The sequence below is a fragment of the Schistocerca gregaria genome, chromosome 1, assembly GCF_023897955.1.
Source record: "Schistocerca gregaria isolate iqSchGreg1 chromosome 1, iqSchGreg1.2, whole genome shotgun sequence".
Taxonomy (NCBI): Eukaryota; Metazoa; Arthropoda; class Insecta; order Orthoptera; family Acrididae; genus Schistocerca; species Schistocerca gregaria.
Genome location: NC_064920.1, coordinates 307237544 through 307513115, shown reverse-complemented (window position 1 = coordinate 307513115; position 275572 = coordinate 307237544). Strand labels below are relative to the sequence as shown.

The following is a 275572-nucleotide window of genomic DNA, read 5'->3' as shown; positions in this document are numbered from 1 at the left end:
GAAAGATAATATAATAGGTAACTACTGAAGCGCAGAAGGAATAGGTCAGAGTAATAGTGAAAAAATATGTATAAGATGAAATGCATGATAATTATAGGAATAATATGAGATGGAGAGAAATGGTGAAGTGCAGAAGGGATAGATGAGGATGATTGTTAATGAAGAAAGAGGTAAAATAAGATGAGCAGTAGTTTGGAGAGGGTTATATTATAAAGTAAAATGGAGAAAAGGGTAAACACATTAAAAGGAAGGTTACAGGATGTTATACATGGAAGCCATTAGGGACCTTACCATTTATTAATCAGAAGGATTCACCATTTCTCTCCATCTCATATTATTCCTATAATTATCACGCATTTTGGTTAGGAGGATCAATACAATACCCCGAGTCCTCCTGATCCCCATCAACCCTGTACCAGATGTCCAGACCTATCACTGACATGTCACTTGCAATCAAGTGGATGAGTAAAGACTGAGCCTACACTTTCTTCAGAGGAAACAGGATCCAGAGGAGAGGATAGTACTTGAGGTACCTCGTGAACCCAACACAGTTGGACCTACAGAACACAAAATAAAATAAGTCAGTCATATAGGTATCACAGATACACAACTCTCAGGAACTCTTCGAACACACCAATTCGCAGCAGCTGTCAATCATTTGACAGTAGTCAGGGCGTTTTCCAGCTGCTTACAAATGTCAACCAACTGAGCCCATGTTTGAGACCAGCATTCACAGTGGGGCTGCATTTTGGCTGGTGCATTGTATTACAAAGCAGTGAACAAAGGACTTTAAACTAACCCTGCTGAATATTTTTTAATCTGTTGAGCTAAAAAGTTGTTAATTCCCTATTAGAATTAAAGCAGACACACAAAACGAGATTTCTGTTATGGCAGCACAAAAACCTGTGGTAAAAATTACTAGTTTCCTAAAACGTTTTGATGTTAGTTATAGTTGTTGGCAAACAGTTCCCAATAAGTGCAGATAATATAAAGGGCTACTCCTCTTTAAGGGAATACTAGATCCAATACAAAATGTTAATTAGAAAATCTGCTACAGTAACTAAATCACAAACACCGATTTATTACAAGTTGCTCATAGATTATGCAAAGGGCAATGGTAGCTTCCGAAATTACTCGAAAATGCACGTTTATTTGCATGATATACTATAAAATTCAGGGGTGATCTATACTCTGACTGATCTGTGAACCACAAACATTGATTTCCTATGAATTAAATTTCGTAGCCAAAACACTTGTATCACTAATGTATGAAAATAAAGTTTTGTAAGCATTTGAGAATTCTGAAACTAACCTATTTCTCATGTAATTGTACAATGAAATTAGAGAAAGACTTGGAAGAGGATAGGCCTATTGTCCTTAAAAAATTTTAAAAGAGCACAATTTAGTTCAACTAATGTATTGGCAAACATGGGACACTAACGCCGTGGTCAATCTGCCCTCTTAATTATGGGTGGGTGTAATATTAACAATTTGAATCCCTTCAAAATTCTCTGTTTTGCATATGCAGAGTCATTAATACAATGTAAGTAAACATGAAAATACAAAACATTAACATTAAATAATTATTGATAAACTAGCATTCAGATTTTTTTACCGCATAAACTAATACATTTACATGCTATTCATAAGCTAATAACAAAATTAATGCTTTGACAGATTTTGAATTTCTTCTTGAAGAACTAAGGGAACAAAAAATGAAACGTTTTCACCTGAAAAAATACATCATGAAAAATCAGAGCTCTCCAAATCACGATTTTTCACAACAGTGCTTGCAGACCTGGGAACAGCACTGCATGCGTATTGGTCTCTTGCAGATGTAGCAAACATGTGAAGTCTTCCTTTTCTTGTTGGCTGGGCAGATTCTGCACATTTTGCTATTCCTAGGACCTAATTCTGCTTCCACTGCTTCTTCTGTTGGAGCATTGTAGCCTAAAATCCAGTGGGTCATTAGTCATAACTCCTGCAGAAGTCGTGGGTTCTGAGCTCGCTTTGGCATATGTTTCAGCACGAGACTACAGGCCAGCTCTTTCAGGAAGATACATCTGTCGACAAGAGCTTCATCTCATCCACTCTTCTTAAGAACATATGCATTTACTGTGCTGATGTCCAATAAATGGTAGAATAATTGGCCAATGTCGAGTTCTTTGACTGCTGGAGTATATGGAGCACTTTTTGTCCAGTTCACCGAGACCTCCTTTAGTGGCATTGTAGTATGATATTATTTTTGGTTTCTGAGAAGTCAAATCCTCAGCAGGGCTACGATGCATGGAAGAGACAAGAAGAACAGCTTTGTTTGTCTTTGGCACATTTGACAAAGTGGTGCCTTGTGTAAAATCGTACAGACACAAACCAACTGGCCTTTGCTTGTTTGGTTGGAAGGCTCATGGAATCTCTCTCTTACTCTTTTTTAGAGTTCCAACAAAAGTCAATCATCTTTTCCTTAATTCTTCCACAGCCTGTATTGAACTGAACCAATTGTCAGCAGTCATGTTGTGGTTACTGCCATAGATTGGTTTACACAATTGCAACAGAGACTGCATTGATATAATCAGTTTCTTATCATTGTCCGGCAAAGTATCAGCATCAGAGCCTTTTCCACTGTATTGTACCCATTATAAAAGTAACAGATCCTTGCATCACACAAGGACATTATTTTTAAATCATGTTTACCAGGCTTCTTTGGCATGTAGACCATAAATGAGCATTTACCATGGAAGGAAATTAGTTGCTCACCTACAGTAGCACATGTGCCTAAACTGAAATATTTTTGGGAATTTTCCACAATTTTTCTAAAGAGAAAAGATGCTGCTGCCATTTTGTCAACTTTCAGACTCCCTTTTATAGTTCAAAAGTCATCAAACTGTAAGGAGTTCAACAACTTTAGGAAACGGTTCCCAGATGTGACACATTTGAAAATTACCCGACCTGAACCATCAGTTGCAAATATATAATTTACATTTTTGTGGTTGGATTTGAAGGCAGAAGAATATATCATAAGTCCTAAAAAAGCCAAAAGTTCATCCAAATCCAGGTTCTGAAGTTCAGCATTGCTTTTGTCAGGGTACTTCTGCCTGACACAGTATATTTTAGCATTTCTCCATAGTAGGGTGTGATTGAGAACTTCATCTTCGAAATAGAGATGCCATAATAAAAATGGGTCTTTTGGATCTCCTGTAATCAACGTGGTGGATGGAAATTTCATGATGATGTTATGGCGATGAGTTCTAACAGCTAGGATCGGAAATGCTTTGACCCATTTGTACTGATTCTTAACATAGAAGTAATTGCTTTTTTGTTGCACATCACATGGATCACTTCTTTCATCAGAGGACTATTCTGTTGCACTTTGTTCTGACGAAGTGTCATGCTCACTCACAATGGGTTCAGTTTCTTCAGGATTATTGTTACAGTCAGTATCATCCAATTCCTCCAACCATCTGCTCACAGTTACCTCAAAGTTTCGGTCTGAAGTGTTCACACATTGTCTGCTACTTGCATCAGATCCTTTACCTGTAGAATTACTAAGTTATATTATATTTCAATGGCTGTGAAATGGAAAATATTGAGAATATGCAAGGAAAGTATTGCAGAAAAAATTAGACAAACAACATAGTGTGGTCAAAATGACTGCGAGCGATTTTTAAAAGGACACCACTCTCATTATAGAAGCTCTGAAATAACACCACATGTGTTGCTGGTCCATTCACAACTAAACTCAAAGCTAGCGGGCCCATGGCCGTAGTGATGGGTAGGGAACTGGCTAAATTGCAACTGTTGACGAAAGCACGTGGTCAAATAGACCACACCACGTTAGTTAAAGGTTAAGCCTACAATTGACAATAACAATTCTAGTTTATTGTGACACTCATGAATGTTCACAGTTTCACAATATATCACAGTACAAACGGTTATTGCCACAATCAATGAAAGATTATGCAGAAGAAGCGACACGAATAGTAAAATATGCAAATATAGAACTTTAAATTGACATACAATCTTGTACAAGTGGTCTCACACATGAGAAAATTCCTAAGTCAGCTTTTATATATAAATAAATGTGAGTATTGCATGGATTTTTCACTTAGCTGATTCTGTTCACGCATCTACATTGGTGTACCAAAGAAGAACACTGCAACGTAAATTTATCTCGATCAAAACCTCTAAAATGTGCAGCACCAACAAAGCACGTCTTCTGTCTGTTGCAGCTAACATGAAAAAAATGTAATTTGTGAGTGCATGTACTCCTACAGCCACTTTATAGTGTTATAAGTAAACAGTAATGTGAAGTAATTGATACTGTAGTGTATTACTCATTACCGTACATGTATAAATATTACAATCTGTGTTTTTCACTTAACATGAATATTTTTAACATGAGCTCTTGATTTCCCGGTCCCTTCATATTCTTGTTAACGAAGTTATTCTGTGTATGTAGAGCAGACTACAAGCATGTATATGTAAGTATGTATGTGATCGTCTCCCAGACTCTTGGATTAATTTCAGTCAAATCGTGCACACAAACAGCAAAGTTCACAAATATCACCCTGTACAGTTTATAACCTTCTAGCTTCAATAGGAGCACAGACATATGCAAAGTCGTTTCCTCAGTGCTTGCCATATTTGCTGCCTGCATGACACGCATGTTGGGTGAGAACAGTATCAGCTTGCCTCATCGGCCAACTTTGCAGGAAAGCCTACATGTTATAGGCAAGAAATTGTTTTCTAGCCCTCAATGTGTAGGCAGCTCTGCACGACTGGCATATTATGCTGGAATAGTATCACCATGCTTTATCGACCTATATTGCAGGGGCTGCTTGAATGAATGGGCACAGCTAGGGTAATGGTTGAGATGGATAAAGAAGTGAAGGACAGAGAAAGAGAAGCAGTAGTGGATGCATAGGAAGAGAGGAGTGAAGGAGAGGATGGACTAAGAGATGAGGAAGAAGGGGAGGGAGAGAAGGAGATGGGGAGTGAGAGGGGATGTGGAAATGGATGTAGGATGTGGGGGCAACAGGAGACAAGCAGTTACGGTCTTGTTGAGACATTGTAATATAAATATGTATAGTAATCCAAATAATTATTAATGCTAATATTCAGCCTGTGTTTGAAGTTATTAATAAAACTTGGACTAGGGAGACACAAAATGTTTCTCTGAAAAATATGAAAGTGCTTCATATATCAAAGAAATACACAATTTCTTGCTATTTGCTATACTTTATTTGTATCTTTTGTCTGCAGGAAATACTAGAAGAGAGATGTCTGGCTTAACTTAACCGTGGTACTTAAACTATAAGTTCAGATACACTGACAATAGCATATTACTTTTATTGGAAAAAATGTTGTGGCAATATGGTCTCTCTCATCTTTGTTGACTATGAAAGAAAAAGTATAGTTTCTGGATAATTTTACAAACAATGAATACGGTCATGCCATCATTGCTATCTGTTCTGTTTTACTTGTATACACAGATGTGAAAAATACATCTGAGATAGTGCATCACCAGCAAAGCTGTTATGTAATGGTAGGTAATATTTTATTATCTGATTGTTACTGATACAATTGTGCAAGTAATGGAATTTAAAGAAGGATAGTAAGAGAGGAAGAGACAGCTGTATAGCAATCTAAATCGCAAAATTATAGTGAATAAATGGGATCCTTGCAGGCATCACAGTGTATAATTCATAGGATGCATCATTCTGTGTAGTTCATACAGACCATGAACTCCCCTGAGGTTTGTCTGTTAAGTTTTTATGTCGATTTTATATACTCCTTTTTTCCTGGCCATGTGAAGGACTACAAGAAGCCCTACTAGCCATCTTATATAGACCTTCATATCTCTGAAAAAACTTGCTAACTTCTTTCTTTACATTATAACTCTGATGAAAAGTCTTAATTAGCACCATGTCATCTACTTGAAATCTGGTGTTGCTCTTGACAATTATATTCCTTTACTGTAATCTGAGCACTTTTCTCTATTTCCTTTTTCACTCACTCATGTACATTATCTTTATGTTGGATTGCACCTTCTCATTATTTAAATAATTATAACAATAGTTCTCCAAAAAATTTTCTATTTAATATCTACACTAGTGAAAGATTGTTATACAAAGGAGTGAGGCAACTCATTTTAAATAATTTAGAAATTGAATCATTTGAGTCCATGTTGTACATCTATTTGAACAATATGTTTGGCAATGTCTGCTGAACACCTTCACCACCCTTGTCGATCGGTTAGGCTGAAGAAGGTATATTGAAATGATAATATGCATTACTTGTTCCCATGATAAATATTCTTTAAAATTATTATTTATAAATTGAATATAATTATCCATAGATAGTAATCTCAGTTTTCCCACATCTGCAAAATACTCTTCTTAACAGTCAAATAAAGTGGCTGTATTCAGTATTTTAATAGCAGTGGCAGCTCGTGCAAAATTATGCCAATTTTGTGATGTATGCCTTTTGAATTATAACAGTATTAATCACAACTAAATTGAATACATTAATTTTATGTATATAAACTAAACTGTTCAAAATATTTAACTTGTGTAATTAATAGTTTAGAGCAACAAGCTATATGCAGCTTAAAATAAAATAAAATAAAATTACAACATTGATATTCACCTAAATTAGTCTCCAGTATTGTTTCTACTCAGTTTATTATACTCTTGGAAGATATGTTATATGCAACTGGTTGAAAAGAAATTCCTCTGTTGTTGTTAACGTCTCATTTACTGCCTTTAAAAGTTACGCTGTAAATGAGTCTTCTCCACTAGCTTCATAAGGTTTTAATAACTTATTCAATTTCATTGATGTTAGGGGTAAATCATCTTCTATGTTTTCATGACTGTTTGAGAATTCGAGCTTATGGATTGATTCTGGGCAATCAGAAACTGTTCAAAAAATTTTATAAGTATTTTGAAATTATCACTATTAAGTATGCCAAATTGGTGAGCCTCATCCCACATCCCTCTGTTGCTAGATTTACATTTGAAGAACACCTACCTAAATCTTTAAGTTTCACTTTCTCCTCCAAAGGTCAACCGGAAAAGGGTCTCTTTAGTGGATCACCTACAGAAACCCCTTTCGTACTAAATTTCCTCATATACTGGCTTGTTTTATACTATCTAGCCTATAACCATTTATTTGACTTACAAGTGTAGTAATCATATCAAAATTGAATATATTAATTTTGTGTGTATAAACTGAAGTAATTTTTAAATTTTATAATTAATAGTTTAACACTGCAAGGGATGAAAAAAAAATCTAGGAAACAGTGGAACTCAAAGCTGGGTCCACAAATTGCCAGTCTGTGCTTTACACCACTTGCCCACATGTCGGCACAATGACAATTGTATAAAAAGTCTACATACTATATATTTGAGCAACACACTACATGCAGTTTCGAAGAAATATACTGGCCTGGTACTGTGAGCAGTGTAGCACTCACAGAGCTGGAACACATGACAGCTACATCACTTCTCTGAACTGATCATACTGCAGCTAGACATCATTTTAGCACTTGATACAGGTTTCTAGTTATTGCAGAGAGAGCACTACAAAACATGTTTTCATCAGCATGCATTCAAAGAGAAATGGTGTAACTTTAGTGCAATTTCCAGCTTGCATTCAAAACAAAATCGCAAAATTTTTGTATATTTACAGTGTGCTGCAGCACATTAGCATGTGATAACCAGCTGTCACTATTTAATAGGGCATAATTTTTGACCATCATTAAATTTTTATGAAGAATTACCTCTACATTTTGGCAACTGTCTGAAGATATCTGCAGCTGTTACACCATGAAATGCTTGGGGCACTATTGGATAAATTTTGAAATTCAAAATGTTATTGTTTTTAACCACCTGACATAGGTCACATGAACATTAAATTTCCTTTTAATTTCTGTGAAAATGGAACTTAACTATATTCTTAACGAATGTACAGATTCCAAAGTGCCTGTATCCTTTGTGTGACTATCATGTTGTTGTTGTGGTCTTCAGTCCTGAGACTGGTTTGATGCAGCTCTCCATGCTACTCTATCCTGTGCAAGCTTCTTCATCTCCCAGTACCTACTACAGCCTACATCCTTCCGAATCTGCTTTGTGTATTCATCTCTTGGTCTTCTTCTATGATTTTTACCCTCCACACTGCCCTCCAATACTAAACTGGTGATCCCTCGATGTCTCAGAACATGTCCTACCAACCGATCCCTTCTTCTAGTCAAGTTGTGCCACAAGCTCCTCTTCTCCCCAATTCTATTCAATACCTCCTCATTAGTTATGTGAGCTACCCATCTAATTTTCAGCATTCTTCTGTAGCACCACATTTCGAAAGCTTCTATTGTTTTCTTGTCTAAACTATTTATGTCCACGTTTCACTTCCATACATGGCTACACTCCATACAAATACTTTCAGAAACGACTTCCTGACACTTAAATCTGTACTCTATGTATAACTATCATATGAGGTCATTATTTACAATAGTAGGGTCACATATTTTCGACTGCTTCAACAACTCATTCCATCCCCAAAATAAAGTATCTTTACACAACAGCCAATTTCAGTTAACAGCCATTTGCTACAGTACATTACTATAGGATTGAAATACTCACCAGACTATAAGCCATCTTTTATTTTCTATGCTAACAATCTCAATATGCTAATCAATAACTTATGCAATAAAATTTATTCTAAATTCTGATTCCAGGTAACGAAGTATTACTTTCATTAGGCACACATAATGATAAACAATGATCTGTTACAACAGAACAAATATGCTTTCATAAATTATCATATGTTTAGCTGAAGAAGGAACTTTTTTGTGCTGTAATTGTATTTCATGTGGCTTATCAGAATGTTTTGTCATATGTTTGTGTTACTTTTCAATGATTATTATGGTTTGAATAGCAAATTAATATTTATAATTCGTGCTTCTACTGTCATACTAAAATTAATGATTAAAGATCAGCTTTATAGAAGAACACAGAAGTTATTAAGTCTTAGGTTGGAAACAAAGATATGTGTGGAAGTATATGTTACGTGAAACCATTTCTACTATTTATCCCATGTATACTTTGAAACAGGAGGAATGAAGTAGTGGATTTAATAATGAATAAAAAAAAAATAGGAGTGCAAGTAAGCTACTACAAACATCATAGTGAATGCATTATTGTAGCCAAGATAGACACGAAGCCTATGCCTACCACAGTAGTACAAGTATATATGTTAACTAGCTCCACAGATGACAGACTGAAGAAATGAATGATGCGATAAAAGAAATTATTCAGAGAGTGAAAGGAGACAATAATTTAATAGTCATGGGGGACTGGAATTTGATAGTAGGAATGGGAAGAGAAGGAAAAGTAGTAGTTGAATATGGAATGGGGGTAAGGAATGAAAGAGGATGCCACCTGGTAGAATTTCGCAGAGAGCATAACTTAATCATAGCTAAAACTTGGTTTAAGAATCATGAAAGAAGGTTGTATATGTGGAAGACGCCTGGAGCCACTGGAAGGTTTCATATAGATTATATAATGGTGAGACAGAGATTTAGGAACCAGGTTTTAAATTGTAAGACATTTCCAGGGGCAGATGTGGACTCTGACCACAGTCTGTAGGTTACAAACTGTAGATTAAAACTGAAGAAACAGCAAAAAAGGTGGGAATTTAAGGAGATGGGGCCTGGATAAATTGAAAGAACCAGAGGTTGTAGAGAATTTAAGAGAGAGCATTAGGGAAATATTGACAAGAAGGGGGGAAAGAAATACAGTAGAAAAAGAATGGGTAGCTTTGAGAGAGGAAATAGTGAAGGGAGCATAGGATCAAGTAGGTAAAAAGATGAATGTGAAACAGAAGATATATTGAATTTAATTGATGAAAGGAGAAAATATGAAAATGCAGTAAATGAAGCAGGCAAAAAGGAATAGAAACATCTCATAAATGAGATCGACAGGAAGTGCAAAATGGCTAAGCAGGGATGGCTAGAGGACAAATGTAAGAATGTAGAGGCATATATCACTAGGGGTAAGATAGATGCTGCCTACAGGAAAATTAAAGAGACCTTTGGAGAGAACCAGTTGTATGAATATCAAAAACTCAGATGGAAACCCAGTTCTAAGCAAAGAAGAGAAAGCACAAAGGTGGAAGGAGTATATAGAGGGCCTGTACAAGGGTGATGTACTTCAGGACAATATGATGGAAATGGAAGAGGATGTAGATGAAGATGAAATGGAAGACATGATAGTGCGTGAAGAGTTTGACAGAGCACCGAAAGACCTAAGTCAAAACAAGGCCCTGGGAGTAGACAACATTCCATCAGAACTACTAATAGCCTTGGGAGAGCCAGCCCTGACAAAACTCTATCATCTGGTGAACAAGATGTATGAGACAGGTGAGATACCCTCAGACTACAGTCCCAAAGAAAGCACGTGTTGACAGGTGTGCAAATTACCTTACTATCAGTTTAATAAGTCATGACTGCAAAATACTAACACGAATTCTTTAGAGACGAATGGAAAAACTGGCAGAAGCTGACCTTGGGGAAGATCAGTTTGGATTCCATAGAAATGTTGGAACACATGAGGCAATACTGAACCTACGACTTACCTTACAAAATAGATTAAGGAAGGGCAAACCTACATTTCTAGCATTTGTAGACTTAGAGAAGGCTTTAGACAACATTGACTGGAATACTTTCTTTTAAATTATGAAGGTGGCAGGGGTAAAATACAGGGAGCGAAAGGCTATCTACAATTTGTACAGAGATCTGATGGCAGTTATAAGAGCCGAGGGGTATGAAAGGGAAGCAGTGGTTGGAAAGGGAGTGAGACATGGTTGTAGACTATCACTGATGTTCTTCAGTCTGCGTTTTGAGCAAGCTGTGAAGGAAACAAAAGAAAAATTTGGTGTAGGAATGAAAATTCACGAAGAAAAAATAAAAACTTTGAGGTTTGTCGATGATACTGTAATTCTGTCAGAGACAGCAAAGATACTGGAAGATCAATTGAACGGAGCGGACAGTGTCTTGAAAGGAAGATATAATATGAACATAAAAAAAACGAGGATAATGGAATGTAGTCGAATTAAATCAGCTGATACTGAGGGAATTAGATTAGGAAATGAGACACTAAAAGTAGTAGATGAGTTTTGCTGTTTGTGGAGCAAAATAACTGATTATGGTCGAAGTAGAGAGGATATAAACTCTAGACTGTTAATGGCAAGGAAAGTGTTTTTGAAGAAGAGAAGTTTGTTAACATTGAGTATAGATGTAAGTGTCAGGAAGTCTTTTCTGAAAGTATTTGTAAGGAGTATACCCAAGCATGTAAGTGAAGCTTGGACGATAAACAATTTAGACAAGAAGAGAACAGAAGCTTTCTAAATATGGTGCTACTGAAGAATGATCAAGATTAGATGGGTAGATCAAGCAACTAATGAGGAGACATTGAATAGAATTGGGGAGAAGAGAAATTTGTGGCACAACTTGACTAGAAGAAGGGATCGGTTGGAAGGACATGTTCTGAGGCATGAAGGGCTCACCAATCAAGTATTGGAGGGCAGCATGGAGGGTAAAAATCATAGAGGGAAACCAAGAGATGAATACTGAGCAGATTCATCCACATCTACATGATTACTGACAATAAAGTGCCTGGCAGAGGGTTCAATGAACCACCTTCAAGCTGTCTCTCTACCGTCCCATTCTCGGAAGGCGCATGGGAAAAACGAGCACTTAAGTTTTTCTGTGCGAACCCTTATTTCCTTGATTTTATTGTGATGATCATTTCTCCCTATTGTAACCACTCTTTAGAGAGTGGGTATTCAGAAATGAATATTAGATTGAATTCTGTAATACGAAATGACCTAAGAGCCAAAAATTGTATTGTATTTCGAAGTAATTGTTAGTTAAAATTTTACAAAGTGTAAATATTTGAAATAGAGTAAAGCAAAGTAGTACAAAGGGAATCCAAGGAAGACATTACAGAGATGCGTTTTGTTTTGAATATAATGTATAAATCAATGTGCAGCATTGTTAGCACTCTTAAGTCTTTGTTTTCAGCGGTGCATGTTCGCAGTCTTCCATGGTAGTCGGAAGTTAGGGATTAACAGCCTAATTAAATATCCTTCTGATAACAGGATTAGACATTGGAGTGGTGGATAATACATTATTTTGAAATATTGGGACTCAAAATAGTTGGACCAAATCATACTAATATCTTTGCAGATCGTTGTCAAGGCAATTCTGCTAATAAACGAGACGTGATATATAGTGCCCGTGAAAAGACTAAATTTATGCTTAACAGACATTGAAAGAACTCAAACTTAAAATTAATATCATGTCGTGAGATTTAATAAGCTTAGACATTGTACTCAACAGACATTGAAAGAACTCGAACTTAGAATTAATATCGTGTCGTGAGAATTAACAAGCTTAGACATTGTAAAGCCAGAGACATATTTATGATTTATCAGATATTAATGGTAAAGGACAGTTTCATGGGAAATCATAACGTTGGTGATAGGAACGCGAAGGAATGCGGTACAGACTGACTGTTATTATACCGAAACGATACACACTAGGATTATCTCCTTCATTGATTCCCCATTTCCATTAATTCAAGAAGTGAAGAGTGTCAATACAACAGAATATATACGAGAATTTCTCCGTGTTTTCTAAACCCCAAAAATTAGCTAGTGTATAGACAATTACATCCGTGAATATTCAAGGGTTATTGAGAAAAGCTGATCAACCTGTTACAAACAGATAATAGGATTTAATGAAAGCATATTGACTAAGAAGGTAATTAAATCAAATTATTTGGGAAACAAACATTATAAAAAATAAACTGGAACCCAACTGCTATGTTATTCCTGAGAAATAAATAAAATCACAGTCTTTGGGTCCATTATGGTTGAAAGTGTATGAAATATCTCTGGAAATAGAAAACTGCTAATTCACACAATTAGATTCACAACGTGATTTAGAGATAGTTTATGCCCGATCCACGCGGCAGAGAATGGTTCTTAACTAGCCAAGACAATATATACACAAACTTTTGAGATCAGTTTCATCGCTGGGGAGGGGGGGGTAAGCAGCGAAGCGATATCTATGGAGTTGCGACAAAGGTGGGCGTGCGGGCATATTATGTAGGTGGGTGCGAACACAATGTTTTCGCAATTGGAGGAGAAAACTAGTGATTGAAATTTCATGAGAAGATCCCATCGCAACGAAAAATGCCTTTGTTTTAATAATTCCACTCCAAACACGTATCATGTATGTGGCACTATCTCCTCTATTTTGCGATAATACAAAACGAGCTGCCCTTCTTTGTACTTTTTTTGATGTCATCTGTCATCCCTATCTGATGCGGATCCCACACCACACAGCAATACTCCAGAATAGGGAGGACAAGCTTGGTGTAAGCAGTTTCTTTAGTAGACCTGTTGCACCTTCTAAGTGTTCTGCCAATGAATTGCAGTCTTTGGCTTGCTCTAGCCACAACATTATGTGATCATTCCAATTTAGGTTATTTGTAATTGTAATACCTATGTATTTAGTTGAATTAACAGCCTTCCGCTTTGTGTGACTTATCACGTAATCGAAATTTAGTGGATTTCTTTTGGTACTCATGTGAATAACTACACGCTTTTCTTTATTCAGGGTCAATTGACAATTTTCGTACCACACAGATATCTTATCTATATCATTTTGCTATTCGTTTTGGTTATCCGATGACTTTATAAGACGGCAAATGACAGTATCATCTGCAAACAATCTAAGATGTCGTTAACATAGATCACGAATAATAGAGGGCTTACACTTCCTAGGCAAACACCGGATATTATTTCTGTTATACTCGATGACTTCCATCTATTACTACGAACTTTGACCTTTATGACAGGTAAACATGAATTCAGTCACACAACTGAAGCGATATTCCATAGACAGATATGAAAGTGCTTCATATATCAAAGAAATACACAATTTCTTGCTATTTGCTATACTTTATTTGTATCTTTTGTCTGCAGGAAATACTAGAAGAGAGATGTCTGGCTTAACTTAACCGTGGTACTTAAACTATAAGTTCAGATACACTGACAATAGCATATTACTTTTATTGGAAAAAATGTTGTGGCAATATGGTCTCTCTCATCTTTGTTGACTATGAAAGAAAAAGTATAGTTTCTGGATAATTTTACAAACAATGAATACGGTCATGCCATCATTGCTATCTGTTCTGTTTTACTTGTATACACAGATGTGAAAAATACATCTGAGATAGTGCATCACCAGCAAAGCTGTTATGTAATGGTAGGTAATATTTTATTATCTGATTGTTACTGATACAATTGTGCAAGTAATGGAATTTAAAGAAGGATAGTAAGAGAGGAAGAGACAGCTGTATAGCAATCTAAATCGCAAAATTATAGTGAATAAATGGGATCCTTGCAGGCATCACAGTGTATAATTCATAGGATGCATCATTCTGTGTAGTTCATACAGACCATGAACTCCCCTGAGGTTTGTCTGTTAAGTTTTTATGTCGATTTTATATACTCCTTTTTTCCTGGCCATGTGAAGGACTACAAGAAGCCCTACTAGCCATCTTATATAGACCTTCATATCTCTGAAAAAACTTGCTAACTTCTTTCTTTACATTATAACTCTGATGAAAAGTCTTAATTAGCACCATGTCATCTACTTGAAATCTGGTGTTGCTCTTGACAATTATATTCCTTTACTGTAATCTGAGCACTTTTCTCTATTTCCTTTTTCACTCACTCATGTACATTATCTTTATGTTGGATTGCACCTTCTCATTATTTAAATAATTATAACAATAGTTCTCCAAAAAATTTTCTATTTAATATCTACACTAGTGAAAGATTGTTATACAAAGGAGTGAGGCAACTCATTTTAAATAATTTAGAAATTGAATCATTTGAGTCCATGTTGTACATCTATTTGAACAATATGTTTGGCAATGTCTGCTGAACACCTTCACCACCCTTGTCGATCGGTTAGGCTGAAGAAGGTATATTGAAATGATAATATGCATTACTTGTTCCCATGATAAATATTCTTTAAAATTATTATTTATAAATTGAATATAATTATCCATAGATAGTAATCTCAGTTTTCCCACATCTGCAAAATACTCTTCTTAACAGTCAAATAAAGTGGCTGTATTCAGTATTTTAATAGCAGTGGCAGCTCGTGCAAAATTATGCCAATTTTGTGATGTATGCCTTTTGAATTATAACAGTATTAATCACAACTAAATTGAATACATTAATTTTATGTATATAAACTAAACTGTTCAAAATATTTAACTTGTGTAATTAATAGTTTAGAGCAACAAGCTATATGCAGCTTAAAATAAAATAAAATAAAATTACAACATTGATATTCACCTAAATTAGTCTCCAGTATTGTTTCTACTCAGTTTATTATACTCTTGGAAGATATGTTATATGCAACTGGTTGAAAAGAAATTCCTCTGTTGTTGTTAACGTCTCATTTACTGCCTTTAAAAGTTACGCTGTAAATGAGTCTTCTCCACTAGCTTCATAAGGTTTTAATAACTTATTCAATTTCATTGATGTTAGGGGTAAATCATCTTCTATGTTTTCATGACTGTTTGAGAATTCGAGCTTATGGATTGATTCTGGGCAATCAGAAACTGTTCAAAAAATTTTATAAGTATTTTGAAATTATCACTATTAAGTATGCCAAATTGGTGAGCCTCATCCCACATCCCTCTGTTGCTAGATTTACATTTGAAGAACACCTACCTAAATCTTTAAGTTTCACTTTCTCCTCCAAAGGTCAACCGGAAAAGGGTCTCTTTAGTGGATCACCTACAGAAACCCCTTTCGTACTAAATTTCCTCATATACTGGCTTGTTTTATACTATCTAGCCTATAACCATTTATTTGACTTACAAGTGTAGTAATCATATCAAAATTGAATATATTAATTTTGTGTGTATAAACTGAAGTAATTTTTAAATTTTATAATTAATAGTTTAACACTGCAAGGGATGAAAAAAAAATCTAGGAAACAGTGGAACTCAAAGCTGGGTCCACAAATTGCCAGTCTGTGCTTTACACCACTTGCCCACATGTCGGCACAATGACAATTGTATAAAAAGTCTACATACTATATATTTGAGCAACACACTACATGCAGTTTCGAAGAAATATACTGGCCTGGTACTGTGAGCAGTGTAGCACTCACAGAGCTGGAACACATGACAGCTACATCACTTCTCTGAACTGATCATACTGCAGCTAGACATCATTTTAGCACTTGATACAGGTTTCTAGTTATTGCAGAGAGAGCACTACAAAACATGTTTTCATCAGCATGCATTCAAAGAGAAATGGTGTAACTTTAGTGCAATTTCCAGCTTGCATTCAAAACAAAATCGCAAAATTTTTGTATATTTACAGTGTGCTGCAGCACATTAGCATGTGATAACCAGCTGTCACTATTTAATAGGGCATAATTTTTGACCATCATTAAATTTTTATGAAGAATTACCTCTACATTTTGGCAACTGTCTGAAGATATCTGCAGCTGTTACACCATGAAATGCTTGGGGCACTATTGGATAAATTTTGAAATTCAAAATGTTATTGTTTTTAACCACCTGACATAGGTCACATGAACATTAAATTTCCTTTTAATTTCTGTGAAAATGGAACTTAACTATATTCTTAACGAATGTACAGATTCCAAAGTGCCTGTATCCTTTGTGTGACTATCATGTTGTTGTTGTGGTCTTCAGTCCTGAGACTGGTTTGATGCAGCTCTCCATGCTACTCTATCCTGTGCAAGCTTCTTCATCTCCCAGTACCTACTACAGCCTACATCCTTCCGAATCTGCTTTGTGTATTCATCTCTTGGTCTTCTTCTATGATTTTTACCCTCCACACTGCCCTCCAATACTAAACTGGTGATCCCTCGATGTCTCAGAACATGTCCTACCAACCGATCCCTTCTTCTAGTCAAGTTGTGCCACAAGCTCCTCTTCTCCCCAATTCTATTCAATACCTCCTCATTAGTTATGTGAGCTACCCATCTAATTTTCAGCATTCTTCTGTAGCACCACATTTCGAAAGCTTCTATTGTTTTCTTGTCTAAACTATTTATGTCCACGTTTCACTTCCATACATGGCTACACTCCATACAAATACTTTCAGAAACGACTTCCTGACACTTAAATCTGTACTCTATGTATAACTATCATATGAGGTCATTATTTACAATAGTAGGGTCACATATTTTCGACTGCTTCAACAACTCATTCCATCCCCAAAATAAAGTATCTTTACACAACAGCCAATTTCAGTTAACAGCCATTTGCTACAGTACATTACTATAGGATTGAAATACTCACCAGACTATAAGCCATCTTTTATTTTCTATGCTAACAATCTCAATATGCTAATCAATAACTTATGCAATAAAATTTATTCTAAATTCTGATTCCAGGTAACGAAGTATTACTTTCATTAGGCACACATAATGATAAACAATGATCTGTTACAACAGAACAAATATGCTTTCATAAATTATCATATGTTTAGCTGAAGAAGGAACTTTTTTGTGCTGTAATTGTATTTCATGTGGCTTATCAGAATGTTTTGTCATATGTTTGTGTTACTTTTCAATGATTATTATGGTTTGAATAGCAAATTAATATTTATAATTCGTGCTTCTACTGTCATACTAAAATTAATGATTAAAGATCAGCTTTATAGAAGAACACAGAAGTTATTAAGTCTTAGGTTGGAAACAAAGATATGTGTGGAAGTATATGTTACGTGAAACCATTTCTACTATTTATCCCATGTATACTTTGAAACAGGAGGAATGAAGTAGTGGATTTAATAATGAATAAAAAAAAAATAGGAGTGCAAGTAAGCTACTACAAACATCATAGTGAATGCATTATTGTAGCCAAGATAGACACGAAGCCTATGCCTACCACAGTAGTACAAGTATATATGTTAACTAGCTCCACAGATGACAGACTGAAGAAATGAATGATGCGATAAAAGAAATTATTCAGAGAGTGAAAGGAGACAATAATTTAATAGTCATGGGGGACTGGAATTTGATAGTAGGAATGGGAAGAGAAGGAAAAGTAGTAGTTGAATATGGAATGGGGGTAAGGAATGAAAGAGGATGCCACCTGGTAGAATTTCGCAGAGAGCATAACTTAATCATAGCTAAAACTTGGTTTAAGAATCATGAAAGAAGGTTGTATATGTGGAAGACGCCTGGAGCCACTGGAAGGTTTCATATAGATTATATAATGGTGAGACAGAGATTTAGGAACCAGGTTTTAAATTGTAAGACATTTCCAGGGGCAGATGTGGACTCTGACCACAGTCTGTAGGTTACAAACTGTAGATTAAAACTGAAGAAACAGCAAAAAAGGTGGGAATTTAAGGAGATGGGGCCTGGATAAATTGAAAGAACCAGAGGTTGTAGAGAATTTAAGAGAGAGCATTAGGGAAATATTGACAAGAAGGGGGGAAAGAAATACAGTAGAAAAAGAATGGGTAGCTTTGAGAGAGGAAATAGTGAAGGGAGCATAGGATCAAGTAGGTAAAAAGATGAATGTGAAACAGAAGATATATTGAATTTAATTGATGAAAGGAGAAAATATGAAAATGCAGTAAATGAAGCAGGCAAAAAGGAATAGAAACATCTCATAAATGAGATCGACAGGAAGTGCAAAATGGCTAAGCAGGGATGGCTAGAGGACAAATGTAAGAATGTAGAGGCATATATCACTAGGGGTAAGATAGATGCTGCCTACAGGAAAATTAAAGAGACCTTTGGAGAGAACCAGTTGTATGAATATCAAAAACTCAGATGGAAACCCAGTTCTAAGCAAAGAAGAGAAAGCACAAAGGTGGAAGGAGTATATAGAGGGCCTGTACAAGGGTGATGTACTTCAGGACAATATGATGGAAATGGAAGAGGATGTAGATGAAGATGAAATGGAAGACATGATAGTGCGTGAAGAGTTTGACAGAGCACCGAAAGACCTAAGTCAAAACAAGGCCCTGGGAGTAGACAACATTCCATCAGAACTACTAATAGCCTTGGGAGAGCCAGCCCTGACAAAACTCTATCATCTGGTGAACAAGATGTATGAGACAGGTGAGATACCCTCAGACTACAGTCCCAAAGAAAGCACGTGTTGACAGGTGTGCAAATTACCTTACTATCAGTTTAATAAGTCATGACTGCAAAATACTAACACGAATTCTTTAGAGACGAATGGAAAAACTGGCAGAAGCTGACCTTGGGGAAGATCAGTTTGGATTCCATAGAAATGTTGGAACACATGAGGCAATACTGAACCTACGACTTACCTTACAAAATAGATTAAGGAAGGGCAAACCTACATTTCTAGCATTTGTAGACTTAGAGAAGGCTTTAGACAACATTGACTGGAATACTTTCTTTTAAATTATGAAGGTGGCAGGGGTAAAATACAGGGAGCGAAAGGCTATCTACAATTTGTACAGAGATCTGATGGCAGTTATAAGAGCCGAGGGGTATGAAAGGGAAGCAGTGGTTGGAAAGGGAGTGAGACATGGTTGTAGACTATCACTGATGTTCTTCAGTCTGCGTTTTGAGCAAGCTGTGAAGGAAACAAAAGAAAAATTTGGTGTAGGAATGAAAATTCACGAAGAAAAAATAAAAACTTTGAGGTTTGTCGATGATACTGTAATTCTGTCAGAGACAGCAAAGATACTGGAAGATCAATTGAACGGAGCGGACAGTGTCTTGAAAGGAAGATATAATATGAACATAAAAAAAACGAGGATAATGGAATGTAGTCGAATTAAATCAGCTGATACTGAGGGAATTAGATTAGGAAATGAGACACTAAAAGTAGTAGATGAGTTTTGCTGTTTGTGGAGCAAAATAACTGATTATGGTCGAAGTAGAGAGGATATAAACTCTAGACTGTTAATGGCAAGGAAAGTGTTTTTGAAGAAGAGAAGTTTGTTAACATTGAGTATAGATGTAAGTGTCAGGAAGTCTTTTCTGAAAGTATTTGTAAGGAGTATACCCAAGCATGTAAGTGAAGCTTGGACGATAAACAATTTAGACAAGAAGAGAACAGAAGCTTTCTAAATATGGTGCTACTGAAGAATGATCAAGATTAGATGGGTAGATCAAGCAACTAATGAGGAGACATTGAATAGAATTGGGGAGAAGAGAAATTTGTGGCACAACTTGACTAGAAGAAGGGATCGGTTGGAAGGACATGTTCTGAGGCATGAAGGGCTCACCAATCAAGTATTGGAGGGCAGCATGGAGGGTAAAAATCATAGAGGGAAACCAAGAGATGAATACTGAGCAGATTCATCCACATCTACATGATTACTGACAATAAAGTGCCTGGCAGAGGGTTCAATGAACCACCTTCAAGCTGTCTCTCTACCGTCCCATTCTCGGAAGGCGCATGGGAAAAACGAGCACTTAAGTTTTTCTGTGCGAACCCTTATTTCCTTGATTTTATTGTGATGATCATTTCTCCCTATTGTAACCACTCTTTAGAGAGTGGGTATTCAGAAATGAATATTAGATTGAATTCTGTAATACGAAATGACCTAAGAGCCAAAAATTGTATTGTATTTCGAAGTAATTGTTAGTTAAAATTTTACAAAGTGTAAATATTTGAAATAGAGTAAAGCAAAGTAGTACAAAGGGAATCCAAGGAAGACATTACAGAGATGCGTTTTGTTTTGAATATAATGTATAAATCAATGTGCAGCATTGTTAGCACTCTTAAGTCTTTGTTTTCAGCGGTGCATGTTCGCAGTCTTCCATGGTAGTCGGAAGTTAGGGATTAACAGCCTAATTAAATATCCTTCTGATAACAGGATTAGACATTGGAGTGGTGGATAATACATTATTTTGAAATATTGGGACTCAAAATAGTTGGACCAAATCATACTAATATCTTTGCAGATCGTTGTCAAGGCAATTCTGCTAATAAACGAGACGTGATATATAGTGCCCGTGAAAAGACTAAATTTATGCTTAACAGACATTGAAAGAACTCAAACTTAAAATTAATATCATGTCGTGAGAATTAATAAGCTTAGACATTGTACTCAACAGACATTGAAAGAACTCGAACTTAGAATTAATATCGTGTCGTGAGAATTAACAAGCTTAGACATTGTAAAGCCAGAGACATATTTATGATTTATCAGATATTAATGGTAAAGGACAGTTTCATGGGAAATCATAACGTTGGTGATAGGAACGCGAAGGAATGCGGTACAGACTGACTGTTATTATACCGAAACGATACACACTAGGATTATCTCCTTCATTGATTCCCCATTTCCATTAATTCAAGAAGTGAAGAGTGTCAATACAACAGAATATATACGAGAATTTCTCCGTGTTTTCTAAACCCCAAAAATTAGCTATTGTATAGACAATTACATCCGTGAATATTCAAGGGTTATTGAGAAAAGCTGATCAACCTGTTACAAACAGATAATAGGATTTAATGAAAGCATATTGACTAAGAAGGTAATTAAATCAAATTATTTGGGAAACAAACATTATAAAAAATAAACTGGAACCCAACTGCTATGTTATTCCTGAGAAATAAATAAAATCACAGTCTTTGGGTCCATTATGGTTGAAAGTGTATGAAATATCTCTGGAAATAGAAAACTGCTAATTCACACAATTAGATTCACAACGTGATTTAGAGATAGTTTATGCCCGATCCACGCGGCAGAGAATGGTTCTTAACTAGCCAAGACAATATATACACAAACTTTTGAGATCAGTTTCATCGCTGGGGAGGGGGGGGTAAGCAGCGAAGCGATATCTATGGAGTTGCGACAAAGGTGGGCGTGCGGGCATATTATGTAGGTGGGTGCGAACAAAATGTTTTCGCAATTGGAGGAGAAAACTAGTGATTGAAATTTCATGAGAAGATCCCATCGCAACGAAAAATGCCTTTGTTTTAATAATTCCACTCCAAACACGTATCATGTATGTGGCACTATCTCCTCTATTTTGCGATAATACAAAACGAGCTGCCCTTCTTTGTACTTTTTTGATGTCATCTGTCATCCCTATCTGATGCGGATCCCACACCACACAGCAATACTCCAGAATAGGGAGGACAAGCTTGGTGTAAGCAGTTTCTTTAGTAGACCTGTTGCACCTTCTAAGTGTTCTGCCAATGAATTGCAGTCTTTGGCTTGCTCTAGCCACAACATTATGTGATCATTCCAATTTAGGTTATTTGTAATTGTAATACCTATGTATTTAGTTGAATTAACAGCCTTCCGCTTTGTGTGACTTATCACGTAATCGAAATTTAGTGGATTTCTTTTGGTACTCATGTGAATAACTACACGCTTTTCTTTATTCAGGGTCAATTGACAATTTTCGTACCACACAGATATCTTATCTATATCATTTTGCTATTCGTTTTGGTTATCCGATGACTTTATAAGACGGCAAATGACAGTATCATCTGCAAACAATCTAAGATGTCGTTAACATAGATCACGAATAATAGAGGGCTTACACTTCCTAGGCAAACACCGGATATTATTTCTGTTATACTCGATGACTTCCATCTATTACTACGAACTTTGACCTTTATGACAGGTAAACATGAATTCAGTCACACAACTGAAGCGATATTCCATAGACACACAGCTTGGTTAGAAGACGCTTTTGAGGAATCATGTCAAAAGCCTTCCCGAAATCTGAAAATACGGAATCCATTTTACATCCCCTGTCGATAGCACTCATTCATTACTTCATGAGTATAAACAGCTATTTTCTTTTCACAAGAACGATATTTTCTCAATCCATGCTGATTGTGTGACAATAAATTGTTTCCTTTGAGGTACTTCATAAATATAGGTTTCAAAACCCTACTGCAAATCGTTGTTTGTGATATGGGCCTATAATGCAGCCGATTACTCCTACTTCCCTGTTTGGGTATTGCTGTAACTTGAGCAATTTTCCAGTCTTTAGGTACGGATCTTTCTGTGAGCGAGCAGTTGTATATAATTGCTAAATAAGGAGATACTGTATTAGCATACTCTGACAGGAAACAGATTGTTATACAGTCTGGACCAGAGACCTTGGCTTTATTAAGCTGCTTTGTTACAATACACAGATATCTATTTCTATGTTTCTCATCTTGGCAGTTGTTCTTGATTGGAATTCAGGAATATTATTTCATCTTCTTTGGTGAAGGAGTTTCGGAAAACCAATTTCAATAACTCTGCTTTAGTGACACTGTCATCAGTGACTTCACCATTGTTATCGCACAGTGAAGGTATTGATTACGTCTTGCCACTGGTGTGTATGACCAGAATATCTTTGGGTTTTCTGCCAGGAGGAGGTAAGTCTTAGCAGGTACTTGGATATAAAGAAGCTTGCACAGGAGAGAGTGGCATGGAGAGGTGCATCAAACCAGTCTCTGGACTGAAGACCACAACAATTACAACTTTGAAATGTTTATTAACCATCAGATGAGAAAAGTCTTGTGAAAAGTCAGACATACAGTTCAAAGAAAATCTTTTAAGAAAGAAGTAAGTTCTGTTCTTGTCATGATCAGTACTAGGTAATGCTGAATATATACAATGACTGCATTCACAATTTTTCTCAGTAGTGAAGTTATGAATGAATGAATATTGTTGTATTATTTACATGATGTTGCAATACAGTACATCCACAGCAAAGTCCAAGGTTAATTTATTCTTATCTTATACATCCAAATACAAAATGTATATTGTACTAATTCTAGGATGTTGACAAGAAATAATTGACTATCTTTTTTAATGTCAAGTGTGGCCTATTATAAAACCATATCCTGTGCAATGAAGTGGTATAGTCTTATATACTGGTAAGAGTAGTTATGTGAAAATCAGATAAGCCCTGCCTGGCACACAGTATGAACATCAGAATGGTGGCTCATGATGCCTAGGAGCAGGCTGGGCCAGACTCTAACCCAGCCCATCCGGAAGTGCAGTGTGGACATAGCCTAACTGCAGTAATCTCTGAAGCAGCTCAAAAAGCTGCACCCACCAAAAACTTGTATTATCTCTTCAAACTGTTATGGGAGAAATGATTTTGCTGATTGTGGGGGTATTGTTCTCTGCCAAAGATGGGATGGATGAGCAGCAGCAGGAGAAGGAGGTTCTAGTGAAGATACAAGAATTTCTTTATTAGTTCTTTACTAATGTATACAGCTTGGATTGGTCTGATGGTTATGGAAAGGCACAAGGATGAACACACCAAGTCTTTCACTAATCCATACAACTCAGGCAGTCACTAACGTGCATTTCTATTTTCACATAATATTCTGGCATAGCAGCGCCACGCAACATAGTGACACACACTGCTTTTGGGAGACAGAAGCTGAGCCGAATCTCCAGTATGCTGGCATTTTGCTGACAATGGTGGGCGTTCTGCAGTGCATGAGGCCGGTGAGGTCAGCTGGCATAATGCAAGGTTGCAGTGCCCCGGCGGCACAGCGAGGTGTTCTCTGGACCCAGTCTGGACCAATGCTGAAGAGCAGGGCAGGCGGCTGGTGTAGTGTGGGCTGCAAGGACTGGGCAGACAGGCAGAGAACAGTGGAACATGACCTGGTTGTGGCAGTGGTGGGTGTAACGGCTCCGGTCGACAGAGATTGGGCTTCATGGAAATGCCCAGGTGGCCAAATGACAACAGACCGGTCCTGGATGTTGAAATCCTGCCGACTGCTGTGGAAGAGCCATGTTTCAGTGTCACATCAGAGTGTCTGGAGTGGGACAACAGCCAAGGCATGATGTAACTGGCAGTAGGACAGTCAAACCATAGAGGTTACATGACATCCCCACCTGTCCACTTGCAGAAGTGTCAATTGCGGAAGTGGTACTTCCGCTGACTTTGCTGTGTTAGCGGGGATGTTGACCAGTGAGCTGTGGCCTGACTTTGTCCTAGCACTGCACAACTGATTCCAAGTCTCATTTATAATTTTACCTCTACAAAATCACTCATGTCTGAATGAGGGAGACATTAACACACAGCACTTGGAACTCCAGAGGAAAGCAATGCTTGGCACAAAGCACAAGTGCCTTCTTGTAATGAATGATAATCATTTTCTCCATGCTTTGGCACTTGGAAAGAGTCTGAGGGACAAGTAACAGATTACCAAGAAAACAATAGCAGAGAAAATGCATTATGTGAAAAAATGGCGCTTAGAACATTTGACATTTCTACTCTTCGTGTATTGTAAAACTGGAACTAAAATATGACACATTTTGTTTTCCTGAGTAACAAATCTGTTTTTATATTGTATTATTTATGCAACAGTCTGTCCCAATTGTATGGTAACTAATTTCAGTAACTGTAATCTTATTAATATTGTAATATCAACAATGAGAGGACTTGTATCGATGGTTAGAACTGTAATTTAGATCAGCACGTGTGTCTGCCAAACCAGTTCCATTTTCAGCTCAAGGCAATGTCAGTGGAGTGCAGTAACAGTTCACATTACATTCAATTGTTCGTAACAAAATATTACTTTTATTAAACTTCAATCCCATAAGTTGTGTGTTTGACAGTTCTAATTTAACTTCACATAAAATTAAAACACAGAAAGACAGAGATTGCAGCAAAGAAATTTGAACGTCCACTGGCAAAGTGAAATGAACATGAACGTTCAGTATTTGTGTTTCATTTAGTAACATCCAACTACTACTGCTTGAATCTGATTTGTTACATTTCATCTTGTTATTTTAAAAAACGCAACACACATAATAAACAACTATGGTTCATACAGTAGTGTTGCTAACTAATTAAGTTACAATACCTAAATTAATTTATTCTTAAATCTCTCTACCAATTTTCTGCTGTTCAGTTTTCTGCTTAATGGATTCATCTTCCTGTGCAGGTTTCTGAAACTTAACTTCTTTAAGCATACTTAATAGCTGTGCTTTCATAATTGTATTCAAGTTTTCTTGACCTAAGAAGGGAGGGGGTGGAATTCTGATGCAACACAGCAGTAAATAACTAAGTACAGTCACACACAAAATAAATACCTTTATAAAGGCACATTAAATTATAAATTATTTTTCTCATCAACCAATTGCTGTTGTTGTTGTTGTTGTTGTTGTGGTCTTCAGTCCAGAGACTGGATTGGTGCATAATATCTGAATCACTTGTCAGCACCAGTCCAAGTGCACCTGACCTTACTCAGTTGCACAAAATTCACAGAAATTTTGATTATGTTATTTGGTAGAGTCTGGATGTTGCCATAGAGCAATGGTTCCCCACTTTTCTGAGAGCATTACCCCTGAGTATAACCAGATATTAGGTAGTAGCATAAAACCTCCCTCCCCCCTGAATCATTATCAACATTAGCCCCTAATTAAAATTATTTTTAAAATGATGAAAGGTAAATGATATTTACATTTTGTAAATGCTTCATTAACCCATGAAATAATTGTACTGCTTATTTTTGACAACCCTTTTCTGTGCAGAATGATGAAGCAATTCTAAGTTCAACACAAGTGCCACATAAGAAATGAAAGGTAACTGTTCAACCTGAAGGTAGACACTTGTTACATACAGAACATGCTTCCTTTGCACCACTCCTCTTCCTGGTGGCACTTGGTTTATCCACTACCTGCATCCCCATTTAAAAACAATCACATTACAATGTGTTGGTTGATCTGAGGAAGTGGACCATACAGCACGGTCATCAGGCTCATCAAATTAGGAAAGGATGGGCAGGAAGTCCAACGTGCCCTTTCCAAGGAACCATCCCAGCATTTGCCTGAAACGATTTAGGGAAATCATGGAAAACCTACATGAGGATGGCCGGATGCAGATTTCAACCATTGTCCTCCCAAATGCGAGTCCAGTGTGCTAACCACTGTGCCACCTTGCTAGGTCATAAAAATATGTATACTATACTTATTGCTCATATATCATTTGACTGCTGGCTCATTACTTCTTGACTGACACAAATTGGCACAACTCAGCTTCCCAATGCTTCATGTCTAATCAACACTGCTTATAATAATAATAATAATAATATCGGGTGTACATGTGGCGAGGAAAAAAAATTCCCAGATTTTTCTCGAATATCCTGGTTAAAAATACACTTTCTCTCGGATGAAAATACACTTTTTCCATGTCGAGTATTAGTATAATTTTCCTTGGAACTGTAAAACTTATCAATCCTTTCAATGGTTGTGGTTTTATACACCGGCGTAGAATTTCCCAGCACATTAGAAAACGAAACTCAGCAGAAAAAACACGTTTTGGAAATATGCCTGATGTGCAGCAACGTGTACACTCCATATTTTAGTATTATGAAAGTATAAATCCGAATTCCACCAAACACCGCATGTTACTTTCCGAAGGATTGAAATCGAGTTTGCGGTGCGTTTTTGTAAGCCAGTCGTAGCTCATGTCAAGCGATCTCGCCAGTCGATATTCAGAGCATAGGGCACGAGATGTGGTCAGCCAATAGCAACATCACTGTTAAGTAGCGTGAACATACAAATAGGAAAAGGTAATGGTTTAAATTAATGTACATTGTGTTGTGTTGCAAGTAAAGAAAAGCTTTCACGTATAATGTTGGTCTCCAAGATTAATAAGCTGCAAGAGAAGCTAACCTTTCACCCATAATGTTGATCTTTTTTGCGCATGTTACCCTTTAAGAAACATCACACAAATGTGCCAGTGAAATTTTTAACAACGACGTAAATGTCTGATCTTCTGGGCTCGAAAATATTCTAAATGGTAGTCCTCAAAGATTTGATTTTTGAATGAGAGCCAAACGCTATTTGATTTAAGAAATTCATCGGACATTCGTGTACAGAGTTCATCTCGTGTAAAAGAAAATTTAAGTGACTTGAAAGTAACGCTTTTCAAAAACCGTTCGGAATGTTTTTCCGCGACCTGTTAGAAATAGATTCGTTTCAGCAGTTGCGCCAGGTGACAGGCGTCGCCGCGCTTGGGCAGCTACGATGACGCAGGAAGCCCGTACGTTCGTACATATAAAGCATTAAAAGATCTAACATAAAAGAAACAAGACATTATACGGTACTCCAAGAGCATGCGAATTTTGTGAACCATACAAAAATGCATAATTCGGCTTAAAGTGCACATTCGTATGTCCAGATTCATATGTAAATTGTCTAGGAGTACCATTACCTTATTATCTCATGTTTGGTTCTTTATTATGGCATAATGCCATACGTGCTAGAAGATGAAAATGTTAACTTGAAATGCAGCGAACAGTGTGGAATTAAACTCTTCGTTTCAAATAAATTGACTGCCTCAGAAGAGAAGATTAATAAAAGTCCAATTTCTTTAACAAACCGACAAAAATAACTTCATTGTTTCGCAAGGCGATTAACGCTTGTCTGTCAGAAATGTGGAAACAAAATTTGAAACTAATAACATATTTTAGCCTTCCGTAATTATGTGAATGTATTTTAAATCACTTGATAGTTCCCAGCCACAGAAATCCGTTTTGTTTTCATTTGACTTGAGAGCAGTAAACGAAGAGGAAACAGCAAAATCATTTAACGTAAACACGGGTCACGTGGAGACTACCACCTCCCAACTACAACTCAGTCTGCTCTCAGCCTCTCTGCATCAGGTCCGGATCAACGAGATATTTCCGAACCGGGGCAATACTAGGTAGCGGCGCTCCCCCTCCCTCGAGTGTTTGAGGTAGGGCGCCAAAAATTTAAAAAATCGATTTTTCAAAAATATTTTCATTTTGTAGAGCACATCTTTCTGAATAGTCTTATACATAAAACATATATGTTCGAGGGAACGCAAGACATGTTATTTGGTCTGTGTGCCGAAGTGCAGTGCAACGCCTCTTTACACAGCATTCTTCCATCGCACGTATCTGTATTTCGCGCTGTGGAATTCAAACGTGTAATATTTTGTAATAGGTGCCATCAAAATATATTAAAGCCAGTGGAAATTAAAATGTCGTGTGGTGCCTCTCCTGCACCCAGTCGTCCGGTTTGACATCCTGCCCTTCTTTAAAAGATTTCGCAATTACTAATGGATGGGATTATTTGTAACCGGCAGAAGAAGAACTCTTCAGAAAATTACAAGAACTCTTCAGAAAATTTGCAGTCTTTACTGCCTGTTAGCTGATAACTTGCTGTTTTGTGTGACATAAAATTAAATATAGGTTAGGCCTACCCAAAACGAGTAAAGACAAAGAGACAAGAAATACAGCACACATTTCTTCAATCCTTAAGTCCTAGCCTTATTTCCCCCTCTCTAATCTTGCCACAGCTTTATATGGCGTACTTTCTTTTCTGAAAAAGAATTTATTACCTCATCAAACTTCGTCAACGTTTTGCCACATGAAAAAACGACATGTCGTTGTCAAATACTAGGAAAACTGTTAATACAAATAGTACCCCAGACTGGTGTGGTTTCTCGATTTGATTACGTGTACTTTGTCACTGTCTGCTAGATGAGACTGTTTTGGTACAAATGGTCATTTTTATAACACGACAGAATATAATTCACGAAATACCAATATCAAATGCCTATTAGGCCAACTACAAGCAAAAAGTTTTATGTTAAGAAATAGTTTCACATTTCATTCATACTCTCTAGATTCTGAAGCACAAGATCGAAAAGTAGTAGTACGAAATTTTTATATAAATTTGGAATCGTCATGCCGGCCGGAGTGGCCGAGAGGTTCTAGGCGCAACAGTCTGGAACCGCGCGACCGCTATTCGTTCGGAAATCAACTTAGAATTTGATCAAAAATGTTCAAAATCTTATGAGTAATCGATAGACCAACGTGCGCTGGGTGCTAGACGCTTTGTGAAACAAGGTCTTTTTCCTCAATTATATGATTTTGGCGCCCTCTCCCCCTGAAACTGCCGTCCCAGCAGACATCCGGGTTTGTCCGCGCCCCCTAGTTCCGGGCCTGTTGCGCATACGTGGATCTGGCAGCTTAGGAGGAGCACCAGTAAAATTTTTCCGGATAGCATCTAGCTGCTTCCTGCTATTGCTTATACAGCTAACTGCTGTCACACTTATGTAGCCAGAAGCGGGAGAAGCTAGTACTCACACGCGACTCAACTGCACATGCGCATAAGCTCACTTAAACCGCTCAAACGAATCTAATGTAAACAAGTTATGACGTCACCCTCATCGGAGGCAATTTGTTGTTACGAAACATTGCTTAGTCTTCCTAGAGCCTTTGACACATTTTTCTGTTGACAGACGCTTGTATGAGCACTGTGTTTTGTTCTTGTACAGGGTGTTTCAAAAATGACCGGTATATTTGAAACGGCAATAAAAACTAATCGAGCACCGATAGAAATACACCGTTTGTTGCAATATGCTTGGGACAACAGTACATTTTAAGGCGGACAAACTTTCGAAATTACAGTAGTTACAATTTTCAACAACAGATGGCGCTGCAAGTGATGTGAAAGATACAGAAGACAACGCAGTCTGTGGGTGCGCCATTCTGTACGTCGTCTTTCTGCTGTAAGCGTGTGCTGTTCACAACGTGCAAGTGTGCTGTGGACAACATGGTTTATTCCTTAGAACAGAGGATTTTTCTGGTGTTGGAATTCCACCGCCTAGAACACAGTGTTGTTGCAACAAGACGAAGTTTCCAACGGAGGTTTAATGTAACCAAAGGACCAGAAAGCGATACAATAAAGGATCTGTTTGAAAAATTTCAACGGACTGAGAACGTGACGGATGAACGTGCTGGAAAGGTAGGGCGACTGCGTACGGCAACCACAGAGGGCAACGCGCAGCTAGTGCAGCAGGTGATCCAACAGCGGCCTCGGGTTTCCGTTTGCCGTGTTGCAGCTGCGGTCCAAATGACGCCAACGTCTACGTATCGTCTCATGCGCCAGAGTTTACACCTCTATGCATACAAAATTCAAACGCGGCATCCCCTCAGCGCCGCTACCATTGCTGCACGAGAGACATTCGCTAACGATATAGTGCACAGGATTGATGACGGCGATATGCATGTGGGCAGCATTTGGTTTACTGACGAAGCTTATTTTTACCTGGACGGCTTCGTCAATAAATAGAACTGGCGCATATGGGGAACCGAAAAGCCCCATGTTGCAGTCCCATCGTCCCTGCATCCGCAAAAAGTACTGGTCTGGGCTGCCATTTCTTCCAAAGGAATCATTGGCCCATTTTTCAGATCCGAGACGATTACTGCATCATGCTATCTGGACATTCTTCATGAATTTGTGGCGGTACAAACTGCCTTAGACTACACTGCCGGTACAAACTGCCTTAGACTACACTGCGAACACCTCGTGGTTTATGCAAGATGGTGCCCGGCCACATCGCACGGCCGACGTCTTTAATTTCCTGAATGAATATTTCGTTGATCGTGTGATTGATTTCGGCTATCCGAAACATACAGGAGGCGGCGTGGATTGGCCTCCCTATTTGCCAGACATGAACCCCTGTGACTTCTTTCTGTGGGGACACTTGAAAGACCAGATGTACCGCCAGAATCCAGAAACAATTGAACAACTGAAGCAGTACATCTCATCTGCATGTGAAGCCATTCCGCCAGAGACGTTGTCAAAGGTTTCGGGTAATCTCATTGAGAGACTACGCCATATTATTGCTACGCATGGTGGATATGTGGGAAATATCGTACTATAGAGTTTCCCAGACCGCAGCGCCATCTGTTGTTGACAATTGTAACTACTGTAATTTCGAAAGTTTGTCTGCCTGAAAATGTACTGTTGTCCCAAGCATATTGCAACAAACGGTGTATTTCTATCGCTGCTCGTTTAGTTTTTATTGTCGTTTCAAATATACCGGTCATTTTTGAAACACCCTGTATATGGTGCATTTCCTTTGCAACTTAAGTTTTATCTTCGTTTTTTCGTTTTTTTTTTTTTTGGGCCTCGTTAGTGTTTTATTGCTGCAGTATTATCCTGCAGCTGTGAGAAAATTTAACTGAAAACTGAAACAATGAAAAATTTCAGGAATTCTAAAAAATTCCCGGATCTCCCTGTTATCCCAGGTGGAATACACCCTGTAATTGTAGTAATAATAATAATAATAATCACTGCTGCTAATAATACTAATAATAATAATAATAACAATAATGTGGAGGGCCTACAGCAATGTAGTAGCCATTATGTAGTTATTGTTGTTTTGTGCTGTCAATTAATTTGTGTGTGTGTTGCGACGTGAATACTGAAACAATGTCTGGTGGGAGCTACTTACAACTCAGAGAAGGCATTTTCCTGGGATATTAAAGCATATATATATATATATATATATATATATATATATATGTCTCAATTGGACTGTCATAGGTGCACGGTACTAAGTGCCAAGTACACTTAGGCAACAAGAGTCATAACACACCTACTATTGTGTTGGACCACTTATAGCCCAGTGTAGTGCAACAACTGGACATATCGCAGATTCAAAAAGTTGTCGTAAGTCCCCTGCAGAAATACTGAGGCATACTGCCTTTATAGCCGTCCATAAATACAAAAGTGTTGCCGATGCAGGATTTTGCCCGTGAACTGAACTCTCAATTATGTTTCATAATGTTCGATGTGATTCATGTTGTGCAATCTAGGTTGCCAAATTATGTGCTTGAATTGTCCAGAATGTGTTCTTCAAACCAGTTGCAATCAGTTGTGGTCCAGTGACATGGCACTTTGTCATCCATAAAAAATTCCATCATTGTTTGGGAACATGAAGTCCACCAATGGCAGCAAATGCTAGCCAAGTAGCTGAACATATGCATTTCCAGTCAATGATCAGTTTAGTTGGACCAGAGAAGCCAGTCCACTTTATGTGAACACATCCCACCCATTATGGGGCCATCACCGGCTTGCACAGTGCCTTGTTGACAACTAGGATCCATAGCTTTGTGGGATCTGTGCTGCATTCTAACTGTCCATTAGCCCTCACCAACTGAAATCGGAACTCATCTGACCAGGCCATGATTTTCGAGTCATCTAGGGTCCAATGGATATGGTTACGAGCCGAGGAGAGAAGCTGCATTCGATGTCATGCTCCTAACAAAAGGCACTCACATCTGTTGCAGCCCATTAACGCAATACTTCGCTGTTCTAATGGACATGTTTGTCATGCTTTCCACATTCATACCCGAGGTTATTTCAGACACTGTTGCTTTCCTGCTAGCGCTGATAACTTTACACAAACACCACTGCTGTCAGCCAATGCATAGCCCATGGTGTGAGATAATGCCTGAAATTTGGTATTCTCGGCACACTCTTTGAGGCTGTGGATCTTGGAATATTGAATTTCCTAATGATTTCTAAGATAGGATGTCCCATGCATCTAGTTCTAACTACCATTCCATGTTCAAAATCTGTTAATTCTTGTTACGTGGCCATTATCTTATCAGAAACCTTTTGACACGAATCACTCAAGTACAAATGACAGCTCTGCCTGTGCACTGCCCTTTGATACCATGTGTATGCGATACTAGTGTCATCTGTATTTGAGCATGTCACTATCCCATCACTTGTCACCTTAGTGTATTTGTGTAGTGGATGGCCTCTATAAGGAAGATGATGTGTTACATACATTTCAGAAGCTGTAATCTCCAACATGCTGTGTTCTGTACATAATCAGTACCAGTGTATTACAAAAAAGTGATAACAGTAATGACCTTTTAAAATTAATTTAGTTTCATAACCAAAATCCAACCAAGCCCTTTCATTTTTATGCCTCAGAAAAATTAATTTTACGTCCTCAAGGGGTAATTACCCCCAAGTTGGGAAACACTGCCATACACACTTAGTTCAGAAAAAGCTGCCTGTGATTTCAAATAAAAATTCTGTTAAAGAATCTCTTGTGTAATATTGGATCTTTATCTCTTTCTTACTTTTAATCAGATTTTCATGGGGTGGTTTTTGTACTTACCTTTTGCAAATGTACTCCACATTGCCTGTACAAGTTAAAAGAAAATTCTTTTTCTCTCTCTGTTTCATATTACGAGAATAGAAGAGTTTGCATTACTTTAAATGTCTTACACATTTCTTTCAATAAGCTATTTTGTATATTACCCTTTAAACTGAACACTGATTGTTTACAAGTTAACTACAGTTTTAGATGTCAAGGATCCCATAATATCACATACCTTTAGTCACTCTCTGAAATAACATCAACTTAAAATAATGTAGAGGGGATTTCTTTTTCCATGCAATCAGTGACTATTTCTGTCTATATCTGGATCCCACTCCAGCTACTGCTAGGTCTGGGTGCTGACTAGTCCTCTCCATTTGGCTTGGTCCTCCCACCACTTTTCTTGCTCCACTTGCTGCCATGTCACACCTCTCCTTTCCACAGATATTCTCACTCCCATTTTCCACCATGTTCTTGGGTGCCCTCTAGGTCTTTTTCCATCCATCTTTAGTTCTTCCATAATTTTGGGGAGAGTCTGCCGACACATCCTTGTAACATGCCCGTATCCTCTTAATCTTTTTTTTTTTTCGATTTCTTCTCTAGCACTTTCTTGTTTAAGGTCCTTTCTAATATCTACATTCCTTACTCTGTCCATTCTTGTTTTTCCCTTAACTGCTCCGAGAAATTTCATTTCCCCTGCTTGCATTCTTCTCCAGTCCCTTTCTGTCACTGTCCATGTTTCTCCTCCACAGCTGACAACAGGGAAGTAATAACTCTTATACAGAAGGAGTTTTGCATCTGTAACCTCATATTAATTTTGTTGGTTATTCTTCCATCACTAGATATTTCACTCCCTAAATAAGTGAAACTGTTTACCAATTTGAGGGGTTCACCATTCAAAGTAATATTCCCACTGATTCCTTTGTTCTTCCAAATACCATTACTTCGCTCTTATCTTTATTTATTTTTAATCCATACCTTTTCATCATTTCCTTCCACACAAGTTGTAACTGTAAAGCTACCTCTTTATTGCTGCAAATTACCATATTATCTGCAAAAATCATCTTTCTGTCTTTTCTATGTCTTTAACTTCCCTATTCATTCCCTGCATCACAACATTAAAAAGTGGAGCAGACAGAATACTTCCTTTTTTAAGTCCTTGTCTTATTTCGAAGTATTCAGAAATTCCCGATGGTGTTCTAATTCTACAACTGTGTTCTCTGTACATCGTCTTTATTGCATTAATGTATCCATCCTCTATACCTATCTTCTTCATTCCTTCCCAGAGTCTTTCCCTGTTAACTGAGTCATATGCCTTTTCTATGTCTATAAAAACCATTATCACCTTTTTGTTATACCCTCAACCTTTTTTCTATCAGTTGATGGATAGAAAATATCAGGTCGACCATGCTTCTTCCTTTCCTAAACCAATGCTGTTCCTCACTCAGCTCTTTTCATTTATTCAATTCAGTAAAATTCTTTCAAAAATCTTGGCTGTATGGCTCATAAGGGCTATTCCTCTGTAGTTTTTACAAAGTCTTTTATTGCCTCTTTTGAAGATGGTAACAATGTCCCCCTCTTCTCCAATCGTCAGGTATTGTACTATTTCTCCAGTGACTATTTACCATGTACAAATAGCAATAGATAAATTCATATGGCTTTAATCAATGCCCCTACATTAATCTATAATCATGCTCTACATGCAAGACTGCATAATTGCAAACCATGCAGCTGAGACCCATGGCATTAATGAGAAAATAGATGTATTGGCAATGACTTTTCATTACTGTAAACCACTGCGTATTCAAATAATGTCAAAAACCATATCATTACCAGATTATAATGCAACAAATTGTAGGAAATGACCTTAGAACTCTGCTTGCACGAAGTATTCTCAACACTCTCAAGTGGGAAAAAATGGAACTTTTCAAACGATTAAGATTTCACTGGCTTGAGAGAAAGAGTAGATACGTCTCATCTGTATTTTTAAACTACAAATAACTGATATAGAAAAACCAGCATCCATTCAATTACTGTTTGTGAAAGTTGCGATACATGTTATTATGATAAAATTTATTCCACAGGTTTGGGAAATGAGAATACAAAATTGATCAGAATTATGGAACAGTAGATGCAGTTTGAGCATGAGAATTCAATGTGGAATTAAGCCACCACAGCCTGCAATCAGAGCCTCTAGACATTATGACATGAAATCAAATAGGCTGTGGGTATGCTGCTGGAGCACAAACTGCCACTCAATTTCCACGCCTATCCACAAAGTGCAGGTTAAATGAATAATTACCCAACTGGCCATATCCAAGACAAGTTTGTTGGCTGAAATGTCAGTTGAATGAGAGGGCCAAGGAATGAGTGGTACCCATCATCCTTTGAAGAAAGCTTGCACATTTCTTACCTCTTGTGGCTAGGCACTATCATGCTGAAATACAGGGTGATTCAAAATGAATACCACAACTTTAGGAATTTAAAACTCTGCAACGACAAAAGGCAGAGGTAAGCACTATCTGTCGGCGAATTAAGGGAGCTATAAAGTTTCATTTAGTTGTACATTTGTTCTCTTGAGGCGCTGTTGTCTAGGCGTCAGCGTCAGTTGATGCTAAGATGGCGACCGCTCAACAGAAAGCTTTTTGTGTTATTGAGTACGGCAGAAGTGAATTGACGAGAGTTGTTCAGCGTGCATTTCGAACGAAGTATGGTGTTAAACCTCCTGATAGGTGGTGTATTAAACGTTGGTATAAACAGTTTACAGAGAATGGGTGTTTGTGCAAAGGGAAGAGTTCTGGATGGCCGAGAACGAGTGATGAAAATGTAGCACGCATCCAGCAAGCATTTGTTCGCAGCCCAGGACAATCGACTCGCAGAGCTAACAGAGAGCTGCAAATTCCACAATCAACTATATGGAGAGTCCTACGAAAAAGGTTATTTATGAAACCTTATCGTCTGAAATTGGTTCAAGCACTGTCTGCAGCCCGTGACAGAGCACTTCATCACTGGCCTCCAAGAAGTCCTGATCTTACCCCCTGCAATTTTTTCTTATGGGGGTATGTTAAGGATATGGTGTTTCGGCCACCTCTCCCAGCCACCATTGATGATTTGAAATGAGAAGTAACAGCAGCTATCCAAACTGTTACACCTGATATGCTACAGAGAGTGTGGAATGAGTTGGAGTATATTGCTCGAGTGTCTGGAGGGGGCCATATTGAACATCTCTGAACTTGTTTTTGAGTGGAAAAAAAAAAAAAAGCCCATATCAATCTGAGGACCGAGTGTTTCTGGTCAGTGGAAGCTGACACAATGACATGTGCCACCAGTTCAGTTCTCATCAGGTGGCGCTGAACTACCAATGTAGACACATCCAAGGCTCAATCCAGTGCTCCAGCACTGGGCCAATGCTGTGGACAAGATGGCAGCCATCCTGCAATGTGGTCATACTGTGTGGTCCCACATGCACCACTGTCATACCAGCATGCCCTGTATGAGCTGCAATATCATTGTATAATGAACCCGTCTGCAGGATGACAGTTGTTATACCCTGTACAAACTAACTCATACAGTAGTTACAATGAAATGAACACCCTTAGCTGCTTGTAGGCGTTAACATACGTCAACGGGGACAGATGAAAATGTGTGCCCCGACCGGGACTCGAACCCGGGATCTCCTGCTTACATTTCATTCTAACGAGCTGCATGGTCATCGATGGGATCTGTTCTTTCAGACGTATCCGAAAGGACAGATACCATCTTAGTATATATCATACAGTAGTATTGCACTTTTTGATGTAGATAAGTTACACCAGAACCCCCTTGCATGTTTTCCCTTTGTTTGATGGCTGTGCACTTAATGAGCGTGGCTTAACACTGACCTGTCCAGTCTCACAAAATAGAGCTCTGTTGGGCCTATGTACATGTTATCTCTCAGAAATAGTAAGTGATTAACATGCTGTTCTACAAATCTTCCAATTTTAGATTGGTCCAGACAATTATTTCTGGGTGTTGCAATTTCCACAAACGGTACACAGATTTCTCTTTCATTTTCAGAAAAATACCTAAAAAATCCATAACTTAAGTCTTAGCCTAGTGTGCCTGGTGTGGAAAGAAGTGAAGTATGCATTTGTAAAACCACTGACTATTAAAAAAAATACTGCTACAACTCTTTTCAGCTGAATTAAACCTGTCATGGCAATAAAAGCACATGATCTAGACTGTAGTTTGCTTTAAAAAAAAAAAAAAAAAACAAGGACAGTCTCTGCTATTGATATAATGCTGCCTTTCAATAGAAAGCCAATGCACTTAATGTGTTAACCTCAACATTATTAATAATAAAAATGTTGTTCATACAACATTTCTACTTGTTTTCCTACTCATTAAATTCCCATAGCCACTGGAGTGTGTATTGAACTGCTTTTGTACTTCGGCATGTTTCCTTAAGGATCTAACTGCTCAATAAACGAAATATACTTCCTGTTCAGTGTTCAAAATTAATACATGTACCAAGCAACATGAAGAGGCAGTTACATTTTATCTTCAGTTAGCTAGGATGGTATTATAATGTTTATATGAGAGCAAAATGTTTTGCTTTCTTTCTGTATTCCTGTTTGCTACTCTCAGTTAGTGAAGACACACTGCAATGATTCAAACTTGGCATTATATATACAACAGAAGGACCAGAACTTATGATATCAGTGTAGAGTGTAATTGAATGTTATATAATATATTAGCATTTAGATAAGGTAGGAGAATAATGCTTATTGTGGTTTTACATGTGTTTCAGAGGCTCTTTAATGTTACACAGGTGACAGCATTCAAAAAAATGGAGCAAGTCACAAATACACCAGGCAGCAGCAATGCACTGTGGTTCCAGGCTGCTACTGAGTTATATTCAGAAGACCACATAATAATAAACACAGAGTGGCATCATAATTCTTTTATTCCATGAGATCATAAAAGTTTTTAAAATTATAAATTGTGAACAATTTTGAGCCAGTTTGTTTTAGTTTGCCATTCAGTTCAAATGTAGGTGTCAATAAATCAGTGTTCACTGGTACAGTGTATTAATTCTTCTAACTCAAGAAGCTAATGTCTGTTACTGGGCTGGTATCTATTCTCGCCAGTAAAAGGAATTCTGTAAGTGTGTGACCTGCTAAATGTTGAGTGCAGAGCTGGTGTATGATATAACAGTCACAATTCCATTGCTTTATTGCTACTGGGAGATAAACTGAAGCTAAGGCTATTATTTACTCAAGAGGCAAGAGTTATGGTAACTAGCAGTACATGCCCAGTAACCTTTAAAAACTGTAAACTGCTTCATCAATGGCAAATAAATGTTGAGTTAATGTTAAAAAGAAGAAAAGAAAAGGAAGGGCAACAAGGTGGCGGTGGTGGTGGTGGAGCAACACATACTTCTTATGCATTTTATTGTGGAAAAACACGGTCTGATCAGTTTATTGATTTCGAAAGGTATACAAACTTTCTCCTCATTTTATAATAAGAATGCCATAATGTGGTATGATATTTACCTAAAGAAAATCACACAAGAAGACATCAGTATGGTGTTTATAAAATTTTAATTGAACAGATTTTCTTTTTATATCAAAGCTTCAAATCAAAACATTTTACTGTACACAGCCATAACAACATTCCTTGAACAAATAAATATAATTAAGGAACATCAAATGCAATACTTATAGTTTAATTAAATGCATTGTCCATAGATTAATCTAGTTTTTGAACACTAAGAAAGTAAATAAAATCATTAAAAAACTGATAATACCAAAAAAAGCTCTATTGTAAATATATCTCTCAATGATTTCTTTACTGAATAAAATACTGTTCCAACAGTAACCTTCATTTTACAAAAGCCACACATGATATGGAAATTTCTAATTTGTAGGTTACAGTTTTTATAAAATGGTGAAGTAATGTAGCGACCACAACAGCACTAGGCAATAAATTATATATGAAACTCATAATGTAAAAAGACACTGCTAATGATTGTTCTTCAAACAGAGGAAACTACACAACCTGAATACCGAAATAAAAACAGAATAACAAAGTATACCTATGTTCCTGACTTTCAGAGGACATTAACTGCACCCAAATGTTCATCAAAACAAAGCTACAACTTCTTTGGTATGTAATTTCCAATCAGTGCATTTTTCACAACATATGTTCAGGAATCAGAGCTACCACAAGTTCACAAATTAATACAGGTAACGTGAGATATTTCATTACTCATGAAATGCCTGAAAATTATTTTTGGTATACAAACAACGTAAATGCACTGCCTGACTCCATGTACACTGAATATGAATTTGAGAGCTTCTGGCAGTGATGTGCTAATTTATATCACATCAATATACAAACATTTTAAAACTACACAAATATAGTTTGTTAGGGCCTGTTCTGGTTGTCCAATTAAGACATGAGGCACTATTATGTGACTAACATTTGCCACTGACATAACTAGTCAGTGGCTTTGTGAAAGTGACTGCTGTCCATACCAAACACTACAACCATTCAACTGTGAATATTTTATCCAGAAAGCAATTCTAATGAGTGCACAACCTTCCCAAATTGTGTGTGAAGTTTCATATCAGTTTTAATAAATAAACAAATCCTTACCATTTAAAGTTTTAAGAGAATCTGTAAAAAAAAATTTAAAAGTGACTCCCCCCTCCCCCGTGTGTGTGTGTGTGTGTGTGTGTGTGTGTGTGTGTGTGTGTGTGTGTGTGTGTGTGTGTGTGTGAGAGAGAGAGAGAGAGAGAGAGAGAGAGAGAGAGAGAGAGAGAGAGAGAGAGAGGCGGGGGGGGGGGGGGGGGCGCATGGGAAAGCGGGACATATATCATGAAACAAATTGTTGTTCTGTGTCTTCCAAAGTATTTCCATTTCAGACAAGCAAGGAATAAATTGTCTTGCTGTTTTGTCGAGTTTTGAAAATCTACAGCTGATTGTTACAAGGTGTCAAAGGCCTCATCCAATTGATCACCATCTACTAAATCCCATGACAGTTAGCAGTTATTCAATGATCACCATATTCTAACGAATGCTGAGTTTGGTCTACGTATATTTGAATACAAACACTGTACACATTCCTCAAAAAATAAACTTGATGGGTTGACACATGAGTGAGAGAGCTTTATAATCTTCTGCTCAAAAACCTGCATAGCATAAGCTATAAATGCGACTTAGAGTAATACAAAAGTTCTCTTAAAAAAATATTAATTTTAACACAGGCTCAACCCATCTCTCATAGTTTCATAGCCAAACTGTTACCTTTTCATTTTTAAGAGCTGCACATAGTACAGAACATATAAAAGTTTACAAAGTGCTTTGTGTCACTAATAAAAGACAGAAATGACCCCTGCCTTTGTAAAGATGCTACAGCAAGACAGAGAACTTCTTCAATCACGGTTCAGCTTCTTGTTTTCTCAACGTTGTGCACAATCCTGAAATTATAACACCTCTATCAAATTGAGATTACATATATTTAACATAATCCATAGCTCCTCCCATAATATATTAAAGTTATACAACTGCTTTTGAGTCAGATCATTACTTTAACATTGATTCAAGCACTAACGTAACTATGTATCACTTTTGACTAAATGAAGATTATGTAAAATGGTCAGTTACCGTTCAAATGAATGAGAGGTGGTTAGTTAAGTGTTACATTTTAGTTACTGTTTTTAATACCTAAAAGAAACTGATCTATGCCCACAGTTGGTTATACAGATTTTGCTGTGTCTATCTCCTCTTGGCTGTGAATTACAGTGAGTCAATATAAACAAGTTTCTCACTCTACTTTGAAATACACGATTCCAAAATCTCTAGGTAGACACATTATTCTGACTTGTTTGTATAAATATTTGTTAACAAAATAACAGGTACTTTGTTTTAAAATTCCTAAAATATCTTCTAATTAATTTCACTGTATTTGATGTTTGCCAAATAATTTGAAAGCTCCTTAACCCTTTTGTTACAGCAGTCTGCTCCGCTGTGTGGCGCCATTGAACGCTGCACTGACGTCACTGATCAGTGCAGAGTGCCGTGAACTGTGCACATTGCATGTCAGTAAGCTGATGTGCAGGTTATCTTATTTAAGTGTTACCTAACAATATACTTGAATTTTACAAGAATTATAAATAAAAATGCAATTTAGGATCATTCCAAAGATTATTAATAATGTAATTCAGTATAATAAATTTGAAAACATGGGTCAACACACAAACCCACATTACAGTTTTTACACTCGCACTTAGATTCTCGTTTTCTGCCATTTGCACTGCAAATAAAACACTTTCTGTTTCGGTTTCTTCCCACTCTAATTAACTGCAATTGAAATTTTTCCATGGATACCGGTTTTTCCTCTTGTGTTTATAAAGGCAATAGGCCTTCCACATACAAACCTCCAGTAAGTGAAAGAAATATTTGCGATACCATCTCCGAGATATGTGTGTTGATTCCACAGTGCTTATAACCATGTCTGCTTTATCAACTGCACCTGCTAAATTATTATAATCCAATATACATACAGGTTTCTGGATAACTTTTTCCCAACTGTGCTCGATTACTGTAACAAATTCATCCGAGCCCATGGTAGAAAGCATATAGGCTTCTTTTTTATGCATCCACTTTATGAATATTAAATTTTTTCATGATCACGAGGTTGTCTGTCCTCTTTTTAATCATTCATCAATTTCAGGCATTCCTTTCCTTTTCTTTCTTACAGTCCCACACACATTTGTGCAATTATTGTGTAGCATGCTAAATAAACCTAGGCTGGAATATCAATTATCTACGTAAACAATACGGGCCTTTCCTAAATAAGGCTTCATAAGTGCTTCAACTATTGCTCCTGACTTTCCAGTATCCTTATTTTTAGTGTCCACCAGGGTAAATGATCTGGCATAAACAAATATTGTACAAAGCCTGTCTCACAGTCACAGAGAATAAAAGATTTTATTCCAAATCTGTTTCTTTTTGACGGAATGTATAGTATGAAAGATAGCCCTTTGTATAAAAAGTAAACTTTCATCTATGCACAGCTTTTGGAATGATTGAGATGACTGACAAAATTTTTTTTGTTTTTGTAATAAATCAATGACGTTCTGTATTTTGTACAAATGACCTTTGGTAGAACTGACATCATGGTTAAAATGTAGCATTCATAGTAATTTGAAAGAGCAGACTCCAGCAATTACTTTTCCAAAAATATTGCTACACATTAGTTTGTCTTTACTCCAATACTCTATTAAAGATAACTGCTTGTTGCACGTCATTAAAAATGATTTGACAAAAAAACAGAGTAGTTCAGCTACTCCAGTTCCTTCTGAATTGTTGACATCATCATCATCATCATCTTTCTGAGATCAATAGTGATTTGTTTCATTTGCAAGTAACTCTACGAGATTGTCAGAGACGACAAGCTGAAAGTAATCTAATATTTTCACTGAGCAAGCTATGTTTACTGTAATCCCTGAACTTTCTGACGCAAACTAGTGTATTTTATGCACAAATATTTTTGACATCCATACACCATGGTCACTGTTAATGGGTTCAATATTCTCCGCTTCTCATTCTGAAGTACTACATACAGCTCTTCTTTTCTTGGTTTTTATAAGAAATGTAACAATATGTTGATTTTCATTATGTGAATCATCCCTGAATTAGTGAGTCCGTTAGCAAATAATTCTTTTTTAACTCCTTTTTAGCATTGTGAAAGGAAGGTACAATATTTTACAAAACAAACTAAACATAGCTATAAATACAATTTTCAAATTAATGTTATGAACCTTGCAAAAATTAAAAACTGTTTTCCAGTGGCCTGTAATTCTGACGCCGCCTATATATGTTGCTTGTACGCTCATAGCAGCGTGTGGATGTCGGCTAAATATGGCACTCATACATACAGAGCATTGTGTGGACACCGGAAAACTATGACGGAACTCGTACACATAGAGCAACACATGGATGCCGGCTAAATATGGTACTCGTAATGAGAGGGTTAATAACCACTAGCAATAAATTTATGGGATGCTGTGTCTCTTGTAATCCATAACTAGGGAATTTCAACCACTCATTAGCAATGTGCACTTTTGAAGTGAAAAAATCCAGAAATTATTTTGGATTAAAATATTTCTTTATGAAACAGCTCCATTTTTCAGTCTACCATTAATTAATAAGCAGCGTTTACACAACATAACAAATATGAAATAATATGCTGTATCAATTTTCCAGATATTTGAAACGTATACCTTATAAATTGTCCCAAGAAGTCTCCCTCCTTCTGAAGAGAAAAAAATCTCTTCTCACTAATTATTCAGAGTCCTTGAAGAAGTTAAACTTCCCAATGTGTGTAATGTCTTGAAAGTTACACACACACACACACACACACACACACACACACACACACACACACACACCAGTTTGCATGTGCATCTGAGGTTGCCAGTCATATCATGATCCTTTTACATCTTAAAGACATTTTTAGGTTAGGCTTTACCGTGACTGTTACTGACATTAAATGAAACAATCACTGGAGGTACTCTAGTTTACTTATTTAATGTTTACCATTAGATATCATTTAATTTTTCGTCAAAAGTAATCCTAAACCACCTGTAATAGTGTCACGTTTCTCCTCTAGGCAGTGCCACAAGTTCCTCCAAAAATCGTAACACAACATACACACAAATGTAATACTGACTAATGTAAATCCACCAGATGGAGGTTTAAACCTTTGAAACGCGTTGTGGAAATAAATAAAATGGTGACTGGTAACAGTGAACTTGTTGTTTCATTTAATCTTAAAGATATTTTGCTAGGTGGAATAATATCAACATGGCCATGGGAAATACATGTAATTTAAATGGTAAAATGTGTTCTGTTTCATACATTACCTAAATAGAAGATATTTCCCAAATTTTAGTGTTGCAGTCTTGTCCCACAGAAACAAGTGTCTCATTGTCCAGCCACACCAGCCGAGTAATTTGACTCTGTGGGTGAGCATCTGTAAATAAAAATGTAACACAGAAGTTGTTTTGTAGCTATAAGGTACAAGAACAGTCTTGTACAAATAAGATCTTACTTTTAATAATTGTGTGCTTTGCAGGGTTCTGTACACTCCACACAATTATAGTTGTATCCAAGCTTCCACTGGCAACTAAAAGAGAATTTGGTGACCAAGCAACAGTATTGACTCTGGCATTGTGGAATCCCCATTCTTTATTGTGAGCCAACTGGAAAATAAACACAACACGTTATCAACTTCAAAGAAATACTCGACATATCTTAAAATATTTATTGTTAAAAAATGTAAGCAAAATTTGTCACGTCCAAATCTCTACAAGCAGAAAAACTGAAAGGAATGTTGAAAGAGGAGTATCCTATAAACAAAGATTCAGATAGCCTTCTAGAAACTATGTCAGAGCAGTGGTGTATTTAGCGATAAGAAAACTTGGCACAACTTATAACACAAAATATATTGAGAAATAGACAATTTTTAGCGAAAAACATGAAACCGGTAGTTTTTACAGAATGTTGTAAAAGTTGGTGTTATTTCCATTATTGCATAAAAAGTCTCAAATTGGAAGGAAACAGTTTATAGGTAACTGATAGTTATTGAATGCTGAAACTGGATTTTGACTTTTTTCTCAACACTTTATTTTTCACATAAAGAACTGGGGCACTAGATGTGATGCCAAATTAAAATACCATACCTCAAGTGAACTCCATTTCCATATCAGTTTTTGTCGTCAATGTCGCATTTCTGAACATTTTTTCATAAATATTCATGCAGAAAATGACATGTTTTTGAGATAGCTTTAGTAAAATTCATCAATTAAAAAATATATTTTCATAGTTCACAAGCATAAATACGAGAAAAATCAATAACAGCACTTTACTCCTGCAGATATGTAAATCAACATGGCATCTGATTGCATTCCAACCTTACCTACACTAGTCTATGCAAAAGCTCACAGTGTTACCACAAACTTCATTCTCAAAACATTAAAGAAATACTGCATAAATACTGAAACAAATATTCTCAGAATTCTAATTTGCACCCAAAACTCTTGTTTCACCACTCAAAACAAGTTGCACAATGTCATTTTCCTATGCTATGATCGACTGATATAAGAAAACTGAGCAAGCACGATGCTGATTTGTGTGTTTTTGGAACTTCAACGCTGTATTTCCTGGTTTTTGTATTTATATAAATGTGTTACATAAATATTCAATTTAAACTGATGCAACACATTAAAGATCTTTCAAAACTATGGCATTTTCGGTACTATTGTTCTGCAAAAATATCGGGAAATCTGATATTGCTGGACAGAATCATTACATATATTTTAAGTTAAAAGTGTATGAAAATTGCTTAATTACTGAGGGAAAATGAATATCTGATGATTAAATCAGCAAGATATTGAGTAATATCAAGGGACAAATACATCATGCAAAGTTGAAGGAAATATTAAGACACACTGGGTTGCACCTTCAAATAAAGATAACAACTCTCATAACCACAGATCAATGTAAGTCTATATTCATAGCTCTAAGTTCTTGTTTCATGCAGGTGATGATGATAAACTGTACTGATGTTGACATGGCAAAATGTCTTGCGAAAAATGTGGAATCTCACAGGATATGAGGGCATTGTTAAAGACAAATTTTTTTTCTTCTAATGGACAAACGTTTTGTGAAGGGATTTGCGAAAAGTAAGAAATAAAATAGATTAGAGAAATAAAATACATTAGAGAAGTACAATAGATTAGAGAAACATTTGACACTTTTGGATGATGCTCTAAATCATGTACTGCAAATGAGGTGTCTTATATGCTCTCTAATCTATTTTATTTCTTACTTTTAGGAAAATCACTTCTCAAAACATTTGACTTTTTTTTTCACTTTTTTAATTTTGAAGTTTTGTTCAGAAAGCATGAAATATTATTATTAAGGGTATATAGATCAAGAGAAAGTATAGAAGTTTAAATTGAAACTGTAATCTGATACTTTTTTTTCCAAAAAGGGAAAAAAGAATTCGATAATTTCTACGCCAACACAACTACTAGTGCAAACTATCTAACCATGGAACAAACGAATTTTTTTAACACTTTGTTTACATAACTAGATTTTCCTCTAATCAACTATCAAGTTTTCTTAATTATCCTGGTTTTTTTTTTTTTTTTTTTTTTTTGGGTGGGGGGGGGGGGCCCTTCCTTTCTCCATTTGTCCATTTCCCATTCTTCATTTGACTATTAAAATTTGGACAAAAATACAGCAAGTGACTTTTACAGTCTCCCTGCTCAAAAATCTGACAAAAAATAAGGCAAGTACTTCAAAGATAAACTGCACAATATAAAGTACTGGGCCTATTGGTAGGGTTTTCCCAACTGGACAGAACTCTCAGACAGACAATGTACATATCACTGCCCTCATTCTTTATCCCTTCCCATCAAACAATCGTATGGTGACGATCCAGTCTGACGAATAAATATGAATGTGTCCCTCTCCAACCTGCACAGTGTCTTGAGCAAATGTCTGTAACCTTCCTAACATTGATACCTTATAGAGAAAACCACTGACATTGACCAACAATAAAAATTAGATGTTTTGATGTCATATGTTTACAACATGAAATGGTCAAGCAGACTGCCAGCTCTGGCAATATCAGTCAGAGATCACTCAAAAGGCTTCAAGTCATGTGACACCAAGAATTCCAGCAAAATTGTCATTTTCTTGCTGAAAGCATGATAGAAGATGATGATTCAGTCTTTTTTTAAATCTATGACAAAAGATGGAGAAGTCCCATGAGGAATTATCTACAATATTAGAGCAGTTACACATGGCTGGCTGATAAATGGCTAAAAATGTTTTATCCCATCTCTTGGGAAACTCACTGAAGTCTGCATCCTACAATGCTAAGAAGTGACATGAGATATACCTGTTTCTTAGCCAACTAAAATGAAGAGCAAGTTTCCATTAAGTTTGAGTATAAAACAAAAAATGGGTTACATGTATCCCATCACTTTTTAACGTGTTGATCATGACACTAACAGTTTTAAATGAAAATAAAAAACCCTCACCTTCAAATGGACGCAGTCTCCCTTACAAAAGTGTATTTTAGTGTTGGATGGCACCAGGACAGAATCAGTTTCTTATGCAAGGTTTGATTAAAGTTTCATAAACAGATGCGTGGCATTTCATCTTTTTTCAAAACACAACATACACACTCCACAAGGTACATGGTGAAAATGTTATACTTTGAACAGTAACTCTCACACCAGCTGAAACATGCCAAAAAGTGCACTCTTCGTCACTTAGTACCACCTAGGACTTTAACAACTACATTCACCCGAGCTTTGATTGCCTCTCATTTGGCCTGGAAAGAGGAATAACCTACCTATAACAACCCAAACTCTAGCAAATATAGCAATCTACTGATCATTCAACCATAATATCCTGTCTGTGTTTATTCCTGTCCTGCTTGAAACCCTCTGCCCATACGTCATATACCTGTAAAGAGCAGATATAAGACCTTTTTCAGTGTTTCCTACTCTATTAAAGTCCAGACCACATGTGAAAGTAATATCCTACAGCACCTTCACTGCTACTATTGCAAAGCACTCTACCTTGATGTGGCCACAAAGAAACTATTAACTCAGACAACTAGCAACCTCCAAACTGTGGCCAAAGGCCAACTAAACCATTCAGCTGCTTAGCTTTTTGCACAACACTCCTTTGTTGTTTTTAACAGCTGCTTTACAATGAGTCCCAATTGAAATCACGCCATTCACGTCCTCTCACTGCCCAAGCCCACTTTTTCTAAACTGAACATATCTTAACTCTGCCTCTACAAGGGCTAATCCCAAACTTAGTTACCATAATTGAATATAAAACTAAATAATTTTATGCTTATTTTTAGATACATCTCTAAACTACTGACACACACTGAAATCCCAGCAGCACCTCGGTACTATAGAACAAAGCCTAGAGTACACAAAACAAACTAGAGCGTCGCCTGGGTAACGTGGAGACAGTCACTATCATCCCCTCCCTTTTATCCTCCTCAACTCTTCCAACACCATTATAACCTGCTATCATCACAATAACAACATTGTCTCTCTAGTTTTTCCTATGCCACACAACTGAGTCTCTCTCTCTCTCTCTCTCTCTCTCTCTCTCTCTCTCTCTCTCTCTCTCTCTCTCTCTCTCTCTCTCCCCCCCCCCTCCTACTACTACTACTACGAATACTACAACTTCGCTCCTATACTCCCTCATTGCTTGCAATAAACTTTTCTAACTCGCTGCTGTTGCTCCTCATCTGTACCCCAATCCTCTCTCTCCTGCTTTCACCCCCCCCCCCCCCCAATCCTGCAAGCTAAGATGCTAAGACTGTCCCAATTAATGAGCAGCTCGGGCTGCTGGAAAACAGTTTTCACCATAGCAAAGATTTTACAAAGGTTCACACCATGAGCTTCATGAATATGCACAGTGAAAGCCACTGTTAACGCACAGCATGGACACTCCAGCATCATACTAGACACGTGAGCGTAATCTGTGATGATAATGGATGTTGGGCTGCACACACGTACTTTGCAAGCTAAACACTGTGCAGGTGGTGACTGACAATTATGGGACTATGCAGTTACAGCAACCACATTGTTAGGAGAGAAGACATATAGGTACAGATTAAAAGAAGCTGACATGCCCATATAAATTTATAAACATTCAGGATAGCTCCAATGGCCGAAAATAAAGTCTAGACCATACAAGTCAGGATTAGCGAACGTAAAAAGAGAAATAAGCTCGCCCACTGTGCACCTCCGTGTGATGTCTGTGTACAGTGGGGGGCAACTGTATTGAATGATTTTTTGTTTCTTATATATATAACTACGGCCGTAATTTTTCCCCGAGGGCATGCAGCTTTACTGTATGATTAAATGGTCCTCTTGGGCAAAATATTCCGGAGGTAAAATAGTCCCCCATTCGGATCTCGGGGCGGGGACTACTAAAGAGGATGTCGTTATCAGGAGAAAGAAAACTGGCGTTCTACGAATCGGAGCGTGGAATGTCAGATCCCTTAATCGGGCAGGTAGGTTAGAAAATTTGAAAAGGGAAATGGATAGGTTAAAGTTAGATATAGTGGGAATTAGTGAAGTGCAGTGGCAGGAGGAACAAGACTTCTCGTCAGGCGACTACAGGGTTATAAACACAAAATCAAATATGGGTAATGCAGGAGTAGGTTTAATAATGAATAGAAAAATAGGAATGCGGGTAAGCTACTACAAACAGCATAGTGAATGCATTATTGTGGCCAAGATAGATACAAAGCCCACACCTACTACAGTAGTACAAGTTTATATGCCAAACTGGCTCTAATAGTCACGGGTGACTGGAATTTGAAAGCAGGAAAAGGGCGAGAAGGAAACATAGTAGGTGAATATGGATTAGGGCTAAGAAATGAAAGAGGAAGCCACCTGGGAGAATTTTGCGCAGAGTGTAACTTAATCATAGCTAACACTTGGTTCAAGAATCATGAAAGAAGGTTGTATACATGGAAGAACCCTGGAGATACTGACAGGTTTCAGATAGATTATATAATGGTAAGACAGAGATTTAGGAAACAGATTTTAAATTGTAAGACATTTCCAGGGGCAGATGTGGCCTCTGAGCACAATCTATTGGTTATGACCTCTAGATTAAAACTGAAGAAACTGCAAAAAAGTGGGAAATTAAGGAGATGGGACCTGGATAAACTGAAAGAACCAGAGGTTGTACAGAGCTTCAGGGAGAGCATAAGGGAACAATTGACAGGAATAGGGGAAAGAAATACAGTAGAAGAAGAATGGTAGCTCTGAGGGATGTAGTAGTGAAGGCAGCAGAGGATAAAGTAGGTACAAAGACAAGGCTGCTAGAAATCCTTGGGTAACAGAAGAAATATTGAATTTAATTGATGAAAGGAGAAAATATAAAAATGCAGTAAATGAAGCAGGCAAAAAGGAATACAAACGTCTCAAAAATGAGATCGACAGGAAGTGCAAAATGGCTAAGCAGGGATGGCTAGAGGACAAATGTAAGTAGTACAGTATTAAACATAGTTTCAGCAGCTGCTCTTGATATTTATCTCACTAGTGGTAAGATAGATATTGCCTACAGGAAAATTAAAGAGACCTTTCGAGAAGAGAGAACCACTTGTATGAATATCAAAAGCTCAGATGGAAACCCAGTTCTAAGCAAAGAAGGGAAAGCAGAAAGGTGGAAGGAGTATATAGAGGATCTGTACAAGGGCGATGTACTTGAGGACAATATTATGGAAATGGAAGAAGATGTAGATGAAGATGAAATGGGAGATATGATACTGCGTGAAGAGTTTGACAGAGCACTGAAATACCTGAGTCGAAACAAGGCCCCCGGAGTAGACAACATTCCATTGGAACTACTGACAGCCTTGGGAGAGCCAGTCATGACAAAACTGACATCTGTTTGACAAATGGTTTTTCGGTTTTCCATCTGTCTTTCATTCAATTCATGTGGCACCCATTCTCCATCTGGTGAGCAAGATGTATGAGACAGTCGAAATACCCTCAGACTTCAAGAAGAATATAATAATTACAATCCCAAAGAAAGCAGGTGTTGACAGATGTGAAAATTACCGAACTATCAGTTTAATAAGTCACAGCTGCAAAATACTAACGCGAATTCTTTACAGATAAATAGAAAAACTGATAGAAGCCAGCCTCAGGGAAGATCAGTTTGGATTCCGTAGAAATGTTTGAACACATGAGGCAATATTGACCCTACGACTTATATTGGAAAATATATTTAGGAAACGCAAACCTCCATTTCTAGCATTTGTAGACTTAGAGAAAGCTTTTGACAATGTTGACTGGAATACTCTCTTTCAAATCCTGAAGGTGGCAGGGGTAAAATACAGGGAGCAAAAGGCTATTTACAATTTGTACAGATACCAGACCGCAGTTATAAGAGTCGAGGGGCATGAAAGGGAAGCAGTGGTTGGGAAGGGAGTGAGACAGGGTTGTAGCCTATCCCCAATGATATTCAATCTGTATATAGAGGAAGCAGTAAAGGAAACAAAAGGAAAATATGGAGTAAAAATTAAAATCCATGGACAAGAAATAAAAACTTTGAGGTTCATCGATGACATTGTAATTCTGTCAGAGACAGCAAAGGACTTGGAAGAGCAGTCGAACGGAATGGACAGTGTCTTGAAAGGAGGATATAAGATGAACATCAACAAGAGCAAAACGAGGTTAATGGAATGTAATCCAATTAAGTCAGGTGATGCTGAGGGAATCAGATTAGGAAATGAGACACTTAAAGTAGTAAAGGAGTTTTGCTATTTGGGGAGAAAAAGAACTGATGATGGTCGAAGTAGAGAGGATATAAAATGTAAACTGGCATTGTTAAGAAAAGCGTTTGTGAAGAAGAGAAATTTGTTAACATTGAGTACAGATTTGAGTGTCAGGAAGTCTTTTCTGAAAGTATATGTATGGAGTGTAGCGATGTATGGAAGTGAAACATGGACGATAAATAGTTTAGACAAGAAGAGAAAAGAAGCTTTCAAAATGTGGCGCTATAGAAGAATGCTGAAGATTAGATGGGTAGATCACACAACTAATGAGGAGGTATTGAATAGAACTGGGGAGAAGAGAAGTTTGTGGCACAACTTGACTAGAAGAAGGAATGGAGAACAGTTAACTGAACTTTGTATAAAACATGTGTTGGCTTTGGAGACAAGGAGCTTTAAGAGAAGACCACATAAATAAATGAATTGGAAACATCCCAACGTCAAGCTAGGAGAGTTTCAGATAGATTATATAGCCATGGATCGGAAGTTTCTTAAAGGAATCTCCAATGCTAAAATCCTAGACTTCAAAAGCTACGTAGAAAAAGAACTTATGATTCTACAGGTATCATTAATAATACAATAAATTGCGAGGGATCAAAGCACCTTTAAGTGATAATCTAGGAGCAACTTTCAATGGATTAAAAGCATGGCTGAAGAAGTTGCTCCATTAAAGAAACTGAAGAAATATACTTGCTGGATTTAGGAATGTGATATGGCAATTTTATGCAGGCATAGAGCTCTATTAAGTGACTAAAAAAGTTACAGGAAGGAATTAATCACTGCTAGACAATCAACAGCTAAAGAAATTACAAGCGCCAAAAGGAAATTTCATTAGGAATCACTAAAATCTATCTAGGAGACTTTCAGTCAATGTAAGATGAGAGATTATACCAGAGATTTTAACAGTACTAACCGAAATATACTTCACCCATTCTTATGGTGAAGAATATGAATGGACATGTAGCACATAACAATTATGACAGTACTATGATTTCAGCTGAGTACTTTAAACAGCTAATAAACAGTCTTGAACCAGAACATAATTTGGAATTTACCCTTAGCTAAGAAACAAAATGCAACTAGAAAAGTCAGACTCTCACTCCATCCAGACAAAAGTACAAGCAGTGATTAATTCACTTCAGATTTATAAGGCACCAGGTGTGAATCAACTATTGGCCAAGCTTTGGAAGTATGCAAATGTACAAACTATTCTAAATTTACATAAACATCTTATTGATATTGGAATACTGAGAAATTCCCAGAGGAATGGAATGGTACAATAAGGAGATAGAAAGGAGATGGATCAGGTCCAAATAATTAGAGAGTCTTATGCTTGCTGGATACTACTTAAAGAATTTTCTCTAAGGTTTTGGTATTGGTTAAAAACATTCTTGGTTGCAATTACACTTGCCGGACCACTTGCAACCAAGACTGTTTTTAATCAATACTGTTAAACACTGGTTTGCTGTACCAGGTGTACTGGTATGAAATGAGCATTAAGATACAAATGTGTCAATAGGGAACATTTCTTGTGAACGAGCCTTAATTTTTTTGTTTGGTCAAAGATATTTAGTATACATCAAGTCATGGAACAGACATCATATGTTTTCATCATGTTAACAAGGTCGAATTTTGTACCAGAAAGTGATGATTTGCAGGAAGCATTAATTTTTTTGTTTTGATTTGGAAAAAAGTGCTGCAGAGTCGCATCGAATGCTTGTCGAGGCATATGGTGATCATGCTCTATCAGGAGCAACACGCAAAATATGGTTTCAACAGTTCAGAAATAATGATTTTGATGTAAGAAATGAAGAGCATGGAAGATCGCCAAAAAAGTTCGAAGACACCGAATTGCAAGCAATATTGGATGAAGATGATACTTTGAATCAGAAGCAAATGGCAGCAATGCTAAATGTTGCACAACAAACAATTTCTGACCATTTGAAAGCTATGGGAAATATCCAAAAGTGTGGAGAATGGGTGCCACATGAATTGAATGAAAGACAGATGGAAAACCGAAAAACCATTTGTCAAACAGATACGATACCCACCTTCCATGCTGACATCCCATATTATACCCCATAATGCTCAAAAAATTAAGATGGTAGGAAAGTTTAACTCGTGAGATGATTACCTGGAACACCAATGAAAGTGCTTGAAGAGGTAAAAGAACATTAAAACTACAAGGAGCACAGATAACTACGTGGCCAATTTACAAAAAATAATCTTTTTCAATAAATGCTAAAATCTGGCATTATTCCTCCATCATTAAACTGGATGCAATATATGCAATTGAAACACTATTTAAACTAAACACTCAAGCAACAACTGGTAAATTGCAGAAAGTTGGTAGAAAAATACTCTGAATGATTAACACCAAGTTAATGGTCAGTGGAGACTCTTGCCCAATTCGGTTGATTATCAAGAAAGTGAATCCATTGTTTATACGATGCAAAAAATAAATAAATAAATAAAAAGAGTTTTATATTTTGTACACATTTCTCGCTCACCAAATGCTAGATTCCTGAAAAAACTATTTAACTACTTTTGGAACAGTAAGACAAAAAACAACTGGTTTGAAGTAGTAAAAATGGATCTGAACGAACTGAATATTACCAAACATGAATATGGAGAAGCTGCTACTGAACAACAAACACATACGACTGACATTCAAAACATCACAGTGAAAGATGTATGTCACATCTACAGAACAACCCACCACATCACTCCACATGAAGATGTTTTGGGAAAGGAAGAAATTGTTGACTGCTAATATCTTCACTTATACATTGTAGACTCTGTTATATGTTTGATTTTAGTGCTCTAATGTGAGCATACACTATGTAAACAATAAATAAATCAAGGGCTATGTCATCTTTTATCTCAGGCATGGAAGTATGTACAACAAATTGTTTTAAAAAAAAAGACAACCTTGAAAAGAGAGAATCTTCGTGGTCTGCTTCACCCTTGTGCTGAATGTTTCTAGAATACTGACAATGATGACTTACTCCATTTCTCTGTGTTTCCGTCACTGCCAGGACAAAATACAATGAACTTAATTATTATTTTTAAACCTGAAGTTTCCAACTTTCAAGATGGCGTAATGATGATTTACTATATTCACAAATAAAACAATGGAAAAGCCACAATGTAATAACGGTAATATTACAAAGAGGACTGACTGCTGTTGATCATATAGTGAAAACATTGTGTCACATGCAGGCATAACAAAAAGACTGTTATACATTTGAGCTTTCGGCTAAAAGACCATCTTCTAAGGTAGAAAAAATGCCCACATTCACACAAGCACAATTATCACCCCCCCCCCCCCCCCCCACTCTCTCTCTCTCTCTCTCTCTCTCTCTCTCTCTCTCTCACACACACACACACACACACACACACACGGCTGTATACAGCAACTGTGCCTGATGGGGGGGAAGCAATCTGTGGGTGGTGGGGGTAAAGAGGGGGAGGGAAAGCAGGGGTTGGGGAAGGTGTAGTGCTGCTGTGGGATATGGTTAGGACAGCCTATGACTGCCAGATGCATAGCTGGGAGGCCCTGCTCTGAGTGTGGGGAGCAGAAAAAGAAGAAAGTAGAGGAGGGGGGCAGGGGAGGCGGGGGGGGGGGGGGGGGGGGGGGGAAGACTGGGATGAGTTGGTGGACGACAAGGCTGTATAGTGCTGCAGTGGGAGCAAGAAATTGATACGTGAGGGAAGGACAGGGACTAGTAAGGATTGAGGCCAGGGGAGTTATGGGTTGATTGATTTGGGAGGAGGGGACCAAACAGCGAGGTCATCAGTCCCATCGGGTTAGGGAATGGTGGGGAAGGAAATCGACCATACCCTTTCAAAGGAACCAACCCGGCATTCACCTAACACAATTTAGGGAAATCACAGAAAACCTAAATCAGGATGACTAGATGTGGGTTTGAAGCGTTGCCCTTCCAAATGCGGGTCCAGTGCGCTAACCACTGCACCACTGCTCGATGGGAGTTACGGGAATGTAGGATATATTATGGTGAGAGTTCCCACCTCCTCAGTTTAGAAAAGCTGGAGTTGGCACAGGCTGTGAAGTACAACGTGTTGGGCAGCATTTTCAGCAACTTGTTGGCCCAGCTGTCTCTCGGCCAAAGTCTGACGGTGGTCACTCATGCAGAGAGACAGCTCGTTGTTGTCATGCCCAAGTAGAAAGCAGGACAGTGTCTTGTAAACCAAATGACTGCTTTCACAGATAGCCTTACCTTTGAGAGGACAGGTGATGCTTGCGAGTGGCCTCATGTAGGTGGTGGTGGTGGTGGGAGGGGAAGGTCTCACATTTAGGTCTATAGTAAGTATATGAGCTACTAGCATGGAGATAGGATAGACAATGATATGTTAGGTGAGTAATGGAACATCACAGTGGGAGGTGGTGGTGGTTAGTGTTTAACGTCCCGTCGACAACGAGGTCATTAGAGACGGAGCACAAGCTCGGGGTAGGGAAGGATTGCGAAGGAAACCGGCCGTGCCCTTTCAAAGGAACCATCCCGGCATTTGCCTGAAACGATTTAGGGAAATCACGGAAAACCTAAATAAGGATGGCCAAAGACGGGATTGAACCGTCGTCCTCCCGAATGCGAGTCCAGTGTGCTAACCACTGCGCCACCTCGCTCGGTCATCACAGTGGGAGAGTTAGGGAGGATAGTGGATAGGATATTCCTCACTTCAAGGGACGACAATACGTAGTCCAAACTCTGATGGAGAATGTAACTCAGTCGCTCCAGTCCTGGGAGGTACTGAATCACGAGGGCAGTGACCTTTTGTGCCGAGACAGTGGGAATATGGGAGGTGCGTAATCCCATTCACCTGCTGCCTCTCCCTCCTGCATTCATATCCCTCACAACTGCTGCCTCCCCCTGAGCCACCAATTAACCCTCCCCAGCCCCCCTTCCTTCCCTGCCTCTCTCTCTCCCTCTACCTACCCCACCGGGCACAACCCTCATCCCAGTTTACCAGCCAAACTGCGGCCTCAGCATTCTATGTTCAGCCAGCACAATGAGCTGTACAAGTGTAGTGTAGGTGCAGGTGTGTGTGTGTGTGTGTGTGTGTGTGTGTGTGTGTGTGTGTGTGTGTGTGTGTGTGTGTGTGGCGTGCGCGCAGGTATTCATCTAAAAGCTAGCAAAGTTTTCATTATTTTATTGTTTGCCTGTCGACAGCTCAGTGCTTCTACAATTTGGTTAGTTGTTTTCACTACTCCTCATTTATTCAAATTCAATTTCATAACGGTCAAAATTACATCTTTCATTCGAGTTTGTTTCCTGAACCATTTATTTGTTTCCTCGTCACTGTTTGTAACTACCAATGTGCAGCTCCCTAGTGCTCCCTAACAATCACGTCGTTGAATGATTTTTGTTTTAAAGCCCATTCTAACTGCTATAAGTCAAATTAAGATTAATACAGATTGTAAAACTTGTTTGAGACAATGTAATCTGTTCTGCAAAGTGGGATTAGTGTACCAAAAGCAAACCAAGTTATTTTTACTCTTGTTTTTATAATTTTGCTGCCCATTCAGTTCCTGTCTTCAATTTTCCTAAACACAAAAATTTGCCCACTGGTTCTGTCACACCATCATTAAAGAACCTCAATTATCTGACCTTCGGTTAAACAACTCATCAGACTATCCAATCATGTGTCCAATCATCCATCTGTGCTCCTCACTGAACAGTATGCCAGTGTTATTGACTGATTTTACTCTTGTCACAAAAGGTGTCCATCTGAGTCATACCCCTCACACACACTCAGTTGACAGACTATTGTGCTACTGTACTGTTCACTTTACTATATGCCTTAATCTCCTGCTTTATCTGTGTCGTTATGAAGCTTTTTACTGTACTACTTTTAATTTCAAAATTGCAATGTAGTTTTGTACAATTTTGTAGGTTGGGCTTAAGAAATGTAAGGCATCCCGAGTGGCTAAAAGTGGCTACAAATTAGAAAACAAATACGTTGTGTGCACGAGTGAACAGAAATGAAATGTTCAGCACAGACTTGACAAAGGTGAGTGAGTCATGTACTAAATTAGCCATTCAACCAGGTGTTGCACTGACAGAGAATTTCCTGTTTCTTTGTTATAAATCTAATTTTTCTTACTCAATTTTGATTTATTCAATCATTTTGAGCTCTGTAAATGATGTTTCATTCTCCTCTAATTATCCGACATTTTTAATCATCCAATCACCGTCTGATCCCAAAAGTGATTAATCAATACTGTATTTTCTTTTTGATGTGATAATGAAGTGTTATTTCAGTATTTCTATATCTGATTTGAGACCACTCTTAAGATTTTTGTTTAAGTTTACCAACACTTTTCCTGTAGGCACTGAGCTAATGATAGCTGATTATCAGCATTTTCTATGGGCGATAAGGAAATGCCTTTGTAGCATGTCCAATTGCCACGTGGAGTATCCACGTTCAATTCTGGTACTGCCAAGGATTTTTCCTTGGTGGTAGGACTGGAACAGGATGCATTCTGCTTCACGATAGCAACTGAGAAGCTGCTTCAATAAGAAGTAGTTGCTCCAAGGTTTGGGAAGTCCAACAACTAAGAGAGTAGTGCACTGACCTCGTGCACCCACACAATGCCACTGTCAGAGGAGAGCACAGCAGCCAGAAGATACTGAGGTCCATCAGCGCCAGTACAACAAGCTGTTCTGTGTGTTATTGAGTGCAATTTGGAGTTAATTTTATTACTATTACATTACTCAAACCACTGGATAATTGCGCAGAGATAACTACAGCTCATTAGTTCACCTCTCTCTGTACTGCAGTATGACTGAGTGATGGATAGCTTATATTATTTCTCCTACTATTCATAAAATTACAGGTAGGAAAGTGCTCAAAATGATGTTAACACGTGTGTGCTTCACAGCTCACACAAAATTTTAAGTGGAAAAACGTGCAGCAACAAAACAAGTGACAAGGAAGTATGAGGACCACATTTTTTTAATCTGTCAAAGGCAAAAATTAAAACAAGCGTGAATTTCAAAACTGTTAAGCACACACCAGATAAACCAGTTGGGGATTTTTGAACAATCACTGAGTTAGCTGAACATTCAATGTAATGGTGAAGCAGGTTCCCTCTCCTTTCTGCAAAAACACAATCCCTGCCTGTTGAGCCATAAGCGTTGAAGTTCTTCCTTTGAGCCAAAATGCTACTCAACCACTTCCATCATACGCCAAAGAAATGGAAGTTGACATATCCTCACTGTGATGAGGATAATCCATTGCCTTCCATGTAATCACTGGAGGAGTTCCATAGATGCAGCAGTATCGTTTGAGCAACTTCATGTACCAGGATGACAACAGATGGTTGTTTTGAAACACTATGCATACTGTATGCAATGTTTATAATGTTCTGCTAAAATGCTGCTTGTAACCTATGGCTTCCTCAAATGAAGAACTGGAGGGCAACATGATGACATGGTTGAACAACAGGAGAAAGATTTTTTGCGAAGCTGCACAATGGTGAAGAAAGCCTCAATCGCTATGGTGACTATATTGAAAAACAGTTACAAACGTGTATATTACCTACTCATAAATCTGATAATCATAGTTTTCTCAATTTCAATAGCACATTGTGCAGCTGCTTTCCAAATTAGGTGTAAAATAAATTGATATAATAACAAACTATATGGCTACATCAATAAACAGAGGATAGGCTTTCATGACTTTATGATCTAGGGGTTTCTTAATTCAATAAAATTGGCTTCAATCTGTAACAACTCTCAATGGAAGTGATACTGTCAAGTTTTAGTAGGATTGATTCCCCCTCAAAGTGTGGGACTTCCTCTCAACTGCCTGGTCAAGTTTGCTTTCCGGTTGGAAGTAGTAAGGGAATTCCAACTGCAATACAACCACACTGACTAATTAAGTGAGGTATTAAAAGCAGTTTCCCCTTTAACTATGGATTAAAAATTAGATGTACTGTATGCATAAATTCATTATAAAATTTCGTTCAAAACTATGTGTCACTTACATTAAATACTGAAAAGCATAGCAAAGTCTCATGAATCACAAATGTGACATAGTGGAATACACAAAAGGACAATACTTGATGCCTTGGTTGGAAATTCATAACTACACTAAAAAATGGGTTGAACAAGAAGTTTCACAGTTTGCTCATTCTCCGAGATTGATTTTAGCCTTGCTCAATGCTACTGCACAAGCCTCTGTAATTAGTTATACCCTTATAACAATATGAGTAAAAATGTTACTCATCTAAAAATGGGAGAACATCCTTTTTAGCTATTTAATAATGGGAATACAGCAAGCAGAACAAGCCTGAAAATACGTGCATAACATGCAGTCTGACGTTCATGGGATGTATCTCTACAATATTTATAGCATCCAGAATTCTACCAACATGGGGTAAGATTAACACTTACACACACACACACACACACACACACACACACACACACACACACACACACAAACACACACACAAAGTTTTTGACAGATATTTGATGTGCAGCAGTCTAAATTCAAATTCCACCAAAAACAGCATGTTAGTGTTGAAGCATTGAAACAGAGAGTACAAGATTGTGCTGTGATTTTGTAAGCCAATCATAGCCCATGTCACATGACCTCACCAACTGATGACACCAAAAAGCCAGAGCATAGGGCACGTAATGTAGTCAGTCAAAAGCAACATTACTGTTAAGTAGTGTGAACACACGAATAGGAAAAGTTAATGGTTTAAATTAATATACATGGTTTAACCATAAAAAATGCTTTGCTTTCTCATATAATATTGGTCTCTAAGATTAATAAGCTACAAGAAAAGCTAAGCTTTCACTTATAATATTGGTCTTCTCTTGAGTGTGTAATGCTTACAGATACATCACACAAATGTCCCACTAAATTTTTAATAATGACATAAATGTCTTGTTTCCTGGGTTCACAATTCTTCTAGGTGGCTGACCCTCAAAGTGTTAAGTTTTAAGTGAGAGTCAAATGCTCTGTGATTTAAGAAATTCACCACATATTCTCACATATAATGTAATTCACTTTGTGTAAAAGGAAATTTACTTTGAAAGTAACACTTTTCAAACTACATTTGCAATATTTTCCTGCTACCTGTTGGCAATAGGTTCATTCCAACAGTGCCTGAGAGCACCAGAAAACAAGTATCTTTTGCTGCACATGTACAGCTACAATGACATAGGAAGCCTGTGTGTTTGTACTTATAAAGCATTAAGAGATCTTACATCATGTCATATAAGAAACAGGACATCAGAGGATACTCCAACAGCATCATACTTTTGTAAACCATACTAAAATACAAAATTCAACTGAAAGAGCACATTCATATGTCCCCAACATGACATTACGCTTTTCAGTGTAGTTTTTGGGATGTACATTTTCTTGGAACACCACCATTGTATTATCTCATGTTTGGTTCTTTACTATGGCAGAATTCTATTTGTGCCAGAAGATGAAAACATGCACTTTAAATTCAGCAACAGTGTGGAATGAAGCACTTTATTTCAAATAAATTGACTGCCTCAGTGGAAAAGATTAATAAGAGCCAAATTTCTTTAGCAAAGCAACAAAAATAATTTCATTGTTCTGCAAGGCAATTGATTAATGATTGAATGCCAAATACGTGTAAATAAGAAAATGTAACTAATAACATATTTTAGCCTTCTGTAATTATGTGAATATATTTTACTTCATTCGCTAATTCTCGGCCACAGAAAGCCATTTTGTACTCATTTGACATGAGAGCTGTAAATGAAGCGGAAACAGCAAGGTCACCCAGTGGAAACATGGGTCATGTGGAGGCTAACCCTTCCCCTCTACAGCTCAGACTGTTCAGCGATTGTGCAAATCTGGCAGCTTGGGTGCTCCAGAAATTTTTTTCCTGGTAGCATATGGCTGCCTGTTGCTATTGCCAATATAGTTAACAGCCATACTTTAAATAGCTAGATGCACGAGATGGTACACTCACATGCGACCCAACTGAGCATGAAACTGCTGGCAAATGCTCACACGAACCTAAAGCAAACAGTTATGACATCATTGTCATCAGAAGCAGTTTGTTGTTATGAAGTATTGCATCTTCATCCTAAAGCCTTTGACACATTTTGCTGTGGCAGATGCTTGTGCATGCACTGCGTTTTGCTGTTGTAAATGGCACATTTTCTTTGCAACTTTATTTTTATTTTAGCTGCAGTAGTGGAATACAGCAATATTCTTTGTTAGTGTGTCAGTTCCTGCCAGTCAAACTTACAAAAATTTAACTAACTGAAAAATTCCCATAATTCTTAAAAAGTCCCAGGTTTTTCCCTGTTTTCTCCCAGATGAAAAATATTCTGGGTTTTTCCAATATTTCCTGGTTGGTCCAGGGCATTTACACCCAGTTATTGATTTCTGTGTAAATGACTGGTGCCCCAGTCAATACAGCCACAAATTTTACATATTTATGTCAGGTTGCATAAAAGCATACATCAAAAAGTGTATAAATCACAATCCATGCATCACATTAAAGCCATGTGTTGAAAAAGATTACAACAGCTAGGAACAAAAGAAGAATTTTGATACTTCAGGTAAAGATGATTTTGCTGTGAACTATAAAGATGTCATAACATGCAACTTGCATTTTTCGTCTCTGGTACGTTATATACTTACTGTCTTTAATTTATCCAGGAATGACATGAAAAATTAAAGTTTACTACTGAAATATCGAACATATGATACAAGGATTTATCATGAAATTATTTTCATTACAATTATTGCTCTTATCATTATCATTTAACTGGTACATTTTATTAGGTTGAATGGATACAATTTATTAAATCAGCACTTGTATAAACCATGTAAATTTCTTTCTTTTTGGGAATTCAGTTGATCATTAATACCACTATGAATTCAAGACAATATTAAGGCAAGGGACCAGTCACATACAATTTAAGAACAAATTTTAATATTAACTTTATAGTTGTAACTGTTGTTTCTTGTGAGCGTTTCAAAGCAACCATTTTAACACAGAAAAAGTAACAAGACCACGAAGAAAGGAATAAGATTAAAGCTTAACATTTGATCAATGATGGGGTAATTACAATCAGAGGACAAGATTACAGTGGACAAAGATGGGATAAGAATGAGCCATCATACCTCCCCCCCCCTTTCTTTTCTTTTACTTTCCAATATTGACCGGCTTTAGGTTTTCCATAATTCTCCTGAAATCCTTCAGGAGAATAGCAGGGCAATTCCTTTGAAAAAGAATACTGCCGATTTTCTCAGAGAACTGAGAGGAAGCCATGGAAGCCATGTTGGAAAAGGTCCAGCAGAATCTATGGTTTGGGTACACAACAGCGGAGAGCATGTGGAGTCTTTCCGTGAGTGCATTTGAGGAGAAAGAAAGTGCAGGTAGGTATGAGGATTTTCCAGGTGCATCCAGTTTAGATGCCTGATCTGGGTATTTTCCCTGGGGTCAACTGTCAACAATCAGGTAATTTGAATAGCTAGGAAATTGGAGAACGGTAGTAGTGTAACAGAGAAGAACTTGGGTGTGTCAAAATCACAGAAGTAGTATCCCAATTTTCCATCAGAAGGCAGTCAGTAAATGGTGCTTTTATGAAAGGGGCCAGTGAGTAGTCTTCCTCAAAAATAATGAAGTGGACCAGACAGCTACATAGCCAATGGTGCTGGCAAATTATATATCTAGCATCCACCACCTAGTAGAAACAGGACCAGCGCCATTTAGGGATGGCATGGTCACCCTCCAAGACGTATCATTTTCTCTTTACTTGTGTCCATAGTACTGAAATATTTTAGAAAGGACATTTTCTGCCTAGACTGTTATTAAATGTATTTAGTCACCATGATAATAGTTTTGGCCATTTATGCCACTTTTGAGTGACAGCTCACTATGGAGTGCACCAATGCATTGTTCTCTTAACAGAACACAGTCCTTGTGCTAACAATTTTTAAATATTTCATTAGTAAAATAAGACAGGAGTCTATGATTTATATAAAAGAACGTAGCACTTCACATAATCTGTATCATCTGTGCTCATAATTTCCACTGCACATGCACCATGTGTGACTTCTGACTCTCTGGGACAAAAAGCCCCACTATTCAAAAATACGGAAAAACAGTGGGCTAGGTCCTTTCAAGAAGGTATCAGAGCACATTAGTGAGGTTAATCTGTCAGTAGCTGTTGATGATATATAGTTATTTCCTGGTTTAGGGAGCTGGGATGAAGAGAACACATCTTCTAACTGAACATAGTGAAAGATCTCCAGTAAATAGCGGTAGTGAGTCGTGTTCAGATGTTTGACCATACGATTGTAAACTGAGTCATGGCCTAAAGCTGTATCGTAAGACAGCTCTGGAGCCTGAACCAGTTCACACTCATGAAAACTTCAGTTTATAATTTAGGGTTACAGGGAGTGAAGGGTAGTGATGTCTTCAACTTATCTTCAATAGCTAGCTGGGTAAGAAGAGGATACTGACCTATTTGCAAAGTGGCCTGTGAGATCTTCAGCAACAACTGAAATCAATAGAAATACCATCATCAAGGAAACCAGGAACAGCTGTTGATCTAGTGGTCTCGTAGACAATGGAGTTTGGACCATGCCTGGGTTAAGAAGCATTTGTTCCCAAGGAGGAGACTAGCAAGACTAGCACCTCCAGCACTCTTTCTTATTATGTTTAATCAGGTGGTTAGTACTTGAATGGAGCCAATTACAATTGATTAGGGGAATCAGTGAAGATGTTGCTTGATATGTTGCAGGGACCTTCATAGATTCTAATAGTTGTTGCAGATTAGAAAGTCCCTCCCATACAATGTGGTAGTTCCCACTGGGAGGGGGCTCTGCATTGAAATCCCCAAGTAAGAGAACGAGGGGAGTGGATTTGTCAGTTTAAGGTGATGATGTCATGATACACAATTGCCTGCTCGAGGGTAAATAAATGTTGCAAATGGTGATTGCTGGGGTCATTCATACTCGCATGTTATTGCTTCCAAAGCACTATGGAGGGGAATCCATTCATTGATGACATCTGTGCAAACAAACATACAGACTCCTCCAGATGCTCTCTTGGGGCCAGTATGGTTCTGACAGAAGTCACTATAATCCTAGGTTACCAGTAGATGCCAGAGGAAGATACTACTTCTTTGGCTGGGAACATGAAGCTGATGTCCTTAAGGGTGGTGCAGCAGGTATCACAAGAGGATAGGGCTAAGTGGAAGGGGGAGGGGGGGGGGGGGGGGGGAAGAGGGGGACGACCTAGGTACAACAAGATGGGAGGGAATACCTCCCCAATTTACTTGTATGGCAATCAGAGGTTGATTTTGAGGAAGTGCACGGAATAAATATTCAAGGTACTGCTTAACTTAGCCATAGAAATGGCAAAATTCAATACCACTGGGATGAAATATAAGCGATTATACTTTTCCTGTGTTTCAAAATATGAAAGTCAGTTTGAGACATTCCTTAGTGAGGGCAGCACACTTTGAAGATAGGGGAGGGTGACTGTCTCCACAATTGATACAGAATGGTGTATGCTCATATGGTGAGTTATCATGAAGTAGCTGACCTCACTCTCCACAAATTGCGTTCTTCATACATATATGTCCAAAGCTCTGCTACAGTATTGGAAATTAGGGCCAACATATAACAACATTAAACAATGATTTCAAGAGATTAATGCATGGGACTGAGTAAAATTTTTTTAAGACAGAACAATTTTGTAATTTATTGAGGCAAGAGATTTCTCCAAATACATTTTCAATATTACCTACAAAGAACATCAGCTTAATATATAAAAAGCTCTATCCATCAGTCTGGGTGCAAATCAAGACCTGAGGGAAGTGAATTTCTGCAGTTTCATGAATCTGGTTTCCTTCCAGTGTGTTCAAGGAGTGGATTCATACTGACCTGCACTGAAGCATTCAGGTCAGCCTAAAGGAACTGCTGCAGACTCACTGGCTGATAACTTTGGTTTTTTCACTGCACAAGATATCCATAATGATGGTACCTACTGTGAACTCCTATGAGTGCTTGGGAAAGCAACTGCTCAGGCATCAATACCATGTTCCCTGCATAGTAATGGGGCTACCACTGCATGGTGAACTGACAACCCCCATATGGACTGGCTATTAGGTGACCTCTGCTGCATAATCCACAATTTCGTAAAAAAATGGAAAAGGTGGAGTTCAAACATGGAGGTGGGGAACAAACGTCAGTTAATTGAAATAAATTGTGTAAAATAAATAAAGTGGGAAAAGTTTTAATCAGTGTCCTATAAACAAGCTAGTTGGTCAACACAAGGAACATGACTTACAGAGAAAAAGATAGTCAGAGAGTAATATTGCAGCACAGGAAAGAAAGAAATACTGCAATGGCTTGGGACCAAATGCATACACTCATAAAAGAGTTGGGAGCCCCATTGGAGGGTTTCTCAATTAATCTTTAAAAACAAAATAATTATTGCATTTACCTGATAATCTGGCAACTTGTACAGGATGACCTTTCTATTAGAATCACAAGCAACAAGATATTGGCCATCAGGTGAGTACGCACAATCTGTCAATGCCCCAAGATGAGACAACTCAAGCTTTGGACTCAGATTAGCACCAGTCATTGCATAAATATAAACCTGAAAAATTAATTCCAAATAAGATGTCATTGGATAAATAACAATACAAGACAGCATATATCATTCTAATAAATAATTCCACAGATACATATTTTGTCTGACTCGTGTAGTATCATAAAAATCCAAACATTTTGTATCTACACTACAAATCTTCCCAGAATCTTATTAACTACTATCTGTTTTCCTGGGGAAGAACAGGAACTTGTAAAGTACAGTTCCCCTTGCTATGTCATAATTGCCTTTAAAATAAGCATCCATTATCACAAATAATGGAAAGTTCACAAAAATAACAATATGAAAAGGATAGTTCCAGGATGGAATAACAACAACATGAAAAGGATATGTGCACCGAATAATTCAGTCAGCCTAAAGAAACTGCTGCAGCCCCACTGGCTAATAACTTTGGTCTTTTCACTGCATTGCACAACTCCTATATCCCACCAACACACCTACTAGTCTTTCCACCTTCTCCGCTTCTCTTTTCTGCCCTCTTTCCGATCTGCATGTTGCCCCCCCCCCCCCCCCCCCCCCCCTCCTCCTCTTCCTCCTCCAAACAAATGAGAAGCATAAGTAGGTTGAGGACAGGGACATGCAAAGATTGAGGCCCAGAGGTGGGGAGTAAAGGAAAGTAGTATATCAAATTACCTTCCATTACAAGAGCAGAATGCACTCAACAACTGTGATAGGACTTTCAAAATGGTAGAGAGCAGCAATCAGTCATCAGTTCCATTCTAGCTTTATTAGAGCAGATCCAGATTTCGGCTAGTAACCAGCCATTATCAACGCAGTATTTCAGAGTTGTTATACATACTTTAGTACAACTACACCTGTCACAGTTCATTAAAGAGTCTTTAATGTACTGTCACAGGAACCCAAACAACAGGGTGTAGACATACTAAGGAATGTTTAGTAATTCTGAAATACTGCACTGATAATGGCTAGTTACTGGATCTCCTTTGATAAAGTTAGAACAGAAACAATGACAGACTGACTACTACTACCTACCATTTTGAGAGGAAGATATGTTGTAGAAAGAGTTCCTATCTGTGCAGTTCAGAAAAGCTGATGTTGGTAGGAAGATTCCAAATGTCACTGGTTGTGAAGCAGTCACTGAAGTATTTAAGTGAAGCACTTCATGTTAAGAAGCATGTTCAGCTACTGGCGGTCAGTCTCTCGGTAACAATTCAGTAACGAACATTTACGCAGACAGGCAGCTTGTTAGATGCCATTCCCACATAGAAAGCATTTATCCTTCACAATGGATCCTTGATCCTTTCATCTGCACCAATAAAGGAAATTTTCCTCATCCATACTAGAACCCAGTCCCAAATACTGTTCATGCAATGTTGCCTAGTTAATGAGATCTCCCCCCTCCCCCCAAATTGCCTGACCAACAAATTACCCATCTCCGGCTGCACTGCCTCCTTCCACAATGACCTCTATCTATTCAAATCCTATCAATCTGAAGCCCTCACCAACCTAGTCCTGCAAAACTGTATAAATCAGGCCCAAACCACCTTGTAATACCACCTCATGATCTGTGAAATTCTCTTGCTCTGCAACCCCAAATATCACGCATCTCCCGGATTGAATCTGTTGCTCTCCAGGAACTACACACTATGCAAAATGCCACCTCAAAAACCTCTCCAAATTGCACATGTCCTACTTCTATCTTGGACCACCAATACATACTAACTCTACAAAAGCCTTCATCAAACCTCCCTCCCCATCTCCTCATAGCAGACAACACTGCTTCACAGACCTACTATGTTTGACACACTCTGAGAAACTCCTTCACATCACCATATGGAACACAGAAACGGAACAGGTCCAAAATACTATCAGAACCTTTCCCCCTAAAGCCATAGTCACACAGGAATATTAATCTTTTCCAAATGCATTACATTTTGACATGCTTCCAAATTTTTTAATGCTGGGATTGTTAGAGATTCTCTCGCCTTCCCCCAGGCATTACAGTGGAAAAACTTTATTTTCATCAATGTTACCAGTCAGATTTAACCCAAAATTAACGCTGAACTCTGCCTAACCCAATTTATTCCTCCAGCTAACCATGATCCATCCCCAGTGCCCTCATATTATCCCCTGGTAACTTCTCAGAATTTCCTAACCTTGAAATCTGCCTCACCATTATTCCCCAAATTTCTCAACATGGAAACCAAGCTTAGAACCAAAGAAAGGATCACATTATACCACCTAAAAACTGATCCCCACTTTATAATCCTATCTGCTCACAAAGTCTCCTCTGCTGTGGTTATGAATTTCAGGGATACCTGGCAGAGGGACTCCATCAGTTTTCAGATATGTCTGTCTATAAACACTCTGCCACACCCATCCCAATCCTTAAATCTAGTAGGATCTCCAGTCCCTCCTTAAATCCTTACGTCCAACCCAGAGCCTTTCATGCTGAGTTAGTCGCACCCTCACACTGCTCCTCACCAACACTGCCACTGCCACTCACCACTTCCCACATTCTGCCTTCCGAAACTGACACTACATAGATCCCGTTCCTTTACTATCCGGTGCCCTGCTCATCACTGTCAATGCCACCTCTCTTACACTAACTTCTCCAATGCTCATGGCCTTGCCACTACTGAAGACTAATTTTACCAATGTCTGACTGACTCCAGACCCACAACAGCCTTTCTGGTCATCATGACAAACTATCTCCTCGCCCAAAAGTACTCTCTCCTTTGAAGACATCACCTACAAACAAATCCACCATACAGCAATAGGCACCTGCAAGGCACCATAAGCCAACATATTCACAGACTGTACAGAGGAATCCTTGCTAATGACCCAAAATCCCAATTCCTCAACTGATTCATATTCAGTGACAACATATTCATGACCTGAACTGACCATATTCCCTCAGAACCTCAATGCCTTCTTCCCCATTCACTTCACTTGGTCCTCCTCTGTGTTGGTGTTCATCTAAAGGATTGCTATGTTAGTACCTCCATTCACATCACACATACCAACCACCAACAATACCTCCACTTTGGCAGCTATCACCAATTCCATACCACGAAGTCCCTTCACACAGGCAGCCACTGGATATCATCACATGTGTAGTGATGAATAGTCTCCCTCCAAATATGCCAAGGGTTTCACTCATGCCTTCAGAGAATGAAATTACCCTCACAATCTTGGCCAGAAAAACATCTCCTGTGCCTTTTCTCTCCTGTACCTTACCACTTCCCACATACTGACTGGACGCAAAGGAGCACTTCTCTTTTGACTCAATACCATCCACAACTGGAGAAACAGAAACACATTCTTAGTCAGGGTTTCCAACTATCTCTTGTTCTGACCTGAAATGAGGAATATTCTGCTCACTATCTCCCCCCCACCCCCACCTACTGACCCTACGCAATATACTTGTCCATCCTTACTCCACCCTTGCTCCTGAGCCCTTGCCTCATGGCTTGTATCTGCACACAGACCTAGACACAAGATCTCTGTCATACATCCTCCCACCGTCACATCACCTATTCCAGATCGATCACTGGCATCAACTGTTCCACCAAAAGCAGTGCTACATGTGAAGGCAGTCATGTAGCTGGTCCACAGCTTCAAGAAAATGCAAGACAGCAATGAAACCACCATTAGACACTTTTTTTATTTCACAAGCATCTTTTGTCGGTCAAAGAGGACAATGATAAAGCCTGTTATTTGGATAGTCTCATGTTGCACTACAACTGCCACTGGTCACCTCACAGCAACTCCTCATGGTTCATTAGGCACGAACATTTTTATCTGATACACAGCTGACGAAATTCCATATAATTCAGCATCAACCACGGAAATATCATCCAAAAATCACTCATTCATGGTTTACACAGCCATTTGAGATTCATGTGAAGAGATATCAGTCTGCCTTAGCCCAGAGCTAAATCCCCTTGTCACAGTAATATCGCTGTTAAGGCAAAGGACCATGCATCACTTGGAAGACTGAGCAGAAGTGAGGGACAACAATCTGTGCTCAATAAAACCTACAGTTGTGGGATACTTTCTTCTAGCTACTAAAGCAAAAGTAAGTCAAGTCACTGTCAAATAAAGTATTACGTCCAACTAGTTGGCCTGCCATTGGTTGGCTGATTCGTGGCAGGGGCCAAACAGTGAGGTCATCAGTCAAATCGAATTAGGAAAGGATGGGGAAGGAATTCAGACCTGCCCTATTAGAGGAACCATCCCAACATTTGCCTGAAGCGATTTAGGGAAATGACGAGAAATCTAAATCAGGATGGCCAGATGCAGGTTTGAACCATTGTATTCCCGAATAAAAGTCCAGTGTGCTAACCACTAGGCCAGCTCCCTCAGTAGCCTGCTATTGTACAATGCTTGTTGACGTTAAGGGAGAGGGTGAGGGGAATAATAATAATAATAATAATAATAAGTGCTTTCTTGGGACATGAGGATCCTTTGCCAATCCACGGTTATGACTGATCTTTCGTCCCAATGTCAAGGCTGGAAATCCAGCTTTCATTTTCTGTTATAATTCTTTTCCCAACAAAAGTTCACTCTCTTTTCTTTCTGTTGTTGTGTCATTACACAAGGAAGAAATTTTGTAGCAACTTTACGCATGTTCAATTATTCCACCAAAATATCATGGCAAGACCCAGCTGAGATGCTAACCTTCTGCAATTTCTTTGGCAATCAGTTGGAGATTTGCAAACACCAGATCATTGATTTTCTGAATGTGTGACCCTGATCAAGGATCATCTTGATTTAATTGCATGGAAACTATTTGTAATATTGCATATGACCCAGAGCATTGTCTCCATAAGCTTGTTTCAGAAGATGAAATGCTTCTGTAAAGACATTGTTACGTAGAAGAAGGTGTAATTAGATGAATGATGAACACTAACTTCACTTAACAAAGGTTTATTCAGCACTTGCACATACAAGAGTGCGGAGCAAACTGCCTCTGGCCAGAACACGTACAGTATATATGCAGTTACAGAACATTCCAGTACAATGATTCTTGACATTTGTGGATTCTTCTAGAATGTACTCAAACCAAACATAGAAATTAAAATTTTTCAGGTGAGTTTTGAACTCACGACCCTCCATGCAACAGTCTAGTAGCATAACCACTGCACCATGGTGACTGTGCTAATGAGCTGCTTCTGTGACATTGTTCCCTCCTTAAGAGAACAGGGCCTTGGTGTTACGTCATCCTAGTCCAGGAATGAGTCATCGGTCCTGCATACTCCGACTCCCAATGACTGATGTTTGCCTTGGTAGTGATCTTCTTAGAACTTCCTTTGCCGCTATGCTCTTCGTCACCTTTCTGCTTGTTGCCTGTTGCTGGAGGTTTGAATTTACCCTGAGTTGCAGGATCCTTATCTCTGTGGACCGTATCTCTGATCTTTCGTTATGTTGTGTCAGTGTCGAAATCTTCAATTTCATAAATAACATCAGACAACTGTTTTACAACCTTATAAGGTCCACACACCTGAGGAGCTTCTCAGAGAGCCCATTCTTCCGAACAGCAGTGAAGATCCTTACAAAGTCACCAGGCTGGTAGACAATAGGGTGGTGGTTGGTTGTTTGGTTTGTGGGGGTTAAAGGGTCCAGACTGCTATGGTCATCAGTCCCTTGTTCCAAATACTAAAAACACCCACAGAGAATAAAAACGATCAACAGACGATAAGACAGACTACACAGAACAAGAGAAATGTAGACGAAGACCAGACAAGACAAACTAAAATCACACAGAGTGTGACAGTGGTTGGCCGACCATACAAACAAAAGGGAAAAGCCAACCACCGAGAAACACATGAGAAAAAAAAAAAAAAAAAAAAAATCAGACAAATCTTAGGCCATAGGCCAGAATCAACACAAAAACACACACACTTACATTAAGTGATAAAATCCCCCTGCCCGAATAAAACGCAGAACTATGTCTGCTATGGAAGAGTCGTCAGATAAAAGCGCAGAGCGTAGCAGGCAGTGCAAAAGTCTGCCTGAGCACAGTTAAAAGGGCGCACTCCAACAGAATATGGACCACCGTCAAGGAGGCCCCACAACGACAAAGAGGGGGATCCCAACGACACAATAAATAACTGTGCATGAGTCGGGTGTGGCCAATGTGGAGCCGACAAAGAACGACTGAGTCCCTGCGGTTGGCCACACAGTAGTCGACTCCTTGATACGTCAGAGTTTGTTTGGCACAGGCAGGTTGCACCAATCAGTGTCCCATAAATCGAAAACTTTGCGGCGTAAGACAGTCCGCAAATCAGTCGCCGGGAAGCCAATCTCCAGAGATGGTGCACTGGTGGCCTCTTTCGCCAGGCGGTCAACAGTTTCATTTCCGAGTATCCCAACATGGCCCGGGGTCCAAACAAAGACCACAGATCTGCCGCAACGGGCAAGAGTATACAGGGACTCCTGGATAGCCATCACCAGACGAGAACGAGGGAAACACTGGTCGAGAGCTCGTAAACCACTCAGGGAATCGCTACAGATAACGAAGGACTCACCTGAGCAGGAGCGGATATACTCTAGGGCACGAAAGATGGCGACCAGCTCAGCAATGCGAACACTGCAGCCAGCCGGCAACGAACGTTGTTCAGAATGGTCCCCTAGAGTTAGTGCATAACCGACACGACCAGCAACCATTGAACCGTTGGTGTAGACAACGCCAAAGCCCTGATACGTGCCCAGGATGGAATAAAAGCGGCGTCGGAAGGCCTCCGGAGGGTCTGAGTCCTTCGGGCCCTGTGCCGAGTCGAGCCGAAGGCAAGGGCAAGGTACACACCATGGGGGTGTACGCAGAGGTGACCAGAAAGGAGGTGGTACAGGGAAACACCCAGGCCCTTAGAGAAGCTGTTTGACGCATACGGCGATCGGACAACCCAACCAGGGCCGATGTTCTGGCAGACGGAAGACTGACTGCGGGAACAGTACACGATAATTTGGATGCCTGGGCGAGCTAAAAACATGGGCAGAATAAGCAGCCAGTAATAGTTGGCGTCGTAACTGCAGTGGAGGGACACCTGCCTCCACAAGTATGCTGTCCACAGGGCTGGTCCGGAAGGTACCAGTGGCAAGGCGTATCCCACTGTGGAGGATTGGGTCCAGCAGCCGCAACGTAGATGGGGATGCTGAGCCATAAGCCAGACTCCCATAGTCCAGACGGGACTGGATTAATGCCTGGTAAAGCCGTAGGAGAGTAGATCGGTCGGCGCCCCACCTGGTGTGGCTCAGGCATCGAAGAGCATTTAGATGCCGCCAACACGCCTGTTTAAGCTGCCAAATATGAGGCAGTTAAGTCAACCGGGCATCAAAAACGACCCCCAAAAACCTACGTAACTCTACCACTGAAAGAAGCTCGCCGTCAAGATAAAGCCGCGGCTCTGGGTGAACAGTGCGTCGCCGGCAGAAATGCATAACGCAGGTCTTAGCTGCCGAAAACTGAAAACCATGTGCTACAGCCCAAGACTGCGCCTTGCGGATTGCGCCCTGTAGCTGACGTTCAGCAGCTGCAATGCCAATAGAGCTGTAGTAAAGGCAGAAGTCGTCAGCATACAGGGAAGCGGAGACAGAATTTCCCACAGCCGCAGCGAGCCCATTAATGGCTATTAAAAACAGACAGACACTTAGAACAGAACCCTATGGCACACCGTTCTCCTGGACTTGGGAAGAACTATATGAGGCTGCGATGTGCACGTGGAAGGTAAGATACGACAGAAAATTGTGGATATAGATTGGCAGAAGGCCCTCTGAAGAGGACGTGATGACGCCATGTCGTATCGTATACCTTCCACATGTCGAAAAAGACAGCGACCAGATGCTGACGGCGCGCAAAGGCAGTACGGATGGCCGACTCCAGGCTCACCAGATTGTCGGCAGTGGAGCGGCCTTTATGGAACCCACCCTGAGACGGAGCCAGAAGGCCCCGGAACTCCAATACCCAATTAAAGCGCCGGCTCACCATCCGTTCAAGCAACTTGCAAAGAACGTTGTTGAGGCTAATTGGACGGTAGCTGTGCACCTCCAAAGGGTTCTTCCCTGGTTTCAGAATGGGGACAACGAGACTTTCCCACCATTGCGACGGAATTTCACCCTCGACCCAAATGCGGTTGTAAAGGTCGAGGAGGTGTCGCTGGCAGTCCACTGAAAGGTGTTTCAGCATCTGAGAGTGGATGCTATCTGGGCCAGGAGCGGTATCAGGACAAGCGGCGAGGGCACTGCCGAATTCCCACTCACTGAATGGAACATTGTACAATTCAGGATGGTGGGTGCGAAAAGAAATGACTCCAGTGTTCTATCCGCTCTTTAATGGAGCGGAAGCCCAAGGGGTAGTTGGCAGAAGCCGAATTCAGAGGAAAGTGCTCTTCCAAGCGGTTTGCAATGATGTTGGAGTCAGTACAAACTGCTCCATTCAGTGAGAGCGCAGGGACGCTGACAGGGGTTCGATAGCCATAGAGGCGTCGAATCTTGGCCCAGACCTGCGATGGAGTGACATGGAGGCCAATGGTAGACACATACCGCTCCCAGCACTCCTGCTTGCGTTGTCGGATAAGGAGGCAGGCCCGCCAGCCGTTTGAAGGCGATAAGGTGTTCAATTGAGGCATGTAGCTTGTGAAGCTGGAGCGCCCGCCGGCGAGCTTTAATCGCGTCAGCGATCTCAGGCGACCACCAAGGCACAGTCCGCCGCCGAGGGGACCCAGAAGAACGGGGAATGGCAGATTCGGCGGCAGTTACGATGCCGGTGGTGACCGATTGAACCACTGCATCAATGTCATCGTTAGAGAGAGGCTCAATAGCGGCAGTGGAGGAGAACAAGTCCCGTCAGCCTTATTCAGAGCCCATCTGCTAGGGCGCCCAGAAGACTGACACTGTGGCAGTGACAGAAAGATCGGAAAGTGGTCACTACCACACAGGTCGTCATGCACTCTCCATTGGACAAACGGTAAGAGGCTAGGGCTACAGATGGAAAGGTCAATGGCGGAGTATGTGCCATGCGCCACACTGAAGTGTGTGAAGACACCATCATTTAATATCGAGAGATCGAGCTGCGCCAATAAATGCTCAATGATGGCGCCTCGACCTGTTGCCACCGACCCACCCCACAGATGGTTATCGGCGTTAAAGTCGCCCAGTAACAAGAAAGGTGGCGGCAATTGGGCTATCAGAGCAGCCAGGACATGCTGCGCGACATCACCATCCAGTGGAAGGTAAAGACAGCAGACGGTAACAGCCTGTGGCATCCACACCCCTACAGCGACAGCCTCTAAAGCTGTTTGTAGAGGTACAGACTCGCTGTGAAGAGAGTTCAGGACATATATGTAGACGCCACCAGACACCCTTTCATAAGCTGCCCGGTTCTTATAATAACCCCAGTAGCCACGGAGGGCGGGGGTTCGCATTGCTGGAAACCAAGTTTCCTGCAGAGCAATGCAGAGGAAAGGGTGAAGGCTGATAAGTTGGCGGAGCTCAGCTAGATGGTGGAAGAAACCGCTGCAGTTCCACTGGAGGATGGTGTTATCCATGGCTGAGAAAGTCGTGACGGGACTGGGAAGGCAGATTACGCCGCTGGGTCACCAGCTGCCTCCGACTGAGCACTTGTGATAGTGCTTTCCATGGCATCTGAGGGGGATCGTGAAGCCCTACGACCAGCTGATTGCGGGTACTTACGCCACTGTCGGTCATCAGCCTTCTCGCTGGCGGAAACCTGGGAAGGGAGGGACCCAAGGGACCCCTTGCGAGCGTCAGAAGCCGAAGAAGTTGTACACTTCTCCGGCTTAGAAGTGGGGACAGACGTCCCCGATGGGTGGGATGGTGTTGCTCCTGAGGTAGGTGGCGCAGGAGCAACCCGGTGGGTGGCGCAGGAGCAACCCGGTGGGTAGAGACCCCCACTGGCGAGGGGGCAGGAGGAGTTGTACTACTCGTCGATCCGGCCACAATTGGAGAAACAAGACGGGGCTAGCACAGATGTTGTAGCAGCAGCGTAGGAAGATGTCGTTCTCACAGGATGGAGTCAGTCGTATTTCCTTTTGGCCTCAGTATAGGTCAGTTGGTCTAGGGTCTTTTATTCCATGATTTTACGCTCTTTCTGGAAAATTCGGCAGTCTGCCGAGCAAGATGAATGGTGCTCCCCGCAGTTGACACAGATGGGAGGCGGGGCACATGGAGTATTGGGATGTGATGGGCGTCCGCAATCTGGACATGTGAGGCTGGAAGTGCAGCGAGAAGACATATGGCCGAACTTCCAGCATTTAAAGCACCGCACTGGGGGAGGGATATAGGGCTTCACGTCACATCGATAGACCATCACCTTGACCTTTTCCGGTAATGTATCCCATACGAAGGCCAAGATGAAGGCACTGGTAGCAACCCGATTGTCCCCTCGGACCCCGATGAACGCACCGGACGAGATGTACACCTCTGTGCTCTAAATTGGCGCGCAGCTCTTCATCAGACTGCAAAAGAAGATCTCTATGGTAAATAACTCCCTGGACCATATTTAAAAACTATGGGGTGTGATCGTAATGGCAACAACCCCCAACTTGTCACAAGCGAGTAACCGTCGTGACTGGGCAGAGGATGCCGTTTGTATCAGGACTGACCCAGAGCGCATTTTTGACAAGCCCTCCACCTCCCCAAACTTGTCATTTAAATGCTTGACGAAGAACTGAGGCTTTGTGGAGAGAATAGACTCCCCATCAGCCCTCGTACAAACTAAGAAGCGGGGCGAATAACTGCTACTGCCAACCTGAGACTTACGTTCCTCCCATGGTGTGGCCAGGGAGGGGAACGTTTTCGGATCGTACTTCTGAGCATTAAACTGAGCCCGAGAACGCTTAGAGACTGCTGGCAGCTGGCCACCAGCGAGAGACGATGTACCACGCTTCATTGCGGGTCATCCGCCCTGATGCCACCTACTCCGACTAAGGGCCCTCCCCACGGGCGCCACCCAGCCATGGCAAGAGCCACCTGGCAGGATGGCCGTTGCCGGGAGTCCCGATACCCCAGGAGGATAGGCATCTACTACTTGGCATACGTGGGGAGTTAACGGCGCAGGCATCATCAGTAGAGCGACCCTGTGTTGTCAGGGAGCTACAACCAACAGGGTACATAGTGGCCCCACCACGACAGACTGGCTACCGAGCTGGATGTTAGGTAACATGTGGTCCATGGTCGCTGTCGGTGCAGAAAGAGGCACTGCACAGTGCAAGGTGTAATCTGCACGCAGGAACAGAGTCCTGCCCAAGAGATGGAGAGCAGACAGCACTGCAATTCAACGGTGTATAAGCTGGCGAAAGGTCTGATCGCAAGATGGACACAATGCACCAAGTAAGGCACCCTTCCCCAATCAGCTCGCTCTTCGTAAAATTTTAAGAGATGGATGTCAAACCCAACAGGGGACCATCAAATAAGGCCGAAAATTTTGAGACTCCTTTTAGTCGCCTCTTACGACAGGCAGGAATACCGCGGGCCTATTCTAACCCCCGAACCCGCAGGGGGGAACAGGGCGGTGGCTGGTGTCATAAAGGTATACTGAATCTTAAAAATAAGTGAACTTTAGAAATGGGACTTTGTTGGTAGAAATTTTGACTTCTCAACAGGCCACTGGACTTCAAGCAGCAAAGTTTCTTGGAGAATATCCTACAGAAACTTCATGAACTAAGCCGTATGACACCCTGAAGTACAATCTACATTTGCAAAATAAGGGTCTAATCACTTGCAGATGAGATTGCAAACACCTAAAGAGAAATTCAAGGAGGAGTGGTCTCAGGAAGGCATAATTGACATCCATAATGTAATGAAAAATGCAAATGGTGGACAAGTAAAACGAGCAAAGTTTACTCTTATATTCCATGGAACATTCATGCCAGAGCACATAAATGGCTAGATACATTCAGCTTAATATCATGTCTTACATTCTTAAACAATATGGTGCTTTAAATTTCTGCAACATGACCACACAGTGCCGTTGTTAGGAAAATGTGGTAGAATAACCCATGATGGAAATATTTGTTTATATTATCATGTAGAAGAAGGTGTAATTAGATGAATGACGAACACTAACTTCACTTATCGAAGGTTTATTCAGCACTTGCACATACACGAGGGCAGAGTGAACTGCCTCCAGCCAGAACACATTCAGTATATACACAGCTGCGAAACCATCCAGTACAACGATTCTTGACATTTGTGGATACTTCTAGAATGTACTCTAACCGTATACAGAAATTAAAATGGTACAATCCAGGTGAGTTTTGAACTCAAGACCCTTCATTCAACAGTTTAGTATCATAACCACTACACCACGGTACTACTCAGCTTCTTCTGCGACATTGCTCCCTCCTTAGAAAACAGCATCTCAGTGTTACGTCCTCCTATTCTGGGAACAAGTCATCGGTCCTGCATACTTTGACTTCCGATGACTGATGCACGCCCTGGTGGTGATCTTCTCAGAACTCCTTTTGCCACTATGCTCTTAGTCATATTTCCGCTTGTTGCGCCTGCTGCTGGAGCTTTGAATTTACCCTGGGTGGTAGGTTCCTTATAGGGCTTCATTCAAAGGACGTGGACTGTATCTCTGATCTTTCGTCATCCTGTGTTGGTGTCGAAATCTTAAACTTCGTAAGTAACATCAGACAACTGTCTTACAACCTTATAAGATGCAAAGTAGCACCTGGGGAGCTTCTCAGAGAGACGAATCTTCCGAACAGGAGTGAAGATCCATACAAGATCACCAGGCTGGTAGACAACAGGGTGGTGGCTGGTGTCATACCTTTGGCGATCATTTTGTTGAGCCTGCAGCATATTGAGTTGAGCTAACTGCCTAGCTTCCTCAGCTCTGGTTAGCACCTGGCTGATGTAGTCGTCGTCCATGTCATTAGGATGTAGTGGAAACACAGTGTATTGTCGTAGTTGCCTCACGCCATGCACCAGGAAAAATTGCATAAATCCTGTGGTGTCTTGTTTGGCGGTGTTGTAAACAAATGTCACGAAAGACAGCACCTCACCCCAGTTGCTCTGCTCAACACTGATGAACACTGACAGCATGTCGGACAAGGTCATATTTAGGCATTTCAGTAAGCCCGTTAGTTTGCAGGTGGTAGACAGTCGTCATGTGATGAGTAATGTTGCACCAATGGCTTACCTCTGTCACAAGATTCAGTTGAAAAACGTTCTCTCGGTCCGTAATTAACAACCTTGGGGCACCGTGTTTTAATACAATGTCTTCCATGATTAATTTGGGTACTTCGAATACTTTGGCTGTTTTCACAGCTTTTATAATGGCATAGCGTGTCAGATAACCAGTGCAAACAATAATCCAGCTATTGCCACCAGCAGATGTTGGAAATTGTCAGAGGAGGTCAATCCCAACAAGCTGGAAAGGCGTTTCGGCTAGTGGAATTGGTATGAGTCACCCAGGTGGTTTCTGAAGAACTGCCTTTCTCCTCTGGAACTCTCGACAGTGTGACACAAAGTGATGGACACTCCTAAATAAACCTGGCCAGAGAAATCTCATGCGTATCCTATCACATGTCTTAACAAAGCCTAAATGTCCAGCATCAGGAGTGTCATGGAATTTCGATAGAACATCTAAGCGCATGTGTTTAGGAATCACTGGTAACCACCTCTTTCCAAACAGATCAAAGTTTGTTTTCTTCCACTTTTGTACACTATGGTCTGCAACAACTGTGACTGGCCTTCCATAGAGATACTGTCGAAATTTGCATATGGCGAAGATCACAGCACGACATTCTCTTTCTGTAGTCGAGTAGTTTCTCTCGGCTTTTGTAAGTGTCCTAGAAGCATGGGCTAGAACCATCTTCCAGAATGAGATTTTTGCTCTGCAGCAGAGTGTGTGCTGATATGAATCTTCCTGGCAGAGTAAAACTGTGTGCCGGACCGAGACTCGAACTCGGGACCTTTGCCTATCGCGGGCAAGTGCTCTACCAACTGAGCTACCCAAGCACGACTCACGCCCCATCTTCACAGCTTTACTTCTGCCAGTATCTTGTCTCCTACCTTCCAAACTTTACAGAAGCTCTACTGTGAACCAGACCGAGACTCGAACTCTGTTCCGGCAAAAAGTTTTAAACTGCCAGGAAGTTTCATACCAGCGCACACTCCGCTGCAGAGTGCAAATCTCATTCTGGAAACATCCCCCAGGCTGTGGCTAAGCCATGTCTCCGCAGTATCCTTTCTTTCAGGAGTGTTAGTTATACAGGGTTCGCAGGAGAGCTTCTGTAAAGTTCGGAAGGTAGGAGACGAGATACTGGCAGAAGTAAAGCTGTGAAGATGGGGCGTGAGTCGTGCTTGGGTAGCTCAGTTGATAGAGCACTTGCCCGCGAAAGGCAAAGGTCCCGAGTTCGAGTCTTGGTCCGGCACACAGTTTTAATCTGCCAAGAAGTTTGATAACCATCTTTTTTTCCATCCAAAATATGCACCAGAACAGCACTGATCCCATACCCACCGTCATCTGTGTGTAGTTCTGTAGGTGCTCTCTCATCATTCAGACAAAGTACAGGGTCAGTTATCAGAGCTTTTCGCAGCACATCGAAAGAATCTTGATGAGCACCACCCCAGATAAATTCAGGACTGGCTTTTAACGACTCTTGGAGTGGCCTGGCTTTCATACAAAAGTGTTTGATAAAACGACGGCAGTAAGAACATAATCCAAAGAAGCTTCTCGCATCTCTTAATACTTTTAAGAATAGGAAATTCCTTTACAGATCTCACTTTTTCTGGGTCTGGCTGCACACCTTTGTTTGACACAAGGTGTCCAAGTACTTTGATTTCTTTCGCTCCAAAGAGACACTTTCTTGGATTAAGTTTCAGTTCCCCTTGTTGGAGTCACTTAAGAATGGCCCTCAGTCTTTTTGTATGTTCATCATATGTCTCTGAGAACACAACAATGTCATCTAAATAACAAAGACAAATTGTCCACTTCAGGTGACGTAGAAGATTATCCATCATCGGTTCGAAAGTTGCTGGTGCATTACACAAACCAAATGGCATTACCTTAAACCCATACAGGCCCTCAGGGGTGAAGAATGCAGCCTTCTCACTATCAGCCTCATCTACTTCGATTTGCCGGCAGGCTGAATACATGTCCATGGTTGAGAAAAACTTAGCCACCTTCATACAATCTAGTGTATTGTCAATTCGTGGAAGGGGTTAAACGTCATTTTTAGTTATCTTATTAAGCTTCCTGTAATCAACACAAAAGCACCAACTGCCCTTCTTCTTCCTGACGAGGACCACTGGTGACGAGCATGGGCTCTGTGAAGGCTGAATGATGTCATTCTTCATCATTTTCTCTACCTCGCCACGAATAATTTTTATTTGACATTCCATTGCTGACACACGATATGCTTTCTGGCTTATTGTTTGAAGGCCTCCAGTGCTAATCCGGTGCTTCACCATCTATTTGTCTAATTGCTCTTCACCTGTGGATTGAAGCATTCAAGGAATTCTTGAAGAATGGCAAGTAGCTTCTTCTGTTGTTCCTTAGTGAGATCTGGGGATAGTCGAGCTAGAAGATGTTGTCTTGCAGTGGAAGCACCAATTTCACCCACCGATTCAGCATGGGAGGTTTCTATGATGCTCAGCTGTTCAGCAATTAATGGCTCAGCATTTACTACGCAAATGAGTCTTGGAAGGATCTGCGGTTCTTTGCCACAGTTAATTATCCACAATTCACCAAATCCGTTCTTAAACAAGACGACAGAGGCTGGGATGACTTAGTTATTCTTCAGTGGTATGATTCTCTTACATTCCACTACAAGATCCATGGGTTGATGCATGGCATGCCATGTGACAGTTACCTTTCTAGCACTGACTGCAGGAATGATCACTTCATCCAGCACACATGGACTCCACACACTCGGATGCACATCTTTATGTACACAGTATCTCATCTCATCTCATCTCATCTCGTCGAGCATAATCTTCGAGCGACCACAATCTATAATTACCTGAGAAGCTTTCAAAAAGTCCCATCCCAGAATGACATCATGACTACACTCTTGCAAGACGGCAAATTCTAAGCGCTGTTTATTGCCACTTACACCCACATGAATGGTACATCTACCTGTAGGTTTTACATATTTACCATTAGCCACCTTCAGCAGAGATGTTTTGCTGTCGATGAATAATTTCTGCAAATTGAGAGGTAATTCTCCAAAATGACTGAATATGATGCTCCAGAGTCCACAACAGCTTGGGCTGGTCGGCCACCCATGAGGATATCGACGTATTGTCTTATCATTTCTGTAGTGATCGATGGCGGAGGATTTTTAGCTTCAGCTGCTTCACCTCCAAGGAAGGTCGCACCCTTTAGTTTTCCAGGTTGCGGCGGCTAGGTGATTGGCTGGAGCTTCTAAACAATGATGGAGACCTTTATCAGTGTGTGGGGGAGTGTCCTCTCCAGGGGCTAGCTTGCAGCAATGGTGACCTATGTTGTCCTGCACAATCATCATCTTGTTAATCTTTGTTGTCCCTGAGTTGGCATCGGCTAAGATTGTTCTGCTGTCTTATGGCGCGCGTATCATCAAATATCCGCCGCCTTTCTTGGCAACAGTGCACCACATGGCCCAGTCATCCACAGTGGTAACATACTGGTTGGTTCTCCTGGGTCCTCCAGACGTCAGTCTTCCTTGGTGCCCAAACAGAATGCGGCACTGCAGGAACGTAACTTCACCTGAGTCTCAACTTTTTCACCATTTTAAAGGGAAATGAGGACGAGAGATTGGGTTGTGTCTGTTCCACTTCCTCCCCTATGACCTCTTGAAGCTTCTCTGTTTTTTGCTCGTTGTGCAATCCAAGTGCCTTCTGAACTTTGTCTCTCACTACCTGATGAACACTTGTGACATCAGTTCCTTCCTCCATCACAGACATCGATACAACATTTGGAAGCCATTCAAACTTCTTGTGTGTAATTCTTTTTTGATGCATTGTCTCGATATACTGGCACCATTTTATGAAGTTGTCTGCTGTTGAGACCTCCTTCAGGAGTAGGGCTTGATACATGTCCTGATACATACCCTTCATGAGATGTGAAACCTTATCTTCCTCCTCCATTCTAGGATCCACTATTTTACACAGCTCCAAGATGTCTTGAATGTAGGATGCTGTAGTTTCTCCTGGATGCTGTGCCCTGCACTTAAATTTATCTTTGGGCTTGCACTTCTGTCGTCGCGTGTCGCCAAAATACTTTTACAGTTCTGCCTGCAATACTTCCCAGCTTGTGAACTTTTCCTCATTGTTCTCATACCATTGCTTGGCAGTGCCCTCCAAGTAGAAAAATATGTTACCCAAACACATGGTGTCATCCCATTTGTTAAATTTGGCTGTACGCTCATATCTTCAGCCACTTGTTTGTATCTTAACCATCATTACCAGAGAACCCGGAAGGATGTCTTATGTGTTGGCGCACACTTACCGTCGTCATAACGCCCTCTTCTTCTTCTGTCTCCGATAGATTGCGATCTGTTGAATATGGCTCAAACTCCGGTTTCTCACCCCGTAAACAGCAGCTCTGTCGTGGCCTGATGGGAGCCACTGTGTCGTCAATGTGCTATCACATGTGCCAGTATCCAGCGTCTCCACCACAATAATGTCATGTAGAAGAAGGTGTAATTATATGAATGACGAACACTAACCTCACTTAACAAAGGTTTAGTCAGCACTTTGCACCTACAAGAGTGCGGAGTTAACTGCTTCTGGCCAGAACACACACAGTATATGTACAGTTACAGAACATTCCAGTACAATGATTCTTGACATTTGTGGATACTTCTAGAATGTACTCGAAACAAATATAGAAATTAAAATTTTACAGTTCAGGTGAGTTTGAACTCACGACCCTCCATGCAAAAGTCTAGTATCATAACCACTACACCTCAATGACAATGTTACTCAGCTTCTTCTGTGACAATATTAACATGTGATTACAAAGGAGGGAATGTGCAAGGCATTTCTGCAACCATACATTACAAAGTATCTCTTATATCTCTTATTTTGTGCTGGGTGGCCGACAGAATATAAGTTAGCAAGGGGGGGGGGGGGGGGGGGGGGTGAAAAATATCTTGGGTAGGAAGTCCTCATTTCTGGCAATAATGATAGACAATTAAATCCCTGGCAAAGGAAATGAGTCAGTTGTTCTACTCCATGATATTGGGTGTCAAGGGTGTGCTCTTTTGTAGCTAATTCTTTGTGGTGTCGGGTAGATTACGGGTGTGGGAGAATATGGATACTGCATCGGAAATATAATTTGTGGACTTAGTTTGAGGGATACTGCCTGCCTGTAAATGCCCTAAGACCTACAGCATGCTGGGGAAACAAGATGATCTCCTTTGTTCTGTTTCCCAAAGGTCTCATTAGAACCTTCATGGAAAGGCACTAGCCCCCAAACATAGTCAACAAACAGATTTCCAGTGACTTATCCTCACACATCCTTAAACCTCCCACCATCACTACCTCTAAAAATCAGCTACGAAGAACTGGTCCCCTCGTCACCCAATATCATCCTGGACCGGAACGACTGAACTAGATCCTTTACAACAGCTTTGATTATCTATCATCACGCCCAAAAGTGAGTCATGTTCTACCGAAGATACTACCCACATGTCCAACAGCAGTATTCTTTCACCTACCAAAGCTGTGGAACATCCAGATCCATCCCTATTCTGTTACCTACTCCCATCACCTGCCACTATCATCATATCCCTGTGGAAGACCCAGGTGCAAGACTACCCAACTCATCCACCCAGCACATCCTACTGCAGTCCTGTCATGGGCCTATCCCATCCAATAAAAGACAGGATGCAACTAAAAATAGCAGCCATATCATTTACCAGTGCTCTTGAATCATTGCACAGCTTTTTATGTTGGTATGGCAACTAAACAGCGATCCACAAGATTCAATGGCCACCATCAAAGTGTGGCCAAGAACCAGTTCCACAACATGCAGCTGAGCAGAACACGGGCACTTCATAATTAGGGCCAACCAGATCCTTCCCTACACCACCAACGTTTTGTGTAAACTATGTAAATGGGTGTTATCCTTCACTCCCGTAACCCTGGTGGCCTGTCTCCATTAACTTATTGTTCCCACACTCTCTACCCAACAGCTTCACCTTCATTTGTCCTGTTATCCCCTCCTAGTCCATGTTTCCAAATCACTTTCATTGTGGTTGGTTGGTTGGTTGGGGTTGAAGGGACCAAACAGCAAGGTCATCAGTCCTTTGTTTCATAGGTGGTCCATTCGGACGGATGTACATCTCAGAAGAGTCATAGTGATAAAAGGTAAAAGGCTAAACAATGTAAAAGTGCAGTCGTGCTGTCATTGGTGAAAACCTAAGGAGGGAAGTCAGCAACTGGGCAACCCCAAAGTCATGCTAGAGGCAGGAAATATTCCACCTCTGATGCCGTACAGGCAAGACCACCTGCTATTCAAAAGCTTTCAACCACTAGAATGTAAAAGTGCGTATTGTAAGAGGAGACTAACCAAATCTAAAAAACAATAAAAACAGAGTAAAAGGGAGAGGAAAGAGGATCTTGGACAGGGAGGGAGTCAGGAATCCCCAAACACAGTTTACAGTGGGAGAGACCCAATCTTTACCATCTTGCCCCCATATCAAGAGGGAGATTAAAAAACCTTAGAATTGATAATAAAATCCACTTTCACAAAAGAAACTGAGAACCATCCAGGGATTGTCTGCCAATATTAAAATGCGGGGAAGTCCGTACTTTGTACGCAGAGCCAGAAGAAGGGGGCATTACACCAAAATATGGGCTACTGACTGGAAGGCCCCACAATGACAAAGTGGGTGTGGCTCATTACACAAAAGAAAACCAGGGGTCAGTCTGGTATGGCCGATATGCGGAGAAAACACAAGGTGGTCGAGTCCTTTTGGGAGAGGCGGAAGGAAGAATGCCATGGGACAGGTGTCACCTTAACCATACTAAATTTATTAGACAGGAAGGTAGCCTCCCAAGAGGTGGCCCATGATTGTGCGAAGTGGGATTTGATATGAAGCCGTAAATCCGCCTCAGGAGGGGTTACAGGGAAAGCGGGGGGGAGGGGGCGCAGCGGCGCGTGACTGCTACCCCAGCCAAACGATCAGGAAGCTCATTGGGGTACGCACATGGGCAGGGACCCAAAGGAAGTCAACACAACAAGAGCATGGTGAAGATCAGTGAAACAGTCATGGATAGACGAGACCAAAGGATGGCGGGAAAAACACCAGACAATAGCCTGAAGGCCACTCATTGAGACCATACATAACAATACGCGGTTGAGTTGGGACTGTTTAATGAAGGTAAGGGCCTGGGAAATTGCCATCAATTTCGAACTAAACACCCCACATGCAGTTGACAAGAGATGATTTTCCATGCCAACAGAGAACGTGAAGGAATATCCAACAAGAGAAGCAGATTTATAGCCACTGGTGTAAAAAACAACAGCATCTCGAAATGCCCATAAAATTTGAAATTCGGCAGAAAAAACGATGGAACACCATCGGGGGAAGGAATCTTTTGGACCTCGGCGGAGATCCATCCGAATCCGGGGGGTTGAGGAGGGAATGTGGAAGATAGGACAATGAAGGAAACTGAAAATCATGGCAAAGAGACGCAAGGCGGAGCCCAACCAGTAAACTTTGCCAAAGGGTAGGAATCAGGTGGGCGACGTCCTTGGTCTGGGAACAGGATAGAATAGGAAGGATGAGTGGGAGAAAAATGGAGAGCGATTGCATAAGAAACCAGAAGCTGGGACTGCCGAACAGAAAAGGGGAGGGGGGGGGGGGGGGGGGGGGAGGGAGAGAGATCCCAGCTTCAACCAGGAGAGTATCAACAGGGCTAGTAGGGAAGGCACTAGTGGTGAAATGGATACCACAATGGTGGACCTAATCCAGGAGGCACAGTGTGGAAGGATCAGCTGAACCATAAGCTTGACAACCTTAGTCCACGTGAGATAGCACTAAAGCCCAATAAAAGCAGAGAGGAGTGGAACGATCCGCACCCAATGAGGTGTGGGCAAGGAAGCGAAGGAAATTAGAGTTTATGGAAACATCCTATCTGCAGAAGTCTGATATGAGGCAGTTATCGAAAAGAAGACCCACGAAATGAAACTGTGGAACCACAGGTAATCGTTGTGCATCGAGGTAGAGCTTCAGATTGGGGTGGACCGTAGTACGGCGCAGAAGTAGACCACCCGCAATTTTAAAGGAAGAATTGAAACCCGTGTGACAGAGTCCATGCACAGGCATGCCACATAGCACCGTGGAGCTGCCGCTCTGCAGAGGCCATCGAAGAGGAACTAACCCAAATGTAGAAATCACCCACATACAGAGCAGGGGTGACCAAAGGACCAACGGACAACACAAGTCCACCTATAGCAATGAGGAAAAGAAGTACACCCATATGGAACCCTGTGAGATGCCATTCTCCTGGGTATGTGGAGAACTAAAACTAGTACCAACCTGAACCCTGAACAACCGATGGAACAGGAACTGGCAGATAAAAATCGGGAGTGGGCCCTGAAGAACCCACTCGTGAAGCGTAAGATAGATATGATGGCACCAAGCCGTGTCCTAGGCCTTGCGAAGGTCAAAAAATACTCCAGCCAAATGGCGGCGCTGGGAAAAAGCTTGCCAAAATGCGAATTCAAAGCAAAGTAAATGATCAATCAGAGACCGTTCCTCTCGGAAGTCACTCTGGTAAGGGGACAATAGATCCCAAGATTCGAGGACCCAAATGAGCCCACGAGCTACCATCTGTTCAAGTAACTTGCAAACAATGTTTGTCAGACTAATTGACTGATAGCTTTTGACAAACGGGGTTCTTACCAGGCTTAGGAAAGGGAACCACGTTACTATCCCTCGATTGAGAAGGGAAGTCACACTGGAGCCAAATACGTTTAAGCATCTGGAGAAGATATTGTCGTTGTGGAGCACTGAGATGTTGAAGCACTTGGTTATGAATGGACTGCGGGCCAGGGGCCGTACCATGAGAAGAAGAAAGTGAGGAAAGAAGTTCCCTTTCAGTAAAAGGTTTGTTGTAAGATTCTGACTGACAAGGGGTAAAACATAAGGCGGAATCTCCAGCCCACTGTTTCTGGCGAAGGAAAGCAGCCGGATAGGAGGTTGATGCTGTTGCAAAATGGATCGCAAGATGTTCTGTGAGAGTCAAGGGATCCGTGCAAAGGCCATCCAGGAGGCCAAGGCCCAGGAGGGTAGACTACCAATGACAACCATGGCATATGGACAGTAGAAGTGAGGGAAGAAATAAAGTGTTTCCAACACAATCGTTTGCTATGTTTGATTAAGTAACGGGCTTTGGCATGAAGGAGTTTAATGTTTTAAGTGGGCATGACTGATATATCCATCCATGCTCTGCTATTGCACAGTGCGTTCGACGGATATATCCGTCCATTGAGTTCTGTGGCTAGTAGCTACTGGGAATGACGAGTTATTGGCCTGCCGTTGACACTGTGGTATTATTGAGCTTAGTCCACTAGATGGCAGCTCTTGTCACGCAACACAGCGTGTTCTAGGCTAGTTATAACATTGTCCACCCAAGTGCGCGTCGAGAAAATATGCCATGTGAAGCAACCACAAAAGCGCGCCTACTTCGGCTGCGTTTAACGCAGTGTTAGTGACTGAATTTTTCCAATTGTGAAAAGAAGTCATTTATCAGATTCGGAGATTGAGAAGCTGCTTTTAGAAAGTGATGATAATTTCAGTGACAGTTCTGAAAGTTTTGAAGATACAGATGTTGAGGCTAGTGAAAGTGACTTCGATTCAGAAACATCTGATGACGAGACACTACTGCAGCAGACAGTACCTAATGAACTTGTGCATGCTAGTTCAGTTCGTATTCAATATTTGTTCAGTGGATATTGGTACAGTTGTGCCTCTAAAACAAAATGAAGTGATGAGTTGTTGTATGTGTTTTGTGCACAATGATAGCTGAACAGACAAACTTACATGCAGAACACTTCATAGCTTCTCATCCAAATTTAGCAGCACACTCCAGGGTTCACAGTTGGCAGAATACTACACGCGTCAAGGTAAAAACACTTATTGGAATGCTTGTACTACAAGGAATTCTTCACAAACCAGACCACAAAATGTACTTTTCAAAGAGGGAATCAGTTGACACAACTTTCTTCAGGAAAGTTATGAGTGAAAAGCGGTTTCATCTTCTATTGAAATTCCTCCATTTTGCTGATAATACCTCATATGATCCACTAGGCACTATCAGCAGAAAACTATTCAAAATTCACCCCATTATGGAGCATCTGCTGTGTAAATTCAGATCAGTGCACATGCCAGAAAGGAACATCATCGTTGACGAATCATTGTTGCTCTGGAAAGGACGGCTTGATGGAAGCAATATATTCCATCAAAGTGTAGCAGATTTGGCATCAAATTGTACGAACTCTGTGAAAGCAGTTCCGCGTATGTATGGGACTTTATTGCTTACACTGGGAAGGCCACTAATTACAGTAGCCACTATCCAGATGAAAAAATAACCTCTTGAATTGTTTTGGAGCTTGCACACGATCAACTCGGGAAAGGCCACTGTATTTATCTTGACATCTGGTACACCAGTATAGATTTGGTGGACAAACTAACCAGCAATAACACCGATGTTATCGGCACAATGCGGCAAGACAGGAAGGGGTTCCCTGACTTCGTAAAAAAAGAAAAAGAACTGTAGAAAGGGGAGTGCATTACAGGGTACAAAGGCAAGCAGATGGTAATGAAATGGAAAGACAAAAGAGACGTTGTTATGGTCAGCACCTTCCATGACAATACATTTGTAAATGTAAACTCGAAGAATGGAATCGTTCAAAAGCCACAAGTTGTCGTTGACTACAACAAAAATATGGAGGGGGGGGGGGGGGGGGCGGCATGGATAGGTGCGATTCTCAGTTACGAAGCTACCAGATGGCCAGAAGCAGGCTGAACAAATACTATCAGAAGCTTTTACGTCACTTGTTGGACATTGCATGCTACAATGCATACATTCTGTACGAGAAGCATGGTGGCAAACAAAGTAGAATGAGCTTCCTGATTAGTCTTGGTGAACAGCTGACACTATCGTCACCACATCAAGGGACATCAGTAGGACGGCCATCTCGAACACCAAAAGCAACAGGCCTTACAGCCAGGCATTTTCCAGACCTTCTGCCACCCACAACGAAGAAAAGACCAACAAGGAGGTGTGTGGTGTGTATGAGAAAAAGCCTTCGCAAAGAGACTTCATACTGGTGCGCAGAACGTGAAATTTCCTTGTGTGCAGCACCTTGATTTAAAATGTTTCACACTGAATACAATATGTAATATTGTGAAAATACAGTTTTGTTAACCTCTGCAATATATTTTATTCATTTCCACCCAATATCAATTTAAATTCAACAATGAAAACGCGAAGGAAAATGTGAGAACAGTGCGCAGCACCACTACGAACGGGCGCGCTGGCGTATATTACCCACTGTGGAAGAAGCGCGCGCGTGCAAACTACCCACTTAACAGGTTAAAGGTAATACAATTGGCAGCGTGTGGGTGCCTCTTAAGGTGTTGCAAAGCTCGAGGGCAATCACAAATGGCAATGGCAAGGGCCATACTCCACCACGGTACTTGCCAGTGGCGAAATGGTCTGGGTGAGCGTGGGATCGCAAGGCTAGCAGAGCAAACAATAACATCAGACACGTCACATAGGATGTCATCAACATAACCAGACAAAGAGGGAGAAAAAATGACCTGTGCAATACATTGAGGCCAATCGGCACATTGGAAAGACCAATAAAGTAACCTGTCCATCAGGGAGCGGGAAGGGGGAGAGAGAATCAAGGGGAAGTGGTCATATCACAAAAGTTGTCGTATGGCGACCAGTGTAATGAAGGGAGGAGGGAGGGAGAAGAAAGAGAAAGATCAATGGCAGAAAAGGTACCATGAACAGCACTAAAATGGGTAGGGGAGCCATCATTAAGAAGGTACAAGCTGTGGTCTGCAAGAAACTGGTCTACGAGAAGACCCTGACTAGATGGAAATGCACTGCCCCACAAGGGATGACGAGCATTAAAATCCCCGAGGAGGAGGAAGGGAGGAGGAAGTTGCTGAAGGAGGACAGTTAAGGCAGCAGGCGTATGAGTCCTGTCAGGAGGCAGATAAATACTGCAAACTGTGACCCCAGAGTCCAGGTGGACCTTAACAGCAACCGCTTCCAATATAGTTTGGAGAGGAATCCATGTGCTATCAACATCTGTACAAACCAACGTACAAACGCCACCAGAGGCCCTCAGGGGGCTGACCCGATTTTGACAAAAAGCACAAAACCCACGGAGGGTCAGTGAGTGATCATCAGTAAAATGAGATTCCTGCAGAACCGCACAAGCTGCAGAGTAAAACGAAATAAGGGATTTCAACTCTGGAAGATGATAGTAATATCCATTACAATTCCATGGGATAACCATAGCACAATGATTCAAATGGGGGCATGAACAGGCTAAAGCCAGTCATGTCGCCGGGTCACCATCCGTCACCGACAAGGAGGGGGGCAACATCCATGAACAGCAGCTTAGAGTCAGGTTGTGAAGGTGCGGACGGGACCTCTGGCGACACCAGGGGCTCCTTGTCCAGGGACTTATGTATCTTCTTCTTTTCTGTTTGAGATCGAGGAGGGCTATGCCGCAAAAAGGAGCCAACTGCAGAGCAAGATCTGGAACAGAAAGAGAGTGGGCAACCTGGGGGCACACAGAAAGTGGTTCTCATGATCGTTGTGTGGCAACAGGCCTTTGGCCTGGAAGGTGCCAGGAAGGGGGGTTCCTGAGAGGGGTGCCTTTGGCTGCAGGTGGTTCAGGACTGGGGTAAGGAAGGGGTGAAGATGTAACTAAAGCATAGCTAACCGTCATTGAGACAGGATGACGACGCGCATACTTCTTACGAGTCTCAGCGTAGGTTACATAATCAAGGGACATATAGTCTTATATCTTCTTTTCCTTCTTATAAGCCGGGCAATCTGGTGAGTGTGGAGTATGATCGCCATGACAATTAACACACAGGAGAGGGAACACAGGAACTCCCCTCATGGAGTGGACGTCCAGACGTCCACAGTCACCACAGAGAGGGATCTGCGAACAGTGGGAAGACATGCCAAAAACTCACATACTTAAAACATCTCATAGTTCGTGGGATGTACGGCTTCACATCACATTGATAAACCATAATCTTGATCTTCTCAGGTAGGGTATTCCCTTCAAAGCCCAGGATAAAGGCACAGTATCAAGGCGTTTGTCGGTTGGGCCCTTCTGAACACGCCGAACAAAGTGAACGCCCTGGCATCCTAGATTATCTCTTAGTTCCTCATCAGTTTGAAGGATGGGGTCCCTGTGAAAAATTACACCTTGAACCATATTCAAAGAATGGTGGAAGGGAGGGGGGGGGGGGGATATGTATGCATTTCATTTCATTTCATTTCATTGCATAGCGTCCGTCCTGATATCACCCACTCTGATCAGGGGCTCTCCCCATGGTGCCAACAAGTCACTGCAAGGGCCGTCTGGCACGATGGCCATTGCCGGGAGTAGTTATGCTCCAGGACGACAAGCAACCTCTCCTAGGCTTATATGAGGTGGTCACAGCTCACGTATCAGAAGTGTGATCCCTGTGTTTTCAGGGGGCTGAACCAAAAGGGTACATAGTGACCCCACCACACGGGTTGGCTACCGTGCTGGCTATGTACCTTATCATCAGACAACGATGTGAGGGAAAAGATGGAAGGAACTAGGAGGGCACACTCCGGAGACACTAGGTAAGGAACTCTTCCCCAAATAGTTCACACTATGGAATAGGAATTTAGTAATGGAGGTCAAACCCCAGAGGGGCTCCAAAAGAATGCCAAAAGGATGAGGTAATTACTCAACAAAACCAAATCTCAAAGCCAACAGAACCAGGAGGGTAGCGGGGCCAACATAAACAAGGATACCAAAAGAGGGACAAGTGAGGGCTGAGGGGAAGGAGCAATGACAGAAAAGGAGGGGAAGGGAAAGGAAATGCAGTCCAAGACAAAAGGAGGACCTCAATAGCTCGGGGCTCCATGCTCGCCACGCACGTACTCACGAAAGGGCCATGAGCCCCCTGGGTGACTTTCATTGTGCACTGCACCAGCCCTGGTAACTGTGTATCACATACCTAGCCCAAGCAGCTGCCACACCTCTCTCTTGAATTCCTATCCAGCAAACAACCTGCCTCCCTCCAAGGTGGTAGCTATCTACCACCATCCCTTCTTCCCACCTAAATGTGTGTGTGTGTGTGTGTGTGTGTGTGTGTGTGTGTGTGTGTGTGTGTGTGTGTGTGTGTGGTGGGGGGGAGAGATTCTCATTTTATTTCAAAAGCTAGGAAGTTCCTCTCCCCTCCCCCTTCTGTGTATACCTGGCGACAAGTGCTTCTGGTCTTTGGTAAATAGTCTCCTTTACTCCTACTTCACATTCAGCCAAAACTTTCCTTAATATACATACATAATTAGACCAAAGTGTTGTGACAAAACAGGAAAAACAAGGATGTCTCTCTATTGCATTTTATTTTAGTGCAACAGTATATTACTTTACTTCAGGCACTAATGACCATGATGCCAAGCTTAACAACTTTCTCAGGCTTGTCTATAAATGACTGAATATCTCAACTATATTGTGATTTGTTATCCTTTACTCAATCCATATTTATATTCCATCAAGGACTTTCCATTCCCACATTTAAATGTATGAGGACGCAGAGTTTGGTAATACAACTGAATAAAACCACCTAGGGCTGCTATACGTATCGTGTACTTAGTATTTCACAAGCTTTCACAAGAATGTTGTCAAATGTAAACTACTGAGTGTTATGCGGTTGGCAAGAGTGGGCTTATATAAACATGCTCCCAGCCATGATGTTACAAGTAACTAATTTATTGCCTTACAAATTAATATATTTGCTTTACATCAGTTTTAACATTGTCAGGACTGAACTCTTAATAATGTTCTGCTTTTATACTACTTCTAAACATTTTGTAAGTAATAAAACTAAAACAGTAAAAATGTTTGTTACCTTTTGGTCCAGTGCTCCTCCAACAGCAACATCTGGATGTTCACTGTTTAATGAAACACATGATGGCTCGTAATCTACAGGCAGACTAAATACTTTCCTGCCTCCTTGGACAACACAAACCTGAATGGAAATCAGAGAATATTAGAATCCATGTATCCTCGCCTGAGAACAGAATATGATAATCCAATTCTTTAAATACATAATGGGATATGGTACAGTATAATGCAGAAAATGATTCAATTCTTATTGGGAGGTGAGACAAAAGATTACTAAGAGTTGAAGGAGAAGAAAGAAGGGTGAAGGAAAAGGACTGGAGAGGTCTACAAAAATCACCTAGAACTGCAGATCAGGGAGACTTACCGGACAGGCTGAGAAGGAAAGACAGATTGTCAGGGATTGCACCAAATGAGATTTGAAAACCCAAGAGCTTACAGATGGAAGACAGGGTAACAAGTAAAACTGAGATTACTGCTAAAACATCATGCACGAGTTAACAAGAGTGTAAAGCTAAGTGCATTGTACGGTGCAGTGGTGGGAGGGGGGGGGGGGGCGAAAAATAGACAGGTAAGAAAATGGAAGATGTAGAAAATTAAAATGGAGGAAAGAAAGGAGCAGTTACTGTGAAGAAAAGCTAAGCTGGAAGAAATTACATAAATTAATGGCCAGTGGATGGCAAGAACCAAGTACACATTGTTGTGCTAGGTTCCACCTGTGGAGGCCTGAGAAACTTGTGTCTGAGGGAAGAAGCCAGATGGCACGTGTGGTGAAACAGGCACTGAGGTCATGACTATCAAGTTGTAGAGCATGCTATGCAACATGATATTGTGTGTTGCTTGTATAGACCTCTGCCTATGCCCATTCATCCGAACTGTTAATTTGGTGTGGTCATACCAAAATAAAAGGCCAACAGTGCTTACACAACAGCTGGTATATGATGTATTATTTTACAGGTGGCTCTCCCTTTGACATTATATGTTTTGCCAGTTACAGGGTTCATGTAAAGTCCATGTAGTATGAAAGATCTATCACTTACGGGTTAACTGAACTTTTCTGAAATAATATATTGCAAATGTGTCTAAAGGAGTACTCTGTATTTATTTCCAAGAATTTGATACGGTCTTAAGCAATTTAACATTTAGCTATATTTCAAACTGCATTATTCAGAGAGTCCGCAGTTTGTGGTCTCATGGTTGAGTTCTCGCTTTCTGAGCACGGGGGTCCCGGGTTAAATTCCCGGCAGGGTCAGGGATTTTCACCTGCCCCGAGATTACTGGGAGTAATAGTGTCATCTTCATTATCATCATTCATCCTCATTATGGTCAGAGGAAGACAACGGCTTATCACCTCCATTAGGACCTGCATAGTACGGCGTTGCGGGTCTCCCACATTGTTCCCCTGCACTCTGTCAAGAAGCATGGGACTTCATTTCCACTATTCAGAGAAGTAGTAGTCTACAAGTCCACAAAGCCATGGTCAGGAACTACAATGAACTAAATCATCTTCCACAATTACAGCTCAGCTGCAAACTAAAACTTTAAAATTAAGCAATAACAATAATAATAATAATAATAATAATAACCACAAATCCAAATTATTATGGAAGAACTGTAAAGGTAGGAGGTGATAGAGGGAATGGAAAATTTTGGGTGAAAAGTGTAGGGACAGCATGTTACCAAAGGTTGAGGGTGGGATAATTATGGGAGCGTAGAACATATTGTCCAGGTTAACTCCCATCTGTGCATCCCCATTCCCTCAGCATACTGAGCAAGGGAGTCTTTGCCACCGCAGAGGAAGTCCCAGATGCAAAACCTGCGTATCCACCTTACCAGCACTTCCTATTTCAATCCTGGCACAGATTTATCCTACCCCAGGAGGGGCTGGCTCACCTGTGAACGTAGCCTTCTTATTTACCAGCGCTGCTGCAATCATTGCACAGCTTTTGATATTGGTGTGACTACCAACCAGCTGTCCACCAGGATGAGGACCCACCGCCACTGCCAAACTGTTGCCAAGAGCCAAGCAAACAACCATGTGGCACAGCATGCAGCTGAACACAAAATATTTTATTTCAATGGCTGCTTCACTGCCCATGCCATCTGGATCCTTTCCTCCACCAGCACCTATTCTGAATTTCTCAGATGGGAGTTAACCTTACAACACAGCCTGTGCTCCCATAATTATCCTGACCTCAACCTACGGTAACATACGGTCACCATGCCCTCCTCCCAACAATTTCCAGCCCCTTGTCCTACCATCTATTCCCCATTGGCATATATCAATCAGTTTATTTGCAGCCCTGAGACAACGCATCCATCCATCTCTTCCCATTCCTCTCCTTTTTTCCCCACCTCTCAGCTCCACAACCACCTGATACTGCCACCCATACACTACTATCCCTTTCTCATCCCCTCCAGATTTCTGCTTTCATCCCACATGATGCTGCATTACAGCCTCAAATGCTGGAGTTGATAGTCGTGTGTGTGTGTGTGTGGGGGGGGGGGGGGGGGGGGCATTCAAATGGTGCTTGTGTATGAGTGTGTCTTACTGACAAAGGCTGTAGTTAACAGCTATATGAGAGTGTCTTAATTGTGCCTGTCTGCAACTTGACGTGTATTTTTTAATGGAAAGTAGTAGCCTGCCTTTTTCTACATTGATGATATTCCTATATGGAGTTTCCATTGTTTAATTTTTCCCAAACAGCTTTCATCCATGCTACAACTCTGTCAATTTTTTCCTTTGTTATTATTCTCTACAGGATTACTCTTCTGTAACTATTCTCTCTCTTCTTTCCTGTATTCACAACCTTCCAAACTGAATCTGCTTCTGAACTTCACTGCATCAACAACCATCCACGTGCAATTCAGGCTTCGTGACCATGCAGTTTATTCGTGTGTTATCAAATGCCCCAGATTACTTCCTCTGATAGTTACAATTACATTACATTTATTTGTATTGATCCTAATTTATCCTTCATCCTGATGTTCTTCAGCCTTTTGTTTTCCACACCTGCATGTGCCCACAAACTTTTGATTCTTGACCTAACCCCCTCTCTCTTTGCTTATCACAACACACCAAACTCCCATATCTCACTCCTCCTTTCCACCCACATTTCTGTATGATTTAAACGTATTTGTGTTCATCTTTAAGTGGTTTCTTGTGGTTCCATGTATTTTTACTATCTGTGTCTTTTTGCTTAACTGCATGTTTCCTGCATATCTAAGTATTGTTATTTATCTTTATGCGTCTTTTTGCTTATTCATTTCCTCTCACAACCATCAACAGCTATATTGCCGATTTCTGGATCATTCCCATTCCTTTATACCATTCATGCCACGATGGTTCCGTGCTCCACCTTTCTGCACCAGTTCATAAAATCTCTCTTTTCCTGGCTAAAACCCAGTCTCTCATTCTGTTTCTCAAATGCTGCCTAAACCATAGAATCCACCCAAATGGCCTAACTGTAATGATTCCTTTCTCTGGATCCCACCCCTCCTTTCACTACGACCTGTCACCTAGACCTAACCTAACCTAACCTAACCTAACCAGATTCTGCCAATCCCTGGCTTTCACAAATCTGATACTGCAAAAACACGTCTCCATGGCACAAGCATCCCAGAACCACCTCTGCTTACCCCGCAAGATACTGCAATCGCTACTCCATACATCACGTCTCCAAAATTAAATCCCTTCTTCTCCAGCACCCGAAGGAGGATTCCAGATACCATTTTCATAAGTTATGCATCCTGCTGACACCTTACTGCCACTTAGGGGCACCACTATCCAACTCCTATTTTACCCACAGTGTTCCTCCACGCCCGCCCCTCAAAGCAGCGAAACCCTGCCTACCTTTTTCAACTTGCCACATCCCACAAAACTCCCAATCAACCCTTCACCAAATTGAAATCCAGAGACAAAAGATTTCTGTATGACTGTTGTTTACCTTTCCACTAAAACCCTTAGTTCCACAAAAGTTTCAGTCCTATCTAAAGGCCTCACCTTTAGCCCTACACCCGAACCGTCAAAGACCTACTCTCCTTCTCTTGATCCCTGCAATGAAAGCAATTCTTTGCTGCAAATCCCTCCAACCAAAACCACGCTAATTCTGACACTGAACCCTGCCTCTTCCAGTTCATACCACCATCCGACCATGGTCCTCCTCCTAACAACCCACTGGTCAACTTCTAGGAATTCCTTACCTTCAACTTAGCCTAACCATCCATTCCCAGGTTCTTTTCAGTAGAAGAAAGAACAGCCATACTCAACCTCAAAATTAATCCTGACCTACTCATCCTACCTCAGACAACAGATCCACCACTGTTGTTCGGAATCTCAGTGATTACCTGGTAGAAGGACCTGGAAGCCCAACACAAACTCCAAGCCCTGCTTAAACCCTTAGGACCATCCCAGAACATCTCTTCTGAATCTATTTTCCTCCTCACCCCTTTCACACCCTACACACCCACCTTCTACATGCTCACCAAAATCCACAAGCCCAACAATCCTGGACATCCTGTTATGGCTGGTTATTGTGTCCCCACTGAAAGAATTTTGGGGCTCACTTACCAACACCTATCACTAACTGCCCGTAATCTAGCCTTCCACGTCAAAGACACCTGTCACTTCCTTCATCCAATCTCCACCATCCCCCATCCCTTTACCTCCTGGATCCATATTCTTCAGACTCCAAACCCACTACCTCATTCCACACACACCTTACTAACTTTATGCTAACCCACAACTACTTTTCCTTTGAAGGGAAGGTATATAAACAAATCTGCAGCACAGCTATGGGTAACTACCTGCATGGCACCCTCCTATGTCAACCTTTTTATGGGCCATGTAGAGGAGACCTTCCTAGCCTCCCAAAACACCAAACCCCCCACTCTGGTCCAGGTTCATTGATGATATCACCATGGTCTGGACTCAGGGCCAAGACACCCTATCTTCGTTCCTTCACAACCTCAACAACTTCTCTCCCCTCCGCTTCACATGGCCCTCATCAACCCAGCATGCCACCTTCCTAGATGTTAACCATCTCCTCCCTGATGACTCCACACACCTCTGTCCATATTAAGCCTACCAACCACTAACAGTACATGCATTATGTCAGCTGTCATCTCTTTCACACAAAAATATCCCTTTCACATAGTCTGACTACCCAGGACCAGCGTATCTGCTGTGACAAAAAATCCGTTGCTCAGTGTGCTGAGGGTCTCACCAAGGCCTTCAAAGACAGACCCTATCTCCTAGACATAGACTGTAAACAGATTTCCCATGTCATTTCCCCTCACACCCCCAATTCTGCCACCAACCGCAAGAACTAGCCACACAAAGGAGCATTCCCTTTAGCACCCAGCACAGCCCTGGACAGGAACAACTGAACCACATCCTTTTCCAGGCCTTGACTCCCATCATCGTGCACTGAAATGAGGGGGACCCCACCCGAGATACTTCCTACCCCTCCTGAAGTGGTGTTCCGTTGCTCACCCAGCCTCCACAACCTCCTAGCTGCTCCCTACGCCATTCAGAATCTCAACTCCTTGCCACAAGGATTGTATCCCTGTGGAAGACCCAGTTGCAAAATCTGCCCAATCCACTCAACCAGCACTTCCTGTTCGTCCAAAAACAGGTGTATCCTACCCCACCAGGGACATGTCACCTCTGAAAGTAGCCATGTCATTTACCAGCTCTGGTGAAATTGTTCCACAGTTTATATATTGGTATGACAACCAACCAGTTGTCCACCAGGATGAACGGCCACCGCCACTGCCAAACTGTGCACACCATGCAGATGAATGTCGCACACTTGAGATCAATGGCAGCTTCACTACCTGTGCCATCAGCAACCTTCCCTCCACTACTTTCTTTTATGAACTGCACAGACTGAAGTTATTCCTACAACACATTCTCTGCTCCTGTGGTTATTTTGGCCTCAACCTTCAATAACATACTCTCCCCACGACCTCCACCAACAGTTTTCACCCCATCTCTTCTATAATCTGCTCACCATTTTCATCTCCCGCCCTATTTATTTACAGCACTCTGCCAACAAACCCACTTGCCTTTCCCCGCTCCTCTCCTTTTTCCCCTACCTCCCTGTCCCACAACCTCCTGATGCTTTACCTGTTGGCAGCCTAGTCCCTGCACACTCCACCAGACAGCGTTCATCTCCTCTCCTCTCCTCTCCTCTCTCTCTGTCCACCCGTACAATACTATCCCTATCCCTTCCCCTTGACATGCCTTCCAATGAATTAGCGCCACATTTGATGTAGCTTCTTCATGTAATGCTAAAATTCTTGTGTACTCTGTGGTAAATCTGCTAGAAACTACCGAGGAATGCTGCATGGACGGCAGAGTGTCCACAATACGAAAGATGGAATATTCTCCGCACATAAACTGACTACTAGGTAAATAGCCAAGACAGAGAATGCTATGACAAACATGAAGAAAGTAAAAGATGATATAGAAACATAATAAGCGTCCCAAATTTTGCAAGATGTACTGGTCAAAGAGATTAAATTGGTGGCCAATATCATTATCACAAAAATAAAGAACAATGTCTGAAAATGTACAGCCATTACACAACACATTAGCCTTGAATGTAGGAAAATTATGCTGTGATAACAATAAAACATTTTAAGGAGATTACCAGCAATCTTTCTTACACGATAAAGCCATATGCTTGTGTGTGTGTGTGTGTGTGTGTGTGTGTGTGTGTGTGTGTGTGTGTGTCTGTCTGTCTGTCTGTGTGTGCCTGTGTGTGTGCCGCCTGTGTGTGCCGCCTGTGTGTGCCGTCTGTGTGTGCCGCCTGTGTGTGCCGCCTGTGTGTGCTGTCTGTGTGTGCCTGTGCGATCGAGTGGGGAGGTTGGGGGTTGCAACTTTTTTTCCCATACTGTATGTGAAATGTCAGTCTGAAACATACAACAACCACATTAGTAGGTGACGGCTTACAATAATGAAAATATTCCCAGTACTAATATACAAAGCAATAGTTCTTATATGCACACCTCTTTCACTGTGCCTGCTACAATTGTCTCTCCTTTGATATCCATACCACGTGGCTGGGAACCAAGTTTCACATCAGTTGGAAGATATGTTTTAGTTGCAATATCAACCTGCTTGATACTGTCATCAATTCCACAGGTGTAAAGAAAATTATCCACTGCTTTCATGCCATTAATTTGATTTCCATGTCCCTTTCCTTCAATTCTGTCATTCTCTCCTGAAACAATTTTAAAATAATGTTAAAACAGAATTTATAACAAAAGACTACATCTTTTATTCATTAGCCAAATTTTTGTTTCTGTGAACATTTATGACTAATAAAAATTGTGGAGTCTGGAAGGTATACGGGAAAACAAGTTACAAGACAAAATTTCCAGTTGGTACTTCAGGTGTGCTAAACAGCACTACTGATAGCACACCAATTTCCATACTTTCGTGTGCAGAATTAAGGGAGAGGGTAAGGAGTCACTCCAATCCCGGGAGTGGAAAGACTTACCTTAGGGGGAAAAAGGATAGGTACACACACACACACACACACACACACACACAAGCAGACATTTGTCCTTACCCTCTCCATTAAAACCCACATCCTTTCATCTTTCCCTCTCCTTCCCTCTTTCCTGACGAAGCAACCGCCGGTTGCGAAAGCTCAAATTTTGTGTGTATGTTTGTGTTTGTTTGTGTGTCGATCGACCTGCCAGCGCTTTTGTTTGGTAAGTCACATCATCTTTGTTTTTAGATATATGTACATAACAGGCATCAAAAGACTTGTCACAGACTTGTTTATTATCTAATAAAGGTTTATTATCTAATAAAAATTGTTGATGTGACGAAATGATAACTGTCTGGGAAATAGGAACATTTTACTCAATTTCATATGTTATAATCTATGTTTCCAAAAGCCTGCAGCTGTCATTCGTTACTCAAATATTGAAATACTGCACTAGTTATGTATTTTTTCATGCTTAGAATGGCATGTTTCGACAATTTTTTCCTGTTGTCAAGTGTAAATATGTCGATATGTAGTTTGTGCTGCTCTGTGTCTCTCCTGTAGTCGTCTTTCTGAAGTTGTCAGGTACTGTGCCTCCTCGGTTATGTATAAAACTACACACACACAGGCAAATTATCCCTCACGTTGTTTGTGTAACATCGAAGAAAAAAATTATATAAATAAATACTGCACTTGACAACGAGAATAAATTCTCGGAACATGTTTTGCTCATCATGAAAAAAAAATTACATAAACAGTGCTGTGTTTATATTAAAAAGAAAGTATTTGAGCAACCGCAAAAATGAACGTGGTGTCAACTAACATTACAAGTGGCCAAATGCCGAAACACACCAAATATGATTTGATAAAGGTAACATGATGATCACAACAATCACAAAAATGCGTTTGTGCATAAGAGACAGTTTGGAAATGGTTGTTGTGATCGGTCATAATATATTTATTCAAATGAACCTAGTTACTTCCACCAGCCACAATGCCAAGTAGAGCTTGGCAGTGGCAGGAGATACGGCGTGAATTGTTCCAACTGTACATGTTTACCAGTTCAAATCCACTGAGTATAACCACTCTGGTGTACAGAAACTTATCCATTGGTGTAGAGAAACTTAACCATGTACTATTTATAAACACTACTGGGTGGCCAACATCATTTTTTTTCTCCATGAAAACTTTTTCGTAATGCATAAATTGCAGGAAAATTATAAATATGTTGGTCCAAAATCGTGAGCAAATTAACACTGTGCACATAGGAAATTTGACAGGAACAGTATAAAATGTCGAACATGGTGGGAAAAGAGTAATTCCGGGAACATAAAAGCGGGGTTATACTGTATTAAGAAAATGATATCGAGTATCTCAATGAGATGTTGCTCATATTTCACTTACTGAGCTCTGAAATCAGATAAACAGCAATGTATGAAAAAGTATGTAGGTTATTTTGCAGTAAACAGCTGTTGAATCGACATCAATAAGATTTTTTTGGCGTATAATGTAATGAATAATCTTGGTTAGGGTGAGGGAGAATTCTTGCATCTGTATGATGGATATAATTTTAAATGTGGATCTGTGCAGTCACAGATTTTTGAGCCCCACACAGTTTGTCATTTCACTTTGTATTGAGTTTAACGTTTTAAGTGGAGGAGGAGGAGGAGGAGGAGGAGGAGGAGATAAAGATTAGTGTTTAACATCCTGCCGACACCGAGTTTGTTAGAGACAGGGACCAAGCTCAGATCGGGGAAGGAAATTCGCCACGACTGGCATTTGCCTGAAGCAATTTAGGGAATCATGGAAAACCTAAATCAGGAAGGCTGGATGAGGGCTTGAACCATCATCCTCCCCAATGTGAATCCAATGTGCTCACCACTGCACCACCTTGCTCAGTTTTAAGTAAACACATGCAGTTTATTCCTTTTTGTTTAGAATGCTTTGGATGGGGAGGGGCATTAATGAGCAAACTATGGTAATGTGTAGGGCTAGAATACAGAAAGTTAGTATTTCTGAAAGACAAGAAATCTTTAACCATTATTTACTCTTAAAGCATCTGAAACGAAAGTATTAGAATGTATAATCTGATCCATGAACTGTGGCAGTTCACATAGCTCAAGACACAGATGGGGATTGCATTGTTGCTGGTTCCATGTGATGGTTGCAGTAAGCGCATACATGTTTTCTGTATACCGTAAATTATGTTTCTCACTTGTTTGTTAGACTTTGTACTTTCCACCAGCATCAGCTGCGACAAATCACAACAAATTGAAAAAAAAATTCACTGCATTACTCACTACGATCATGTTTAATATTTGCATTGAGTATGATGTTCACAGCAGAGTGCTGAGAACACTACTGAATGCTCATTGGCTATCAGAGAATACGTGATGTAGAGAGGGGGGAGAGGGGATTTTTCTACTCTCCTCCTACTTGCCCATTGTAATTACCCTCTTTTAATTATTGAGCTCTAGGAGCAACACTTTCCTGTTTTTCCCCCTTCAACATTTCTCTGCATAGGTATGTCACATCTACTGCACAACCCTTTAGCTTAAGTTAAGCAACTCATTGTCCTTTCTACATATCTATCAGCTACTTCATACCTCTTATATTTGGGGGAAAACAGCACAGCCTGATACAAATAATATTATCACCTTTTTGTTAATTGTTTTTTTTCATAATTGTAGTCTCAGTATCTCATATTGGTTTTCATTCTTTTCTGCTCTCTAACTGCACTAGTGAAATTACAATCCAATTGCAATGCATATTATGTACATTTAGTAAATTTCTCCCCACTAGTGACTGCATCACTCCTATGTACTATATATACATTGATGAGCCAGAACATTAAGACCACTGTCTGGCACAACAAAGAATGCCATCTGGCGGCATTGTGGGCACATGATGTGGTAACATAAGTACGTGAGTGGACAAGCACGGATGGGGCATCACCCTAGCGAATATATGGATTGCAAATGGAGAAATCCATTAATGTAGGTGACTTTGGCAAAGGGCAGATTGTTGTTACATAGAGTCTGTGAACAAGATTCTCGAAAAGCAAAACTGGTCTGATATTCATGAGCTACGGTTGTGAACATCTACAGAAAGGGGTCAGAAGACAGTGAAACTACCACTAGGCGTTAAATGGTTGGATATCCACGGCTTTTCACAGAACTTGGGGTTCATAGGCTTGGCTGCTCTGAAAGTGCAATAGATTGTGGTCTGTGGCATCTCTGCTGAAAGAACACAATGCTGGTGCAAGCAGAAGTGTTTTGGAGCACACTGTTCATCGTACGTTGTTGAACATGGACCTCCACGGCAGACCATCCTGTGTGTCCACTGCTGACCTAATGACATTGTCAATTATGACTGCTGTGGGCAAAGGACAATCAGGATTAAGGTAAATCACATTTTTGCTACACTAGGTTGATGGTCATCTCCATAAACACTGCCATCCAGGCAACAGTAGCCCAAAAATTGCAGTGCACCACAGACAAAGGTTAGTGGGAGCACTATTATGCTATGGGAGACATTCTCCTGCACTTGCATGAGACCTGTGGTAGTAATCAAAGACATGCTGAATCTGCTAACTACCTGTGTCCCCCTACATGCTTAATATCTTCCTTGACGGCAATGTCCTCTGTCTCTGAGCCAGAATCCTGCTACAGTGGTTGGAGTAGCATTATAGTGAACTCACATTCATGTGTTGGCAGCCAAAGTCAGCTGATATAAATCCTATGGAACCCATCTGGGTCACTACTGGGCATCATCACCATGTACACAAATCAGCAGCCCGATATTTACACAAATTGCACAACCTGTGCGTAGACATCCATATACCTCCCAACAAACTGTGGGATCCCTGATACACAGAATCAGTGATTTATTTCATTCCAAAGACACACGAACATGGTATTAAGCAGGTTATGGGGCAAATGAAGAATGGGATACAACCCGTTGGCTTTCACCAATGACATTATAGTTCACTCATAGATATTACTGTCTTCACTTTTGAGTCATAGATAATGTCACATACCTCCATAAACCTACTAACAAAGTGTCGGGCTCCTGATACGCAGAACTAGTGATGTATTTAGTTCTGAAGATAGGCAAACAAGTTATTAAGTAGGTGGTCACAATGTTTTGGCTCATCAGTGTAAGATTTCCACAATTTCTCTGTTTCAAGATGACTCAGTATATAAAATAATAGTTAAATATGGCAGAGGACTTCAACATGTAGAGACCTAACAACACACATTTACTTGAGACACATTTAAAGGTTTTTTTTTATTATTATTATGATCAATAACACATCAATCTCAAACTTTAATCTATGTATAATAAGTAGGAATTGTTTACCTGTTTTAGAATCCCAGCTAGTAATAAAGCCATCATGTGAACCAGTGTAAACAGTCTTCTTGTCTGGACTCAAAGCAAGAACTGTAATAGGCTTATTGTGTCCCTAAAATTATAGAAGCATGCGATAAGATGTAATCAGTATTTTCCTACAGCAAACTGTGTTTTAACATTTAAAAATGCTGACCAGCAACTAATGACAAATTCAAGAATTAAAACTCAAAATCTAGCAATAATAATAATAATAATTTAAAAAAAGAGAAAAGTTCAAAGTTTGATTCCCAGTTCTTACATTTTTTAAAAGATTTATTGTTTATTTCAAAATTGTCAATGCTCTGTTTACAATCTCGTATAGCATGTAGAAAGAATGAACACCTATATCTTTCCATACGAGCTCTGATTTCCCTTATTTTATCATGGTGATCGTTCCTCCCTATGTAGGCCTGTATCAACACAATAGTTTCGCATTTGGAGTAGAAGGTTGGTGACTGGAATTTCATGAGAAGATTCCGTCGCAACGAAAAATGCCTTTCTTTTAATGCTTTCCAGGCCAAATCCTGTATCATTTCTGTGACACTCTCTCACATATTTTGAACTTTTTCGATGTACTCCGTCAGTCCTATCTGGTAAGGATTCCACACCGCGCAGCAGTATTCTAAAAAGAGGACGGACAAGCATAGTGTAGGCAGTCTCCTTAGTAGGCCTGTTACATTTTTAAGTGTCCTGCTAATTAAATGCAGTCTCTGGTTAACCTTCCCCTCAATATTTTCTATGTGTTCCTTCGAATTTAAGCTGTTCGTAATTGTAATACCTAGGTATTTAGTTGAATTTACAGCTTTTAGATTAGACTGACTTATTAGGTAACCGAAGTTTAACGAATTCCTTTTAGCGCTCATGTGGATGACCTCACACTTTTCCATGTTAGGCTTTAGGTCTCATTAATCTGGATGGGTAATTCAATTCACAGGTTTGAGAAAGGCAATGACATATCACCTCCAACTAATACCCATGCCTAATAGTGCCTTGTAGTATTCACATCAATTTTTAGGTAATAATTTAGTAACAAAGGATTGATAAAGGATTGATAAAGGATGGAGTAAAATAAAATTACAAACATGTCAGGAATTCCATCCAGGAAGAAAATCCAAGAAGACCATGGTTTTATGATAAACCAAAACTTAAAAAGATGCAGAAAGAGTAGGGAAAAAAAAAAAACAATACTTGCAATGAAGGTTGAAATGAGGGACAAACACTGACAGCTGGAGAAAGTGGTCACAGCTTATCAAAATCAATGCAAAGAAATAGACAATTAAAAATGTGTTCTAAAGTATTTGTTGTACAGCAAACAAAAACTTTCTTAGTGCAGATCAAACATAAGGCAATAATGAACCAGGACACAGCTTTCGGCAGAAGCAATAGCAGTAAAAAAACATTATCTAAAAGAATTACTTTAATACAAAATTTTTAAGAGCTACCTTTATCACTCTTATGGGCTTTTCAGGGTTGTTGACGTCCAAATAAGTAATGAATCCACTAAGGGAAACGGTCAGAAGGTACTGTCCTTGCCACAAACAAGATACCTGAAACAAGAATCTTAGTTATATTACTACGTCACCGGGTAATTCAATGTATTTGTTTTTCCATAATCAACAAGAAATATTTATTACTTGCACAAATGCTTGATTTTATTACAATGCACCAGAAACCTACAATATTCACTATGAATTTGCTACACATATTTATTTGCTTTGCTAGTGTGCATTTGCTATATATAGGGTTATCTGATTATTTTTAATGGACAGATTTCTTACACTAATATTTAACAATTTCTTTCCTTGCATGAAACAGTTTAAGACAAAGAACAGGTAAATACAGCGCAACTCATAGAAATTTCTAGGTGGCTTTGAAAAAAGTTTTTTGTGTGTAAAATATTTCTAATTTATGTTAAACAATGGAAAAACCAGGAAAGGAATAATGACAACATTAGGAAAAGAATAGACTGCAGCTCACCGTATAGAGGAGGTGTTGAGTCACAAGTGGGCACAAGAAGTTGACAGTTGTACATGCAAATTCTTCACACACACACACACACACACACACACACACACACATTCAGCATGGATAAATCTGGGTGTAGGGCTATAGGTGAGGCCTTTGGACAGGACGAACTTCTGTGGAGCTGAAGGTTTTGGTGGAAAGGCAACACCAGTGTTACAGAACTGCTTTGGCTCTGGATTTAGTGGAGAGCTGGTAGGGAATTTGGGGGGTGGGGGGGGGGGGGGGCGGTGGCAAGTTGAAAAGCTCTGCTGACAGGGTTTACGTGCTATGAGGGATGGACGAGGAGGAACTTTGTGGGTAGGATAGGAGTTGTGTAGTGGTGCCCAGAGGCGGCATTAGGATGTCACCATTCATGGAGGTGGTGTTTGGAATCCTCCTCCAGGTGAGAGCAAGGGATTCAATTTAAGAGATGTAATGAATGGAGTAGGGATTTCAAAGTAGTAGTAGTAGTAGTAGTATCTTGCAGAGAGAGGGGAGGTGGTTCTAGGACACCTGTGCCAAGGACATGTGTTTCTATAGTACCAGTTTTGTGAGGGCCAAGGATTAGCTGAATCTGAAAAGGTGAAAGTCTTTGTGAAAGGAGGGGCGCAATCCAGAAAAAGTAATCTTTATGGTTAGGCCATTTGGGGGATTCCGTGGTTTAAGCAGCATTTGGGAAACAGGACGTGGGACTGGGTTTTAGCCAGGGAAATAGGGACTTTTCTGAACTGATGCAGAAAGATGGAGCAGAGTCCATTGTGGCAGGAATAGTATAAAGGAAACAGGAATGATGCAGAAATGGACAAAATAAGTGTTGATCATTTTGAGAGGAGACTGGTAACAGAAAAGGAGTTGGATAACAGAAAAGATGCATAAAAACACTCTCACAGGTACATAAAAATTTGCAAAAATAGGTGGTACATAAAAATATGCACAGATATGTACGAATATGCACAGATATGTAAAAATATGCAAGAGCGTGTGAAACCACATTAAAATACACAATTATAACTACCAGAGGAAAGAATATGGGGCATCAGGTGCTGCATCAATAATCTGCGCAGTCATGAAGCCTGTGTTATATGCAGACGATTGTTGATACAGTGAAACTTGGAAGCAGATTCAGTTTGGAAGGTGGTGAATAAACACAGGAAAGAAGGGACACAGAGGAGTAATGCCAGAGAGAAGAGTAACAAAGGAAAACATCACAGGATTGTAGGATGGAAGAAAGCCGTTTGGCAACAAACAATGGAAACGCCAGATACGAGTACCAACAATCCAGGAAAAGGTACACTGCTACACACCGTGAAGAAGGTACATTAAGTTGCAGACAGGTGCAGTTGAAATACATTTACATAAGGCTTTCGCTCCACAGCCTTCATCAGCACACACACACACACACACACACACACACACACACACACACACACACACACACACACACACACACACTATTCCTACACACAAGCAAGCACACCCCATGCACACATGACTGCTAATTCTGGCAGCTCAGGCCGGATTGCAGCTATCACATGGTATGCAAGCAGCAATCAGGAGGGAGTGGGGAAGGGAAAGGGATAGTAGTGTATAGGTGGGGGGGACTTAAACACTTTCTGGCAGTGTGTGTAGGGACCGCAATGTCAACAGGCGCAGTGTCAGATGGTTGTGGGGAAGAGAGATGGGGAAGAAAAGGAGTGAAAAATGAGAGGGTGGAAGATGAGAATAGGGGGAAGACGACAGGGCAGGGGTGGTGCAAGCTGAGGGATGGAGAGAGTGGGACAACATGTTACCATGGGGCCAGGCCGGGATAATTATGGAAGTAGAGAATGTATTATAGAGATAACTCCAATCTCCACATTTCAGAAAATCTGGTGGTGGAGAGGATGATTCAGATGGCCCAGGTAGTAAAGCAGCCACTGAAATCAAGCAAGTTATGTGCAGCTACCTGTTGTGCCATTAGGTGGTCCGCTTTTATCTTCACCACAGTTCGGTGGTGGCCATTCATTATTTCCATAATATTACATTATTTACGTGAAAATTGTGGATACATTTTATCCCTCTATTTAAGGAATAACTTAACAGCTTGAAGTTATTTTTCACTGAAATTATAACATACTTAGATACGTACATACTTACAAGCACTACTAAACATAGCAAAAAAGGAGATATTCTCAGAGGGGGAAAAACCTTAAGATTGACACATCCAGTTCAGCTCTTGCAACATTACCAATATATTTTTAAAAACTTTATCAAACAACCTATTTAGATGCTAATGTAAAAAACTTTGATAGTGAGCCATGTGTTTGAGGACAACACTCAGTCTACCTTATAAAATAATTTTTACAGCAACAGTAACTAACTGAATTAGTTCTGTGAGGACACAAGAAGAACCTTGACCTTAAATTATGAACAAAAATATATTCTGGTTAAATCCATATTGTAGATCATGAAAGCAGCACAACTATATATGGCACCAGTACATACAGACATCCTTTTAGTGTCCACAACTAACCTGAACGGCTTAACACTGAATTTATGTTTGAAAGGTTTATCACTTTGGTTTCAAGAGCTAGGTGTGAATGGAAAAGAAAATTGAGAATCTGTTAGATGGTAAGTTTCGTTTTGAACAAAGGTACATGTAGTGGAGAGGCAGTTCTGACATTGCACATGACAATAGAAACAACTTAAAGAAAAGTCAAAATCTGTTCACAATTGAGACCTGGAAAAGGTGTTCAACAATGTAAAATGATGTAAGATCAAAATTCTAAGAAAAATTGGACTAAGGTATACGTAAAAAATGTAAGTGGGAAGAGTAAGAATATAAGACCAGGAATGAAGTGTTCAGATCAAAAAGAGCACAAGAGAGCAAAGAAGACTATTCAATCCAAACATCAAAGAAGCAATGATGTCAATAAAAGAAAAGTTCAACAGTGGGATTAAAATTCAGGATGAAAGGGTGTCAGATTCCTCGGTGATATTGCTATCCCCAGTGAAATTGAAGAAGAATTACAGGAGCTTTAGAAGAGATGAATAGTGTTATGACATCAAATATGATTTGAGAGTAAACCGAAGAAAGACTTGAGTAATGAGGAGCAGCAGAAATGAGATTAGCAATACACTAACCAAAATTTATTAACACAAAATAGATGAAGTTACGAAGTTCTGCTACCTTGGAAGCAAAATATCACATGAATCAAGGAGTACATTAAAATCAGCTTAGCACAGCCAAAGAAGGCATTCTTGCCCAAGAAAGGGCTGTTAGTATTAAACATTGGCCTTGTCTGAGGAGGAAATTTCTGAATGTGTATGCTTGGAGTACATCACTGTATGGAAGTGAGTCATGGGCTGCGAGAAAACCAGAAAAGAAGAAAATATAAGCATTTGGGATATGGTGCTACAGAAGGATGTTGAAAATTAGGTGGACCCGTACGATATGGAATGAGGAGGTTCTCCAAAGAATCAGCGAAGAAAGGAAAATATGGAAAACACTGACAAGAAGAAGAAGAAGAAGAAGAAGAAGAAGAAGAGAGGATGGCGGGACATGTTAAAACATCAAGGAATAACTTCCACAGTAATACAGGGAGTTGCAGATGATAAAACTGTAGTGAAGACAGATATTGGAATACATCCACCAAATAACTGTAGATATAGGAGAGAAGTGCTACTCTGAGATGAAGATATTGGCACAAGAGTGTTATTTGTGATGGGCCACCGTGAACCAATCAAAAGAGTGAGGTCTCCAAAAAATAAACAAGGGCAAAGTAATACAAACAACCATTTTGTATCATATAAGGCGACCTTTGGCTTTTTTTAAAAAAAAAAAAAGAAAAAGAAAAAAAAATAGAAAGAAAGAAAGAAAGATTGAATCCTTCTGAGGACCGATGTTTATAAATCCTTAATTTATTATCAATAAGGCTTCAATAATAGAAAGAAAGACAGGAAGTCTTGCAATAAAGGCCACATTGGCTCAATACTATTGCATAAATCCGAGGAAAGTGCAATATTTCATGTTAATGTGGACAGACTTATATTGGACATTTACAGCTTTGTCAGTGGGGATATCACTGTCTTAGGAGATGTAATCAGTAATCTATAACCCACCTTACAGCAGGTGATTGAGAGTACTCTGTAATATGAACACTTTGTGCCATTTATTACTGCCTGTTTATAAATGTATATAGTTTTACATTATTTATATGAATATACTGTATGTGAGGTTAATGTCTGAAAAAATTGTTACTGATTCATGCATGGGAACTGATAGGTACAAATGCACAGGGTGTCCCAAAAAGAATAACCTGATTTTAAATAGAACTATTTATTAGGAAGAAGGGCTTAACACCAACAAATTGCATACTAAATTACTCAGAAAAGACAGAAGTTTATAAAAATCCATCATAAATGTCCTCCACTGGCTGTATGGAGGACATCTAGCACATAGCCGAATTCATCCCAAACTGAGCGTAAGATGTCTTCTGTCACTGAAGCTATAGCACCTGATATTCTGGTTTTTAGTTAATCAATGACATGAGGTAAGGGAGGAACGTAAACACATTGTTTAACATATCCCCACAGGATGAAATCACATGGTGTTAAGTCAGGGGACCTAGGAGGCCAAGAGTGTAAAGCCTGGTCTCGCGGTACTGTACACACTATCCTACGTTGAGGCATAATGGCATTAAGGAAACTGCACACGTTGTTGCGCCAGTGCAGTGGTGCTCCATCTTACTGACAGAGGAAGTTGTCAGAGTCAAGTTCTGGGAATAATCAATTTCATAGCATTGCAAGATATGATTGTCCTGTTACAGTTTCTTCCTAAAAAAAGTAGAGTCCATAAACCTTGCTTTGCGAAACAGCACAAAAACACTCACTTTTGGTGAATCACATTCATGTTCAATTGTTTCATGAGGATTTTCGAGCCCCCATAAACGCACATTATGATGGTGAACCTTACCGCTAATATGGAAATTTGACTCATCGCTGTATATCAACTGTGACTTAAGTGTCATCTTCCATGTCCACGCTTCAGGTCAGCACTCTTAGCACATCCAGCGGATTTTTTCTGAAACTCTAGACCATGCCGATTACATCTAGTGCTGTTTCAGTTACCTAGTGACATTTGTCTCAATATTATTACAAGTTAAAAATTGGGTCATTCTTTTTGGGACACGCTGTATTATTAACCTTAGTCACATAAATCGTGATCATCCCAAGAGTCATCTTAGTAGTGACAATGTAACAATGTTGAATCCAGTTTTTAAAAAAGACTGTTCGGTTTTGTTAATACTAAGAATGAAGTGCTAAAAATATCAATAAAATCGATAGTTCGTTATAGACAGAGTGTACTTCATAGATTGCATAATCTGAACCACAAATTTAATAATCTGCATCCTACTTCATTTTGTTTTAAGGCTGTTTTTAAATAAGTAATTGAGACAAAGTCAGAATATTGCATAATTCACTCTTTTAAGAGTGTTCCACACAAGTGTTGACATATGTTAATGTACTATTGGCTTGAACGATGTTGTTTCTGACTTAATAACCTTAAATAAGAAAGAAGAAAAAACAAATAGAAAATTTTGTATAAAACTTAGAAGTTGTCTCTCCCTGTGCAATTAATGTGATTTTATTGCTACTGACTTTTTTCAAAACAGTTTACCTGTTGATCTTCAACTTGGGTGCCCATTACAAACTCAGAGACAAGAGTTCTGGTTTCTACATCCCACAGTTTGCATGTCTTGTCTCCAGATGCTGTCAGTAGCTGTTTCCCATCAGGTTTCCAAGCAACCTTTAAAAACACGCACATTCACAAAAAATAAATAAAGAAGAAAACACTCATTATTTCAAACACAGACTACACAAAAATTTCAAGATATAGAAGGTGCAGAGAAGCTAACCAAAGTGTTTTTATTTATGGTAGAATGGAAATGATAATTCCTCACAAGTCTCTTATTTTATAATTCCTGCTAATAATAATAATAAAAAAACAGCCAATGTGAGTTAATTTTTGAAGCAAAGGAATGAAAATCATTTCTATTTCTCAATATTCTTTCAAACTGTGGAGCAGGTGAAGTTACACAGTTTTTGAAGTTGCCACTTTTATAGCAAATGAAAGTAATTTCTTGTCCAAATTACCATGCTTGTTGGAAAATCTTTTAACACAGTCAGAAGTTTCAGTGAGTTACACAGTTGTTTTTACAATTTCCAAATCTGTAATTATGTTGCAATTACTAAGTCTTCACCTCATTACCTTCTTCAAATGACTAAATGAACACACATTTTCTACTGTGCTGCAAAACTGGATTCTCTTCTACTGCCACACAATTCTTTGTGAATACACATTGTCATCACGGTTCCCGCATCCGCCTGATCTACATCCTAAGCTATTTCAACTGAAACCAAACTTATTTTAAATCTCTGTAGCCTCAGTCCCCAATCTGACAGAACTTCCTCACCTTTGGAAAGCAGTGAACCAAAACGAAATTATTAAATAACTCAATGATCATATGCCACACACTGAATATTTAATGCAAAACCTAAATTTTCTTGTCTCTTGCAAAGCAGCAATTGGTACGTAGTATATCTAGCAGATTAGAAGGAGATACAAAACATCTTGTGGGTATTCAGATGTTATTGATTGGTATGCCACAACTGCAGATTACCTATTGCAGAGACCATCTAGACCTGGTTTTTTAACTATATGGTAATATACACGGAATACCAAAGATAGTAGTAATGTATACAATTTGACTGTCTTGTTTTGACAAAGTGACAAATTTGTAGTATAGATTTTTTATGAATTTACTAAAATGCCCTAGGCAGATGGGCTCAATGTTATGAAATGGGGCATTTATGGCAATATGTTGACCCAGCACTGCGCCATGGCATTAACCAGGCATTGCTGTCTGCCTGCCTGTGAGCAACCACATATTACCAAAACACTTCAGCATGTGGTACATGTGACTTTTGCTTCCACGACATCAAAACAAACCCATCTAGGCATGAATAAATACCGGCTATCTGGCCAGGCTAGACGTGTCCAGCAGCGAGTGATAAAAGTTGTCATGCAGTCATCCTTACATGACTTCTTGTCAAGGAGGCACAGCCACCACTTGACGGGCCAGGGTTCAACCTGATGCCCTTATAACCACCAAGTCACTTGTGTGCTCACTACCAAGAGTCTGTACCATCCAGCCGCCGGTCTGGGGTTTGCTTCCTGTACGAACGCACTTTCACTTGCCACGGCTGTATGGGACTCATCATCCTGCACGCAGTGAGCATGGACTGCCTACTGCATCATTACCAATGCCACTCAGCTGCTGGATGTGATTGTGTATGACTTCAGGACATGTCATGCCTCAGGTGCAATGACAAGAGAATGGTCCAAGAAGACATGTTGAAACCTATCCTGAAATATTTTTACACAGGAAGAAGACACCGAAAGAAATGCACTGTCAAAAATTTTAGCTGCTAAGAAGCACTGCAAGTATTTTTTTTTTAAAAAAGCTGAAATTTACCAAATTCTTAGCATGCCAGGCGACAGTAGAAGTTGACACCCCTACTGGCGCTGTAGAAACTGCGAATGTGCAACTAGGCGCACGCGTGCAACGCACACACACCTGAGGACAGCGATACACAGGAAACACGACACAATCAGATCATGATTTGTAGAGGACATTTCAGGTTGCCGTTCACTGAAAGTCTCTCTCACACTGCAGTACAAACATACTATTCTCTCGAATTAGCCACTCCAGTAAAATCTATTACAAATTATCAGTTCCTTTTTCCAGAATTGGTCAGTGTTGACAATACAGCTAAAGCTGAATTAATATTTATTGTGCTTTCATAAGGAATGCCTGCTAACAGTACCTTTCTTTTCCAGTTTCACAGTAAAGTCGAATCCAATTAACGTTCTTAATTTAGCAATGAATAAATATGAAGAACATGATTTTCAGCCAAAATCACCTACTTCTCCTGAGTAAGTACAAATGCATCATTTGTTAGTTGATTTCCCTGACATTCATTTGAACGATACCAGCATTTTGTTTGAAACTGTGGATACATTAGAAGAAATTCGAAGTAACTGTGACAATTCCATGAATTGTGGTTCGGGCAAACATCAGTTGTGCCAGCAACAGCTCTGAAGAAGAATACCTTTGAAGCCCCCCCCCCCCCCCCCCCCCCCAAAAGCACATACTGCAACAGCTTTCTGTGACAAAGGAAAGGCAGTGAAATATTGGTTAAATCAAGGGGGGGAAAACACTAAGTTATGCAATGTGAAAGGCATTTTCATTTCTTAAAATCAGAGTGTGAACTATACAAATGGAAGAATCAATTACATGACTTAAGAAATATGCGCCAAATGGAAACCTGAAACCATATGAATAAAAACTGTTTGAAAGATTTACAACTGCTCGTAAGAGGCTATGCACCTTTACTGACGCAGACCTATGAGACTGGGCCCTTTAACTGCATCTGACATGAACATTGCTAATTTCCAAGCCACGTCAGCCTGGCTACGCAGGTTCAAGAAATCGTACAGAATAAGAAGTCGCAAAATTACCAAGTTTAAATCATGTAAACATGTAGAGCAGCTGCTAGTGATAGACAATGCTACAGAGAAATTCATTGCTGATGTAAAGACAAAATTTTCTGTTACCCCCACAACCAATGTTTATATCACTGTTCAGTCAAGTTTCGTGGAAGAACTGCGTGCATACTGCAATTTAACGTGTTGCTATTGTGGTCTTCAGTCCTGAGACTGGTATGTTGCAACTCTCCATGCTACTCTATCCTGCGCAAGCTGCTTCATCTCCCAGTACCTACTGAAACCTACATCCTTCAGAATCTGCTTAGTGTAGTCACCTCTTGGTCTCCCTCTATGATTTTTACCCTCCGCACTGCCCTCCAATACTAAATTGATGATCCCCTGATGCCTCAGAACATGTCCTACCAACCGATCCCTTCTTCTAGTCAAATTGTGCCACAAACTTCTCTTCTCCCCAATCCTATTCAATACCTCCTCATCAGTTATGTGATCTACCCATCTAATCTTCAGCATTACTCTGTAGCACCACATTTCAAAAGCTTCTATTCTCTTCTTGTCCAAACTATTTATTGTCCATGTTTCACTTCCAGACATGGCTACACTCCATACAAATACTTTCAGAAACTGATACTTAAATCTCCACTAGATGTTAACAAATTTCTCTTCTTCAGAAACACTTTCCTTGCCATTGCCAGTCTACATTTTATATCCTCTCTACTTCGATTATCATCAGTTATTTTGCTCCCCAAATAGCAAAACTCATTTACTACTTTAAGTATCTCATTTCCTAATCTAATTCCCTCAGCATCACCCAATTTAATTTGACTACCTTCCATTATCCTTGTTTTGCTTTTGTTGATGATCATCTTATATCCTCCTTTCAAGACACTATCCATTCCGTTCAACTGTTCTTCCAAGTCCTTTGCTGTCTCTGACAGAATTACAATGTCATCGGTGCACCTCTAAAGTTTTTATTTCTTCTCCACGGATTTTAATACCTACTCCAACTTTTTCTTTTGTTTCCTTCACTGCTTGCGCAATATAGAGATTGAATAACATCGGGGAGAGACTACAACCCTTTCTCACTCCCTTCCCAACCACTGTTTCCCTTTCATGTCCCTCAACTCATAACTGCCATCTGCTTTCTATACAAATTGTAAATAGTCTTTCGCTCCCTGTATTTTACCCCTGCCACCTTTAGAATTTGAAAGAGTGTATTCCAGTCAATATTGTCAAAAGCCTTCTCTAAGTCTATAAATACTAGAAACGTAGGTTTGCCCTTCCTTAATCTAGCTTCTCAGATAAGTCGTAGGGTCAGTATTGCCTCACATGTTCCAACATTTCTACGGAATCCAAACTGATCTTCCTCGAGGTCGGCTTCTACTAGTTTTTACATTCGTCTGTAAAGAATTCGCGTTAGTATTTTGCAGCTGTGACTTATTAAACTGATAGTTCGGTACTTTTCACATCTGTCAACACCTGCTTTCTTTGGGATTGGAATTATTATATTCTTCTTGAAGTCATATCGGGGTGAAAAAGAGAGAGAAGATTGCCCAATCAATGAATGCAGTGATGCATTCATATATGATAATGTCATCGTTAAGCACAACTGGTTTACTGTTTCCGCAGCTGGATACATGTCTTCAAGAACTGCAATGCAAATTAGGACCAAAAGTGAAAAATGGTCTGCTTAGTTGCAAAAATCTTGTAATTGACGTATCAAAATCTGGAAAAATGGGAAAGAATAATTTTCAACATTTCGTTCAGTATGTTTTCCTACCAGCCGTGAAAACTAATTCATTGCTTTTGTTGGATTCATGGTCTGGACATAACTACGCCTCTGTTTTTGAGGAGGAAGACCAAAAATCTGTAGATGTAAAGTGAATTCCACCTGGAACTACTGGTGTGATTCAACCTCTCAATAAAGAATATTTTCGACAGTGGAAAGCTTTTTTTCAGGAAATTATCAAACAACATAATTTCCAATACATCACTCTCATTTCACATTTATCAGCGGTCTTGTGGTTTCCGGCGACTAGAGGGAGCAGGGTGGTGCTGATGTGCCAGACACTCACTCCCACCTTACTACTGAGCTTACTTAAAGTTTTTCGCTGATCTTCCTTTCAGGATAGCCGGCTGCAATTGTCTGCCCAACTTCTTCTCCGAAGATAAGGTGCTGTTTTGGAGGAATTTTTTATACTCTTACAATAACTCCGTACACTCAGGATATATTTTCAGTTCCACAAACATGACACCATATAAATGATTTATTTTTTGTAAGCCCAACAATTAACAGTTCGACAGATACTCTTAAGCACTTTATAACAAATACAACAGAGAAAGCTCTAGCAAGTCCACCATCTAGACCTAACGGATGTAAGTGAGTAAGTAAGTAAGTAAGTAAGTAAGTGTATTTTCTTTACTTTAACAACATTCAACTGTTCTCAATAATGACTGTCATAGCACCGTCACGGAGTATGTCGCATTTGCTCCTTGTGTTGGGCGCGCGCGCGCGCGCACACACGCACGCACGCACACACACACACACACACACACACACACACACACACTCGTGCAACGCAATATGCAGATCAACAGCTGGGACCATTTCTGACTCCATCACAGTTCTGTCTAAATAAAATAGTGATTACTGCACAAGTGCCTGACTGCATCAATTTTTCCTTTGTCCGATGTGCCTGGTGCAAGAAAATTGTTTGTTTTTGCCATTAATAATAAATACTTCGCTTTTTAAAACTGTGTGCCGGACTGAGACTCCAACTCGGGACCTTTGCCTTTCACGGACAAGTACTCTACCATCTGAGCTACCAAGCACAACTCACACCCCATACTCACAGCTTTACTTCTGCCAGTACCTCATCTCCTACCTTCCAAACCTCACAGAAGCCCTCCTGCGAAACTTGCAGAACTAGCACTCCTGGAAGAAAGGATATTGCAGAGACATGGCTTTGCCACAGCCGAGTGTGCCCATGAAACGAAAAGGTTCCGAGTTCAAATCTTGGTCCTTCACACAGTTTTAATCTGCCAATAAGTTTCATATAAGCGCTTACTACACTGCAGAGTGAAAATTTCATTCTGGAAACAGAACTGCTTGATAGTCAAAAGTACAACATTCAAACATTAATATAAGGAATGGCCTACAGGAATTATAAAATGTAGTACTGCAAAATACATTTCATTTCAACAAATAAGCCCTCATTGATGGAAGTCATCTGTGACATCAAACATTGCCACGATTTTATTTTCTCTGTCAGCCACTTTTATCAGAATTACATGTGCAAGAACTAAACTGCCGATATGAAGTTACTCAAAAAAATGTTTGTATAGTTTAAGCAAAGCGAACAGGTTAACAAGCATGAGCAAAAGAAAATTCTGTCTGGTGTACCCAATAGGCCTCTTGCAGATCTTTCAATTGGATGCCACTCCATGTATTTTCACCCTAACTTTCCCCCAATTACCTAATCAGAAAATGGAGACCTGCAGTTTAATGTAGAATCCGAACCACAAGTCTTTCGTGGCCACTCCACCATCTATGATAAGTGAATGCTCAGTTAAAAATCATAGTGAGAATGTTGTGGTCTGAACGGGATCTCATCCCCTGCTTTCCAGATCACAAAACGCGTGCTTTGCCACTAGACCATTTTTGTTTTAGGGGGAAAAAAAAACACACATAAAAAGATTTGACCATTAGACCTTACACGCATAGTGGAAACACTAGCTGTGTCACCTACTGAGATAATGCTCGACGTCTGGCATTAGTGCTCTGTTTATAAATTTCCTCTCAATGGTAATGATAAGCCAGGGAAAAATGGCAGCCGACATACAAGGAAAATTTTGCACCAGTGCTAAGGAGAGAGAGAGAGAGATGCAATTCTGTGTAAAGTGCACAATCTCCAATCATGTCACGCTTCCATACAAATTGAGACACTTAAATTTTTCCTTCCCTGCAGCATTTTGCATATTCTGTCAAGAACAGTGTGCTCGACATGCAAAATAATCCTCACTGAATAGCAAAGTTTTGCATTGTGGCTCTAACAAGATAAATTTGTATGCTGAATATCAGCTCCAAAAACTAAAACTAATAACATGCAATGTTTACTACCTAGTGTTCTCTTCCATTCCCTCTAGTATAAACTATTCTACCAATATACAAGTGATAGTAGTGAATTTTCTGCAAATGCTCATTCGTCCATTTTCGCTTCCATTCATAACATATTAAACCAGGCTTTAGATGCTTAAAATTGGTGTGTGTGAACTCCAGATAATTCCGCTATGTGGCGCTGGGTGATTCGATGAATCACGCTCTAGGTGAGCAGGGCTGTACAAACTGCTGTTATAAGCTGTTCTTCGTGCAGCACAAATGTGTGTAAAAAAAAATCTGCAGTGCCTCTGAACAGCTAAAGTTTTGGCAGTGCATTTTTTTGTCGTCTTCTTCCTGTGTAAAAAATTTCAGCATAGGTTTCCACACGTATTATTGGACCATCCCTTGTGAGCTTGGCAATTGGCAGTGTTCTATTACAATGGTTTGCTGCCATGGGGTAAATGGGTTGAGACCCACCTTCCAGTTTTTGCAAGATGTGGGCTTGAGGTTGTAATAAATCAAAAAAGGGATTCTGCTACCTTTGACCCTGATCCACTACCCGGCAACCAAAGCATACCCACATGCTTTGCACGTGGTGTCAGAAGTGCTGATGGAGACTACAATGGTGGTTTGGTGTCTGCAGCAGCAAATGGCAATGCAAGTAAGTAGCAACATGTATATTTGATAACTGCTCGTGGGGTCCTTGGTATTTGTTCTTCCTGGATTGTCCTCTTCCAGCTGTCCTGTTTTTCATTATGTCCACTAAGGATTAAGTTGTGATACCTGAACAGGCACAAGGGACGAAATAATAACACTAGTTGTGTATACACGGTGTAACCTTCCAGCTTATGTGGTACCATGCACCAAATCAGACAGCAGGGTATGCTAGGTATGCTGAAAAGAAGGGCATTATGCCAGGCAGAGCAAGGAGAGGCTCGATTGAGACAAGGAAGCCCATGGTTACCAGTGAAGTCTAGGTAAATGTAGATATTAGGTGACTGAAGGCGTAACTGTAATAAATATTATCATGTAAATTAGCGGTTTAATAGTTCTCTAAGGGTCTACCAAGGAGATACGTCATCTGACAGCCATAGAGTGCCCGAGTCATATACAGAGCTTTTCTTTTTCTTTCCGTATCTGTGCCACACTCCTGCTTATTGTATTTTCTAGTTAGTTAGTCATAAACTGTGGTACAATGCTGACAAAGAAAGTAAAACACAAATCACTGTCACAATAGTAACTTATGGTATGGGTTTTTTGTGTTCGTATCAAACAACACTGGCTCAAAGCAATGTAGCAAGGTGCTGAAATGTCTCAGATGTGAGATAGGTCACTGGCCATGACATCACTGTTACATTGCTCCAGGTTCTTTGAAATTAAGTGGGCACGATACAAATAATGTACCCAAGATAACTGTCCAAATCAGTGTCAACATGATAGGAGAATGTATCAGTATCGGGGGGGGGGGGGGGGGGGGGGGGATCTCGAGGAGAAAGTATTATGGGGCACTAGCGAATCCCATAATACTTTTCAATTGCTAAATATGTATATGGATCACATGTGCACCCCAATCTGTGATATCTGTGTGAATTGTGTCAGGATGCTAATTTCTGCCTCTTATTGCAACTTCGCACACTTTGAAGGTACAGAAATCGAAATTATAAAAATATCACATAGAATAGGAATTTAAAAGGCTCATTTGGCTTAGCTTTTGTATTTTACTGTTTTAAGTTCTTAAAAAAAATTTACGCAATAGAATTACAAAGCTTCAGGATTTTTTCATTTTTATATATTGTGTGGTAAGAGAACAAACTGGTTTTCTGAATAACTAGTTTGCGAAAGGGTAACATACAACAGACCATGTGAATGATCAGAAACCAGTTCCAATGTATCTGAATGTCTGATACAGAGGTTTCGTTATCATTACCGCCAACGAGACAATGATCTGCTTAAACTGAATGGGTACATTGGCTGGGATAAGAAAGAGACCTCTCCAGCTGTTGGATCTATGAAGACAGCAGCTTCAATGACATAATGTAGCGCAGTTTTAATCTGCGAATGGGTAGCATTACAAAGTTTTGGACGATTCAGATTGCATATCAGTAGTCTTAATGTAAGCCGATGAGCCGTAAACACAACTTTATTAATAAACAGGTTTTCTGTTTAAAGCAACTGCCAGGAAGAAAACAGAACATTCTTGTGTATATAATTTTCATTTAAATTTACATACATGGAGAGCCAATATATTTGGGAGAAAGAATTTGTTCAACCGTTTTAATCTTATGCTATCGTAGTTAAAACCGACTGTGAGAAAGCAAACGAAGCTGCACATTTTCATGGTACAGCATAGCACGACATTTTTTTCTTGCAGTCATTTTGGATAGAAAAGCTGTACATCACAGTTCAAAAAATATATAGCTTATGTCCTTCCATAGGTTTATTATAATATTGCATAAAAATCTGAAGTATATCGGTCAAGAACATTTGAAATTTTTGCTAACAATGTTTCCTTTTCATAGGCAAGGAGGATGAGCGATATGTTGTTAAAGCTAAGGATAACACATGGAAAATGGTGGGTGCAAGAGTGCATAATGTTAGTAGGAGTACCATTGTATGATGGCTCCCAAGGTTCCCACAACACTATTCCTCTGAGATGGTTTAACACAGCTGCCAAGACAGATTGAATCAGACTTAAGGACTTCTCAGCAGACAGCTTGGAGAGTGCTGCAGGAAGCAGCAAGTGACCATGAAAAGCAGCAACTTAGAAGGGGACTGTATGAACTCTCCCTTCATTGATCTGACTCATATTGACAGTGAGTGTAGGGCAAGATTAGGAATTCAACACGAGGCTGGCATTGACTGTAGAAACATGGGGAAAAAACAATTTTTAGGACACAGAGTACATGTAATGAATGCAGAATTTTGCCTATGCATGATTTTTTCAGTGCGTCAAACTGCAAAACAAACTTTGTTTACACTCATAAACAGCTCTGGGTCATATATAATTTTTCAGTGTACCACACAAATCGAAGCATATCACCAAATATTAACGCAAACAACTAATGGTGTACGATTGATTGAATTGTTATACAATAGTCTCTAGATGCTAACACAATTTTGTATTTGTTTTAGAAGGTTCTCCACTTGCCCGTAAAAATAAACATTGCAAGGCTGCATCAGCAGAGTACATTATGCAGGGATTTCTTTAATACTGCACATTGGCAGACCCCCTCCATCCTGGGAAGTTTCACTGTATAAACCCAGATTAATCTGCCCGAACTGAAGAGCAAAATAAATGGTTCTTCCCCGACCTACGGACTCAAGGTATCTGTTAAAAGATCCTTGTTTAAGCTGTTGTGAGTTTGCTGAACTTTAAGGATGATATTAAAACATTTTTGTATTTGCTTTCATTGTCATCAACTTAGCCCGAATGAGGTCAGTGGTCTCTTGCAAGCAAACAAAGACTGTTGGTAGTAATTTTCCAGATAAAGTGACAGCATATTGTGCAATGCACAAATATGTCACCTTATGCATATCCTTTCACTGCAGAAGAACTACCTTTTTTCCTCGTATAGCGAGAATTTGGTCAATCTGACTGATATTGGCACCCTAGAACAAATATCGTTTACAAATTAGTGTTTTTTAATTCCAAAGAAAGTAGGCTTTGACTGATGTGAAAATTACTGAACTATCAGTTTAATAAGTCACAGCTGCAAAATACTAACGCGAATTCTTTACAGATGAATGTAAAAACTAGTAGAAGCCGACCTCGAGGAAGATCAGTTTGGATTCCGTAGAAATGTTGGAACACGTGACCGTACGACTTATCTGAGAAGCTAGATTAAGGAAGGGCAAACCTACGTTTCTAGCATTTGTAATCTTAGAGAAAGCTTTTGACGATGTTGACTGAAATACTCTCTTTCAAATTCTTAAGGTGGCAGGGGTAAAATACAGGGAGCGAAAGGCTATTTACAATTTGTATAGAAAGCAGATGGCAGTTATGAGTCGAGGGACATGAAAGGGAAACAGTGGTTGGGAAGGGAGTGAGAAAGGGTTGTAGTCTCTCCCCGATGTTATTCAATCTCTATATTGAGCAAGCAGTGAAGGAAACAAAAGAAAAAGTTGGAGTAGGTATTAAAATCCATGGAGAAGAAATAAAAACCTTAGAGGTTCGCCGATGACATTGTAATTCTGTCAGAGACAGCAAAGGACTTGGAAGAACAGTTGAACGGAATGGATAGTGTCTTGAAAGGAGGATATAAGATGAACATCAACGAAAGCAAAACAAGGATAATGGAAGGTAGTCAAATTAAGTTGAGTGATGCTGAGGGAATTACATTAGGAAATGAGATACTTAAAGTAGTAAAGGAGTTTTGCTATTTGGGGAGCAAAATAACTGATGATGGTCGAAGTAGAGAGGATATAAAATGTAGACTGGCAATGGATAGGAAAGTGTTTCTGAAGAAGAGAAATTTGTTAACATCTAGTGTAGATTTAAGTGTCAGTTTCTGAAAGTATTTGTATGGAGTGTAGCCATGTATGGAAGTGAAACATAGACAATAAATAGTTTGGACAAGAAGAGAATAGAAGCTTTTGAAATGTGGTGCTACAGAAGAATGCTGCAGATTAGATGGTAGATCACATAACTAATGAGGAAATATTGAATAGGATTGTGGAGAAGAGAAGTTTGTGGCACAACTTGACTAGAAGAAGGGATCAGTTGGTAGGACATGTTCTGAGGCATCAAGGGATCACCATTTTAGTATTGGAGGGCAGCATGGAGGGTAAAAATCGTAGAGGGAGACCAAGAGATGAATACACCAAGCAGATTCAGAAGGATGTAGGTTGCAGTAGGTACTGGGAGATGAGGAGGCTTGCACGGGATAGAGTGGCATGGAGAGCTGCATCAAGCCAGTCTCAGGACTGAAGACCACAACAACAACAACAACAACAGTCTGTAAAAGTTCTATTGCAATTGATATGAATGAATGAGTTCTTTTTTCTGTAATAGCAGTTTGATCAATGTCAAAAATAAAAGCCTTGTCTGGATTCAGAAATTTGCTGCAGCATCAAAGACCTCCTGCTGTGAAGTCCTTTCACTCTCGATGCTTTCTCTTGAAGAGCATGACATAAGAGTCTGAAGTTTTAATTTCAAATCAGGAAATTTGCTAGCAGCAGCAAGAAACCACTACTGCAAGTTTCTCCCTTACCTGATGACCACATTCTCAAGCTCCTATGAAACGATCATAGGTCCACAAAACAATTGTTTTAAGTGGTTCATTCTTCATTTCACATTATTTTATATGTTCTTCCAATCTTTTCCAATCCATAATGCTTTTGAGCTGTGACACTCCTATGAAGAATGGCCAAACTCCGTCCTGGATGCTCTCTCATTATATTGATGATCCTTCTATTGTAATCCAGAAGAATATAATTGCTGTCCCTCTTTCCTTTCTTCTCAAAAGGCTCGTAATCATCTGATTAAGATGAAGTAATTTCTTTACTTTCATCGAACAGTCATCCTTCATATATTTCCCAGTGGGCAATTAGTTCATCTTGTATCACAAGTTGTTTCTCAACTAGCATTTTAAAAGTATTGCGAAATATTGCTTCTCTAATTTCATGAGTGCTTGAAGATGCAATGAAGGTGCTTTGGAGAAAGATCTGTTCACTATGCACATGTGTTGCTTTTAATTGCACTTTTGAAAATTCCCTGTAAAGCAATTCGTCTTCAGAATCATGTTCACTTTCTCTTATTGTTAAAGTACAACGTATATCTCCAAATTTGCTCATAAAATCGAGATATCTTAGAGGATTACCAAGTATCTACCTCGAGTGCTAACTAACGAATGAAGGATTCTCTGGGTTTGTGAACACTGTTCCCTTCCTCGTTCCACCAACTGGAAGTCTCTTGTGCACATACAGCTGTTTCAGGTGAGGGGATAAAAACTACCTGCAGGAATACTGGGAAATTAGGTTTGTATAGTGAGTGGTATTGTATCTGAACATATACAGGGAAAATGCGCTAATGGAGGGTCGAAAACAATTGGTTCACAGTTTGTCATCATGTAGCAGCAAGGACACAGAGAAAATTGGCTCACAGTGAATCGGAAAGTTCCTGCAGTAACTTGGTTATAATGAGGAACTACTTCCAAACTTTTACACAAAAATCCAATTTTTCAATGTAAAGGCTATGAAAATAATAAATGATTTATTACATATTGATAATTTATGCAGTCATACTTAATCTGTCATTAGAATGATAAAGAAATGAAAAAAAAAAGTACCGGCAGCGAGATTCTATCCCAAGATCTTGCACTTTTGAAACATACTCACCTGGTTGTGGACACACTGAATACTAATGATCATACAAAGAATATAAACATGCCTAAAATTTTCAAACTCAACTTACTCAAAAATGGTTGAAAGTTGTCTCTTCCTATTTACATATACTGAGTCCTAGTCGTGCCCTACACATCTTGTCAATGCGAATCAAACTGGTGAGAAGAAGGTTGTACAATCCCACTGTTAGGCACATGCAGTATAAGTGTAACAACACATCTCTACTTGTTCTCAGGACTAATGATTAAGTGACTGGTACCATATAAACTGTAGAGGGATTTCAAATGTGTCCAAGTAGCTTTCATACTTGTTAAAGTGTCACAGGTGGACCCATAGATGTGAGACAAAGACTAACCAGATGCGCCTCTGAATAACTGTAAAGAATTGACAAGTTTCAGGCGCAGCAAAAGATAAAGTTTGGCGGGCTGAATTCTTTGACGAGGTGAGGGGTATAAGAACATGAGCATAGGCAAATGAGCTACCTGTCAAAGTGGGCCACTTATGGCAATATGCTGACCCACTGTTCTACCCTGGCATTCACCAGGTATTGCTGTCCTCCACCTGCTGGTCAGTGCCTGGATGATTACTAAAACCAAGGATACACTGGTACGTGGATCATGACTTCTGCAATCACTATTATGCAACAAACCCATTGTGGTGCTAATAAATGCTGGGATGTGGCCATGCTGGACGCCTGTTGAGCAGCGAGTCATCAACCATCATAGTGTTGGCCTTTAATGTGAGGTCACAGACATTCTGCCCTCATCATGAAAGGACCACCTGCAGAATGTTGTTGTTGTTGTTGTTGTTGGGATGTTTAAGGGGGACTAAACAGCTAAGGTCATCAGTCCCCCATTCCAAAAAACCGGCGAAACAAAATTTACGGAACAGGTAAAACCCCAAGGGGGGGAGGAGACGCCCCTCCCCCCAGTCACTGAAAGAACAATGTGTCAGCGAACACTAGAGACAAGAAGAGTACAGACGAACACTGAACAGAAAGAAACGGAAGAAAATAAGAGGGTCGGAGACTGGTTGACTGACCATGGGTACAAAAATTGGGAAAGAGTCAACCATCCGAATACACACATTAAAATCTGCAACCAATGAGACACTCGAGGACAAGATACACAGAAAGGGAAAGGGACAGGTCCCCCCTAAATGGAACCATAAAAAGGACTACCACGGATAAAATTTAAAACGTCGTCAGCCATGGAGGCATCGTCGCATAAAACCAAAGGCAACGTGCCCGGGAGATTAAAAGTCTGCCGGAGGATGCGCAGGCGGGGACACTCCAACAAAATGTGGGCGACCGTCAACCGGGACCCACACTGACACAGGGGGGGATCCTCCTGACGCAAAAGATGTCCGTGCGTCAGGTAGGTATGGCCGATGCGGAGCCGACACAGGATGACAGAGTCCCTGCGAGAAGCCCGCAGGGAGGACTGCCACACATCGGTCGTCTCCTTGACAGCCCGCAGTTTATTCGGAGAAGTCAGGCTACGCCACTCGTCACGCCACATCTGAAGCACCTTACGGCGCAACGCCAGCTGCAAATCACGAGCCGGGAGGCCGATCGCCAAAGTGGGGGCGTCGACCGCCCCTTTGGCCAGCCTGTCGACACGTTCATTCCCCGGGATGCCAACGTGACCTGGCGTCCAAACAAAGACCACCGAACGACCAGAGCGGGTAATGGCAAAAACAGACTCCTGAATAAAGGATACCAGAGGACAAGAGGTATAGCAGCGGTCGATAGCCTGGAGGCTGCTCAGGGAGTCACTGCAGATGACGATGGACGTACCTGAGCAGGAACGCATATGCTCAAGAGCACGCAATATGGCCACCAGCTCTGCAGTAAAAATACTGCAGCCAGCCGGCAAGGAGCGCTGTTCAACATGGGCAGCGTGGGCAAAAGCGTAGGCAGGACGACCATCCACCAGGGAACCATCAGTGTAGACAGGCTCACAGCCTGAAAACGAGGCGACGAGCGCAAGAAAACGGTGACGGAGGGCGACATGCGGAACCGAGTCCTTGGGTTCCCGTGCCAAGTCCAGGCGGACGGACGGACGGGTCATACACCAGGGAGGCGTGGGTGCACAGGCCCGGAAGGGCGGCAGAAGAGGGAACGACCCCAGTTCCGACAGCAGGGACTGGACACGGACAGCAATGGAAAGCCCAGACCTAGGTCGCCGGTCGGGCAGAGGGAGGACCCTGGCAGGGAAAAGCAGGCGATGATTGGGATGGCCCGGTGAGCAATGCACATGGACAGCATAGTCGGCGAGCAGTCGGTGGCGGCGAATCCGCAGCGGGGGAACCCCGGCCTCCACCAGCAGACTATCCACGGGGCTCGTACGGAAAGCACCAGTTGCAAGCCGAACCCCACAGTGGTGTATGGGGTCCAACAACGTCAACACTGAGGGCGATGCAGACCCATAGGCCAGGCTCCCATAATCAAGCCTGGACTGCACAAGGGCTCTGTACAATCGCAACAGCGTGCTGCGATCTGCACCCCAAGACGCATGGCTCAGGCAGCGGAGGGCGTTGAGGTGCTGCCAGCACTTTTGCTTCAGCTGAGTAATATGAGGAACCCATGTGAGCCGGGCATCAAAGACGAGTCCTAAGAAGCGGCTAGTGTCCACCACTTCAAGTAGGTGACCGTCGAGGTAAAGTTCCGGCTGAGGGTGGACCGTCCGACGCCTGCAGAAGTGCATAACTCGAGTCTTGGCCGCAGAGAACTGAAATCCATGAGTCAGAGCCCATGATGCCGCCTTGCGAACGGCTGCTTGCAGCCTGCGTTCGGCGACTCCCGTAGTCGTTGAGCTAAATGAGATGCAGAAGTCGTCGGCATACAAAGAAGGAGACACCGACGACCCCACAGCTGCAGCCAGACCATTAATGGCCACTAGAAATAAGGAAACGCTCAATACCGAGCCCTGCGGGACCCCATTTTCCTGTATATAAGATGAACTAGAGGCGGCACCGACTTGCACCCGGAAAGAGCGGCGCAATAAAAAGTTTTGAAGAAAAGCTGGAAGCTGACCACGAAGACCCCACTCGCGCAACGTAGCAAGGATGTGATGCCTCCATGTTGTGTCATATGCCTTCCGCAGATCAAAAAATACAGCAACGAGATGCTGACGGCGGGAAAAGGCCGTACGGATAGCAGATTCCAGCCGCACCAAATTGTCCGCAGCAGACCGGCCCTGACGGAAGCCACCCTGGGATGGAGCGAGGAGACCGCGCGACTCAAGGACCCAACACAAACGCCGCCCCACCATACGTTCGAGCAATTTGCACAAAACGTTGGTTAGTGTAATGGGGCGATAGCCGTCCACCGCCAGAGGGTCCGCACCGGGCTTCAAGATGGGAACGATAACACCCTCTCGCCATTGCGACGGGAACACGCCCTCGCTCCAAATGCGGTTAAAGATGGTGAGGATGTGTCTCTGGCAGTCCCTGGAGAGATGCTTCAGCATCTGCGCGTGGATGCAGTCCGGTCCTGGCGCTGTATCAGGGCAATTGGCGAGGGCAGCGAGGAATTCCCTCTCGCTGAAAGGAGCATTGTATTTTTCAGAACGACGTGTGTGGAACGATAACGGCGTCCGCTCGGCGCGCTCCTTTAGAGAGCGAAAGGCAGGAGGGTAAGTTGCAGTCGCAGAGCTCGTAGCAAAGTGCGTGGCAAGGTGGTCAGCAATGGTGGCGGCGTCCGTGCAGACAGCGCCGTCCAGGGAGATTCCAGGGACACCCATAGGGGTCTGGTATCCATAAATCCGCCGGATGCGGGACCACACGAGCGACGGGGAGACACGGGAGCCCAAGGATGAAATGTACCTCTCCCAGCATTCCTGCTTACGCCGTGCAATAAGACGACGGGCCAAGGCACGGAGCTTCTTAAAGGCGATGAGGGTCTCCAGAGACGGGTGCCGCTTATGACGCTGGAGAGCCCGCCTACGGTCGCGAATAGCCTCCGCAATCTCCGGCGACCACCAGGGGACAGACTTCCTCCGAGGGAGTCCAGAAGAGCGAGGGATGGCAGTCTCGGCCGCAGAAATAATTGACGAGGTCAAGACACGGACCACCTCGTCAATGTCACCCTGTGGGGAAGAAGCAATGGTGGCAGCGGAAGTAAAAGCCGGCCAGTCAGCCCTGTTGAGAGCCCAGCGGGGCAGGTGCCCAGAAGAATGACACCGGGGCAGTGACAAATAGATGGGAAAATGGTCACTACCACACAGGTCAGGATGCACTCTCCAGTGAAGGGATGGGAGAAGTCCGGGGCTGCAAAGAGAGAGATCGATGGCCGAGAACGAGCCATGGGCCACACTGAAATGCGTGGGAGCACCGGTGTTCAAGAGGCTAAGGTCGAGCTGAGCCAACACATGCTCCACAGCGCGACCACGGTCATCGGAGACAGTCCCACCCCATAGAGGGTTGTGGGCATTGAAATCGCCCAGAAGCAGCAATGGCGGCGGGAGTTGAGCCAGCAGCGCAGCCAAGACATGTCGGGGGAGTTGCCCATACGGAGGAATGTAAACAGAGCAAACAGTAATAGCCGGCGAGAGCTCAATCCTGACAGCGACTGCCTCTAAAGGCGTCAGAAGGGGTACTGGTGAGCTACAGACAGAGTGGTGAACAAAGAGGCAAACTCCACCTGAAGCTCGTTGACAGTCAGCGCGGTTCTTATAGTATCCCCGATAACCGCGAAGGGCAGGGGTCCGCATTGCTGGAAACCAAGTTTCCTGAAGAGCAATGCACAGAACAGGGGAAACACTCAAAAGCATCCGGAGCTCAGGCAGGTGGCGGAAATAACCGCCGCAATTCCACTGGAGAATGGAAGCAGGAAGGGACTGGGAGGGCGTTAAGTCCACTAAGAGACAGACGGCGCCGCAGAGTCAACGGCCGCCACCGAGCGAGAGTCAGCTGTGTCCATAGGAGAGGTCCCCGAGGGTTCCGTGAGGGCGAGATCCGCGGCAGAGGCGAGGATCTCCACCGCATCCCCAGAGCCAGAGCTATTGACAGCAGGCGGTGCTGAAACTGCCGGAGCGTCCTTCTTCTTGGACACGTTCCGGTCCTTCTTCTCGCGTCTGTCCTTTGGCTTAGAGGGCTGGGAGAGTTTCTCTGAAGGAGCGTCGGAGGCTGACGACGACGCAGAAGCCCTACGACCAGCAGGTGGATGAACCTTCAGCCACTGGCTGACATCCGGCGGGGTAGCAGAAGAACCGGAAGAAGGGAGGGCCCCGAGGGACCCCTTCCGCGAGAGAGGAGCCGGCAGAGACGACGCCGGCAGAGAAGGGGGAGGGGGAGGGGGAGGTATCGAGCCCCCTGGTTTTGGAGCAGATGTCACTCCTGAAGCATGTGCGGGGGGAGTGACAGAAGGGGGTTTGCCCCCAACTGCTAAGGGGGCAACAGAGGAAGGCTTGCCCCCAGACACAAGGGGGGCAGACAGAGATGGACGGCCCCGAGGGCCAACTGAAGGCGGCACAGAGGAGGCGACAACTGCCGCCCGCGAGGGCGACGATAACGTAGCTGCAGCATAAGAAGTTTGAAGAGGGACAGGATGCAACCTTTCAAATTTCAGTTTTGCCTCGCGATAAGTAAGCCGGTCCAGGGTCTTAAATTCCATAATCTTCCGCTCCTTATGAAGAACGGGGCAGTCCGGCGAGCATGGAGAGTGGTGTTCCCCACAGTTGACACAGACAGGCGGAGGCGCACATGGAGAATCGGGATGGGAGGGGCGTCCGCAATCTCGACATGTGGCACTGGATGGGCAACGGGAGGACATATGCCCAAACTTCCAGCACTGGAAGCACCGCATCGGGGGAGGGACGTATGGCTTGACGTCACAACGGTAAACCATTACCTTGACCTTCTCAGGCAATACAGCACCCTCGAAGGCCAAGATAAAGGCACCGGTGGCCACCCTGTTGGTCTTGGGTCCTCTGTGCACACGACGGACAAAATGCACACCACGTCGTTCCAAGTCAGCTCTCAGCTCGTCATCAGACTGTAACAAGAGGTCGCGATGGTAAATAATCCCCTGGACCATATTTAAGCTACTGTGGGGAGTGACGGTAACAGGGACGTCTCCCAGCTTATCACACAAGAGCAACGCCCGTGACTGGGCTGGGGAGGCCGTCTTGAGGAGGATGGACCCATTCCTCATTTTAGACAAACCCGCCACTTCCCCAAACTTATCCTCCAGGTGTTCCACAAAAAACATAGGCTTTGTCGAAAGAAAGGAGTCACCATCACTTCTGCTGCAGACAAGGTATTGTGGTACATAAGGCTCCTGCTTGGCACTAGATCTGCGTCCCTCCCATGGCGCAGCCAACGAGGGGAACGACTGAGGATCATATTGTGCAGCATCGAATTCAATTTTGCCTCGCTTAGAGACGCTGGTGGCAGTGCGACCACCAGCTTGCTGAGATTTATTGCGCTTCATTGCGCCACATCCGCCCAGATGCCACCTACTCCGAACGAGGGCTCTCCCCAAGGGCGCCACCCAGCCAAAGCAACGGGTACCTGGCCGATATCCCATTGCCCGGAGTCCCCGTGCCCCAGACAAGATGGGCACATACTCCTTGGCATGCATGGGGAGGAAACAGCTCTGGCATCTGTAGTGCGATCCCTGCGTGGTCAGGGGGCTACCACCAAGAGGGTACATGACGACCCCACCACAACGGACTGGCTACCGTGCTGGATTTTAGGTGTTGAAAGGGTCCACAATTGCCGTGGGCGCTAAGAAGGGGATTGCGCACAAGACGAGGAGGCAACCCAGAAGACATGGGGTGTAAATCCCTCCACACGACAATAGATAGCATGCAATATGGAGGTGCACGATGGACCAATAGAAAAACACCACGTAAGGCGTCCTTCCCCAAATGGCACGCACTAACAACGGAAATTTTGAAAATGGCAGGTCAAACCCAAGTGGGGACCATCACATAAGGCCGAAACTTTGAAGACTCCTTTTAGTCGCCTCTTACGACAGGCAGGAATACCGCGGGCCTATTCGTACCCCCGAGCCCGCAGGGTAACCTGCAGAATGGGTCCAGCCAGTACCTAACTGTCAAAGTGAGGCCCTCATAGCCACGAGCCACAGGGGCATTCACCAGTGCCAGTTGCCTGTCTGGGGTTCACTCCTTTGACGCCTGTGCCTATCACTTGCCACGGTTGGGCAGGACTCAGTGCCTCACACTCAGCGGGCTGTAATGCCACATCAGCCCTGACAGAGCACAGCTGCTGGCTGAAATTGCCTACAGTGCGAGATTGCACCACACCTGGACTGCACTGAGCATAGCAGTTGGCTAGTGTCCTCCTACAATGCTTCAATGCCACTGTATTCGTGGATCGAAGCCCACTTTCCAGCTGATGCCAGACAAGGTCTTGCAATAAATCAATAAAGCAATTCTGCTAAATTGAAGAGGCTGCTTGCTTACTCTGACCAACTATCCTCTATCAGAAAATACTGATACCCTCAACAAGGGGTGTACTACTGAACATGGTGTGTGGTTAGTAAGGCTAATGACAAGGGCAGAGTAGAGAGGTGTGATGTAGTGGGCAGGGTGCTGGAAGGCAGGATTCTGTGGAGATCTCTCATTCAAGGCAGAGCATAACGACAACACAGTGTCACTTCAGAGCTTGTATGTTTCTGTATATATGTCATGTATAAATAATCAAGGGTCTGTGCAACTGATTTAACACAGTTGTAATAATAAGTAAATGGGATGAAATTAGTCCATAAAGCAGTTATTGGCAAGAAGATGATAACCTAAGTATGTTCATATATCTCTATCATAGCAGGTGCTGCATGTACCTACCAATGCCATATGGAGGGCAAAGGAGGCCCTAAAAACACTCCTAATTACTTCCACGGGTGTGCAAGACAGGATATGATGTTTGTACTCATGTCTTTACTAAAGGCTCGTCAATGTTAAGAAACAGACAAATTACTTTATTCAATGAAAGTCAGAAGAATAAGGAAACACTAAATCTCTGTTAATGTGAATGATACTCCCAAAAAATAATAATGTGAAGATGCAACAATTGGAGAGTGAAAAAAAGAATGACAACAACATTAGATTCGTTGGTTTTGAAATTTTGGAAAGGAAAAGTGATATACTGACAAGTTAATTCTCATCATTTTAGTTTCGATTCTGATTCTTGGAATCTCATTCTATGCTCTCTCTGGGAGGGCCAATCAGTATGAAGTGCAGTGTGTAATATGAGAGATCATAGCAGAATATTTTCTTCAACTTTCATATTTGTTCTCCACTGTCTTTTGCACTTTATTTCCAGAGTTCCTGTTATTGCTCTTGGTCCACCTTTTGATTTACACATGACTGTACTCACACACAAAAAGCCTCTTCTTAGTTGATACAAAATGGCCAGTTCTTAAAGCACAGTCCTTCCTGAGGAAGAGACTGTAGAGCTTCTAGAGGAATATTTATGTGAATACGAGACGATTTTTAAGACAATGATTTTGATGGCGACAGTGATACATTTGCCAACAATTTGAGTGAAGCGATGGAAACAGTCCACCCTTAGAGCTTCGAAAAATATCACAATGAAAAGTTTTGTATTGTACTGCTTACGTAAATACATTTGAATTGAGACACACTTTATTTTAATGTATACCTGAATTGTTGGTCAGAGGCCTCACGTTTTCCACAAAGAGACTCGCACAAATATCTGTGGAGCACTAACTGCCGAGGAGGTAGCTATTTAAATAAAAGTGATGGAGAAACCCTGCATCATCATTACAGAATGCTAAGGGTTAAAACTGCTTCTTATTTGAATATATTATCTTCTGACTTGTATCCTTGCCTGTGCCTAATCCCCAGCAGATCACATGACACTTCACACACAGTTTTCATCTTATAGAACAATGGCTTTTTTTTTTTTGTGCCAAAACTTAAATTGATATGCTCAAGAATTCTACAGTACAATTCTATATATTCATTTAGTGCTCACAGCATCAGCCCAAAGTTAAGTGGTCTCATGATTCTAAGCATTTTTAAACTGGCCAACCCAGAAATGTGTTAATTACTTACTATACTTCACATGTAAGATTATAAATGAAACTTAAAAGGAACTCACAGCATATACACCTCCTTTGTGTGCTGGGGAGCCAATTTCACCAACGAGGTCAGCAGATGCACCATCATACAGAAACACCTTACCATCAAAGCCTGCTGATGCAAAATGATTCCCACTGGGTGAGTACCTAACTGCCTGAACAAATTTACTGTGTTCCTGAAAAACACAAAATACATAGCTATCATTTCACATCTCATATGGGAAAAGTTTTTGCATTATTTTTGACATGCTTCATAAACATAATAATAATAATAATCTGTACCTATTATCAAAAAAAGCAAAGCTGAACTATAACACTAATAATTTTTGACATTATTGTGGAACAACAGCAATAGTACTTAGAAAAAGTGTTACAAGCTTGTCATACAATCCATAACAAACATTTTAGATGACACAATGTTCATGTCATTGGAAGTTAAAAATCTTTACACAAATATTCCCAGCAGAGAGACTACTGATATCATTAGAGCTAACTTAGTGAAACAATTAAGGATGAATACCAGTGAACTAGTAGAATTTGTAGCATTTACTTAAAACTGTGTTACCATACATATTGACTGCAGTTTTTTCAGTAGCGGGATATTCTTTCAAAAAGACGGGCTGGTAGAAGTATTCCCTCGCTCACTGGGAAAGTAGAGGATATATTCATAAACTACAACTGTAAATTGTTTGAAAAGAAGGAAAAAAAACCACCTGGAAATTAGAGCCAAAAACTATATTTTATGAAAGATGCCTTGATGATACTATACTACTTTGTAGGGGCACTAAAAATGAAATCAATAATGTTGAACAAATGTTAAGCATCATTCTTCTTGAGATGCAATTCATCATCAAATATGAAGACTAATTAATTAATTTCCTGGACTTGACAATTATAAATAATAAAGACAAGCATCAGTATGATATATTTAGAGAACCTAAAACCACAGCTGCAGTTATTAATGCAAAAGAAATTGAAAGGAAAATCCTAATTTTGAAACAAATTGCAAGTGCCAATGACTACAATACTGGATAAGTAGATGTTCTAAATAAGGCAAAATGGGGACTGGTAAATATTTCAACCATAGAAATGCCCGGTTTCATCAGTGTAACAAACGGGTTCAAAGATGATAATGTACAGATAAACATGATAACACAAAGACAGTCATCTCAACCAATGAAACAAGTGTTTATGATAGCAAGTACAAAGACTGTGATTACATGATGCAGTGGTGCACCATTCTTGACAACTTAAAGTTGGGCATTGCACAACAACACACTGGTCTACCAGTAAGAGAAGTTACACCAATAACAACAATACTAGCTTATTTGTATCTACATCATGCCTATTTATGTCCTGCTGACACATTCATTGCTCAACTGAATCAATTTTTCATGCCAGTTATCATTACAATCTAAATGCAACCTCATAGTGTGGTTAACTACATTATTATGTTTTACTGTTGTATGTTTTAAACTGTTTTTGGTAATTTCAGTAACCTGAAAGTTTAAGTATGCAAGTGGATACCTGTTGCCCCGCCAACAACATGCCCACAACTGTTCCCCGCATTTGATGACGTAGCAGAAGATTGGGACACTTAATGCCTGTGACAACATTTCCAGGCATTTAGGGTAACAGATGGACATTTGTGCAAGACTCTTTTTTTTGTCATGGATTTCATCTCATGGATATCAGTAGTTGTGTCAGTTTGGCCCCTTAAAAACCATCAAGTCTTTCTTATGATCATATGTGTGAGTTGCTTCTACCAATCACTGTACATGCACTCACATTATTGCTGTTCATGTGGAGTTTTACCATTGCCAAAAGTGGCCAAAACAGTCATACAGGGCATGGGCAGCAAAACTACAAGTATTTAGCCAGCATTCTAATTTTGTGACAAATATTCATAAGGAATCATAAGCCGATCAAATGGTTTGTGATGCAATAATACATTTTGCTCCTGATAGAAAGTTCGAGAACGAGCTCTACAGTGTGAAAATCGTACGTTTGCGGAAGTATTGAACATCTGAAGTTTCATGTGTTGTAGGTGGTCCGAAGTTTCAGAAATCAGTTTCTCTCACCCTTCCCAGCCATCAGCCATTTCACAAGCAAATATAGACATTACTGCAACAGCCCAGCAGATGTATCAGTGTCATATAGGTAATCATCGTTTACCTTCAAGCCCATACTGCTTTATTCAACACGAACAGACCACGCATCGCAAGCACTCAGCAATGTGTAACAGGTGCCATATGAAAGGACATTGTTTCTGTATCCAACTCCTTTCCAAACATTAGTGAGGATGAAACAAACATGGATGCATACAGCAGTGACAGTGCCTCAAAGTAAGTCATACATTGAAGTATGTGTGTGTTTAACAAACTACTGAACACAGGTAGAGACAGGTGCAGCAGCAAAATTATTGAATTCTCAGACTTAAGAGGATTTGGGTTCTTCCCCTCTGATTCTAGTGTCACGGAGGCTGGTGAGTTATAACAAACAACAGATTCTCATTCTTGGCCAGTTTTCTGCACCTGTCTGTTAAAAGGCTATGATTCGTTCATTAACATTCCTAGTTGTAGACAACGCTTACATTGAAAATACGTTTGGTTTGGAGTCTCCATCAATGATGAAGTGCATTTGGTTTCTGATATAGTTCCATATCAACAGTTAGATGCCCTCTGTGCATAATTTTCCTCTCTTTTCTCCCCAGAACTGTGTTGTGAGACAGATTTCAGGCTCATATTATGATGAAACAGACTGTCCGCTCCTGCTTTTTCCGCGTCTGCTCAGTATTGGTAACTTAAAAACAGTCAGTCATTGCTATCTATCTTTTGCTACACCCTGACGAGCTGTTAGCGAAATTTTCAGGGGCCATTATTTTTCAGAGACTGATTTGGCAGAGGCATATTTACAGCTGCCATTCGACAAGGAATCTAAACACCTTCTAGTTATTGATACCCCATTTGGGCTTTATCAATACCAGTTGACATACTGTATCAGAACCAGGTGAGCTCAACTTTTTAGATGACAGTAGCATCTGGCGCCTCTGCAGACGAACATTTGTAGAACCTTCTTGCTCTATTTTCAGTTTTACAGTCTGCTGGGCTAAATGTCATTTGGACAAGACACACCTTTTTCAACCATACATTATTTATTTGGGTTCTGAAGTGTTGCGCACTGCTATTAAACCACTGCACAGGCATACTGACACTGTTGCCACACCCCCATGTCCATCAAGGAATTACAGGTCTTTTAAGGCAAAATTGCGTGATACCACAAATTCATACCAGATGCTGCTACTGTGGCAGAAACCTCTCCATGCATTATTATGTAAAAATGTTCCTTTCCACTGTCCCCGACTTATGGCCGGGCAGTCAAGCTGTTGAAATCTAAGCTGCAGTCGCCCCTTTTCGGTCACTTTTCAGCCAGGTCAGCACCTCGTGTTAGCAACGGATGTGTGTCAGTTTAGCCTTGATGCCGTCCTTGCTCATAAGTTTGGGGAGTGGTTCTGAACACCCTAATGCATATGCCTTTAAATCCCTTAATTCAGTGTAACAGCTTTATTCTCACCTGGAGAAAGAGTCTTTGGCGATGGTGTATTATCTAAAAATATTTCATGTTTTTCTATACGGGTCTAAGTTTAACCTAATCACAGACCACAAAACTACTTGGTATCTCTTTTTAACCATTTGGCTTCCTTGCCACATATCGCTTACAGCAATAGGTACTTTTCCTGTCATGAGATAAATTTTCGACCTACAGCACTATATGTAAATGCTGACCCCTTATCGCATTTGCCGACTGGTCGGGCTCCAGAGTTTGATAAAGAGGAATTACTTTGCTTTCTTTCAGGCACGGAAACATAAAATGTTGTTAATGATTTTCCTATAACTAGCACTAAAATTGCAGCTGCACTAGCTGCAGATTCTGTTTTAAGTAAAGTTGTTTCTTTTGTGCAACATGGATGGCTGGACAAATCTTCGGCCCATGCTTCTGATAATCTGAGAAATTATTTTCCATTACAAAATTGTCTTTCTGTTTGGGACAGAGTGCTGCTGTTAGCTACAATGGACACCACTTCTCAGGTTGTAGTCTCATCTGCCCTTTGGAGTGAGGTTATGCATTTACTGCATGTGGACCACTGGAGTGTGTCACAGACATGAGAGCTAGTTTTTTGGCCAAGCATTGACTGGGAAATAGTGTGAGTTGTTGCAGCCTATCACCACAGTGTGCCATCCGTAAGGCAGTTCTCCGCGCCTTTTTTTTTTTCCACTGCAGCCAGATCCACTGCAGTGTTGGGAACAAATTAAAGTAATTTTTATGGGACCTTTTTTGAATTTCTACTGGTTTGTTGTAATTGTGCTTATTCCAAGGTTCTGTATGTGGTGCATTGTCTATCTACTTCTGCAGTGCAAACAATTTCTCCTTTGTCAACAATTTTTGCAATGGAAGGTCTTCCCTATACATTAGTTACCAACAACAGCTCTCATTTGATATCTCATGAATTTGAAGATTTTTGTACAAAAAGTGGCGTTCATAATCTCACAGCTCCTCCTTTCCACCATCAAATGAAAGGGAGAGTACAACGACTAGTATGAACATTTAAGACACACAATAAAAAAACATGTTTTGGATGTGTCACCGGACGGAGCTCTTGACAGATTCCTCAGTTCCTATAGGTTCACCCCTGTCCATGATAACGAGTCTGGTAGAGTTATGGCATAGTTGTCAGCCCCGCATTCTGCTATCCCTGCTTCAGCCGACACCATGACATCCCACTGCGCTGGCGCCACAATGCTTCCAGCTTGGCACAGCTGTTTGGGCTCACAGGTTTGGCACCTGGCCGTAATGGGTGCTGATGACAATGAAGAGTACCCACAGCCAATGTCTTTCCATCGTCTGCATGGCAAAGGGGGGATTATCACAACATGTCAACCAGCTATGACCCAGCATGGGTGGCTGAGCAGCAGGTGTGCCTCTGCCGCCCCACACAATCTGTCCACCAAGCTGGCTCCTACATCATAGCCTTTACCTTCCCCTTCTCCATCACCTCTGTTGACGCTTTCACACTGTCTCCTCTGCTATGGGTGCCCCCTTCAGTTGTCAGGAGCTACAGTGGGACCCCAACTCGCACGCTGTCACAGCCGACACATCTGCCACTTCTGTAGTAGCCAGCGTTGCCTGTTCCACAGCCTTCACTGCAACCTCCTTCCCTGGGTTGGGCTTTGTCCTACCATATGGCCTCTCACAGGAAGGGGGACACTGCACCACTCCCAACTCCACACACTGGTGGCAGCATGATGTATAACTCAACAAGCTATGTTGACTACAGAAGAAACGGACGTGAGCATGGTGCTCACTTCTTCACAGAGGAAGACAAGAGCTGTAACTACTAATTTTGTATGTGCACCATTTCATAGTTCACACGTGAAGTTTGTGGTAGATTTGGCCACTAGAAGCCTCCCAACCTTCTAATATGACAGCAGTTGCCTGAGCAGCCTGCCAGGTGCAACCCTTTTGGAAGTGAAGAATATATAGGCCTAAACAGAAGGCTCCACTGGCCACCTGTGTATTGCTAATTGTATTGTACATTGTCTTACAAGTGAGTGTACTGTTCGAGCAGTAAATTACAGTGTTCATGGGTTAGAACAATTGTTATCCAATGCAACATAATCATTGCTTAGATGAATGGATCTTCTGTGCTAGTCACTATGGCAACATACACAAAACATAATAGCTTGGTCAGACCCCTGACAATGGGGAATTTTTAATATTCTGGCTATTGCTGTTGCTCTTTTTAAACTTTTTAAGTGTATTATTAGTTTGTAAGCAATATCCTATTACATGTGCAATATCGTGTTTTTATATTTACACAAGCACTATTGGTGGAATCTGGTAATGTTTACAATGGATCACGTGACAAACAATGGACAGATTTTCCCTTTTATAATGCCTAGTCTTTGCTAGCTAGCAGTTTCTGATGGACCCCAGTCGGTATGACACAGTGGCTCTGTGCACTGGCTCCTCCCTCATCTGGGTAACACACCATACTATATCACAACTAATGTTGCTTTTAAGTTAGTTTTTAAGGTGATTAAGTTTTGCCATGTATGACCCATTATAAATGTTACATATTTCAGGGTTTTGGTCTGAGGGTGGTCTTATAAACCAAAACCAGTTATCAGAATAAAAAAATACAAAAATTATAGTGATATGGACTGTCTTTTATTAAAATAACAACTCTATTTTAAGAATCAATAATTCCACAACTCTGTGGGCACTTCTCTGAAAACAAATATCATAATTATATTTTATGTAATGTGTTGGTGATAATTATAATGCTTTCAAAACAAACACTGTTTAATGGATTACGAAGGCACAAGCTGTCACACAGCAGGTAATCTAAAGCTAAGCAATCTTCAGATTCAATAAATAAACTATTCACTTCCCCTTGCCACCAGATTCTCTGAACTACAAATATAGGATTTGTCCTTGCAACACATCCTTCATTCCTATAATCCTCCTGCTTTCATTTTTCGTAAATTCACTGCCCAACCAACTTCTCAACACTCTCCCATTCCTCCGTTCAGTCACCCACTCCCAATTCACTATATCCTGCATCACTGTCATTGTGCACGGCAGGAATATCGGCTCCAATGTCTGTGTGTCTCATTCTTATTTTCCACATCTGCTGCCACCCTCTGAGCTGTCAGCCATCCTTCCCTAACACTCCCTCCTGCTACACACATCTTTTCTCCCTTCACCCGCTCCATATGACAATCCTTCACTCCAATCTTCCTGCCAAAATGCAGTCTTGGCATTGGGTATTCAGCCATCGCAACCTGGCTGTACAGGTGTGTGAGTGTGCGCCTAAGAAAATGATTTGTGCAAAAGCTAATGAAGTTTTCAATCCTCCTTGTGAGCCTATTGATACCTCAACTATTCAGTGGGTTATTACCTTCACTCTAAATCTTTTACATTTTGCAGTTTTCCCTGCCAGTTTTGTGGTCTGTAAGATATAGAAAATGTGAAAAACCTGTCAACACACATTTCTCCACACATTAACACTTTGGAGCCAACGCCCGTAAAAATACGGGCGCGCCTGACCAGCCCGAAAACCCGATGCCTGTAATTTTACAGGCGTGTGTGCTCAATCTTCCTCTTCCTTCCTTTACGTGGTCATAGGGCTCCCAATGGTCTGGGAGGCACAGCAGAGGCTGTAGTTGAAGTATTTGACGATTTGACGTTAGATGGTGCGGGCATGCTGGACAAGGGAGAACCAGTCGTCATGGCGAAGCGCTGTTTGACAGATGATGAAATTGCTGGTGAGTTATCGCAAGTTAGAAGAAAGTGATGTTGATTTTTCAGAGGATAATAATTTGCTCAATTCTGATGACGACGTAGACTATATTCAAGAAGAAGATTTTGCGTCTTCAGGTAAGGAATTCAAATAACAAAATACACAATATTTTCATTCCGATTGCAAATACTATTTTTATGGTAGATTCAGATGAGGAGAACGAGCATCCAAGTTCTTCAGAAGCATGTATTGCCATTGTTTCTGCCGATACCACACCTGAAGTGTGTGGGCGACCGAGAACTTCGCGCCGTACCAATTCTGAGGAAGGCTGGACAACTACTGATCATGTGCCAAATATCTGTCCATTCTTAGGACACTGGAAAGTGCAACCTTACCAGTTTAGACAAGGAACAGCACACCTCTAGACTTCTTTTTGTGTTTACTTACAGACGGTATGGTGAATCATATAAAGCAACAAACTAAACTGTATGCACAACAAAGCATAAGGAAATTACGAAGCACAAATTCCTTTTCCCCTACGTGCTCACTATCAAAGTGGAAAGGAATTACTCTCATAGAAATAAGAAAGTTTCTGGCAATTGTAGTCTGTATGTGTGTAAGTGTGAGACACTGTATACGAGAGCACTGGTCCAAGAATCCTGTTGTATCATGTAATTTCTGTCCAAACATCCTGAGCCATGACAGGTTTCTTTCTATTTTGAGAAACTTTCACATCAGTGACAATTCAGTTGCTAAGAAAAAAGGAGAAGCTGGCTATGACCCACTGCACAAGGTGAGACCCCTCCTGGATATGGTGTCTGCTAATTTCCAGCAAGCATATACACCCTCTCAAAACATTACAATGATGAAGGCACGTGCAAATTTTGTGGCCATGTGTATTTAAAGCAGTACATGCCACAGAAGCCATAAATATGGTATAAAACTGTACACATTGTCAGAGTCCAACACAGGTTATGTCGAATTTTTCTGTTCATGCAAGTGAGAGGTCTGACGCAGTGACACTTGTAAAGACATTGCTTGGGAATCTGTCAGGAAAAGGTTACACTTTGTTTACAGACAGATTCTACACCAGTCCAGACCTTGCTTCAGTACTGGAAGCTGCAAAAACTGCCCTTGTGAGAACTACGATTACCTTTTGCTATAAAAGATCTGAACTTCAGGGAAGCGTAAAGGAAATATCTTGGCATTCTGTTGGAAGGACAAAAGAAATGTGCACATGATACGTACAAGACACACTGCTGGGATTGTGATGTACACTCCTGGAAATGGAAAAAAGAACACATTGACACCGGTGTGTCAGACCCACCATACTCGCTCCGGACACTGCGAGAGGGCTGTACAAGCAATGATCACACGCACGGCACAGCGGACACATCAGGAACCGCGGTATTGGCCGTCGAATGGCGCTAGCTGCGCAGCATTTGTGCACCGCCGCCGTCAGTGTCCGCCAGTCTGCCATGGCATACGGAGCTCCATCGCAGTCTTTAACACTGGTAGCATGCCGCGACAGCGTGGACGTGAACCATATGTGCAGTTGACGGACTTTGAGAGAGGGCGTATAGTGGGCATGCGGGAGGCCGGGTGGACGTACCACCGAATTGCTCAACACGTGGGGCGTGAGGTCTCCACAGTACATCGATGTTGTCGCCAGTGGTCTGTGGAAGGTGCACGTGCCCGTCGACCTGGGACCGGACCGCAGCGACGCACGGATGCACGCCAAGACCGTAGGATCCTACGCAGTGCCGCAGGGGACCGCACCGCCACTTCGCAGCAAATTAGGGACACTGTTGCTCCTGGGGCATCGGCGAGGACCATTCGCAACCGGCTCCATGAAGCTGGGCTACGGTCCCGCACACCGTTAGGCCGTCTTCCGCTCACGCCCCAACATCGTGCAGCCCGCCTCCAGTGATGTCGCGACAAGTGTGAATGGAGGGACGAATGGAGACGTGTCGTCTTCAGCGATGAGAGTCGCTTCTGCCTTGGTGCCAATGATGGTTGTATGCGTGTTTGGCGCCGTGCAGGTGAGTGCCACAATCAGGACTGCATACAACCGAGGCACACGGCCAACACCCGGCATCATGGTGTGGGGAGCGATCTCCTACACTGGCCGTACACCTCTGGTGATCGTCGAGGGGACACTGAATAATGCACGATACATCCAAACCGTCATCGAACCCATTGTTCTACCATTCCTAGACCGGCAAGGGAACTTGCTGTTCCAACAGGACAATGCATGTCCACATGTATCCCGTGCCACCCAACGTGCTCTAGAAGGTGTAAGTCAACTACCCTGGCCAGCAAGATCTCCAGCTCTGTCCCCCATTGAGCATGTTTGGGACTGGATGAAGCGTCGTCTCACGCGGTCTGCACGTCCAGCATGAACGCTGGTCCAACTGAGGCGCCAGGTGGAAATGGCATGGCAAGCCGTTCCACAGGACTACATCCAGCATCTCTACGATCGTCTCTATGGGAGAATAGCAGCCTGCATTGCTGTGAAAGGTGGATATACACTGTACTAGTGCCGACATTGTGCATGCTCTGTTGCCTGTGTCTATATGCCTGTGGTTCTGTCAGTGTGATCATGTGATGTATCTGACCCCAGGAATGTGTCAATAAAGTTTCCCCTTCCTGGGACAATGAATTCACGGTGTTCGTATTTCAATTTCCAGGAGTGTATATTGATAAGAGAGGCAGAGAGAAGTCAAAACCAGCCTGTGTGGTGGACTATAATAAAAACAAGTTGTGTGTTGATTTATCATACCAACAACTATCATATAGGGCTTTTGAGCACTGCACTGTGAAGTGGTGGAGAAAGTTGTCAGTCTACATAATACTAATGGTGATAATTAATTCAAGTACATTGTACAACAAGGTAACTGGAAAATGCCTCACAACATCACAGTTTATGACAACCATCTGTTCTCGGCGCTACAGTCTGGAGCCGCGCGACCACTACGGTCGCAGGTTCGAATCCTGCCTCGGGCATGGATGTGTGTGATGTCCTTATGTTACTTAGGTTTATGTAGTTTTAAGTTCTAGGGGACTGATGACCTCAGATGCTAAGTCCCATAGTGCTCAGAGCCATTTGAACAACTCTTTGTGCAGGTCTTGGAGACAGCAGAGATCTCGAACCGCAACCTGGTACATCGGGCCTCTCCAGACTATGAACTGAAAAAGATTGAGACAGAAATAGGCAAGAAAAAGAAGCAAAAACAATGTGTAGTCTGTTCTCTGAGAGGCAAAAAGCTTACTGGGAAAGTGTGACACAAAGACACAAGCTACCAGTGTGGTGAATGCAAAGTGGCATTGAGCAAAATACCGTGTTTCAAAATTTATCATACGAGGACCAAAGTACATCTTAAAATAAAGCCAAAGGATGTTACTGTATACAAAACAAGCAGCATAAATAATTATTAAAGTTCTTGTTTAAAATAATGGTGTTTCCTTCTGAGCATTAAACGCATATCTCCTTGACATATCTCTTTTCAAAAACAATTCTATAATTGAAAGTTTCATGAAAGCAAATATCAATTAAAAGAACAAAGTATTACACATAGCTTCAAAGTAGAAAGTTCTGGCTTTTCAATAAGGATAATGTCATTACTATAACAGAAATCATATAAGAGTTGTAGTAGATTAAAATACCCTAAAAACAGTTAGGCCTTGTAGTAGAGCTTCATGCGCTATGGCTCAGGGCTCAAAGTGTTAATGTACAACAAAGAACTGTAATATAAAAAAGTGAACATGTGAAAATTTCATTAACAAAAACTGCCATTTTAGAAACAAAAACAGTTTCAGTTCACTGAATGTTAGTAGACAGTATTTTTACCATAAGGGCTTTTCCATATGTTAAAAAAAAGGAAAACAAATAATTGTGTCTACAGTATAGATTAGTGCCAGTAGCAGTCATTGCAGTGTTTTTCCTTCTGCTCATAGGTTGGCACCACATCACTTTTGCATAGCCAATGGGATGATACTTTCAGCTAAGCAATTTGACATGAGAAAAAGAGGCAATTTCTAGTGCCAAAATTGAAACCATTCTTTTCTTTATTTGGTCACAAATTATGTTCAAATATGCCAAGAACTATTATGTTGTGGTTAGGTTCGGACCTAATAGCACAAGTGAAATGAGCAGGAATTAAATTTACAATCCCGGTTGCCACAAATATTCAACTCCCCCCGCCCCGCTGAATATGTCACAAATTACGATGCTGTGGTTCGACTGGAATGTGAAAGTTTTGTTGAGAGTTAGTGAACCCAATGAACATGAAAGCTAAAAAGCTATTTTGGGTTACAAAATGATCTGGTCTACGTTAGACTGGAAAGAGAGAGAGTTTCACTTAAAAAATAAATTAATAATCTTTGTTATTATATGTATAAACACACGTTTGGCAGTTTTTTCCAAATATATCGCACTTTATGAAGTTCAAATTTAACAGAACAGGTAATCAGTGTTATTGGGTGACAAAATAATTTCCTGTTTCTGCTGAATGTGTTATAATTTTGGAGGTTATGGTATACTGACATGACAATATTTCTTTGTCTTTGGAAACACATCATCTGTCTGCTGCTCTCTCATTGGCTGCATAGAACCAGCAGCTGACATGCTCCCTTTCCTTCCTATCATACCTCATGGCAATTGCTGAGAACAGTGCTGCATGGAACACGGACATGTGCCACTGGACCCGATCTAGACTTTTACCAGGGTAAATGCTTGGAGCAAACAGATAATATACTAGGACAGAAAGAAAGTAAAAACAATCACCAATTTATTGCAACAAAAGAGACTTCATAACTTAAGACATTAGAAGTGCCAATAAACAAGTCATACATAGCAACAGAGAGAAAGCAAAGACTGCTCATAAATGATGGAGGTGGTCCAGTAAAAGGAAAGAAAAGAAAGTGGTAGTTGTTTAATATTAATGAGAAATGAAAAAGGAATATATAACAGAAATATAAAATCATAAAGGAATGAAAATTAAACACCTGAAAATCTCTGAGGTGATAACAACAATATGAATCAACTGATTGCTATTCACTACATAGAGACGGTGTTGAATGGTAGAGAAGAACATTTGAAGACATTTAAATGTAGACTAAGCTATCACACAGACACACACACAACCTCAATATTAAAGGTATACTGAACAATATAAAAATGAACAGGAGATATCCAAAAGACAGATGTTTGCAGAGCCCTCAAAGAGTTGTTCAAATTTAACAGAATTTTTACATTAGGAACATATAATGTTATTCCACTAGTTCTCTTAACAGTGAAAGCTTGAAGCTCCCACAAAGTAACTAGTTTCCCTTTGAAGTCAGTCCTCTTTCACATGCAGTAGCCCACACACTTTACTACCATAAATGATTTTATGCCAAAATAAGCTACATACCTGCTTTGTCATTTTGAATTTGAATGGTGGTCCTTCAAACACACCAATGGTATTGTCTTCACTTCCCGTAATGATCCTGAATGGTCGTGAAGGTCGAAAATCACACGAGTTTATGGGTTTAGACTGACCAGAGATTTCTCCAACAGACGTTCCTGTTTCAGCCATGAAAACATGGCCAAACCTATAACAGAATACAAAGTGTTTTTGGAGAAGTCTTAACCCTTACAAATAACATAACTTAAACATTACAAAATAGATACAAAGAAGTCTTATCTGCCATTAGGAATCTGAATTGTAATGAAACTGTAAAGAGGCAGCAAAACAAGTTAGTAAAAAATGTAATGAAGCAGTCTAGGAATATCAGTCTTTAAAGCAGACTAGAACCACAAAGAAAAAGGAAAGTCTAAGGATGAAGAGCAAAATTATTTCTTGAAGAGAACATTCTTTGAAACAACAAACTTCTTTATGCACCTTCATGAATATTTACTCATAAAACTGCACTAAGAGTTTACATATGTCTATGTTGTAGTTTTAGCTCTTGCAATACTCCTTTGTGTGGCTCTGTTTACAAACATTGCCAGGAACACTGAACTGCTCAGTAAATTTGTAGAAAAGAGAGAAAATAAAACCTTAGGTTTTCTCTGTCCATTGCTGCAATGTCTCTGTTATTCTTCTATGAAGATGCTGCTGCTGAATAATTCAATTACCCAATCAGAGTACCAACCCCACATTTCACTTTATATGAGAAAAGATGAAATTACTGACTAAAGTTACACTTTCAAAATGTTCCTCTCTAAAAATATCTACTGCAACTCTGCTCTTATAGCCATCATTTGTTAACACAGCTATGTGGCATAACAACTGGTGTGAGCAATATAGTTATAAGTCACAAATAACTACCATTGGCCAGTGGCTGTACACTGGCTTGTTGACTCCAATATTCAGAACCCATCACCACCAAATACTTAATTTTGGTACTACAAGTTCCATAACATTTCAACATGATTTATGATGAATTTAATTTAATGTTAGGCATTCCATTAACTATTTTAGTGCCTCTGAAACACAGTCAATCAGTTTGCCATAATACTGCCCACATGTTTGTTTATTTACTCCTACATGAAATTTAAGTGCATTTCCTCCACAATTTTGTCATAAAACGATCTTAGCTTCTTTCAGTGAAGTATTTCTAATAATTAGCAAACTGTCATCAGGTGCAACAAAGAAGGTGATAGGTACAACTGCAGTTCCCATAAGATAATTTATAAACCCTTTAAAATGTTAATATACATTGCACTTCATGTGGAATGTAACAACAAAAACAATCAATTTATGTGTGTGTTCTGCTGCTGCTTGGTGAGTAGATTCGTTTTCCATTCAATTAAGTTATTCATATAGCATGTATGTGAACATGACTAACATTACTGAATTATTTTACCAAATTTAGGAACCGATGACCTCAAGCAGTTTGGCCCCATAGGAACTTACCACAAATACCCAGAAAAAAATTGCTATATCAGCAACAGTTTTACATCTACATACACACTCCCCAATCCATGTTACGGTGTTTGGTGAAGGGTACCTCTGAGCCTTCTCTGTTCCATGCATGAATGGAGCTTGGGAAAAACCAACTGTCAATAAATGACTGCAGGAACTCTAATTTGACAGATTTTTTTTGTCCTGATCATTTCAGAAGACGTGGAAGGAACTAATATGCTGTCAACTGTTCATACATATACATTCTTGGAATTTCAGCAGTAACATTCTCCATAATACGCAACGCTACTCTTACAGTAACTGCCACTGCAGTGTGCATCTCCAAAATGCTCTCATGCTTACTGAAAAACTTGTGGTGAAATGTGCCACACTTTAATAGATCTTCTCTGTCTCCCGTGTTAATACTACTCGATAAGGATCTCACTCCGATAACAATACTCAAGTATCAGTCGAACAAGTGTTTTGTAAGCCACTTCTTTTTTGTATGTGAATTACATTTCTTCAAAATTCTTTCAATTAATCTCAGCCTGGCATCTGCTTTTTCTACTACTTGTTTTATGAGGTAATTAAACTTTGTTGCTCTAGATGGTTACTCCTAGGTAGTTTATAGCTTTTATTATTTCCAGTGATATTTACCAATAATGTAATCAGACCCCAATGGATCTCTTCACCTATTTGAGCACAATATCTTACATTTATTTACTGAAAAACATTGCACCAATCGTTAACACCCTGCACGTCTTCTTGGATTTTGCTATGGTCTTCTGATGTTGCAACCTTCCTATAGATAACAGCATTATCTGCAAAAAGCTTCAGATTTTGTAAACTGTAATGACACTCTGATGCTTCCTTGGGTTATCTCCAGCAATTTTGTCCCATTACAAATAATAAGTTAAGTTATACAGTATCAAAGTCCTGAACTCAGTCACAGATCTGGTGCGATACTTAACATGCTTGAATTTTGTTCATAAAATGACAGTGGAGAACTGCATCAAATGTTTACTGGAAGTATGGCCTTGTCTATGTCACTTTGGATTTCATGGTCAAACCAATGAGCAGTGCTTCGTAAGATCTCTGTTTATACACTGAAGAGCCAAAGAAACTGGTACACCTGCCTAATATCGTACAGAAGTGCCACCAACACGACATGGCATGGACTAGACTAATGTCTGAAGTAGTGCTGGAGGGAACTGACACCCCTAATCCGGCAGAGCTGTCTATAAATACGCAAGAATACAAGGGAGTGGAGATCTCTTCTGAACAGCACGTTGCAAGGTGTCCCAGATATGCTCAAATAATGTTTACATCTGGGGAGTTCGGTGGAGAGCGGAAATGTTTAAACTCAGAAGAGTGTTCCTGCAGCCACATTGTACCAATTCTGGATGTGTAGGGTGTCACAGTGTCCTGCTGGAGTTGCCCAAGCCTGTCGGAAAGCACTATGGACATGAATGGATGCAGGTGATAAGGCAGAATCCTTACATATTTATCACTGGTCAGAGTCTTATCTAGACATATCAGGGGTCCCATAACATTCCAAATACACACACTAAACACCATAACAGAACCACCCTCCACCAGCTTGAACAGTCTCCTGCTAACATGCGGGGTCCATGGGTTCATGAGGTTATCTCCATACCCATACACATCCATTCGCTCGATACACTTTGAAATGAGACTCGTCTAACCAGACAACGTGTTTCCAGTCATCAACAGTCCAACGTCAGTGTTGACAGGCCCAGGCAAGATGGAAAACTTTGTGTTGTGCAGTCATCAAGGGTACATGAGTGGGCGTTCAGCTCCAAAAGCCCACATCGATGGTGTTTCGCTGAATGGTTCTCATGCTGACACTTGTTGATGGCCCAGCACTGAAATCTGCAGCAATCAGCAGAAGGGTTGCATTTCTGTCACAATGAACAATTCTCTTCAGTCATCACTGGCCCCATTCTTACAGGACCATTTACCGGCTGCAGCAACATTTGATGTTTTACCAGGTTCCTGATACTCACAGTACACTTGTGAAATGGTCGTACAGGAAAATCCCCACTTCATTGCTACCTCAGAGATTCTGTGCCCCATTGCTCGTGCACCAAATGCAACCACATTCAAACTCACTCAAATATTGATAACACGCCATTGTGACAGCAGTAACTGATCTAACAATTGCACCAGACACTTCTTGTCTTATATAGGCATTGCCAACTGCAGCACCATATTCTGCCTGTTTACATATCTCTGCATTTGAATATGCATAGCTTTACCAGTTTCTTTGGTGCTTCAGTGTAGAATCCACGTTAGGTTTTTTTTTTAGAGGAGATTTTCATTCCCCAGAAATAGCATAATGAGTTAGGGCAGAACATGTTTCTTAATTCTGCAACAGATTAACGTCAACAATGTAGGCATATCGTTATGAGCAACAGTTTGGTAACTTGTCTTTAAAACGGGAATGACCTATGTCTGTTTCCAATCACTCAGTACCTATGTTCTTCCAGTGACTTAAGACACACTATTAGTAGAAGAGGAGCAAGTTCTTTTGTATAATCTCCAGAGAACCTCATTTGGGCCAGATGCATTTCCAGTACCGAGTGATTTTAGCAGATTTTCTATTCTGCAATCACTTCTCTCAATATCCACCATTTCAGAGTTGGTGCGATGACTGAAGGAGGAAGAGTATCGTTATCTTCCACAGTGAAAAAAAAATTTGGAAAACTGAATTTAGTATTTTGGCCTTCTCTCTGCCATCTTTTCAGTGCCCTTGCGGACACCAAGGCATTGGACAGATGATTTCAATCCACCTCCTGAGGAAAAATTATTAGGACTTTTAATTAGACCACTTGGAAAAAAAATTTACTTTCAAACTCATTGAACACTTCTTGCATTCCTCTTCTTCGTCCAATTTGGCTCTATTCTGCTTTCATTTGTGAACTAGACTGACTTCACTTAAATCTGTGAAGAAGTTATCTTTGCTTCCAAAGCAACTTTGTAATATGGTTGTTCTCTACCACAGTCAGTCTTTTCCATCCATCAAAGCCTTGATCAGCGCATACTGATCTAAGGCATATTGTACAATCCTTCTGAATTTCTTACATTTTTGCTCAACCAGTGTCAACCTCAGAGCTGAATATCTGATGTTCACTACTCAGGCACTTTGCAATTTGTTTCCTTTCAAGCTTCCTATGCAAAAACAATTGCCTGTCTTTTTTAACATTCCTTTTAACACATGCAATTAATGATGCTTACGATCTCTAATGCTCTCCTCTGCATTTACCGATTTGAAAAGCTCGGGTATTTGAGCACCCAATATGCCAAACATGTTGTCTAGAGTTAGTTCGCTGTCTACATGAAGTAATTTTCAGGTAAGAAAAAGTAGTGGTGTAAGATTTAATATGATATTACCTACCAATTAACAGTATATCTGCCTTCATGTCAAGAGCAACAAATATAGGAACCTACTATCCCCAGTTGTGTGCATTTATTTGTTCATCTACATCCCTCAACAGACAATCTGTACCTTCACAAGACTGCACTTCAGCTCCCTAAGTGTCAGGCAAATTTAATGAACATTTCATAAACATGTGGGAATGAATATGACCCAATCAAATCACTTAGATTCACTCTTACTGAGCATCTCTGGAATACCATTATGCTGGAAGCTTGCCATCTACATTCCTAGACATGGAAATAACACGCATTCCAAAATGACATTTGAATGTTGTTTGTGAGAAGATTGTGTTATACCTTATGCAAGTAGGAGAAAATTCTATCACCCCATGTCGAAATTTGGCAGTGGCAGGATTGTAGCCTATTGGGACCACATTTCATTTATATGCAGTATTGGTGCTTGCATTGTGTGGGATTTCATGATCCACTCATCAATACAAAATTGATGATTACGAGACAGACGTATACAATGCCGGAGAGGATCTCTACAGCCACATGCGACTAGAATCTGAGAGGACAGCCATATTGTACCATCAGCTGTGCTGGATAGTACATTTACCTTCACATAATTTGATTCAGGAAATGGGCATGTTTCCAGCAAGACAGTGCCACGACATATAGAGTACCACATCCTATCACCAAAACAACCATTACCACAATTTTCCTTGATGTGGCAACATAGAAAAACACATTAACAGCCATGCACCAAATGACAACATTGTACACTGGAGTGCAACACACCATCTTTTTAGATGATCCTCAATTCAGCCTACAGCATTACAGTGGTCGTACCCAAGTGTGGAGGCTCTGAGAAGAATGAACACTGCCTAATTGCATTCTTCATTCTTATATTGGCCTAGTGCTCGGTGTAATGGTATGTGATGCTGTGACCTCCCCTTCTCTCTTTGCTCCGTTTCTTTTGCTGATCTTTTCTCTTCTTTCTTCCTTCTTCGTACCGCAGCTATATCTCAGGGTTTTCAACGCAGAAATGTAGTGAGAAGGGGCCACATGTGTGTTGTGGTTCACAATATCGTAGTGCTGTGAGGGAGCATCACTCATGCCTCTGGTTTTAGAAGACTGATGACTGAATTATGAACATTTCTCAAAAGAAAAACAAGTATGTGCTCTCTCTTCTTTTAAAACTATAAATAGTAGCGTAGCTAGTACTATCTATCGTTCTACTAAACTGAATGAGTGTGACACCATTAATGAAGTTTCAACCTCGAAAGAAGTTTATTAATACCAGTTTTTTTTTAAATATCATCCAATCCAGAAGTCACTCACAGTTAGAGTAATTACTTTCTTGTGTGTGTGTGTGTGTGTGTGTGTGTGTGTGTGTGTGTGTGTGTGTGTGTGTGGCAGTCATTAATACTCAAAATATCGTTTCACTTATTCTATCACTGTCCATTTATGAGTTGCTAAGCAATGTATCAAGGCAATTACTATGCTGCTCATATAAGTCTTTGATAGTTATTATCAAGCTAATGTCCGTAAATTGCGGTTAATGTTACTGAATCACACAAGCAACAATAACACCCGATATCCAGCTGCGTATCCTGAACTCCACGCAGATTTTTGAGAATTCGCGCGCGATTTGTTTGCACCAAAGTTGGGCTGTGATTCGCTAGAATAACTTTTAAATCAACTGCAGGTTTTAAATTAACAATTCTATGCCCACTCATCAAAGTTACAGCAGATCCACACTCGATGACTACTTGATCGTGCACACGAGCAACACGGAAGGTTTTTTTTTTTCCTTACAATGAGAAAACGTATCACGCGTAATGCAATGTCAAAACATATTTATATCTATCCTGTTAAAACTCATTACCTATTAAATGTTGTACATAATTAAATTCTTTACTCTGTAAATAATCAATAAAATTTAGAAATGAATGACATGTATAAAAAAAATCTCAACTTGATATGACGTCATGAATCACTACTGGTTCCGACTTCCCTACACTCATGTGACGCAAAGTAGATCCGACTATATGGGACATACCCACCGGGTAGACAACACGATCATCTTTGGTCCACACAGGCCATAATTTGGGCATCAGGTCTGATGTTTCTGTCTTGTTATTGCCAGTGGATATGCCCTTTCTTAGAGGTCTCTGCAACTTCATCTGACAAGACAATGCAGGACCATATGTTGTCCATGTTGTCTTGATTGACCTCAATAAACATGGTGTTTTGACTGCTACCCTGGCCAGAAAATTCTCCAGATCTTTCGCCTGTTAATAACATCTGGTCACAGGATGCTGAGAGACTGGCATGCACCAATCACCAGTCACTATGATTGATGAACTCTGGCACAGAGTTGAAGCAACAAGAAATGATATACCTATATTTGACACCCAAATTCAATTCAATTTGATGACCAGCTAGGTTAGAGTCATGTGCTGCCAGAGGTTGCAGCTCTGTGTATCAAATTTCAAGTCACCAATAAATTTTATCATGTATTTTCCTACCATACTTTATAAGCACAATAAGAATTTATTTTCTATTTGCTGTACTCCCTTGACTCAGTAGTGTAGATTGTGGTGTGACATTACGAGGTGCATTCAAGTTCTAAGGCCTCCGATTTTTTTTTCTCCGGACTGGAAAGAGATAGAAACATGCGCATTGTTTTAAAATGAGGCCACGGTCATTGTCAATATGTCCCAGAGATGGAAGCACCATACGGCAGATGGAATTTTACCTCCAGCGGCGAGAATGAAAACTGTTTTAAATACTTAAAATGGCAATGTTTTCCTTACTTGAACAGCGTGCAATCATTCGTTTTCTGAATTTGCGTGGTGTGAAACCAATTGAAATTCTTCAACAGTTGAAGGAGACATGTGGTGATGGAGTTATGGATGTGTCAAAAGTGCCTTCGTGGGTGCGACAGTTTAATGAAGGCAGAACATTGTGTGACAACAAACCGAAACAACCTCGGGCTCGCACAAGCCGGTCTGACGACATGATCGAGAAAGTGGAGAGAATTGTTTTGGGGGACCGCCGAATGACTGTTGAACAGATCGCCTCCAGAGTTGGCATTTCTGTGGGTTCTGTGCACACAATCCTGCATGACGACCTGAAAATGCGAAAAGTGTCATCTATGTGGGTGCCACGAATGCTGACGGACGACCACATGGCTGCCCGTGTGGCATGTTGCCAAGCAATTTTGATGCACAACGGCAGCATGAATGGGACTTTCTTTTCGTCGGTTGTGACGATGGATGAGGCGTGGATGCCATTTTTCAATCCAAAAACAAAGCGCCAGTAAGCTCAATGGAAGCACACACATTCACCATCACCAAAAAAATTTCAGGTAACCGCCAGTGCTGAAAAAATGATGGTGTCCATGTTCTGGGACAGCGAGGGCGTAATCCTTACCCATTTCGTTCCAAAGGGCACTACGGTAACAGGTGCATCCTCCGAAAATGTTTTGAAGAACAAATTCCTTCCTGCACTGCAACAAAAACGTCCGGGAAGGGCTGCGCGTGTGCTGTTTCACCAAGACAACACAACCGCACATCGAGCTAACGTTACGCAACAGTTTCTTCGTGATAACAACTTTGAAGTGATTCCTCATGCTTCCTACTCACCTGACCTGGCTCCTAGTGACTTTTGGCTTTTTCCAAGAATGAAAGACACTCTCCGTGGCCGCACATTCACCAGCCGTGCTGCTATTGCCTCAGTGATTTTCCATTGGTCAAAACAGACTCCTGAAGAAGCCTTCGCCACTGCCATGGAATCATGGTGTCAGCGTTGTGAAAAATGTGTACGTCTGCAGGGCAATTACGTCAAGAAGTAACGCCAGTTTCATCGATTTCGGGTGAGTAGTTAATTAGAAAAAAAATCGGAGGCCTTAGAACTTGAATGCATCTTGTATATAATGTAAATCTACACTAATGACAAGCTCATCTAACAACGGAATATAGTAAAATTTTACATTTATATTACTTACCATGTATTTTACTATGTTACTGTGTTCAATAAATTATACTTTGCTACAGCTGCTATTTCATTAAAGTTACCCCACTGCGTCTAGCCTTATAGCCACACAAATAGGTAAATATCTAGTAAATATACCACATATTTGTAATATCTTTGTCAATACACTGTATAAAGTCAATACTGTTATAAGTCTTTATAACAACTTCTACTGAACTCACGATAATGATCAAATATGATCGAAGCAGACTAAATCAATTAAAATTTGTGCCGCGGCCGGGACTCGAACCCGGGTCTTCTTGCTTACTAGGCAGATATGCTACCACTACACCACCGAGGCACTATGGCAGACATAGCTGCATGAACTACCTAGGTCGAGTTCCCTCCCCAACACAAACTTTAATTCATTTTCCCTTAATACCGTCACTATTGCCAGGGCTCGCCGGTATTGGCGAGCTACCCAGCATTGGACGTAGCGGGACGTCTGGGTTGGGATCTGGTGCAAATGTGCTGTTTAATGCTTAATGTGGGGTAACGCTAGTGTGCGGCAACAGAGTGATAGAATGAATGTTTATATCATTTTATTTTAATTGATTTAGTCTGCTTCGATCATATTTGATCATTATCGTGTGAGAATAACGAGACGGGAGTCTCAAAGGACACATTTAATTATATTCTACTGAACTTGTTTACATAAGCTGTTATTCACTGTAGGCAACATTTAAGTGTGATTAGTCATTAAACAATTGCCTGTGATTTTAACTTGGTGACCATTGGTGCTAGTTGGAACATTTTGACCCTTGAGCAGGCGCACCATTGTATAAAGTGCACCAACCACAAATAATCCATTGTTGTTTTACAATTGCAAGCATGTGTCTAATCCTTCATGTTTGCTTAAGCTAACACAATATTGAGTTGTGCTATTAAACGTCCAAGTGAGCAGCAGTAAGATAAAATAACTGCAAGCTAGGTGAGAAAAAATTTATGATTCGTGCAAGGAAACAACACAAATTTCAAGTTAGCAGTGCAATCCCACAAAGAAAGTTGTCTACAAGATAAATGGCAACTGAATAAGTGGTTGGCTGGGATCTGGTGCAAATGTGCTGTTTAATGCTTAATGTGGGGTAACGCTAGTGTGCGGCAACAGAGTGATAGAATGAATGTTTATATCATTATTATTTACTTAAATAGTGATTGAGCTCATATAATGTAAGTTTAAAATTGTCCTTTAATTAAATTAATATTAAACTGTGATTTTGCCGTACATGCATACCTTGGTAACAGACACAGCTTGTCTTCACACATGTCTAATATACGCCATGTGCCCGCTTGTGTTATAAAAAATGACAGGTCTTCTTGAGGGTTAATAATAAGTGGCATTTGCTCTCAGTACTACACTAAGAGGTGTACTTCATATGCAGCAGATCAGTATGGCAATACTGGCCAACACAGAATTTAGACAGTCAAACAGACAGCAAAACATGTGTATTACTTTATTGTATATTATGTAATCTATATTCTGTTTAGTCACTGATTTTCACTGTAACAGCAAATAATGCACAAAAAAAAACCTAACACTGTTAGGTTAAATTGTTAAAAAGGCACTTGAAAATGATCTACGGCTGAAATTGTGCAATAGCACATAAATAAAATTCAATAGTTGAAGGTGACATGGAGTCATGTAAGAAATTCATGACTCCTGAGAATCCTTCTTCAAAGAAAATCAATGAGACAACTGTAAACTACAACACAGCACCAACAGTTGAGTTGCATTGATGCACTGTACATTAATTTTCATGTTAGTAATGGGAGAACACAAAAAAAGCTAATACACAATGAATCCCCACAAGCTACTAATCACATGAGGATGTGGTACGATTAGTGTTTCCAAAATGTAGGATAAGACAAGACTATATAGTAATTAAATTTCTTCAATGTTTTAGTTAAGCTAATTAGGTTGGTACCCCGTAAATGGCGTTAGATTCAATGATTCCTGAAATAATATGCAAAAGAACACATCAAATCCCATAAGAATGAAGTGCAAATTGGATGTTAATATATTAGTTCTACATTTTTTTAACAGTGGGATGTTGTGAATCAATAATCAGCCCAATACAAAAAAAAAAGCTACAAATGATACAACTATCTGTTCATTTGGCACAAAAGTGTGCCTTCAAAGATTTATTTAGATTTACTATAGCATTAAATATGTATGTAGATATTAGTATTTTACAGTGTGAATTCAGTTCACAGTTATAAGGTACGAAACTGGCAAAAGCAACACCAGTGTATTTAAATTTGCACTTGAATAAATGTGGGTTAGTTGCCATTTTGCACTTAGAAAATATAACTTCTCAAGAGTTATGCACAGACGTGAATTTAGTTTGATTATAATATCAGTCAAATAGTTCTGAAGAAAAGAATTTCACCAGTAGTGTTCTGTTCAAAATTATTGACATTTCACAACAACAGTCACTGAACTCTGAACAAATTCCAATGCAGTCAACAACGGGAATTACTGCTGTTTTATCATGATCTACACTTGTATTTTAGGAAATTCACACACACAAGTTTTTGCTTTACATATATCCCAGTTGAGCTACATGCATCATGTTAAACCAAAAGGGAATAGTGAGAACAGTGGATAATACAAAAATCTGTATATCAGATGCACCAAGAGGAGTTGCTGCTGTATGAAGGGTGGTGGCTACTCAGCAATAATATGGAGGCCAAGTACTGGACTGGAACCGAATACATGGACAATGACGACACACAACCAACAGTATGGATACCATTACTGGATTGTGACTGAATGCATCAATGGTGGCAACTCACTAATCGCAATACACAGGTCAAGTATTAGGCTGGTCTTAAATGCAAGGACAACGGTGACCTTGCCGAAGGGAGTGAGGGGCCACATACTGGACCAGTCTTGAACATGTGGACAGTGGTGGCTAACTTCTGAGAATTGACAAAGACAAAGATGTTTATATCTTTGATTTGGTTTACTGATGTCATGATCTGACTTGCCGTAAACTCCTTGTAACAAAAATACTGTGATTGTAAATAAATAGTTGTAATCACTGCTTACTACTACCATCACAACAGAGTAACTGGTGCCGAGACCTGGGCACATTCCATGATTGGTGCTGTGTGAAATGATTTTTGAATGTACTTCATGAAGCAAAACCAGGAGAACTCACTGAATTGATGTTATGTCGAGGGAGAAGCCCTTTCGATGATGAGCAATGCAGAGACAGTTAAGTTTCAAGCGCATACTCACACCCCTTTTTCTTTTTTTTCTTTTCTTTTTTCAGTTCTATTAGGAAAGGCAGCTTTTCTGCTGATGCTTTAATGGCACACCAAAATTTTTACCCTATGTCTATCACTTGTTCATCAAACTATCTACTACCTTGACGCACTCAGACAACTGCAAATCCCCTCACAATGTATGACACAGAACACATCGATAACAACAATGCTACAGCACCTGAAAGGTGTACATGTGAGTGCAAGAGCTAATATTACACACATTTTGAATGGATTACAATACTTTAATCATGCAACCTCTACAGAAAAATATTCCAAAGGTCAATTACACAAATTACCATGTGCACTGACAGACATTGAAGACAAAATTAACAATCTTCTCGATGGTGCTGCTGATGCACCCAAATGTGACGAATATATACACACAGCCAAAAGTGCTATTTTATGCACTTCACAGGGAACAGAAGGGAAATCTATGAAATCCATGGCTGAAACAACCACAACTGATAAACAACCAGCTATGACCTTCACTTCAGTAGCTCCAACAGATATCATCAGACCGCGAACTATAAAACTGGATACATTTTCTGGAGATGGTAAGTCCTGGGCTTGTTTTTGAAAACAGTTCCATCAATCAGCTGCTTAGGACCCGACAATATCCACCATCCATAAATACATTTTTCATGGCTGCTTAGAAGATGAGGCAAAGCATTTAGCTGATGCTATCATTGTGATCTCTGATACATATGAAGAAACCAAGAGAATCCTCACACCACACTAAGGCTATAAAAATAGAATTATACAAGTTCACTTGGACTACCTTGAATCTACGAGAGCTATTCAGAAAGTAGGGAACATTTTGGCATTTAAAAAAACTAAGTACAAGAAACACATTTTATTATATACATCTGAAAGAGCAACTGACGTACTACTTTTCCGCATAGTCATCAGACACACTGAGGCACTTATAGCAGTGGACAAGCTTTGAAAGACCTTCGTCATAAAATTCTGAGGCCTGAGATTTCAGCCAGTGAGTCACGCCCACCTGGTGTCTGTGTCATCATCAAAGAACTGTGTTGCAATCCAGTAGTTCATCTTGGGAAACAAGTGGAAGTCGCTTCGTGCAAGATCAGGGCTGGAGGGCATATGAGGGGAAATTTCCCACTTGAATGAATTAAGGAGTTCTTTAGTGCAGTTTGCCATATGAGGTCAGCCATTGTCGTGCAAAAACAAAATTTTGGACATCAGCTTTCCTCAGTGTTTATTTCGACCTGCTCTTCTAATCTGACAGTACCGGGCAGAATTTAAGGTTGCTCCACATTCGAGAAAATCAATAACAAGCACACCTTGCCTATCCCAAAACACTGTCACCAACTTCCTTGCTGACAAGGTTTACAAACATTTTCTTGGTTTTTGGGGGGGACCTGGTGTACCCCCACTCCATTGACTGTAATTCTGTCTCACAATTGATATGTTTCACCCATGTCTTGTCATAGGTTACCATTCGATCCAGTAATGAATTACCATGTTTGTGTTAGAGCTCCAGAAATGTCAACGTTGCCCCATTTGCTGTTCTGTAAGCATTTTGGGCACCCATCGTGCACAAAATTTTTAGTAGCCTACCTTTGAGTGACAATTTCAAACTACAAAGTCTGTGAAACTTGTGAAAAGAAAGCAAAAGCTCCATCATTGTGAAGCGACAGTTTTCATGAATCGTTTCATCAACTTCAGCGACAAAATTGTCAGTCACAATGCTCAGGCATCCACTCTTCTCTTCATTATGAACATTTGTTCGCCCATTTTTAAACTGAATGCACCATTTCCGGACAAAACATTCACTCATTACGTTGCTTCAATACACTTCACAAAGTTCACCATAAATTTCTATATGTTTTAGGTTTTTTACCACCAAAAACCATATCACAGACCGCACCTCACAACTGGCAGGATTTTCAGGAAAAAGAATTGTAGAGACATTCACGCTGCCACAGGTGGATGCAGACTGAGCTGCTGAGCACACACATACCAAAATATACACAATCAGCACGTGCCTAGCGGCGCCAGGTGGAAACGTTCCCTACTTTCTGAATAATCCTCATATTTAGCCCATACACTTTCCAAACCCAGAATCACTTAATTCTCCATTTATCTATTTCAAATGCTGCATCCCAGACTTGTGTGCACTCTGTGAAGATGTCAAAGCTTAAGGTCATAAACTAGTATCAAAAACACACTAAACTTTTCCTGAGCACTGGGTGCACCCGACTGCAAATTGTTGCTCATGTCGGCACCAATGACTCCTGCCATCTGGGTTCAGAGGTCATCCTCAGTTTGTACAGGCGGTTGGCGGAGTTGGTGAAGGCGGAAAGCCTCGCTCGCGGGGTGGAATCAGAGCTAACTATTTGTAGTATCATTCCCAGAACCGATCGCGGTCCTCTGGTTTGGAGACGAGTGGGAAGGCTTAAACCAGAGGCTCAGACAATTCTGCGGAGAGCTGGGGTGCAAATTTCTCGACCTCCGCTATCGGGTGGAGAAATGTAGGGTCCCCCTGAATAGGTAAGGTGTGCACTACACACCAAAAGCGGCTACGAGGGTAGCGGAGTACGTGTGGAGTGCACATGGGGTTTTTTTAGGTTAGAGAATTCCCTCCCTAGGCACGACAAGACGCCTCCTGAGACGCGGCAAGGCAGGAGTAGGCAACATGCAACAGGGAATAACAATATTAATGTGCTAATAGTAAACTGCAGCAGCGTCTATAGAAAGGTCCCAGAACTGCTCTCATCAATAAACGGTCACAACGCCCATATAGTACTAGGGACAGAAAGTTGGCCGAAACCACATGTAAACAGTAATGAAATCCTAAACTCAGATTGGAATGTATACCGCAGAGACAGGCTGGACAGTGAAGGGGGAGGCGTGTTTATAGCAATAAGAAGTGCAATAGTATCGAAAGAAATTGACGGAGATTCGAATTGTGAAATGATTTGGGTGAAGGTCACGGTTAAAGCAGGCTCAGACATGGTAATTGGATGTCTCTATAGGCCCCCGGGCTCAGCAGCTGTTGTGGCTCAGCACCTGAAGAATAATTTGGAAAATATTTCGAGTAGATTTCCCCACCATGTTATAGTTCTGGGTGGAGATTTTAATTTGCCGGATATAGACTGGGAGACTCGAACGTTCATAACGGGTGGCAGGGACAAAGAATCCAGTGAAACTTTTTTAAGTGCTTTATCTGAAAACTGCCTTGAGCAGTTAAACAGAGAACCCAACTCGTCACGATAACATATTAGACCTTCGTGACAAACAGACCCGAACTATTTGAATCAGTTAATGCAGAACAGGGAATCAGCGATCATAAAGCGGTTACTGTATCGATGATTTCAGCCGTAAATAGAAATATTAAAAAAGGTAGAAAGATTTTTCTGTTTAGCAAAAGTGACGAAAAGCAGATCTCAGAGTACTTGATGGCTCAACACAAAAGTTTTGTCTCAAGTACAGATAGTGTTGAGGATCAGTGGACAAAGTTCAAAACCATCGTACAATATGCGTTAGATGAGTATGTGCCAAGCAAGATCGTAAGAGATGGGAAAGAGCCACCGTGGTACAACAACCGAGTTAGAAAACTGCTGCGGAAGCAAAGGGAACTTCACAGCAAACATAAACATAGCCAAAGCCTAACAGACAAACAAAAATTACGCGAAGCGAAATGTAGTGTGAGGAGGGCTATGCGAGAGGCTTTCAATTAATTCGAAAGTAAAGTTCTATGTACTGACTTGGCAGAAAAATCCTAAGAAATTTTGGTCCTATGTCAAAGCGGTAGGTGGATCAAAACAAAATGTCCAGACACACTGTGACCAAAATGGTACTGAAACAGATGATGACAGACTAAAGGCCGAAATACTAAATGTCTTCTTCCAAAGCTGTGTCACAGAGGAAGACTGCACTGTGCTTCCTTCTCTAGATTGTCGGACAGTTGACAAAATGGTAGATATCAAAATAGACGACAGAGGGATAGAGAAACAATTAAAATCGCTCAAAAGAGGAAAGGCCACTGGTCCTGATGGGATACCAGTTCGATTTTACACAAAGTACGCGAAGGAACTTGCCCTCCCTTCTTGCAGCGGTGTACCATAGGTCTCTAGAAGAGCGAAGCATTCCAAAGGATTGGAAAAGGGCACAGGTCATCCCCGTTTTCAAGAAGGGACGTCGAACAGATGTGCAGAACTATAGACCTATACCTCTAACGTCGATCAGTTGTAGAATTTGGAACACATATTATGTTCGAGTATAATGTCTTTTCTGGAGACTAGAAATCTACTCTGTAGGAATCAGCATGGGTTTCGAAAAAGACGGTCGTGTGAAACCCAGCTCGCGCTATTCGTCCACGAGACCCAGAGGGCCTTAGACACGGGTTCACAGGTAGATGCCGTGTTTCTTGACTTCCGCAAGGCGTTTGACACAGTTCCCCACAGTCGTTTAACGAACAAAGTAAGAGCATACGGACTATCATATCAATTGTGTGATTGGATTGAGGAGTTCCTATATAACAGAACGCAGCATGTCATTCTCAATGGAGAGAAGTCTTCCGAAGTAAGAGTGATTTCAGGTGTGCCGCAGGGGAGTGTCATAAAACCGTTGCTATTCACAATATACATAAATGACCTGGTGGATGACATCGAAAGATCACTGAGGCTTTTTGCAGATGATGCTGTGGTGTATCGAGAGGTTGCAACAATGGAAAATTGTACTGAAATGCAGGAGGATCTGCAGCGAATTGACGCATGGTGCACGGAATGGCAATTGAATCTCAATGTAGACAAGTGTAATGTGATGCGAATACATAGAAAGATAGGTCCCTTATCATTTAGCTACAAAATAGCAGGTCAGCAACTGGAAGCAGTTAATTCCATAAATTATCTGGGTGTATGCATTAGGAATGATTTAAAATGGAATGATCATATAAAGTTGATCGTCGGTAAAGCAGATGCCAGACAGATTCATTGGAAGAATCCTAAGAAAATGCAATCCAACAATGAAGGAAGTAGGTTACAGTATGCTTGTTCGCCCACTGCTTGAATACTGCTCAGCAGTGTGGGATCCGCACCAGATAGGCTTGGTAGAAGAGAGAGAGAGAAGATCCAAGAGAGCAGCACGCTTCGTTACAGGATCATTTAGTAATCGCGAAAGCGTTACGGAGATGATAGATAAACTCCAGTGGAAGACTCTGCAGGAGAGACGCTCAGTAGCCCGGTACGGGCTTTTGTTAAAGTTTCGAGAACATACGTTCACCGAAGAGTCAAGCAGTATATTGCTCCCTCCTACGTATATCTCGCGAAGAGACCATGAGGATAAAATCAGAGAGATTAGAGCCCACACAGAAGCATACTGACAATCCTCCTTTCCACGTACAATACGAGACTGGAATAGAAGGGAGAACCGATAGAGGTACTCAGGGTACCCTCCGCCACACAACGTCAGGTGGCTTGCGGAGTATGGATGTAGATGTAGATGACAATATCTGCAAACACTGGCTTATTCATTTAATGCAAACTGATCTTTCAGAATTCTAAAATGTTGCTCAAACCTCAATTTACAGGACTGTCAATGGACAGTTTCGATATTGCAAACTGTATGCAAGGTGGGTTCCAAAAACGCTCACTGATCAATACAAAGAGCAAAGAATGGGTAGCACGCAACAGTTTTTGGAGCACTTTAGACGAGATGGAGACGATTTGTTTTCCCACATTGTTACAAGCAATGAGATGTGGATATCAATACCAACACAGCATCAAAACAACAGTCAATGCAGTGACGCCATTCAAGTTCACCCAAACCAAAATAGTTTCGAAACTAAGATGTCAGAACCAAAATCAATGGCACAGGAAAATGTCATATGGCATAATCTTCCAACAGAATGCATGTCCTCACACTGCAACCAAAGCCAAGGAGAAGATCCAAGATTTTCAATGGGAAATTATTGAGCACCTTCCATACAGTCCCAAATTTGCACCAAAAAACTATTTCCTCTTTTTGCATTTTAAAACAGCAGCTAAGTGGACAATGGTTACAAAATGACAATGAATTCAAGACCAATGTTACCAATTGCTTGAATTACCAGGCAGCAGACTTCTATGCGGAGGGATTAAAGCAGCTGTGCAACATTACAGAAGGTGTATACATGTGAGTGGCAGTTATGTAGAAAAATAAAGAACATATGTGGCAAAACATTACTGTAAATAAAAACTTTTTTAATGACAAAATGGACCTTAATTTTGGAATATGCCTTTTAAGTCTATAGAAATCAGTGAATTTTGATTTCCTACTATTGCATCTACACAATCACTTCTGAATCAAAATTTGTTGTACATGTAAACTGGTTACATTTACCCTCTGAGTATAGAGTTTTACATTGCATCTCAATAAGAAGAGTGTGTATCACAAGGAAGTTTTAAGCACTTAGTCAAATAAAGACCCACCTTCCCTTTGCTGGTAATGTCTCTGGTAAGGTTATGGGCTTGCACAGTGGTGTTGCTTTGTTCTGACAAATGTTAACGTCAGATGATGTACGGATGTGATTAATACAGGCCACAGCAATGTGTTGTGATAAGTTAATAGTACAAGAAGTGCCTCCACCACACACCGTAAGGTGGCTTGCAGAGTACAGTGTATATGATGTAGATGTAAATATACCATACTGTGTTAATGGTCATTCACTGTGCACAACATCAGCCACATTATGTATGTCCAAATACTTGCTCATATCCTGTAATGTGGCAACTGTTCAAGAAGACCAGAAAAATGTGTTTTGTTTTTTTCTTTTTTTACAATGACATTTTAAATACACATTTCAGATATATTGTAATGTGTAAAGAATGTTTCCAAATACACAATGGCTTCTTGTTCCTATGCCCTGCCCTGTATGATATGTGCACTTTGTTAATTTCACACTTGAAACTGGCTATAAGGCTGAAATCACGATTGTGTGAATTAAATAAACAGTAATTTACAGTCAAATGCCAAAAATTTCTTTCAATGAGACAGCATGTCCAGCTCAGCTGGTCACCTCATGGAGGATGTCAAATATTACATAGACAAGGAAATATATAACTTTGATTTGATTTAATGCTGATATCTATGATGTGACTTAATGCAAACTCCTTTTAACATAAGTTCTGCAATTGAAAGTTACAAGTGGTGTGGTATGGTGTGAGCTTTTAAAACTTAGAAGCATCAATATGAAGAAATATATTTTAAAAAAGAATTTAATTCAAAAGAGATGGCACACAATTCTTGCAGTTAAACTTCATATAGTACTGGCAAAAAATACTGCAGCAGTCTGCAGGAACAAGCAAACATAAAATACATGCTGAAGGTCAATAGGGAGAATTTTATGAGGACGACACAAGTAAATAGTTATTTAATTGGTTTAAGAATACATAGGGGCATGTGAAATACGTCATGGTGGCTCAAAAGGGTCTGATGCGCACAAACATTTTTAATGTTCACAGGCTCATTAATATTTGTAAAGGTTTAAAGCTACAATAAAGGTAAGGTTTAAAGCTACAATAAAGAAATTGGAAAATAGCAAATTTTCAATTGGGCACTGTGGTGTTATATATTCTACAACATTGTTCCACAACAGCACATTCAATACCTTAAATCTGCCAACTGAAATGTCAGATGTGTGTAGTCTTCTAATCTCAGTCAAGTTCTGAAGACTTAGAGAAGGCAAATAGAATCACTTCTGCTTTCCAGCATCATTGAGTATGCAGCAGATTGCCATATGAAGATGATTTACAGCCTGCTTTGGTTCAGAGTGGATATTTGTAAGTTTCACTCACTTAGGGGTGCATTGGAGTAACATCAGCAGTGACTAATAGCGACAGGACCTCAATTTTTTTAGCTATACTTCTGCACCTGGTGGTGAGATTTCCTAACAAATCACAGCAGTATGTAGCTGGAAGAGCAAGTCTGTTGTCATACAGTGCCATTACAAATGCTTCCATAAATATATTTACATCACATGCAGGGACTGCCTGTAGTTAACATTCATGACTTCATTGCGTAATTCAACCATTTGCTCCAGACACTGCGACAGTCTTCAGCTTTGCATTGGCTTCAGAGGTTGCTGGCTACAGCTTCTGTGCAGTTCAGTGGCTCCATATCAGCAATCTATTTTTGACCACTTCACACTGAGCAAAGTCTGTATTTGTGGGAAGAGTGTATGAAGGGTTTCTCCTACAAAGATTACTCTGAGAATGTGAGCTCTTTCTCACGGGCTGACAGCACAGTTGTTCTGATAGTAAGTGGTTCTCAATGGCTCACATATGAAGTAAATGAAGGCAGAGCCTCACGCACATTATGCAACAACCTATCCACCACATAGCTTCTGCACTGACCAAGTTCCAGCCAACTGCTAATCTGAATACAATCTCGACAGGCTACAGAATTTTAAGTCCAGCAGCCTGCAGTTTTCATTTCTTCTGAACAGCCAGCTTCATAGCTCCTTAATGCTTCAGCGACCGTTTGTGACTCATCAGGAGGGTATATCTAGGATTCTTTCTGCTTTTACAGTTATTTCTTCAGTTAGACTTGCTAGGATGGGTAGGTAATGTGCACGCTGTGCGCGGATGCAGTATCAGCTGGCTGCAGTTTGCAAACTGCTGAATGTGCTTTTGGCTAAAATTAGTCACCTGCAGGCTGCTGCCTCAGGCTGTAGTGGTGGCGGAGAATCTGGCATGTTGTATGAGACACCTCAGGTATCACTTGTTTCGGTCATAAGCTCTGTCCTTACAGTAGGGTATGTGGCAGGTAGTATGGCATTCATGTCAGTAGAGGCAAAGGACCCAAGTGGAGACTGGCTGTCTGGCCTCTCCCAATCACGTTGTGTGGGTCCATATGGCCACTGCTTCAGTAGGATCCGAGCAGGCAGAAGGAGGGAACAGTTTACTAGTCATCAAGAACTCCAACATTAGGTGTATTACAGGGCCCCTTAGGTAGGTAGCGTTCAGAGCTGGAATGAAAGTCAATGTGCACTCGGTATGTCTGCCAGGGGACCTCATCCGAAATGTCGAGGTAGCCCTGCCTGTAGATATCTAATGTGCGGGATGCAGTCATCATTAAGTTATGGGTCATGTCAGCACCAACAACATCTATCACTTGGGTACTGATGCCATCCTCAGTTCATACTGGCAGCTGATGGAGGTGGTGAAGGCTGCTGGCCTCAGGTGTGTTGTGCAAGCAGAGCTTGCAATTTTCAGTATTGTTCCCAGAGTTGATCAGAGTCCTTTGGTTTGGAGTCAAGTGATGAGTCTTAATCAAAGGCTTCATTGACTCTGTGATGGTCTTGGCTGTAAATTTCTAGATCTGCATTATCAGGTGAGAATTTATAGGACACACCTTGATAGGTCAGGAGTGTAGTACACAAAGGAAGCAGCTACTCGGGAAGCAGAGTACTTGTGAGATGCACATACAGGTGTTTCAGGCTGGGTGATAGTTTGAGGTACTCTGATAAACACTAGACAATCAATAAGCAGCAGCATAAAGACACTTTGAATGTCAAAATTTTATCAGAAAATCGTCGAAGTACTCTTAACGAAGTTCCCGAATTTACTGACTTCCAGGAAAGTTCTCACACTCGGACTTATTCTTGGGACCAGGAGCTGGCTGAAAACTGAAGTGGAAAGCTCTGAGATATTAACGAATCGTGAAACATATCAGAAAACAGATTAGAGGCCACAGGAGGGGGGGGGGGGGGGGGGTGTTCGTTGCAGTAGACAAAAATATTGTTTCTACTCAGGATGAAATGGGGTGTGACAGTAAAGTTACTTGATTGCATATAACAGGTCTAGGTGAAACCAAGTTAATTGTTGGATTTTTTAAAGGCCATCCGATTCTGCTGTGGCAATCCTGTATCATTCCAAGAAAGTCCATGGTCGTAGCACATAAATTCTCAGATCATGCAATACTAGTTGGAGGCAACTGTAACATACAGAGTATAGACTAGGATGTCTATGGAATCACCGCTGGGAGTACAGACTGTCCATCGTGCTAAGTACGATGCCATTTCCTGGCTGGATCTGTGAACTGTATCCTTTGCTACTGTATATGACAATGATGGTTTTTGGTATACACGGGAAGGAAGCTTCTGCCTAGCCTGGAAATGATTGGCGGTTTACTCACAATCTTTGTAAGTACACTACCATTTGTGGAAATTGCAACACCAGGAAGGAAATTTAATACCACAAGTTAGGTACATGACAAGTAACAAATGATTACCTTTTCAAATCTGCACATGTTCTTTGAGCCCTACTATTCAGTATGTCGTGTAGCCACCGTTTGCTGCAATCAGAGCTGCTATATGCCGTGGCAATGAATCAATGAAGTTCTGAATATGTTCCTGAAAGATTTTCCCTCCACGCAGTTTGTATCCGAGCCCACAAATCCATGACACCAGTTACTGGAGGACCGTGATGCACCAGGCGCCGACCAACCATATTCCAGACATGTTTGCTAGAAGACATGGCTGGCGAACGTGCAGGCCAGGGATGCAATGGTACCAGTCACTTCACTCTTCAAAGAAGGCATGTACGTTCCTTGCAATATGTGGCCGAGCATTGTCCTGTTGAAAGGTGGCCAGTGGAGGCAGTTGAAGCAGGGGGCTACCTCAGACTCTACAACCTCCATTAGGTACCGGTTGTTGTTCAGAGTGCCCGCAATAGTACATGGCAAGATCGGTTGTTGTAACCAATGACGCACCAAACCATCACACCTGGTGTTTGTCCACTATGCCGCTCCACAATGCAGTCCTCCAGGTTGCACTTACCACAGTGCCGTTAGACACATATGCGGCCATCACTGTAGGACACAGTGAAGTGGGACTCATCCGAAAAGATTACATGTTGCCACTCAGCACCTCAGTGACGGTGTTCACGTGTTCACTGCAGTCCAAGGGAGCTTGCGGTTTCTGGACAACGGAAGCCGAGGTAATGGCACGCGTGCAACCAGTCCAACCTGTAGTAGACGGCAACAAACCGTCGATGCAGACAAGTTCACACCTGTTGTAGTGCTCCAGCGATAAGCCAACACTGTGGATGACACTGTATGGACCGTAATGGCCATGCAAACAAGATGACTGTCACCCCGTGCTGTGGTCACATTCCATGGTCCAGTTCCCACTTGTCGCTGCGTACAACCTCCCTCTATCTGCTGCTTCCACACACGGTTCACTGTTGTAGCAGCATGCCCTGTGCGAGACGAAATGTCACGATATGGCAACCCCAGGGACCAATCATTCAGCCCCGTTCAAACTTGCTCAGATGCCAATATGGTTCCCTTTGATGTCGACGAGGCATACTGGCACTCACTGTATTATTTCTACCTTATGCGACAGCTCTACACCGACTACACTAGGCACAACACCGACCCTGTCGGACTGACACGAGAGGGTTCTGCTCAGCCTATGTATACCCCATCTCACTGCAAAACATATCACGTATTGCTTGCACACACATGTGGTGCTATTCTGGTAATTCCTTCTCGGTGTAGTACTTTTCACAAACGGCAGTGTAAATCGTGACCTGGGCCTGCTATGCTATTTTCAAGATTGAATGATTTTCCCAGGATGGCTGATGTTTTCCAACAACTGTTAAAAGCAAACTTTTTAGAGGTAGTGGCAGGTCGCAACAATTTGCTAGGGGGAACAGAAAGTGGTCAATTGAAATGGCTGAATTTGCCTCCTTAAGCTGGTTGTCAATAAGACCTGAATATTATAACAATTTTGTGAAGCGGTTCAGAGCTCATGAAATCTAAGAATTGGTTGGCAGCTGTTGTGAGAGCAGGAAACGTAGCAGTAGGGTCTCTAGAGCAAAGGTTCTGTTTTATGAAGTCAGGAGTACATAATCTTTCAGGATCAATCATATTACATCTTCAAGTATTGAAAACAGAGAGACACCAAAAATGCATTCTCACACACAGGGTGGATTTCTGATTGAGTCATTTTTAGTTTTCCAGGTTACCATTGTCATTTAGCCAACATTCAGACACTTGGTAGGCAGGGACTTCAGATCAGATTAGGTTGTGCAGGTAAGTACCTAGGTGGTTGGTGATGTTTAGTGAATGAAGCTGACTTGGAAAAGTTCAACTGAAACCAATAAATTATATCTGTTTCTGGGGTGTGTAGGTGTGACACATCTTTTGTAGGCTACCTGAAGAGAATAGCAGATTTAAAGGGAAGTACTTTTAACTTCTGCTTGTATTGTGGGGATAGCTTTTTAAAATTCCATGTTAGAAGTTGAAGCTTGTGAGCTAGCAAATGCATGAGGGTTGCTTTCTACATCATGTAACATTAATGTAATATTGGCAACACTAATTTTATTTTCTACCTTTAACTCCTGTGCCTACACTTTATCAAGATTTCAAACAGTAATTACCTAAGCAATTCAAATGCACTTGAAGATATTGTCTCAGAAGAAGCTGAGTAATACTGTGGTGTAGTGGTTATGATGCTAAACTGTTGAATGGAGGGTCGTGAGTTCAAAACGCAACTGGATTGTTCCATTTTAATTTCTATATTCGGTTCGAGTACATTCTAGAAGTATCCACAAATGTATGGAATCACTGTACTGGAATGTTCTGTAACTGTATATATACTGGCACTTTGCACCACACTCTTGTATGTGCAAGTGTTGAATAAACCTTCATTAAGTGAAGTAAGAGTTTGTAATTCATCTAATTACACCTTCTTCTACGTGACATTATTCTGCAGGAGGCGTCGGGTATTGGAACATGGGATAGTGCACATTATCAATGACACTGTGGCCATTTACTTGGCAAGAAACCAGAGTTCGAGCCATATTCATCAGATCACAATCTACTGGAGACAGAAGAAGAAGAGAACATTACGATGTCAGCAACTGTGTGCCACCACATGAGACATCCTTCTGGGTTCTCTGGTGACGGTAGCCAAGATCCTAACAAGTAGCTGAAGGTATATGAGCATATAGCCAAATTTAACAAATGGGATGACACCGTGTGTTTGACTAACGTATTTTATCTACTTGGAGGACACTGTCAAGCAATGGTATGAGAACGAGGAGAAGTTCACAAGCTGGGAAGTATTCCAGGCAGAACTGTGCAAGTATTTCGGCGAAACACAACGACAGAAGTGCAAGCCTGAAGATAAATTTTAGCGCAGGGGTCCAGTGTCCTGGAGAAACTACTGCATCCTACATTCAAGATGTCTTGGAGCAGTGTAAAATAGTGGATCCTAGAAGGAAGGAGGAAGATAAGGTTGCACATCTCATGAAGGGTATTGCTGAGGACATGTACACTCATGCTCATAAATTAAGGATAATAAAGCGTGGCACTACACAGAACTGGTGCTAATAGCATAGGCACATAGGGAACACACACGACACAGATCCAGAAGTACATGGTATTGGTGATAAGTTGAGAAAACCGCCCTGAAAAACATTTGCTACAAAACACCACTGATTCTTGCGCACGTACCATGACATCAATAAGGGATATGATCGCCATGCACACGTACACAGGCTGCACAACGGGTTGGAATACTCTGGATCAAGTGATCAAGCAGCTGCTGGGGTATAGCCTCCCATTCTTGCACCACTGCCTGTCAGAGACCCTGAGTGTCCTAGGGGTTTGAAGACTTGCAGCGATACGTCGACCGAGAGCATCCCACACGTGTTCGATGTGGTTTAGGTCTGAAGAGCAGGCAGGCCGCTCCATTCGCCTGATATCTTCTGTTTAAAAGGTACTCTTCTATGATGGCAGCTCAGGGGAGGGGAGGGGGGGGGGGGCGTGTATTATCATCCCTGAGGAGGAAGGTGGGTACCAATGCACCACTGAAAAGGCGGACATACTGGTGCAAGATGATGTCCTGATACACCTGACCTGTTACAGTTCCTCTGTCAAAGACACGCAGGGGTGTATGTGCACGAATCATAATCACACCTCACACCATCAAACCACAACCTCCATACATATCCCTTTCAAGGATATTATAGGGTTGGTATCCGGCTCCTGGTTCACGCTAGATGAAAACCCAGCGAGAATCACTGTTCAGACTATACCTGGACTCGTCCGTGAACATAACCTGGGACCACTGTTCCAATGACCATATACTGTGCTCTTGACACCATGCTTCACGGGCTCTCCTGTGACCAGGGGTCAGTGGAATGCACTTTGCAGGTCTCCATGCTAATAAACCATGTCTGTTCAGTGAATTGTGGATAGTTAACTGTCACCTAGAACTGCAGATCCTTCCAAAATGCATGTGCGTAGCAAACACTGAGCTGTTAACTGAAGAACAGCTGAGCGTCATAGAAACCTCCCATGGCGAGTCTGTGGGCAACACTAGTGCTACTACTATGTCACAAGATCTTATAGCTAGACTATCATCAGCTCTCGCTAAGGAACAACAGAAGAAACTATTTGCCATTCTTCTAGAGTTCTTTGAATGCTTCAATCCACAGGTGAAGAGCAAATTAGGCAAATCGACGGTGAAGGGATTAGCACTGGAGACCATCAACCAATAAGCCAGAGAGCATACCATGTGTCAGCAATGGAACGTTGAATAATTCGCGACAAGGTAGAGAAAATAATGATGAATGACATCATTCAGCCTTTGCAGAGCCCATGGTCGTCACCAGTGGTCCTCGACAGGAAGAAGAATGGCAGTTGGTACTTTTGTGTTGATTACAGGAAGCTTAATAAGATAACTAAAAAGGACGTTTACCCTCTTCTGCGAACTGATGATTCGCTAGATTGTCTGAAGGGCGCTAAGTATTTTTCACCATGGACTTGTACTTGGGATACTGGCAAATCAAAGTAGATGAGGCTGATTGTGAGAAAACTGCATTCATCACCCCTGAGGGCCTGTATGAGTTTGTATAATGCACCTACCTTCCAAACTTTACAGAAGCTCTTCTGCGAACCTTGCAGAACTAGCTAAGCCATGTCTCCGCAGTATCCTTTCTTTCAGGAGTGCTAGTTCTGCAAGGTTCGCAGAAGAGCTTCTGTAAAGTTTGGAAGGTAGGAGACGGATACTGGCAGAAGTAAAGCTGTGAGTACCGGACGTGAATCGTGCTTCGGTAGCTCAGTTGGTAGAGCACTTGCCCGCGAAAGGCAAAGGTCCCGAGTTCGAGTCTTGGTCGGGCACACAGTTTTAATCTGCCAGGAAGTTTCATATGATGAACATATAAAAAGACTGAGGGCCATTCTTAAGTGACTCCAACAAGGGGAACTGAAACTTAATCCAAGAAAGTGTCTCTTTGGAGCAAAAGAAATCGAAATACTTGGACATCTTGTGTCAAATGAAGGTGTGCGGCCTGACCCAGAGAAGGTGAGATCTATAATGGTCCTATTTCTAAAAGTATCAGAAATGTGAGAAGCTTCCTCGGATTATGTTCTTATTACCATTGTTTTATCAGAGACTTTTGTATCAAAGCCAGGCCACTCCAAGAGTCCTTAAAAGCCAAGGCTGAATTTATCTGGGGTGGTGCTCAACAAGATTCTTTCGATGTGCTGCGAAAAGCTCTGATAACTGACCCTGTACTTGGTCAGTATGATGAGACAGCACCTACAGAACTACACACAGATGACAGTGGGTATGGGATCAGTGCTGTGCTGGTGCATATTTTGGATGGAAAAAAAGATGGTTATAGCCTATGCTTCTAGGACACTTACAAAAGCCGAGAGAAACTACTTAACTACAGACAGAGAATGTCGTGCTGTGATCTGAGCCATGAGCAAATTTCGACAGTATCTCTATGGAAAGCCATTCACAGTTGTTACAGACCATCATTCACTTTGTTGGTTGACAGGTCTTAAGGATCCAACAGGACGACTTGCCAGGTGGGCACTATATCTTCAAGCATATGACATTACCATAGTGTACAAAAGTGGAAGAAAACACCAAGATGCCGACTGTGTCTCAAGAAACCCTGTGCAAGACCATCAAGATTTTGATGAAGATAGTGACCATCTCACTGCATTCCAGGATCTCTCTGCTGAGCAGGAGAATGACATCAAGATACCTCAAACTATGCTTGCCTTAAATCGGTCAGAGAATGTGAATGGACAGTTTAAGGTAGTTTATGGATTACTTTGCAACAAAAACTTTGATCAATTTGGAAAGAGGTGGCTACCACTGATTCCTAAACATGTGCGCTTAGATATTCTACAGAAGTTCCATGACAAACTTGAGGCTGGACATTTAGGCTTTATTAAGACATACGATAACATAAACAGATTTTTCTGGCCAGGTTTATTTAGGAGTGTCCATCACTGTGTGTCACACTGTAGAGATTGCCAGGGGAGAAAGGCAGTTCCTCAGAAACTACCTGACTGACCAATACCAATTCCACACCTTTCCAGCATGTTGGGATTGACCTCCTCGGATGATTTCCAACGTCTGCTAGTGGCAGTAGACAGATTATTGTTTGCACTGGTTATCTGACACATTATGCCATTACAAAAGTTGTGAAAACAGCCAAAGCATCCAAGGTAGCCAAATTCATCATTGAAGACATTTATTAGAACACGGTGCCACAGTGTCGTTAATTATGGATCAAGGGAATGTTTTTCAATTGAATCTTGAGACAGATAAACCGTCGGTGCAGCATTCCTCGTCATATGACGACTGCCTACCATCCACATGCTAACAGGCTTACTGAAAACCTTAATAAGACCTTGGCCGACATGCTATTAATGTTCGTCAGTGTTGAGCTGCTACTTTTCGTGACGTTTGCCTACAACACCGGCAAACAAGACACCACAGAATTTATGCCATTTTTCTTGGTGCATGGGCGTGAGGCGACTATGGCGATGGACACTGTGTTTCCGTTACATCCTGATGACATGGAAAACGATTACATCGGCCATGTGTTAACCAGAGCTGAGGCAGCTTGGCAATTAGCTCGACTTCCAACACTGCAGTCTCAAGTAAATGATCGCCAAAGGTATGACGCGAGCCACCGCCCTGTTGTGTACCAGCCTGGTGACCTCGTCTGGATCTTCACTCCTGTTCGGAAGATTCGTCTCTCTGAGAAGCTCCCCAGGTGCTACTTTGCATCTTATAAGGTTGTAAGACAGTTGTCTGATGTTACTTACGAAGTTTAAGATTTCGACACCAACACAAGATGACGAAAGATCCGAGATACGGTCCACGTCCTTTGAATGAAGCCCTATAAGGAACCTACCACCCAGGGTAAATTCGAAGCTCCAGCAGCAGGTGCAACAAGCGGAAATATGACTAAGAGCATAGCGGCAAAAGGAGTTCTGAGAAGATCACCACCAGGGCGTGCATCAGTCATCGGAAGTCAAAGTATGCAGGACCGATGACTTGTTCCCAGAATAGGAGGACGTAACACTGAGACGCTGTTTTCTAAGGAGGGAGCAATGTCGCAGAAGAAGCTGAGTAGTACCGTGGTGTAGTGGTTATGATACTAAACTGTTGAATGAAGGGTCTTGAGTTCAAAACTCACCTGGATTGTACCATTTTAATTTCTGTATACGGTTAGAGTACATTCTAGAAGTATCCACAAATGTCAAGAATCGTTGTACTGGATGGTTTCGCAGCTGTGTATATACTGAATGTGTTCTGGCTGGAGGCAGTTCACTCTGCCCTCGTGTATGTGCAAGTGCTGAATAAACCTTCGATAAGTGAAGTTAGTGTTCGTCATTCATCTAATTACACCTTCTTCTACATGATAATATAAACAAATATTTCCATCATGGGTTATTCTACCACATTTTCCTAACAACGGCACTGTGTGGTCATGTTGCAGAAATTTAAAGCACCATATTGTTTAAGAATGTAAGACATGATATTAAGCTGAATGTATCTAGCCATTTATGTGCTCTGGCATGAATGTTCCATGGAATATAAGAGTAAACTTTGCTCGTTTTACTTGTCCACCATTTGCATTTTTCATTACATTATGGATGTCAATTATGCCTTCCTGAGACCACTCCTCCTTGAATTTCTCTTTAGGTGTTTGCAATCTCATCTGCAAGTGATTAGACCCTTATTTTGCAAATGTAGATTGTACTTCAGGGTGTCATACGGCTTAGTTCGTGAAGTTTCTGTAGGATATTCTCCAAGAAACTTTGCTGCTTGAAGTCCAGTGGCCTGTTGAGAAGTCAAAATTTCTACCAACAAAATCCCATTTCTAAAGTTCACTTATTTTAAAGATTCAGTATACCTTTATGACTTTAGCTTTTTCCACGTAAGCAGTTTCTGTCCTATTAGCACTACTTTCAGATTTCTTCCTACCACATTTCCTAGAAATCAATGGCACACTCAGTCCATTGAGAGTACGAAAACAATTTTAAGGCTCCACAACATCCCGGTGATATAAAAAAAATGGAGCTTTACTCAGGCAGAGCCTCACCAGAGCAACCCTACTATTACTGAAATGCAACAAGGTGTACTAGTGTGTGTTCAGCAACAAAACTATCAGCATTTTAACTAAAGGATTCTTCCATGCTTTCAAAAATGGATAATCCAGGATAGAGTAATGACAATATTATGAAACGGATAGTTGTTACTCACTATACAGCAAAGATGCTGAGTCATAGGTTGTCAAACAGTTTGACAGTCTTTTTGTAGTCTCTATCTGTGATTCCACATCTTTGCTATATGGTGAGTAGCACCTATCCTTTCTGTAACATTGTCATTCTCCCTTCACTGTAATCTAGGTGGTTAAGCCAAGATTAGTACCATTCTTGTTGACACATAACACACTTCCATCACACTAGATGGCAATCACTGAATGATGTACATGAGTTACTGGTACATGAGCAGGAGCTGAGTTGGCAAACAACCAGCTCAGGAATATCAGGATCTGTACCCAGCAAGGATTGGCCTAGTTCATCAAGTTGCTCAAAATTCAAGATCATCCAGGTTGCACTTGTTGTTTATCCAAATTCTATAGATGCAGAGATACTCTGCAAATGGCCATATGGTGTGTGGTTGGGGGGAACCACAGCCAGCCGAGCGGTTCTCGGCACTACAGTCTGGAGCCGCGCGGCCGCTACGGTTGTAGGTTCGAGTCCTGCCTCGGGCATGGATGTGTGTGATGTCTTTAGGTTAGTTAGGTTTAAGTAGTTCTAAGTTCTAGGGGACTGATGACCTTAGAAGTTAAGTCCCATAGTGCTCAGAGCCATTTGAACCATTTTTTTAAACCACTACCAGTCAATTCCTTTCCACTGGCAAATAAAGTGAGGGGAAAATACTATCTATGTACCGCCTTGTGAGCCCTAATTTCTCTTATGTTTGTGGTCTTTATGCAAAATGTACACTGATGGCCGTAGAACGTGCAATGTACCTTTTACTCCTTGAAATTAAAAACTCTAAAAACACTAACATAAAAAGTTGAAATTTCATCACTCCCTTGTCTGTCTTAGCATCAGACTTTTGTATATAATGCAAGTTATTCCTTTGTAGATTCTAATTGGTTTTGTGCCATCTGTATTTAATTCATGGTGGTCATCTAGTTACTAAGGATCAACAACTGTTGCATTAATGTAGCTATTTATTCATTCATTATAATGACAAAAAAGTATTTAAATGTGACACTGTCATAGAAGCTTAATTAAAAACAGAATCAGCCCTAATTTCTTTAAAAAGTCTCCTCACACACTTACTATGAACGAAAATCTTACATATTAAACAATCTGCATTTATGATCAATGTTGCTGTTATTCCCAAATCATCTTGAAAACCTTATGTTGTAAATTTTCTGAGTTTATCATTTACACCACCACCAGCCACAACGAGATTGAATGCCGCACGTTAGTATCACAGGCACTTGACACAGTAGCCTAAATATGTAACTAAAGCTGAGGACAAAGAGCAAATTGTGACAACCTGGTGTCTGGAATGAGCACCTTGGAAATTGAGTACAGTTCATGGAAAGGGGAGGGGGGAGTCGAGAGGGAGCTCTACAAGCACAGACTAAAAGGAGACTGAGAGCCTTCAGGAGAGTATCGAGTCGGATATCAGCTGGTCTACTGAATTTTGGGCAATACACAAACAATCTTAACTGTTAGTTGTGCAACAGAGTTGAGTGACAGGGTGAATAGGCATCTGACAAACCTGTTGTCATCTAACCCGCAGCGGTGGGACACCAGTTTCCAACAGGAGGAGGCTGTTAACAGGGCTCGTAGGGAAGGCTCCCTTGTCAACTATACACCAGTGTGGTGAACAGGATCCAGCAAGCTCAGAACGGATGGTGCTGCACACCAATAGGCCACACAACCATAGACCACGTGGGATAAAATCAGCACTCAGTAAAATCTGAGAATAACTATGCAGTATGTGCCCCATAGAGAACATTTAGGTTCCTCATGCAGGTTGCCTTGAGCTGGCAGACATGAGGCAGCCAAGTTAGCTTCTTGTCAAGCAAAATACCTAATAACTGAGGAGATTCAATGACTTCAAGTAACTGCTCACCAAGATAAACTTCTGGTTGCAGATGCACAATCTGGAATCGGCAAAAATGCACAACTCGTGATTTTGCAGGAGAAAATTGATAGTCATGATTCAGGGTCCAGTCATGAAGTGTGAAGTTGGTGCTCAGTAGTGCACAGTGTTGTAGAGGCATAGCGCAGATAAATATCATTCACACACAGTTCTGTAGAGACTGTGGGACCCACCACATCTAGGATACCATCAATGGCAAAAGCAAACAGTGTTACATTCAGAATCGATCCCTGAGGGACTACAGTTCCTTGTACATATTGGTTGCTAAGAGTTGAACCTATCTGGAGCCAAAAAAGCCACAGAGATATGGGATTCTGGTTGAAAATGGGAAACTGCCCTGGAAAACCCATTCCTGCACTGTACACAGAATGTGATGTTTCCAGGTGGTATCATACGCCTTCTGTAGGTCAAAGAGCATTGCCATCCAATTTTGGTCATGCATGAAAGTGCTTCATACTGAAGATTCTAGACAGATCTGGTGATCTGTGGTGGACAAGAAAACCCAAAAGCCACTTTGGAATCGCGATATATGCCCTCCAGTTTCGAGGCACCAACAAAGATGTCAATTGACCATTCGTTCAGATAACTTACACAGCACACTTATCAAAGACTTGGGCCAGTAATTAAGTTAAAATATGTGGGACCTTTCCCAGTTTCTGAACAGGAATAATAATACCTTCCTGCCATTGTGAGAGAAATTCTCCATCCTGCCACCATTAGAAAGCCCGAGGATATGTTTCACGCTGTCAGCTTGAAGATGTTTGAGCATTTGTTTGGAGGTTTTGTTGGGTCCAGGTGCCGCATCTTGAGACACTACCACAGTGCTGTGAAGCTCCCATTCACTAAAAGAAACTTTGTATGACAGAGAGGCAAAACATTCAGCAAGTACCATGCAGTCACAGCACATGTTACCATTTACAAAGATGCCAGGAACTGCTGTAGGTGCTGGATAGTCACAAATGTGGCGGAGTTTAGTCCGTATTTGGCATGATGGGGTGTGGGATAATATAGATGATATGTATTCCACTTTTGGATCTGCAGCTTTTGTCTTTCTATTCATGTTTGTAGTTAAATTATAGGATATAGGTTCCGCCTTTATACAAAAACACTGGTTTTTTTGCTTTTTACCCAAACACGTTTCGGAACCTCTGTATCATCGTCAGTGTGTTTTGTTTATTGAAAACTGTAAAAAGTGGACATATTTTGGATTTTAACTGATCTAACAAAGTGAGGCCAAAGAAAGTATATTTCTTTTTATTTTCGTTTTGCTTGTTACAGTGTTTTTACATTATATGATTTTGCAGGACCATCTGAATGGTGTCCTGCATTGATAGCTCTTCATATGGACGCATTAACTCGCCAACGAAATTCGCATTTACATTGTTTGGTTTGCAGATGATAAGATATCAGATTTAGTGTCTTCCCCAAGGGCGATGGCATCATCTGGCAGGATGAATGTACATGTTGTAAGGCCACAAGGATGCTACAGCCATTTGAGGAGCACTGTAGAGAAATGAAGTTGATGTGTTGGCCTCCAAATTCATATGATCTGAACCCAATGAAACACGCCTGGGACACAATCAGGTGCCAGCTCCTTTGAGCCAACAAACCCGCATCCCATAATATACAGGAACAATGGGATCTGTGTGTAGACATCTATTCTCAAATACATTTGGAAACCTATTAAGAACTTGTTGAAGCAATGAGATGCAGAGTTGCTGCTGTATTGCATTTCAATGGCAGACCCGCATCCCATAATATACAGGAACAATGGGATCTGTGTGTAGACATCTATTCTCAAATACATTTGGAAACCTATTAAGAACTTGTTGAAGCCATGCCATGCAGAGTTGCTGCTGTATTGCATTTCAATGGCAGACCAACACGCTATTAACAGGTAGTCATAATGTATTGCTCATCGGTTACTTTAACTGAACAAAATTGCTGTGATAACTACTCAGAATTTACAACCACATTCTCAGTATAACATCATCATGACCACTTTTATCCATCCAATTCCTGTGCATCAATTGTTTATCACCAACTGGAGCAATATATTTGTATTCTGCGTCCAGATGACTTGCATTAGTTGTGTGTGTGTGTGTGTGTGTGTGTGTGTGTGTGTAACAAATTCAGCTATCCCCAGTTATACTAACAGTTTTTAACAGTGTACATCTGTTTTAATTTATAAGATTGTGCACGCAACCATAAATAACTTCTTACAGAAGCAAATAGAATGGTTTATCGTATAATGTAACTGGGATGTTGTTAAATCTTGTCCTTGCCATTTACATGCATTCAGGCACAGGATGTGAAAAGTAGGCACTATCGTCAGTACATACAACTGTAGCAAGATCATGGCAATCTTGCATACAGAGAACTTCCAGTTCAAGGTTGTACACACACTAATCTTTTCATGTGTCGCCAAGACAATGATGAAATGTGTCTCAACTCTGCAAAGCCTGTGCAGATGGAATCAAATGCAATGAACAAAAATATGTTTACAACAGGGTCACCATAAACTGTTTTAGCACTAACTAGACAAGTTACAATTCAGTGAATCCCACAAATTCAATGCTACACAACAACAACAACTGATGAGCAGCCATGTCATACAGAAATACATTCTTAATTTGGAGCCATGTCCCTATACTTTTGCTTCTGTTCACCACACATCACAAGGACAAAAATTGATGTGGGGGTAGGAACACCTGGAATGGACACAAGCATGGAATAATACTGCTTGGACTGATAAAGTTACGAAATACATCAACAGTAGTCTACAAGTATATAAAAATTCTCATGCAGTGAAGCATCCTACTTGTCAACAGAGCACCATTCCAGGTAGGTGGTGGAGGTATTCTCATGTGGACAATGTTTACTCCAGATGAACTGGGACCCATGACATGTCTGCTATTGTTCACAGTGTCAAACAGTAGAGAAAACTACTAATGGTCACACACAATATCCATTTCTGTGAAAACAGAAACCTACAGGAAACATGAAAAAAAAAAGAAGAAAAAAAAAAACCACCACCCTCAACGCACCTGCTGATCTCTTCCAAACTGAGTCAGCAAATTTTTAGGAAAGCTCCATGGACATATGGACATCTTGAATCTTGGAACATATTCTGAGCTCAAACATAATGAGCTATCTTGAACAGAATGACTTCCTCAATGCCAACCTGAATGGATATCTAAACACTGATCACGTGAAACCCAACTCTTATTTTTCTCACATGACATACTGAAAGCTTTGAATCAAGGCAACCAGGTAGATGCTGTATTTCTTGATATCTGAAAAACATTTGATTCAGTATCACAGCTACACTTATAGTATAGATATAGATGCAGATGTAGACATGGGAGTTCTTTTGTGGCCCTCCATGTCACTTGAATTTTATCCCGCTGAGAACATCTTGGACAATATAAAGTGCTTAAATCTAGTTCAAAGCAGTTTTTGCGTGTTAACGGCTGTGGTTAAACAGTCCCAATCTGAAAACACTTTAGATTTTACACAGAGTCCATGCCCCAATGCCACAGAAAATTTCTGTTTTCTTTAAGGCGGAAGGGGGAAATAGACACTGCTTGGTAGGCGAGTTGAATTCGGTTGCTCAGAGTGTATACTCATTGTTAAAATGCAAGTCAGATATAAAAGCAAATGCTTTGTAAATATTCTCACAACAAACATCAGTTTTACTGTTTAATTGCAGAAACTATGAAATACACCTAAAATTAAATATATTACAGTACTGCAATTGGATTTTACCTTCACTAATGTCCATATCTCTCTGGTTTATTGTCTGTGCACTTACAAATTTGAAACATAAAATATAAATTATGAGTTCTATACAACTAATCAAGTATGAACAATAAAAACTGATGCACAACTGCAGCACTACTTCTTAAGCTTGTTGCTTGTAGGAGAGAATAATTTGTCTCCTCTGACCTAAACCATAAACTGCAGTCTTCAAATGGAATAGAAGCAAATTCCCATAAAAGCTACCTGTTAAAAATACCCTTTATTCTTGCTGATAATATCCATTTAGCATAAATAGTGAAAATATACAAAAGCTGAACACACAGTCAATGGAATTAGAAAAAACTGTTAACATATAAAATAATAATATTGTAGGTCCTCGTAACAAATAAAACTATTAGTACAAGATAATGTGTATGTTACCTTTCCCTTCCTTCTCCAACAACAACAATGCGTTGGTTGTCAGGAGACCATGAAATATCTTTAATGGGTCCGCCAAATGGTTGGAACTCATTTTTCAGTAAATGTTCCTTGTTAACTGTGTCCCAGATTCTAATTTTACCCGACTGATCTAAATTTCAAACAGACAAAGATAAAATGTAGTTAGTCACTTGTCTTACCCAAAGTACAGCTGACAAGGAAGGTATATTAGGATTCAACATCCCATCGATGAAGTCATTAGAGTCTGAATATAACATTGCATGGGCCAATGATGGGAGCTGCCTTGAGCCATTTAAGCAAAATCACAAAAAAGCTGGTAAGCCAAATCAGAATTTGAACTCTGTTCTCCCCACATGAAAATATAGTGTGCCTTTACCTTAGCACATTCTTTCAGCAATACAAACTTTTTGATATTTTCCTCCTAAGGTCTTAATACCGTGCACTGCAAAGCTTAAGACCAAGACCTCCTTTATTGTTTAATACACGTGGAATCGCAATAGGAAGTAATAAAAAAGAAGCTGAAATAGTGAAAAAGGTGAAGAAGATGTAGCACATTCTTTCAGCAATACAAACTTTTTGATATTTTCCTCCTAAGGTCTTAATACCGTGCACTGCAAAGCTTAAGACCAAGACCTCCTTTATTGTTTAATACACGTGGAATCGCAATAGGAAGTAATAAAAAAGAAGCTGAAATAGTGAAAAAGGTGAAGAAGATGTAACGATATCATCTCCACAGTACATGACAGAAGTCACTTTTAAACACAGATAAAAAATGAAACCTTAAAGAAATGGCAACAGAGATTCCAATAACAGAATGACCATCTAGGATCTGTATCCACATATCTCAATGAGACTCTTCAAGGTCCTAGAATCAGGTCACATCTGCACCTTCCCCCTTCCCCCACCACGACTACATAACAGAAAAATACGTAGCAAAGAGACGTCCACAGGGCTCCATATTTGGACTGGAGTTCTGGGATACTGACTTGGAAACTTTATTACAGAAAATAAGTGACTATCCCTACTAGAAGGACGCATGTATACTGCAGCAACTTGATGATAGTAGTAACAGGTATTACTAGGCCAGAACTAGAAACAAATAGTCGATATATTAAGGCACTGCTTCGCCCAAACATTAAAAAGCTACATATAAAACAATATGGTCCACAAAGGGAAAATATCATGACAACCAAAAATAAGAATAAATAATTCTCTGACCAAGACATATGTTGTTGAAAGGTACTATCAGATGTATGTTAATGTGAAGCAAAATTTTCATAAATGTATATAAATTTTCTGCTAACAAGTTCTTAATCTAATGAACAAAATTCCAATGATCAGCAAAAATAAGTTCATCTACCTCTAGATATCATTAGAGTGTATCATAAAACTAAACTTGTTTCCATAGTACGTTACACTGCAAATGTGTGGGTAATATGGCACAACTGACTAACTTAACTAGCCTTACGCAGAATGCAGAGGAGCATGTTACTGAGATTTACATGTGGATACAGGACCACTTCCATATAAGTTTTTTTTCATGATATTAAGACTATGTCACTCAGATCTAGTAAATAGAAAGAAGTGAGCCCAACATTAGTCATGAGGAAGGGCACAGAAAAAGCAACCGACGTATTAAGGCAAAGAGCAAAATCCAAGGAAGAAATGATGTATAATGCAAGAACGGAAGAAGGGTTGGCATGAAGAACAAACAGGATGACAAAGCTCCGAGTTCTTTCATAGTACGAAGGAAAGATTTCAGATGAAGTACAATCCTTCCTCAAAGAGTATAATAAACTTTCTTACTCCACATATCTCAAAAAAACAGGATATGAACTTAATACTAACAGTATGTCGAGAAACTGGAACACTGGACCATACTGTTTGACACTGTATTTATTTCAGTGACACCACAATATATGAAAAAGCTGGAACAGGGGATGAGACAGCACACATCATCATGATGAATCAGATACAGCACAAGTTAAATAAACTAACCAAAAAGGTATCCAAGAGACAACTGGAGATTAACTTCACAGACAAGAGCGAAGTAATATAAATTCACTATAAGGAATTAATTATGCAACTAAATACAAGCAAATATTGCAGGGTATACAGTGTGTTACAAAAAGGTATGGCCAAACTTTCAGGAAACATTCCTCACACACAAAGAAAGAAAATATGTTATGTGGACATGTGTCCGGAAACGCTTACTTTCCATGTTAGAGCTCATTTTATTACTTCTCTTCAAATCACATTAATCAAGGAATGGAAACACACAGCAACAGAACGTACCAGTGTGACTTCAAACACTTTGTTACACGAAATGTTCAAAATGTCCTCCATTAGCGAGGATACATGCATCCACCCTCCATCGCATGGAATCCCTGATGCAGCCCTGGAGAACGGCGTATTGTATCATAGCCATCCACAATAGAGCACGAAGAGTCTCTACATTTGGTACCGGGGTTGCGTAGACAAGAGCTTTCAAATGCCCCCATAAATGAAAGTCAAGAGGGTTGAGGTCAGGAGAGCGTGGAGGCCATGGAATTGGTCCGCCTCTACCAATCCATCGGTCACCGAATCTGTTGTTGAGAAGCGTACGAGCACTTCGACTGAAATGTGCAGGAGCTCCATTGTGCATGAACCACATGTTGTGTCGTACTTGTAAAGGCACATGTTCTAGCAGCACAGGTAGAGTATCCAGTCTGAAATCATGATAATGTGCTCCATTGAGCGTAGGCGGAAGAACATGGGGCCCAATCAAGACATCAACAATGCCTGCCCAAACATTCACAGAAAATCTGTGTTGTTGATGTGATTGCACAATTGCGTGCGGATTCTCGTCAGCCCACACATGTTGATTGTGAAAATTTACAATTTGATCACGTTGGAATGAAGCCTAATCCGTAAAGAGAACATTTGCACTGAAATGAGAATTGACACATTGTTGGATGAACCATTCACAGAAGTGTACCCGTGGTGGCCAATCAGCTGCTGATAGTGCCTGTACACACTGTACATGGTACGGAAACAACTGGTTCTTCCGTAGCACTCTCCATACAGTGACATGGTCAACGTTATCTTGTACAGTAGCAACTTTTATGACGCTGACATTAGGGTTATCATCAACTGCACGAAGAATTGCATCATCCATTGCAGGTGTCCTTGTCGTTCTAGGCCTTCCCCAGTCACGAGTCGTAGGCTGGAATGTACTGCGCTCCCTAAGACGCCGGTCAATTGCTTCGAACGTCTTCCTGTCGGGACACCTCCGTTCTGGAAATCTGTCTCGATACAAATGTACCGCGCCATGGCTATTGCCCCGTGCTAACCCATACATCAAATGGGCATCTGCCAACTCTGCATTCAGAAACACTGCACTGACTGCAAAACCACGTTCATGATGAACACTAACCTGTTGACACTACATTCTGATGTGCTTGATGCTAGTACTGTAGAGCAATGAGTGGCATCTCAACACAAGCACCGAAGTCAACATTACCTTCCTTCAATTGGACCAACTGGCGGTGAATCGAGGAAGTACAGTACATACTGACGAAACTAAAATGAGCTCTAACATGGAAATTTTCTGGACACATGTCCACATAACATCTTTTCTTTATTTGTGTGTGAGGAATGTTTCCTGAAAGTTTGGCCGTACCTTTCTGTAACACCCTGTATATGTTGAGCTGAATGTGGTGGAGTGACAAGGTTTCTGTGGACCACATGTCTGTCATTAGGAATATGCCGCAGTACAGTGACACAGTAAGCAAAGTACATTAGAAGACTTGACACTCACCACTGTTGCGTGTATGTCCATATTGGAGTCACAGAGGCTATTCACACTCAGAGGAAGTGTTCCACAAAGTGGTAGAGAGAGAATGTGTTGCAGACAGTGGAAACTTTTAAAGAAATGCTGATATTACCAGATTTGTGAACTATTTCATATCCTCAGTGGGCTATGACATTGAGATCAAGATGGGGAAGGATGCACTGGTGTTGGGCATAGAGGGTTGTTTGGTTTTGCGTCCACACCATGGGCACCGTGGACTTCACATCAGTTGACAAAGACCTCTGGTGCTGTAAGCTAGGAGGAAAGTGTGCATGCTATCCTAGACCAATTGTTTTGAAGTTTCTGACAATTGTATGCTGCCCTGTTGTCCTCCATAATTTCATCATCAATGTGCAAGTCACTGAGGCAGCGTTGAATACAAAGGCTTGTATTATATGGCTGAACTACCCCAGTTAGCATCTACTGGCTAGTAATGCAACTGATCATTTCATTTTTTTTTTCCCCCGCCCTCGACCACTTGGTACTTACAGCCACTAGCTGTTTTTTCAGACACTGACCTGAGGCACTCCCACACCTGGGCAGTGTGGTGGTAAAAACTATTTCACCTCTGCATAGCTTTCTGGATTCCAGAAACACTATGCTAGTGCCAGGGAAGCTGTAAACCTCGTGTTATATATATTTTGAAGTACAGTGCGGTGAAGAAATAATTGAGATTTCACCAGTAATTAGTAAACAGTTAGCAAGTTGATTATTTTAGTTAATAAGTAGAGTTACTTTCGTAAATAATAAATTAGCTGTAAACTATTATCTCTGAAAATAGTTACTAAATGAAATTGTAAAGAACACGTATACACAATAAAAAGTTACAGTCTGCTTTAGTTTCCTGGCAGCAAAACTATTTAAATACCAGCCATTTAAAAAAAAAAAAAAGTAAATGATTAAATAAGTACATAAATAAATGTTCCGTGTAATAAGCATATGATACTTCAATTTTCAGAGCATCACAAAGAAAATCAAACACAGTGGTTACATGAAATGAATTCAAACAGCCATGTCTCTTAGTCCAAGCTGAATGTTAAAGTAACAATAAACATAGCCACTATCAGAAGTCTGTGTCTCAGAATATGCACAAGCTGAAACACTATAAGCTTCAGCAGTTTGCTATGGCAGTTCTCTAAAGTTTGGCAATCTTCTCTGTCTGTATGTTAAAAGAAGTGTAATAAAAGTTCAGTCATAATTTATTTCACTTTCTGATATGTCAGACAGTAATTCTGTCCAAAACGATTAGCAAGCAAGTTTTTGCTTGGTTCCCATCTTTCAAGCCTTGGTTCTCTGGGATCTTCCATTCGCAGAGCACATTATAGGCACCAACACACCCACTGCGTTGACCATCTCTGCTCACTGGCTATTGCTCACTGCTATGCTGAATATAAAATGCCTTATTACTGTGCAGGACCTGTCGTCTAGTACAGTGTATTTGACTACTAATCAAAACATCATTGTTCTCGGGTTCAAAACACAGCAATGCTAAGGGTGGTGTGATGATACTTTGATTGCAACTGCACACTGAAAAGTTGCTTCAGTAGCATAGACATGCGGTTTAATAATGTGGTAGTAGTATTCATGTAATGAATATGTAACCTGTGAATCTCCAGACTTGCTTAAACACTATGAGCTATATAATTATGAGGTTACACAACATCCGAGAAATGATTGTGAAGGGATACCAAGGGTCACATGTTAGAGATGCCGAAATACACTGTGATAATCAAGGAAGTATTATCTGTACCAGTTCTATGCCAACATGGCTATATACTGAGGTGACAAAAGACATGAGATAGTGATATGCACATACACAGATTGTAGTAGTACCATGTATACAGGAGTGCTGCAATGACAGAGCTGTCATTTGTACTCAGGTGATTCATGTGAAAAGTTTCCAATGTGATTATGGTCCCACGACAGGAATTTTGGAAATTGTTAAGAGAATTCAGTATCCCAAGAGCCACAGTATCACGAATGTGCCGAGAATACCAAATTTCAAGCATTACCTCAAGGGACTGGGAGCAGTAACATTTGCAAAGAGTTGTTGGTGCTAACAGACAGGCAACACTGCACGAAATAACCACAGACATCAATGTAAGATGTACAATGAACATATACATTCTAACAGTGCAGCCAAATACTGCGCTAACGGCATAGGGCAGCAGACGACAGACATGAGTGCCTTTGCTAACAGCACGATGTCACCTGAAACACCTCTCCTGGGCTCTGACCACATCAGTTGGACCATAGATGAATGAAAATTGTGGTCTGGCCAGATGAGTAATGGTTTCAGTTGGTAAGAGCTGATGGTAGGGCTCGAGTGTAGTGCAGACCCATCTTGTCAAAAAGGCACTGTATAAGCTGATGGTAGCTCCATAATGATGTGGGCTGTGTTTACATGGAATGGACTGGGTCATTTGGTCCAAGTGAACTGATCATTGACTGGAAATGGTTATGTTCAGCTACATGCAGGTCATTTTCCACCATTGATGGACTTCACGTTGACAAACAACAATGGAACTTTTATGGATGTATGCACCATGTCATCAGTCCACAATTGGTTTGAAAAACATTCAGGACATTTCAAGCAAATGATCTGGCCATCCACATCACCAAAACTGAATCCAATCGAACATTTATTGGACATAACCAAGAGATGAGTTTGTGCACAAAATCTTGCTCTGGTAATCTCGCAATTATAGGTAGCTATAGAGGCAGCATGGCTGAATATTTCAGCAAGGACCTTACAAGGACTTGACAAGATACTTCCAAGGGCATGTTGACAAGTCAGACATGATATCAGGAAGTATCCCATGACTTTTGTCGTCTCAGTGGAATTAAATAGGAATGTCATTATTCACTGCAATGTTATTGCTAACTCCTTTTTACTCTCTGACCTTATTTTTAATCATTGCTTTTAATGTTCACTTGTTTTTTTCTAGAACTGTTTGCACTCTTATGTGCACATGTAAATGTTGCAAATAAAATAGTTATACAAGGTGCATTCAAGTTCTAAGGCCTTCGTTTTTTTTTTTTTTTTTCTAATTAACTACTCACCCGAAATCGATGAAACTGGCGTTACTTCTCGACGTAATCGCCCTGCAGACTTACACATTTTTCACAACGCTGATGCCATGATTCCATGGCAGCGGCGAAGGCTTCTTTAACAGCACACGCACAGCCCTTCCCAGACATTTTTGATGCAGTGCAGGTACGAATTTGTTCTTCGAAACATTTTCGTAGGCTGCACCTGTTACCGTAGTGCCCTTTGGAACGCAATGGGTAAGGATTATGCCCTCACTGTCCCAGAACACGGACACCATCATTTTTTCAGCACTGGCGGTTACCCGAAATTTTTTTAGTGGCGGTGAATGTATGTGCTTCCATTGAGCTGACTGGGGCTTTGTTTCTGGATTGAAAAATGGCATCCACGTCTCATCCATTGTCACGACCAATGAAAAGAAAGTCCCATTCATGCTGCCATTGCACGTCAACATTGCTTGGCAACATGCCACACGGGCAGTCATGTGGTCGTCTGTCAGCATTCATGGCACCCACCTGGATGACACTTTTCGCATTTTCAGGTCGTCGTGCAGGATTGTGTGCACAGAACCCACAGAAATGCCAACTCTGGAGGCGATCTATTCAACAGTCATTCGGCGATCCCCCCCAAAACAATTCTCTCCACTGTCTCGATCATGTCGTCAGACCGGCTTGTGCGAGCCCGAGGTTGTTTCGGTTTGTTGTCACACGATGTTCTGCCTTCATTAAACTTTCGCACCCACGAACGCACTTTTGACACATCCATAACTCCATCACCACATGTCTCCTTCAACTGTCGAAGAATTTCAATTGGTTTCACACCACGCAAATTCAGAAAACGAATGATTGCACACTGTTCTAGTAAGGAAAAGTCGACATTTTAAGTATTTAAAACAGTTCTCATTCTCGCCGCTGGCAGTAAAATTCCATCTGCCGTACGGTGCTGCCATCTCTGGGACATATTGACAATGAACACGGTCTCATTTTAAAACAATGCGCATGTTTCTATCTCTTTTCAGTCCGGAGAAAAAAAATCGGAGGCCTTAGAACTTGAATGCACCTCGTACTAAAACCACATTTTTGGTGAGCAGAAGCTGTGCTGTATAACAAACTACATACGAAAAAACTGCATCAACTGTGACACACATCCTGCATGCACTGAATGTTAACTATCTAATGCCGACTGTCGATGTGACTGTGAATTCAGCCACGAGACATATAAGTCAAACCACCACCATTCCAGCAAGAAAATCCTATTCTATGATTTGCATAATCCGAAAGCCTGTTTTTGTTAGCCCACATAACTTCCAATGAAGCAAGTATAGTTACAGTGTCAAGACTGTTAATGACATGACAACATACATCCAGGATATTTTGGCCTCACCTCCAGGTGCTAATAAATACACTGCAATTAAAAAAGGCTCCAGGCAGTTACTCGTGTCAACCTGAAGTCAAAAAATTAGAAAAGATACTCCACACTTAGTCAGGTGATCACAGCCCTTCGTAATTTCTGTGTTGCCTATGGACCCTGGCGAGAAATGCTGTTTATGAAGATATTCTACAAAACAATTAGCTGTTGCACCTACCATCTCTCACAGGGAAAATACTGTATGCGGCAACACCCCTGACACAAAGACAAAAAGCAGACCGCATTATCGAGATGCATCCACCCGTAGGTGTTGCAGCCATATACCCACAATCACACATTTCCTTGGCCTCATTACAAGCACAGAGCACCGAGACAACCATAAGATTGCTGCTCTTCAAACTCAACATTCCATTGACCACTGCAGCACCAACACTCACTGAGGAAATGCTGCTATTCCCCATCAACTAAAAAGACGTGATGGTACCACTGACAATTTGGCTCTGAATCTTGAAAATGCCATTCCTTGTGTCAGCTGGGACATACGTACATCTATTCACAATAAAGTGCCTGGCAGAGGGTTCAATGAACCATCTCCAAGTTGTCTCTCTACCGTTCTTCTCTCCAACAGCGCACGGGAAAAAACAAGCACATACATTTTTCTGTGCAAGCCCTGAGTTCTCTTATTTTATCTTGATGATCATTTCTCCCTATGCAGGTGGGTGCCAACATAATGTTTTCACAATTGGAGGAGAAAACTGGGGATTGATCTCATGAGAAGATCCTGTTGAATGGAAAAATGCCTTTGCTTTAATGATTGCCACTCCAATTCACATATCATGTCTGTGGCACTATCCCCCCTATTTCACGATAATACAAAATGAACTGCCCTTCTTTGAACTTTTTCTTTGTCATCCGCCAGTCCCACTTGATGCGGATCCTACACTGCATAACAATGCTCCAGGATAGTGCGGAGAAGTGTGGTGTAAGCAGCATCTTTAGTAGACCTGTTGCACCTTCTGAGTGTTCTGCCAATGAATCGCAGTCTTTAGTTTACTCTACCCACAACATTATCTAAGTGATCATTCCAATTTAGGTTATATGTCATTGTAATCCCTAAGTATTTACTTGAATTTACAGCCTTCAGATTTGTGTGACTTATCAAAAATCAAAATTTAGTTGTCTTCTTTCAGTACTGATGTGAATAACTTAACACTTTTCTCTATCCAGGGTCAACTGCCACTTTTCGCATCATACAGATACCTTATCTAAATTATTTTGCAGTTAGTTTTGGTCATCTGACGACTTAACAAGATGGTAAATAACAGTATCATCTGCAAACAATCTAAGATGGCTACTCAGATTGTCTCCTATGTCATTAATGTAGACCATGAATTCTAGAGGGCCTATAACACTTCTTTGGGGAACACTGTATATTACTTCTACTTTGCTTTCGATCTATTACCACGAACTGTGACCTTTCTGACAGGAAATCACGAATGAGTCAAACAACGGAGGTGACATTACATAGGCACATAGTTTAGTTAGAAGATGCTTGTGATGAATGGTGTTGAAAGACTTCTGGAAATATAGTATGGAATCAATTTGACATGCCTCGTGAATAGCACTCATTATTTTATGAGTATGAAGGGCTAGTAGTGTTTCACAAGAACGATATTTTCTGAATTGGTGCTGACTATGTATCAATAAATCATTTTCTTCAAGATAATTCATAATGTTTGAGTACAGTATATGTTCCAAAACCCTACTGCAAACCGAAGTTAGTTATACGGGCCTGTAATTCAGCAGATTACTCCTATTTCCCTTTTTGGGTATTAGTGTGACTTGAGCAATTTTCCAGCCTTTGGGTATGGATATTTCTATGAGTGAGAGGTTGTATATAATTGCTAAATATGGAGCTATTGTATCAGCATACACTGAAAGGAACCCGATTAGTGTACAATCTGGACTGGAGGCCTAGCCTCTAATAAGTGATATGCTGCTTTGCTACACCAAGGATATATATGTATATCTTTCTCATCTTGGCAGTTGTTCTCGATTGGAATTCGGGAATGCTTATTTCATCTTCTTTGACGAAGGAGATTCGGAAAACCATGTTTAATAACTTTGCTTTAGTGGCACTGTCGTCAGTGACTTCACCATTTTTGTCGCGCAGTGGAGGTATTGATCGCGTCTTACCATTGGTCTGCTTTATGTATGACCAGAATCTCTTTGGGTTTTCTGCCAGATTCCGAGACAGCGTTTCATTGGAGAAATTATAAAAGCATCTCACATTGAATTACGCACTATATTTCTAACTTCTGCAAAACTTTGCCAATCTTAGGGATTTTGTGTCCTTTTAAATTTGGCATGCTTTTTTCATTGCTTCCGCAACAGCAATCTGACCCATTTTGTGTACCATCACTTACTAATTTATCTGGTATAAATCTCTTAACTGCCATCGAAAATACCTCTTTGAAATCATTCCACATCTTTTCTACACTTACGTGATCAGATTGGAAGGAGTGGACACTGTCTCTTAAAAAGGCAGTAAGAGAAATTTTTACCAGCTTTTTAATTAGATGTACTTTGCATTTCTTTTTGATGGTTGTGTGTGTTATGGCATTCAGCCTAGCAGCAACTGTCTTGTGGTCGCTAATCCCTGTATCCGTCACGATATTCCCTATTTGTCCATTATTATTTGTTGCTAAGAGGTCAAGTATGCTTTCACAACCATTTACACTTCACTTCAAGTGGGCTCATGAACTAATTGTTCAAAATAATTTTCTGAGAAAGCATTCAGCACAATTTCGGATGACATTTTATGCCTGCCACTGGCTTTAAACACACAATTTTTTCAGCACATTGAGGGTAGATTGAATTCACCACCAACTATAATTGCATGAGTTGGATACCTATTTGAAATGGGACTCAAGTTTTCATTGAACTGTTCAGCAGCTTAATAGTTTATTTGATTGTCAAGTGTAACTTCTACCCTTACTATTTCACAGGAACCATCTACTTCAATTTCACTAGAAGGTAAATTACTTCTGACAGCAATAAATACTCCACCACCAACTGTATTTAATATATCCTTTCTGAACACTGTTATGTTGTTTGAAAAAATTTCGACTTTAGCCAGCTTTCCGTACCTATGACTATTTGAGCTTCAGTGTTTCCCATTAGGGCTAGGCAAGTCAATAATGACTGATATGGCTTTCCTGACTGCAGTCGTTGGCTGCGTCACTGACCATTGCACAAAATTGTAGTTTCTAGGAACCGTAGGTGCTCATGTATTTATGCACCATCCTTTTCGACTACTTCGCTGTAGCTATGACGACTTGTCTCTATACTTCCAGTGGTTCCACAATCAATACATACTGTCATGTGACACATTCACTAAACTTAACCTTTTGTTGTGAATTTGTGTGGCAATTCATTGTGGCAGATATAATATACCCACCCTTGGTGCAGATTTCATTTTACAGCCTGCTACTGGTCCTTTACCACTGCCGCCTGTTTGATACAACCATTAATTTGCTACCTGTAGACATTTAAGCTGTGCAGACAACATTACGGTAAGCATGATTCTCTACATTTAGATCTCCTTAAACAGTTCCCGTAGATCATTTGACATATACCCACATTAAGATCCGTACAGCACTCAAAAATATATCATATTGTCACAATTCCAGGACCATCAGTTCATACTTGATCTTAAAAGAACTGAAGGTAGCAACACAAGAATTTTCTCTTGTGCTCACCCAAGGGATATGTTATCTTTGAAACAGCAGCTAGTTCCAAAGACAACCAAAGGATGGCACCCAAGCAATGATAACTGGCAACTTAATACCCGAACAATTCAAGATTGGGATCCTGTTCCATATGTTGAAAATTTCTCCTTCAGTAACCACAATAAATTGCCTTCTCAAGAAAAGATTTGGAACATGCTTTCCACCAAATACCCACTGCTTCAGAAGACATATCCAAGACTGCTGACTGCACTCCACTCAGCCTATTGAGTTTACTATGATGCCTTTTGGATAATGCAACACTGCAAAACTTTGCTGTGTTTTATGGGTGAAGTCACACGCAACCTCAATTCCTGCTATATCTATACTGCAATGTTTTGGTGATGTCTAGCACCAAAACAGAACATCTGGAACACTTAATAGCAAGTATTCACTCACCTCTGTCCACACGAATTATTCCTCAATCAATCAAAGTGCATGTTTGGAACATCCAAAGTTCAGTTACTAAGGCAGACCGTTATCACTCAATTCAGGTGCCACAGGAGAGAGAGTGGAAGTCACTAACATCTTAACCCACAGCCTGTGAGTTGCTTAGATTTCTTGAGCTTGCTAACTTTTATCACTGTTCTGTGAATAACCATGCACTGCTGGCAAGCTCCCCTGAATGACTTTTTGAGAGGTACTCTGAAACCAACCTGCAAATTACGGTAGGCTCATGAAGCAATAATTGTCTTTAATGTGTAGACATATCACTGAAGTTGCACTTATAGGATACCCTAATGTACAAGTGTGTCTCACTTCAATAGTTGATGGATTGCAGCTGCAATAGGTGCTGTACTTAAACAACAAATATATAACACTGTCAGTCCTTGGCATTCTTCAGTCAGAAGATACCTTAACTGCAGCAGAGCTGATCAACATACAACTGGGTTATATGCACCGTACACTTCCACACAGAAATTTTGCCAAATGTCTGAAAGCCAACAGTTTACACCTGTCACTAATTACAAGCTGTTAATTTATGCTTTCGTCAGAGACCAAAGAAAATATCATTATGTCAACAATGGCACTTGGGCTACATTAGCACAATATATGACACACATCCCTCATGTCAATGAGGAACTGATTACATCAGCATATGTCCTGTCCTGTGCAGACACAGTTACAGACAATGTGGACTACAAAGCATCTGCCTTGCGCAACACAATAGCAAGCTGCAAGTCTTAGTTGTAAACCCATCTTATTATGTCTTCATCACATCCAGATACCCCATTCAAATGTGATGTCTTATCATGATGATTCTATATCAAATGCACACAGGTCTGTGACAATGAACTTTCAACAGCAAGCAATCTCGTCACTGCATAATTTTTCCCATCCTGAAGTCCAGAGTATGACGAGGCTTGTTAACAGGTTAGTGTATAGCCAAATTTGAACAGGGACTGCAAAACTTTTGTGCACCAGTGTACAGTCTCTCGACGTAATTAGATCCCTTGTCATATCAGTGCACCTCTGACACTTTCATTCTGTCCAACAAACAATTCAAACATCTGCGCACAGGCATTGTTGGATCATTTCTGCTGTCTGAAGGACACATCTACTGTCTAACTGCCACTGACTGCTTTATCCACTGGCCAGAAATTTTTCCTATGGTTCATGCCACCACTGCAACCACATCCTTTCACAGATGGATTACTTTTTTCAGAGAGCCTCTCCCTATCACCACCAACCACTGCAAGCAGTTTGACTCATGTTATTTTCAAATCGCTCACTGTGTTGTTGTTATTGGATATGAAATGTATCTGAACTGCAGCTTATCAATCAGCAGCAAATGGCTTAGTTGGGCATTTAAACTGCCAATTAAAAGTATTTCTACGATGCCTTGAACCACAACATTGGACAGAAACTCTACAAACTGTCCTACTAGGTACATGTACTTCCATCAAGGAAGATCTTCACACCACAGCAACAGAACTGTTTTATAGTCAAACAATTTGATTGCCTCATTAATTATTTGGCAAGGCACCTAATGACCTGACTGAGGCATCAGACTCTGTTCGAAAATTATGTTCGCACATTTGCCAACTATGTCCAGTCACACTGAGAGTAGCATACCTGCCGTCTTTTCATTTTTGCTGATATTGGTAAATGAAACTAGATTTTTGTTAGACATGATGCTGTGCACAAGCCACCATGACGTACTCTTCGCAGTCCATTGAGATGAGAATATATTTAAGGTCAATGTTACCATGCCTCAACTACAATTTCCATTGATCTTCTTAAACCTGCTTTCTGCATCTCCTATGGTGTTACCTGCAAAACCAGACAAGCCACGGCAGACAATGAACAAAACTTCTAATGACAAACTTGGCAGAATCACCCACCCCTCCATCCATCATTACTGATAACCCACAACATATGCCGGACAAAGTGCCTAATGAATCTACAGCAAACTTGGGAGAACTGCCTGCTCCTCCAGCTGTCTTTATATGATGTGGACTCCATGTCCATTTCAATGGAAAATACTGTAAGAAATTGGAGGGGGAGAGAAGGGGCAGTACTGAAACGTGATAAAGAAGTGATGTCATTATGCACTGCAGTGTTACTGCTGACTCTTGTTTACTCTCTGCTATCATATTTATTCATAGCTTCTGCTTTTAATTGTTACTGCTTGTGCTCTTGCAGGCATGTATTAAATGTTGTTAGTAATGTATTGATAATGAAACAGCAACTAGTTCACGGGAACAAAAATAAACATGCCTTTATGCTAAATGAGAATAGTGCTTCACAGTGAAAGGTTGCTTCTGCATTGTTTCCCAGAGCAAACAGAAAATTACATAAAATTAGAGATAAAAATAACAAAATCTCTATAATATTAATGATTTTCATACCTCCTGATGCTATGTAAAATCCACTGGGAGAATATTTGGCGACATTCGTAGTGCAGGAGTGTTCAGTATAAATGTCCGAAATTGCAGGATTCTAAAACAGAAATGAAAACATGGTATTAAATATATGAAATTTTCCCATTTCCAGCCTGAAAAAGTGAAGATATCAAATCCCAAGTGAACACCCCCCCCCCCTCCCCCCCCGTTCTAAAAACAAACACACACACACACACACACACACACACACACACACACACACACACACACACACACACACACAATATTTTACACTTGAATCTTTAAGGGTTCCTTCTCTTCACAGGAAGAGCTAGATAACTACATAGACTATCTCAGCTCAGCCTGGCACCCTTGCGTAAGCTAATACAACAAGCTACCACAGGGTACCAATAAGCATACTTGTCCACCTTTCCTGCCCACTCATTCACTGTTCTGAGATTTACCTGAAAGCAATCCCTATACTCACCTTAAAAAATACATTGGTAATGTCATGTAAGCAATCTAAGGATTAAAAATTCGAAGCAGCAGTGTGTTTTCAGTAACCAATGGCGTATTGGTGAGACTAGTGGCTTTCAATTACAGAAAAACAACTAACATAGCAGCAATCTCATTCAGAACTGAATATAATCTTATTGTTGGTGACAAATAATCGGTTTGCTGCATTAAAGTACAACACTGTATGAAATTAGATAACACTGCACATAGGGCACATAGTAATCTCTCACACTTCTAGCAATTCATTTTTAGCTCATTTGTGCCATTCACTTTACTCATGGCAAATAAAACTATCAACTTCCAACTGAACTAGATCTCAAAGTGCCTATCAATCTGTTTGTCACCACAACCAATATTTTATATTTCAGATGAAAACATAAAACAACAGCAGCAACTATGAAATGTATCAACTATATTGACGTCTAAAATGTCAATTTGAACACAAAAAGTGAATCAAGATATCTCTGAGCAATTTTTCTTTCCCTTCATTTGGTTAACATACCGCCATCAAATGACTCCTCTACTATACTTTCATGGCTGCCTCTGGTATGTTGATGCAATGCCACTATCTGTTCTATATGGCTCCCATTTCTGCTTCATATGCATGCAATATTTTGGGGAATTACCACGATAAAGAACCAGAATTACCTTAAACATAGATAGGTTGTACAATAACAATGCTGATAACTAATTAGTCAAAGAAATTATTATTCAAATAATGTTAAACCTATATAACAATATTATGAAAAGGATAGTTGCTACTCACTATATAGCGGAGATGCCAAGTCACTGACAGGCACAATATAAAAGACTGTCACAAAATAAGCTTCCAGCCAATGAGGCCTTTGTCAAAAACAGAAGACACACACACACACACACACACACACACACACACACACACACACACACACACACACACACACACACACACACAAACTACAGTCTCTGGCAGCTGAAGCCACACTATGAAACACTTATCAGCGACTCAGCATCTCCACTACATGGTGAGGAGCAACTATCCCTTTCATAATGTTGTTACATCCTAAATTCTCCACTGTTTAATGTTAAAGCTTCCATATACTGAACCGCAGCAATGAAAAATGACAAATTTCCCACTGCAGGGTTGGTAGCCTGGAAATATTATACTGATCATGAATTCAATTTCATCTATAGCTAATCATGATGAAAAATATACAGTTAACTATTTCAATATTCTTGAACTGACAGGAAGATTATAACTTACTTTGTTATGTTACTTTCCTACCAAAACATTAGCTAACAAGTCATTAAGACAACAAAGCAGTATCTGTTGAAATGTTTTTAATCATGAGAAAAAAATGATAGAACAAATACGATACACCAATAGTGCACACTTCTTCTGTCAATTTATGTGATAATTCTGAACCTCCAAAATAAAACTTATTAAGAGAACATTTGTATTATTCACATTTCTACATACCTCTATATTTCTTATTATAACACTATTTCCATTGGTGTAAAGAAAATTTTTTCCCTTTGGATCTCCTCCTAGAACAATTGGTTGGCCCCTTTGAGTTCTCGGAAGGGATGCAAAAATATATTCTGTAAAACGAAAGAATTTTTTTTTACAAAGTCATACTGTACAGTGTACCAATAAATGTTTAATCTTCACATTTGGGCCGTTGTCATTGCATAACCATAATGCACAACTTTTAATAAAGTAACAAAATATTATGTACATAATTCCATTTCAACACTTAATTCTACAACTTTCAAAACTTTTTATTTAAGTAATGCCGACCTAATTTCGCAACAACAAGTGTTAAACAGCTTCCATAGCTTGTTAACGCACCAGCTCCATTTATGTAGCTATAACTACCCAATCCGCTACTGATGGTTAGATTCAAACTGCTTTGCATTATTTTGACAGTAGTACATGTGGGACGGTCAGTTTCGTGGTAAGAAATGATTTAAATAAACTTACCCGGTAAAAGCAGCTTTTGAGTTTGGAAACAGCTTTTAAGTAATGAATTCTGTTGTCTTCCCAATTAAATGCTCATCTATATATAATCTAGAGGAAGTAATATCCTATGCGATCTCTCATAGTAAACACTCAACAAGCACATCTGACATCAGCAGCCGGTTATGTATAACAAATCGTTAACAATGGCAAAATAATTCAATACGATAAAGTTCTATGGCATCTAAAATTTCACTTACTGTTGGAGTAAGACATGTCAGGTTCCTTACATGAATTGCACAGAGCAACTTATATTTCACTATCTCTCTTCTCGTAACCACCCTCTTTCCACACCACCTCCTTTTCCTTATTTGGCGGAATGATAGCAACGAGTAGAATTTCATTTCCAACAGATGGAAGCACTGTTGAGTACAAAATTAAACAAATGAATAGTAATATGCGCTGGGGCGAAACAATGTTTGTCTGCTGAATTGCTGCAATGTAGCGTTAGACAAGTAATGTTATGTGGGTGGGCATTTCGCCTTGTTCACCATTTCGTGGTTTTCTTCAAAGTTTAATGTGAAACATAAATTCAGTCATAAGATATGTACTGTGATATTAACTCACGATTGTGTTTTATAAGGATCTGCGACAAATAACACGTATCTTCAAATATTTGTATCGCGAACTTTTGACCGTCAATGGTAATGAGTTTCCACATTTATGAGGTTTATATTCATTTCGTTCGTCCATAGCATAGGCTTTAATTTATAGAAATTCAATCATTTGTAACGAGTGGATCCAGTTAACTAATCAGTAGTTTTTTGTACTAAACATGGTTATTGCCTGTTGTAACTGTCAAAATTTTTGTTAATTGCAATTTAAAAATTTTCGATTATTCGTAATTGCAAATTAATATTATTAATTGAACATGCATGCAGCAGGTATATGTTTTGTTTGTTTGTTGAGAACTTCGTAGATGTACACTACAGAGCTACAGTTATTAATTTGTTGTAGGAACACTATGTGATTAAATTCAGTTGCTTAGGTCAATTTGCCTTGCGACTGTAGGTACTAATTTGTTAAAAATTATAAATGTACTAGACTAGTATATAAAATTTATGTTCAGGCTTTCGTACGTTATCATACTGTAACAGGAGTTAATATAGCGTCTAGTGTCTAAATCTAATAATCACGATTAACTGCAGCAATCACTCGTCCACTAAGTCCAAAATATACACAAATCATTCACCTCTTCATACTTCAGGCTTATGTAGTTGTAATTTTTAGTGACGTGTATGGGGAAATATATAGTGGTATTAGTCAAAATGAGAAGGAATAATTTTTTAGGGCGCCGGTGTACACTAACCCATGTAAATGTAGTTTTATTTCTTGACTTGTACATTTGATTTACTGTAATGGTGTTTTTGAAATACGATTATCCATTAGTTCAAAACTCGATCTTTTGTCATGGGTGTTTGTATCGTGTACTAAGTTAGGTCCCCCCCGCTCCGTCCTTTTTCATCAGGAGAATGTGTTCTCTGTAAACGTTTATGTGAAATGAGAGGAAAGGAGAGACAGAAACTGTTGCAGGTAAAAGGTTTGCTGCTTTTTAAGTGTCAGAGGGAGGGCTACTGAGCTTAATATCCAAATACAGCATCCAGCTCATCATCAACACTATCATAATTCCACGAGAAGCTGCATAGAGCTTGGGTGTTCACTTCTGAGCATTGGCTTACAGCTAACAAAACTTCCCACCACATGTGCACTGGTGGTAATTACAGGTCAGTTGAACCTACGAATACTGAGCATGTGATATAATGATGCAGTGGCATGTGACATCATATGTGTACAAACACAAAGAAATCAGGATACTGCCATAGTTATTTTGGCTCTTTATTATTTTTGGGAATGTAATTTGTGGTGGCAGACTGATCTGTAGAGTAATGTGAGGTCATGAATAGATTTCAATGTGACAGTTTGCTTGTGAGATGCTGATACCAATTAATGTGAACATAAAATATTAGTTGTAGTGACACAGCAAGAGATCTAGTTTGTTTTAACAAATAAATTTGCCAAACAGCCATGCAAATTAAGAAGTTATTTTATTTTCACTACCAGTTTCAGCAATTCAATATACCACCTTCAGGCCCATATGCATACGGGGCCTGAAGACGGCATATTGAATTGCTGGAACGGGTAACGAAAATAAAATAAAATAACTTTTTAATTTGCACAACTTTTTGGCAAATTTCTGAGTTAAATATTTGACCAGCCACTGTCCCATGTCCACAGTGGATCAACAGAGATGTAGTTTGAGTTGAAAGATCACACTTTATTTGTAAGTTGGTGAAGCTAATGAATGTGAATACTAAATCATAGTTGTGATGACATACTGATCTGTAATGAATCAGGAGGTCTAGGTGAGATTGAATGATAATTTAGCTGTGGTCATCAGTCGTATGCAGTATGATCCAATTTATTGCCCCCTCAAAGGACTGTTAATGCTGCAAGACATAGGTTATATAGTTGCAGTCAATCATATGACCGAAACCAACAAATGCAATGACTAAACATCCTATTGTAAACGAAACACAGTAACGACATACTACTGAAATATCAAAGTGAAACATCGCAGACCCCATCTACATAACAAATGACAACAGACTTCGTAGACTATACTGATGGCTCACATTGTTTAGTAGAACCAGAGAAACACGAATTAGTGACAAGAAGTGTGTGAATATGCTAAGAGCTAGTTGGAGATCTGTATTGTGATACTGAAATGACCAATAATTTGTGGTTGACTGAATGATGTAAGAAATAAACAGTGGTATGTGATTTAATCAACAAGATGAACTATTGGTAGTCAGTGGGATATAAGCTTGTTATTCTTGTCATACAAGCAGACATTCATAACATTTTGATATGAATGCGAAAGATCTTTCAGAATTTTCAAAGGTTGATACCCAAATGAAAATTCTCAGTAATTTTTAATAAGATTAAAAATGTCTTTCTTGCTAAGAAGGTGAGTACTTTGGAATCCAGTATAAAAATTTTACACCATTTATAAGTCATTCATCTGTATTGGAAGGATATTTGACACGCTGATGTTGTCTTCTTCAATCTGAAGACTGGTCTGATGCAGTGTTTCGTGCTACTCTATCCTGTGTGAAGACTGGTCTGATGCAGCGCTACGTGCTACTCTATCCTGTGCAATCTCTGCGTCTCTGAATGACTACTGTAACCCACATCCTTTTGAATCTGTGTACTGCATTCATCTCTTGGTATTCTGCTATGATTTTTTCCCCACCACAATTGCTTCCAGTACTAAATTGGTGATCCCTTGATGTCGCAGAATGTGTCCCATCATCCAATCCCTTCTTTGAGTCAAGTTTTACAACAAATTTCATTTCTCTCCAATTTTGTTCAGCAACTCTTCGGTAGTTATTCTGTCTACCCATCTCATCTGCAGCATACTTCTGTAGCACCACAGTTCTGTTTTTGTCTGAATGATTTATCATCCATGTTTGTTTCTATATGTGGCTACAGTCGTAACAAATGATTTCAGAAAAGACTTCCTAACCAATATTTGATATTAACAAATGTCTGTTCTTCAGAAATGTTTTTCTTGCCGTTGCCAGTGTACATTTTATATCCTCACTACTTTGGCCATCGTTAGTTATTTTGCTGCCCAAATAGCAAGACTCGTCTGCTGTTTTCAGTGTCTCTTTTCTTGGTCTATTTCCATCAGCATTATCTAATTTTATCCAACTGCATTCCATTATCCTTGTTTTGCTTTTGTTGGTGTCCATCTCATAACCTCCTTTCAACATCACTGTCCTTTGCATACAGTTGCACTTAGTTCTTTTGCTGTCTCTGACAGAATTACAATGTCATCAGCAAACCCCAAACTTGTTATTATTTTTCCCTCAATTTTTTGCACAGTTACAGGTAGAATAAAATCAGGGGTAGGCTACAACACTGTCTCATTCCCTTTTCAACCACTGCTTCTCTTTCATAACCGTCAACTGATATAACTGCCATCTGTTTTCTGTACAAGTTGTAAATAGCTTTTCGCTCCCAGTATTTTACCCTTGCGAACTTCAGAATTTCAAGGAGAGTACCTCATTCAGCATTGTCATAAGCTTTCTCTAAGTTTACAAGTGATACAAATGTAGGTTTTCCTTTCATTGATCTATCTTCTAAGATAAGTCATAGGATCATTATTGCCTTGTGTACCTTCATTTCGCCGAAATGCAAACTGGCCCTCCCCCAAGGCTGTCTTCTACCAGTTTTTCCATTTTTCTATAAAGAATTCATGTTAGTATTTTGCAACTATGATTTATTAAACTGGTAGTTTAGTAATATTCATACCTGTCAGCACTTGCTTGGAATTATTATATTCGTCTTGAAGTCTGAGTGTATTTCACCTATCTGATACATCTAGCACTCACCAGGTGGAAGAATTTGTCATGGCTGGCTCTTCCAAGGGTGTCAGTTGTTCTGACAGTATGTCATCTGTGCACAGAGCCTTGTTTTGACTTATGTCTTTCACTGCTTCCATTTCTATAATATTGCCTTAAAGTTCACCTCTCATGTGTAGACCCTCTATAAACTTCTTCCACCATACTGTTGGCCCTTCTTTGCTTAGGATTGATTTTCCATCTGAACATGTAATCCTCATTCAGCGGCTTCTCTTTTCCAGGGCTCTCACAAGTTCTGGAAATCAGGATATATCAGCGAATTTCAAATGTATCAAGGAAATTTGGGGGGGGAATAGGAATAAAAAATCTGGAAAAACACTTTTTTTGTCCCAGTAGCATGAAATTATTCGTTTACTGAGATATCGCGCTTCATCACTGGCTGGGCGCAGCAGAATACGTGTGCCGCTTCTCTACTTCATCATTCAAACTGCTTCTCCCCTTCCTACCCCTCCCCTTAGCTTGCAATCAGTGCTGCCACCACTACTTGTGGGTAGTCTAGCAGCTGCCGGTGAGAGGCTGAGGCGCGTGAGGTGCGATTTGTTGGGATCTAATTCTGAGAGATTGTTGACGCAATGGCAGAAGACAACGGTCATGTGTGCACTAGTTGTGTCTGAGTGATTGTGTGAAGGTCTGTGTGCTCTCATTTTCTGACAAACGCTATGGCCAAAAATTTAGTTGTGAGAGAGTGATTGTCTTTCTGTGTATCTGTCTATGGCTCAGCGATCATCTTTACAGTGAGTTGCTACCTATCCTCATTAGCACTGATTCTCAGACTATTTGCGCATGTTATCTGTTTTGATCACTGTGGACTCATTTCACCAAGATGGTGTCTGTGACACATGAATAGCTGGGCCACATGAGTGGACTTCCATGATGCGTCAAAACCACAGGCCATTTCTGTGGGTATCTCTAACGGATAGGGCCTACCAATCTCAAGCTCATAGTTTCCTACTCATGTGCGGGCCTTGCCTGTCGGATCTAGTCTAACCAATCTGCCTGCAATCCGGGTCTGTCTGTGTGTGGCATAATGTGATGGATTTCCATGGTTTATCCACGGACCCAGGACTGTGGTGGTGCTCAGCAGGCCAGAGGCCATGGGCGATGGATTTCAAGAATTGCAACTGTCTCACCGCAAATACATTGTACAATGCAGTGTTTTATAGAAATTTTATTTATGTAGTACATTTGGCACTTCGAAAGAAGTTCATATATTAGAAAGTATGGATGATAAGAAGTAGAAAATTGTGACATCGCTGGCAGTTTGTACTATGTACTCATGAATTTCTTAAAGGAAATATCACACAATACCTGTAGAATTATAGACATAACATACTGGGTAATAACCAACAATAACATACATAGTAGAAGCAACATTTTGTTGGCGATCACCTATAGTGTTGGTTTACACAACTGCAATAAAATACATTTTTTTGTCATCAAATGTGGTTCGCTTTATTAAAATAAAATAAGATCACTAGCCTTAATGAAACACATATACCAGGTGACTTGATTTCTCCATCTGAAAACAATTAATTTCAAAAGATGTTACTGTTTGTGTTTTAACATTTTTGCTCAGATGTTTAGAAATACAGAAGTCTTTACATTTTTTTGGCAACTTATGTCTTTTGTTGCCCTTGAGATCTCAAACTTTGTCAGGGAAAAATACTGAAACTTGTCTGGAAATCAGGGACTTTCACTTGGGGAAACTTGTGGCAACACTGCTTTTCACCAAAGGGCTCTTTAATTTTCCTGTAGGCAGTATGTATCATTCCACTACTGGTATGGGCTTCTAAATCCGTACATTTGTCTCCTAGCCATTTTGCACTTACTATCAGTCTTATTTTATGTGACATTGATATAGTCCCTTTCACCTGCTTCATCTACATGAGTACTCTGCAATTCACATTTAAGTGCTTGGCAGAGGGTTCATCGAACCACAATCATACTATCTCTCTACTATTCCACTCCCGAACAGCAAGCGGGAAAAACGAACACCTAAACCTTTCTGTTCGAGCTCTGATTTCTCTTATTTTATTTTGATGATCATTCCTACCTATGTAGGTTGGGCTCAACAAAATATTTTCGCATTCGGAAGAGAAAGTTAGTGACTGAAATTTCGTAAAAAGGTCTCGCCGCGACGAAAAACGTCTATGCTGTAATGACTTCCATCCCAACTCGTGTATCATATCTGCCACACTCTCTCCCCTATAACATGATAATACAAAACGAGCTGCCCTTTTTTGCACCCTTTCGATGTCCTCCGTCAATCCCACCTGGTAAGGATCCCACACCGCGCAGCAATATTCTAACAGAGGACGAACGAGTGTAGTGTAAGCTGTCTCTTTAGTGGACTTGTTGCATCTTCTAAGTGTCCTGCCAATGAAACGCAACCTTTGGCTCGCCTTCCCGATAATATTATCTATGTGGTCCTTCCAACTGAAGTTGTTCGTAATTTTAACACCCAGGTACTTAGTTGAATTGACAGCCTTGAGAATTGTACTATTTATCGATTAATCGAATTCCAACGGATTTCTTTTGGAACTCGTGTGGATCATCTCACACTTTTCGTTATTTAGCGTCAACTGCCACCTGACACACCATACAGCAATCTTTTCTAAATCGCTTTGCAACTGATACTGGTCTTCGGATGACCTTACTAGACGGTAAATGACAGCATCATCTGCGAACAGTCTAAGAGAACTGCTCAGATTGTCACCCAGGTCATTTATATAGATCAGGAACAGTAGAGGTCCCAGGACGCTCCCCTTGGGAACACCTGATATCACTTAAGTTTTACTCGATGATTTGCCGTCTATTACTACGAACTGCGACCTTCCTGATAGGAAATCACGAATCCAGTCGCACAACTGAGACGATACCCCATAGCTCCGCAGCTTGATTAGAAGTCGCTTATGAGGAACGGTGTCAAAAGCTTTCCGGAAATCTAGAAATACGGAATCAATTTGAGATCCCCTGTCGATAGCGGCCATTACTTCGTGCGAATAAAGAGCTAGCTGCGTTGCACAAGAGCGATGTTTTCTGAAGCCATGCTGATTACGTGTCAATAGATCGTTCCCTTCGAGGTGATTCATAATGTTTGAATACAGTATATGCTCCAAAACCCTACTGCAAACCGACGTCAATGATATAGGTCTGTAGTTAAATGGATTACTCCTACTACCCTTCTTGAACACTGGTGCGACCTGCGCAATTTTCCAATCTGTAGGTACAGATCTATCGGTGAGCGAGCGGTTGTATATGAGTGCTAAGTAGGGAGCTATAGTATCAGCGTAATCTGAAAGGAACCTGCGTTCAATAACTCCGCTTTAGCGGCACAGTCATCGATAACAGTACCATCGGCACTGCGCAGCGAAGGTATTGACTGCGTCTTGCCGCTTGTGTACTTTACATACGACCAGAATTTCTTCGGATTTTCTACCAAATTTCGAGACAATGTTTCATTGTGGAACCTATTAAAGGCATCTCGCATCGAAGTATGTGCCAAATTTCGCGCGTCTGTAAATTTTAGCCCATCTTCGGGATTTCGCGTTCTTTTGAACATCGCATGCTTTTTCCGTTGCCTCTGCAACAGCGTTCGGACCTTTTTTGTGTACCACGGGGGATCCGTTCCATCTCTTACCAGTTTATGAGGTATGAATATCTCAATTGCTGTTGCTACGGTATCTTTGAATTTGAGCCACATCTCGTCTACATTCGCATAGTCAGTTCGGAAGGAATGGAAATTGTCTTTTAGGAAGGCTTCTAGTGGCACTTTATCCGCTTTTTTAAATAAAATTATTTTGCGTTTGTTTCTGATGGATTTGGAAGAAATGGTATTGAGCCTAGCTACAATGACCTTGTGATCACTAATCCCTGTATCAGTCATGATGCTCTCTATCAGCTCTGGATTGTTTGTGGCTAAGAGGTCAAGTGTGTTTTCTCAACCATTTACAATTCGCGTGGGTTCGTGGACTAACTGCTCGAAATAATTTTCGGAGAATGCATTTAGGACAATCTCGGAAGACGTTTTCTGCCTACCACCGGTTTTGAACAAGTATTTTTGCCAACATACCGAGGGTATTTGTTACGAGACTCAAACTTTCTCTGAACTGTTCCGCAACTGTATCATCGGAGTCTGGGGGTCGGTAGAAGGAGCCAATTATTAACTTAATTCGGCTGTTAAGTATAACCTCCACCCATACCAATTCGCACGGAGTGTCTACTTCGACTTCACTACAAGATAAACCACTACTGACAGACACAAACACTCCACCATCAATTCTGCCTAATCTATCTTTCCTGAACACCATCTGAGACTTCGTAGAAATTTCTGCAGAACTTATTTCAAGCTTTAGCCAGCTTTCTGTACCTATAACGATATCAGCTTCTGTGCTTTCTATTAGCGCTTGAAGCTCAGGGACTTTTCCAGCGCAACTACAACAATTTACAACTATAATTCCGACTGTTCCTTGATCCAAGCACGTCCTGTAATTGCCAAGCACCCTTTGACATTGCAGCCCATCCTGCACTTTCCCGAGGCCTTCTAACCTAAAAAACCGCCCAGTCCACGCCACACAGCCTCCGCTACGCGTGTAGCCGCCAGCTGAGTGTAGTGAACTCCTGACCTATTCAGCGGAACCCGAAACCCCACCACCCTACGGCGCAAGTCAAGGAATCTGCAGCCAATACAGTCGCAAAACCGTCTGAGCCTCTGATTCAGACCCTCCACCCGGCTCTGCACCAAAGGTCCGCAGTCGGTTCTGTCAACGATGCTGCAGATGGTGAGCTCTGCCTTCATCTCGTAAGCAAGACCGGCAGCCTTCACCAAATCAGATAGCCGCTGGAATCCAGAGAGAATTTCCTCAGATCCAAAGCAACACACGTCATTAGTGCCGACATGTGCCACCACCTGCAGCTGGCTGCACCCTGTGCTCTTCATGGCATCCGGAAGGACCCTTTCCACATCAGGAATGACTCCTCCCGGAATGCACACGGAGTGCACACTGGATTTCTTCCCCTCCTTAGCCGCCGTATCCCTAAGGGGCCCCATTACGCGCCTAACATTGGAGCTCCCAACTACCAGTAAGCCCACCCTCTGCGATTGCCCGGACCTTGAAGGCTGAGAATGATCCTCTGAAACAGGGCAGGCAGCTGCATCTGGCTCAGCTAGAGACAGTGCCTGAAACCAGTTTGTCAGACGCACCGGGGAGGCTTTCTGATCAGCCTCCGGGGACACCTTTCGCTACCTGCCACGCCTTGGAACGACCTCCCAATCAACCACAGGCAAGGGCTCAGCCCCACTGCGGGCAGCAACCGGGGCAACCACAGCGGCAGACCGATCTGGGGACAGACAGGACGAGGTGGACATCCCCGTGATACCCAAGTCCGGATCCCCACAGTGGTGCCCATTGGCAACAGCCTCAAGCTGCGCGACCGAAGTCAGTGCCGATTGCAGCTGTGAGCGATGTGCTTCATTTGATGCATTTTTATATTTTGTCCTTTCATAAGTTAAATTCAATATCTCTTGTGTTATCCAAGGATTTCTACTAGGCCTTGCCTTTTTCCTATTTGATCCTCTGCTGCCTTCATTATTTCACCTCTCAAGGCTACCCATTCGTCTTCTGCTGTATTCTTTCCCCTGTTCAAGCCAATCAATGCCTAATGCTTCCTCTGAAACTCCCAACAACATCTGGTTCTTTCAACTCGTCCAGGTCCTTTCCCCTTAATTTTCTACCTTTTTCTGATTTCTTCAGTTTTAATCTACAGTTTGTAACCGATAAATCGTGGTCAGAGTCCACATCTGCTTCTGGAAATGTCTTACTATTTAAAATCTGGCTCCAAAATTTCTCTCTTACCATTACACAACCAATCTGAAACATTCTCAGTCTCTTCCACATATACAGACTTTTTTTCATTATTCTTTAAACCAAGTGTTAGCGATGATTAAATTATGTCCATTCAAAATTCTACCAGGCGACTTCCTCTTTCATTTCTTTCCCCCATTCCATATTCGCCTACTATTTTTCCTTCTGTTCCTTTTCTTAGTGTTGAGTTCCAGTCTCCTTTCACAATTAAATTTTTGTCTCCGTTAACTAAATGGTTAATTTCTTTTATCTCCCCATACATTTCTTCAGCCTCTTTATGGCTTCACATCTATCTTGGCTACAATAATGTGTTCACTATACTGTTCATAGTAGCTTACCAGGATTTCTATTTTCTTATTCATTATTAAACCCACTGCTGCATTACTCCTATTTGACTCTGTACTTACAGCCCTTTATTCACCTTACCAGAAGAACTTCAATTAGTCCAGTTCCCTTTTCAAATTTTCTAACCTATCTGTCTGATTAAGAAATACAACATTCCACACTCTGATTCGTAGAACCCTAGTTTTGTTTTCCCTGATGACGACTTTCTCCAGAGGAGTCCCTGTCAGGAGATATGATTGGGGGACTATTTTACCAAAGTGGAGATCATCATTGTTCAACCATACATTAGAGCTGCATTTCATCGGGAAAAATAACAGTTGTAGTTTTCCCCCTGCTACCAGCTGTCAAAATTAACAGAACAGCAAGGCCATATGAGCTGGTGTTAAAAGGCCAGATCGATCAGTCATCCAGACTTTTGCAGCTACAACAACTGAAAAGGCCACTGTCCTCCTTCAGAAACCACATATTTGTCTGGCCGCAAAATAGATACACATCCATTGTGGTTGCACGTACCATATGATTTCCTGTATTGCTGAGGCACGCAAGCAAGCCCACCTGTGACAAGATCCGTGGTTCACAGAATGTCAAGTTACATATATTCTTCTATGTCAACACAAGTATGGAAAGCCAATAGGATGATTTCCAGTAAATGTAACAGGTTGCTCATAGTAGCTGTGTGGTGAGACAGGGATACCTTCAAGCAGCTTGTAGAGACATTGTCTCGTCTGTGGGGAAGCACTCTGCAATGCCTATCACGGTCAGCCAGGATTGAGTATTCTGTCACCACCATGTAACCATGATTAGAAATCCAGTATGATCATTGTCTCATGGGGTCCATGCCATAACATGTGGCCCCCAACATAAAAGTAAAAGAGAATGTACACAGCATTTAGTAGCAGTCTCTTAATGAAGTTTCTCATGAGTATATTGCAGAGGTAATGTTCTTGTTCCTGTCTTACCCGATACTTATGTAAATGATCAGCCAACCTCATTGTGACTTTTGTCTTGTTACTGTGAGAACTCATAGTTTTTATTGCTTCCCACTCTGAGTATTGTTGAACATCTTGTGTATTTTTCAGTTTTATGCTTTTTAAAAACACCTTTTTCAGGTTAAACAGTGGAAAGTTCAGGATGAAATAATGACAGTATGGAAAGAGTAGTTTATTGCTCACTACATGGAAGACGCAGGCAGGTATAATTAAAAAGACTGCTGAAGTGTTTAAGTTTTCACATAAAGTCCTCCTTCCAAAGTAGAATCTGTGGGGACCAGAGACTGGGTGGTGAATATATATATATATGTGTGTGTGTGTGTGTGCTACTTCAAAAGTACTTAGCCCAAAAGATGAAATATTTTAGCAGTCTCTTTCATTGTGCCTGTATGTGATTCAACACCTCTGTGTGGTGAGCATCAAGATGTACTTTCCATATTGTTGTTGTTGTTTCAGATTAATTTCGATTGTACAACAATAATGGCACCCCCCCCCCCCCCCCCACACACACACACACACACACACGCACTAGAGGTGTTATGTATAGTGATGATCAAGCATTTGTCAACCAGGAGCTTGTCTTTGGAAGAATACTTGATCAAAGCAATTAAATTAATGTTACAAGAACAATCGTTTCAAACATTGCCTGACTGAAGCATCTGTATGTCTTTGATCTGAGAAATCAAATGCAGGAAGAAATTACATGGACCAGTACCAGTCTGAAAAACTGCTCTGCAGACCAGTGTATTTTAATAATCTAAAGGATCCCCCTGCGGGTTCGGGGGTAAGAATAGGCCCGCGGTATTCCTGCCTGTCGTAAGAGGCGACTAAAAGGAGTCTCCAAAATTTCGGCCTTATGTGATGGTCCCCACTTGGGTTTGACCTGCCTTTTTCAAAATTTCCGTTGTTAGTGCGTGCCATTTGGGGAAGGACGCCTTACGTGGTGTTTTTCTATTGGTCCATCGTGCACCTCCATCTTGCATGCTATCTATTGTCGTGTGGAGGGATTTACACACCATGTCTTCTGGGTTGCCTCCTCGTCTTGTGCACAATCCCCTTCTTAGCGCCCACGGCAACTGTGGACCCTTTCAACACCTAAAATCCAGCACGGTAGCCAGTCCGTTGTGGTGGGGTCGTCATGTACCCTCTTGGTGGTAGCCCCCTGACCACGCAGGGATCGCACTACAGATGCCAGAGCTGTTTCCTCCCCATGCATGCCAAGAAGTATGTGCCCATCTTGTCTGGGGCACGGGGACTCCGGGCAATGGGATATCGGCCAGGTACCCGTTGCTTTGGCTGGGTGGCGCCCTTGGGGAGAGCCCTCGTTCGGAGTAGGTGGCATCTGGGCGGATGTGGCGCAATGAAGCGCAATAAATCTCACCATGCTGGTGGTCGCACTGCCACCAGCGTCTCTAAGCGAGGCAGAATTGAATTCGATGCTGCACAATATGATCCTCAGTCGTTCCCCTCGTTGGCTGCACCATGGGAGGGACGCAGATCTAGTGCCAAGCAGGAGCCTTATGTACCACAATACCTTGTCTGCAGCAGAACTGATGGTGACTCCTTTCTTTTGACGAAGCCTGTGTTTTTTGTGGAACACCTGGAGGATAAGTTTGGGGAAGTGGCGGGGTTGTCTAAAATGAGGAATGGGTCCATCCTCCTCAAGACGTCCTCCCCAGCCCAGTCACGGGCGTTGCTCTTGTGTGATAAGCTGGGAGACGTCCCTGTTACCGTCACTCCCCACAGTAGCTTAAATATGGTCCAGGGGATTATTTACCATCGCGACCTCTTGTTACAGTCCGATGACGAGCTGAGAGCTGACTTGGAACGATGTGGTGTGCATTTTGTCCATCGTGTGCACAGAGGACCCAAGACCAACAGGGTGGCCACCGGTGCCTTTATCTTGGCCTTCGAGGGTGCTGTATTGCCTGAGAAGGTCAAGGTAATGGTTTACCGTTGTGACGTCAAGCCATACGTCCCTCCCCCGATGCGGTGCTTCCAGTGCTGGAAGTTTGGGCATATGTCCTCCCGTTGCCCATCCAGCGCCACATGTCGAGATTGCGGACGCCCCTTTCATCCCGCCTGTCTGTGTCAACTGTGGGGAACACCACTCTCCATGCTCGCCGGACTGCCCCGTTCTTCATAAGGAGCGGAAGATTATGGAATTTAAGACCCTGGACCAGCTTACTTATCGTGAGGCAAAACTGAAATTTGAAAGGTTGCATCCTGTCCCTCTTCAAACTTCTTATGCTGCAGCTACGTTATCGTCGCCCTCGCGGGCGGCAGTTGTCGCCTCCTCTGTGCCGCCTTCAGTTGGCCCTCGGGGCCGTACATCTCTGTCTGCCCCCCTCGTGTCTGGGGGCAAGCCTTCCTCTGTTGCCCCCTTAGTAGTTGGGGGCAAACCCCCTTCTGTCACTCCCCCCGCACATGCTTCAGGAGTGACATCTGCTCCAAAACCAGGGGGCTCGATCCCTCCCCCTCCCCCTTCTCTGCCGGCGTCGTCTCTGCCGGCGTCGTCTCTGCCGGCGTCGTCGTCTCTGCCGGCGTCGTCGTCTCTGCCGGCCCTCCCTTCTTCCGTTTCTTCTGATACCCCGCCGGATGTCAGCCAGTGGCTGAAGGTTCATCCACCTGCTGGTCGTAGGGCTTCTGCGTCGTCGTCAGCCTCCGACGCTCCTTCAGAGAAACTCTCCCAGCCCTCTAAGCCAAAGGACAGACGCGAGAAGAAGGAACGGAACGTGTCCAAGAAGAAGGACACTCCGGCAGTTTCAGTACCGCCTGCTGTCAGTAGTTCTGGCTCTGGGGATGCGGTGGCGATCCTCGCCTCTGCCGCGGATCTCGCCCTCACGGAACCCTCGGGGACCTCTCCTATGGACACAGCTGACTCTCGCTCAGTGGCGGCCGTTGACTCAGCGGCGCCGTCTGCCTCTTAGTCGCCTTCACGCCCTCCCAGACCCTTCTTGCTTCCATTCCCCAGTGGAATTGCGGCGGTTATTTCCGCCACCTGCCTGAGCTCCGGATGCTTCTGAGTGTTTCCCCTGTTCTCTGCATTGCTCTTCAGGAAACTTGGTTTCCAGCAATGCGGACCCCTGCCCTTCGCGGTTATCGGGGATACTATAAGAACCGCGCTGACTGTCAACGAGCTTCAGGTGGAGTTTGCCTCTTTGTTCACCACTCTGTCTGTAGCTCCCCAGTACCCCTTCTGACGCCTTTAGAGGCAGTCGCTGTCAGGATTGAGCTCTCGCCAGCTATTACTGTTTGCTCTGTTTACGTTCCTCCGTATGGGCAACTCCCCCGACATGTCTTGGCTGCGCTGCTGGCTCAACTCCCGCCGCCATTGCTGCTTCTGGGCGATTTCAATGCCCACAACCCTCTATGGGGTGGGACTGTCTCCGATGACCGCGGTCGCGCTGTGGAGCATGTGTTGGCTCAGCTCGACCTTAGCCTCTTGAACACCGGTGCTCCCACGCATTTCAGTGTGGCCCATGGCTCGTTCTCGGCCATCGATCTCTCTCTTTGCAGCCCCGGACTTCTCCCATCCCTTCACTGGAGATAGCATCCTGATCTGTGTGGTAGTGACCATTTTCCCATCTATTTGTCACTGCCCCAGTGTCATTCTTCTGGGCGCCTGCCCCGCTGGGCTCTCAACAGGGCTGACTGGCCGGCTTTTACTTCCGCTGCAACCATTGCTTCTCCTCCACAGGGTGACATTGACGAGGTGGTCCGTGTCTTGACCTCGTCAATTATTTCTGCGGCCGAGACTGCCATCCCTCGCTCTTCTGGACTCCCTCGGAGGAAGTCTGTCCCCTGGTGGTCGCCGGAGATTGCTGAGGCTATTCGCGACCGTAGGCGGGCTCTCCAGCGTCATAAGCGGCACCCGTCTCTGGAGACCCTCATCGCCTTTAAGAAGCTCCGTGCCTTGGCCCGTTGTCTTATTGCACGGCGTCAGCAGGAATGCTGGGAGAGGTACATTTCATCCTTGGGCTCCCGTGTCTCCCCGTCGCTCGTGTGGTCCCGCATCCGGCGGATTTATAGATACCAGACCCCTATGGGTGTCCCTGGAATCTCCCTGGACGGCGCTGTTTGCACGGACGCTGCCACCATTGCTGACCACCTTGCCACGCACTTTGCTACGAGCTCTGCAACTGCAACTTACCCTCCTGCCTTTCGCTCTCTAAAGGAGCGCGCCGAGCGGACGCCGTTATCGTTCCACACACGTCATTCTGAAAAATACAATGCTCCTTTCAGCGAGAGGGAATTCCTCGCTGCCCCCCGCCGATTGCCCTGATACAGCGCCAGGACCGGACTGCATCCACACGCAGATGCTGAATCATCTCTCCGGGGACTGCCAGAGACACATCCTCACCATCTTTAACCGCATTTGGAGCGAGGGCGTGTTCCCGTCGCAATGGCGAGAGGGTGTTATCGTTCCCATCTTGAAGCCCGGTGCGGACCCTCTGGCGGTGGACGGCTATCGTCCCATTACACTCACCGACGTTTTGTGCAAATTGCTCGAACGTATGGTGGGGCGGCGTTTGTGTTGGGTCCTTGAGTCGCGCGGTCTCCTCGCTCCATCCCAGGGTGGCTTTCGTCAGGGCCGGTCTGCTGCGGACAATTTGGTGCGGCTGGAATCTGCTATCCGTACGGCCTTTTCCCGCCGTCAGCATCTCGTTGCTGTATTTTTTGATCTGCGGAAGGCATATGACACAACATGGAGGCATCACATCCTTGCTACGTTGCGCGAGTGGGGTCTTCGTTGTCAGCTCCCTGCTTTTCTTCAAAACTTTTTATTGCGCCGCTCTTTCCGGGTGCAAGTCGGTGCCGCCTCTAGTTCATCTTATATACAGGAAAATGGGGTCCCGCAGGGCTCGGTGTTGAGCGTTTCCTTATTTCTAGTGGCCATTAATGGTCTGGCTGCAGCCGTGTGGTCGTTGGTGTCTCCTTCTTTGTATGCCGACAACTTCTGCATCTCATTCAGCTCAACGACTACAGGAGTCGCCGAACGCAGGCTGCAAGCAGCCATTTGCAAGGCGGCATCATGGGCTCTGACTCATGGATTTCAGTTCTCTGCGGCCAAGACTCGAGTTATGCACTTCTGCAGGCGTCGGATGGTCCACCCTCATCCGGAACTTTACCTCGACGGTCACCTACTTGAAGTGGTGGACACTAGCCGCTTCTTAGGACTCGTCTTTGATGCCCGTCTCACATGGGTTCCTCATATTACTCAGCTGAAGCAAAAGTGCTGGCGGCACCTCAACGCCCTCCGCTGCCTGAGCCATGCGTCTTGGGGTGCAGATCGCAGCACGCTGTTGCGATTGTACAGAGCCCTTGTGCAGTCCAGGCTTGATTATGGGAGCCTGGCCTATGGGTCTGCATCGCCCTCAGTGTTGACGTTGTTGGACCCTATACACCACTGTGGGGTTCGGCTTGCAACTGGCGCTTTCCGTACGAGCCCCGTGGATAGTCTGCTGGTGGAGGCCGGGGTTCCCCCGCTGCGGATTCGCCGCCACCGACTGCTCGCCGACTATGCTGTCCACGTGCATTGCTCACCGGGCCATCCCAATCATCGCCTGCTTTTCCCTGCCAGGGTTCTCCCTCTGCCCGACCGGCGACCTAGGTCTGGACTTTCCATTGCTGTCCGCGTCCAGTCCCTGCTGTCTGAACTGGGGTCGTTCCCTCTTCTGCCGCCCTTCCGGGCCTGTGCACCCACGCCTCCCTGGTGTATGACCCGTCCGTCCGTCCGCCTGGACTTGGCACGGGAACCCAAGGACTCGGTTCCGCATGTGGCCCTCCGTCACCGTTTTCTTGCGCTCGTCGCCTCATTTTCAGGCTGTGAGCCTGTCTACACCGATGGTTCCCTGGTGGATGGTCGTCCTGCCTACGCTTTTGCTCATGCTGCCCATGTTGAACAGCGCTCCTTGCCGGCTGGCTGCAGTATTTTTACTGCAGAGCTGGTGGCCATATTGCGCGCTCTTGAGCATATTCGTTCCTGCTCAGGTACGTCCATCGTCATCTGCAGTGACTCCCTGAGCAGCCTCCAGGCTATCGACCGCTGCTATACCTCTTCTCCTCTGGTATCCTTTATTCAGGAGTATGTTTTTGCCATTACCCGCTCTGGTCGTTCTGTGGTCTTTGTTTGGACGCCAGGTCACGGCATCCCGGGGAATGAACGTGTCGACAGGCTGGCCAAAGGGGTGGTCGATGCCCCCACTTTGGCGATCGGCCTCCCGGCTCGTGATTTGCAGCTGGCGTTGCGCCGTAAGGTGCTTCAGATGTGGCATGACGAGTGGCGTAGCCTGACTTCTCCGAATAAATTGCGGGCTGTTAAGGAGACGACCGATGTGTGGCAGTCCTCCCTGCGGGCTTCTCGCAGGGACTCTGTCATCCTGTGTCGGCTCCGCATCGGCCATACCTACCTGATGCACGGACATCTTTTGCGTCAGGAGGATCCCCCCCTGTGTCGGTGTGGGTCCCGGTTGACGGTCGCCCATATTTTGTTGGAGTGTCCCCGCCTGCGCACCCTCCGGCAGACTTTTAATCTCCCGGGCACGTTGCCTTTGGTTTTATGCGACGATGCCTCCATGGCTGACGACATTTTACATTTTATCTGTGGTAGTCCTTTTTATGGTTCCATTTAGGGGGGACCTATCCCTTTCCCTTTCTGTGTATCTTGTCCTCGAGTGTCTCGTTGGTTGCAGATTTTAATGTGTGTATTCGGATGGTTGACTCTTTCCCAATTTTTGTTCCCATGGTCAGTCAACCAGTCTCCGACCCTCTTCTTTTCTTCCGTTTCTTTCTGTCCAGTGTTCGTCTGTACTCTTTTTGTCTCTAGTGTTCGTTGCCAAATTGGTGTTCTTTCAGTGACTGGGGGGAGGGGCGTCTCCTCCCCCATTGGGGTTTTACCTGTTCCGTAAATTTTGTTTCGCCGGTTTTTTTTTTTTGGAATGGGGGACTGATGACCTTAGCTGTTTAGTCCCCCTTAAACATCCCAACAACAACAACAACAACATAATCTAAAGGATTCTGATCCTGTAATAAGGTCCACAGAATTTGAGTCTCTAGTCTTGAAAACTGTCCTATCACTGTCTGTTGGAAACTCTAGCCTCCACAATGACTTTGAAATAATAATGCAGAAAATAGAAAACATAAATGAGGAACCATTTCCTGAATCAGTTAAAAGTGCTCGGTATGTTGTTCAGCCACATACAGTGAGGACATCTGTAATTTTCTTTTATTATTTTATATGTGACAATATGACATTGTAATTCTGTCAGAGACGGCAAAGGACTTGGAAGAGCAGTTGAACGGAATGGACAGTGTCTTGAAAGGAGGATATAAGATGAACATTAACAAAAGCAAAACGAGGATAATGGAATGTAGCCAAATTAAATCGGGTGATGCTGAGGGAATTAGATTAGGAAATGAGACACTTAAAGTAGTAAAGGAGTTTTGCTATTTAGGAAGTAAAATAGCTGATGATGGTCGAAGTAGAGAGGATATAAAATGTAGACTGTCAATGGCAAGGAAAGCGTTTCTGAAGAAGAGGAATTTGTTAACATCGAATATAGATTTATGTATCAGGAAGTCGTTTCTGAAAGTATTTGTTTGGAGTGTAGCCATGTATGGAAGTGAAACATGGACGATAACTAGTTTGGACAAGAAGAGAATAGAAGCTTTCGAAATGTGGTGCTACAGAAGAATACTGAAGATAAGGTGGATAGATCACGTTACTAATGAGGAGGTATTGAATAGGATTGGGGAGAAGAGAAGTTTGTGGCACAACTTGACTAGAAGAAGGGATCGGTTGGTAGGACATGTTTTGAGGCATCAAGGGATCACAAATTTAGCATTGGAGGGCAGCGTGGAGGGTAAAAATCGTAGAGGGAGACCGAGAGATGAGTACACTAAGCAGATTCAGAAGGATGTAGGTTGCAGTAGGTACTGGGAGATGAAGCAGCTTGCACAGGATAGAGTAGCATGGAGAGCTGCATCAAACCAGTCTCAGGACTGAAGACAACAACAACAACAACACATGTGACAATACTCTTTTTTTTCCCATGTCACTGATATCAAAGAGTCATCAATCTTTATACAGGGTGAGGCAGCTAAGTCATAACTCCCCGGTGTATCTCCCCAACAGTAATAGATATAAAGAAGCCATTTGGATAGTGAATTGCAGGGACAGGGGCTACTTGAACACATCACATTTCATGTTTGTGCTATTTTTTATTACAGAGATATGAGGCCATCTTTTTTTTTCTTTTAAATGGAACCCTGCGTTAAATTTTGGCATAACATGATGGGCTTAAAAAGACGGTTTCAGATATGTGTATTTCATAATATTTAGGCAAATAGTTTTTGAGACACAGATATGGTCTCGTATCATGTTTGGCCTATGAAGCAACCTTTCCTGTTGTGTAGAGTACATGGTAAATGTCAAAAGTCCATCCTTAAATAAACATGCCCTTTTACCCGTCAATAGAAATACATATTGTGATATTTTGCAAAAAAAATTAACTGATGATGTCACACAAGTATTATTCAGTTATTGGGCAACTGTGATACCAAAATAGTAGACACCATACAGTATTTAAATATTACAAGATATTAGTACATTTTAAGTAACAGAAATACAAATGTAAATGAGGAGGCCCTTATTGGTTACAATTATTTCGTATGTATTTGTTTTTTATTTGAAAATATTTACTATTGATCACAGTACGAAGCAGATGCACACAAAGATGCAATATGCATACTGTACATGATACAAAATTTCACTGAAGCATGTGCACAAAATGCTTCCCCTCTGTTGCAATGCACAGTTGTAGTCACCATTTGAATGATTTGTGAAGAACTGCGAGGGTGTCACGTGAGAGATCAGTGCATGCGTTGATGATATGTTGCTTCATATCATCTGTCGTAGTTGGTATTTGAGCATACACTTTATGTTTGATTGCCCCCCACAGAAAAAAATCAAGGTCAGACCAGGATTTCGGGCAGGCAACTTCACTTCAGCACATCGTCCTATCCAACAATCCGGGACCTTTCCATTTAACAGCTCTGTAGCCACACAAGAACAGTGAGCAGGACAGCCGTCATGTTGGAACCACATGCACTGACTCGTAGTTAGTGGTACCTCTTCCAGCAAAATGGGCAGAACGTTTTGCAGGAACTGTGCATAGTTATTGCCATTTAGTACACTCGGAATGATGTACGGCCCCACAATGACATTTCCGATGATGCCACACCACATGTTAACACTCCACACCTGCTGATGCTGTACCTGTCAGTGAGGGTTCTCTATTGACCAGTAATGCATATTATGCAAATTCATGTTACCATGCTTGGTGAAAATGGCTTCATCAGTAAAAAGCATGCATTGAAAAAACGTTGGATCATTTTGTAGGCACTGCAGAGCAAACAGGCAAAATTCGTGACGCCATTTGAAATCTACACCGGAGAGAGCTTGACATAATGAGAGGTGAAACGGGTGAAATCTATGCTGGTGCTATAAGCGTAGAACACTTCTCTGGCTTATACCACATTCCGAGGCGATACGTCGCGACGAAACAGTAGGGTTGTTATGCGCAAACGCTAGAACTCCCTTTTCATGTACCTTGCCAGTTGCAGTTTTCTGCCTTGTCCTCTGTATGGTGTTCCATGATCCCAATTCAAGTAGTTTCATGCAAATACATGCAAGAAGCTGGCACGTAGGATGCTCATAATCGGGATACAGCTCTCTAAATCGCTTTATTGCTCTAACAGCATGTCTTCTGCTTTCACCATATGCTAGAAGCATATCTAACTTTTCTTCGTTGGTGTACATGTCTGCTCCAAGAAACTTTGACGGAAATGCAATGTCTCATTACCCCAGCAGCACATTTATACCCTTCTATCCAGCTAACTCGTGCATCACCTTGCGATGTTATCAAGAAGCAGGAAAACAACACCTTCCCTGGTAAGTTCCTCAGTGGTCAACAGGAAAGGTCACATTGGACAATGCCACTTCGAAGGATGAACATGATACGAGAACATATCTGTGCCTCAAAAAATATTCGCCTAAATATTATGATATACACATATTTGAAACAGTCTTTTTAAGCCCATCATGTTACGCTAAAATTTAACATATGGATCCATTTTAAAAAACCAAAGACGGCCTCATATCTCTCTAATAAAAAATAGCACAAATATGAAATGTGATGTATCCATGTAGCCCCTATCCCTGCAATTCACTGTCCAAACAGCATCTTTGTATCTATTACAGTTGGGGAGATACAAGGGGTGTTATGACTTAGCTGCCTCACCCTTTATATCTAATCTACTCATCCCCTAAGATCCCCTTGACTGGCCCATCAGCTGCAGAATTTATTTTGGGCAAATCTAAGTGTGCACTCGATGTTGCATTAAACCATATTTGTGCTTATTATTATATGTGGTATGGCATTATGTTTAGGCCCATTCCACTCATTCTGTCCTGCTCATCTTCATATATTGACTGTAGTGCCAATTAGTCAGTTACAATGAAATTAGTTTGTATTATCATAGCTGCATTTTTATCTTGATATATCTTAATAATGAACCACCTTTAAAGTTTGATTTCTGTAAAGGCTTCTTTACTGAGAACGCAGTTTATAATCTCGTGAACTGTTCTGTTACAACTAACCTCAAAAAAATTAGCTTGTTGGCATTTTCTGTGATCATGATGTCTTTGATTGTGTAAATGATAGTAGGGAAACTAAAATATCATGACACTGAAGGCATCTCTTTGCATAGATGGAGTCTTGTCTTAATAATACAAAGATATTGCATTTATGAGATGTGCAGCAGGAAGATGACTTAATTCAGAAGAGGAAGTACAAGGATCATATTTAAAGTAAGAACCGATTTGTAATGGGGTAAGAGAAACTTCATTTATTGAACATAAATTGTATTGCGATCTACAGTGTGCACGTTTTTTTCCACAATGAATATTTAAACATTTGTCAAGTTGTGGCACCAACTTTTGGATCCTAGCATCAAATAACGCTGCTGCCTGACGGTTAAACAAGTTAGGAACAACTTCTTTCAGCATGCCATCATTTTCCAAGTGATTTCCACCAAGAAATTCCTTCAGTGTTGGAAACATATGAACATCTGATGGCGCTGAGTCAGGGCTGTGGGGTGAATTGGGGGGGGGGGGGGGGGGGGTCATTGGTCATATACATTATCTTCTGGGGAAATGTTATAGTAGCTTGTTCCTGGCACAGATAGCACCAATGGAAAAGGAACTTGAATATTTTTTATGAGCTTAGGTACAATACAAGATAAATGGGATTCTGTGTTTAGATTACTATGAGATGCCAGGTATTTAATATGTGATGTGATGTGAGATACTGTGGTGCTTGCACACTGAGGAGCCGATGAAGTAGGCATATCGTATGGTAGTCATGTAACTTGTCTGCCCATGATCTCCATAAGTGGGCATAGGGAGCATTGACGCTATCATCTAGACAGATGTTGCAGATGAAATGTATACAAGCATTCACTGTTAGTTCTGACTGTCTAGTGCTGTTTTATGAGTACATCACACTAGTGGATGTTTGGTAGAAAGAATGATTGTGAGAGTTTGTTTCACATCCTGTGGATATATGTTTCAGAAATTTTTGAGGGCATTGATACAAGTGGAAGTCATTCTATGACTGGCAACAATATTTTCTGTTCGATTGAAATGCTCATCCAAAATTACACACAGATTCTTCACTGTTTTCTGGGATGATATTATAATATTGTTGAGCAGAATAGGAGACAGACATTTGTGGAACTATGATGATAGTAATTTCTGACGGCGTGCCAAGATTACTTGTGACTGTTTCATTTTTAGTTTTAGTCCCACGCTTCAGGCCCATGTCACTACCGAAGGCAGATCATCATTTATCTGGATGATAGTAGTATTGATATCTGCAGGTATGGCACTTCGGTGGAGTTGAAGGTCAATGACATAGAAATGATATTTACGGGAGGACAAGATCAATGAGATATCATTTACAAGTGAAGAAAACAGAAGTGTTCCTGGCACTGACCACTATGGCATCCTTCATCCTCTAGTGCCTATGTATAAAGTGCACCAATCACAAATAAGTGTCTTGTACCATACCGTTGTTGCTTTAAAATTGCAAGCCCATACCTATTCTGTCATTACTGCTTCAGCTAAAACACTGCTAAGCTGTGCTGTCATACATCCAAGTTAGCAGCAGTAGTGTAAAATAAACAGCAAGCTTGGTTAGAAAAAAAGTATGATTCGAGCAAGAAAAGACCCAGATTGCAAGCTAGTGGCACAATCCTACAATGAGGCAGTTGTCTGAGAGATAATTAGCAGTTGAATAAGTGGTTGGCTGAGATCAGATGCAACTGCGCTGCTTAATGCTTAGTGTGTGTCGTTACTGTGGGCTTGTACGTGGCATCGGAGTGATATAATGAAAGTTTATTTTATTATTGTTTAGTTAAACTGTGATTTAGCTCATGTAGTTTAAGTTTATTTTATTATTGTTTAATTATACTGTGATGTGTGTGCAGGATGACATTTTATTCTCACATACAACACATTGCTTTCTGTTTTTCAAGTAGTTTTCTAACCACAGTAGTGCACCATGTGATTGTCACGTTTTTCTGAGCAGATTTTAAACTTGACAGTGTGAGCTTTGCAGAAGTGAAGTAGCGTCGGTACTGTAGCCTCACATATGTCAGTGGCATATTTTGGGTCATTAGTTACCTTAATTAATGCAGTGCAGTGTTTGTGCTGTAGTGTTTACAAAAGCCGAACAGATATTGTCATATAAGTTGAATTCACAGAAATGTTCAGTAATTCCATTGTGAATAATATATACCACGGCTTTGGATACAGTGGATAATATGCTGATTGATCGTTAATCACAAGGTGATTACGGGTTCTTGGTTCTAGGGGTAGGACTGACTGTGCTTCCTTTCCATGAAGAATGGGTATGTTCCATTCTCAGAGAAAAATTGAGTTTCTCTCTTAAGATAGAAACTAAGCTAGTGACAGGATTCTTGACCATGGTTATGCTGATACCATTGTTGCCTATTGCTTCGTAGGAGATCCTCAGTATTGCTTTTCTCTTTGTATTTATGTTTTAGGCATTGTGTTTGGTAAGTACTTTGATGTTTCTAGTGGGCACAGTTCTTTGCGGCATGAGAGTTGACTTCCATTTATCGGCTGACATCTGAAACACAGTTTTTGATTTGTCTTTCCAATGCCCAAGCTACTGAGATTCTTCCACAGAACTGCTTCTGGAAATTACATATAAAACAACAAGCATGTCCGACTTCAACAATGTGAATGCTTTGTACCCTGTTTTACAGTTTTCTGTAGTGTTTGTAACGTTCAGGTTTCAGATTTGCCTTGAAATGTCTGACAAGCATCCCCGTTGTTCATTGTTTGGCATAGTTCAGTTGCCAGTTGTCAGCTGAGGAGTACCAGTGTTTCTTGTGTGGATATATGTATCAGAGCATGTTTGTTATAGAGAGCAGTGTGTTTATTAAAATAAAGTTATGGATTTTGCTATCAATTGTGGCCCCTCTGATTATTTAATACCATGACGTTTCTGAGCAATCAGCTGTCAGAACATCGCAGTTGGTTTTTGTAATGTTCCTACATGTTATGTGATATGATTTGAGCTTTGAGAGCTGCGAGAAAAAGACTGGGAATATTACTCCATGTGCTGAGAGGCCTGGAGCTAACATTTGATCTCTATCTCCTACTTTGTCAGTCTTTTTTCTCCTCTCTTGCAATTATCTCCTGAGTGTGACTGTGGTCTTTCTTCAGTGGGTTCAGGGTTCAGTTTGCATAAGACATTGAGTTTGAGATCATAATGTACATTTGCAACACCAACACCACCACCAAGCTTGTTTTTCCTGACCACCCTAAGAAATATATATCCTGGGAGATGAGCAGATGTTGAGGATGTGTGTGTTTGTAGCTACGTTTTGGACAAGAGGATTATATGGAAGTTTTAGTTGGTGGAAGAGGAGGCTCTTTCCTTCATGATGTGCAGGTGAGGTTGGACATAACAGTGTATTACTAACAGCTCTGGCACATGCTTCCGGGCATCCTGCAGGAGGTTGTTTAAGTTTGTCCCCTGCCCACGGTGAGGGAAAGTGACAGACATATGTGGGAAACGGCGTAGCTAAGTGATGACAAAAATTTTATGCACCCATGTAACTTGTACTTACAATCGCTGAAGGAGAGGAGATCACTAAGTTAAGATTTTCTGAGATTACAGAAGTATGCAAAATAAAGGAGTATTTGTTGCAAAGAAATATGGTCGGGATAGTGCCGACTGAGAGACTATCAACCCTCTGTCTTAAAGGATGAATGTAGTCAGTGTATGAGTTTTATACTCTCGGGCAGTCATCTGTAAAATGTTACAGGTAGACATCAGGTAGGAAATCAAAAATCCCAGATATTCAAAAGCAAAGTAAAAGAATATCTTGTTTTGATGTATAAATATTACGTAATGCTAATGTTTAACACAAACATATCTTGTTACATAAACACTTTGTTTAATGTGTCAGATAACAACAGCAGCTGAGTAGTAAAAGAGGAAGAGCATTATTTCCTCACATCCCCCTTGCCCAAAGTAACTCCATTTTAAATTAATTCCTATAATTATGAGAGTGAGTGGGTTAGCTGTAGTCACAATTTGTAGTTAGTGTATTTCACCGAAATAGCCCGCAGTGATGCTTCTCCCTGTCAGTATGTAACTCTGTTTGTTCCACATCTCTGAAGTCTACTGTTCCTGATAGAATTAATAAAATGTAATGTATGAAGGGAAGAGGGTGACAAATATTCCTGTGGAGTGAAAAAAGAACCAATCGTTTAATTTTAAATTCTGGGACTACAGTAGTAATTTTGCAAGTTCACGAGTACAGAGAGAAGAAATGTTTTCTCAAAGTCTTACGATGAAAGAAAAATCTCCAGACAAAAATAAAAATAATGGTCAAAATACCAGGCCCACTATTTGAACATCCTCCTACTTGCAACCTCCAGTACTCCCATTAGTATCTCTCTCTCTCTCTCTCTCTCTCTCTCTCTCTCTCTCTCTCTCTCTCTCCACACACACACACACACACACACACACACACACACACACACACACACACACACACACACACACACACACCTTGTCCATGTTGAAATTGTTGAATTTGGTTAATAACATAACATTTTTCAAAGAAAAAATAAATTACATGTAACATTTTCCCCTGCTTTGCATTGCAGTTAAATTTATTATTTTACAGATGGCGTTAGTAAGAAAATGGTGGACAACTGATTATGCAAAAGATGTTGTTAGCTCGCTACGTGAAAAAGAGCGTCAGAGGATTCCATTCAACTTTCGTTCTCCTCAGGTAATGAAGTTAAATTTAGTGTTATACTGTCTAGCATCTAATCTGATGTATACACATTGGAAAATCCTGTAAATTTCACTGGTCTGCTTAAAACTCTGAACCATTCATGTTAATCAAAAGCTAAAGTCAGAGAATGACACACTGCTAGATATTAAAAATGTTTTCCGTCTTTGTGCCTTTATCACCACTGCACTCCAACTCTACATTTGTGATCTGTCAGATAAATTTGTACCCCACTGATTCATTTGGATTTAGCTAACATGCTGATTATCAGTTTTGAACAACTCACTGTTCACACGCTGGAATTTGTATCTCAAATGGCAAGTTTTTGTTACTAAATGTGCCTTCCTGCACTATGTTACCCTCATAATTCTGTGTTTGTGAGGACTCATAATTTGTGTTTGTGAGGACTGTTCTCTCCTTCCAGTGATAAAAGAACAGGAAACTACAGATTAAATTATTGTTCTAACTTTTCTATTTGTTTGTCCAGTTCCAGTTATTCTGGTTTGGGTAACACAGTTAGGTTCATTCTGATGTGTGTCTGTTGTACTTGTGCAGCTTACCCTGTACAAATTGGCAATTTTATTGCCTATAATTATTCAAACTGACAAAGCATAAAACACTAATATAAAGGTGCTCTCATTAGCTGTGTTCTCACCTTGTTACATTATCTACCAGTTATCATCGTACAGTGATATGATTAAAGACAGTCAATCCTTGTGTAGAGGCCACACAATTGTTAAGTGCACACATGAGAGGTTTAACGATGAAGCATCCTTAATGTTAAAAATGAAATGATTGATTGCTCATCACAGTCTGAGTGTCTCTCTATATGTATTGAAACATTTCACTTTGTCTTACTCCTAATTGTGGAACACTATTGTTTTCAGGTAGTCCTCAATTTGACATGCTTTTTCCGAACAAATTTTCATTCAAAGTATCCACGGGTGTACTGCCGGTCTACAGTGTCCAACGGGCACAATATTTCGGCGATCATACATGTCGCCATGATCAGGTGAACTGACGGACTGAGCTCTCGTGAACATGCCAGCACGGAGATCCGTACGCTATGGCTGCTCAGGTCGCGTGGTAGAACAGATTACGATGGCGTCTGAGATGACGTCGGTGTGATGGCTCTGTCCGCCGTGGTCGTCACAACTATACGTTTGCTCGATTTACTCTTGATTATCCCAATCGCTGGTTCCCAAGCCTTGCTAAGATTATAGCCACAGTCACGGTTTATGAGGTCGTCATTGGTGCCAATTTCGATGGCCCCTCTAACAATGCTGTCCCAGTATCTCGATGTCTGTACCAGAATCCTGGTGCGTTCATACTCCATAGTGTGATTTTCTGACAAACAATGTTCAGCGTGCCACGGTCAGAGGGTATTTAAACCGAACCCAGTTACCTCTGAGCAGCCATAGCGTACGGATCTCCGTGCCGGCACATTCACAGGAGCTCAGTCTGTCAGTTCACCTGATGATAGCGACATGTATGACCGCCGAAATATTGTGCCCGTTGGACACTGTAGACCGGCAGTACACCTGTGGATATTTTGATTATCAAATACGCCGGGAGAAAGTCAAGAATCACAAATTTTCATTCATTTTTAATGTTGATGACTAATTATAAAAATTGTAATTGTATAAATGTTAGCATTTTCAAACAATGGGAATTCCAGTTTGGAATATTAACAGTGTAAGTAAAAGATAGATTGCTACTTACCATAAAGATAACACATTAAGTTACACACACACACACACACACACACACACACACACACACACACACACACACACACAAACGAACATCTCTCACACACGACTGCCGCACCAGCAGCTCAGCTCCAAGCTGCCAGAGATGGTGGTTAGGTATGCCTGTTTCCATGAATGAATATGTGTGCATTTCCTTTTCTGGCGAAGGCTGTGGCCAGAAGCTAATATCTAAATATGTTTTAGTTGTGCCTGTGTGCAACTTAATGTGTCATCTTTACTGTAAACAGCAACTATCTCAGTGTTTTCGAAGATATTTCTCAATTTATGAAACGTGAATGGGAGCCTAAAGTAAAAAATGGGAAAATGAGTAAACTTATTGCCTTATAAGTCAGAGACAAACAGTAGTCATTAATAGAGTCTGTTAACAATATACAAGATTCATAAATAATGGATTGGTTACATACCTTGCCATGAGGGCCACTGATGGAAACAGATCTTTAATAAACAAATATACCATATTTACTCGAATCTAAGCCGCACTTTTTTTCCGGTTTTTGTAATCCAAAAAACCACCTGCGGCTTAGAATCGAGTGCAAAGCAAGCAGAAGTTCTGAAAAATGTTGGTGGGTGCCGCCACAACTAACTTCTGTCGTCGAATATATGTAGCGCTACATAGGCATGCTTTGTTGGCACAAAGATAAATACTGGCACCAAAACCACTGTGTCATTAAATAAATTAAAAATAAAAAAAAAAATGTGGGAGACGAACTTTTTTCTCCACTCCGAGTTTCAACTTTGTTTCGATTTGGAGATGCGGCCTATAACTTTTGTCTTCCCTTGAATCTCGAGTCTCAAATTTCAGGTGAGGCTTAGATTCGAGAAAATTTTTTTTGCTTGATTTCGAGTCTCATTTTTCAAGTGCGGCTTAGATTCGAGTAAATGCGGTATACCATTATCAACTAAAGGAGAATATATGAAAATGCAACAGATGAAGAAAGCAAAAGAGAATACAGATGTCTAAAAACTGAGATTCAGAGAAAAAGTGCAACATGACAAAGCAGGTATGGCGGAGGAGAAATGTAAGGCTGTAGAAGCCTGCACAACTAGGAGGGGAAAGATGCCATCTTTAGGAAAATGAAAAAGACTTTTGAAGGAAAGAGAGGCAGCTGTATGAATATCAAGAGCTTAGATGGCAAGAAAATACTAAGCAAAGAAGGGATAGCTGAAATGTGAAAGGAATATAGAGTAGGACTGTTCCAAGGAAAAGAACTTGAATACAGTATTATAGAAAGAAAAGAAATAAATGTAGATGAGATAGGAGATACAATGCTGTGAGAAGAATATGATAAAGCACTAAAAGATGTAAGTTGAAACAAGGCCTCTGGAGTAGGTGACATTCCCCTGGAATTATAGAGGTTCTTGGGAGAGTCAGCCATGACAAAACTATGCCACATAGTCTACAAGATATGAGATATGCAAAGTACCCTTAGAATTCAAGAAGAATGTAATAATTCCTCAGAAAAAGCAAGTGCTGACATGTGACAATATTACCAAACAATTATATTAAAAACAAAGATTCCAAGACTTACCAAGCGGGAAAGCGCCGGCAGACAGGCACATGAACAAAACACACAAACACACACACAGAATTACTAGCTTTCGCAACCGATGGTTGCTTCTTCAGGAAGGAGAGAGAAAGACGAAAGGATGTGGGTTTTAAGGGAGAGGGTAAGGAGTCATTCCAATCCCAGGAGCGGAAAGACTTCCCTTAGGGGAAAAAAAGGACAGGTGTACACTCGCGCGCGCACACACACACATCCTTGGAACAGTCCTACTCTATATTCCTTTCACATTTCAGCTATCCCTTCTTTGCTTAGTATTTTCTTGCCATCTAAGCTCTTGATGTGTGTGTGCGAGTGTACACCTGTCCTTTTTTTCCCCTAAGGGAAGTCTTTCCGCTCCCGGGATTGGAATGACTCCTTACCCTCTCCCTTAAAACCCACATCTTTTCGTCTTTCCCTCTCCTTCCTGAAGAAGCAACCATCGGTTGCGAAAGCTAGTAATTCTGTGTGTGTGTTTGTGTGTTTTGTTCATGTGCCTGTCTGCCGGCGCTTTCCCGCTTGGTAAGTCTTGGAATCTTTGTTTTTAATATATTTTTCCCATGTGGAAGTCTCTTTCTATTTTATTTACCAAACAATTAGCTCAATAAGTCATGGTTGCAAAATATGGGCACAAATTATTTGCAGAAGAATGGGAAAGCTGTTGTGAGGTTGACCTCAGAGAGGATGAATTTGGAACCCAGGGAAATGTGGGAACACGTGAGGCTGTACTGACCCCATGACTTATTTTAGAAAATAGGTTGAAGAAAGGCAAACCTATATTATAGCATTTATCAATTTAAAGAAAGCTCCTAACAGTGTTGAATGGAGTACAATCTTTGAAATTGAACATAGGAGGTGTAAAATATAGGGAATGAAAGATTGTCTAAAATGCACAAGTGAGCCAATATGTAAAAGTAATCGACGGAAAAGAATCTCATGATGGTGTAGTGCCTTAAAAATAATAGTGATACCCAGAGCGGTGACGTAGTCTGTTGATGGAGGTACTTTGCTGACATGCTGAAGGTTGTAGTTTAGAATCCCATCAGATGTTTTTTAAATTTTTGTTTTTAAAACTTTAATAGAATGACTTTGATCATTATTTTTATTAAAGTTATTGGTTTAAATGTATATTTTTTATTTCTAATCCTTTGCCACATCATTTTATTCATCGCATTAGCTTTTTTACATGTTCTTGTGTTTTCCTCATATCATTCATTCCTTTTTCAGTTGGAATCTTGATCCTTGTGATGTTAAGTACCTTATGTATTAACTATAATTTTAATTTCTTCTGTTTTATAATTTCATATTTTTGCCCTTGTTATGGCATTCATTATTTCTGTTCCTCATCTTGCTTGAATTTTTTTAACTAATGCAATAAATGTAATAAAAAATACATTTATGACACCATTGAATATACAATATAAGTAGATTATTTCATCTTTATTTTCTTAAACGATAGATTGGTGTTTTGAAACATTTAAATAATATAATAGTAAATAAAAATAATTAAAATCACATGCACAAAGATTCCAAATGAAAAAAAGTGTGACAGTAAGAAAAAATAAGAACAAATAAAAAACTTAATACTGTGTTTTAAATGATGTGGCGAAGATTTAGCTACAAAAATAACAGTTCAAAAATAACAATGTCAGAGCAATTGTCAGGCTATGAACCCACAACCTTGAGTACATCAGGAATGTATCTTAACCACTACACTACACCACTACACTGGATAACACTATTATATTTAAGATTGACGAGCATCATCCAGAATGACTCTAACCTATAACACTATATAGTTGATTGCAGCTGTGGGGACCTTCCTTTGTCAACTAATTTTTTATTATAAAAAAATTTGCTATTTTCCCATCCACCAGCACTTTTTACATATTATTTAAGTATTACATTCATTATTAGTCAATTCAAATAACAACTGTGTCTCCTCAGTGTCTCTGTATTATTCAGGTAATAAAATTAGTAATTTTTTTATGTGTATGTAGTTGGTTTCACTAAATCTGAAATACCTCTTGTAAATGTGATGGTGATCGTAAAGCCAAACCTGGTTATTTTTTAATTCTGTGACTTATTTGGATACCAAGGTCACCAGTCTCCTCCAATGCTATATGGTCATAGAGGCCTCCTTTCATTTTCTGATATTGCTGTTATTTACTTTTTTTCAGATACAGTACAGAAGTCATTTAGTTAAATGGATCTGCAACATAGCTGAAGGATTGAAACTTAGTAGTACAACAGTTCATTTGGCTATATATATTCTTGACATTTTTATGGATAACCATAGTATTGCCCTGGAAAGTCTGAACTTACTAACATTAGTATCTGTCTTGTTAGCAGGTAGGTGTGGATGCTTTTTTTATTACTTATAATCCCCTTATTACATTTGATAGCACAAGCAATGCTCAGAGTTGAAAGTTGAATTTCATGCCAAATGTTACAGGGGTCAGTTCTATAAGTTTGTGTACAATACTGCTCATAAAAGTACAAAGAACTTGTCACTGTAAGCGTAATTGCGTCTTCTTCGCTAATTTGCTTTTGGCCTGAAGGCCATACAGCCATTTGTAATTGAATTATGCATTGCCCCTTGCGGGGCTCATAACTCTTTTGTAAGCATGAAGCTCATAACTCGTTGCAGTACTCATGATTTCTAGTGCTGCAGTCCCACTATCTGTCTATTCTTGTTCTACATAAATACCCTGCAACCCACCGTTCAGTGCATGGCAGAGGGTACCTTGTCAATCCTTTCCCTGTTCCACTTGCAGATGGAGCAACCAAAAAAAATTACTGTCTACATTCTTCTGTACAAATCTTTTTTTCTTTTGTCTTGTCTTCGTGGTCCTTACGGGATGTATAAGGGTGGTTTGAAAAGTTCTCAGAATCACCATGAAAGGTCAGCACTAGTGCAACAAGTTGTTCACATGATATTCATAGAACTGTTGCCTGTAAACACATGCCATGTCAGTTGTCTTAAAAGAGAGCTGTAGCGGTGATGTGGCCCTGTTGTTGTTCCTGCATAAGATTTGCGAAGATGGAAAAAATTGAGATTCGAGCAGTGATTAAATACTTTGTAAAGAAAGGTATGAAAGCAATGGATATTCATGCCGATTTCCAGAGTACACTGGGGGACTCTGCTCCTTCATATTCAACTGTTGCCAAGCAGACAAATGAATTTAAATTTGGTTGGGAGAGCTTAGACGATCCGTGCAGTGGTCGGACAAGATGTCACTCCTCTAGAAATCTGCAAAAGTGCACGAAATGGTCATGGAGGATCGGCGATTGAAAGTGTGTGAAATTGCTCATATTTGCCAGATGTCATCTGATAGGGTATATCACAATTTAACTGAAGAATTAGAAATGAAAAAATTCTCTGCAAGATGGGTGTAGCAACTCTTGACGCTGTATCAAAAACGCATAATGTTTGGCCTGTTTTAGGAGAAACAGACAGGTTTTTTTTGCACCAGTTTGTGACCACAGATGAAACTTGGGTGCACTAAGATAACCCAGAGACAAAACAAGAGTCAAAGCTGTGGAAACATGCTTATTCTCCGCCGCCAAAGAAATCAAAGACAATTCCTTCAGCGGGAAAGGTCATGGCATCAGTGTTCTGAGTTGTGAAGGAGATTCTGTTTGTAAATTATCTCCCTACTGTGCAAACAATTACTGGAGAATACTATGCTAACCTCCTGGACAAATTGCAACAAAATATATGTGAAAAAAGGCCAGGTTTAGCAAAGAAGAATGTCATCTTCCATCAATACAATGCGTGCCTGCACACGTGCCACCGCCGTGTCAAAATTACATGGACTAAGGTATGAATTGTTACCACACCCACCTTGTTCACCTAATATGGCTCCGTCAGACTTCTATCTTTTTCCGAGACTGAAGATTTTTCTTGGTGGACGAAGATTAACTTCAAATGAAGAATTGATAGCCAGAGTTGACAACTATTTTGCAGGCCTGGAGGAAACTCATTTTCTAGATGGGATCAAGGCACTGGAACATCGTTGGACCTAGTACATTTTCTACAAGGAGACTACATTGAAAAATAAAATAGAGTTTCAGTGATGTAAGTACTTTTTTCTATTCTGTTCCGAGAACCTTTCAAACCTCCCTCATATACTAGTGACAGTTGGATCATTCTGCAGTCTTTGTCTTCTCTCCAGGGATTTCCATTAGAGTTTTGGCAGCATTTGTGTAATACTTGCATGTTGATCGAATGTACTGGAAACAAAACTAGCAGCAACCCTCTGAATTGCTTTAATGTCTTTCTTCAATCTAACAAGGTGTGGATCCCAAACACTTGACCAGTTTTCTAGAATGGATTGTTAAAGTGTTCTGTATATGGTTTCCTTCATACGTGAGGTACACTTTCCTAGAATTCTTCCAATAAATCAAAGTCAGCCATTCACCTCCCCTATAACCGACCTTATGTGTTAATTTCATTTCATATCGTTTTGCAATGTTACTCCAAGATCATTAATACTATATTCAAACCTTACAGGATTGTTTTTCATGTTACCTTTCATTAGGAACACGGATGCACTCAGCGACTGATATGATTCATAAATGATAGAGCACAGGAATCAGTTGTCCTTTTTTTGCAGGTTTTCTTTGGCAAATCTAGATTTCGGCTAGTCATTATCAATGCACTATTTCATAGTATCAATGCATGTGAGTCTCCTGATGTTCAGACGTCTGTCACAGTTCTTTCAAGACAGTCTTGGGAGAACTATGACAGACACCCGAACAACAGGGCACTGACATGCATTGCTACTATGAAATAGTGCATGATAATGGTTAGGCAACAGCCAAAATCTAGATTTAGCAAATGTGCGAAAAAGAATGACTGACTGCTTTGCTTTATCATTTGTGGAGGTTTGCTTTTCCTACTCATCTGCACTAACTTACAGGTTCCCACATTTAGAGCAAGCAGGCATTCATCAAACAACAAAATATTCTATCAAAGTCATCCTGTATCCTCATACAATCACCCAACGATGACACTTTTCTGTATGCCACAGCATGATCTGCAACCAACCACAGATTGTTGCTCACACATCCTGTCAGATTGTTTATGTGTGTATAGAACAAGAGCAGTCCTGTCACATTTCGCCATGACACTCCTGACAGAACTTTATTTCAAAATGGACACTTGCCGTCCAGGACAACACACTGGGTTGTGCATCACTTGAAAAGTCCTGTTCTCAGACTTGAGTTTACAAGATGGCTTCCGTGTTGACAACCTGACTCCATTTGCTACTATTTTTCTTGACCTTTCTTCTACAACCATTTTGACCAACTTTCACATGTTCCCTGTTCCAGTTTTTGACCACTTTTCTTTTTCCAAATTCCACAGTAGTGTCTCCTGTCCGAATGAGGAGGCCAAACGTAGTGCACCAACTGTCCATTTTGCAAATCAATTTTAAGCACCCCTTGCAGGAATAACTTGCATTACGCACACCAAAACTCAATTTGGTAGTTTACCTGCTGTGTGTGCTTTTTTCTTTTTTTTTTGGGGGGGGGGAGGGGATCATCACGACAAAGCAATTAAAACATGTAAAATATAAACATAGGTGTAAGAAATTAACAAAACAATGACTTATTAATTAAAATCTTGATAGTTGATAACAAATCTGGACTGGAATTTCAATGGCACTGCCTCATGGCTTCTCTGTGTGAAGTTCTCGGTTTTTTTATGTGGCATTGTTTGTGAAAGAAAACCCAGTCTCCTCACTGCAGGTGGCTGGTGCACACGACCACACACCAAGCTAGTGCAATGCTCGACACTGCTCAAACTATCAGATTTCTGAATTCATCAGAACAAGCATTCAGATGTAACTCATTCTGTTCATCCAGCACTAATTCTAGTCACCATTTTCTGTGCCCGCGAAAGGCAAAGGTCCCGAGTTCGAGTCTCGGTCGGGCACACAGTTTTAATCTGCCAGGAAGTTTCAGTTATGAGTATCTTCAGCCTGCTGTGTCAGTGAGATGATTGCCTCAATGTTTATGGTGATTTTTCCTGATTGACATTGCAATTGTAAGGCCTTCAAACAGAAACTTTTTGGTTGCCCTTATAATATAATTAACGGGAATTGCCCTATTTCTCCTTCCTTTCTTTGCAAATTCTGAATAAATGTATTGTTAATTTGAAACCACCAGAAAATAAATTAAAAACTAACTCCACTATTTATGGGATGCAGCACACAGATGAGGCACATATTTCAATTTATTAAGCTACTACACTATAAACAGTGCAAGTTGCCATCATTGCATTTGAATATTATCACTAGCCCCACATGCTAGTTGCAAAAATAAGAATAAAACTCCTTGTGATCTCTCTTCAGTATTTTGAAGAGCATTCAGCTCAGATTCCAACTGTGTCTCATGTCTGATGGCTGTGCATCACAGCCTTTGCTTAAGTGAGGTACAGTTGAAACAACTCAAGAAACAGAGAAACTATGAAAATGCATTCTTCCTGCTGGTGCCATAGTTGAGATCTAATCATGTATTGACTTTTTGTTGTGGTGCTGAATTTTATGGCTAAATTCATTGGTTACTGTCAAATCAACTTTACGAAATATTATTAACTAATTTCGCACATAAGGTGTGAGGCTGTTTTTTAAATTCAAGCTTTATTTCCATAAGATCATTGCACATGTAAGTAAAAGCTGCTTTACCTTTCACATTATGAGCTGTCTGTGTTAATCACTGTTGGAAAACAGCGGCATCTCATAAGCAATGTTGTACAGCACTCATTCTCCTGACGTGAAGGGTACTGTAATAGTCAGCTCAACTCTCTTTGTAAAAGCTGTACAGGTTTTACTAGTGGTAACAACAAACTTTGTCACCATAGATGCTAAAGCATTAGCTTTTTTTAATATGTCCCACAAGTAAGTTCTTTGCCTCTATTAACAAGAGAATAAAGGTTGTGGTAATGAAATGTTTTTGTATAGGTGTCTGGAGATTATGTTCTGTGAGGAAAGTAAAGAAGGCAATATATTAACTTCCTTACATAAGTCGTAATGTTGTAGGAATAGTAATTAATTGCGTAATGTATGTATTGGCAAACAACTTTACAGAAGTGAAATAAAAACTCAACATGACTCCTGTCTAGTTGAAGATGAGGGTGTGAAACTATCAGAACATTTAATGGAGCTAATATTTTATTTGGGAATTAAGTTTGTAACAGTTGTAATGTAGCATAAAATACATTATTGACCTTACTAAATCATTGATCTACTCGCAATATTACATAAATGTGTCCATAAACCAGGATGGCAATGAGTCACTAGGAGGTGCATTTGGCAAATTTGTGTTACAGTGATGCTGATACATGGTATACTAGAAAACTAGGAATGGGTTTGCACATTCAATGTCTGATGTACTTGCCAACAGCATACATATTTGGTGCCCTAGAATAAGGATCAAGTATGCACTTCTGCAGCTTATCCTGTGGATCTTGTGGCTTCTGGTAATGTCTCCCATTGCAGGACAAGTGCCATTTGGAGGTCAGCACTGGTCTGCACCAGAGGTAGAGCTCCATTCCTTCAGCTTAGCCTTTCTGGTGCATCTTCAATTAGATTTTATTTCAAAGAACAATTTAGTTACTATAGCTGCATGATATCTCTGTCTTGCAGATACTGGTCCACTAGGCCAGCTATGTATGGTTGAGCACAATCATCATCCAGGAAGCCATGATGGTGTCACACATACAAGAATACTGGTGCCACCACATTGGTCACTTTCAACACTATTGGCAGGGTTGTAACCTGTTGCATAGGCATGCTGTGCCAAATAATATGTGAGAATTGCTCTCCAAGCTAAACTACTACTCCTTGCCCATAGCTGCAGCCAACATTGTCTTGGCCCACTCACAGTGAGCAAGACACCACATTTGCTGTGCCACATGGTGCCTTTGGCAGGTTGATGAGTATACAGAGGAACGTCATGAAGCTACTGACATGAAGTCTGATGGGAGATGGGCATCCAAGATGCTGCTGTAAGGTCTCAAACCAAAGCAGTTTTAACAATTGGATACCTCAGGGTGACAATGACCCTGCCACTGGATTGTGATGTGCAGTCAGTCATGCCTGTACTATCATTGACTGTTTTCTCCTGTTACGAAATTTTGCATAATTTGATATTCAACTACTTTCCCATTCTGCACAAACTGTTATCGGACTCTAGTCTTGTAATGATCATTTTAAGTGTTTGCTGTAATATGCTGCCCTCTGTCTCAAATACTAAGTGCCAAATACATAGACTGTTACTGGCTCACTTAAGTGGTCTCCTTCCAACATGCCATTTGTTATGTTTTCATAATGTCTCACTACAATTTAGTGTCATCTTGATGCAGTGTTTTCTAATGGGCCTTTGAAGATATTTTTATCTTATGGTCATGATTGTAGTTATGCAGCATAGACAGATTAAAAAACCCTAAGTAATTACAGATATTATTTATATTGCATGCAGTAAATAGCAGATGACATATCTCACACTAATACACTGTTCTAATTGCAGCAAAATTTGAGGAGCGGGATATAAATGTACCAAAAGTATCTGATATGAATGCATTGATTGAAAGTCCATATCCAGTGGCTGAATTTCTTGCAATGGAATTCATGACTCTTCAGTTTCTTAAATGGAGTCTTGTGCACCCAACAGCTGCACATTTCGCTGAATTTTATGTGGTACATATCATTTCACCAGCAGATTTTAGCTCTGACCATCATTTTGAAACTTACAAAGATCTGCAACATGCTGCCCATCATTATATGAAAGAATTTTTGGATTATTCTCTTCAAGGTACAGTATGATGGCAAATAATTTACAAATTGTGTGACTGATAAAAGCAAGTATTTTTAGTAGCTGTATATGCTCTGTTGTTAGAGAAGTGCCTGGATTTCTTGTGACAGAAATTCTGTTTGCTTAGTAAGTACATCTAAAAAATAAAATAAAAAAAAGAGCAACTAACAGAGAGGTATTATATTCAGTAGGAATACCTAATGTTCCCATAACTGTAAAATTTGTGTATAAAATTATGTTTGAATGGGATTTTAGGCATTAAGAAGTAAGGAAAATATGATTCCATGATGGAGAATTTCCAGAAATTCTGCACTTGCGTCATAGTTGTGGTTCCCCACAGTCTTCTGCTTATCTTTGTAATTTGTGGATGGCAACATCTGGGCATTGATTTACTCAGCACTATTGAAAACTACCTGCAGTAAGAATGCCAGTTTGCACCTATGGAGTGTGACCTATCCAGACAATAGCTGCAAGCAGTACTAAATCCAGAGTTAAATGTTTAAATCTGTGTGCTAGTATACATAGCCTAAGCATATTTTTATCCCATGAATGGTGATCCCTACACAAGAGTGGAACTTTGTATGAACACAGTGCAATTGTTGGCAGATGGTGTGATGTCAAGTGTGTCAGTAGTCCAAGAGACCTGAACATCGAAGGCTCACTATCATCTGACCTGAATTTGGAGCACATGAGGCCACTGCTGTAACAGTTACCACATCAGTGCCAGCTGCAGAATGAAAAGCTACAAGAACAGCAATTATTGGTGTATCAGCAGGATAGATTCCTCCAGCATTAAGAGCGACTGCACAAGAATGTAGTGTTCCTAACAAAGAAGTACCACAATGAGTAGTAGATATCACAGTGACACTAGACGCAAGTTCTGCCACCATAACTATGGACTGTTTGTGTTAGCTGCCACCTACCTGAAGCAATAAGACCAGCCAACTGGAGCCGCATTGTTTGTTGCGTCAACTGCATCTGCCTTGTTTGTTGCATGTAGGGACATAAGTGCATCATGTGGCTTCAAGGCCCTGTTGCAATCGACTGACTGCTCATAGGTACCATCCATTTTGTTAACACTGGCATAACACAGGATGCAACAAATTAGTCACATAATGGCACTGCTAGACGACTTAAGGTTGAGAATCCAGAAACTCGGCAAAGACTACAACACCTAATGGTTGCAGATACCCCACAATGCGGCAATCTTCAATTGACAATTGACACAAGCTCAGACATATGCGAGTATTTGCGAACCTTTTCATGAATTAAGTTATTATTTGTTCATCTGCTTGAGTGTGTGGGGTGTTGCGGCTCAGTACCCCCACTTCCACACAGGGCAGTGATTTACCTGGACAACAGAAGACTACCAGTTGTAAGAATGCCTATGTGGTAATTTGGCTGGACACTGGTTGTAAATCTATGTGCTACGATATACTCTAAATGTGCCCTTGCAGGAAAAAAGATCATGACACCAACAAATAATTAATATAGTGTAATGACATTGTGGGAATACATTTGTATAGCGTAACATATGCAAGTGATTAACATTGCAAGATCACAGGTTAATGTAAGCGTGAACCAAGTGATATGGTGCAGCGGTTAGTGCACTGGACTCGCATCCAGGAGAGTGATTGTTCAAACCAGCATCCAACCATCCAGATTTAGGTTTTCCACGATTTCCCTAAATTGCTCCAGGCAAATGCCAGGAGGGTTCCTTTGAAAGGGCATGGCTGATTTCCTTCCTTATCCTGGACACCGTCCAAGCTTGTGCTCATCTCTAACGAACTCGATGTTGACGGGATGTTAAACGCAATCTTCCTTCCGTCCTGCAAGCGCGAGATAAGCCGTTGCAAATGTGAAATGTTCATATGTTAATAACTGGTGTAACTGCCAGAATTTTTTGAATGCAAGCATGCAAATGTGCATCCATTGTGTTGTGCAGTCGCCAGATGTCAGTTTGTGGGATGGAGGAGCTCCATGCCTGTTGCACTTGGTCGACCAATACAGGGATGGTTAATGCTGTTTGCGAATGACGTTGGAGTTGTCATCCAGTGAAGTCCCATGTGTGCTTGACTGAAGACAGAGCTCGCGATAGAGCAGGCCACTGCAACATGTCACATTATGTAGAGAATGTTTGGTTACAACAGCATTATGTTCATGAATGGTAGCACACCAGTCAAATGACCAGATTGACATACAAATTTGCAGTCAGGGTGCATGGGATAACTTCAAGAATACTCCTGCACGAAATTGCACCTAGACTATAAGTCCAGGTTGATGTCCAGTATGTTGAGGATGCAGACACGTTAGTTGCAGGCCCTCCATTGGCGTCTTTCTAATCAACACATGGCCATCACTGACAATCAGGCAGAATGAGCTTTCATCAGAAAACACAACAGACCCCCACCCTGCCTTCCAAAGAGCTCATGCTTGACACCATGAAGTTGCAAATGGCGGTGGTTTGTGTTCAGTGGGATGCACGCAGCATGGCATCTTGCTCAGAGCTGTCATGAAGTAAGCAGTTTTTAAGGTTTTGTTGTATCACTGGTGCCAACTACTGTTCAAATTGCTGATCAAGATGTAGTACGATGTGTCAGAGCCATATGCCAAACACGATGGTCTTCCCTCTCTGTAGTGCCATGTGGCTACCAAGAGCCCGGTCTTCTTGTGGCCGTACATTGTTGTGACCATTGCTGCCAGCAGTCATGTACAGTGGCTACATTCCTGCAAAAATTCTGCAATTGTGCAGAAGGAATTCCCAGTTTCTTGTAGCTTTGATCATTTATGGGTCAACGTTTTCCCAACTCAAAAAGCCTAAGAACTTCGTGTATACTTTCAATGGCATTTTTCCGGTCCCCTTTATATTTTTTATTTTTTCAATTCTTTTCTTTCTTTTCCTAGCATTTAACTGGCACCAAAGCAGGTAGTGCAATGCTTATGGCATTAAACTCACGTTTGGGAAGAGAAAGGTTCAAATCCTCATCCTGTCTCCAAGGTTCAGGTCTTCTGTGGCTTCTTTATGCCACTTATGGCAAATGCATGGATGGTTCCTTTGAAAGAACATAGTTGATTTCCCTTGCCATCCTTGTCAGATCTGAGCTGCTGTTCATCATCTAGTAACCTTGTCACTGTTGGGACATTAAACTCTAATCATCCCGCCTTTTTCTTTGAAATGGCTGGCTGTTGCAGTCTGAGCTGGTCAGTGGCACTGTCTTTTTCCTTCTTGTCAGTAACAGCAGTAGTAAACTTTAGATCTGTCTGGTTTTATTTACTTTCTTTTCTATTGGTATTGAAGTACTCATGGTACACACTGTAAAAATTCTAGTGCCTGCTCTACTTTGCAAATGCACTGCCTCCTGCAGTAGTGTCCAATAACATGGACACAGTCTTATATTTTATCCTTAAAATGTTTTATAGACAACTTCTGTGACAGCATGTGTAAACTACAAATAAACAAACACAATGTAACCAGTCACTAAATTTTAATTTCATTCCTTAATTGACAATTTCTGTTAGGTAAAATATAAGTTCAGTTGTATGACAAGTATGAGTGTTTGTAAACAGGCTTGTGAATTTACAGACGTATATAAAAGTTTTATTTGAATAATACTAATATAGTCAACTAAATATTAAACAATAATGGAAATTCCTGGGTGGAAAAATAAGTAAATAAGGGAAAGGCAACCACTTAACTATAAAGGAGTGATGCTTGACACACACAAACGTAATATAAAAGAGTTAACACTAGGTTTTGAGCTCTTGCTGTTTTCCAAGTAGGTGTATGCACACCCAAACATCCACACTAGCAGTGAGACTGGTTGCTTTTTTCATATTTTATGTAATTAAATAATAAGCTTCCAGTAGGAGATAAAAAGAAATTATTGAATGTAACTCGGAAAGTGGCACCTTTTTTAAGTAGAGCAGCTTTCTTTTTATTTACATGGGTAAATTTGGCTGGTATAAACTTCAAGATTAAGTATCCAATGTTACAGGTAGTTGAGCCACAATGTAAAAGGGTGGCACAATTGATCCAGTAGACACAGTCTTAACACTTCAAACATTTATTTTAAAATTACAGAGTCATGCCAGATTTGGTCACTATAATCCAACAACTACGCCCAATACAATTATCCAGTACAGTGTAAAAATTTCCAAAGAAATTATTTCCTTGAGGAAACCACCATTTAAAAAATCGTGTTACAACCATATCAATACTAATAGTAAAATTTACAATTTAACATCTTCAAAACTGAACCCTTTAAGAAAGTCTTTCAGTTATTATTTTCCCTTAGAAATGTTGGTTTGCTTAATGTTACTTAAACCAGTAATCTGCCAGTTTTTCACACTTACGCACGAGGCAGAATAAGCATAACTAAATCCATTACCACTAAGCTTAGCAGAATATACAAGTGAATATATAAATTTTGTTTAGGACTTACGGAAGACTCAGTGGACCCAAATGATCTTAGTGTTCACTTACATTGGTTTTGATAAAATTAGAAAAGGAACATTGCTTCCCTTTTTGTAATGTCTAGTAATGTCACAACTACTGCTGAACCACACCCCTTATCCAGTGATATGCTCCCTCCATCTGCCACAGCCCACATAAATGCAAGACAATGTCAAGTCTTACACCTGAAACTGTTTGGCATCAGATTTCAGAAATAACAATAATTTTAGAAGACAAATAACTTCAACTGCAGGCGCTTTACACCACAGTCCCTTCTAACACTTCCGACTTAAAGTGTGAGTGTGAATCTGGGTTATTTTGGTTGATTCCCCCAAACCACCTTCCACTTATTTACAAGGTGACATACTGTGAATTTTTCATCTTCACCCCGCCCTCTTTCCCCGCCCTCTTTCCCCGCCCTCTTTCCCCGCCCTCTTTCCCCGCCCTCTTTCCCCCCCATCTTCCACCCCCCATCTTCCACCCCCCATCTTCCACCCCCCCATCTTCCACCCCCCCATCTTCCACGCCCCCATCTTCCACGCCCCCATCTTCCACGCCCCCATCTTCCACGCCCCCATCTTCCACGCCCCCATCTTCCACGCCCCCATCTTCCACGCCCCCATCTTCCACCCCCCCATCTTCCACCCCCCCCATCTTCCACCCCCCCCATCTTCCACCCCCCCCATCTTCCAACCCCCCATCTTCCAACCCCCCCATCTTCCACCCCCCCCATCTTCCAACCCCCCCCATCTTCCAACCCCCCCATCTTCCAACCCCCCCATCTTCCAACCCCCCATCTTCCAACCCCCCCATCTTCCACCACCCCCCCATCTTCCACCACCCCCCCATCTTCCACCACCCCCCCATCTTCCACCACCCCCCCATCTTCCACCACCCCCCCATCTTCCACCACCCCCCCATCTTCCACCACCCCCCCATCTTCCACCACCACCCCATCTTCCACCACCACCCCATCTTCCACCACCCCCCCATCTTCCACCACCCCCCATCTTCCACCACCCCCCCATCTTCCACCACCCCCCCATCTTCCACCACCCCCCCATCTTCCACCACCCCCCCATCTTCCACCCCCCCCCCATCTTCCACCGCCCCCCCAATCTTCCACCACCCCCCCAATCTTCCACCACCCCCCCAATCTTCCACCACCCCCCCATCTCCCACCCCACCCCCCCCATCTCCCACCCCACCCCCCCCATCTCCCACCCCCCCCATCTCCCACCCCACCCCCCCATCTCCCACCCCACCCCCCCATCTCCCACCCCACCCCCCCATTCTCCCACCCCACCCCCATTCTCCCACCCCACCCCCATTCTCCCACCCCACCCCCCATCTCCCACCCCACCCCCCCGCATCTTCCCCCCCACTGGCCACACCATGGGAGGAACGTAAGTCTCAGGATGGCAGTAGCAGTTATTCGCCCCGCTTCTTAGTTTGTACGAGGGCTGATGGCAAGTCTTTTCTCTCCACAAAGCCTCAGTTCTTTGTCGAGCATTTAGAGGACAAGTTTGGGGAGGTGGAGGGCTTGTCAAAAATGCGCTCTGGGTCAGTCCTGATACAAATGGCATCCTCTGCCCAGTCACGACAGTTACTCGCTTGTGACAAGTTGGGGGATGTTGCCGTTACGATCACACCCCATAAGAGTTTAAATATGGTCCAGGGAGTTATTTACCATAGGGATCTTCTTTTACAGTCTGATGAAGAGCTGCGCGCCAATTTAGAGCGTCGAGGTGTACATTTCGTCCGGCGCGTTCATCGGGGTCTGAAGGAAAATCAGATTGCTACAGGTGCCTTCATCTTGACCTTCGAAGGGGATACCTTATCGGAAAAGGTCAAGGTGATGGTCTATCGATGTGACGTGAAGCCCTATATCCCTCCCCCAGTGCGGTGCTTTAAATGCTGGAAGTTCGGCCATATGTCTTCTCGCTGCACTTCCAGCCTCACATGTCGAGATTGCGGACGCCCATCACATCCCAATACTCCATGTGCCCCACCTCCCATCTGTGTCAACTGCGGGGAGCACCATTCACCTTGCTCGCCAGACTGCCGAATTTTCCAGAATGAGTGTAAAATCATGGAATACAAGACCCTGGACCGACTAACATATACTGAGGCCAAAAGGAAATACGACCGACTACATCCTGTGAGACTGACATCTTCCTACGCTGCTGCTACAACACCTGTGCTAGCCCCGTCTGTTTCTCAAATTGTGGCCGGATCGACGAGTAGTACAACTCCTCCTGCCCCCTCGCCAGTGGGGGGCTCTACCCACCGGGTTGCTCCTGCGCCGCCTACCTCAGGAGCAACACCATCCCACCCATCGGGGACATCCGTCCCCACTTCTAAGCTGGAGAAGTGTCCAACTTCTTCGGCTTCTCACACTCGAAAGGGGTCCCTTGGGTCCCTCCCTTCCCAGGTTTCCGCCAGCGAGAAGGCTGACGACCGACAGTGGCGTAAGTGCCCGCAAACAGCTGGTTGTAGGGCTTCACGATCCTCCTCCGTCCCGCAGACTGAATCGGTGAAGCCCTCCCAGGCGGTACAACCCAAGGAACGGCGTGAGAAACCCAAGAAGATCTCTCAGCCCAAGGAACTCGCGGTGGCAGCCATCCCACCACAACCTTCCAGATCTGCGTCTGAGGATGCGGTGCAGATTCTGGCGTCGTCTGAGGACCTCGATCTCGCCGGTCCATCAGGCGCCATGGAAAGCACTATCACAGGTGCTCAGTCGGAGGCAGCAGGTGACCCAGCGGCATAATCTCCCTTCCCAGTCCCATCACGCCTTTCTCAGCCATGGACAACACCATCCTCCAGTGGAACTGCAGCGGTTTCTTCCACCATCTAGCTGAGCTCCGCCAACTTATCAGTCTTCACCCTTTCCTCTGCATTGCTCTGCAGGAAACTTGGTTTCCGGCAATGCGAACCCCCGCCCTCCGTGGCTACCGGGGTTATTATAAGAACCGGGCAGCTTATGAAAGGGTGTCTGGTGGCGTCTGCATATATGTCCTGAACTCTCTTCACAGCGAGTCTGTACCTCTCCAAACACCTTTAGAGGCTGTCGCTGTTCGTGTGTGGACACCACGGGCTGTTACCGTCTGCAGTCTTTACCTTCCACCGGATGGTGATGTCGCACAGCATGTCCTGGCTGCTCTGATAGCCCAATTGCCGCCACCTTTCTTGTTACCTGGCGACTTTAACGCCGATAACCATCTGTGGGGTGGGTTGGTGGCAACAGGTCGAGGCGCCATCATTGAGCATTTATTGGCGCAGCTCGATCTCTCGATATTAAATGATGGTGTCTTCACACACTTCAGTGTGGCGTATGGCACATACTCCGCCATTGACCTTTCGATCTGTAGCCCTAGCCTCTTACTGTCTGTCGAATGGAGAGTGCATGACGACCTTTGTGGTAGTGACCACTTTCCGATCTTTCTGTCACTACCACAGCGTCAGTCTTCTGGGCGCCCTAGCAGATGGGCTCTGAATAAGGCTGACTGGGACTTGTTCTCCTCCACTGCCGCTATTGAGCCTCTCTCTAACGATGACATTGATGCAGTGGTTCAATCGGTCACCACCGCCATCGTAACTGCCGCCGAATCTGCCATTCCCCGTTCTTCTGGGTCCCCTCAGCGGCGGACTGTGCCTTGGTGGTCACCTGAGATCACTGGAGCGATTAAAGCTCGCCGGCGGGCGCTCCAGCGTTACAGGTGACATCCCTCAATCGAACACCTTATCGCCTTCAAACGTCTGCGTGCGCGAGCCCGCCGCATTATCCGCCAACGCAAGCAGGAGTGCTGGGAGCGGTATGTGTCCACCATTGGCCTTCATGTCACTCCATCGCAGGTCTGGGCCAAGATTCGCCGCCTCTATGGCTATCGGACCCCTGTCAGCATCCCTGCGCTCTCACTGAATGGAGCAGTTTGTACTGACTCCGACGTCATTGCAAACCGCTTGGCAGAGCACTTTGCTCTGAATTCGGCTTCTGCCAACTACCCCTTGTTCTTCCGCTCCATTAAAGAGCGGATAGAACGCCGGAGTCTTTCTTTTCGCTCCCACCATCCTGAATTGTACAATGTTCCATTCAGTGAGTGGGAATTCGGCAGTGCCCTCGCCGCTTGTCCTGATACCGCTCCTGGCCCAGATAGCATCCACTCTCAGATGCTGAAACACCTTTCAGTGGACTGCCAGCGACACCTCCTCGACCTTTACAACCGCATTTGGCTCGAGGGTGAGTTTCCGTCGCAATGGCGGGAAAGTCTTGTTGTCCCCATTCTAAAACCGGGGAGGAACCCTTTGGAGGTGGACAGCTACCGTCCCATTAGCCTCACCAACGTTCTTTGCAAGTTGCTTGAACGGATAGTGAGCCGGCGCTTGAATTGGTACTGGAGTCTCGGGGCCTTCTGGCTCCGTCTCAGGGTGGGTTCCGTAAAGGCCGCTCCGCCGCCGACAATCTGGTGAGCCTGGAGTCGGCCATCCGTACTGCCTTTGCCCGCCGTCATAATCTGGTCACTGTCTTTTTCGACATGCGGAAGGCGTATGATACGACATGGCGTCATCTCATCTTTTCTACACTTCATGGATGGGGCCTTCGGGGCCCTCTGCCGATCTATATCCGCAATTTTCTGTCGTATCGTACCTTCCGCGTGCACGTCGCGGCCTCATATAGTTCCTTCCAAGTCCAGGAGAACGGTGTGCCACAGGGTTCTGTTCTAAGTGTCTGTCTGTTTTTAATTCCCATTAACGGGCTCGCTGCGGCCGTGGGAAATTCTGTCTCCGCTTCCCTGTATGCTGACGACTTCTGCCTTTACTACAGCTCTATTGGCATTGCAGCTGCTGAACGTCAGCTACAGGGCGCAATCTTGGGCTGTAGCGCATGGTTTCCAGTTTTCGGCAGCCAAGACCTGCGTTATGCATTTCTGCCGGCGACGCACTGTTCACCCAGAGCCGCGGCTTTATCTTGACGGCGAGCTTCTTTCAGTGGTGGAGTTACATAGGTTTTTGGGGGTCGTTCTTGATGCCCGGTTGACTTAGCTGCCTCATATTTGGCAGCTTAAACAGGCGTGTTGGCGGCATCTAAATGTTCTGCGATGCCTGAGCCACACCAGGTGGGGCGCTGACCGATCTACTCTCCTACGGCTTTACCAGGCATTAATCCAGTCCCGTCTGGACTATGGGAGTCTGGCTTATGGCTCAGCATCCCCATCTGCGTTGCGGCTGCTGGACCCAATCCTCCACAGTGGGATACGCCTTGCCACTGGTACCTTTCGGACCAGCCCTGTGGACAGCATACTTGTGGAGGCAGGTGTCCCTCCACTGCGGTTACGACGCCAACAATTACTGGCTGCTTATTCTGCCCATGTTTTTAGCTCACCCGGGCATCTAAATTATCGTGTCCTGTTCCCGCAGTCAGTCGTCCGTCTGCCAGAACGTCGGCCTCGGTCGGGTTGTCCAATCGCCGTATGCGTCAAACAGCTTCTCTACGGGCCTGGGTGTTTCCCTGTACCACCTCCTTTCTGGTCACCTCTGCGTACACCCCCATGGTGTGTGCCTTGCCCTTGCCTTCGGCTCGACTCGACACAGGGCCCGAAGGACTCAGTCCCTCCGGAGGCCTTCCGACGCCGCTTTTATTCCATCCTGGCCACGTATCAGGGCTTTGGCGTTGTCTACACCAACGGTTCGATGGTTGCTGGTCGTGTCGGTTATGCACTAACTCTAGGGGACCATTCTGAACAACGTTCGTTGCCTACTGGCTGCAGTGTTTGCACTGCTGAGCTGGTCGCCATCTTTCGTGCCCTAGAGTATATCCGCTCCTGCTCAGGTGAGTCTTTCATTATCTGTAGCGATTCCGTGAGCGGTTTACGAGCTCTCGACCAGTGTTTCCCTCGTTCTCGTCTGGTGATGGCTATCCAGGAGTCCCTGCATACTCTTGCCCGTTGCGGCTGGTCTGTGGTCTTCGTTTGGACCCCAGGCCATGTTGGGATAACCGGAAATGAAACTGTTGACTGCCTGGCGAAAGAGGCCACTAGTGCACCATCTCTGGAGATTGGCCTCCTGGCGACTGATTTGCGGGCACTATTACACCGCAAAGTTTTCGATTTATGGGACACTGATTGGCGCAACCTGCCCGTGCCAAACAAACTCCACCGTATCAAGGAGACGACTACTGTGTGGCGGTCATCCATGCGAGCCAACCGCAGGGAATCAGTCGTCCTTTGTCGGCTCCGCATTGGCCACACCCGACTCACGCACAGTTATTTACTGTGTCGTGAGGATCCCCCTCTTCGTCGTTGTGGGGCGTTCTTGACGGTGGTCCATATTCTGTTGGAGTGCGCCCTTTTAACTGTGCTCAGGCAGACTTTTGCGCTGCCTGATACGCTCTCTGCGCTTTTATCTGATGACTCTTCCATAGCGGACATAGTTCTGCGTTTTATTCAGGCAGGGGGATTTTATCGCTTAATGTAAGTGTGTGTTTTTGTGTTGATTCTGGCCTATGGCCTACAATTTGTCTGATTTTTTTTTTTTCATGTGTTTCTCGGTGGTTGGCTTTTCCCTTTTGTTTGTATGGTCGGCCAACCACTGTCACACACTGTGTGATTTTAGTTTGTCTTGTCTGGTCTTTGTCTACGTTTCTCTTGTTCTGTGTCGTCTGTCTTATCGTCTGTTGATCGTTTTTATCCTCTGTGAGTGTTTTTAGTATTTGGAAAAAGGGACCGATGACCGTAGCAGTCTGGTCCCTTTAACCCCCACAAACCAACCCCCCTCCCTCTCCCTCTCTATCTCTCCCCTCTCCCGTTCCCTCCCTGTCTCCCTTTTGTACCCACCTCCCCCTTTTCTACCCACCATCCTATCTCTCAGCATCCCCTCCCTCTCTCCACCTATTCTAACCCCTCTGCCCATTTCCCTCTCTCTCTGCACCCACTTTTGTCGGAGTCTTATGTTCTGGGATAATGTTATTAATGTTTTATAATCATAGCTGTACTTCTTTCTGTATTGCAGATCCAGGGTTTCATCTTTTTAATCCATCTCTTGTTGCTGGGTCATGCATTGCTCTAGCACGAATAAGACTTCGTCTCTCTGAGAAGTGGACACCTGGACTTCTAGAAGTAACGCAGTATCGCCTCAGTGATCTGAAACCGTGTATGGAACTTATAATGCGGTAAGTCAGTTTTGTGGTGGAGTTTGAAAATGACCCACTCCCCCCCCCCCCCCCCCCCCTTTCCCCCTGTCCTCACTAGAAGTGAGTCCTTCTCGTTCTGGGGTCTTAATCACCTGCCCTTCCTTTTCTTCTCTCTGATAAATGAACAATTCATTCCAAGAGCTGGATAGTGTGTCACATCTGTTTTTTGTGTGTGTATTGGCAGTGCTGCCTTCTTTAAGTAATTGACAGCAATGCTGTCTCATAATTTGTTAGTTTTCTCAACTGAATTTTCCTTTCATACAGTTATATATATAGTCATTATTATATATTTAGTCAAACCACCACAACAGTTCCCATTTTTTAGTGTCATTGTAATGAGTTTGTTTTATTTTGCCTTCATGAGACTATTCCTGAAAAGGCAACTATGAGATGAATATTGCAGCATTCTTTTATAAGCAGATGTTTATCATGTAATTATTTTCAAATTTTTACTTTTCTACCAAAGCATTTACTTTTATTGCTTGATTAAATAAATGCAATATTAATGCCAACACAGTGATCAGAACTATCAATGTATTACCTATAAGCATATAAACTTACCCACTTTTCAATTTTATAATTTGTAATAATTCTGGAACTATGGCTCATGATACAATCAAACACAAGAGGTTGTGTAGGTTATATTCTTAACGTTCACAGGACCTTGTCAATTTCATGAGAGAAGAAGAAAAATTCACACTCATTGTCAAACTAAACATTAAAATAACTTTAGCTGCTTGTCTGTGTAGTTGAGAGCATTGCTCTTGAGGTAACCTTTTATAAAGTCTGTCATAAATTGCTGGATTGGACAAACAGATTATGGAGTTGCGTGCTCTACTGTATACCTGTCATCTGAAGTGAAAAGTAATGAGGTACATTAGCAGAAAAATGCAAAAATGATCTGACAAGTAAATTGAAATCCATGTTCAGTCGTGCAGTGTGTTGCAATTTCTGTGAGAACTCATGATGAAATGTTCCAATTACTGAAACATATTCAGCCATATTTGATCTATAATTGACTGTCTTGAATTATGGGAAATGTTTCATATCATGAACTTAAAACAGATTTTTCCACAGGATTAATTTTTATTTGATAGCATCAGTCTCATCTGCCACATCTGTTACCAAATGATGCTCCCCTTGCATTAAGTCAGTTAAAGTATTCAAATAATTCGTGAGGAAGACAATAAAAAATTTTGTCACCACTCTACTTACGCTTAGTTTTATTCCCTAATGGCTATGTTCAGTTAAGCTGGCCTCATCTGAAAACAAGTGCATCATCGTGTTGTCTTTGTGGCTGGCATTGTAATGACATTCTAATAATGTTTCTCCAGCTCATAAAGTGCTATGATATATTAAGTCCTGTGCTTGACCTTAAACAATTTGAAAAGCAAGGCAATTTCCTTTTGGTATTGAATGAGCAGATTCTCCACTTTCTCTTTTTTGTACAAGTGCATAGATGCCATAGTACCCCTAATGCAGAATTTAAATCTAATTTGATGCAAGTACTACTGTCCCGTACTGCTTGGTGTCTACCAAAGTTACTTTCCAATTCTGGCAGCGTCCAGATGTGGCCATTTTTGTAATCTCCCTCCTTCACCCCTCAGTCTACATGCCACTGTGCTTGGAGCACTATTTGGCCAGGCCTGATCTGTGTGTGTATAAAGACTATATCTTATAATAGTAAAACTAGCAGAAAAGCTGCTGCTTTGCTGGTTAGTCAGCAGCAACTTTCTCAGAATTGTCATTTTCTGCTACTTGTACATTGACTAGAGATCTGTAAAAAGATTTCACACAAATAAACCTCATTAAGCTTGCCATTGAAATTAAATGATTTGTAGTCATCAAAGTCGGTAGTTCTGTCACAATGTGTATGCTTATTTACTAGGCTACACTATGAGCTTGTCTGGCACAAAAAAAGAAAATGCCATGATAGCCTCTACATAGATAGCCTATACATAATGTTTTCCAAGTGATCTCACAAATAAATAAGAGAAAACAATCTGGGCTCTTAGTTTGTTAAGTATGTAACCATTTCTCTCCAACTTTTATGTAACATGAAATGTAGGAAAGGGGAAGGATGGTTGGGAAATCATGGCAGCTAGCTGCACATGGCATTGTGGTAATATAATGGCAAAAATTGTAAATTTGTGCTGGCCCAAGACTCAAACCCAGAGTTACCATTTCTTATTAGCTTAACCACCTGACCATCTAAACATGGCCCTAACTGACACAAATTTTTAACTTGCTGCACGCTGCAATGCAGCGTCTCTCATCCATTAATACTCTACTCATAAATCCTAATTGCCATAGGAGTTTCTATGATATTTGTGCATTCACACTGATATTGAGGACATGTCCAACAGAACAGATGCCATTCAGATACATACATTTCTTTACCTTTTCTCTAGACCCACACAACTGTAATAGTAGTAGGAGAATCATAGCTGTGATGTGTAAACATGCACTGTAGAATTTAGCACACTGACAGGTGTACACACAGTGCTACATCATTGCTGTTGTATTAAGATTGATATGTGTATAGCCTGACTTGGCAATTGAATCTGTCAAATTCAGTTTGTATAACTTACATTTGAAAATAACACTGTCATGCAATACCCTTGTGATTTAGAATCATTTCCATTTATGGTGCTCTACAACTAAAATTCAAAATTAGATCAAGCCTTTGGAATGGCAGCAGAATAACTAGACACTAGTTTCAATTGTTATATGGTATGTTGACGATCATTGAAATTTTTTCCCTCAGTGTATACCACTTGAATCAACCTACCAACAAGGCAGCTGAAGAAAGGAAGAGGAAATTTACTGAATCACCAGACCATGGTTATGGCACCTGTACTAGTGTAACCAGCAGTCCAGAAACGTCTGGCAGATCATGAGAAAGTGATATTTAGAACTTTCTCAAGTTCCCATGAATACATGTGCTTTCAATGTCTATTGTTTCTGTTAGATGAATGATGTACAAAAGAATTGCAACCATTAAGCAAAAAAATCCTGATTTAATTAACTTGAAGAGCTTTGAGAAATTATAAGTCTTATTGATTTCATCTTGTTTTAACCAGTCTGGTTAAGAATAGAGTCATTAAATTTTTGTTGTTGTTGTTGTTGTTGTAGTTGTTGTGTGTTTCCTCAGTGAAGCAATGTAAATGTCTACTGCAGCAGTGCTGCATTTTCAGTATTAGAAGTAAAAAGTAATTGAGGTAAATGAAGTGTGTTAGAAGAGCATGCCTGTTACACGTTGGGCTTCTATAATAGCAGTGTGAACATGCAACACACATTTTTTTCATAATTTATTTGATGTGAGAGGTGTAATGCCTTTGATCTCTGGTATTATAAATTCTAAGGAGACACAGTGTTACTGTTGATGTCGGAGAGTACTTTTTTTTATTGTGTTGACAATATTTTCAATACTGGGCATTTCTTAGTATATGAATTACTCAAAGAATTAATGTTCTTTTCCACTGTACCTGCAATTTCATGTACTTGTGTATGTTAAAATTTATGTAAACTTCTGCAAGAGACTGGTATTTCGAAATTCACAGTCTTTCTTCCCACCAACAAGAATTGTTTGTGCCAGTAACTTATTTTTCTCCTCCTCCTCCTGTCTGTTCCTTCTGTGAAGGACTGATTTTCTATTAGATTAATAACTGTCTGATCTCATGGACATTAAATTCTCATTTACATTCAGTTCTTGATTCTAAATCAAGAGATGATTGTTTATGTCCATTGTACTCATATATAAACAATTTTTTATTTTTAGGATTGAAAATACAAACAGTCCCTTTGGGTTGTTCCAAATGCTCAGTTACTATTTTTTTAAATATTTGAAGTAGCCATTTAAAAAATAAGTTATGTGTTTCTGCCTTACATGGTTGTGTGTTATTACTGTGATATTTTTATGCTGTGATGTGACATTTCATTTTTTCTATGTACGGTGTTCTTACAAATCAGTGCTGTAGTTGGATGAGCTTGTGTGCCAAGTTTGTGCATAACACATTTCACATTATGTCTGATATTAGGTGTATGTTTGGGTAAAGATTAGTCTATTTACAAATGTTTTGATTGCATCAACTGCTAGGCAATACTCAGCTGTTAAGGATACCTTGTTGATGCTTTCTTTCACCTTCCCAGTTTCTACTGTTGAAATTTGTCAGATATGGCATTGTTACATGACATATATTTTAAGATTGAATACTATGATTTCTTCCCCCACATTCCTATGGAATATCCAGTACAACCTAAGACTGGCAATTTACCTAAGACTGTCAAGTTATTTGGAGTATAGCTTTAAGATAGATAAATAATTTTGAAGACTGAGATTTACTTTAATGTAATTATTGATCATATGATAGTTTCCACTTGCAATTTTCAGCACAATTAAGATACTGCTCATTTTTGTTGTCATGTAATACTCAAATAAGGGAATAGGAATTATTTTTGTTCTAAAAGAATTTCAGGCAAATAAATGAAAATGGTATCATAGTTGTTGAAATTTTTGCATGCATTATCTTCATTTTTAATGCCTTTATTGGAGAATTCCTATCTTAACTATATTTTGTATGAGATTTCAGAAGAATTTTTATGTTACAAATTTTGTAAAAGTCACTGTTTCAAACAATAGATGAAATTTCTATACATCACAAGAAGCCAATTTGTGATCAATAATTTATTTTAATAAAACAATTTTTTGTACTTCTTAATTTGTTCTTTATTGTTTGAAATCTATTCCTTGTGATGACATACCAAATTAGTTATTAAGATACAACCAAACAAGAATTAACCACAAAATACATAACTTCATAAAAATGTGTAAAACTGATGTAATGTCATTGGAAATTGTGGATAGAAGAAATAAAAGCAACGTAAAAGCTATTTATTTCTATTTTGTGACAAGTTAATGTAAACAGCAAGTCAATCAGTAGAAAAATTTCTGAAATGAGAACAAACAACAGAAAACATTGCTCAAACAAATGATAGCCTGTGGGAAAGTCCAACAAACTACGGTGCCAGTTATGTCAGAAAATTATCAGAAAGGGCCTGCCTCTTTATCCTTACAGGTTTTCTGATGTGAATGAGTTAAGACTTCCAGACAAACTGCATTTAGTTTCTGAATAAATTTAATATTAGGTCATGTGGATATTCAGTTTTAACAAGCATTTTCAACCTATTTTGGTATGTGAACTCACATTGTGTATCCGAAAATCCTCACCAGTACACTGAACAATCATACTAAAACAGGTGTTTGGAATCAGCTTGAGACCAGTTTATTTGGGTCATGCATTACGCAGCAGTAAACAAAAGGAGAGCAGTGCACAAAGTCAAAGCTGTTGTGGCATATGTAGAAACTGTTAAGAAGTAATATCACATGCTACCAAAGTCCTCATATGTATTATGAATCAATGTCTAAAGAAATTCCTTCAATATCAGACTTCTGTAGAACAAGAAGGTATTGTGACAGGTAAAGCTACTCAAGAGACAATCATGAATTTGAGGCAGACAACTGAAAAATGTCATTAATTCCGTGGCGCTGCCTTCATTTGTTTCCAAGACTAAGAAAAGTTTTCCACTGTAGTATGTTGTTGTTGTTGTTGTTGTTGTTGTCTTCAGTCCTGATATTGGTTTTATGCAGCTCTTCATGCTACTCTGTCCTGTGCAAGCTTCTTCATCTCCCAGTACCTACTGCAGCCTACTCTGCTTAGTGTATTCATCTCTTGGTCGCCCTCTTCGATTTCTACCCTCCCCACTGCCCTCCAGTACTAAATTGGTGATCCCTTGATGCCTCAGAACATGTCCTACCAACCGATCCCTTCTTCTAGTCAAGTTGTGCCACAAACTTCTCTTCTCCCCAATTCTATTCAGTACCTCCTCATTAGTTATGTGATCTACCCATCTAATCTTCAGCATTCTTCTGTAGCACCACATTTCAAAAGCTTCTATTCTCTTCTTGTCTAAACTATTTATCGTCCATGTTGCACTTCCATACATGGCTACACTCCATACAAATACTTTCAGAAATGACTTCCTGACACTTAAATCTATACCCGATGTTAACAAATTTCTCTTCTTCAGAAACGCTTTCCTTGCCATAGCCATTCTACATTTTATATCCTCTCTACCTCGACCATCATCAGTTATTTTGCTCCCCAAATAGCAAAACTCCTTTACTACTTTAAGTATCTCATTTCCTAATTTAATTCCCTCAGCATCACCTGAGTTAAATTGAATACATTTCATTATCCTTGTTTTGCTTTTGTTGATGTTCATCTTATACCCTCCTTTCAAGACACTGTCCATTCCTTTCAACTGCTCTTCCAAGTCCTCTGCTGTCTCTGACAGAATTACAATGTCATCGGCGAACCTCAAAGTTTTTATTTCTTCTCCATGGATTTTAATACCTACTCCAAATTTTTCTTTTGTTTCCTTTACTGCTTGCTCAATATACAGATTGAATAACATTGGGGAGAGGCTACAACCGTGTCTCATTCCCTTCCCAACCACCGCTTCCCTTTCATGTCCCTCGACTCTTATAACTGCCATCTGGTTTCTGTACAAATTGTAAATAGCCTCTTGCTCCCTTTATTTTACCCCTGCCACCTTCAGAATTTGAAAAAGAGTATTCCAGTCAACATTGTCAAAAGCTTTCTCTAAGTCTACAAATGCTAGAAACGTAGGTTTGCCTTTCCTCAATCTTTCATGTAAGATAAGTCGTAGGGTCAGTATTGTCTCACGTGTTCCAACATTTCTACGGAATCCAAACTGATCGTCCCCGAGGTCGGCTTCTACTAGTTTTTCCATTCATCTGTAAAGAATTCGTGTTAGTATTTTTCAGCTGTGACTTATTAAACTGATAGTTTGGTAATTTTCACATCTGTCAACACCTGCTTTCTTTGGGATTGGAATTATTATATTGTTCTTAAAGTCTCAGGATAGAGTTTGGGAGGACTGGCTCTCCCAAGGCCGTCAGTAGTTCTTATGGAGTGTTGTCTACTCCCAGGGCCTTGTTTGGACTCAGGTCTTTCAGTGCTCTGTCAAACTCTTCACGCAGTATCATATCTCCCATTTCATCTTCACCTACATCCTCTTCCATTTCCATGATATTGTCCTCAAGAACATTACCTCTGTATAGACCCTCTATATACTCCTTCCACCTTTCTGCTTTCCCTCTTTCCTTAGATGGTGGGTTTCCATCTGAGCTCTTGATATTCATGCAAGTGGTTCTCTTTTCTCCAAAGGTCTCTCCAATTTTCCTGTAGGCAGTATCTATCTTACCCCTCGTGAGATAAGCCTCTACATCCTTACATTTGTCCTCTAGCCATCCTCTAGCTTAGCCATTTTGCACTACCTGTCGGTCTCATTTTTGAGACGTTTATATTCCTTTTTGCCTGCTTCATTTACTGCATTTTTATATTTTCTCCTTTCATCAACTGAATTCAGTATCTCTTCTGTTACCCAAGGATTTCTACTATCCATCGTCTTTTTACGTACTTGATTCTCTGCTGCCTTCACTATTTCATTCCTCAAAGCTACCCATTTTTCTTGTACTGTATTTCTTTCCCCATTCCTGTCAATTGTTCCCTTATGCTCTCCCTGAAACTCTGTACAACGTCGGGTTCTTTCAGTGTATCCAGGTCCTATCTCCTCAAATTCCCACCCTTTTGCAGTTTCTTCAGTTTTAATCTACAGTTAATAACCAATATTCTGTGGTCAGAGTCCACATCTGCCCCTGGAAATGTCTTACAATTTAAAATCTGGTTCCTAAATCTCTGTCTTACCATTATATAATCTATCTGAAATCTTGTAGTATCTCCAGGGTTCTTCCATGTACACAACCTGCTTTAATGATTCTTGAACCGAGTGTTAGCTATGATTCTGTGCAAAATTCTACCAGGCGGCTTCCTATTTCATTTCTTAGCCCCAATCCATATTCACCTACTACGTTTCCTTCTCTCCCTTTTCCTACTACCGAAGTTCAGTCACCCATGACTATTAAATTTTCGTCACCCTTCACCATCTGAATAATTTCTTTTATTTCATCATACATTTCGTCAATTTCTTCATCATCTGCAGAGCTAGTTGGCATATAAACACTTGTACTACTGTAGAAGGTGTGGGCTTCGTGTCTATCTTGGCCACAAATATGCGTTCACTATGCTGTTTGTAGTAGCTTACTCACACTCCGTTTTTTTGTTATTAAACCTACTCCTGCATTACCCTTTATGATTTTGTATTTATAACCCTGTATTCACCTGACCAAAAGTCTTGTTCCTCCTGCCACTGAACTTCACTAATTCCCACTATATTTAACATTAACTTATCCATTTCCCTTTTTTACTGATGATACTGCCCTCATTTCTGGAACTGAGGATGAATTTACCAGTCTCTTCTTAAGAATGGAGACTTATACTTTAAATTTCTATCAATAGGTAAACATGGAAAAAGACCTAACTAATAATAATCTATCAAAAAGGTATGAATGAAATCTGGAGATTGTGGATGACTGTTAATGTCCAGGTCCTCTGATCAATGACACAAGAAACTGTGGTAAAGTAAAATGATGAATCATCCTTTGATGAGGCACAATAGTTAACCTTGATAGATATGACAGAACCAGGTAATATTGAAAACATCGAATTTGTGCTAGGTGGAGTCATCGGTGTTCCCTGTGGGCATGTTCTTGTATGACTGTAAGACCCAGATCATAAAATCTAGGAACGAGAGCTGAATTGGTGCCTTTCAGCTGTGGTGTTAGCAGAAGATGCTACACATACCATGGACAGGCGAAGAACCAATGCTACTATCAGAGGAGATAGTGTCACAAGAAGCTTATCTTCCCATATTAATTAAGGTACCTCCAGTTTCTTGGGCACATTTTGAGAGAAGGAAAAGAGAACTAACAAAAGACCATCTTGCAAGGCAAAATCAAATGTAGTAAACCATAACGAAGAGCAGCAAGTAGATGGATCAAGCAAAGAAGATTACTGGCCTACCTCTTCACATAATACACTGATGAACAGAAAATCGCAACACCAAGGACTTGTGGACATAAACAAAAGTTGGTATGCTTGTTTCTACTTCTGAAAGATGTCTATCAAACTTTGCGTCAATTGCATAGCAGTGGTGCTAATAGCATCACATTCAGGCTGCAGATCAGGTTTGCTTTAAGTAACTATGGTGAATAAGTATTACCTTGAATGACAAATGTAGTCATACAAGGTTATATACTGTCACATCAGTGTTAGTTATCTTTGAGACTGGACATTGTGAGTTGATGTTAGTCAATAATCCCTTTAAGGTGACAAAGATACCATTATCAACACCTGAGTTTTGAACAAGGTTCTGTAATGAGACTGAGGAACTGTGTGTTCCTTCTGTGATACTGAAGAAAAATGTGGCAGGGGTGTAGCTACTGTACATGATTACTGGCAGTGATGGTCACAAGAATGCATGGTTGCAAGAGGACTGGGCTCAGGACGGCTATGTGGCACTCCGAAAAGGGAAGACCATTGTGGTCGGCGTATAGCTCTGGTGCACTGTACTGCATCAGCAGCAGCAGTGTGAGCAGTTGGTGGCAGCACAGTGATAAAACAAAACATTACAAATCATTTACTTCAAGGAAAACTCTGAGTCAGACACCCTGTAGTGTGAATTTCACAGACCCTAAACCACCGCCATTTGTGACTTCAGTGGCATCAAGCGAGAGCTTGTGTGAGGGCAAGGTGAATGTCTGTTGTGTTGTCCCATAAAGGCTGGTTCTACATCAGTGGCAGTGATGGCTGTTTGTCAGGAGGAGGCCAGTTGAGGACCTGCAACGAACTTGTCTGCATGATAGGCACACTGGACCTACACAGGAGTTGGAGTACTTGTGTGGTTATGCCACCCTCTCTGACTGCAAATTTGTTCGTCAATCTGTTTTGGTAGCACGTATGGATAGCAAATAGGAAGTGTTTTTCAACAGGATGATGCTCACCCACAAACCACTGTTGTAACACAACATTCTCAACAGCATGTCGACAGGTTGCTTTGGCCGGCATGATCACCAGATCTGTCTCCAATCGAGCACATATGGGACATCATCATAAGGCAACTCCAGCATCATCCACTAACAGCATTAACATTCCATGTATTGACTGACCATGTGCAACAGGCATGGAACTCCATCCCCCAAACTGACATCTGGCACATGCAAAACATATTGCATCCACATTTGCATGCTTGCATTCAACATTCTGGCAGTTGCACCAGTTTCTAATGCACCACCATTTCACATTTGTAATGGCTTACCTCTTGTTTATATTAACCGGTAATCTTGGAATGTTAATCACTTAAATATATTACCTTGACAAATACTGTCTGAACAGGCCTCAAAATGCCCTGTGTTACAGACCAACCGCAGTGTTATCCTCAGTTGGGTTCTGATATGGAGGGGCATGTGGTCAACACACTACTCTTCCAGCCACAGTCAGGTTCGTGACTGGAGCCGCTACTTCTTAATCAAGTAGCTCCTCAATTGGCCACATAACGGCTGAGTGCATCTCGCTTCCAGCAGCGCTCGGCAGACTGCCTAGACAAAAGCATTCCCAGAATTTCATTACTCTCTATTAATTATTTTTTTGGTGTTGCAATTTTTTTCCATCAGTGTGTTAAGAAGAGCTGAAAAGTACTTTTGATGGAGACATCGATTTCATGACACTCTCCAAGTAGTAAACTGACATTATGATGTTTGTAGAGAGACTTAATTTCTCAAAACTTTAAAGAGAAATTATCTTTATTAATCTTTTAAATGAATTTAGGTTGTCATTTATTTGGTTTTTAAATTTAACATATTCCCTGGAATGTAGGCGGCAGCAAGAAGCATGTTGTAGGGTGGCACACCACAGTGGTGTTTGAGACTACTATCCAGTAGTGAGCATTACATAGTTGTCATCAAGGCGTGGGTGCTTGCAGCTGTTTATAACTAACGACAACATGTATAGCAGTAGGGCAATTTTATACTTAATTGTGCTCTAATACATGTCTAACAAAAATAAGTGTTAAAGTCAGTATTTTAAATTGCAATTTGAAGAGCAGAAATCTTCTGAAATGCAATTTAAAAAATGAGAGAACTTTGTGAAGGTAGGATATTACATCCAGCTGTACTTCGACAATTGTTGACAAATAATACCACTTACTAAGATGTAACTATGTATTTCATCTGTGAAATGGTCAATAAACATTTGCTGCTGAAAGATAAAAGCCATCTTTCTCCAGCTCCACCACAGACTTTATTTGAATGAAGCAAATTTAGATGGTGAAGAAATGTGGACAACGTTTGTTTTCAGTGAGGCTACACCACAAGCATGCCATCCCATGTACCATGAAACGCTAAGTGTTAAAGCTGCCAACTGCATCGTTTTCTGTTCAGCCACTACAGGAGACAGAGAGTTTCCTATGAAAACACTCTTTGCTTGTCACTGGATAACAGCCGTATTGAAGTTAGCACATGTTTAAAAGGAACGATAGTGATCTTCATAGTGCTGTCAATGAATTCTAGAGAACACTGCAAAGAAACTTTTGTAAACAAAAAGAAAAGTCAAGAATTCTGATGGTTGTAATCTGAGCATCTTGAGGCAACCTCTCTGTTCCAGATGTGGTGCCGACATGTGGTCTCAGAAGTGATACAAGGTTCTTAGCTACAAAATAGGTAGTTACTAAGAATAAGGCGAAGGATTCACCATCCTTGTGGATTTTTGGTAGGCAGTAGTGTCTGGGAGGAACAACAATCAGGTAATGCAAAATCTAAATAATATTGGGAGGAAGTGTATTCTTCTTGAGGAGGTTGAGGGTTTTCTTTTGGCTCTTGCCAGTCAGGTCATTTTTAATCAGTGTTGTGCAGGATTGTCAGGAAATTGAAGTATCTTACTATTATATTTGGTAGCAGTGACATAAGACTCGCTGGCAGACAAAACGATGAGATCCCTGCCTTCTGTTAAGTTTCTTAGAGCTCTTTTCAAGCAGGTGATACTTCATGCATGGAGACTGAGTCAAATGCAGCATTTGTCCCAGCTGAATTCTTCCACTGCATCACTGGAGAGCTTGGATGTCACCTGTTCCACACCACTGATAAAATATCTGACAGTAACTGTTCTGTGTGTCCATAGCCATGTTCTGTGTGTGTTCCAAAATCAGATCTTTCTCCAACGTTAACCGAGTGAGGTGGCAAAATGATTAATGCACTGGATGCACATTTGGGAGGACAACAGTTCAATTTCCCAGCCATATTTAGATTTTCAATAATCTCCCTAAGCTACTTTAGGCAAATGCCAGGAAGGTTGCTTTGAAAAGATTACAGCCAATTTCCTTTCCTAATCTGAGCTTATACTCAATCTCTATTGACCTCATTATCGACAGGATGCTGAACTCTAATCTTCCTTCCTTCCAACACTGAGATGAATGTGGCATTCAAAATCTATTTTGTTTGATTAAACATGCTGCATCATCATGATATATGTTCTTCCCGTGCTTCTAATTGGTGTCATTTGCATTTTTCACTTTACAAACTCTTATTGTTGTTCGATCTACACAGTCCCAGGATGATACTGTAATATGAACAATATCTTCGAATGCAGTTAGAGTAATCTCTTTACTACCAAGTCCAGTTCTTGTCAGTTGTAGTGTATCCTCTCATTCAACAGGTCTGCAATTACCCCGTAGCCTACCCATTTCTAACTGCACAATTAGCCTTGGTAGCAGCGCCTCAGTTGAAACTGGCTGAAAAGTTGATGGTGGGGACACTCTAGTACCAATAACGTAATCTAGACCAAAAAAGATGTTGTTCAGACATTTTATTTCCACTTGGATGATCTCATTTACTATAATTACAGTACAGACAATGACTAGCCACCATGTTACACTTCATTGCTGTTCTACAGTATTGTTTGAGTGTAGTAACCTAATACTGAACTAATCATTCACAAATACTCAAATGTGGGAAGTACGTAATTAACACAGTCACTAATAAAAAGTACTGTCCTTCAGATCCAACAGTCATATCAGTATAAAAACATGTGCACAATAATTATCATTTGGAAATAACACAATTCATAATCTGACTCTACTGTCACAGCCATTATTGAAATTTAACACTGTCAATGAAAATAATTACAAATTCTCACTCAATTATTAAAAACAGCCACTCAATCACTGAACATACTCCTGGAACAGAAATTTAGATAAGATTTTCTAACTTGTAATTTGTACTAAATCATCTGCAGTACATTATCCCGTATTTTTGGATATAGATCTTGCTCTTTTCACAACTCAACACAGACTGAACTAAAGTGGCACCCATCAGACTTCTTTTATAAGTTTACAATAACTAAAACCAAAGTTGTCCATTGTTGCTTGCCTGATTTTCACAAATTACATTTAAAGATTTACATTTATGAGCAATTGTATATTGGGTGGAGGTTTGTTTGAACATGAACTTCCAGATAAAGTAATAATTTCTATTGAACTATGGTGGTTAGTCTGCACAAATATGTGATTCTATTTCAATAACAAAATTATTAATTATTTCAAAATTAGGTGAATGTAGATGTTTTTAACATATTTTTGTCACTGATTGCATTCATTTTAGCTACTTTATCAGGAAGTCAGTAATCGGGCATATGTTTATATATGAATCTGAAACTGATATTTTGTAACAAACATGATTTTGAGCCATACTAATGGATTTAGAATAGCCAAAAGGAGATAGATAATAAGTTTAAGCTGAATGATCCCAGACTCAATAATCAAAATGCAATATTTTAAGGCACTGTGCACATGCCACAAATGTCAATATCAAAGACATCACTAACTTTGTATTTTTCTGGAGGGGGAGTGGGGGAAACATAGTCTGAAAATAACCCACCTGCTTTGTCACAACCTGTCACTTAATTCTGGTGGCAGCCACAGAAACAGTATGATGTTTAAGCTAAACAAACATAGGAATAATTTATTCATGACTGCATCTTAGTAAAAAAGTGAGTAAACAGCAGACTATCTTTCACGTTATGTATCTTATCGAACTCGTATATATCATTTGCCATCTTCTCCCTGTCCGGGTAACAGATATGACTCTTCAGTCTTTCCTGGAAGATCTACAGGGTATTCAGAAATACCTGTTACAAACTTCTCGGACTTGTAGAGGGGAGTGAGTACATAATATTTTGAATAGGAACTCATGTCCAGAAACATATCAATTCCATTCTACAACAGTTTCAATTCAAACGTTTAACTCATCTACTTCTGCTCGAGCAACTGAATTATGCGTGAAGCAGTATGATTATTAGGTAACAATTCGAAAGGAAACATAATGAAGTGTCCTATTATTACTTAAGCACATCTGTTTGTATTAAACATTACCAACTCCACACAGCTACAATTACCTAAGAGGAAACTCACAGATTTCAAAGCTTCATTGTATTGCAGAAAAGTACAGAGTGATTATAATCGAAGTTCCAGTTTCAAAACTCATAAAACAAAGAACCACTGCTCAGAATGACATCAAATTTGAATTGAATGTTATTGAGGAAAAAGGGGGGAGGGGGGAGTTATATAAACAGGAAAATTTTACAGAAATTTTCGTAACATAAATGATTCAGGTTTACAAATGATAGACAAATCATTATATGATGGCTTTGTGTGAGTTGCACATTAAATCAACCATACTGTGCAGTGTGCATGACCCCACCCATCTGGATTTCAACAAATGTGCCACTGTTGATTAGGTAAGTGCATCCGCTTTGGAAGATTGTACCGAATGGGATGGGAAAAATTGGTTTTTAACAGTACTGACACCAAAAACTCAGTTTTTAATTGTGCTGATACCAAAAACCACATAAAAAGCAGCAACAAAATTGGTTTTTTATTGTCCTGAGGTCAAAAATTGCATAAAAAGCAACAATGACATTGGTTTCTAATTGTCATGAAACTGGTGCAAAACCTGTTCAATTTTCTGTCCGCCATTTTCTGTCAGAAGTTGAAATTGAGAAACAGCATTACCCACAACAGGATGTGTTGCACAATGCATGCTTTCAGTTCTGCAACGTTTGTAATTGGAGCACTGAACACAGCATTTTTCAGATAACCACATGCCAGAAATCATGCAGATTAAGATCAGGTGATCTGAATGGCCAGCTATAGGAAAGATGGCCGATAATTCTAGCATTCGCAAAAGCCTCTGTATCAGCTGTTTCCCTGACTGTGCAATGTGTGAATGAGTGATGTTGTGTATAAATGATCCTGCCCACACACCCATGCTGCTGAAAGGCTGGAATGACGTTGGAGTGCAAAAGACACTCATAGCATTTTCCAGTGATATATCAGGCAACATGACCCATCTCCTTGAAACTTTCTGGCACCCCCATGAACCATGGACCCTGCCGTTGGTGGGGAGACTTGTGTGCCTCAGGAATACAGATAGCCATACCGTAGGTGCAACCACAATGGAGGGGTATCTATTGAGAGGCCCAGACAAACATGTGGTTCCTGAAAAGGGGCAGCCTTATCAGTAGTTGCTGAGGCAACAGTGTGGATGACTTACTGACCTGGTCTTGTAATTAACAACAACAGCCTTTCTGTGCTGGTACTGTGAATGGCCGAAAGCAAGGAGAAACTACAGCTGTAATTGTTCTCGAGGGCAAGCAGCTTTACTGTATGGGTAAACGATGATGATACCCTCTTGGGTAAAATATTCCGGAGGTAAAATAGTCCCCCATTTGGATCTCCAGTTGGGGACTACTCAGAAGGACATCATTATCAGGAGAAACGAATCTGGCGTTCTACGGATCAGAATGTGAAATGCCAGATCACTTAATTGAATAGATTAGAAAATTTAAAAGGGAAAACGTATAGATTAAAGGTAGATACAGTGGGAATTAGTGAAGTTTGGTGGCAGGAGGAACAAGACTTCTGGTCAGGTGAATACAGGGTTACAGATACAAAATCAAATAGTGGTGATGCAGGAGTAGTTTTAACAATGAATAAAAATAGAGGTGCAGGTAAGCTACTATGAACAGCATAGTGAATGCATTATCGTAACCAAGACAGACATGAAGCCCAAACCTACCACAGTAGTACAAGTATATATGCCAACCAGCTCTGCAGACGACGAAGAGATTGAAGATATGTATGATGAGGTACAAGAAATTATTCAGATAGTGAAGGGAGAGAAAAATTTAATAGTCATGGGGGACTGGAATTTAATATAGGAAAAGGAAGAGAAGGAAAAGTAGAAGGTGAATATGGAAGGGGGTAAGGAATGAAAGAGGAAGCCACCTATTAGAATTTTGCACAGAGCATAATTTAATCATAGCTAATACTTGGTTTAAAAATCGTGAAAGAAGGTTGTATACATGAAAGAGGTTTGGAGGAACTGGAAGATTTCAGATATTTTATATAATGGTAAGACAGAGATTTAGGAAACAAGTTTTAAACTGTAAGACATTTCCAGGGGCAGATGCGGACTCTGACCACAATCTATTGGTTATGACCTGTAAATTAAAATTGAAAAAACTGCAAAAAGGTGGGAATTTAAAGAGATGGGACCTGGATACACTGAAAGAACCAGAGGCTGTAGAGAGTTTCAGAGAGGGTATTAGGAAATAATTGACAAGAGTGATGGAAAGAAATACAGTAGAAGAAGAATGGGTAGCTTTGAGAGATGAAATAGTGAAGACAGCAGAAGATCAACTAGGTAAAAAGACAAGGGCTTGTAGAAATTCCTGTGTAACAGAAGATGTATTAAATTTAACTGATGAAAAGAGAAAATATTAAAATGCAGTACATGAAGCAGCAAAACGGAAGGCAAACATCTCAAAAATGAGATTGACAACAAGTGCAAAATGGCTAAGAGAGATGGCTAGAGGACAAACATAAGGATGTAGAGACATATATCGCTAAGGGTAAGGTAGATACTGCCTATAGAAAATTTAAAGAGACCTTTGGAGAAAAGAGAACGATTTGTAGGACTATCAAGAGCTCAGATGGAAAACCAGTTCTAAGCAAAGAAAGGAAGGCAGACAGGTGGAAGGAGTAGACAGAGGGTCTATACAAGGTCAATGTACTTGAGGCAGTATTATTGAGATGGAAGAGGACATAGATGAAGTTGAAATGGGAGATATGATACTGCATGAAGAATTTGACAGAGCACTGAAAGACATATTCAAATTCCAAAGAAAGCAGGTGTTGACAAGTGTGAAAATTACTAAACTATCAGTTTAATAAGTCACAGCAGCAAAATACTAACACAAATGCTTTACAGACAAATGAAAAAACTGGTAGAAGAAATATTGGAACACATGAGGCAATACTGACCCTACAACTTATCTTAAAAGATAGATTAAGGAAAGACAAACCCATGTTCTTAGAATTTCTAGATTTAGAGAAAGCTTTTGACAATGTTGAGTGGAATATTCTTTCAAATTTTGACAGTGGCAGGGGTCAAATACATGGAGCGAAAAGCTATTTATAATTTGTACGCAAATCAGATGGCAGTTATAAGAGTTGAGGGGCATGAAAGGGAAGCAGTGGTTGGGAAGGGAGTGAGGCAGGGTTGTAGCCCATCCCCAATGTTATTCAATCTGTATACTGAGCAAGCAGTGAAGGAAACAAAAGAAAAATTCGGAGTAGGTATTAAAATTCATGGAGAAGAAATAAAAACTTTGAGGTTCGCTGATGACATTGCAATTCTGTCAGAGACAGCAAAGGAATTGGAAGAGCAGTTGAACAGAATGGACAGTGTCTTGAAAGCAGGGTGTAAGATGAACATCAACAAAAGCAAAACGAGGATAATGGAATGTAGTCAGATTAAATCAGATGATGCTGAAGGAACTAGTTTAGCAAATGAGACACTTAAAGTAGTAGATGAGTGATGCTATGTGGGGAGCAAAATAGCTGATGATGGTCGAAGTAGAGAAGATATAAAATGTAGACCGGCAATGGCAAGGAAAGTGTTTCTGAAGAAGAGAAATTTGTTAACATCGATTATAGATTTAAGTGTCAGGAAGTATTTTCTGAAAGTATATGTATGGAGTGTAGCCATGTATGGAAATTAACATGGACAATAAATAGTTTAGATAAGAAAGAAATAGAAACTTTCAAAATGTGGTGCTACAGAAGAATGCTGAAGATTAGATGGGTAAATCATTTAACTAGTGAGGAGGTACTGAATAGGGTTGGGGAGAAGAGGAATTTGTGGCACAACGTGAGTAGAAGGAGGGATCAGTTTGTAGGACATGTTCTGAGGAATCAAGGGATCCCCAATTTAGTACTGGAGGGAAGCTTGGAGGGTAAAAATCGTAGAGGGAGACCAAGAGATGGATACACTAAGCAGATTCAGAAGGATGTAGGTTTCAGTAGGTACTTGAAGCTTGCACTGGATAGAGTAGCGTGGAGAGCTGCATCAAACCAGTCTGTGGACTGAAGACCACAACAACAACAACAACAACAACAACAAATAATGATGTCAACCTGTACCAAACAGTTACCTTTTCAGTATGAAGTGGTACTGGTTAATGTGCAAGTGGATTTTTTGTTGGCCATATTCTACAATTCTGTGTGCTGACATGACCTTCGAGATGGAAATGGGCTTTGTCTGTCATAGAATGTTCCATGGCCAGTCATTGTCCACTTCCATACGAACAAGGAAGTCCAGAGAAAATGTTTGTCTTCTGGCTGACCATTGGGAAGCTACTCTTAAACATGGGTAATTTTGTGTAACTAGCAATGCAGGGGATTTTGTAGGATTTTATGCACCATGCTCGCTGGCATTTTTTTACATGGGTAATTTTGTATGACTAGCAATGCAGGGGATTTTGTAGGGTTTTAAGCACCATGCTCGCTGGCATGTCTAAAGTTTCGATGATTCCCCATAAACTGTGTTTGCATATCGCTGCTCAACCTCTCCTGTAATGCTGAGGCCATATCTTCTGCAGATGTCATATCAGTTGTTTTCCACTGCTGTACTGCACTTCAAAAGACCTGTCATTTCAAATTTTGTAATCTTTAACTCCAGACCTTTTGTGGACATCGGAGCAATGCCTTTTTTGAAAACTTGAGGGTCTAGAGCTTCTGCAGAGCTACTTGTGCACATTCACCATTCTTGTAAAAGAGCTTTACCAACAGCATATGACCCTGCATTGAGATAGTCTCACCAGGTATCTCAGACGCAAACTGAGGAACAGTCGTGTACCCTGTGTCTTTTATTTTGCATATTCTGCTGCTTACATTGTTATCTAGTGGAAAATTGTTGTTAAATTTGTTTTGTTTCTATATTGTTCCCCTTCTTAAATTCCATACATTCTGAGCAGTGATTATTTTTATTTATTTATTCTTTTTTTATTATGATGATTCGAAGCTGTAACTTTTATTATCATCACCCTGTATTTCTTAAATAGATGTTTTGATCACTAACTACAAAGCCCTGAAATTTTATTTATTATACATATTGTGATTATAGCAGAGCATTGTTTTCTTCATTATGGAACTGTGGCTTAATTAGGAGCTGTGTTTAAGACACATTTGTATTATCAGCCTTCTTCACAACACATTATGAAAGTTTTTGTTAATTAGAAGGTGGCTCATTTGAAAATCTAAAATGTATCTCTGGAACCCTTAAATAAATGAAACAACTCAGATACAGAGCATTACATCATGAAATATATTCGTCTCTACAACCTGAGGATGTACAAATCACAAAACTTCTTGGCAGTTACGTGAGTGAACGTAGTCAACAAAAATCCAGATTTGAAAAAAAAAGTGTTTTTTCCCCTGTAGGCACCTGGTGGCAATAACATTCAAGAACCAAAAACAGAACAGGAAGTGCAACAAAATGTAGCAAACATAAAGCAAGCAGCTACATTTATCATTATTTTTAATTTGCTGATGCTGGTCAGCACAGATTAAGGTCTTTTTTTAGACTCAGGCTTGAATTATGCTTGTACGTATTGTACTCAAAAAGCATGCTCATAGGTATTATAATCAGTGAGGTTGTAATGCCCCATTGGTTAGTGAGGAGTTAAACAATGGTTTAAATACCTGTGAATATTTTGCTTTCGGTGTCCCTCGACGACTGCATACATGAGTTAAAATATGCTTGTTCAATAAATACAGGATACCATAATGGTTTTCACTACAATGATGTAGGTCACAACTGAAGTAAAGTAAGTATGTAGATTTATTCACTTCAAAAGCTGACAATATGGATTTGTAAGTAGAGCTGCACATTTGTAAATCATGAGATTGTGGTGAAAATCGGCCACTAAAACACTATCATCCTTCTTTGATGTTATGATTTTTGGCTCTGTTCTCTTTGTCTTTGTGTCTGTGCACCATTCTAAGTTGTTCAACTGTATTGCACTTCTATGTTTCATTAAAGTTTCTTGAAAATGAATCACTTGTTGGTGATTTGGATCTCCTATCATATCATTGTTAAAATTGAAATTACCACGGTGGTGTCCCTGATAATGCTCACGAACTTCTCTTGTTCAACTTCAACGTTCGCCAGTTTTACAGACTGCTGTATTTGAACGGAGTGTATTGGAAGCATGATCAGTGTATATTTTCTTGACCTGAGTGTGTACAGCCCTGGACTCAACTACATTCTTTTAAATGTTATTCAGGTGTATGTTTACTTCTGCATGTGGACCTTATTAACCATGAATTCTGCATCATACAATATTTTGAACTCT

General features: G+C 41.0%; 2 protein-coding genes and 1 non-coding gene across 4 annotated transcripts; 1 reads left to right on the top strand and 2 right to left on the bottom strand.

The window, feature by feature from the left end:
- Positions 1-39400: 39400 nt before the first annotated feature.
- Positions 39401-204321, bottom strand: LOC126342883 (actin-interacting protein 1). Its single transcript, XM_050001893.1, has 15 exons — positions 204233-204321; positions 203493-203614; positions 201524-201614; positions 186617-186764; positions 149779-149959; positions 137082-137237; positions 114659-114787; positions 108438-108542; positions 106966-107068; positions 102116-102330; positions 95109-95228; positions 66862-67020; positions 45087-45237; positions 44899-45008; positions 39401-41448 (listed from the first exon to the last, which is right to left on the bottom strand). The coding sequence occupies exons 1-14, from the start codon at positions 204246-204248 to the stop codon at positions 44899-44901; spliced, it is 1806 nt and encodes a 601-aa protein (XP_049857850.1). The 5' UTR covers positions 204249-204321; the 3' UTR covers positions 39401-41448.
- Positions 158924-158995, bottom strand: Trnat-agu (transfer RNA threonine (anticodon AGU)). The gene has a single exon. It is a non-coding gene; the product is annotated as a tRNA-Thr (tRNA).
- A 112-nt stretch (positions 204322-204433) lies between the features above and the next one.
- Positions 204434-259230, top strand: LOC126342899 (cyclin-J). Of its 2 annotated transcripts, none has more exons than XM_050001895.1 (6): positions 204434-205756; positions 230952-231059; positions 236556-236727; positions 242911-243195; positions 254660-254819; positions 257608-259230. In XM_050001895.1, the coding sequence occupies exons 2-6, from the start codon at positions 230952-230954 to the stop codon at positions 257738-257740; spliced, it is 858 nt and encodes a 285-aa protein (XP_049857852.1). In that variant the 5' UTR covers positions 204434-205756; the 3' UTR covers positions 257741-259230. The 2 variants fall into 2 exon arrangements, with proteins under 2 accessions (XP_049857852.1, XP_049857851.1); XM_050001894.1 differs by having other exon boundaries at positions 204445-204676.
- The last annotated feature ends 16342 nt before the right edge of the window (positions 259231-275572 follow it).

Excerpts from the sequence above, each read along its gene's own strand:
- LOC126342883 (XM_050001893.1), bottom strand. Across the intron at positions 114,788-137,081 it reads ACAAAGGAGGTGTATATGCT|GTTGCTTGGAAACCTGATGG; the intron begins GTGAGTTCCTTT and ends GTGTTTTTAAAG. Across the intron at positions 102,331-106,965 it reads TAGCTGGGATTCTAAAACAG|GAGAGAATGACAGAATTGAA; the intron begins GTAAACAATTCC and ends AAATTGTTTCAG.
- LOC126342899 (XM_050001894.1), top strand. Across the intron at positions 236,728-242,910 it reads AGTATCTGTCTTGTTAGCAG|CAAAATTTGAGGAGCGGGAT; the intron begins GTAGGTGTGGAT and ends TTCTAATTGCAG. Across the intron at positions 243,196-254,659 it reads TTTGGATTATTCTCTTCAAG|ATCCAGGGTTTCATCTTTTT; the intron begins GTACAGTATGAT and ends TCTGTATTGCAG.